The sequence below is a fragment of the Microtus oregoni genome, unplaced genomic scaffold (assembly GCF_018167655.1).
Source record: "Microtus oregoni isolate MIOR12 unplaced genomic scaffold, Mior012 000013F_ref0000133, whole genome shotgun sequence".
NCBI lineage: Eukaryota > Metazoa > Chordata > Mammalia > Rodentia > Cricetidae > Microtus > Microtus oregoni.
In genome coordinates, this window is record NW_024543072.1 from 48,638,758 (window position 1) to 48,927,115 (window position 288,358).

Consider the following 288,358-nt stretch of genomic DNA (forward strand, 5'->3'; position numbering starts at 1 on the left):
CATTTGTCTCCTGAGTTCTGGGATGAAAGGCATGCACCACCACCACCTGACTTAGATTCACTTATTGTAGATATTTATTAATAAATGCAAACATACCCATTGTGACAGGCTTCTTTCACTTATTATAATACTTCTAAGACTCTTCAATATAGTATCATGTATTAATACTTTCGTTTTTGATTGCCCAGAAATTATATTATGAAGAATTCTATTGACATGTTATATTCTATTTATTTAGTACTACTTGATAAGCATTTAGGTTTTTTATGACAAATAACATACCTGTGAATCCCAATGTGCAAGTCTTTGGGAATATGTTTTCTTTCTTTTAGATGCTTAGGAATTTTTTTGGGTCACATAGCAGCTTTGTATAACATTTTGAAGATCTGCAGAACTTCTTCCAAAAGTAGCTGACTCATTTTTCATACACAAAACAGTGTATGAAGTTATCAGCTACTACCCATGTTTGTTGGCATTTGCTATTACCTGTCATTTTGTCTGGAGTAATCCTGACGAGTGTGCAGCACATCTCACTATCTTATTGACCTTACAAATGGCCACTAAAGTATCCTAAAATTAGGTTATTACATAATTGCATATATTCTTTGGAGAGATATCCACTCAAATTAATTATCAATTGTCAATTCTGCTACTTGACTCTTTGTTATTGAATTTATAAGATATCTTTATTGTGGATACAAGTCCTTTATATAGATATTTATATAGACATATCTACAAAGAGACATGTTGCCGTCATTTGCAATATGACCCTCAAATGATAGGGATGATAATTTTACTTTCTCATAGTGTCCCATATATGTGGTCACTGTGTAGACTTTTCCTGAGAAGATGCACAGATGTCTATGCATCCTAGACAGAGCTCCAATGACAGAACAAACTAACATTTCACAAATATCCAACTTGGAAAACCAGTGAGTTTACTTGGTTTACTTACAAAGCATAGGTTTCTCACAGGAACATGGGTGACCCCAAAACAGCCTCGCCACAAAAAGTTCCCACTCCAGCATGTATGAAGACTTCCTTATAGCTGCATAGGTGGAGTCCCCTTCAATTAATTTCCCATATTTTATCACCTCCTAGGATCACTAGACCAAATGCAGCTCCAGAAGAATTAAATATAGTTAGGAAAGAGGTATAGGAATCAATGGCTAGAATTTCAGGTGAAAGTTTAATGACCACCTAATCCCCTCTTTCTATGACAGAATATTCAGGGTCCCCATTTTGGGAGATTCTTGCAAGTGATCGTGGCTGCACTAATGAAGAGAGTTTAAAGGCTGTCCTGATCAGATGTTGCTCTAAGGGAGTGATAAGTAGCTGTTAGACAATATGCATGCTTCCTGAAAGATATTCTAAATACAATCAACAAGTTAAGGCAAATTTTTTGTTTCTGCCTAATCTCCCACTGAGCTTCTATTTTTCTGTATTTCCAAATGATAGTCTTCTGAGATGTCTTTAGTAACCTTAGATGACATTTAGAGTTCATTTCTTGGATAGCAGATAATTCTCTCTTCAAGATAATATCTTTCAAATAAAAATCATTTTTCTCTTTTAAAAATCTGCATAGCTTTTTAAAGGTCATTTACCTTTTGTTTTTGATTGTTACTTTTTTTAGTGTGTATATATCGGCAATTCTTAACCCGTGTGTTGCACAGAGGGGGCCTGCTTGTTTGTCCTGGCTGCCTGGCTAGTTTAGCCCTGAAATAACCACACAGAAATTGTATTAGTTAAATCACTGCTTGGCCTATTAGCTCTAACTTCTTATTGGCTAACTCTCATATCTCAATTTAACCCATTTCTATTAATCTGTATATCGCCACATAGCAGTGGCTTACCAACAAAGATTCAGCATGTCTGATTTTGACTGTGGCTCCATAGTATCTCTCTCTGACTCTGCCTCCTTTCTCCCAGCATGCCATTTAGATTTCCCTGCCTACCTAAGTTCTGCCCTATGAACAGGTCCAAAGCAGTTTCTTTATTAACCAATGAAAGCAATACAAAGACAGAAGGACCTTCTACACCTCCTGTGAGCTGTGAGTCTTTTGGGTTCATGTAAATAGAGACTGCTTTTTCTATTTCCCAGCTGCCCAGACCCGAAGAATCACACAAAACTATATTAATTACAAGACTGTTTGGCCTATTAGCTCAGGATTCTTATTAATTAATTCTTACATCTTAAATTAATTCATTTCTATTAATCTGTGTATCACCACAAGGTTGTGGCCTACAAGTAAATTTCCAGCATCCTTCTCCTTTGGCAGCTATGTGGCATCTCTTTGACTCCACCTACTCTATATATCTCTGCTTGTATTTCTCACCTGGCTTTATTCTTCTAAGCCACTGGCAAAAACAGCTTATTCATCAACCAATAAAATAAACATATATACAAATGGACATCCCACATCAGGTTTTAATATCAGATATCCTGCATATCAAACATTGATGTTATGATTCATAACTGTAGCAAAATTACAGTTATGAAGTAGCAATGAAATAATCTTATGGTTGGGGTCACCATAGCAAGAGGAACTGTATTAAAGGTTTGCAGCATTAGAAAGGTTGAAAACCACTGATCTATAAGTGCATAAGTATAGGTGTTCTTGGAGGCTAGAAGAGGGTATTGGATTCAGTGGTTCTGGAGTTATAGAGATTGTGAGCCACCTGATGCAGGTGTTAGCAACTGCACTCAGCTTCTGTGTAAGAGTAGTATATATTCTTAACCACTGAGCTATCTCCTTTGACACCTAGGCTACTTATTTAGATTTTGAGACAGGGTCTCCCTCTGTATACTGACTTCAAACTCAACTCATTATGTAGCCTGAGCTGAACTCATCGTTATTCTCTTGCCTAAGCTTCATAAGTGTCAGTGTTATAGGTATTCAAATCTACCCCCAGCCTTTTTTCCCTTGACATATGATGATGTTAGAAATTCAATACTTGTGTTTCAGGTTTTCTCACATTCTTTTGCAAACTTTCATTTTTTGTTGATTGTTTTCTTTCCTAGACTTTCAATGTATCCTTGGAAGATTGGGCCTTCAAGATGGCAACCAGGCTCTCAGGTGCATGAAACAGAAACGGACTTTGGCCAAACTAAATAAGAAGAAACTCCTTGAAAAGGTATATACATTCCCAGAATTCAACAACAACAAATAATCAGGCTTAGGAACTCATGGAGAATAAGGGAGATCTGCCCCTAGTGGAAAAGATGCATAGCCAGTCTTACAGGTCAAATAATGTTTGCAGGGAGATACTTTAATGCTGCCATTCACATTCAGCCATTGTCTCTATGGTGTGGTTTATATTAGGCAGAGTTGTCCAGAAAAATGGAACTAGCAGAAATGCATGGATGTATGGATACATATGTGGATAGATGAAAAACATGGATAATGATAGATAATGATGAGATGAGATATCCACATATATCTAGCTGCAAAAGTCGGCATACATACATGCAAACAAATATACAAAATAAATCAGTAAAAACAGAATAATAGTAAAATACATTTCATGTTGGCTAGTGTTAACTGTGAATTTGACACAACTCTAATCTTTGAGGAAAAGAGTTGCCATGAAGAACTGTGTACATTGACCTGGCTTGTGAGCATGTCTGCATGGGATTATCTTGACTGTTTTGATGTAGAAAAATGTAGCCCACTGTTGGTGGAACCCAGGCTGGGCTCTGACCTTACCAAGAAATAAAAAAAAAAAAAACACAACATCCATACACACGCCAAAACAAAACCAAAAGCAAGCAAGCAAGCAAACAAACAAACAAAAACAAAAAAGAGCAAGCAGGCCCCAGCATGGCTGCATTCATTTCTCTCTGCTCTTGACTGTGGGTGTGAGGGGACCAACTGTGTCAAGCCGCTGATGTTGTGATAGACTGTTACCTAGGAAACAGAGTTAAAATAAGATCTTCCTCCCCTAAATTGTTTTTTGCCAGGGTGTTTTATCTTAGCAACAGAAATGAAACTAGGACACTCTCAGAGACACATCTGAAAGTAATGTTCTATCAGCTGTGTAAGTGTCCCTTTTATCTGTTTGTTCAGATTGATACCTAAAATTAACTGGCAACTTTCATTTTAACATGAAAACCTCAAAAGTTGGATGACTGAAGGTCAGGTTACATATAGATCTCCTGGCTAAATGGGGAAGACCAAGACAGGGAGAAAGACTTCTAGGTATAGATTCTCATGAAACTACGTACAGGGGCAGGTATAGTGGGACACTCCTGTAATCCCAACATGCCAGAGTAGGAGGCAAGAGGATCATGATTTCAAGGTCATTTTCAACTATATAGACTGTTTGAGAGCAGTCAGAACTATGAAAAACTGTTTAAAAAGATAAACAAATGCAAAGCAAATTAAAAAACAAACTCTCAGTTGAGGAATGATAACTTCCTCACAAGGTTACTTTTAATAAAGAGGAATGTATTCCATATAAAGAACGTATCTAAATATTCAGTGTTATTTAGCTGCTATTCTACCTCATACCATTGCATCAAATGCCGTTCCATCAGGATCTCTCTATCATCTTTGTGATCCATCTTTCTTATGTCGCTTTCTGAAAAAATATGAAACTCAACAACAGATTAATTTATTAGTTTAAAGACAGTTAGCTAAATGATATCTAATGATATCATTCTTTCCATCCTCATCCATCCATCCTTATATTAATTTTTGGATACATTTGAAATTCAATCATTTCCCATTTATTGTTCAACTGAAGGCCAGTGAAAAGAAACAAACTTTCCACTTCCAGAATTTACTGTAGAATACAGACACTGTTCCATGAGGTGAACAGATAAAAACCAAGAATTTGTGCCTCTAAAGCATATCAAGTCAGAGAAAAGTTTCCTGAGAAGAGATAATTGAAAACTTTAAGATAAACTAAAATTTATTAGGTGAAATGCATGTGAGAGGCATTCTAGGTGGAAGAGACATCAGCATGGCCCTATAGTAGAAGGATCATGGCATATTCCAAGTTTTAAAGAAAGGCAGTGAGCTTGACTAAAGAATATAAGGAAGAAAGTGAGAAGATCTGACTCCAGTCAGAGGTTCAAAAGAGTTAACTAATCTCTATTATATAGCAAGACATTACCTTTGAAGAGTTTGTGTGGGTGGACTTCCTCTGTCCCACCAGTTAGCCCTGTGCTGCCAGTAGGCTCCCAAATAACCACACCAAGAATTATTATTAATTATAAATACCTTGCTAATAACTTAGGTTTGTTACTGTTTCTTACAACTTAGATTAACCCAAATTTCTTATCTATATTCTACCACATGGTGGTACCTTTTTTCAGCATGGTATGTTTATCTCCTTCTTTCTCTGAAACTCCTTGCAACTCCCCATGATTCTGTTCTTCTTCCCAGAATCCTCTCAGTTTGTACCTGCCACCTCATCCTTCTGTCTAGCTATTGGCCAGTCAACTTTTTATTAACACTGAGAGTAACACATCTTCACAGTATACAGAAGGATTATTCCACAGTATTTAATCCCTGTCTAATTAAAAAGGAAGGTTTTAACTTTAACATAGTGAAATTATATATAACAAAAACAGTTACCAAGTAAGAATTACAGCTATAATAATATTCAGTACATTTGTATTGGCAGATTAAGAGAAAAATACTCTATTACTATCTTATCTTTGTGAGTCTAAAGTTTCATATGTAATTTATCTTTTATTATAACTAAGAAAAACTTTAAGCCTAATTAGTCTTTAACCCCACCAAAGACCCCAGAAGAGTATAATGTTACCTAACAACAGGGACATCTGGCTGCTGGGGCAGTCACCCAAAGATTCTCTGTAACATTGGGGAATCCAACCTTGGCCTACAGGCCTAGTATCTCTGACATATATTTTTGAGAAGCAGGGAACTTTGAAAGACTTTCATACCTTGTCTTGGCAAAGTTTGACAGTTGCTTTCTTTTGTGTCCCGATGATTCAGTTTGTACAGTATACTGTCAGAAGTTGAGGCAAAGACAGTTTCTTTCCCCAGTGGCTATCTTTTGCCATGAAGAAAGCAAACTCCATATAGAAGTTCTTTGATGCCCATCATGTAGTGATAGGAGTGGCAGGCACTGGAATCTTTGGGAGGAACCTTGAGAAAATCAGGTTAATGATAAGTCTTGGCTAGAGTAAGGTTATGAATTTGTATCACCTTAGCAAGCAGCCTTGAAATTCTTCTGGATATGCAGAACTCCGTGGAAACTGCAACAGACACATTCTAAGATGTTGGATCACCTGGACCATTTGTTTTTATTGGTGTCTGGTCCCCTTGCCCTGAAAATACATAAACGATTAAAGATAAAACACATGTATCTGCATTAATACTATAGACCGTGTGTTGTACACAAATCAGTCAAAGACTATTTTTTTTTGTTTTACATTCGAGTAGGTAAAAATATACATTGCACATTTTGTAGTTTTTCTTAGATTTACTTCTTTATGTGTGCAGCCAGGATTTTCAGGGAGTTTTTCTTGATCCAACTTGATCTTCTTCAATCCTGAATGAATCAATAGCCTTAGGTTTTCTGTGGGAACAAAGGCATAAGTTCTTCCCTAAAACAACACAGCTTTTGACTTTCATTTTGAAGTCAAGATGTTTTTAAAATATATAAGTTGTTTTAATCTACCAGCTTCCATAATCCAATGTCTCTTCTTAGCTTTCACTTGTTTATTTGTATTCAAAAAATTCAAAGCCAGCATAAGAACATACAGGATACATACCTCATATATTTTTTTTTATTTCTACGAGGGTTTTTTCATTATTTTACTTTTCTCTTTAATGACTTTACATTATTATTTTTAAATTACTTACTTTTTTCTATGTAAGGCTATGTACATTTTTAAACACACTGCTCTCTGTTTAGAGGTTTTTTTTTCTGTCTGCATCTGTCTTTACTGCTCACTTGTAATATTTTCTGTTTTCATGAGCAAAACCTTAAACCCTCCATGTGGTTTAGCTAGTGGCATGTTGGTGGAGCTCATACTAGTGACTCACGACCGCAGGCAGCTACTGGGAGATGCCTCTCTGTACCACTGCCCTCATGAGAGACTGCAGGACTAGGAAACTATGTTTGGCTGTTTTGTGAGTTTGGAACCTTTTCTTAAGCTTTTAAAGACTTTATGAGAACATATGTGGCCCAATGTTGGGCACCATTTGTAGGCAGGGATTTTTATTGGGACCACCACCTCCCTAATAAAAATTCAGAAGCTTAATATTAATTATAAATGCTTGGCAGATAACTTAGGCTTGTTACTAACTATTTCTTATTATTTAAAGTAATTCATGTCTCTTATCTATGATCTACCACATGGTGGTACCTTTTTTCAACATCTTATATTCATCCTGCTCTTCTCTGTGTGTGGCTGGTGACTCCCTGTGACTCTACTCTTCTTCCCAGCATCCTCTCAGTTTGTCTCTCTTGCCTAACCTTTTTCTACCTAGTTATTGGCCAATCAGCTCTTTTATTAAATCAACCAGAGGGTGTCTTGCCAAAGATACATCTTCAAGGTGTACAAAAAGAGTATTATTTAACTGGTTAAAAAAGGAAAGAGGTAACATTATGAAGCTGGTTTTGTCATCACTTCATAGAGATTGATGTGTGAAGGAGTCATTTGAAATGAATACACTGCAGAAACATTAGAAGAGTAGTTTCAATTACTGTCAAGATCCTGGGAATGGATGGTATCAGGAATAAGACTTGACAACCAAATATATATTCCATTCACTAAGAGTAGGGATACAAAGGTAGGAACAATGTTCAATGAAAGTCAGTCAGTCTTATTCCATTTGTGTACCTTTTAGATAAAAATGGAGATTTCAAGTAGCAGGGCTGGTAGCTTAGAATTTTAGAAATGCTAAAAGGTTAATGAAAAGGAAAAGTTTGTGGTCTATAAAATTCCACAATAAGACAAATTCTTGCTTATTTCCAGTAAGGGGTGGCCTTATGAAAGTTACATAGTAGGCTAACCATGATCATGTATAAAATTATATTTTATAATTATTAGTGAAAGTTTAAGAACAAATGAAATATTCCAAAGAGTTACATAGCTCTTTCACAGAAAGTTGATCAAACATGCCCCTATTTTCTAAGTTACTTTATTACCACAGTAAATAGTTCCTTTGTTTTTAACCAAGTACACTAATCCATTCTCTTTTTGCATGAATATTTTATGATGTATTCCAGAGATATTGTTCATAAGTTTAGGAGTGTTCAGGTATATTTCTATGCATTTTGTTTTACTACGTTATTTTTAATTGTACTATGAATTTTTCATTAAGTAGAAAAGGTTGTCACTTACAAATGAAATTTTGTAATCACAAATAGGTCACAGAGCCTTGAGTAAGCAAACCAAATTCTCAATGACATAAACCAAGGAAATGGAATGGTTTGTGTCGCTCAAAACCCGCGATGGTGGCATTACTCTCATGCTCATGGCAAGTTGGGCCCCAACTAGCTTCCTGGTTTCCAGACATCAGTAAATATTTACATGTCTCATTTATCTTTGTTAACTTCTGGAGCACTTGGAAAAATTGTCTCTTTCAAGTGATTATTTGTGGGAATGTGAGTAGGAAATCATAACTCATTTCAGATGACGATATTTAGATCTCTGATGGAACTCTGGATAGTGTCTGACCATAACAAACATAGAGACATAATCACAAAGAAGCCAAACTTTGGTTTAGGCAAGAGACACTAATATAAAGCTCTGTAAACTTTTAATATTAGGTGTTTAAAATGATTCTTTGTTTTATACTGTATAAATTACCTCAATTTATTTAAAAATTTCTTAATCTGTAAGGAGAGCTAGGACATCTCTGTGTCCCCATGAACACCACTCTATTTTCCTCTGCCACTGCCTCTACTTAATCTCAAAACCTTCTCACCAAAGAATTTTTGGAGGACGGTCTTGAGTTTCTTAGGTAGCTAAATGTTGTATTAGGGCCCCATCTTCTTCCTGGAAACTTCAAAGATTACCTGTAGATGATCTGTTCTCATAACACAGATTTCTCCTTGCTTGGTGATCCTTTCTGGATAGTTATCTTTTCTCATTTAGGCATCTAAATGTCCAAGGTCTCTTGACTTTTTGAAGGTGCGCATTGTCCTGCAAAGTCAAGAACAGAACCCTGACCCAAGCCTTATGAGGTTTTCTTATCAAGTGTATGATTTCCACCCCTGTGGATGAGCTGTCATTTCACTTTCTCAAGAGGTTTTCCTTTTCAAATTAAATCTTTGTTAATTTTGATGGTATCTACAGCTTTTCTTCTTCTGTGGAAAAAAGAGTGAAACTCCTTCCCCAGTGTAGCACATCTTCTGATTTTCCATTCTGAGGTCAACATATCCTTGAAATACACTGGCTGACTTAATTCAGAAGTCTTTTCTACTATCCATTGTCTCTTTGCTGTCATTGTTCCTTTCTCATTAGTGTTAAAAAAAATCAAGGTTAATAAAGTATTACGCAATCTATTTCTGGGAGTATTTTCCATCCATTTCTGTTTGTTTAACATATCATTTATTCTTCAATTTGATCTTTCTATAACTACCATACCTGTAGGATTGTTTGGTATACCTGTAATATGCTTTATAATAAGCAAAAAACCATTTCGTTTTCTTAAAGACATATGTTGAACCATTATCCATCTTTATTTGTGTAGGTATACCCATGATGGCCATAACGTCTAATAAATGCATGATTAATGAATCAGCCTTTTCTGAGCTCAAGGTATTTGCCCATTGAAAACCTGAGTAAGTGTCAATGGTACGGTGTACATATTATAATTTTTCAAATTCTGTAAAGTGAAAAACATCCATCTACCAGATCTCATTCCTTTGAATACCCTTTGCATCACTTCCTGCAGGTAGTGGTGTTTGGTTTTAGAAAATGTAAGTAGGACATCTCTTTATAATCTCCTTAGCTTGTTGCCATATAATAGAAAACTCTTTCTTTAGATCTTTGCTATTGACACGCTGTTTTTATGAAATTCTGAGGCTTTTGACACATTTCTAATCAATAATCATCAATTTCAGCATTAATTGTATTAGAGTCCTGGCAGACTGGTATGGGACCAGATGTGTGTGATGTGTATGGGACAAAGTCTATTCCTGATTATATCTTGACCCTGAATGAATAATGCAGTTAATTGTGTATCATCTGGTATAAATTCAGAGTTTCAATATGCAAAACAACTCCTTCTGTTTATTGCAAATCAGTAACTATATTGAGACAGAATATAAGGGCTTTTAGACAGAATTATAAGGGCTTTATTCCACCTTCCTTAAATCTTCTGATTTGTAACCTGCTTTTCCCAATTTATTTGCATTAGTATAGAATGTATGGGCTCCAGTTATTGGTTTGTCATATACAATGAGGGAAAAATCTAAGTAGTTCTCTGTATAAGGTTGATTTTATTGCTTTTGAGATAATTTATATTAATCTCTCCTTACAAATTATAATAAGCTCTTTGCCATGGTTCATTGTCTTCCCAAACTTTTTAAAATTTCATCAGTAGTAAAAGGCACTGTAATCTCTGCTGGGTCTATACCTGCTAATTAATGAAGTCTCAATTTTCCTTTTATAATTAACTCAAAGACCTTTTCCACGTAAGTTTTTAATTTTTTATTTGGTTTATGTGGCAAAAAGATCCATTATAAGACAATATCTTTCCTATGCATTAAAGTTCCTGTAGGGGAGATTCTAGAAGGCAGTATGACTAGAATGCAATTAAGATTTAGATCCACCCAATCCTCATGTATCTCCAGAATTTTCTCTTTAACCACAGTTAATTCTTTATCAACTTTAGCTGTTAATTCCCTGGGACTATTTAAGTCTTTGTCATCATCTAAGGTTTCATTGAAATGAATTATTAGATCAGATGTTATCCCAACAGTGGGTTATAGATTTAAAATACCTTCTAACAATCATTGGAAGTCATTAAGAGTCAGCAATCTGTCTCTCCTAATTTATGCCTTTTGTGTTCTACTTTTCTGTAAACCTATTTTATGAAGTAGGTAATTGACAGAGTCTCCTCTTTGTATTTTTTTAGGATAAATTTTTAATTCCCATTTAAGCAAAACTTTCTTTACATCTTCAAACTTTGTTTCTAAAGTATCTGCATTTGAATCAAATAGCAAAATGTTATCCATGGAATGGTAAATTATAGATCTGGAAATTGTTTATGTATTCTTTCCAATGGCTGACTTACAAAATATTGGCAAAGGGTGAGGCTATTGAGCATTCCCTGTGGGAAGATGGTCCATTGATATGTCCTAGTAGGCTAAGAATTATTATAAGTAGGCACTGCAAAGGCAAATTTTTTTCTGTCTTTTCTCTGTAAAAGTATAGTAAAGCAACAATCCTTTAAATCAATAACTATAGAGGCCATCTTTTAGGTAATAAGGAAGGCAAAGGAATTTCAGATTTTAGAGGGCCCATACTGGATTGCCTTCATATCTTAGATAGGTCACCATTCTCCATTTTCTAGAGCATCATTGTTTACCAATAAGGTTCCCTGGCATCTGTCTTTTTTGGTGGCTACATAACATCTCCTGACTTTGCTTTCTTTCTCCCAGCATTCAGTTTAGTATTCTCACCTAGCTCTGTTCTGCCCTGTTATAGGCCCCAAAAGCTTCTTTATTCACTAACTAATAAAAGCAACACATATACAGAGAACTTCCCATATCAGCTGGAGATGAAACTTGTACTCCAGATCTTCTTACCTCTACATTCCAAGAGCTGGAATTACTGGTATTTTTCACTACACTCCACAATATTTGTATTTCTTGGTGTTAATGCTTCTAGGAATGGTAATTAATAGAAGATCAATTATTCAAATGCACTCTCATGTGACTATAGGAACCAGATAAATTTCCAATACAAAGTCATGACTAGAAAAGGAAATAGGAGGAATATATGTCAGAGAAAAAGATATAACATAAGTGATGAACAATAATAAGAGGTATAGAAGTCTGAACACAATTTTTCATGTAGTAGTGCCTCAAAGAAAGACTTTCTATTTCTTACACAGAATATTTTCAACCAATCTTTTGCTTTTTAGGATTTAGTTATTTTTATTTTGTCTGTATGACTGTATGACTGTTTTGTCTCTGTCTTAGTTAGGGTTTCTATTGTTGTGAAAATATACTATGACCATGGCAGTTCTTATAAAGCAAAATATTTAAGTGAGTTGGCAACATACAGTTATGGTTTTTTGTTGTTGTAAAGAGACACCATGAGCACAGAAACTCTTATAAAGAAAAATATTCAATTCAGATTGTAGCCTACTGTTTCAGAATTTAGTCCATTATCATCATGGCAGAGAGCATGGTGGCTTGCAGGTAGATATGGTGCTGGAGAAGAAGCTCCTATATCTTGATCCACAGGCAACAGGAAGTAGACAGAAACACTGATCCACTTGACCATATATTAGACCTCAAAGCCCACCCCTACAGTGACAACCTTCTTCCATCAAAGCCATACTTATTCCAACAAAGCCAAACCTCTTAAAAATACCATTCCCTATGAACATATGGGAGCCAATATGTTCAAAGTACTACAGCCTCAATATATGTATGTCCAACATGTATATACCTTATACCCACAGAAATTCAGAAGAGTGCATAGGATCCTCTGGAACAGGATGCAACAAATATTGCAAACAGTTGCAAAAAAATATGTCAAACAGGTGATGCAAAATGAATCTATTCCTCTTGATAGACAGCAAGTGCTTGCTTTTAATCACTGAGGGATCTTTCTAGAACTGCAAGTGCCCTTTAAAGATTTTGCCATTGCATTGTTCCAGAATACCAGTCTTACTTTAACTTAATAGAAAAAAGCAAAGAGGGGCATGGTGGTACTCTTGTAATACCATCCCATTGAAGATAGAAGAAGGAAGATCACAAGTTCAAGGTCACCCTTGACTATAAAGTAAATTCAAAGCCAGCATAAGCGCGGTAAGATCCTATCTCAAACAACAACAACAACAACAAATCAAGCAAGAACACAAGCACAGATAATCTCAATGGAAACATTTCTCAAGTATGACCTTATTAACTACTTGGTGTGAGACATAGTTCCCATTTTAAAAAACAGGATTATTTGCTCAAGGTTGTTTATTGCAAAGAAAAATCAGTCAGATAACCAAAGCTCTCCCTGCTGTCTCTTTTCCCCAGTTGATTTGATAATGATGGATAAAATTTTAAACTAATGAGACGTACATTTTGGTATTGCATCAATGACATGAAAAGTATGTGATACAGAAATGAACACATTAGTATGATTTTTGATATACACACACACACACACACACAGACACATCCTCTTGTTTAAGGTGTTATGTTTATGCAGTTCATTTAAAAATGTAGTGTATAATTTAAAATACAGATTAATAGGTAGTCATCTATAATAATCAAACTTTTAGTCATGTTAACTAGGTTTTCTAGATATACAGAGATATATTTCAGTTAGATAATCATTCAACCTATGAATATGACATTTAAAATGTTTGAAGAATTTAGATTTTTCTAGATAGTGAGACATGTCTATCTCTGACAGAGAGGATGATGGGCATAGAAGAAATTCGTTATGAAATTTACCTTTATGTGACAAGGCTAGTCATTTGGGCAAGAAACTGTTCTTGCCTGTAGTGATTGATGGTATGCTGTATGAATTGGACATACAGGACCCACAAAAAAGTACCTGTTAAACTTGCCAAGATAAGATGGGATGTTGCTTCAGGATTCCTAGTTCATAGAAGAAATTGCCAGACAAAGAAGAAAGCAACTGACAAACTTTGCCAGTACAAGGCAGAGCAGATCTTCAAATTTCCTACTTCATTAAAACCCTGCCAGATGCTCTGGGCCTGTAGGCTGGAAATGGATGCCCCAATATTGTAAAAGAACTTTGAGTGACTGTTTAGGCAGTGAGATGTCTGTGTCAATTCTAGAACTTTGGACGTTGCTTATAATGCACTTTCTGTTTACTTGGGTAATATTATATCCTTCTGGGGTCTTTGATGAAGTTGAAGACTAGTTGTAATTATAGTTTTCCTTAGTTATGATAAAAGATAAATTATATATAAAACCTTAAACTCACTAAGATAGGTGATAGAGTATTTTCTTTAATTTTGACTAATACAAATAGACTAAATATTGTAACTATAATTCTTGCTTGATACCTGTTTTGTTTTATGTAATTTATGATGTTAAAGTTAAAACCTTCTTTTAATTAGACAGAAAAGTGGAGATGATGTGGGGTTCATTCCTGTATATGCGTTGCTTTTATTGGTTGATGAATAAAGCTGTTCCAGCCAGTGGATTAATAGAATAAAGCTAGACAGAAGTCCAAACAAAGGTACAGAGAGAGAGAGAGAGAGAGAGAGAGAGAGAGAGAGAAGGCAGAGTTGAGGAGATGCTATGTAGCTACCCAAGAAGCAAGATATGAGGTAACAAGCAATGAACCTCATGGTAAAATATAAGCTAATAGAAAATGGGTTAATTTAGAGAGAGCTAGCTAGCCAATAATAGCCTAAACCATTAGCCAGGCAACTGAAACTGATATTAAACTTTTGAGTGGTTATATGGGAACAGGCAGAGAGAGAGAGAAACTGGTCCAGGGGGATTAGTGGGACAGAGAATACTTATAGCTACAAGCATGTTCATGTCTTAAAATATAGATACAGTAGAATAGGAAGTAGAATAAGAAAAGGCACTTAAATCAGTTATATTACTAGAAAATAATAAAAATGATATCAACTGTTATTAGTAATTAGTGAGTCAAATGAATAGGGGACGACCCAATTCTTTTCTAATTTAAAAGTTGTCCCAATAAACTGAGTAAATAGTTTCTTTCTTCTGATTTATAACATAAGGTTGAATCAAGTTATAATCTGTTTTGGGTTTTTGAGACATGGTCTCTTTGAGTAGCCTAGGCTGTCCTTAAACTCATTTGTGTAGCTAAGCCTGGCCTAAAATTCTTGAAGGGTTATTAAGATGACTCAGTGGGTAAAGGCAGTCACCCTCCAAGGCTAATCATCTGAGTTTCCTCCGCAGATCTTGCACAGTGGAAGAAGAGAACCGACTTCTCCAAGTTGTCCTCTGCCCCTGACATACGTGACACAGCATGGCCAGTATTGTCTAAGGACCTCTAGATACTGCATTTAAAAGTTAGACAAGTAAAACTGTTGCTTTGTTCTCCTGTCACTCAGCTATGGATACCAAAGTGTGTCATGTTTTGTTTGTCACTTCAGGACTGACACGGAGCTAGAAGCATACCCTGTTCCTCCCAGATAACACACTTGAAGGCTGTAACAGTTGTTGTTAAGGTGTTTGCCAAATCCATGAAAGGCTCGATTCTTGACTCATCTGTTCATTTACCCATCCAATCACTTACTCAAAGTGTGTCCTGAAGAGTTGGTGAAGTGCATCATGTAACATCGGCAGTGCAATGTGCAGGAGCTAACCTAGAGACTAGTTCTCTCTTCTACCAATCTTCCACATTCAGCTGCAAATTTATAGATTTTACTTCCTTACTTGCATTAGAACTTCCCCTGTCTTTTCTGCTCCTTGCATCCCATTGCTGGGCCCACCATTGCTTCTCATATAGGCTTTGATGCTTTGGAAAGTAGATAGTGTAATTAGCTCAGAACCAGCATGACTACGGAGTGAGGCTCTATCTTTGAATAAATAACCATACATAACCCTGCAAAAATACCAACAGAGTCAGTGTAATGAGGTAACAGCTGATGTGCTTTTAGTGTACCCTGCTCTCTCAAGGTTTACAGGCAAATGCAATTGAAGGAGCAGAGAGAAAAAAATGAAAGCATTCTCCCAGGAATGCTTTGTGTAACATTTGATTTCTTTTGTTTTGTATCCTTTGTATCATGCTTATTGCTAACAATTAGTTTCCAAAAAAGAGGCCATCTTCGTGATATATAGGTTGCTCATACAAGTTGAGGTTCCTATGCATGGTATCTTGAATGGGAGTGGATTTGTTTGTTTGAATACTTGGTCCCCAGTTAATAGAACTGTTTGGGAAGGATTAAGGAGGTGTGGCCTCATTGAGGTAGGTGTTACCTTGTTGGAAGAGGCACAAGCCCATGCCAGGTTAAGTCTCTCTCTCTCTTTGCCTGAAACTTGGTGATCAAATGTGAGGTCTTAGCTGCTGCTCCAGTGTCATGCCTGCCTGCCTGTCAGTCACCATTCTTCCTGCCATTTTTATTGTGCACTAACCTGAAACTGTTAGCAATCTCCCAATTGAATGGTTCCTTCTAAAATTTGCCTTGGTCATGGTGTCTCCTCACAGTCGAAAAATAACTAATATGCTATGAATGAATGTCACTCCATGTGTGCTTATTTTTTAGGCTTATTGTTCTTTTATGTCATGCTGAGAATAGGAAACAAGAAAATGAAAGGTAAGACATGGTGATGAAGAAGGAATCAGAAACCTTCTAAGACAAACAGCCAGTCTAGCTTCTAGTTGATTGACATTACTTTCTAGAGAAACATACTTGGCTCATGTCTGCTTCTTGACACAGCACCACTTAAACTACGGTATGAAGGAGAGTCTCAGAACTCACTGGTATATCATCAAGTATTCTTAAAATTAAAAACCAAGCCCCCTCCCTATTCTTCAAATTACCATATGAACTTGAGCATTGATGAAAGCACTTTGGAGACCACATTCAGAACAAGGGACTTGCAGTGGAAAATTATCTTGAGTGAGGTGACACTGTTCTGTGTGTGGAAGTCTGAAATCCCCAAACAGAATAAGGAGGTGTAAGCAGCTTCCCTGCGAAAAGAGAAACAGTTCTGGTGTTACTCTTTAACCACCCAGAAACCTTGAAGGAATATGCAGGGTATTCAAAAACCTAATGAACTATGCTGTACATGTAAATGTTCTTGAAACTTCTTTTCCAAGGCAGGGCAGGGCTATTAATATAGGCATCACCTCAAGGGCATACAAGGCTTTTCACACACAACTTCACTTACTATTTTTAAATCCTTGTGTCTACACTGAACACATTTAATTGTGATTTATTTATTTATTTATTTACTCATTTATTTCCTTGTTTTGAGACAGGAACTTAGTAGTAGAGGCTGGACTTGAACTCAATATATAGTTAAGGATAACTTGAACTCCTGTCTCCACACTTCAAGTGCTGGGACGAGAGTGAGATTTAAAGATTTTTAAAAGTTTTTTGATACGGGTTTTCTGCCTGCCTGCAATGTCTGTGTACCATGGGCATACTTGATAGGCACAGAGGTCAAAAGAGGGCATGGAATTCCTTGGAACTGGAGTAACAGATGGTTATGAGCTGCAGGTCAGTGCTAGAAATTAAATCCAGGTCCTTTAGGAGATCAACTAGTGCTTTTATCCACTGATCATGCTCAAAAATGAGATATTTAATTTAATACAAATACTTTGAAATGCCTATGTTCCTCAAACGTGAACATCAGTTGATCACTAAGGGAGCTGCTTTGTCAAATCTATAACACATTGACTTGTCATTGAAATTCCATTCAACACTTAATGCTTTTGCAATCTTGGTTGTGTTATCTATGGTAAATAGATAGTAAGTACATACTTCTTATGTTACCTTTGTTTATGTATATGAATAACTGGGAACAAAATTAGGTTAAACAAAACTTTGTTCAATATAATTTCCATTCTTTTGGAAAAAGTAATTACTATTCAAAACTGATGAATTATCTTCATGTTTCTAGAAAGCGATTGCCAGTATGACTTTAAGAGTCAAAATAATTAACCTATTAAAATAATTGCTTTTATCCTTAAAGCAGGACCAAAGATAAAGTAGACCAGGACTGATTCAGAACTACTTTTCCCTACTAATGCACAGGGCATAGAATGTATAATAAATAGTCTGTAAATAGCAGCCTAGCTGCTTCCACTTGAGCACACAGTGTGTTAATGCTGAACGGTAAGCATCTGAGGAGGGGCAGTGGAGTAGCAATAGAAGCAAAGTCTATGGCCCTAGGCACGGCAGCACCAGATTCTGGCTTTCATTACTGTACAAAAGGAAATGACCCGCGGACAAAAGGGAGAACTTGGGGGGCAGGGCGGGGACGAGTAGAACACAAAAGGAAATGAGAGTTCTCCCCATTATTCTTCCTAAACATTGCCTTTTTTTTTCCACTTTCAATTTCTAGATTAAAAAGCTTTTCTTTTATACATGTCCTACCAAACACTTTAAATTCTTCTTTTCCTTCTGTTCTACATCCCTTACTTCACCTCTCTGCCCCTATGGTCTTCAGACATCTTAGCATCTTGGTACCACAGTCTATGATCGTGCAAGCGTTAGGCAGCTTCCCACATGTTAGGCAAACAAGCAGTATGAGCTCTCTTACTACGTGATTTGAATTACAAAGATGAAAACCTAGTATGTTTGTTAATATCTCAACTTTGTGTCCCACAGTTCCTACATGGCACACTGCTTCATACTATGTGAGTTTTCCCTGATTCTTTTTCTTTTGGGACACATGAGAAATTTGAATCAGTCATCCTTAAAACGCCAGTTATCTTGGGCAATGATACATAAACATGTTTGTAAAAGATGTGAAATTTTAAGTAGCTCTCTGTAGCAATGTATTACTTTTCCACAGTTTGTCTGGAAAGTGACTGTGAAAATACAGCATGAAGCAGAAGAAACTGGGGTGTCTCCGAGGCTGTGGCTGAGTTCCACTGGGACACTCTGCCTGTTGAACTATTCTATTAGAATTGCTTCCTGGATGAGAGGAAGGCTGGTGAGAGGACAGCCCCTACTGACCTAGTGGAAAATGGTTGGCTCATTGGCCTACATACAAGTCAAGTCTCTGTAGCTTTCCCACCAGTCACTGCGGTGGCTCATGAGACATGTTCCTTCACTCCTGGTTGCAATGAAAATTAATAATTATAAGAAAGTTTATATGGATTGAGATCTTGGTCTTTCTTATTCCTCACTGTGAGCATCCTCAAACTCTCTTGCAATTGAAGTACAATTTTAACAGCTCAAGCCATGAATGTGCTTCCCTGGAATTTGAGTGTATTGTCAGCTCCTTTTTCTAAGTTACTTTGGACAGTTTTGTTAAGCAAATTTCAGAGATAAAGAAAATAGAATATAAGGGCGATATAAATGTTTAGTAAGCATTTAGAGAAGATGATACGTGCTTTACGGAAACTATTTGCTTTTTGATTAGGCATCTTAATTAATGGTGGTTGGCGTGCATCAGTGTCAATAAGCAGACTAAACCTTTATTTTTGTGGTGTCTGCCATTGGGTCCTCTCCCCAGACACTCCTGTCTGGGTGTTTCTGAATGATCCTTGGTTTGTAATCTGAGCTAGCTCTGGACTTTCCTCTTATGAACACAGATATGTGAACCTCTTGATCCCTTATATGCTTTCTTCAATTCTTGAAAATCATTTAATGTTTATTATACAGCAGTTGAGAAAGTAGAAAAGCAGGGTTATATAAGGATTTTAATCCAAAAAGTTGCATTTTTTTTTTGCTAGAAAAAGAGAATTCTCTGTCATCTGAAGTTAATACTGAGAACTAAGGAAATTTTTTACTGTATCCATTCACTGTCCCATAAATGTGAAAATTTAATTATAGATTGTCAGCATTTTTTTACATTAAACACTTTTTGATTATTTTATGTGTATGGGCATTTCACCCATATATATCCATATGTTGTCTGTGCACCGTGTGCATGACTGGTGTCCTTAGAAGCCAGAGGAAGGCATTGCATCACCGGAACTAAAGTCAGGAACAGTTGTATCCATTTGGGGACTGCTTACTCTGGCCTGTTGTCCTAAGGCTAAGGTAGCATGGGTTTACTGGGTATGACTTTTTTTCATTACTTATTTTTTGTTATTGCTAAATGGTATCTTAGTCAGGATTTCTATTGCTGTGAAGAACACCATGACCATGGCAATTCTTATAAAGAAAAACATTTAATTGAGGTAGTCTGCTTACAATTCAGAGGTTCAGTACATTATCACCATGGTAGGACATGGCAGTGTGCAGGAAGATGTGGTGCTGGAGAAGAAGTTGAGAATCCTACATCTTTCAGGCAACAAGAAGTGGTCTGGGACACTGGGTGGTGTTTTGAGCATGTATGAAACCTCAGAGCTTGCCTCCACAGTGGCATACTTCCTTCAGCAAGACCAGACTTACTCCACAAGGCTGCATTTCCCAATAAAGCCAATCCCTTTGGGGGCCATTTTCTTTCAAACCACCACAGATGGTAAACAATAAAACTTAGAATGTGAAAACATATTTCAAATTCCATTCATAGCTTAAAGATTTTAGATTCTATCATATTTTTATATCTACAAATTTCATGTAACAATGAGTATGTCGGTAACATGCATCCACATTACAGAATCATAGTGGGCATAGATATAAGAACAATAAAACATCATGTATCTTACATAGTTCTACAAAGAAACAAAACCAATAGGATAGATGATAAGTAGACATACAGACACACAGACAGACAGACAGACACCAAGTGATTTAATATGGGAACTGATTCTGTGATGTTAAATCAGGAAGTTCCATAAGATTGTCATCACCAAACTAGAGAGATGGAAAATCCAGTGGGGCAATCCAGTCCATGAGCAAAGGCTTTGACACTTGGGTATCCTGTAGAGAAACTTCTGTCAGGGTGCAAGGTCCCTCAAACCAAAGAGAACCAGCAACTCCAGTGTCTTATGGCAGGAGAAGGTATGACCCAGCTCTGGAATAGAAAGTTCATTCCATTCACATGTCTTTGGTCATTTTTCTCTACTGGACATCACCTTAGTAAGGAAGCATCTTCTTCACTCAATCTCTTATTCCAGATGATGTCTGCCTCCTGAGACACTTTGCAGACATATCCAGAGATAGTGTTTCCCAGTGAGCATGGCACTCCTTAGCCCAGTCAAATCAACATCAAATTTACCTATGTGACAGTATTCATTATTAATATTGCCATTAGTGTCTTTGTTTCATAGTCTTCTGTCTAAGTGTACTCTTTATACTCCCCAGTACTTTATGATATATATATATATATATATATATATATATATATATATATATATATATATTGGATGGGCATGTTGGGGGGTCATTGTTTATTTTGAATATCCATGAATAAACAGTATATATAAAGATTTGAATAAGACAAGTTGAATATAAGAATAAATTTTCACTAAAAGTAAAACCAGGAGGATTGTGGTAACCCACAAGTAATTTTCACTTTTTATTAAAGAAACAAAATTATGGAACAGCGAAGAGACTAATGCTGTTTTCAATGAGGTGTTGTCTCACAGAGAAGGAAATAGTCATACTGCTGAAATCTTGTGGACCACAAGAATTTAACAATGACTCCAAGACAAACCATTTGTAGCTGTTCCATTGACAATGAGGCTGAAATTATGCAGGGAAAGAGTGAGCCAACGCAGAAGAGAATTAAGCATGAATCAACTAGAGAAATAGAAACTACAATGGAAAATAAGTTCAGCTCAATTCTGGGAAGGTAGCTTGCCTCTTACACAAAATAACTTAATAAAAACTAAAACTGAAGTCATCCTTATATTTAAACTAGTACTGATTCAAACCAGAGATTAAGAACATATGAGGGACTGCCATGAATCCATGAGATTGATAAGCACCACTGCTTGCAGAGTTATAAAAATGCTATTAAAATTCCAATTAAATCTGACTTAAATCAACACATAGTACAGATTGGGTCACATCTACTATTTATTTCCTTTGGGTGAGAGTTTTGCTGTGCATCCTAGGCTGCCCTTGAACTCACAACAATCCTCCTTCCTCAGTCTCCTTAGTGATAGGAATATCAGACATGAGCCACCACAGGGGCTCCAGTTTTATTACATTGTGATCCAATGAGAATGTGCTAGGTTAGGAATAAGACTGAAGTAGGCTGGCGTGAAAAGCAGTATAGCTTTTGCGTAGTGCCTGCACCGTAGCTAGAATACAATTGCATTTGAAATCATTTACCATTTGTCCTCTGAGACATGATCATGATACTATGACAGGCAATAAGAAAGAAGGGATCATCTCTAGCTTAAACACCATACCCAATGGAGTTGGCAAGAAAAAATACATGTGTCCTTCAAAATCAAAATAAACAGCTTAGAAATTGTAGACTGGTACAGGTGATAAATGACAAGAGCGTGATTATTCAGGGCTGTCTTGGAGAGGTAGAGAAGACCCTAGGCACTTTCCTCAAGGTGACGAAACCCTTTCCGATCCTGTAGCCAGTTCTAATCAATGACCCATGCGAAGGCCCAAGGGCAAATGGTATGCTTGGCTGAAGGATGACAATTAGATGTTAGCTGAAGTACAGGTTGAGTTCAGGGTTGGAGTGTGGAAAATAATGGGTGACTTATGTGTGGATGTTGGGTCATAGGCAAGTCTTGAGATTTGAGGATTAGAATTCTGGTAAAAATAGCAATCTACAGTCTGGGAGTCTAGAAAGCAGGAGTCTGTGATTAGAAGTCAGCCAAGAGAATAGAGACACATAGTTGTTCCTTCTGTAATCTCATGCCTCTTTGTTACTCACACATGTCACAGAATATCCTGTGCACTGTGGACCAAAACAAGAAATATTCTCAACACACGGTGCGTGTGCCCTAGTGGAAGGAGTCGCAAAGACACAAGAGACTAATGAATGAGATAATTGCTAGGTAACTGCAATGAAGAAAACAAAAGGGAATGAAGACAGACAGACAGGCAGACAGGCAGGCAGACAGAGAGAGGGGGAAGAGGAAAGAGACAGGTAGAGGGGAAAAGAGAGAGAAAAAGAGAGAGAGATTTTCTTTTTTGCTTGCATTTTAGGATGGGCTGACCTCACTTGCCTCTACCTCCCAAGAGTTAAGAGTATAAAAGTGTACCACCACGCTCAGCTATGAACCTTTCTTTTAAATTTGCAGCAATGGGAAGGAGAACGGGACCTTTATGAGACAACATTTCAGTTCAGATTTGAAGTCACACACTTAGGAATGTGAGATAAAAAGACAGTGTGTGGGCATAACTGTAAGGACTCAGTTGTACACAAACTGAGCAAAATTAGAATTTTGGTAGAGTTTGCCATGGGTTAGGTGATCAGATGTCAGGTTGGAACTGAGACTGTGCTTTCTGGTTTAGGCCTTTATAATAGTATAATTGTATTCATCTATCTGTGACTATCCTATTTTCTCTCTTTGTTGCATATGTTTTTTTCAGCGTTGCCTGGTTTTTCTTTGTCATAAGTATCAAATCCAGGCTTCTTCATGCTGGGAATGCATTATCAGGAAGCTAAGCTATGTGCTTCTCTCCTCAACATTATTTAGGAGCTCTTACCTAGCAAATTCTTAAGACAGAGTGCTCTGTCAACCCCACAATTCCATGGCTTTATCATCATTTCCTTTTGAAATAAGACCTCATATAGCCAAGGGGGGTCATGGACTTATTGCTGAGGCTGGCTTTGAACTCCCAATTTCCTGCCTTTACCTTTCAAGTGTTGAGATTACAGATGCATGATGTTTTTTTCTTAATTGAGATGATTTTTCTTACTAGTTTTGCCACTCTGTAAAGGCTAACTTCCCAGTTAAAGGTTGAATATGACCTTCATTAGGTTTAGACTGAAACTCCCACCCAAGGCTTTGGCGCTGAAGGTGTGGTCTCTCTGGCTAAGGTATTATTAAGAGGTGAGCAGAGTATGATGGTCCTGCTGCCTTAATCAATAGACATACAATTTGACAGCATCATTGGGACAACATTATTATCTTTTATCCCATCCTCCCACTCTGTGTCTCTCTGTCTCTGCCCCCCCCTCCTCTGTCAGTCACTCTTTCTCTCACCGCCCCTCTCTCACCCCCTCCCACTCTCTGTCCCCCTCTGCTTCCTGGCTGCCATAAGTTAAGCAGCTCTGATTCACTACATTCTTCCACCATGAAGTTCTGCCTCACCACAGAGACAATGGGGCCACCTGACCGTGGACTGAAAATGAAGCCTTCTTTCCTTAATTCTTTCTCATGGGCTGATAGATGACTCAGAGGTTAAGAGCACTGCCTGCTCTTTCAGAGGACCAAGGTTTAATTCCCAGCATCCTCATGGCTACTTACAGTCACCTGCAACTCCACTCCCAGAGGATCCGACACTCGACACTCTCTTCTGCCTCCTTGGACATGCCAATGTATACAGTCGCTTGTATAGGCCGAACACCTATAAACAAATAAATGGTAATTAGAGCAATTAAAAGGCTGTTTCTTGAGTTCCTTGTTCGTGCTCTCTCTCCTTCTGTTCCTGATTTGGACCTTGAGTTTTCAGTCTGGTGCTCCAATGTGGGTCTCTGTCTCTGTCTCCTTTTATTGCCTGCTGAAGGTTAATATTCAGGAGGATGCCTATGTGTTTTTCTTTGGGTTCATCTTCTTATTTAGCTTCTCTAGGATCACGAATTATAGGCTCAATGTCCTTTATTTATGGCTAGAAACCAAACATGAGTGAGTACATCTCATGTTCCTCTTTTTGGGTCTGGCTTACTTCACTCAGGATAGTGTTTTCTATTTCCATCCATTTGTATGCAAAATTCAAGAAGTCCTTGTTTTTTACTGCTGAGTAGTACTCTAATATGCCCCACACACTGAGACAATAGGGATGTTCTATCGGGAACTCACCAAGGCCAGCTGGACCGGGTCTGAAAAAGCATGGGATAAAACCGAACTTGCTGAACATAGTGGACAATGAGGACTACTGAGAACTCAAGAACAATGACAATGGGTTTTTGATCCCACTGCACGTACTGGCTCTGTGGGAGCCTAGGCAGTTTGGATGCTCACCTTACTAGACCTGGATGGAGGTGAGTGATCCTTGGACTTCCCACAGGGCAGGGAACCCTGATTGCTCTTTGGGCTAATGAGGGAGGGGGACTTGATCGGCGGAGGGGGAGGGAAATGGGAGGCGGTGGCGGGGAGGAGGCAGAAATCTCTACTAAATAAATAAATTTTAAAAAAAGGTTGTTTCCTTAGGGGTTTGTCATAGCAACGGACAGCTAATAATACCATTTTCTGGCTTTGGAGTCCTGGAGTAGAGTAATGGCCCATGGAAGGGAAAAAAGAGAAAAGGTGGTTTAGGAACTGTTGTGCAGGAAAACCTCTATTCTCAGTAGACATGGTGTAACAAAGAGAAAACTCATTCAAAGACTCCGAGGTTATGAGCCTGTGATCTTAAGTACGTTAAGGAATTTGGGATAGCATTTGTACCCCCTCCCACCCCACTTGGTGCTAATAAATACATATCAAGCACCTTAAAGAGCATAGGTTCATTTTGGCTTACAGTTTGAGGAGATACAGCCCACCATGAAGCCGGGGGTGCCTTTGTGGCAGTGGGTCTGCACTAGTGACAACATGTGACATCTAGTTACATTACATGAGGGAGAAGGAAGCAGAGAAAGGGAGATGCTAGCACTCGCGTGGTTTTCTTTATTGTGCAGTCTGAGGTTCCACCCTGTGGGGTAATGCTGTCCACACTCAAGGTGCGCCTTTCCCTCATAGGAAATACTCTCTTGAACACACCAGATGTCTAGTCCACTAACGCTTTTGGCATTTCTGAACTCAAGCATAGTGATAATTAAATTTACTAGCACAGTACATAATTTGAGAAGAACTAAAATGTTGCTTAATATTTAGTGCAATTTTTAGATGTTTTAAAGTCTACTTCAATGTTACAAAATGAGCTAGTGGGACAGCTCACTGGATAACGGCTCTTGCTTCCAAGCTTGAGAACTTAAGTTCCAGTCCCAAGATCCACACTGTGGAAGTAGACAACCAACTCCCACACATTTTCTCCTGGTCTCCACATGCATGTTTTGGCATGCATTGCCATCACCACCAACCCCACCACCACACACACAAATAAATGTAAAAAAAGTTTTATTTTTGAATTCTGGAATGGGATGGTGTAGATCACTGTGCGATCCATGCTTAGTTCTTCATTTATAAAATGAATGCTTCCTTTTCTGATCTTTTGCTTGTTTCTTTTTGAGACAGTGGCTCTATTTAGTCTGGGCTGTTCTAAAACTCACAGAAATCTCTTGCTTCTGCTTCCTGGATTCTGGGACTAAAGGCATATACTATGATGCTGGCCGTGAGTGTTTTCTTAAGGTAACTTCAAGTGCCACTCTCTTCTTTGAATGTGTAAGATGCTGTAAATCAAAACCATTTTGTGCTGGGCGATGGTGGCGCACGCCTTTAATCCCAGCACTCGGGAGGCAGAGGCAGGCGGATCTCTGTGAGTTCGAGACCAGCCTGATCTACAGAGCTAGTTCCAGGACAGACTCCAAAGCCACAGAGAAACCCTGTCTCGAAAAAAAACAAAACAAAACAAAAAACAAACTAAAAACAAAAACAAAAAAACCATTTTGTTCTGTTTACTATGTATCCCTTTCTTTATCTCTTTATTTGAAGATAATGGACCCTAAGATGATCATTATATGAATGCAAAATATATTTACAAACAAGGATTATTAGACCTCTTCCTCCTCAGGTTTGTTCACGTTTTGGGTCCTAGGGCCTGTATGTGCTCAATATAAGTACTAGACTTATTGATTTCCCTGTTTTGTTACCTTCACCGTAGGATGTGGTTCGGCTGTTTCAGCTGTGTTTCTTCCATCACTATTGTTTGTTAAAATATGCCTTCTGTTATTTAATACAATATGTTTATCATAAATGATGTCAGAGCCCTGTTTCTTCAGCCAGTGCTGGCATGTTGTCATCTTAAAAGGTCTTTCAAAAACCACAATAGGAGAAGCAGCAGCATATCAGATTATGTTAATAGTGATAAGAATTCAAGCCCATTGCCTTATCTTTAAAAAGAATGTTTAAGCAAAATTAGAGAAAGCGATTATCTGCACAATAGGAAGCAGCAGAGGGAATCATATTGGATGTTACACACAGAGGAGAGGGTTCCTGGGGAAAGCACAGTGTAGTGTACGTTACATGCAGACGAGAGGGTCCCTGGATTTTAGGGTGTTGACTTCTCATCGTGTTCCATCTGCAGTTACTTGACATGAGTTGTTGATTCAAATCCAAACTACAGAGTTAGAGAGAGTTGTGCTCATTTTTTTCCTTGTCAACTTCATACAATTTAGAGTAACACGGGAAGAGGGAACCTCAATGGAGGAATTGCCCGGATCAGAATGACCTGTGGCCAAATCTGTTAGAAAGGATCTTGATAACTGATGTGGGAGGGCCCACACTCTGGATGGCAGAATAACTTTTGAGATAGTTCAAGGGATGATTCAGGATGCAAAACTTCTAATCTGAAGCTACTCAAGGAATGTGAAGAGCCTGGTCCTGAGGGGCCTTGTTTTGTCAGAGAGCAAAACACACACACACACACACACACACACACATGCACACACAACACACACACCACCACCACCACCAATCATGGCATGCTGTGTCGATAGTCCCTTGGATTACTTCGCTGACAAAGAGGCAGGACAAAGCTTGCTGAGATTTAGGGAAGTGATTACTTTCCTTGTCGTTTAGCAGTGGTGGGAGAAGAGAGCAAGAAGCATTTTATTAATTTTCTAACCAACTCATCAATGAATGTGCCTTTTTAAAGACATCAATCTCTTCTTTAAAAATGAGGTTGTTATTGAAATCTTGGGTTCATTAAATTTGATTATTAATCTCCCTTTGCTGAAGTCTACTCAGCCCGCACTGCCCAAGGACCAGCCTGCTCAGGCTGCTGGAGAAGGACCTCCTTGTTGCTGGGTCCACATCCAAGCATCTCTGGTGCTTCTGGGAAAAAGCAAAGCAGGCTTTGCAAGAAGGCTTGAGGTTCATCCAGGGTGATAATAACTCTAGAGAACACTTAACCCTTTTACCACTTATCAGTTTCCTGGTGTGGGCCTGGTCTCTCATGGATACATGACAGATTTAAGTTCTGGAAACTTTATGTGACTTGGTTAGCCTCCCTGATGGACTGGGCCCAGGTCCGGGTCTGCCTCCACTCAGAATAAATACCACACGCTACCAATGTAGCAATGAAGTAATGAGGCATTCCAGCATTTCCAAAGTACCTGCTGGGCCTCTGGGCCTGGCTCTGGAGGCTCTTGAGTTTTGATCTTTAGAGGAATATATTCTGATGACAGAATTACCTTTATGAGTTTCTCATTACATTAGGATTCAGTAGGTTGATAAGTGTCATATTACTCTTGTTGAATTTTCATTTTTAGATTTATTTTATGTGTGTGATTGCCTGCTCACATGGATGCATTATGTATGTGCCTATTGAGGCTAGCAGGGGTATTGGATCTTCTGGATATGGAATTACGGGGATGCCAGGAACTGAACCCAGGTCCTTTAGAAGGACTCTTAGCCACAGAGCCATGTTGTCGGCCTCAAGTATCATGCTAATAATAAAGACTCTTGAGAGTGACAAAATAATAGTCAGGAAAACAAACAGTCATCACAGTTGCCCACCTGTCACTTTCTTGAATGATACCGACAGCTGTTTCTTAACCAGAGAGAAGCATGTTGCTTTCTCCCCTGAAACGTTTCTAGTAAGGTATGCTGAGTGGACTTGCTCTGAGTTCAAGTCCCCAAAATATACCTAGAAGATCCCTTGCCTTTTTGTAAGTTACCCAGTTCAACCGTGCCCCTTCGTTGACCTGTATTGGGGTGGTGTGTCTGACAGAATGTAGATCATGTGCCTTGTTTGTAAAGAGCACAAGCACTAAGAATTCCCTCTGACAGCAACTAGGGATGGAACTGCAGGTCTCTCTCACGGTTTTTGTGCCAGGTGATAACTTAACCTTGTAACATTCTGTTTATTAACTTCTTTCACTGGGAGTGGGTATGCCAGGGCATTGTCCCTGTCTCTCACCCTCTGCCGTATGTCTCTGAACCATAGTCTCTCTCTGGACCTGCAGCTTGTGTTCTTTTAGCGAGGCTGGCAGCAAGGGAGCTACAGCAATTCTTCTGTCTCTGTCCTCCAAAGCACCGAGGTTTGGCATGCACAGGGCCACACGTGGCTTGTTATGGGTGTGCTGGGATCTGTAGTCAGATCTTCATGGTTCAATAGCAAGCAGCCTCGTTTACCACGTCAACAACTCTCAAGCCCTGCTTGTATACTCTAAAGGACCAGGAGAGGTCTGAGACAGGATCTTACTCCTGCAAGATGAACCATGGCCTTGCCTCTGAATTCTCTTCGATGCATATTTAAAGAACAAGGTAAAACTCTTTTGATATAGATACTTCAAGGGCATAAAACTCAAGCAGTAACCTTTTCTGTGTCAACTTTTAAAATTTCTTTGACAGCTGTAGCTTGTTTTGTTTTGTGCTATCAAACCAGTGGTAGAAACACCTGACAGTCTGAGAATGGGTATTTAAAGAAAACATGGTTTGTCATGCCAAATATCCCCCCTCGCCAGTTTGTTTTTTCCATAATTTTCAGATGACAAGACTGATTTCAACAAAGATTAAACTCTTTTCCTGTGTGGGCATAAGTTTTCAATGTAAACAGCATCTTGAAGATGAAAATCTGAAGTCTTGAGAAGGGTGTGGCAGAGCATGTTTGTAATTCCAGGACCTGCAAAGTGGAGGTGGGAGGGCTGGAATTGCAGTTAACTTCAATCTAACCTTACACGCCTGCTCCACCCTGATAGGCCTCCTCCCATTCTGCCTTTTATGCACTATGCCTGCAAGACTGGGGTCCTACTGCTCCCCTGTTAATATTGCTGTCTCTATTCCCATCAAATAATCTAACCCCATCTGTTGTCAAGTTTAGCAATGGCAGTCTCTGCAGAAGCTCAGAGGTACCAATGTCACCAATCAAATTCAGAGCAGAACATTCTAGATAACCTAGAGCATCTCATTCTAGGTCTGAATCTAGACATCTGTTATAACTTTTAAAAACCTGACCTCAACGTACATTCCTAACATGGCCTCCAGTTTCTCTCCACATAAGATCTGCTGCGTGCTGGAAGCACCTTTGCACTCCCTTAGTTCTGGCCTCTGCTTTTGTGGTTTCCACTTGCCCCCCAAATTCAACCCTAGTTTTAGGGTCCCCATCGTATTTCTGATCTAATTTGGTTCTCTTTTCTCCTTGTTCACCGCAGTGCTTGGCTGTTCAAGGCCCGAGTGCCGGAATTCTCATGTGTGTCTTTCAGATTTCATGGGCCAGTTTACGTTTCAATGTGCGTACTTTCCGGTTCTTTTCTATGGAACATTCCTCCCATATTTGGTTTCATCTTCCAAACCTCAGCCAAAATGCCACGTCCTTACAGAGGTCTTTCTGGGACACAACACTTCAGAAGTCCGTCTGGTTCTCTGCCCTCCCGTCATCCAGGATGTAGGACCCTGAAAACATGGAGCTTGTCTATTCTGTTTGCTTTCTCACCTCCTGGGATGCTGTTTTGCTTTATTCCTTTGCCACCATGGACTAAGAAGGATTGCCTATTGATTTAAAGATTAATCTCACCTCCAAGAATCCATTCAGAGATGTTTTATCAACCATCTGAGCATCCTTTACCTATATTAGTTGGTTCATAAAGGTTGATCAACACAGTAGCGTATTAAGAGATATTTAAGTTGGTTGTATCCTCAATGTTTTTCTTAATGGGCCCACCTTAAAGGAACAAAACAGTTGTTTATTTTTTTAAATTGTGTGTGTGTGTGTTAGGTATGTACGTATGTTCATGTGTATGTGAATGTATGTGTATATGTTCAGGCATGTTACATGTGTATGCCTGAAAGCCAAAGATCAATATCTTTCTTCGTCAATTTCCATTATATATATATATATATATATATATATACACACACACATATATATTTTATCATAAGTGTTATTTTTTTATTTTTTTAATTAATTTATTTATTTAAGATATCTGTCTCCTCCCCGCCACCGCCTCACATTTCCCTCCCCCTCCCCCGGTCAAGTCCCCCTCCCTCATCAGCCCAAAGAGCAATCAGGGTTCCCTGACCTGTGGGAAGTCCAGGGACCACCCACGTCCATCCAGGTCTAGTAAGGTGAGCATCCAAACTGCCTAGGCTCCCACAAAGCCAGTACGTGCAGTGGGATCAAAAACCCATTGCCATTGTTCTTGAGTTCTTAGTAGTCCTCATTGTCCACTATGTTCAGCAAGTTCGGTTTTATTCCATGCTTTTTCAGACCCAGGCCAGCTGGCCTTGGTGAGTTCCTGATAGAACATCCCCATTGTCTCACTGTGTGGGTGCATCCCTCATGGTCCTGAGTTCCTTGCTCGTGCTCCCTCTCCTTCTGCTCCTGATTTGGACCTTGAGATTTCAGTCAGGTGCTCCAATGTGGGTCTCTGTCTAGGTCTCCTTTCAAGAAAAACATATAGGCATCCTCCTGAACATCTTATATATTTTTAAAATGTTATTTATATTATTTCTGTCTCCTATGTGTACATGGCTATGGAGGTCAGAAGGAGACATCAGATTCCCTGGAGCTGGGATACAAGTAGTTGTTTGCTGCTCAACATAGGTTCTGGAAATCTAACATGGGTCTTATGGAAGAGCATCAGGTGCTCTTGAGCCATTTCTCTAGTCCCTTGACCTTATCATCATCATCATCATCATTTTGGGGACAGGATCTCTTATTGAACTTGGAGCTCACCGTTTCAGCTAGACTATCTGGCCAGCTAGCCCCCAGGAATCTACACATCACTGCTTCTGTGACTGTAAAAAGGAATTGCCATTAATATGGGTGCTCTGGACCAGGAACAGTATTCTCACACTTCCTTGTCAAATCCTTCAGCAACTGTGCATCTTCCCAGCACCTCATTTAGCTAATTCAGAGCAAATACAGTTTTATTTTCATTAAGTAAATATTTTTACTTTATTTTTATGTTTAAATTATATTTATTACTAAAATTATGTTTATTATATTAAATTGCTTCTAATAATAGTAATAATAATAGTCATTCCTGTGGAGGTAAGAGGACAGTTTTCAGGAGTCAGTTAGTTTCCTCTTTCCACTATCGTGTAGGATCCAAGGATCAAACTCAGATCATCGACCTTGCACACCAAGCAAGTTTACCCAGTGAACATCTCGACAACCTCGGTTTTCTTTCTTCCCTCCGCCTCTCTCTCTGTTTTTCTCTTCCTCTGAGACTGGGTCTCACTCGGTAGCCCTGGATAGGCTGGAACTGCCTATCTAGACCAGGCTGGCTTTCAGCTCATGGAGATCTGTCTGCCTCAGCCTGTCTCCAGAGTGCTCAGCATGAAGAATTGCCCCATGACCCACAGCTTTTTTTTTAAAAGCAGTTCTTAGACTATTTTTATTGAATGTTATCTCAATTTTACTTCACCTACAAAGATAAACTAGGCATAACTGTGGAATTTAAAGCCATGTAATTGTAATAAATGAAATGAAATCCCAGTATGTGACTATCTTTGCAATTTGGGTAAAGATAGAATGACTTGTTTTGTTGTCTGTCTAACCGAAGAAAAATGATATATACATGAAGAATGGAGAAAGCTGTTTTGAGGTAGTTGCTGAGGCCTGATCATGTATTTGAAAGAGCAAGTAGGGAAGTATTCCTGAGGTTCCAGGCAGTGACTTTATAAATACAGATATAAGAATGCTATTATTATCCTAGTCCGACACAGCCAACGTGCTAAAGGAAAACCCTACACTGACATCTCTCAGGGTTCCGCTACTTGAGAAACATTGGAAATTTACTCAGCAATAATTCTTTCTACTGAGAATTGCCTCAGCACAGAGGGCATGGGGCTTAGACTACACACTGCCGTCAGTGCATTTAAATGCCGACCGCATAAATATTTTCAGAACTCCACAGAGTGCCTGGAAATCCTTCTCCATGCTGAGTAATGGGGATCGTGGCCATTATGACAGAGTCACTAAAATTGGACAGACATTTGCTGCAAGAAATTTAGAGGAATCTTGGAGAGCAGAAAACAGTTTGTGGAAATGTTGCTGCAAATGGGTAGAAGAAACCAGGGCAAACTCATTTCTAATCCAACTGTTTGCCAAAAGTTCTTGAATATGACTTATATATATCTGTGTTTTCTATGGTAGATTGTCATTTTATTTTAACTGTGTGATTCTTTCTGTTTATACCACATACACTTGTGCTTTGTGATGGAATGAAGGATCCAGATTTGCCTTTTATATTTACTTTACTCTTGATTGAAAAAGGAACATTCAAAAACTTTAATGATATCAATTGCTAGGCATTGTGGCATGTGTCTGTGATCCCAGCGAGGTGGAGGCAGGAGAATTAGGAGTTTAAAGTCTCTTTTGCTAGACAGTTCAGTTTGAGTCCAGCCTAGGCTGCATGAGACCCTGTCTCATAAAACAAAAACAAATAAATTAGGAAATGAGGTGAAAAATGCATTTCGCCTTGGTTTCTGCTTTACTTTCCACCTCCAGATCTTTGCTTTGAAATCAGGTTTTTGACTTCTTTTTATGATGGCTTCACTTCATTATGGACTAGGATTGGGACATGTACGTCAAACAAATCCTGTCCCCACAAGTTGCTTTGGGACCAAAAGAGTTTATCCCAGTGCTAGAAAGCAAACTGAGAGTTTGTAAAAAGAAAAAAAAAATCATTATTTTTAAAAAGCATTGAAGATAATAATTAGGAGATGATTGAAGGAGTTGTTGGGAGGAAGGGGCAAGATAGTGGCCATTGCTGATAAAGCAGAGTTCTGCAAGGCTCCTGTCCAGGATCCTTAGGATAACAGTGTTCTATGGATTCTTGTGATGTTTGCTTCTTTGAGATATGGCTTCAATGTGTTACTTAGACTGGCCCTCAACTCACACCTCCCAAGTGCTGGGGTTACAGGTATGAGCTACCAGCAAGCTTGCTCGGTAAGGGACGCAATACCTGCACTTTCTTCTCATCAAAGTCATCAGATACTTCAAATGATATCGCAACTTGGGATTCTGCCAGGTTTGGTGTTGTTTCTAAGTCTGAATGTGTGTGTTCTATTGTTCCAAGTGTCTTTTCAGAGGTTTTGAGTTTGGAGAGAAAAGCTTGAGCAAGTTTGACTTTTAAAGTGGTCCAAAATTATTCAGCTGTAAAATGTGCGTATTTCATCTGTGGTGTTTGTTTAGAACGTAGCTTTTTAAAAACTTTAAAAATGCTCAAGATAGTTCATTATCTTTTCAACTTAGCTCTTACTCTTTTGGAAAAAAAAAGAGGAAGTAGTGACTGCTTAAGGGCAAAAGCCGCAGTATCAAAACACACACACACACACACACACACACACACACACGCACGCACGCACGCACACACGCACACAGAGTCTAGGACCAGTTAGGTCACACGTTTTTAAAGCATGTTTTATGGCTTTAAAGGCCCGACTTTAAAAACTAAACACGCACATGTATGATGTTAGCCTTCAACAGAAGAGCTCGCCCTGGCTTGAATTCCACCTTAACATCCAGTCAGTGAGACCGGCCCACTTCTTAGCCCCTCCTCCCAGTGGGAAAAGACTTTCTTGAAGTCGGAACTGTGTGGGGATCCTGACTGACTGAAAGCTAGAGGCACCAAGAAGCCTGAGGAGGAGTCTCATTTAACTCTGGGAACTGTAAGCATTTCCTCTCCCTGCCTGCTCCCTCTCGCACTCTCCCCAGGTATCTGTGGGCAGCTGCCGAGAAGGAAGGCTGCCACCCCAGATCAAAGCTCTCTGCTTTCCCTCCTCAGCCTTTGGGAAAGATTTGCAGAGCCAGCGGGCTTCAGTCCCCTTCTCACTCCGGAGGACTTGCTTTTCTGGGTCCCAAGAGCAGGCTGAATTAAAGGGAGAAATTGTTTCCTTCCGCGGGTGCTGGGAAATTTAGTATTTATAGAGAAGTGACTTGGCGCGTCTTTGTGTTCCACGTGATGCCACCCAGTGACTCCTGAGGACTCCTGAACTTGAGTTGTATGTTGCTTGACAATGGAAATCCTTAGGGGCAGTTTGGTGACTCATTTGAATTTTAATTGTTAAAAAAAGAGTTATGTTAGTGACATATGCAGAGAGCTCTTGGTTATCTAACGTGTTGCTGTGCTATGCGATGAACAATACTGAAAAACTAACCGTGAACTAACAAGCATTGCTATTTCCTCTAGTCTTTTGGTAACTCATCTATCCTGACAGGAGAACAGGTCAAAAATGTTCTCAAAAATACATTATCAAGTTGCATGCTTGAATTTTGAGTGTGAAAACTATTTTAGAACTGGGGCTCAAAGGAAGGAAGGAAGGGGGAAAGGCATTTGGTTTTGAAATAACAGTGACTTAACCCATTTAAGCTCTTTACAACTTGTCTCTTCAGTTTTATATTTATATATTCATCACTTCAAAAACTAGCTTAAGAAAAATGCCCCTGCTTTCGGCTGAAGTTTATACTGCTTTCGGTGAAGGGGGTGGAGAGCATTAGCGACATGCCCCTCAGAATGGTTAAATGTTATATCTGGGATTCTAATTTGGGAAAGGGGGGTATATTTTGTTTTGTTTCCTTTTGTTGGGTAATTTGGAATTGCAGTCAAAGAGAGTCACGGGAAATTTAATGAAATAAACCTATTGAGTCTGAAATTATATCCCAGATGTACTGGACCTTGTCAGTGAAGTTGGGTCTTTGTTTTTTATTGAGCTCAGGAAGAGTTAAATTTTAAATTAGGCAATAATTGTGAAATGTCTAGAGAAATATTTAATCGGCCTTTTCTCAACGTTCTACTACCTTCCTCCATGGGAAACATATTTCATGGAAAGAGAAACTCTCATTCTAACAGTATAAGTTATTTTCATAGCATTTCATACTTATTTTTAAATAGGAAAAATAAAGTTCTGACACATATGTCTCAGCCGCTGGTAAAGTTCATGTTTTTAGCACCTTATCTGCCCTTGTGCTGTCGCTCAGAAGGCTGAGTCCTGAAGCTGTGTCATTACATACTAATAGACATGTTCCAGGAATTAAAAAAAGAGGAAGACAGAACTTGCAGGGTTCCTTTTCCTCCCCTTCTGTTTACCACCACACCCCCACCATGCTCGTAAATGATATTTCTTTTATCCATTTTCTTTCTCGTTGGTCACTGACTCCTTCACAAGCATTTTGGGAACTTTGGAACCCTCCCGGGATAATGTATGTACGCTCTTCCAATGCACACGGATCTGAAAGAAAGAAATTCACACCTTTGCCAAAGGAATGGATATTTCCTAGAACTGTAGGCTTTCTGATAATACATCAAAGTTAAGTAGCAAACTAATTTACTTGTAAGTTTTGGGTTGCCTTGCTGTCCATATTCTAATGTCAACAATCTAGTGTCCACACTGGCCATTGTTCACCAATACTTGGGAATTCTAAGCACCTTGGGGCTGTGAGTAGCCACTTGCCTGGAAAGCAAGTGACATAGATTCTAGACTCAACCCCAATAATAATCAGTCATGAAGTATGAGACTTGTTATCTTTTACAACTTCTGATGAATCTTTTTACTTAACTATAATAAACATAACAGAAATTGATGCAAATTGTTTATTGGATCATGAAGTATATCTGTATATAGTCTACTTTTATTTTTAACTTTCTAATTTGTATTTACCAGACAAATTTCATAGTATTGCCTATTACAAACATAATTCACACCCACTGTCAAAATTTTTTAAATAATAGAAAATTGCAAAGAACAAAAGAGAAAAAATTACTTATTCTCCTCCAAGGATTAAGTTTTAAATGACTTTCATCTATTTATCTACTCTTTTAGTATTGTTGATTATCCAGATTACAGAGATGTAGAATAGAGAAAAAGAATCCATGGATTTGCATTCATATGCTTTTACACATCTTCCTATGTAATATGGACTCTCACTTGTACACTCAGAAAGTTTAATTTAGTGTCATTTTCTATGGTACTTTCTCCTGATTTACATGATTCTATTAAGACAGGCTTTATAATTGTGACTTTATATTCATCCATAGTTTTTAGATACTGTGAGTCTCATCTAGAAGTTAGATACCATGTAGAGATTAAAGACTATGACTCTTTACATGATCTATGTCCAGTCTGGAGATATACTGGATTGAGCAGTAATCTGTCACTGAATATTTAGATAAATCACAAGTTTTCATATTCTAAGTACTATTTAATCTAGAGCCATTATATTAATGTTTGTATAACTCATTATGACTCAGTCTTAAGAGTGCATTTCTAGACGTTGACAAAAATTCCACAACTTTCAAGTGATAAGGTCATAAGCGACCTAGTTACTTAATCTTATATTGTTATATTTTAGCTGTAAAATAGGAATAAAAATAATGCAGTATGTTGAGGATCCTCAAAACATTTAAAAAGATGTCACAGAATACTAGTTTCTGTTTGTCATTTTGCTTTTGAAACATATATCCATTCATAACTAGCTTAAGGTATTTGAGTTGGCCTACAATTACATTGGCTCTAAGATTACATTAGATGCTATGAGTAAGAATACGGAATAAACAGAGAATCCAGTGATTCACCCACTACAGGAAGACTGTTACCTTATTTACAATTGGATCTCTTTCTAAAAGAAGTTTGGCAAATGTTCAGAATGGTTATTTAGATGTTTGCATCTTCCAATGCTACTTTAATGCTTTCTCCCAGATTTAACTTTTAGCATGGTGAATTTGAACAGCTATAGTTGAGATCATCAGAGATCTTATGACATCCTCAAAGATTTTGAAGAATCTCAAGGGTCTTGCTGATCCAGATGTAGAGACAGAAATCCTATAGACATATATTTTTAGGGGTTTAGTTTCAGTGTTTCGTGGGACTTCCCTTCATAATGTGTGGGAATGCACAAGAACATGAAAGCAAATCACATTCTCATAGACTCATAATTTGCCAAAATTGAGGAAGTGCAAGAGGATTCTGAAAAGATTCCCCAAACGTTGTAGCGTTTCTCACAGTTCTGGAGAGATCCAGGCTTGCTTAATGTAGACAAGTAGGGCAAAGGCTAAGAGCTGGTTGTGTGACAATCACTCATAACAAAGTTTTGTAAAAAGAATGCCCATGTTTGTCAATAATGCGTGTGGAATGAGCTTAAGTGTTGACCAACTAACTCATCGTCTTCTATCTCTTGACTACTGGCGCAACAAAGAGCTGGGGAACTGGGAGTGATTCTGGGGTTCTTTTCAGAGAAGGCAGCAAATGGAAGATTTCTTCTGATCTTTTGATGCCATTACGTGTGTGTGTGTGTGTGTGTGTGTGTGTGTGTGTTGAGGGTTGGGGCTGCAGCATGCTTTTCGCTGCTCTTGATAGTAGGCCTCAGTTATTGTTTTCCTGTGGGTGACTTTAAATACACACATAGCAATCTTAAATACAGTTCCTTCTCTTCTCAAACAAATGCAAATAACTCAGTGCTGACTGTAAGCAGTTTTGAAAAGCTGCACTACCAGTTTAATTGCTTAATTAAATCAAATATCTTTAGACAACTCAAGAGACACCTGTGGGTGAGCTAAAATGAAAAGATAATGGACAGCCCTCACCTTTTTTCTTCCTGCTTGTTAGTACATGTAGCTGTAGCTGGGAACAGTGTGCGTTCATTTCCTTCATCCTCTATTCTTTTTGCTTGGCCTCCAAGTCTAAAGGCAAATTTTGGACTTTTAGGCAAGAATAGGTTTTGAGTTAGTACACAAGTGTCTCTAACATGTCTAATTCCAGCATTCTTCTCAAATATAGAAAATTCATGACTGCAGGACTCAATGTATTTTTTTTTATTTATTTTGTTTCTACGTATGAACTATTTTCCCAATCATTTAGTTTGAAAAAAAATGAGTTCTATTATTATCTTCTATTTATATAGTGCTATATGGTTTATTAAAAGGCTACATAAGAACTTCATTCATTACTGATGCTGGTAGTACAGGCATGTAATCCTAGCTACTTGGAAATCTGACACAGGAGGTTAACAAGTTTAAGGCATGCCTAGGCTACACATTAAGTTGAAGGCCAACCTAGGCAACTTAATGAGATCTAAAGTGTTTTTAAAGGTTAAAAAAGGGGGGAGAGGTTGGGATGTAGCTCACTGTGGATCATTTGCTTTTCAAGCATTCACTAAACTGAAGATCAGTTCCCAATACAACAACAACAAAATGAATAGAAATTCCATTCTTCTTTGGGAGGGTGGTTAATAACTATGAATTAGCAGAGCAGTTACTACTATCAACATTTATAGATGTGAAAAGAGAAATTTGGGAAAAATCAATTAGCTTCTCTGGCAAGCCTGTGTCCCTAGCATCCATCCCTAGGGACTTTGTATATTTCATTAGACCAGGAAGTTTGTTCATAGTCCCTGTTTTTTGATGGGCTTTATTTGTGGTTGTCAGCCTCCTCCTACTGGGGTCAACTGAAAAATTGTGAAGGAAGGCAAAGAAAAGTACATTGTCCCAAAATCCAGTTCATAGCAGATCCGCTGTTCTGCCCTTGTAACTGGGATGTTGCACTAACATTCAGCCTGACTGAGAAATTTGTAATTATAGAGTTTTTGAACTACTTAGTATTTTAATCAGGTACATATGGCTTTAAAGAAAATAACTCATGATATTTTATCAAAACTGTAATAGACATGTTAAAGAATGATTTTTATGAATCATGATAATACATACTTATTTAACCAAAGGACTTACATCCAGCTAGAAAACAGAGGAGTTTCTTAGACTGTTTGGAGTCTTAAGGTTCTTTCCATCACTAATTATGCCAGATAGTTAGTATAAAACATTTACCTTCATCCTTTGCAGAACAAAATAAAAAGTTTACTTTCCCTAGCAATCTGGAAGCTTACAGTAAAGAAGATAGAAGCTCCTTCTCAAGACTTGTAAACCAGTTACACCATGTCTTGGTATGCATATGCATGTCTTAGTATGCAGACGCATGCCTTGGTATGCATATGCATGTCTTGGTATGCATATGCATGTCTTGGTGTGCATAGGCATGGCCTGGTCACAAGCAATATGCAATAGCTGAGAGTTGCATGCTGGGTCTGCAAACATCAAGGAGCTTCTGAGTTTTAGTCAGTGAATTGGCACACTTCCTATTTGCCCCACACTTCATGCCCACATCTTTGACAAGATAAGCAAGTTGAATGTACTCCATAAGCAGCAAGCTGGTTTTGAACCCCTGCTTGAAATATATTTAATTGTTGGATTCGTGGATCTGTAATTCCAGAAGACACTGCTTGCCTGAGATAGTCTAGGGGAACACAAACCATGTCCTACATTTTTAGATTCTGTTATTTATTTATGAAAGCACAAAATTAATTAGTTTGTGGATTTTCTTAACCTGTATTTTATGTGATATTAGGAGACAGATTTAGAGAAATAATTTAGAGCAATTATGTCAGAATTTATAGAAAATCAGCTTGGAGGAAGGTGCATCAAGGTGTGTACATGCAGAACGATACAGATCATTCAATATAGACTCTTTCATCTGTGATTATGATCTCTTAATAACCTTCAGCTACTGCATCTTCCACAACTTCAAATAGGTTTCATCTCCTTTCCTTCATCTTTTATAAATAAGAAGGAGATGATTTTAAAATTGGCTGAGTTCATGAACACAAAGATTAAAACCTGGCATTTCTGCAGTCCATTGAATAGCATTTTGCTATCAGTGTATAGTGTACATGTCCAAATAATAGCTTCTAAGTATTAGTAGAGTCTTGATTTTCAGAAGTTGCAGCCAACACATTTTAGAAAGATTTGTTATAGCAAAAAATATAATTTAAAATGGTTCCTTAACCAAAGGGTTAGGTGCAGTGTTTATAATCCCTGGTAGGTAGGTTAGAAATTCAATGTTTCTGTACAGAGTGAGTTCAAGGCTAGTTTGGTTAAGTTAGTGAGGTCATGTGTCAAAGTGAGTAGTAAGACAATAGCGCTGGACATAGCTCAGTGGTAGTGTGTTGCTGAGCCTGCGCAAGGTCCTACTATCAAAACCAAAGTAATAAATATCAAAATAAAAGGGCTTCATTTAAAACTATTAAATGGTTATTATAATCTGTCACTTAGTATTTATTTTCTGAGTTAGCAATAAGCAGAGATTTAAATTTAGAAAATGTAAAAGTTTGCAATAAGTTAAGCAGAACTTCTCCACATTGTCTGTAGTGATACCTCTCTCGTGTCAAGGACAAATGATAAAATGGTCCATGTAAGAAGATGTGATGGGCAAGAGGTAGGAGGTGAATAGAGTGAAGATAGCATGGCTCACACTGGCTCCTCAGAGAGAATAGCATTTGTAAAGGAACCTGCAAAGAAGCAACCAGAAAATTAGATGGGAAACCAGATTCTGGGATAATATCATGGAAGCGTGGGAAAAATGATTATTCCAGAGGAAACAAAGGCTGAGTAGGATGAGGGTGCAGAAATGACCCCTATGTTAGAGAAGGTGGAGGTTGGTCCTGATGGTTACCAGGTCAGTCTCAGTGAGCTAATGGAGACGAATGAGAGGAGAAAGTAGAAGTGGGGTGGCCATGCCTGAAGCCATAGGACAGTGCAGATCTAGGTACAACAAACAAAGGATCCCTTCTGGGGGGAGCCAGGACGGGTGGAGACTATAGCAACTTTGCCAATCAGATAATCTGATTGACATTTGATGGTTCGGGAAAGAAAGTCTTTGCCATCAGTGTAAAATCCTTATAAAGGTAAGGATCTCTCCTTCAGAGCCATGTGTGGAGGAGAAGGAAGGCTGCCTCTCTAGTGAGGGACTGCCACATACAGGGGAGTCCTAACCAACAGAGTGTAAGTGGGTGAGATCCTGGAGACTGAGAAGGATGCCAGGCCACTTCCAGGAGTGGGGATGGAAGCTTTCCTAAGACCTTAGAGGCTGCAGTGTTGGTCAAGAGCCTCTTCAGGTTCTGAGGATGAGACTTGAAAACACAACCACTGACTGGCTATGGATTCCACTCTAGCTGTAGATGATAGGTCAAAGATGCTACGTAGAATGTGTGTGTCTTCTGTTGTTGGTTTTGTTTCTGTCTTTTCCAAAAGGGAGAGGGAGGAAAGAAGGAAAGAAGGGAGGAAGAGTAGAAGGGAGGAAGGAAGGAAGGAGGAAAGAAAGAGAGAAAGAAAGAAAGAAGGAAGAAAGAAAGGAAGGAAAAGAAGTTGAAAGCCTTGAAAATAAAATGGTGCATTAAGCAAAACAAAAACCCAGACAGGACCAAACCCTACACAGAAATTGGAATACATAGAAACCCAGGAACTTTTAGGACTCAGGTCTTTTGAGGCAAGTTAGTTAGTAACAGGCAGGGTGTGTCACAGGTTGGCTTGCTTTCCTGTAGGAAGGAATGGAGCCTTTGTTCCTTTCAAACCCCTGTTGGACTCCATGCCTCTTTCTACACTTCACTGGATCTCAATGACTTTTTACCTGTTCCAAGAGGCGACGTTCTGGAATCTGTTTTCTTCATGTCCTAATTGGTGGGATTGCTGCTGAAGTTGGTTGCCTCCTCTGTGTCTCCTGCTGATTCCCAGGGAAGTCCTTAGGTTTCACCTAGCACAACATCAGCCATTTGTTCGCCACTCCAGTTTCTGAGGAAAACTTAAAAATTATTATTATTGCTTATTATTTATTATTTTAAGATGGGCACTTAGGGCTGGAACTGACTATTTAGACCACTGTGAATCCTTAATTTCTTGGTGTTGGGATTACAGGTATGTCCCATCATACCTGGCTCTCAGAGTATTAGTGTATCTGATAAGATAGTCTAAAATTTGATTGAACTGATGCAATTCTGCAATGCAGTGTAAAAAGTTAGCCTAGCAGAAGAATATCATGTGTGAGGCTCCAGGTTCCATCCCTAGTAATACAAAACCAAACCAAACCAAACCAAAATTATGTTATGTCTGAGACACTTAGTAATAAAACCATCATAAAAAAGAGTCCTACTGCCAGGATGTCCTTTTATAACCGAAAATTGTTTTTTTGTTTTTTTTTTAATCTACAAATCACGTCACATGCTTCTTTTTTAATTACTAGCATCTTAGGGAACAGCTGGCTATCATAAGCCCAGTGATAGGTTCTTCCCACCCCAGACAAAAACAAAACTCAACTGCTGGCTGTCATGTAAGACAAGGGGATGCTGTCAGAGGCTGTGAGATTGCTCCTGGCTGCACTGCCCCATCCTAGGAAGGTCTTCCCTTCTTCCCCCTCCCTCCTTCTCCTCTCTCTCCTTCCCTTCCTCCCCCTCTCCCTCCTTCCCCTTTCCTTCCTTCCCTTCTTCCCCTTTTCCTCTTTCCCTTCCCTTCCTTCCCCTGTCTCTCTTTCCCTTCCTTCCCCCCTTTTCCTCTCTCCCCTTCCCTTCCTTCCCCTGTCTCTCCTTCCTTTCCTTCCCCTCTCCCTCCTCTCCTGCTGTCATGACAGGTCATGAAATGGAAAGTCACTGTGTACCTCTCTTCTTGTTCCGCCCTCGTCTCTTAGGTTATGACTTAGTTACAGTCAGCCAACTTCCTCATCTGCAAAATGAAGGGGAGTGCCGAGCATTATTTTTGTTAATTTTATATTTTAAAAAGCAGCAGGAGACGCTCAACTGAACCCCGACAGATTGACTAATGCCTTTAGGGCAACCTTCTAGCTCATGTACAAAGGCTGAGGGAATATACATTTGCTATTTGGAGGCAATGATAGTGATTCTAACTCACTTAATTCAATCTATTGTTGTATAGTAGCAAATATTCAAGGTGTAATACAAGTGCCTATGGTGCCAGCAGAGGACGGGGGCACAGAGAGAATGCATAGAGTATCGTTTTACTCTTCATAGTTCTGGGAGTCATTCTGTCCTCAATCATTGTATCAAATTTAGAACAACGCTAGTGTTCCTCAGAGGCAACACGCTACATGTAATATTATTTAATATTCATAGACTGCCAAAGTACCATATTGTATCAGAATTGTTTCCCTTTGTAATCTGATGGTTTTATTAAATAAATTCAACCTCATGCTGTATCACAGAGTTCATAACCTTCATTAGACTGTTACCAGGATACACAACCAAAAGGCAATTAAGAGTATCTTCTTCAAAAAACAAACTTTGTCTTCATAGACCACTTTATCCTGCAAAAGACTGAGTTTGTGTCTCATTTCAGAAGAGAACTGGCATTCACATTTAGAAGCACATCTTTAAAACCCGTTACATCTGAGAAGAGAATCACGACCTTGAACCTTATTTCACGTTACACGATCCTGAACAGAATAAATATACATAGATTGTGGCCGTCAATGTATACATTAAATACTACTTAAGAGTGGCTTGGTGCCTCTGAAGCACACACCAACACTGTTTTAAATTTGATCCAATATTTTTGAGGACAAAATGACCCCCAGAACCATCAAGGGTAAAATGATAGAAAATGCATTCTGTCTACGCTGCCGTCTTCTGCTGGCGGCACCAATAATGTATTTGTGCTACATCTTGACTATGTGCATGTTATAGAGTGATGGATTGAATTAGTTGAATTAGAATTACTGTCATTCCCTCCAAACATCAAATGTAAATTTGCTACAAGCAAGGTCAGTGTCCTAAGCTTCCAAAATAGTTGCTGTTCGAAGCTGGTTGAAAAGCAGAGTGGGAAAGAGTTCATCTAGAATCAAAATGGCTCCCGCGAGACAGTTCCTCCTGTCAGATGCATTTCCAGGCGGCTTTGCCTGGATTCTTAGTCTTACAGGAAAGATGGAGCATTCCCTGAAGGGCGATTATTAGTAAATCATGGGTAGAAAATAAAGCAAAACTTGGCAGTTAAAGAGGGACTGGAGTCCTCAGCAAAAGGGCCTATTTGTACCTTCCAGTCGGCAGAGAAACCACAGGCGTAGCCTCAGGGCACCCCATATTTCTTGGTACTTCGTTAGATGTGTTTAACTAGTTAACACTGACTAAATCACCTGGTCAGTTTCTATAAGGGACAAGACAGAATATCCTTATTCTATAATATCTAAAAATGAATGTTGTGTGTTTTCCAACCAGCAGTGTAATGCTATTTCATAGCGGTATGAGTGACAGAGGTTTCAAAACATGTAATATTTGTAAATAAACAACTTGTAACTATGGCTCAACCATAGGAAAGTATAAAAGATGAAATAAAGTGTAAATTCATTTTGTTTAATCAGTCACATGGGGAAATCCAGTTGCAATTTTTCCTCAAATTCATACATTGAATCTACACCATACCTCCAAACTAGTAACTTAGTCACTAAACATACTGGCCAAACTAAAAGGCAAATGTATATACATTTAATTTTAATTTTGATTAATTCTAAAAGTCTTTCCTGTACACACTGAGGTCTAAAGAAGGAGAGATGAGTATAGGGCTGTCCCCTAGCTGTCCCCCTGCGTGGCTCCGCTTGGCTGTTCCTTAGGCTGCAGCTTATAAGTGGCTGTCCCCTGCGTGGCTCCGCTTGGCTGTTCCTTAGGCTGCAGCTTATAAGTGGCTGTCCCCTGCGTGGCTCCGCTTGGCTGTTCCTTAGGCTGCAGCTTATAAGTGGCTGTCCCCTGCGTGGCTCCGCTTGGCTGTTCCTTAGGCTGCAGCTTATAAGTGGCTGTCCCCTGCGTGGCTCCGCTTGGCTGTTCCTTAGGCTGCAGCTTATAAGTGCACAGTGATGCTGGCATGCTAAGAGTATTTCCTCCAACTTCAAAATTTTATACTCTAAAATATATCCCGAATGGCCACTTGCTTAGGTGCAGGCTTGGAAAATAACAGCCAATCTACATGTCAAGGGAAGAACACGAGAAAGCTGGCCGGGGACTGAGGAGATTTCTGCTTTGTAATTCACCATGGAACTGGCAGGCCTGTTTGCCCATTCTGAGGTGGGCAGGTTCCTCTGACTGAGTGCTTTCTAGAGGCAAGGTGGCGGTGGCAAACACAAGAGTGGAGCATTAAGTAGTGTGCTGTGTTCATCGATATGGAATGCTTGGGGGAGTACATGGCAGCTTGCTGAATGGCCAGATGGGGTGGTTGCCCGGAAGGAAAAGGTACTGTGCTGCCTTCTCACCAACAGCCTGGATCGGTGTCTGTCTCAAAACAGCTAGGCTGCCGGCATTCATTGTCTGTCTCTCCCTGAAGTGACACCCAGCCATTCACACTCCATCCTTCATCGCTGGATTCGGGACTGCCATGCCTATGCTGCTTTCAAGGGACGATTAATTTAAAACAAGATCAGTCAGGTGGGCCATAAGACAATAACATACTAGGAGAACACCTAGGTCCTGTCCTAACAGAACATTTAAACACACAGAGATCTCTGGGAAATATGGGAAGAGGGAAAAGAGGGGCTTGATGAGGAGACCACCACCATAAGCAAGCAGGGGATGCTGGAGCCCAATATGCAAAGTTTTGGTTTTGGACTTCCAGTTTCTAGAACTGTAAAAAAGTGAATGCTGCTCACAAAGCTGCAGCCTTTCCTTCCTCCCTCCCTTCCATCCTCTCTCTTTCTCTCTTTCCTTCCTTTCTTCCTTCCTCCCTCCCTTCCTTCCTCTCTCTTCCCTTCCTCCCTCCGTCCTCCTTTCCTTCCTTTCTTTTTTTTTTTTTGAAAAGATAACATTTATATCCTGTTACTTTCTTGCTGAGACACCTGTGTTTCTTTCTTTCTTTTTCCCTTTTTCCTTTTCTTCTTTTTTTGGGAGACAAGTTTCTCTGTGTCACTTCGGTGCCTGTCCTGGAACTCACTCTGTAGACCAGGCTGGCCTCGAACTCACAGAGATCTGTCTGCCTCTGCCTCCCAAGTGCACCACCACTGCCGAGTCAATAACTATATTTCTTAACATGTAATTTTCAAATGTTTGGGATGTCTTTTAAAAATTATGCTTATTTCATGAGCATATGTTTGTGTGTAGATATTGCTGATGTACAACAGCTGTGCTCTGTGTGTGTATTTGTTTAGATGAGAGTACAACTTAGGAGCATTGTACTCCTACTTCTTCCTTCCAACCATGTAGGTCCTGGTATTGAACTCAAGTCGTCAGTCTTGGCAGCAGTGCCTTTGCGCTCTGAGTCATCTTGCTCGCCCTTTAGGATTTTATTTGCTGTGTCACAATGATGTAGGAAGAAAGAATTGCAATGAGGCAGGTCTCAGTTCTAGGGTTGGCTTAGTCCTGTTAATGTTTCATACTATTTGAGCGAGGTATTTTTATATAACATTGAGATAGAGTTTAAGGTTTCAGTTAGACCAGTTGTTAGTTTTTCTAAACCTAGTTAGATTTAATGTCAAAAATGTTAATGACAATTACTATCTTGTTAAGAAAAATAAACTAGATAGTATGTGTATATTATTTAACAAGTATCTGGGAAATGATTAACAAGTATGTATTAATCTCTTTTATTTATTTATTTTTGTTTATTTGCTTTTCAAGACAGGGTTTCTCTTTATAGCTCTGGCTCTCTTAAGAACTCACTTTGTAAACCAGGCTGGCCTCTAACTTACAGAGATCCTCGTGCCTCTGCCTCTCTGAGTGAATATTAATCTTATTGTAACTTGTTATGCCATGTTTTGTTGATATCCTGAGAGGCCTACTCTTTTCTGAACAGAAACTGTGGAGGAAAGATTTGGGGAAGATGGGAGGTAAGAGGGAGGATGCGAGGAGAGGAGGGAGGGAAGACGGCAGAAGGGTTGTTTGATATGAGAGAAAAAAAAGAAAAAGAAAAGAAAGCTCAGAAGCACAGAAAAACAGTTCAAAACATTTAAGTAAACAAAGTGAAATCAATTTGATCAATCTATCACAGGTTTAATTGAGTTTAATATGGGAAAAATTAGTGCTAAAACTAGTAACTGCTTAAATATGGATTGGTTTGTTATTCTAGAGTCTATGAATAGGGAGTTCTCTTATGTAATTCCAGCACATGGCTTCATCTACAGTCTGGGTAGTTCCCCCAGGTTGCCATGAAAAGTCCTCATTGGCTTATCCATCCTTTCATCAAGAGAAAATAATCAGTCCTGGTCCAGCTAGAAAACTAGGGAAGGACACACAGCATTCCCCATGTTGTTCAGAGTCAGGGCTACCACTGTGTGAGGAAGTATCTTGCTTGTGTTGAGCTATCACGTAGAGATCGATGCTTGGATCTGAGCTAGAAGATACATTAGGAGGGTTTTCCTCACAGAACATTTATACTGTCAAACAGGCAGTGCCAGGGAGAGCCTCAGCTGAGTTGGAGAGGTTTTAGTGTTGAGCCTTTACCTCATGGAAACATTTCCTTTCCCCCTTCCTGTGTGTATTAGTAGTTCGTGTGTCTCTGAGGTCTTATCTTAAGCCACTGGACTCTGTTCGTTCTCTGAAACTCTGGCGTGGGCTCTGTATGTGGTTGTGGGTTTAGAGTGAACATTTAGAAAGGAGATATGGGAGTTTAGGAAGAAGCTTAGAGACCTAAGAGAGAAATTCGAGAGAAAAAAAAATCAGTTCCAAAGAAAGAGCATGGGTTCCAACACATGGCACCAGGAACCTCCCTATGACTTGCTAAGCAGGCCCTGTACCTATGCACCTGTGTACCAGGCTTTCTCTTTCGTTTGGACCACCAACCAGCTCCAAATCATGACACAGAGATTTCTTGTTAGTGATAAATGCTCGGTCTAGCTTTGACTTGTTTCTGGCTATCTCTTTTAACTTAAATTAACCTGTTTCTGTTCATCCACCTTTTGCCTCCTGGCTTTTTGTTTTTCTTTCTGTGTATCTTATGCTATTTCTCATGTCGGGCATCTTGAACTGGGCATCTCACTCCTTCTTCTTCCTTAACTTAGATTTCTCCTCCTATTTATTCTCTCTGTCTGGTAGCTCTGCCTATCCTCTCCTGCCTATCTACTGGTCATTCAGCTTTTTATTAGACCGACTCAGGTGCCTAAGGACGGCAAGGTGAAACACATGCAGAGCATCTTTACATAACTAAACAGATGCAGCATGCCAAAAGTAACGAACTCACTGGTACACAGTTAACCTAATAGTCTGCAGGATAAACATATGTAATACATTTGATTAGTTAAAACAATCTTCCACAACACACCTGGGCTGAGAAATCCAACTAGTTAATAACCGGTGCTTGAGTCTGGGAGTGCACATTTATGTTTCCTACTAACCTAAGAACCTCCCAGTCTTTCTATGCTAAAATCAAATGGCTTGGGGGACATTTCTTATACAGGTCTCATACATTTAACTACCTTTATTTGCTTGTTTTGAAACAGGTACTAGGTACCTTTGATTGACCTGAAACCCTGTGTAGACCAGGCTGGCTTCCAACTCAGTGAACCACCTGCCTCTGTCTCCAGAGTGCTGAGATTAAAGTCATGTGCTACCGTGCCTGGTGCATTTATCTAATTTGATTCCTTTTGTTCTTCATTTTTCTCTGCCTGTGGGTGATAGAAAGCTTTGCTTGGCTTTAGTTAAAGAAGAAAAGCATCATCCAAGTCATTCAGGAACAGAACTTCACCACCGCCTGAGTGGTTATGTATGTCTGGGAAGGATGCTGAGGGACACAGGGCCAGGGGTTTTTGTTTTCCAAACACCTATTTATCCAGCATAATGGAGAAAACTGTGGTTCCAGCATCAGACAAAGCAGTGGCCAGTTTTTTGTTTTTTTAAAAAATAGTGGATTAGATCTTTAAGCACTTTGTATTTTTTATTAAAACCTCATCGTTGATCATAAGGAAAACATACCATCCTTGTAATAGTTGCTTAACAAACTGACCTGCTCCAAACTTGTCAGAACTCTCCACAGAGCCAAGCCTCTCACAGAGTTGAGGCAGTTTTGGGAGAGCATCAGTGTTACAGACAATAATACATTATCTTATTCATTTCATTTGCTTGTGGTTTACATACATTTGCTCATTTTATCCTCCCAGTGAGTCTGTGAGGTAGAGGGTCACTTCCTCATTTTGTACAACAGAATGAATAGTGGGTTGGAGTGGCAGAATGGGAGAGTGGGAGAGGGAGCAAGCAAGCTCTGAGAAGGAGGCACTGTGTTCTGAAGCATTATGTCACTGCCTAGGAAGTGTAATCCCTTTCCTTCTGGCCACCAGATGCCACAGCTTTAATGGTAACTATCTTCTCCCCCACTTTAAGTCACCCTCTGCAGACAGACAGAAGTGACAAAGCACTTCAGACTAACTTTGTCATTTTTGTTCACTCTTTCTGAGAAGCCTGTGTTGCTCTGACATGACTAAATTGGCTTTGATCAGACATTATGGTATTAATCACTCGTTGAAAGCCACCAGTTGCATGGCACAAGTGTGTGCGTGTTGGGAAAGTGGATCTAAATTCTCCTCCTTTCAGTATTCTGGAAATCTCTAATTATAGGGCACAGAAGAAAAGGGGAAAAGCAAGACAAAAAAAAAAAAACAAAAACAAATAAACAAAAAAAACAGTCAAACCATGAGCTTCATATCTCTCCCTGCACACTTGGCAGATAGTTTTTTCTCAGGAAGACTGGTTATTTAGCCTCACTAGAAGAAATGAGGGAAAACCTTCTGTTTTATGAACACTCACTGTAACTGTTGTGCAACTTAGTTGTAGTAAGATTTCCAGGTCTGAGCGAATTGTGGGGGTAAAGGCATTTTTTTGAGTGGTTAGTATGGAGAGTTGGGCAGAGATGTCTTAATACCACAGAAACCTAAAGTATCTGCTGCCATTACTGTCAGTGGCAGGAGGGGAGAAGCCAGTGAGTGGAAGCTGCTGCCTAACCAGAACTGTAAGTGGGGTCACTGACAGTAATTACACCCTGAGGAAAAGTGACCATATACTAACCAGGTTCCCTGGGGACAGCTTTGATAGTTCCTGGAATGAAAATTGTACGTAAAATGAGGTCTACTGACATTTCTTTTTCAGATAGGGTCTCACTTTGTAGCCCGGACTGACCTTGAACTTACAGATCCACCTTCCTTTGCCTTCAGAGTCTTGAGATTAAGGGCGTGCATCACCATAGCCCCCATAACATGCCCTGGATTTAAAAATAAACTAGACACAATTAAGATAAGAAATCCCTAAACTGTTGCGCAGAGTTCTGTGTGCCTCTTACTAAGTTCCCCCCCTCACCCATCGTATAAAGCCAAAGTAGACTAACAAAGCCAGGACACTGACATTGGTACAGCATTACAAGAATATTATAATACTCAAGTATTACAGGCTTTATTCAGATTTTTACAGTCCTTACAATTATTCAGTCTGAAAGTCATTGACTTTTAACTGGAGGTCATATCTTTGATGGGTATTTTTTTTTTGAAAGATTATCTCACAATGTGGTTATCTGTTTTTTCATTCATCCATATGTTTATTTTTAGGCTTTTATTAGTGTATCTAATGATTTGCTTCACTTCATCTTCAAACATATTTATAATGTGTTTGATTGTATCCATTCCTCACTACCTTTCATTGTTTTTTCCTGCTTCTGTCGGTCCCTCTCTTTTTGATGACTAGTATGTGTACTCCCTTGTACTTTCATGTTTTATTGTTTCTGTCTTTTTATGTGAACCAAAGGATTTCATTAGAGTTACTTATAGGAGCATGGTGGGAAGGGCTATTTACAGAACCATGGGAAATTAACCAGTGCTTACATTACTCAACAAAGTGTCTCTCCTCTACTACCTACTAGGTGGCTGTAGGTTCTCAGAGAGGAGCAGGGCCTCATGAACCCCATCCTACTCTGTGACCAGATGTTCCCGTCCTGATCTCGTGTGTGTCTTGTATAGGTTATCATAGATGCGGAGAGTTCAAGAGGATAATAGCCATTCATGCCCAAAAGACAGCCTTCCACACACTCTACCCCTTCCTCTGTCTCTTATGTTCTTTCCTTCCTCTGTTTTGCAATGTTACCTAGCCTTTGGGAAAGGTGCTACGGATGGCTGAACATTCAATGATGCCTGACCCTTAGCACTTTGACCAGTGGTGAATTTATACATCATCTCTACTCAATGAAAATGGAAGCTACTTAATCAAAGCTGACACCAGCACTATCTATGGGGATAAACATAAATATTGTTAAGACAATTTGATAAACCATCATGTCTACTTATGAAACCAAACCAAACCAAACCATGCTGTCATCCCCATCAAAATCTGTAGCCTCACCAACCACTGGCTTTTGATCATGTTTACAGTACCAGACATGACTTCTCTCCTATGGAGCAGACCTCAAATCCAATTAGAAAGTATTTGATTACCCCTTAAGAGTCATGTCACTATTGTGCCTTGCAGGTTGGTCATACAGCACACAGGGTCCATAACTGAGTGAGACTATTGATAATCCTTTCCCACCAGCCCAAGAACCGGCACAGCATCTTTTAAAGCTATGAAAACTAGCTTGCTAGAAGGAAGAAGCATCCCACTCAGTTCCAACTTGAGTTCTCTTTGTTCTGTTTCCAAGAATGTGGTACCTTAAGCAATAGGAACTTATGATTTAGTTCTGGAGGGAAACCAATAGCAGATACAATAGCTCACAGGGTTCTCTCTAACCAGGCTGATCTTGAAATTTTAAGTCTCCTGACTCAGCCTACCAAGTATTAGGTTTACAGATATGTGACACCTCATCTAGTTTCACATTGATTGTTAGTAGAAATCGGGTTGGCTTTCCATCTGCCATTTTAGTTTCTGTTTTTATGCATCTCATTTCTATATTCACTTATTTTTATTCTTCTGCTCCCTGCACTCTGTAGTCTGATGATCCTGTTTTGAGGAGGGGGTAGGTGTCTGGTGATCCATTTAAATGATTTTGTTAATATTTCAATGATAATTTGAGTGAGTTTGTTACTAGTTCTAGGAATTAAGCTATATGTATTAATTTATTACAGTCTTCTTCATGTAGCTATTAACTTAGTTCTGTAATTTTTCTATGTAGCTGCGATTCTTCTCTTATTTGTGCTATTGTTTCCAATATATTGTATCTTCATGTGTTATAAATCCAGTGCTATAGCATTGTAATATGTTCCTATAAAAACTTATGCCTCTTACAAACTGTAGGGATAAAACTAAAAATTTATAGACTATTTGATATTTTCCTACATTTTTCTGAGACTGGTATTCTTAATTTATTCCTATGGGTTCAGACTCGTTGGTGTCTTTCCCTTGCTCCAAAATAGCTACATTTATCATGTTATATCTGTGTTATAATTTTCAAGGATACATATGAAATCTACATACACACAGCCTCTTTAAATTAGCTCAGTGTAATTTTATTGTTTTGTGGAATAAAGATAAAAAGAAGAAGATATATTTGTCTTTAAATGTTTTACCTTTATTGGCGCTTTCTTTTTCTTTGTGTGAATTTGTGTTATTGCCTATTGTCAATTCTTTTCAACCTGAAGAACTTTCTTTACTATTCCTGTCTCCTCAGCCTTCTTCCCCCTCCCTCACACCCCCCCTTCTTCTCTCCTTCTCCTCTCCTTCTCTCCCTCCTTCTCTTCCTCCCATTCTCCCTTCTTGTTCTGACCCCCAAGGCCTCATGCGTGTTAGACAAATGTCCTCATACTAAGCTGCATTTCCTGTCCTTTAACATTTTACAATTGTTTTTAAGTTAGCATGCAAAATAATGGGTTTCCTCATGACATTTTCATTTATGAGTCATTATACTTGGTCCCATTATTCCCCTTCCCACTATTCCCTCCTGACTGTTTTTCTCTTCTCCATCAGTAAATGCTCCCTTTTCTTTACTTATTGTATGTATTCCGTCACCCTCTTTGTTTCTCACCTCCTGTAAGGTTTCTTCCTTCTCTTTTCCTGGTAAACTAGAAAGTTTCTGGACACTAAACACACTTATAAACACCACCCTCATACATACAGAGTTTAAGGTTCAGGTTCTGCATCTTTTACTAGTTTATTTTAGATATCACATCAAATTATATATTATGCAAATTATATATTATGGTGTCTTTCGATTCTGATATTTCTTATGGGCAAGTTGCTACTGTTTGTAGTGATATTTTATTTGTATTTTAATAAATAAACCTTGCTGAAGATCAGAAGGTAAATTTATATATTCTTTGTTTACTACTATGCTGATGTAATTGTTCATATTTCTGAAAGATAGTTTGGTGACTATGGTATGTTTGGTGTAATAGTTTGATTTTTTTCAGTACTTTGGACATGTGGTTCCCACTGCCATCAGAATGCTATTGGTTCTGATGAGAGGTCAATTGTTGATCTTTGATTTTTCTCATGCATGAGCAGCTATTATTTTCTTGCTCTTAAATTTATTCTTTATAATTTTTGAATTTCAATGGCTTGGCTATGTGTCTTGGCATCAGTCTTCTTTGTGTTAATCCAGTTTAACACAACTCAGCTTTAGTGATATGTTTTAAAATCAAAATCAGGGAAATTTCAGTCAATTTTTTTTTGCTATTTTTTCTTCTCTTTCTCCTTGGGAATTTTTGTTGTGTGATTCACACTTTTTGTGTCCTATTAAAATTTATTTATTTGCTTTTAAGATCATGTTATTTTTATTATATTTATTTGTTTAGTGTATTTATGTGTGTGTTTTCCAAGGAGTTTGTGTGGAGTGTGGAGGATGTCAGAGAACGGCAAGCAGGAGTAGGTTTTTCTACCATGTGGGTTTGAACTCAGGTTTTCAAGCCTGGTGGTGCCTTTACCACGTGAACCAGCCTTCTTAGGGCCAATTTTGAAAATGATTCTAGGTTGCACATCAAATTATATATTATGGTGTCTTTCGATTCTGATATTTCTTATGGGCAAGTTATTGCTACTGTTTGTAGTGATATTTTATTTGTATTTTAATAAATAAGCCTTGCTGAAGATCAGAAAGTAAAATAGCCCCACTGGTCAGCCTTACAGACCAGGCAGCAATGACACACCCATTTAATCCCAGTAGCTACACTAGTTTGCCAGAGAAACCAGGCAGTGTATGCCTTTAATCCCAGCCGTAGAGAGGAATATAAGACAGGAGGAGACAGCTCTCAGACACAATCTCATTCTGAGATTCGTGGAGGCAGAATCACCACTTTGAACTGAGGTAGAGGTAAGAACCAGTGGCTGGTTGTTTTGCTTTTTCTGACTTCATGTTGAACCCTACTTTCTGTCTCTGGATTTTTATTAACAGTGCTGCAACTGTTGATTTGTTTTAGTGACCTCAATTTATTACCCACCTTCTTTCTTTTACTTTCTGTGTTGTTTTCTTAGGCTTCTGTCTGGGTTAGCAAGGCTTAGTTGTCAGCCAGTGTTTGGCAAAGACTAACTTAAGCATCTTAAGAGAGCACATTTCTGCTATGATGTCTGACTTGCATGTGGCTTGGAGAATGCTTTCTAAGTTCAGGGAGTTTATAAGTCCCTGCCTACTTTTTCTTCTCTGTGTGGGACCCTCACATAGCACATCCATGCTCACCCTCTTTCAGGGATGAGCTGGATCTTACCAACCTTTCTCTCTCTGTTTTGTTGGGGATTGTCCATGGAGCCTCAGACATGCCTCTGTTTGTCATTTTTAACTTTCTGGATGGTCTATTGTCTTCTCCCAATAGTGTGGATCCCATGCTAGTATAAGAATTATCTGGTGTTCGCGTCTGTGATCTTTTCCTTCTCTGACAACTTCAGGGGTGTGGAATTTTCCATGTTCTGCCAAGTTCTGACCAGCAAGGTGGCAGACCTGCGCATTCTCAAGGCTGCCCTGCCTTCCTGGTTGGAACTTCATGCTGAGGAACAGGGGAGGGTAAGGGCAGGAGCTTCCGAAAATGTCGCAGACCTCCATTGTCCCTGATTCTTGGTAGACTGGAAAAAATACTGTTCATTTTTCCTGGGTCCTTTCATTAGTTTCAGGGTTTGTAGTGATTGGTTGTGACATTTCTGCTTTGTCAATGTTTCTACAGCAAGAACTTTGCAGATTCCTTTCTCTGCTATTCTAGAAGTTAGTCTAACTCGATGCTCAACCCTCAAGTGGAAACTTTAACCAAGGCTCTAAAATAGTTTTGTTAAGATTAAAAAGAATAAAGAATGGATTATTGGTATTACTCTATATATTGTGAGTGGGTTGTTGTTGTTGTTGTTTTTGGTTGACTTTTTGTTTTGTTTCTGAGACAGAGTCCCACGTAGCACAAACTGACTTCAAACTCTCGTAGCTGAAGATGACCTTGGACTACTGATCTCCTTGCTTTTGTCTCCCTAGTACTAAGATACAAATGTGCTTCACCAGTTTATTTGCTGCTGGGGATTGGAGTATGGATGCGATGTGACTGTTCAATTTCCCACCTTGACTGCCCCTCAGTGATGGACGGAAGCCTGTGATAGTAAACGGAATAAGCCCTGGCCTCCTCTAAGTTTCTTTGTGTAAGGGCATTTTACCCCAGCAAAACAAATGAAATACAGCAGAAGTATTAGATCAGAGGGAGGGAGGAGAAAAGAAGGCAGTGACCACACTTTTCCCTTCCCGCAATTGGTCCTGGCTTCCACTCTAAATGGATCTGGCATCTAAATCGATGAGTTCATTTTTGTTTATTGCAAAAGTTAACAGAAGTCTTCTAAGGCAGCCTGAAGTTTCATAAGGGCAGGAAAAAGTTTAGACTTGGATAGAATTAAAGGAGAAAAGAAAAAAAAACGGAAGTTGTTCGAGGACTAAAGGATTAATGCCATGAGTCATGTTTGCCTAATATCTAGTTATCTCGTAGTTCTTAACCTTGTAGTTTGAGAGAGGATGGGACAAAGAGAGATGGGGAGGATTTATTAATATTAGTTGTATTCATGCATGAAATTACCAAAGAATAATGCAAAAATTTAAGAAAGAATATTAGTTGTGTAATTAATTAGTTAACTACCTAGAACACATTTCCTGCCTTTGACTTGAGTACCAGGGAAGTCTCTATCCAGGTCTGGCTGGAGGATGTGGTTTTGGCTGATATTTGGATGGTGAACACGGTAGTTATGAATGGAGTTACTGGATATGGAAAGAGGAAATAAAATTGCTGACATCAGGCTTTGGGCCTCGGCAACAGATTTCCTCAAAATGAGTCGTCATCTCGCTTCTTGTGGAATTTTACTTGTTCCTCATTTTAATTTTTAAAGTAGAGACTCATTTATAGCATCTTTTGCTATTTAAATATAGCTAGGCATGAACAAGAGGAACACTGAAAAAGTGTTATTGTGAGAACTTCCTTCATGAACGCCTTTGGCATTCTTTCTAGTTCTGTCTGTCACACGTTCATCTATTAAACACATCTTTATCCTGGCTCTGCTGTCTTGTAGGCACCATGCTCTGCACACAGAATGGCTGCACAGACAAGCTAAACATGGTCTGTCTTTAGTTCCTGAAAGGAAGGCAGACATGTTGGAAGAGGAGTGAAAGGCTTGAAGAAGTCTAAAATACAAACAGAATCAAACACGCTCTGAAGGTCGCAGATAGTTTTTCTGTGGCAGTGACCTTGAAGCTGAGCTCTGAAACTTGGGTCTAGTTTAGCTGGTGCACAATTGCTGTCTACAGAGGCCTCTGGGATCTGGCCCTATTTGCGTTCTAACCTCACATTCAACCACTTTTGCTTTGGTTTTTATTTACCGGCCACAGGACTCCTCTCACTTCCTCTTCATGCCTGCTGAGAACATTATATTCTAGGCTCACTCTGTCACCCTTCGTGGCCAGCCCCTTTCCAGAGCCTAGCCTTAGGATACTCTTGCTTTTTCCTCTTGCATTATTGATTTTCTCTTTGCTCTGTAGAATCTGAGTTCCTACAGAGATGACCCGCTCCTCCAATTATCACTTTACTCTTGGGACTTTGGAATATGATTGCTATACAGTAGCTGAATATTCTAGTTGAGTGTTTGTGAAGTAAGTGATGGACAGAAGAAGTAGGTTATAGCTAAAATCTAGTCTTGATATCTTTTAGATCAGTGTTTGCCAAACTGTGTTGAGTCATGAAATCAATTTGGTGGGCTGCTCTTAGAGTTCAATCATATGGGGCGAAGCAAATAGTCTACGTTGTTCTTAGTTAAAGTATCGCGTTAAGCCTGTTTTCATACGCGTTTTGTTTGTCTATGTACCCATGTATGGTAGAAAAAGGTTTTCCTGTTTTAGCTTGCAGTAAACAAGTATAAAAGACTCATTTACTGGTCAAGTTAAGAATGTAGAGATTGTAGAGGTAGCAAAGAATGCAGTGTTGCATGACACCTGATGCTTCTATGTTACTAAAAGCAGTATCACTTCCTAGCATTGGTGTCTTTTGTTGGAAAGGCACTCTGAACTCTATCTCCTTTAAGAAACTATTCAAGGTGCCCTTCCAACAAAAGACACCAATCTGAGGGGGTGATACTGCTTTTAGAAACATAGAAGCATTAGGTGTCACACAGAACTACATTTCTTGCTAACTCTATAATTTCTAGGCTTGTGTAAGGCATGAGGAGCTCTGTCTTGTTCACTGCCTAGCAGAGGCTTGTTCACTGCCTTGTTCCTAGTGCCTGGCAGAGTTATGTACTTAGCAGTGACATACCTGTGGCATGAATGAACAGATGTCCACAGAGAAATGTTTATATTTTTCTAAAGCTGCAGTTTGTGAATGGAGCCGCTATAGAAGTCTGATGGCCACACACATGCTATGCAGACAGTCTACCACTCAACTTCCTCACAGCCCATGCACAGTTTCTAACGGGAACAATTTTGGTGAGAATAGGAGTCATAACCCTCTTTACTTTCATAGATTTCTTAAGGGATCCTGTCCACTATAACAACGAAACCCCAGTAAGACAAAAAAGTACCCAAACAAAACAATGCAAAAAACATATTAAAATCATGGCGTCTGTCTTGTGTTAGCCAACTATTCCCTGGCATGTTGTTGTCCTGGAGTGTAGATAATATACTCAGTGGCATTCTATTGGGGAAAACTAATTTTCTTTTTCTCAGAAGGTATCAGTTGTAAATAGCTTCTTAGCTAGGTGTAGAACTCTATCTGTTTCCCCTTCTCAGTGCTGGGATTTTGTCTTGTTTGTACTTGTGCAGGTGTTGCATATGTTGTCACAGTCTCTGTGAGTTCATAAGTGTGTTAGCCTTGTTGAATCTGGAAGACACGGTTTCCTTAGTCATCCACCAACCTTGGCTCTTACAATTGCTCCCCTTTCCTTCCCCATGGATCTAGTAAGGTGAGCATCCAAACTGCCTAGGCTCCCACAAAGCCAGTACGTATCAGTGAACCTTGAGTATTTGATGTTGTCATCCCATTGAGGGTTGAGTTCCCCAAAGTCTCTCACTCTCTGAGCGTTGTCCAGTTGTGGGTCTTTGTACTAATTGCCATCAATTACAAGAAGAAGCTTCTCTGATGAGGGTTTAGTGATGCACTCATCTATGGGTATAGTGGTGTGTCTTTAGGAGTCATTTTATTGCTATGTTCATTTAGTGGAATAATAGTAGAAAAATTTCCTTTAGGGCCCATGGCTTATTTAGTCTCAGATCCTTTTCCACTTTTGTAGTATCAGGTATGGGTTCCATCTTACAGAATGAGTCTTAAATCCAATTCAAAACAGTGGCTGGTTACTTCTATAACATTTATGTCTGTTGGACCAGTATATCTTTCAGCCACTGTTGTAAGTTGCAGGGTTTATGGTTGAGTGATGATTATTTTTCTCCTCTGTTAATGTGCATAGTACTTTCCAATACCATTAATGCTAATGACTAGGTGTGAAGCCTCTAATTAGGATCCAGTTCAATTTCTCCTTATTTTCTAATGTGGTATACATAAGGAGATATTTCGTCTTTATTGTAAACATACTTTGAATACACAGAAATATCAATACAGAATCATCAGTTATAATGAGAGATCAATTATGTTGATCATATTTTATTTGTTTTAGTCTTATTTATTACTTTAAAATTTAATTATGTGTATATGTTTTTGTCTGCATGGAAGTATGTGCACATTTAAGTAGAGGTGCTAGAAAAGTCCAGAAGACAGTGTTGGATCCCTTTCAGCTGGATTTACAAGTGGTTATGAGCTACCCTATGTGCTGCTAAGAATTATAAGAGCAGAGGACCAGACAGCTTTTAAGTGCTAAACCATCTCACCAGCCCCTGTTGGCTTTTATTTAATTTTATATTTTTAAAAATTTGGCTACGTTGCCCAGGCGGTCCTGAAATTCACTACGTGGTACAGGTTGACCTTGTACTGCCTTAGCATTTTGGGTGTTACTATTACAAGTATCTATTGCTATACCTGGGTGTTACTATTAGCTACTTGCAATAAAATATAATAGCAGTAGCTTAAAAAATCCTGGTAATGGTAAATGTTAAATAGGATTCTATCAATTAATGAATTTGCAACACAAGAAATATGTATCTATAACATAAATACAAGAGCCACAAGGCCGGGCGGTGGTGGCCCACACCTTTAATCCCAGCACTCGGGAGGCAGAGGCAGGCGGATCTCTGTGAGTTCGAGGCCAGCCTGGTCTACAAGAGCTAGTGCCAGGACAGGCTCCAAAGCTACAGAGAAACCCTGTCTCGAAAAAAAAAAGAGCCACAAGTTATCCCATAGCAGATAACTTTGCCTGTCTTTTAATGAGGTCATTCCTTCCTTCCATTTTAAATGCTATGTCAAGAGTACTTAGAGGCAAGACAGAGGCATAGCATAACACAACAGAGAAATAATCCTGATGGCATGTTTGTGATATGTGGACAATCAGGAGAAGTAGTAAAGGTAAAGAGAAACATGAATCAGCATTGACTAGCAGAGTGAGAGAGTTGTGGTTTATAACCCGAGGCTGGCTCTTAGCACCACTGTTTAGTCTGCTTTTTTATTGCTGTGATAAAGACCATGGGCAAAACCAACCAGAGGAGCAGACAGTTTATCTGGCTGCCAAGCCCATGTTATAGCTCATCATCTAGGAAATCCAGGGCAGGAATTCAAAGCAGGGACCCAGAGGAAGGAGCTGAGGCAGATGCCTAATATTATGAGTATTCTGACATTAGCTGTCTTAGTTAGGGTTTCTATTGCTGTGAAGAGACACCATGACCACGGTAACTCTTATAAAGGAAAACATTTAATTGGGGCTGGCTTACAGTTTAGAGGTTCAATCCATTATAATCAAGGTAGGACATGGTGCTAGAGAAGGAGCTGAGGTACTCGGCCACACCTCCTAATAATGCCATTCCCTGTGGAGGCCATTTTCTTTCAAACCACCACATTAACAATTGCGTCTGTCTTCTTTTTAAAGTTTAAATACAGGGTTTCATAGAGCCCAGGATGACTTCAAACTCTATAATAAATAGCAGATGACCTGAAATTCTTGATTAGATTGTATCTTGCTCCCAAGTGTTGGCATTATATGTGTGTGCCACTATGTCTGGCTTTTGGAAACTAAATATCAAAATGAGTTTTGGTGGGGTCAAATGTTCAAACTCTAGCACAAAGTTACTTGATGATAGGCTCATTATCATCAAAAACTTTTTTTGGTAGTAAGAGAAAGTTGAGACAAAATCTCATGAAACCTGAGTTCAGGCCTTATGAGCCCCTCTCCAACCTTGAAATATTGATGAGCTTGGTATTAGCAGGTAGTTACTGCTGCTGTGAGTCTCTAAGTACAAGAGCCATGTCATGTTCAGAAGACAGTGTTTCACATATTCCTTCCCAACCTTTGGCTCTTATATTCTTTCTGCTTCCTCTTCCACAATGTTCCCTGAGCTTTAGGGATGCCCCATTAAGGGCTAAGAATTTAGCAGCCAGTTGTTCTCAGCACTTTGACCAATTAAAAATGCGCCTCCACTACAAAAAGAAGCTTATCAAACAAGGCTTGACATCAGCAATAATATGTAGTTTTATTTAGGAGTCAGTTTTATATGCCTGTATAACGAAACAACAGAGTAGGCACTCTCCTAGGACCTTTGACTTCCTCAGTCATGGAGTTTTGACCAGGTTGACAGTACCAGACCTAAATTCCCTCCTGTTAAGCAGAGAAATGAAATAAAATAAAATGTGTGTATTTGTGTTTGTGCTAGTGAGTGTAGATATTTGTGAAGGTCAGAAGAGGGCATCATATGTCTTGTAGCTGGAGTTACTGGTGTTTGTGAGATGCCTCATGGGAGTCCTGGGAAGTGGACTCAGGTCCTCTGCAAGAGCACTACAGTGCTGTTAAGGGCTCAGCCATCATTCCAGTCCCTCAAAAAACAATTTTAATTTTCTGAAATTCAGAAAATGGCTCATCATATACTTAACAAATAGAAGCAAACCAAATCAGCAGCAACAAAACTTTAGAAAAAAATTGAACAAATAAACATGGAAGTTAAACAATAATATCAAAATATGTTTAGCATCCCCCTACAAGGTGTGTGTGAGTGTGTGTGTGTTTAGTCACATATGCAGAGAGCTCAGTCCACCTGATCCACTCAGGTGTACTTTCATTGCCCAACTTATCTACTCACCATCGCTTACATTTTGGAACAGGATCCAGAATGACACTTAATGATGATGAGTGTTTGTTTTACAGGCTTTAAAGAAGCTAAGTGTCCCAGAGAAGTCCAGGAAAGTGTGAGAATCTCTGCAGCTCAAGCCAAAATGTCATTCATAGATCCTTATCAGCACATTATAGTAAGTATTGTTTTCTTTCTGGGAGGGAAAGCTGATGTGTTCTGTGCGTGTGTGCATTTGTGCGTGTTTGTGCATGTGCTCATGCATGCATGTGTGTGTGTGTCTGTGCATGCCTCTGTGTGCATATTTCTGGTAATACTAGTAAGGCTGAAACTTTAAACTATTTATTTAATTTATATTATACTCATAAGCATAATGCTGTACACTGGGCAATGGTACATTATAAAACAAACTCATGACTTTTGGTTGCTGTAAATCTTCAGGAAAAAAAAGGATTTAAAAAAAAAAAGATGACCAAAATATCTGTAACAACAACAAAATTTATGGAACTAGAAAAATGATAGCATTTTTCATTTATCAAAGAACATAATCACATGTTACTTTGTACACAAAGGACAACTGAATTTCTGAGTTTAGGACTGTAGGTTGGTATGCATCTCTAAGGCAAATAATTCTATAAACTTTCACTTAGCTAGAAATGCTAAACAAATTCCTTGAGGCTTGACTCATTTTTAATGAAGAGTTGACAAATTAAAAGTTTATTCATTGTGATTTTCTGTATTTCTCTGAAAACATATAGTCTCTCTTTTGATTAAAAAACAAACTAAACCAAACCAAACCAAACAAAACAAAGGTGAGAGTTTCTGGCTGAACTCAGCACATGGAATTCAATTAGGTTTCTATGGACTGGAGATTGATTTTTGAGTATCGCCTCATTTTCACTTAGTGAAATACTCCTGTCTTATTCGTTCTTCCTGAGTTAGCCTTTCTTTCCTGCCTGGATTAGAAATTAATATATTATAGTTATTGCAATTCTACCTTTGGATTCAACAAAAACTACTTTTTCCCTTCCTTCACAATAACGCTTCTCAACAGTGGATGTCTTGTACTTAACTCAATGGAACTCTGACTTTTCCCTTCCCAGCCCTGCTGGCCATTCTCTCCTTAAAATTCTCCTGAGATTTTGTTAGTTTTCATTCCTTTTGTTACTTCTTAATTTTCTTTTATAATTCTCTCTTTTTCTCTACCTTTTCCCACTCCTTCCTCTCATTTCCCCTCCTCCTAGAGATGCGTTGCTAAGCTAAGCTTGGCACAGCTAGACACACACACACACACACACACACACACACACACACACACTCCAACAAGGGACCATCATCCAAATAAAAATATCCATTATTAATAAATCCAAAGATTGGTTCATGTCTCTTATAGTCCATGAATTTCTTCAAAGAAAACTGGTATGTCTAATGTCATAGGTACCATTTGTCCCCCCCATTTCTCTAAACATATGGATTCAAAATATATATCAGAGATTGATTCATGTTGTTCTAACTAGAATTCCACATGTGTATATTGTTATATATTATTTCATTAACTGAGTAGATTGCTAACTATATGCTCTACTGATAATACCATATCCATTCTCTATGACAGTAGGGATTTGCTGCAATTCAGACAACTATATGTGGGACTTTATTTATTGTTTATTTGTGTTGGTCTATTTGTTTGTTACAAAATGTCCTAGTTACAAAGTTTGAAATGTGTGTCTATGGTATTATATACATTTCCTTTCCAAGATGATTGTTGATAATTTTTGCTCTTGAATCTTCACATAAATTTTGGAATCAGTTTGTCAAATCACATGAACATGTGCATATGTGCGCGCGCACACACACACACACATACACACACATTTTCTTCACTCCTGTAATGATTTTACATATCAATATCAATGAAGATAAAGTTGATATGACAATAATATTGAGGTTCCCAATCTATTAACAACCCATAAACCCAGCTCAAAAGGAAATTTATTTAAATCATTTTTAATTTAAATAGCAATATGTTGTAGTTTTCTTTAAGAATTCTTATATAGATGCATATAAAAGTTCTTATGTATGCATATATGTGTACATGCACATATAATACTGATGTATATATATCTATACTAATTCTTGTATGTATACACATATATGTGTTTATTGATATTATAGTGTTATATAAAGGCATTTGTAAATTTTGTTTTTTCAATTAGTTTTTGTGGGGGTTCGAATGAGAATGGCCCTCAAGCTCACGTTTGAATGTGGAACTCCTTAGGAAGGATCTGGAGGTGTGGCGTTGTTGGAGGAGGTGTGTTACTTGGAGTGTGGTTGGGGATTCTCTGAAACTATAAGGAAACCCCATGGGGCTTATGTCAGAGTGCCTTGGTCATGGTGTCCCTTCAGAGCAGTAGTTCAGTAACAAAGACAATTTCATCTTCATATGAAAGTGCAGTTGATTATTGCTCATCCATAGGCTTCAAGGAATTTCTATTAATCCTTTGGGCAATCTTTTAGATTTCTAGCTCAATCACTTCTGTGATGTGTGAATTCTGCTAGTTTTCCTTATCATATTTTGATCACTGAGTTTTAAATATTCTATTGTTTAGAAATCATATGCCTTAGCCCCTAAGTTTTGATATATCATATTTTAGTATATTTTTAATTTTCACTGTGATTTATCCTTTGATACATAAGGCATGTAAATATGTCCTTCTTAATTTTCAAATGTTAAGTATTTTTTTAGCCAGTGCTATATATATTTCAAGTGTTCAAAATATACTCCTTAAGTATACAATATATACCCTTTTTTTCTTGAGACAGCTTTTCTTTGTGTAGCACTGGCTATCCTAGAACTCAGTCTGTGGAGCAGAGATTTGCCTGCCTCTGCCTCCTAATACTCCATAAGATTTTAAAACAAGTTTTATATGTAATTATCATCTAGCATATTTTATATTTTGATAAATAAGCCACATATAAAATATGTTTCCTATCCAAATTTTACTTTATGAAATTTAAGCTGTGATTTTTTTGCCACATATAATTTTGAATTATGTTCTTGTTGATTTGGTATTGTAATTAGTAAATTATTTTTGCCTATGATAATTATTTTGTTTTAAATTTTACTTCACTTTTTATTAATATTACTCTTGTTTAACATAGTCTGTATTTTTCCTTATATTTAAAGCATTTTCTTTTTAAAAAACAAATAATCAAGGTTTTGTTAAAAAATTGTTTGTTTTCTGAAACAGTATTTTTGACTACTTTTTGATTACTTTGATTTCTACACTAGTAAGCTGCTTTTAAAACAGCTTTTTAAAAAAGAGATTTATTTTTACTGTTAATTATGTGTATATGTGTACTTCAGTGCAGGTGTCTATAGAGGCATGAGGAATCACAATTCCCTGAACTGGCAATACAGGCAGTTGCGAGCTGCCAGCATAGGTCTAGGAACTGAACTCTGGTCATCTGAAACAACATTGCACACTCTTAACTATTGAGCCATCTTTCCAGCCCACAAAGTGCCTTATATCTTAAATAGAGGTTAGTTTTGATTTCTTACTCCATCACCCTCAGACAGATATGTTTTTTTATATAACTCTCAGATAATTTCGTCACACTGGTATTTCTCAGACTTTCCTGAGGAATCTGACCTCTGTAAAAGACAAGCATGGGTCTGCATCCTTAAGCTTGTTACGAGATACAGTTCGCAACTCTAGTATTTGCACTTTTAATTCCTTCTACCTATAAGCACATGCTGTGCGAGAATGGTTTTCCCGTGTAAAGATTTGTTTCTTGTACTTGTTTAATAAAATACTAATTGGCAGGTAGCCAGGCAGGAAGTACAGACAGGGCAACCAAGCAGGAAGTAGAGGCGGGACAATGAGAACAGAAAAATTCTGGAAAGAGGAAAGATTCAGTCTGCAGTCATCACCCAGACACAGAGGAAGTCAAACACAGAGCAAGCAAGATGTGACTACCTCACCAGAAAAAGTAGCAAGCGGCATGGCTAACACAGACAAGTACTATGGGCTAATATAAGTTATAAGAGTTAATAATAAGCCTGAGCTACTAGGCCAATAAGTTTATAATTAATGTAGACCTCTGTGTGTGTTTCTTTGGGGCTAAATGACTGTGGTACCGGGAAGGACAGAAACCTCTGTTAACAAGCACACATATTGCCATTCATTGAATGCTGCAGTATAACAATCCCTGTCAACAACATTGGGGATACAAAGGCAAACCTAGCTCGTGTGATCTTGTCTCCTCCCTCTTCCTAAATAGTCCCTCGTACTTTCATATGTATATTTTGTTTAATCCTGATTCTACTCATTATACTAAAATGTGATGTTTGTCTTTGTCAGTAGCACAGATCTTTTATTTTATTTTTATTCTTTGTTATTTATTTATTCATCTATCATCTATCCTATCTGTCTGTCTGTCTATCTATCTATGTGAATCAAGGTCTCACAATTGTAGTTATGGCAGGTCTAGAATCTACTACATAAACTAGGATGGCTTTGAACTCATGGAGCTCCTCTTGCCTCTGTCTCTGGAGTGCCGATATTAAGTGCATGCTCATAGCTCTTTTAAATGAAGAGGATCCTATGAATTCATCGTTTTTTCATTTTCTCGGTGCTTTGTGGTCATCATAACAAAACTGTGTAGATGAAACCATGCCTCACTCTGGTTTTCACAAGAAAATATTTTTCTATTAATTAATTTTGGATCAGGGTCTTGCTATGTAACTGAGTCAGGCTCAAAGCCCACCATATGTCTCAAGCTAACCTTGACCTGACATCTTCTTGTCTCTGTGGTGAGATTATAGGAGTGCTCCACAATACTAGTAAGAGCATTTAAAAAATATATTACTAAATTCTTTCAGTATAGAGAACCGTGAATTAAAAAGGGAGGATGGAACAAAGCCAGGTATCCTGTAATGAGCAGTTGGTACCAGACAACCCAAAAGTTGGCTGCCCTAAGGGATGGGGCTTTTCAAACTCTACCTCAGTGTTGGGGAATACTGTGCTGCTGTGTTTGCAGCCACCAAGCTCTCTTGCTTTTAGTGGCACTGGCCGATAAGATAGAGGTAGAGCATGGAGAGATAAATGTGTGATAGAACTACCTTTCCTTAATCCTAGAGTTATTTTAAGGTGTTTTTCAATAGTAAAGATATCCATGCCATTAGAATTTCTTGTCACGTTTTTTGTTGTTTGGTTACCATGGAAACATTAAGGAGAGATCAATAATAATGCATTTCTGAAACTAAGTGGGGTGGCCCACTCCTGTGATTTCAACACTTGGAAGACTGAGATGTGATTTCAACACTTGGGAGACTGAGAGACAGGAGGGTATTGTGGAATATTAAAGATGTGTTACATTCATTGGTGCTGAGAAACATTTGTTTAATGATGCAGAGATATATTGTATTCTTTTATGTTGTATTTGTTTAACTCTATAAAGCTGTATTACATTGCCTGTCTAAACACCTGATTGGTTTAATAAAGAGCTGAAGGGCCAATAGCTAGGCAGGAGAGAGAGGGAAAAAAAAGAGCAAGGAGCAAAAAAAGGAGGAGAGGAGGATGCCAGAAGCCAGCCACCCAGCCACCCAGCTAGCCACAGAGTAAAAAGGGAAGAAAGAATATAGAATACAGAAAGGATAAAAAGCCCACAGGTGAAACATAGTTAAAGAGAAATGGGATAATTTAAGTTAGAAAAGCTGGCTAGAAACAAACCAAGCTAAGACTTGGCATTCATAAGTAAAAATAAGTTTCTGTGTATTTATTTGGAATCTGGGTGACAGGGCCCCAACAAGTGTGTGTGTGTGTGTGTGTGTGTGTGTGTGTGTGTGTGTGTGTATACCAAACCAAAACCTGCTACAGGATGGTGCCATGAGTTCAAGGCTAGCATGGACTACATAAAGAGATCCAGGATAGCCTGGGCTGCAGTATGAGTCACTGCATCAAAAAACAAAACAAATTTTATGACAGTTTCCATCTTATTCCTTAGAAAATAAATCATAGCCTTGTAGCTTTTAATACCACATATTAGCAAGAGAGGGCCACTGCCCACATCCCCAGAAATTAAAGGTGGCCTTTTATTAGAGACAGTCAACCACACGGATGTGCTAGCATGACCTAGTACCAGGAAAGGACCTTTAAAAAGGACACTTCAGGATGTCTGAAATGTGGACAGGTATTTTTCCAGATCATTACAGTAAAATAGAAGAACAAAATACCTACCAGTACCAAGTATGAGATCTAAGATTTAGTATTCCATTGGTCATGTTGGCATTCCTAGTTATGTGCACAGGGGCACTGGGCTCTGCCTTCTGGAATGCAGGGTATAAATAGTATCCTCTGTGGTGTCTGCCTCACCCGGTTCTCATAAATAATACATTACTGTGTGCACTACGTGATTTCTTTTAAAATGAAAAAAAAAACCTAGCAGGATATTTCTGGGACTTCAGAAAGTAGCATGCTGCTACTGAGAAACAGATATGAAAGTGACTAAGTTGTACTTACCAAAACATAGGACTGTATCCAAATATTAGTAGTGACTTATTATGACATTTTGAACACTAATACAATCTAGAAAGATGAGGATGGGGAAGGCTAGTATGTTGGACTTCTTCAGCAAACAGAGCCCCATGGGAGTGATTGACTAACTAGCTACAATACTGTGGATCAGTCCAAATGACTACAAAGTCTGAGAAGCCATAGCACTTGCCCTCTCAAGATGGAGACTCAGTAGATGTGGAGGTATAGTAATTCAGTGTTATTATAAAGGCCTGCCTTAATTTGATTTCCCATTGCTAAGATGAATGACTGTAACAGAAGCAAGTTAAAGGAGAACACGTTTGTTGAGCTCATAATTCCGGGCTAACAGTCCATGATTATGGGAAACAAAGATGGAGGAAAGCGAAGTAGCTGGTCACATCCACAGTCAAGAGCAGAGAGAATGAATACATGCGTGTTTGAGCGTGCTGAATTTTTCTGCTTGTACATATAGTTCAGGATCCCATGCTTAGGGGTAGTAAAAGGGAATAGCGCCACCCATCGTAGGCAGGTCTTCTCATTCAGTGAACAAGATCAAGATAATCCCCACAGACACACCCACAGATGAACCTGATCTAGACAGTCCCAAGTGAATCTAGGGTGTCAGGTTCACAATTAAGCTTAGCCATCACAAGGCCTGAGAATGAGGTGGAGCTGTGTTAATCCCAGCCTAAAAATTCATTTTGAATAAGATGAGACATCTCAGCTCATACAGTAAGACAAGAAAAAGAAGTCAACATCTATCTTCTGTCCAAGTTTGGTGAACAGGTTGGGTGATGGATAGCCTACCACAGTGAGGATGGTGGTCTACTTTAGGGACTCCACCATTTCTAATTAGAAATCATGTTAAATTGCCTGCCACGTGATCCATTCAAGTTGATGACTCTCCTCGTGTGCCCATGTCTGCCCACAAGCCTTCTTTTAGTGACAAAGTGCAGAAATTACAATTAATATTCATATTTCTGCTTTTGTTCTATAGATCATATTTCAGAAATCTATAGGTTACAAAGATTTTAAACTTTATTTTTAATTATGTGAGTGCCCATGTGGGTATGTTGTTCATGTGAGTTCAGGTATCCAGGAGGTCAAGGGTGTCAGATTCCCTGGAACTGCAGTTAAGGGTGGTTGCCAGGCACCTGGTGTCAGTGGTGGGAACCAAACTCTGGTCCTCTGCAAGAGCAGGATGCCTTCTTAATCACTGAGCCGTCTGTCTAGGCTGAGGCTATCAACTTTTATCTTTTACTTCCTAAATTTCTGTTCTGTTCTTTGTAACATTGCATCCAATTTTGTGGGTGCCAGCCCAAGTGGTTGGATTCCTGTGGACTTCCACTTCTTGCGATTTTAAAGGAGGAGTTCTATAGCGTAGCCATTACATGGATAGGTCCATCTTTGATTCTTTGGCTTGGTGTCATACCTCTTCACGCCACTAATCACTTCAGAATTTGTGCTGATCATCCTGAAGAAATCTACCCACAGAATTATTCCTTGAGGACAGAAATTGGTTTGCCTCTTTCAGAAGCTACAGTGTAACGGTTTCCTGGAGACTAAACATTCCATCTCACAGGAAAGCTCCTTAAGCCAGAAGGTAAACAACTCAAAATAGCTTCAGCAAGTCCCTGAAACTGACCAGATTCACTAGGCCCCCTTCCTGCCAAAGTAAGCAATAAAAGCTGCAAATGAGACTGAGAGACCAGCATAGCAGCCTGGAAGAAGACCCAAGTCCAGTGGTGGTGGCACAAGCCTTTTATCCCAGCACTGGGAGGCAGAGGCAGGTGGATCTCTGTGAGTTCATGGCCAGCCTGGTCTACAAGAGCTAGTTCTATCTAGGACAGGCTTCAAAGCTACAGAGAAACCCTGTCTTGAAAAACAGACAGACAAAAACTAAACAAGCAAAAAACCAAACAAGAGGTACCCACTGAAGTACCTGGAAAGGACACTGACCAGATTCAGTTTGTCCCTCTCTGCCAGTAAGCAATCAAAGCTGTGGAAGGCTCTCAGATAAGCCAACCTGTGATGGAGGAAGGTCATTGGCTAATAAAGGAACTGCCCTGGCCCATTTTATTGGTTAGAGGATAGGTGGGAGGAGTAAACAGAACAGAACGCTGGGAGGAAGAGGAAGTGAACTCAGAGTCTCGACAGCTCTCCTCTCTGGAGCAGACGCCTAAGAGAGACGCCATGCCCCGCTCCCGGGATGAAGCTCCGACCCAGGATGGACATAGGCTAGAATCTTCCTGGTAAGCGCACCTTGGGGTGCCATACACAGATGATTAGAAATGGGCTAAATTAATATGTGAGAATTAGCCTAGAAGAGAATGGGCCAAGCAGTGTTTAAATGAATACAGTTTGTGTGTTGTTATTTCGGGGCATAAGCTAGCTGTGCAGGCGGCCGGGGTGCTGGGAATGCAGCCCCGCCGCCCTTATTACTACAAACCTGCAAAGAAGACTCTCAGACTGGAGCAGCTGCCTAGAAGGAGGTTTCAGATCAGAGTCACTTAGAAAGGCCAGTCTCCAAAGGACTGCCTGCAGTGTGCTTCAGGTACCCAGCTTTTGTTAGTTAGTGGGGTGAGCTCTGGTGATGTGGCTATCTTTCATTCTTTTCTGCTCCTGTAAGTAATCCCAGTAAAACTCATTCACCAAGTTGGTCAGTGGTGGTCTCTGTACTTTGGCCTGTCACAGACTCCTTGTCTGGGGTGAGTAGATTCCCCAGGAAAATTTTTGGCCACACAGCAGATGCCTGGAGAAACTGATAGTCTGGGATACACTTTATCCGAGTTCCAGTGTGTTTCTTTTCTGGATAACCTAGATTACATTAAAATGGGCTTCCAGTACACAGGAAGGCTTTCTATGTTATCCCCATGGTATAAGTTGTGGAGTTTCTTTCTGTTTTGTGAAACAGCCTTATGTAGCCGGGGCTGACTTCAGATCTACTGTGTAGCTGTGACAGACACTGAGCTCACAATCTTTCTCCCTCTGTCTCTCAAGTGCTGGGACTTTTTTTAAAACTGAGTTTTTCTCCTTTAATATCACATTCATTGTTCATGTTCATCAGTTTGGCATGGCATTTCCAAGCATCCAGACAGCGTGAATTGCTCGTATCCATTTTATCCTCTTCTACTGTCCTCCTCATAGGCCCTACCCAGTTCCCAGTTATCAGTTGGAATTTTAGTGTCACCATGTAAGGGAGAATGTGTGCTCCCATGAGAGGGAGACATGGATGATCATTCTTTTACGGAGAGGGAAACACTAGTGCAGTGCTGGCACGAGCTACTTGTCTTAGTGTGGCCCTGAGCATCAGGAAGTGAAACAGAAAATAACCAAGAAAGGTGAGGGTAATAGCAGGGCGGGGATATGATTTTTTTCTTTTTCTCTTATTCCCTTCCTTCCTTCCTTCCTTCCTTCCTTCCTTCCTTCCTTTGTTTAAAAGGAAACAGAACAAACCAGCTCTGCGATCATTTGGAGCTGCTAGTTGCTGAACAAAGATCACTATCTCTCCCCTCAGATTCTGTCCACCCTTAACTGTACCAACAGTCTTTATTATCCTTAATGTACTAGCACTCTTTAAGTTAGGCTTTGGTTAAAGTTAAAAAGTGGCATCTGAGTAGAGCAAAGCACAGTTTACATATGGAATCTCCCTTCTCTTCCCTCTGATGAGTTTCAGGATAGTTGATTTTGATCTTTAACAGTAGAAATTTCAATGCAGTCAATCCACTATTGGTTTGATCTAAGTGGGTTGTCTTTTTCAGTGGTAATCATCCTAGTTCCCAGCATCAACATAATTGTAGAGAATCAACTGAGTATACTATCTTTTTTTCCCCCTATTGTTTGGTAAATTTTAATTCACTATGGAAAAGATTAAGGATGAGGACAGATACTCAAAGTAAGGTAATTCTAGACCTGCAGGCAAGGCTTAATCTCAGTGACTGAGTCAGAAGATGGGGCTTAGATTTGACATCTCAATAGAAGCACGACATCTTTCTCTGCCAGCTGCTGCCTAGCACTGTCCTGAGTCACTGCTTTCTCTTGGAGAATGTTGGTTGTGAAGTCAGTGTCATTTCCTTTGGTGGTATCCCCGAGCCATAAGCAGCTGTCCATCATCTGAGTCGGAAACCAGCCCAGACTAAACTACAGAGATGGTTCCGTGGGTAAGAGCACTTGCTGCTCTTCTAGAGGACCTGAGTTCGGTTGCCAGATATCAGGCAGGGGAGCTCATAGCCGCCTGTAACTCCAGTTCTAGGGCCGTCAACTCCCTCTTCTGGCATCTCTGAGCACCCCCACATACATGGCATAGTCTCACAATACGAATAAATATAAATTATTTAAGATACTAAAGCCTAATATAATTTATAATAATGTGTGTACACACACACACACACACGCACACACACACTTTTTTATTGTTGGTTTGTTATTCATGACAGGGTTTCTCTGTGTAACTTTTGAGCCTCTCCTGGCACTAGCTCTCTAGACCAGACTGGCTTCAAATGCACAGAGATCTGTCAGCATCTGCTTTCTGGGAGTAGTGGGATTAAAGGTGTGTGCCGCTATCGCCCGGCACAATACATATTATTTTTATATTGTTGTCACCAGTAGGGATCTTGGGAATAGTGAAAAGCAGCATCTAGTAAAATGATTGTGATTGCACTCAACACGTCCTTGTGATTTTTACATTTTTCTTCTGCTTTTTATTAAGTAACACTTGATGTGAGTCTACTTGGAACAACTTAAACGTTAAATAGGGATAGATAAAAGTATTGCTCATAAGTTTCATATTACAGGGGAATTTCAGACATTAAATATTTATATGCTATTACATGTTCAAGGTCATAAATAATCATAGATATTGGCAGGTAAGCAAGTTTACATGTAAGAATAATTTTACGTGTGTGATCTTGCTTTCCTTCTTTCTCCCTCCGTCCCTCTTTCTCTCCCTCCCTCCCTTCCTGCCTGCCTTCCTTTCTTTCTTTTAGCTTAGGGCTAGTTTTGAACTCCTTATTTTCTGTCTCCATCTCTTGTGTGCTAGAAACACATTTATAATAAATACTTTTGAGGTATCTTAGATAGAACAGTTTAATTTTCTACATTGGACTTTCCAAAGCAATTTTCATGCCTAGGTATATTTGTCTTGGTTCGTTCTTCATTTCAGTGGAGATGTCCAGTTGTTAGAGCTCCATTTGAAGAAAAATTTCTTGCATGGGTTCATTTTGTTTTTTCACAAGTACCACTGTCTTGGTTACTGCCGTACAGGAAACTGTGGTCAGGTTGTTTTGGTTTAGTTTGCCTTTAATATTTTAGTGCCTCTTTAATATTGTATTACTACTCTGCATCTTTTGTCTATACATAAACAATTTTGAATAAATTATTCTTGTAAAATACCTCTACATGTTTTAAGGGATATGTTGAATATATAAATTCAAGGTGTATTTTTGTTCACATTTTTTTCATTTCTTTTCTTTTCTTTCTTCTTTTTTTTTCTTTTGATTTCAGAGAAAAGATCTCACTCTGTAGCCCAAACTGGCCTCTAACTTGCAGCCTCTGTCCTTGAAGCGCTGGAGTTGTGCATACATACCAACATACCTAGCACCTCTGTGATTTAATGACATGATATTTTAAAAATAGTTTTATGTTTTATTTGTTACTTTAGGTTATTTGTGCAGTGTGTTTCTTATGGAATTGCCATACTTACCAGTCATTATTTCTTCTTCTCATTTGTTCTTCTTCTTCCTCTTCCCCTTCCCTACCCCTGACTGATTCTTTTGGCCTCAGATACCATCTCATCTCTTTCCCTTTCAAGTCACATGTATCCCAATACCCTTGCCTTTCCCTCCTTTCCTTAATACCCCCTTTTCCTGTCTTGTGATTTTTTTTTGCCTAAAATTATGACTTAAACACACAGGGAGATAAAAGTAAGTATCTCTCTACACAAAAAATTTTAAGCCTAAATTATGCATAAGAGAAATAAAATTTCCTGTTAAGTTTGGCTTATTTGATGTGACAGAATGGCTTCTAGTTCTGTCTATCATCTGACAAGTGCCATGGCCTGTAACACTTTTTTTTTAGACATAAGACTAAATTTGCTAATTGTTGGGTTCTCCATTGCTGGTTCCCCAGCAGATAGGGCTGAGGCAGAGCCTCTTGCACCAGTCTCTCCCTAGGGCTGGGGGATGGTGGTGAGTGTCAAATGACCCAGATGCCTTGGCCCCAGGGAACACACTGAGCTGGGAGTCTGTTGAAGCAGGATCTTACTTTATTGCATCAGGAACTTATGTAGTGCTGAGGTAGTGGGTGGGAGTCTTGAAATGGGGTGAAGTGGAGTAAGGAATAAGGGCCAATAATATCATGCCACGTTAGCGGTGTCTGGGCAGAGGAGCTGCTCCTCTCCTAACTCAAGTTAGGCTCAGGAGGTTACACTGAGCCTCACCAAACTCAAGTTAGGCTCAGTAAGTTACGCTGGGCCTCACAAGGCCCAACAGCTAATATTTTGTTGAGTAGTTTCACATCTACAGTTATGAGGAAGATTTGTCCATAATTTTCTTTCGTTGTAATATTTTTGTCTGGTTTTGAAATTAAAGTAATGCGGGCAGCCAGCAATGAATTTAAGAAGTATTCCATCTGTTTCAATCCTCTGTTAAAGATTGAGTATAACTGTTGAAATTTTTCCTTAAACAGTTGGTAGAATTCACAGGTGAACCCATGTGAAGTAGCAGCTTTAATCTCTTAGGAAAAGTTACCAGTTCTTGACTCAAAATGTTTAGCAAATGTGGGTTTATTAAAAAAGTTTATTATTTTTGGAACTTTTGATGGTTTGTTCAATGAATTGTTTCAGTTTATTTATTATAATTTTGGATCAGAGAGGTTGTCATAATTTTTTCCTTATCATTTTATTGTCAATAAAAATCATAGTATTTTTGCTTTTTGATTTCTGAAATTAAATAACCTATTTCCTCATTTCTAAAATGCCCTGGTTAAGGATTATTGATTTTATATTATTATATTTTATTTATTTACTTTTTTGAGACAAAGTCTTACTATGTATCCCTAGCTGGCTTGAAACTCACTATAGCAACCAGGGTTGCCTTGAACTCAAAAGATTGCCTGTCACAGATCCTGAATGTTGAAATTAAAGATGCGCAGCACCATACCTGGCCTGGTCTTTCCAGAGAATGAAGTTTTGGTGTCATTGCTTCCCACCTATTCATTTTGTATTGTTAACTTTATTGATTTCTACTCTAATTTTTACTGTTTTCTGCTTATTTTGTATTTTAACTTGTGTGTGTTTCTTCATATGGATGCTAGTTTATTCATTTGGGACTTTTCCTCTTCCTTTGAGTCAAAGAATTGGGAAATATAAATTTCTCTCCAAGCACTGTTTTCATTGTATGCCACAAGTTTTCCTAAGATGTGTTCTCATTTTCCTATAATTGCAGATATTTGTGGCTTTCTCTTCTTATTTCTTTAATTGACCTATTGTGTGCTCACAAAGGTGGTTGTCGCTGTGTATTTGGGGGACGATAAATCTTTCTGTTCTTAATTTTTAGTTTATTTAGTTCTATGTGTTATGAAAACATTATTTTGTTTTGTATTTTAAATAAGTTAAGGTTCGTTAATTGTGCACTACATGGTTTGCTTTTATGAATGTGCCACGTGAGGTTGAGTAGAATGTATGTCCTGATGGTAGATGACATCATCTGTAGATGTTTATTATATGAGGTTAATTGAGCTCGGAGGTAATTGTGTGTTTACCACTTCTGTTCTTGCTGCATCTATTACTTGTAGAGGACTGTTAAAGTGTCCAGCTGCAATAAAAGATCTTTTTCTTTTTTGCTGTTATATAATACATTTTATCTGATGTCTTTATATTATATTATTTGACACATACATATTAAGGATTATTATATCATTTTGAAGAATTTACTCCTTCATCTCAAGTAATACTTCTTTTTATTTCTGATTATTTTATTGCCTTAATCTTTGGTATATCTGAAATTAATATAGCAAAGAGTTTTCTTTTGCATAATATCTGCCTAGTATATCTTTCACCAATTCTTTATATTTGTAGTGCACTTATTCTATAGAGCTAAAGCCACCTAATTTTAACTTTACAATAGAGAAAGAAATGACAATCATTTTTAACAAATGTTGCTGGGAAAACAGAATATGCACATGAGAAAAATGAACGCTAAATCTATTATTTGTTACCATGCACAAAGAAATAATTAAAAGTGGATCAAAGACCCTAATGTAAGACCTGGAGCTTTAACTTAGTTAATGGTGCTAGTTAAGATACTTCACAATGTAGATGCGAACAGTGACATTCTCTAAAGAACTCCAATAACACAAGAAAAATCCTAAGAAGTGGCCTAGTATATAAAATGCTTGCAGTGCAAGCATGCAGTACTGACTTTAGATCCCAGCATACATATTAGTTAAGCACAGCAGTGGCACACATCCTTAACTCTGGTACAGGAGTGGGGCTGAGTGGTGGAGACTCACCACAGTGAGTGAGATTTGAGTGGTGGAGATCCTGGCGGCTCATCAGCCAGCCTTTGCAGCCAAAACCAATAACTCCAGGTTCACAGAAACCTTGTCTTAAAAATTAAGGTGAAGAGGGGTAGGGGAAGACGCCATATACTGGCCTTTGTCTCCCACATGTGTGTGTATGAATAAATGCACTCACATACGGATATGCATGCATGCATGCATATACTGCTTGCACACATGCACACACATACACACACATATATGAAGAAGTAGAAATGGTGAATAAATACTAGAAAATGGGTTCGATGTTCTTAGCTATCATGGCAACAGTCCTGGCATGCATGTGAACAAAGAGGAACCCTGATTCACGGCAGGAGAGAATGTAAGCAGGTGTAGCTGATGTGGAAGTCAGTGTGGAGACGTCAGAATATTGAAATGGGCACTGGCACATGCCCAGCTCTATCATGCCTGCATGTGTGGCTGAAAGACTATACACCCTACTGCAGAGAAGCTGCACATTCACGTTTATTGCTGTTCTCTTCATAATAGCTGAGAAATGGAGGCAACCAAGATCTCTACCAACAAATGAAGAAGTAAATAAAATGTGTTGCTTCTACATAAAAAGATTTATTTGCTCATAAAAGTGAGATAATGACTTTTGCTGGAAAACTGGTAAAACTGAAAATAAGTATGTTATGAGAAATAACCCAGACTGAGAAAGACCAGTGCCATGTCTCTCATAGATGAAATCGAGGTTGAATTTGTGTGTGTGTGTGTGTGTATTGTGTGTATTGTGTGTTTGTGTGTATATGTGTTGAAAGTAGAAGGCAAATAGTTGGAGGGGACAAAGGACTCATGAGGGAGGTGGGAAAGAGAGAATAGTATTTTGTATATGCCATGAGAATAGATGGGAGGATGTTGGTTCAGAAAGGAAGGGAGCCGGGCTGAGGCCCTTGGAGCAGAGGGAGGGCTGTGGGAGAAGAGAATGAATTAACAGAATATAATAACATGTGTGTATAAGAATGCCATGATGAAACACATTACTTTGTGGGGTTATTTAAATTAATTGTTTTGATGCCTCGCACTGCCTAAAATGAGCTGGTGGAGGTTCCCAGGCCTGTAGTCATAGCTACTCTAGACAGAATCTGGAGGACCAGGACTCATGTTCATGATCAGCCTGAGATGACTAGAGACCCAGCTGGGCTACGTGAGACCCTGTTAATCCATATGAATCTCATATATTTTGTACTTTTAAATTATCACTACCTCATAGTACTGACATCTCAGCTTTTCAAAAATTAGTTTAAAAGAAAAGATTTGTTTTATGTATTTGAGTGACTTGCCTGAGTATATGTCTGTACACCACACGCATATATGTTGCCCGCAGAGGTGAAGACACCAGATTCCCACCCTTACCCTGCCCTGGACCTGGAGTTACAGACTGTAAACTACCATGTGGGCGTTAGTAATTGCAACAGGCACTCTTGACTGCAAGGCATCCCATTGGCCCTCAACTTCTTTTTAAACAACACTAGACTTTTTATCTTGCCAGGCAGGTGTATTACAATTAACTGAAGTGGACTCCTGTAAGCTTGAAACAAGCAAAGAAAAAAAAATACTATCTGTGGGCTTTCCCTATTTTGCTGTATTTTTCAGTTGCTCTTAAAACTATGTAAATTCCTACTTCCCTGTTTGCTTTAGTGGGTCAGGTTCTTTGCTATCTGGTTTCCCTTTAGGCGAGGTGTTTAATAACCCTCCTCCCTAATAATTTTATTATGTGCATGTAGACTTTCAGGATATTAGAAACGGAACACTGTTGAACATACTTCAAAAGAAACACATTTGAGTCAATAAAAGTAGGTCATCTATAACTGCTTTGGGTGCAAAGTATTTTGACAACTGCCTCAGGAATGTCATGGAGAAGAAGGCATTCGGTTGCTTCGGAGCAGCTGCAAGGGAGGCAAACAAGTCGGAGTGATGTAAGCTTCTTGCTCTGGGTTCACCTCTCTAAGCCACACTTCCTAGTCAGACTACAAAGCCCAATTGTGCTCCGTGTGCTTGCAGTCCTGATTTACATTCCCCCTCGCCAAGCAACGGAGACATTCTCATTCTCACCCTCAAGCTGTAGTGACAGCATCAGACAAGGGCTAAACTCCTCAATGATTCTGCGGTGGGAGAGAAGAGAGAGTTGAGAGAGGAACCACCCTGGTGTCCCAAGATGTTTCTGGTATGTGTGTACTGATTTCCAAGGGGCAAATTTTTATCTGTCTGAGTGAAGCAATGAGATACCACAGGGAATGCTTATTTTACGTTTCTTATCATTTGATTTCTAGGTGGAGCACCAGTATTCCCATAAATTCACGGTAGTGGTTCTAAGTGCCACCAAAGTAACCAAGGGGACCTTAGGTGACATGCGTGAGTACTTGGTTTCATGTGCGGAGGAGATGGGGATCCTGGCTCAGGGTGGGGGGGATTTCTGGTCAGGGGCTTGATAGCTTTCCCCCTCTTTGACCATGGCTTGTCAGTGAATGATAACAGTTCAAACTATTCTGATGCTGTTGGGCATCTCTCAAAGTAGCCATCTACTTTGGCTTTAGCCAAGAGCAACTGCAGTCAGACAAAATGACAATCTCGTGACATAGCTCTGTGGAATTCAAAGTTCTATTTCATCCTATTTGGGAAGAGTGCTGCATCAGGACTTCAAACAGACTGCCTCTGTGAGGTATTGTGCTTATAGGATTAAAAAGTGCAGTGCGTGGAATTCTTCTGCCTCTGAGTGTGTTTATTATGTATGGGATAGCTATAGAAACTGGTGCAGGACAGCAGACTGAGGATCATGTGGCATTAACTTGTTGGCTGTCTCCTGCTCCGTGCTCAACAGCACTTTGCCTTATTCTGAGAAGTCCAAAGCTCGCGGGTGTGGCATGCAAAGAAACATGTATAAATAAGATAGTAGTGAATTTGTAAGTGTTTGGGTATTGCCATAGTTTGGGAACGGGCGGTTGAGCCATCAGAAGTGTTGGAGAAGAAGCAAAAGTATAAAACAGCGGGATACGTGGGCAGTGTCCTGCTGCTTGCTCGAGAAACACTTTTCCTGTTCTGTTTTTCCTCGGCCCTCACACCACTCTCCACGGAGGACTTGTGACACCACGTGTGTGTGGATTTTTGCCATCAGCAAGTAAGCAATTGGTTCTGAAGTAGAAATCATCAGTGTGTCCTCTAACTCAATTCAGCGGGACACGATCTACCTGAAGCTGAGTTTAGATTACACAGGTTGAGGACTGAGTTTCTATTTCTCCTCACTTACAAGCAAATTACAAGCCCCAGCTTTTTAACCTGAGCTTCTGAACAACTCATTAAAGACTAGTGCTCCCCTTCCTCCCTCTCAGCATTCAATTCATTTGCCCTGATATTGGCCCATAAAGCTCAAACAAATACTTACCTTTGTCACTTTATTATGGAGACATCTGGAAGGCACTTAAATTAAGAGATACAGCCAGGTATGGTGGTGCATGCCTTTAATCCCAGCACTCAGGAAGAAGAGGCAGGAGAATCTCTGTGAGTTCAAAGCCAGCCTGGTCTATATTGTGAGCTCCAGAACAGCCAGGGATATAGAGAGAGATTGTCTCAAAGAGAGAGAGAGAGAGAAAGAGAGAGAGAGACAGAGACAGAGACACAGAGAGATGAAGATGTAGAAAGAGAGAGTCATAGAGATCCAGGCACAAGGGTGAGGGGAAAGGGTGCATAGTTTCCCTGGCTTCTCGAGGTATCGTCCTCTGGGAACATGTCTAGTTCAGTAGCCTGGTGACTTGTCCAGTCCTTTGCTTTGGCATTTTGTAGAGACTCCATAATGTCTCCTGCTGATAGAACAGAACCCAGAAAGTCATGCCTCCTTAAGAGTTCTTCTTGATGTACCCGTACGAGATTTTCCCTCCAGGGTGTGAGACAAGTCTCTTCTGCAATCAGTTGGGTCTTATGACCTATGGTTGTACTAGACTGGCTGGCTAAAGAATTTCTTGATAGCCAAAGGGAAGAGTAAAGTTTCTGTGATCCGCCTTGAGGTTGGGAAATTCTAGTTTCTATGGCTTGTCTTGGAAAAAGGATCATGATCCCGGAGCCATGGAGAGAAGAACAGTCTGTGCTTGATCATAGCATGCCTGCAGGGTGACGCTGCTTAGCGATGAGAGTGGGGAAGAATCTTGGGCAGAAGGAATCTTGGGTGGTGTCCGGCTAGAATAGGCCAACATTGCTAGTGAAGAGGAAACAAAGGTATGGACTGGTGGGCATTCAAGCTCTAGTAAGACAGTTCCTAGGAGGGGGATTCTTGTTTACATAGCAGGGGAAATGGATGACATTGAAGTGGCCAATCACAGAGCCGAATTCTCACTCAAAATGTTCTGACCACAGTAGATTAGATGTTTAAAAATAATTGAATAGTTTGAAGAAGAATGAGGAAATGGTTTTGTTTTTGTTTTTAAATAATAGGAACGACTTGAGCTTGCTTGACATATTGATGGTAAAGCCAAGAGGGAAATGTTAAATACCCAAGCCACTAGTGACTGCAGGAGAACCAGGAGGTTGGTGGATGTTCGAATTAAGGAGGATGAGCCTAGCATCTAATAGCATCAGGAGAGTTGAGCATAACAATGGCAATTTCTTTAAACCTAGTCAGAATCACCGGTTTAGATGGTTGAATGATGCACTTCTGTCTGCTCTGCCTGATGCCTCTTGCCAGTGTTGTCCTTTGATCCTTGTTTTGCGTTTTTTGCAATTCTTTGCCCTTTTGTCCTTCTAAATCACAATTTTTGGTGAACTGAAAAGAGCATATAGCAGGTACATTACAATGCCATCACTTGCTATTTCTGATATCAGCAATCACTCCCTAGAGAGAATGGCAGCTACCTTGCTCTTGGCCGACTAAGGACCCTTAGTCAAAAAAGCCTGAGAGTGGAACAGGTCAGCCGTTAGATGAAAAGGCCTTTCTTTCTTCTCTTAAACTCTGTGCCAAAAGCTTGCCCGCCATGCAAACAATCGACCTGATTTGACTCTTACAGACATAGCTATTCTCTCTTAGTCAAAGCAGCAGCAGTTTTCTGTATCGGTGCTGATCCTATTGTGTAGACTATGGGTGTGGCTATGCTTAGGTTGCAGCTCAGACTCACTGTGTATATATGTATATCAGAGTATAGCTGTGTGGACTCTGATAGTCTAGACTAATAGTACCAACTCTGACAGTGTAGACACCGATAGTCTCACCTGGTGTGGACTGGATTCCTTTGGAACCTGTGATAATTACTTACTGTGTTACTCCAGGATCTAGACTCATGTGAGTAAAGCTGTGTTGATTTCTGTGCCCAGAGTGGACACAGGTTAGGACACTGGACTCCAGATAAGCTTCTTTTAAAGTAAAGGGCCCATAGAAGGAATGGCCACTGGATATACATGAAAGGCCAGAGTTAGGGCTCAGTGATCAACTGTTTATTCAGTGTTCCTAAGACCTGGAAGACCCAGAGAGAAGAAATCTCTTTATTCCATTTGATTAATTTTATATATGTGAGTGTTTTGCCTATGAGTATGTATGTGTCTGTGGAAGTCAGAAGAGGGGTCTGGGTCCCTGAAACTGGAACCACAGATGGTTGTGAGTCACCATGTGGGTGCTGCAAACCCAGTTTGCAAGAACAGCAAGCACTCCTCATTGCTGAGGCACTCTCCAGCCCCACCCTACTCCCATTTTATGCTGCCTGCATTTAACAGGTAAATTTCCATAAAGCTCTGCATGTTGCTGAGGAAGAATGATGGCTAACACTTTTGCTGTATGATTTTTTTTAATGGGTGGGGCATTGATGCCAGCCTCTCCTATCAGTTAATGATTCTGCAGAAGTAGGAATACACAGGGAGAGGAAACAGGGGGACCTTAAAAATAAAACAACTTCATGGCAAATTTGCTTACAAAGGGAAGGGAATAGACAGGGCCGAGGCTACAGTGAGGAAAGGTGTCGGATCCTCTCTCAGGTGAAGAACTTGAGCTATCCAGACCCCCAAGTAAGTCAAATTTCGCTTGCTTGGTTGCAATGATTCCTGGGAGATAGACAAATCTAAGAAATGACGAAGGTATTTGAAAACCATAAAACTATTACAAACATCGATGACCCAGAAAGTCAGGATAACAGAGCCCTATACCCTCTTATTTAAAACAAATTTCCATTAAATTCTCCATATGATTTAGAGAATGCTACTGTATTGCTTTTGTGTGGTGGTCTTTCTCAAGTTGATCACATATCAGCTGTTCCTGTATCCTAATATGCTTTGTTTTAAATAATACTAAGTTCATACTTATCTTTATTTTTTATCTACTGATGAATTATCCATTTATTTATTTATTTATTTCAAGACAGGATTTCTCTGTGTAGGCTTTGCTGCCCTCAGACTCATTCTGTAAACCAGTCTAGCCTCATCCTCACAGAAATTCACTTACCTTTGCATCCTGAATGCTGAGATTAATGGCGTGTGCCACACTGCTGGAGAATCATCCCATTCGTAATATCCACAGTTAGAAATAACCCTCTGCAATGTTTAACTGTCATAATGAAACCAGAGGCATCCCGTCAGCTACCTTTTTAGGGATAATAACCAGGTTGACCTGGAACTCAGCAGGTAACCAGGCTGGCCTTGAATGTGTTGTCCTCTGGTAGCACCTTGGTGCTGAGATTGCAGGTGCATGTCATCACATCCGGTTCCAAACTGGCCTCCTCCTTTGGGACTTTTTGCCTCTGGATGAGCTGAGAACAAAATAGTTGTGAGTCTCTTCTGGGCATGGCTGCTGCTGTCAGAAGAACTGAATGTTGATACTTCTGTGTATCGTCTGTACCTCATGTCCCAGTGCCAGCCACGCTCTGTTTTATTATGGTCAAGGTTGACAGAAGAGCTGTTTGAAGTTCAAATGTGCACCTGGCGAAGATCATTGCCACATTCTGATTTCTAACATGAGCAGTTTGTCTTAAATTGATATGCTCTTCCTTTTGAGGTAACTCTCAGTCACTTTTAGATGTGTCATGTAACAGGCAGCGTTCATGCATATGTTAGGACTTAAGTGTTGGTGGGTGTCCTGCTCAGTTCGGCTTTGTTCCTGTGCTTTGCTAGCAGAAGGTGTGCATGTGAGTGATGGCCTCAGTGACGGCAGGCTTTCAGCCAGTAAGAGTCTTCTCTCTCTCTCTACACAACCCTGAAGATGAACTGTAGAAGTTAGCTCGATTCGCGAACTAACCAGGCTAGCTAAAAGATAAAACAATTCTATCTTTTATTTATTATAAGGGAAAAACTAACAAAACAGGAACGAGAAGTCCAAGCTCAACTGTGCCCCAAGGGAACCACACAGGGAGAGCGTGCCTGGGGCGTGCACCCATTTTTCTCCAGGTCCCAGAAAGCCACACTTTAACTTGGTGCCACCTCTTAAAGATAATTGGTTAGGAAAGCTTCCCCATAACCTCCCCCTTTTGTCTAAACAAGAGCAATCCAAACCCAATACAAAATATATATAATAGGAACAGATATCAAGTATAAAATTACAACCAACATAAACAATATTAAGCAAGGAACACATGACAAATGTGTTAATAAACATTCTATTCCAAAGAGTCTAAGTCTTGCATCAGAAATAATCTTGGGTAAATCATGAGAGGAAGGTAACTATCTAATCTTCAACCCCATCGAAGGCCTGAGAAGGGAGATAATATTACTTGAGTATGCAGGAAGTGCAATCAGGCAGCTTCCAAAGTGAGCAATATATGACAGAGAAAATTAGCTCATTCCAGATTTCTATTAATTTTACTTAATGACATTCACCAATTCATCTTCACTACTTTTCAAAAGTAGGCAATATTTATAGTGATATATAGTAAAGTCTTCCTTGAGGATTTCATGGTTTGACAAGAATGTAATTTGACAAAAAATTAGAACTATCATTTGATTAAGCAATTCTTTTAATGAATAAACATTCAGGGGAAGGGATCTGGTGTATTGAAGATACATCAGCATTTTCATGTCTCCTGAATCACTACATAGACCACTAAGGTAAGAAAACATACAAAATGTCCATGGAATAAACACAAAGAAAGTTTAGTGTGTGATTATAGACAGGGATCATCAGTTAACAATATTTGTGGATTAATGGTGCGCATTAGAGTTTGACTCCCAACATCCCTGTAACTTGCAGGTATCCTCCAAACTACTGTAACCCTAGTCCTTAGAGGGTTGGAAACAGGAGAATATCAGGGTTTTGCTAGTTTGGGGCTTATCAGATAAAATGCAAACCTCAGATTCAAGTACAGACTCCACTTTAAAAGAGTAACTGGAAAGTAATATCTGGGACTCCCAAAATATTCCATTGGTCTTTATACATGTACACAGGCTTGAGAACGTCCCTGCACACATGTCCAAGTACATTCACTTATATACAGATAAATAACTCTTTAAAAAGGACAGCCAGCCACATAAGACAATCTTTTGGTATGTAGACAGTTTAAATCTAATACAATTTCAACAATTAATATTATTATATAAAGAAGGAAGCTTCAAAGAAAGAGCTCAGAATTGAGAATAACATATGGTTATTTATTTAGGGTTAGTCGCACAAATCAGAATCCTCTGATGGGATGGAGAAGAGAAACTGAATCCCTCAGTCGGAAAAGAGGCCGGTTGCATGCTTTACATCGGCATAAGTAGTATAAGAGGCCATGCCCCAGTGGGCGTTTAACTTAAAGGTTTTATGATTTCCTACAGCACCTCCCCTTTTGTTTCAACAAGAGAGTTCTAAGCCTAATACAAAATTATATACAATAAGAACAAATATATTCAATAATTATCCTATCCTAATGAGTTTAAGTTTGTATAATAAATAACTTGGCCTTCAACCCCATCCGAGATCTGAGTAAGGAAATAATATTACTTGATTAAACACGAAGTACAATTAAGCAACTTTCAAAATGTGCAACAAATGACAGATACAACTGGATACCTGGGCAGTTACTCAAAGTTTCATTTGGAACTTTGAATCAACCAATTTTTTTGCTGAGTCCTAGAGTAACTGACAGACCATTTCCAGGTACAGGAAACTTTTCAAAACTGTTTTACTCTATTTTTGGCAAGATTTGAAAGTCCTGCTTATCCATTTTCAGATACCATGTACCTTGGATGGACTAGGCTAGAATCTCCCCGGTAAGCGCACCTTGGGGTGCTACACACAGATGATTTGAAATGGGCTAAATTAAGATGTGAGAATTAGCCTGTAAGTGCTAGAGCTAAAGGGCCAAGCAGTGCTTAAAAGAATACAGTGTCTGTGTAATTATTTTGGGGCATAAGCTAGCCGAGCAGGCGGCCGGGGTGCTGGGAACGCAGCCCCGCCGCCCCTATTACTTCATCATGCTTTTTCCTCAATGATCCTTAGTGGATCATTTTTCTATCTGTTAGCATTCAAACTTCCAGGGTCTCTTGAATTTTGAAGATGAGTATTTTCCTGCAAAGACAAGAAAAGAACATATTTAGAAACTCCAAACCTTATGGGATAAAATCTGCAGAGGAAAGTGCCCAGTGTCTAATAGAGGCTGAGAAGAGACTTCATAGTTGTGCTTGGTGTAATATACCTGGAATCCAGCATTCAGGACACTGAGGCAGAAATATTCCTGTGATGAGGTCAGGGCAGACAGGGCTGCATATTAAGACTGCCTCAAAAACAAACAAAAAGACCTCTCTGTAAATATATATTATATTTATATATTAAAAAACTAATCAATAATTAGATGCTTTGAACAAAGTCCAATACACTCAATGCCTGATCTCTTCTCAGAGAACGAAGCTTGGTTTTACCTAAATCTAAACCCTAAGAGTCCACTATCACATGACTTACATATTCCCTGGCCCTTTTTAAAACTAAGGAGCAAGACTCTGTGCAGCTACCCTGACAGTTGCCCTTCAGTTATTTGTTTGCTTACAAAATTAGTTCACTGATGGGGATGCTTTGTTAATCAATTATCTTTAAGCGGTGGGACCAAGTTAGGGTGTGGCTTTCTGGGACCCAGAGAAAAACGGGCACACAGCTCAGGTGCACTCTCATTGAGAATTCCAAGGTGTGAAGTCTGTTCAGTAAAGATAACATCTCATCCTTGGACATAATTTTTATAGCATGCATATTACCTTCCTGAAGAGACATTCTGTCAGTCCATCTATCGTAACCCTTTGACAGAGTCCAATTAATACATTTAAGAGTACGAATTCTCTCAGACAATGTCTCAGCACCCTCTGTTATTGACTGGGTTTTGTTTGTCAAATTGGTTGTATCCTCCAGAGGGCTGAATTTCCCTTTGGATTGGTAATTATCAGTCTATAAAGACTGTATCATTTCTAAAAGTGCCTCTTTCCTGGCTCTATTATCAAACTATGTTTTTAAGGAGAAAATATGATGGACAACGCTAATCCTCAGAATCAAATAGAGAAATGTAGGAGGGAAATAATATAAACCTTGCATAACATTTGTACACGGTATAAGTGAAAAAGCTATTGAACTCCTGGATGGTTAAATTGTCCATAATCTTGCTCTTTTAAATTATAAATTTATAATCTAAATATACATACAGAATCATAGGTAGACCATTTTCTTTATTATTCAGGAGCTGACAGAGCTTTATGAGGACATTTAAAGAGAACAAAAACACTTGAGAGATTTGAACTCACAGCCAATTATATAAAATTATGGTATATAGTATCTTAAGGAACTCTTTGGCGATTTTCATAGCCTCAAGCTTTTATTTTTTCATACTATCTTTACATATGGGAAAACATTATTTTATTTCCAATGAGGTTATAGCAACATTGAGTTCCTAATTTTTAAGTAGCTATTCAATTTGTAGGTTTGGGATTGCATACATCTCTCTAAAGCATGTGTATGAGATCTCAGCGTGCATGTATTCACCAGAAAACCTTATTAAAAATTTGAATTCTGATTCTGTAATTCTATAAAATAGACGAAGTTTTAACATCTAAGTGATATGGTCATCAAGGATCTATTGAGCTCTCTCAGGAGGCAGTTCTGGGGGTGCTTTTACCTGTCTTCACTCATCCTGAGGTCCACAGCTTCCATATGCTAGAGTGTAGAAAAGGTCCAATTCTCTCAACTTTTACTGGTTTTACTTTAAAAATAAATACCACAAAGACTTTACTATATTTTATTGTCCAATTCATATGAAGACTGCCTAATTATGTGACTCACAAGAGTATCACCAAGAAGACAGGTAGAAACAAACCACAATGGCATTAATCCTGCCTCACAATTCCATTCTTTAGTCCTGAAGTTTCTTTGTTATACCGGAATCACGATTAAACCACATTACTATCAGTGAAATGAATTCGTCCTTGCTATTGTTCCAAAAACCTCAGTGCTTGCTCAGCGTCAAGTGATCACACTTTTGTCAGGTCCTACATGCACATGAATGTTCACAAAAGCATCCGTCCTGCCATATACGAAAGATTCTTAGTGTTGCATGTTCTCTCATCTTCATTTGTGATTATATTGCCAGGTACTTTCTCTTCCTTGAGCCACAATCATAAAAATTGTTTTATTCACCTGTGCAAGTGGCTTTGGTTGACACAGGCCATAGGAATGTGTTGACCATGTCAAGTTTAGAAAAATCTTTGCTATCATCATTTTTACATGTTGTCAGAGAGCATATAAAGAGCAAAATCAAGTTCACTGTCAGAATGCAAATATTCTTAAAGATTTACTTATTTTTATGTATGTGTGTGGGTGGGTGAATGGGAATGTGTGCTTGTGCATTTGTGGAAGTTAGACCTGGGTATCAGGTGTCCTTCTTTATTTACTCCACCTCTTTTTTTACTGTCTGAGGCTCTCTTAGAATCCTAGAGCCTGAATTGTTTTGGCTAATCTAAAAGCCAATAATTCCTAGTAATCTTCCTGTCTCTGTCCCTCTTGATGCCTTGTTTGTTGTGTGGTCCTGCTCTAAACCTCTGTCCTCAGGATTTCTCTGCAAGTTAAAGAGCTAGGCCATTTCTTTAGTGCCCTGGAAGAGTTTTCATGATATGCTTTGTTTGTACTGCTTTATGACCTTGAGAAAAAAGACACACTTCAATTCCTTTTTTGTCTTCAAGGTAGATGCCTGGTTAAGGAGGAATCAGCTACAGTTGTGAATTGTTACTTAAATAACGAGAGCAAACAACTATGACTTTTCAGAAATAACTATCAAAAAATGTTTTAAATCAGTTTTGACTACATGCCCATGTAAAAATATTTGCAAATACTCAGTTATTTTTAATCATATTTATTATATATTTTATAGTCTGTTGAACAATCATTCTTAACACATCACTGTGTATTGGTGTGACTATTTATGCTCATACTCAGGGAAAACAAACACTCACTTAACATTTTTCTAAATCATGTTAACTTGATTCTGAGCCTGTTCTGGTCAATTTGACTCAAACTGGGGTCATCTGGGAATGACTGGACCAATGATTCTGGGTCATATAGCAAAGCTGACTAAGCAAGGCATTGTGATCAAGCCAGTCAGTAGCATTCCTCTATGGCCTCTGCTTCAGTTCCCTCCTCTAGATTCCTTCCTTGACTTCCCTTTGTGATGGACTATAAGTATAAAATGAAATATACCCTTTCTTCCCCAAGTTGCTTTTGGTCTTGGTGTTTTATCATAGTAATAAAAAATAAAGTTTAGATGAAGCCCCAACTCACTAGAGGTGAGGGGAGTAAGAGTGATCTTCTTTTTCCTAAGAAATTACAAGAATCCTAGGTATTTAGAATTGCCTGTGCCTTAAGAGGAAGACCTGCTACAAGCTTCAGTGGTCACCACCATTGGCTTCCAATCTTCAGTTACATGTGTTTATGAATCCTGGCCTTCTGCTTGTGACAAGAAATGGAATGCCCCCTTCAAGGGAAGACTTCTCTATTGACAGTACAGCAGTAGCAGGAACTTGTGAACATCCAGGGGTTATGGTACTGAGTCTAGATCCATGGCAATCCAACATGCATCATCACATAGTTGATGAGAAACATAGGTTTCCCACACTTTAGAATGCAAGGAAATTTAAACCCAGGTGAATTTCAGGAAGGCCTGTCATCTTTTATATAGTGCTCCCCCTCTAAAAACACCTTGTGTGTGTGTGTGTGTTGTTTGTGCACGTGTGTGTGTGTGCATGTTCATGTATGTTGTTTTGTGTGTATGCCATAGCACATGTGTGGAGTTATACATGATCATAAGTGTCAATTCTTACCTTCCACCTTGTTTGACAGTCCCCTGTTCATTGCTTCAGACTCAGGCTATCTGACCTTTTCACTGTGGGAATGTTGACTTTTTGTGTGCTCCGAGGATCCAGACATACACATCATGATTAAACAAACAGTTTTCTCTTAAACCTACTAAGACATCTCCCCATCTACCTTTTCCAATCCTGTCTCTAAAGGAGCAATCTAAATCCCACCTGTAAAATCCTGTAAAATTCCACAGTTCAAGCCTCTTCAAAAGACCATAATTGCTAATTATTCCCTATGAAAGGGAGCTTAGACTTCAGTTTTCCTTTTGGTAAATATTGGCATGGGAGAAGAGGTATCAGGTCTGGGTGGACAGATGCATTTTCTCTTTAGTAATTTGAGCAGCTTTAGATAAATTCCCATAAAGAAATGTGGTCTCATGGCCTGTGTACGTTTTGAGTTACACATTGATCAGAGGTTCTGGAGAAGAGGCAGTTATATTGATGAGCGAGCATGGGTTCCATAGGTGGGCTGTCACTAACCCCGTGTCTCTGGACAAGTTATGTGTCCTCTCTACACCTCGCTGTAGTTGAACTTTCCTTTGGGCTGCCAACTCACAAATAACGACAAGAAGACTTATTAATTATGAAAGCTTGGCCTTAGCTTAGGCTCTTTCTCAACTAGCTCTCATAATTTAAATTAACCTCTTTTTATTAATCTATGTTCTGCCACATGGCTTTTTTATATATTTCCCATTCTGTAATCCAACTTGTTCCAAGTCTCACTGGCATCTCTGCATATCTAGATTCATCTCCTCTTCCTCTCTGTCCCTGGAAATGGGAATCTATCCTTCCCTGTCTAACTATTGACCATCCAGCTCTTTATTAAACCAATCAGAAGGTGCCATAGGCAGAGGCACATCTTCACAGTGTGCAAAAAGGTTATCCCACAATGCCTTACTCTCTTCATTGGTGGAGATGTGACCATGTGACATTTGAGTTAACATATATGTAGTACTCATCCGTGTGCTTGATACACTGCCTGTTACTGTAGCACCATTTCCTGTATCCACAGAAAATACTCTCATATATTATCAGAACAGAAATATCTGGTTTGAATAGTCCCTGTACTGGGTTTCTTCCATCTTTTCTTTTTGGAGATAAATTTGCATTCTGAATTTCTCTGTTCAGGAATCTTTAGATTCATCTTCCTCGACTTCAGAGAAAGAAGTAGAATGGCATTTTCTTCAAGAAGATTCTCCCACAGGCATGTTGCCAACATGACAGGCTTCTTCACACTACCACCTTCTTACTGGGCCTCTGTCTCACTTGCTGTTTTTTAAAAAATAGTGCATAGCCCCAAGTCTGGCCCACAAGTAAGGTATTAAGGACTACTGGGAAAATAAATCAGATTGAAGAGCTGTTCTTCCTGAATAATGCTCCCTTTACTGCCTCGGTGAGGAGGGACTTGGGAAAATGTTCCTTCCCTCCACCCCCGCAGATTATAATGTCTCCGTTATTTCTGTCCACAACTTATTAGAATTTTTCTGAGACACATCATACAGAAGTATTTATTCACAATTTTGTACATTAATTATGGAGTTTCAGATCTTATTCTTTGTAACTGGCATTGATGTTTCTCATTTGTGAGTCTAAAGTGTGTATTTGGTAATGTGTTTCTCTAGGGTCAGCCTTTAGGTTACGGCTAAATATGAGTTTTAATAGAGTTTACTAATGTCTTTGGAATGTTTCTGAGTCCACCCAGAAGTTAAAGGGCTCTAAATCTAATGAAATTCTTTCCCAGTGGTCATTTCATAGAAGACAATTTCAAGATGAGTCAAATGGCTCGTTACATGTTTATCTCACATGTCCACTCTATGTGACCATGAAGGGAATGTGGAGAAGTACCAAGTGCAAAAGTGGAATGTTTGCCTCACCCGTTTAGAGGGCCACATCCTATGCAAGCTGTCCGATGCCTCATGAGTGCCTTTGGATGCTTTCCTCTATGCTTAAAGTTTAAGAGTTTTTTTGTTTGTGTGAATTTAGGTTTTATGAACGCAGTTAATAATGCCATTGTGCGTTTCAACCACATTGTCTGAGTGGAATTTCACCGAGTGTATGGAATTTCACCCTATTTATTCAATAGGGGTATATTTGCAATAGTATAAGTGTATAGGGTTGGAGTTTATTACCAGTTCCAGCAGGATACACTGCACGTGGCTGCTTTGCAAGTTCAGCCGCCACCTAATTATTCACTTGCTAATCATCCTTGTAACATATAGGAGCATCTTCCTCTTTATGTCCCTGCTTTTGTTTTTAATCTATACTTTGAAATGTTAATGATCTATCAAGTGGGAACAGAACATTTTGTTTTCCAGATGGTTCTTAGTTGAGTTGTACTCAGTCTTCTTTGTGTGTGCTAATGCATTCTTTTTGCTGGAAAAGCTTACTCTGTCTCTCTACCTAAAAGTTTGTGATTAAAATATAATGGGATTAAATTACAACGAATTTAAATGTTTCTTAAATTTCCCAAGAAACCTCCTCTCTCCCTCCCTCTCTCTCTCTCTCTCTCTGTCTCCTAGGCCTCCTTAGCCTTATTCCCCAGGAAAAGGTGAGCACCCTCTGCCCTTTCCACAGCCCCATAACAGAGGACAATCAATGTGATAGGGAGTCAAGTCAAAGCAAGAACTCAGTTTATTACTGTGAGCGTCAGCTTATATAAGTTACATCCTGTGATGTAAGGGTACCTCCAGCTGATGAGTGTTGTTCTGTATATGTGTGTATGTGGGCATGTCTCAGGTGTTCTTCGTTGGGAGCTGTCCTCCTAATTTTTGATATGGAACCTGAGTGAGAACTTGGGACTTCCTGAGTAGACTAGGTTGGATGGCCAGTGAGCTTCAGGGATCCACCCATCTCGATCTCCCCAGTGCTCGCATTACAAGCTTGTGCTATCACACTCAGTTTTTTGCTGGGCGGTGGTGGCGCACGCCTTTAATCCCAGCACTCTGGAGGCAGAGGCAGGTGGGTCTCTGTGAGTTCGAGGCCAGCCTGGTCTACAAGAGCTAGTTCCAGGACAGGAACCAAAAGCTACGGAGAAACCCTGTCTCAAAAATAAAAAAAAAAAAAAAAAAAAAAAAAGAAAAGGAAAAGAAAAAAAATACTCAGTTTTTTTGCGTGGGTGCTAGGTCCTCAAGTTTGAGCAGCAAGCAGTTAGCCAACTGAGCTGTCTCTGCAGACCCAAGAGTTAATGCAAAGATACTTTTGTTTCCTTACAAAACGCTGTCACAGAGACCTCAGTAAAATGACCATATTGAAACACCAGAAATTTAGTTCTGCTTGAAAGCTACAGTTGACTTTTTCCCAGGTTTTGTACATCCCCCACTTCTTTGGTGTTGCCTTTCAGTATTTCAAGACATAAGAATTCCAGTTCTGAACCTTTCCTGGGGTGGGGGGGGGGTAGCGTAGTCTGTGACCTAGAAACACATTCCCTGATGGTTTCCTGTTCTGGTAAGAGATTCTAAAGGACAACTGATTTTGGAAATACAGATTGGATACAAATATGCTTGAAAGAAGTGCTGGCACTAATTCATTTTGAAATAAAAAGAAAAACATTGGGTGGGGGGGATACATTAGGAGAGTTGAGGCATATTACTGAGGAGTTAAAAGAGAAGGGAGAATAGTAAGCCTGTATGCCCCTCCCTTCCACAGTGTCTCTTATTCTTAGACAGCCCTTTATTATATTCTTCTAATGTTTTGGATTTCATATTTTACTGTTGTTGGGTTCACCATCCCATCATTCAGTGGAGGATAAGAAGGAAATGATCCCTGTCATGATGAAGTTTACAGTGGATAACAAGATTGGTTTATTTGCTCTGGAGAGAGACTGAGTTAAAGTCTATTGTTTTCTGTGCATGTGTCTGGCATGCATGCATATACGTGTTATTAAGTGTGTATGGTATAATGCATGCTTGTGCACATACACTTGTAAAGAACAGAGGAAGATGCAGAAATTGTTCTCTACTAGTGTTTCTTGTTTCTTTGAGGCAATGTCTTTCTCTAAACTTGCAACTTGTGATTTTAGGCCAGGCTGGCAGCCTGTAAGCTCTAGATACCCTCCTTCCTTAGTCTCTGCTCTACCAAGTACTGGGATGCAGAAGTACAAGACCAGGCTTTGAGGTCTGTCCTGGGATTCAGAGTCCATCCTCATGCTTGTGAAATGAGTATTGGTAACCACTGAGCTATCTCTCCAGCTGAATTAAAGCCTGTTTCTGAATGATTTTGTTTGACTCAGTAAGTGTCTGTGAGTCTGTCTATCTGTAATGGGAGTAGTTATGCCTAATCAGCAACTTGATATGTTACTGTCTTTTTTGTATGCAGATTCTCTTAGTTAGGGTTTCTGTTGCTGTGAAGAGACATCATGACCCCAACAACTCTTATAAAGAAAAGCATTTAGTTGGGGCTGGCTTAAAGTTCAGAGCTTCAGTCCATTATCATCATGGCAGGAAGCATAACAGCATGCAGGCATATATGGTGCTGGAGAAGGAACTGAGAGTTCTTTATCTTGATCTGCAGGCAGCAAAGGAGACTATGTGCCATACTGGGGTACAGCTTGAGCATAGGCCCTCAAAGCCCAAATCCACAGTGACCAAATTACTCTAGCAAGGCCACACATACTCCAATAAGGCTACATCTACTCCAGCAAGGCTATGCCTCCTAATAAGGACACTTTCTATGGGCCAAGTATTCAAACACATATAGGGTCCCTTACTATTCAAATCATCACACGGATATATGTAAGCCTTTGGGAACATGGATTTTATTTAGTTGTCTGTTTCATTGAAAAGGAAAGCAGAGCAGGTAATTCCTTGTCTAGGAAAGAACCAATTAAATAAGGTGTGAAGAGAACATTCCATTTCCAATATTCCCACCTGTACAGTCTTTGAACTCTTATCTTGAACATTAGAACAATAGCAGTGGCTTTGATAACTTGTAACTTCCAACATGGAGAGAAACAGTGATGTTCACAGATTGAGATGCCATCCTGCTGTGTTAGAACAAAGATTGCTGCCCTCTATACACATGGATAGATTGTTTGAAATGTAGGGGTTCTCACAGTTGACTTTACTGTTAAAGTATAAAAGTAGTATTGTAGTATGTGGTACAAGAGGAGTCATTGACCCTGGAAGGACCTGGGGTTGACGAGGGACCTTTCTGTTTTGTTCTTTTTTTCCACCAATGTTAGGCCACTGTGAAGGAAGTGAAGTTTAAAAACTGTTTCAGAAATACAAGTCTGCTGGTGTTATAGAGAGTGCCTTCTACATTAGCCGCTGCAGGATTTTATTATGTCCGAGGCAAAGTGGTGCTTGGTTAACTGAGGTAGTGGTGTGAGGGGAATTATTACTAAAAAGCTAGATGGAAGGTTCATTTCTAAAGTGTGAAAACTGAAACTAAGATTGAATGTAAAAAACTCCGAGCAAAAGAAAGGAGTCTCCTGTCTAACTCCAGTAGCTATAAATGATAGTGCCACAAAGTCAAAGAAGAAGCTCAGGGACAATGACAAGTTTTACAGCCAGTTTCTGTGTTGTGTTGTGTTTAGAAAAAGAAGGATAGAAAGGATGTGGGTTTGTTTTGTGCATTTGCGGAGGATTTCCAAGGCTGTAAGAAGATAGTTAAGGCCTCATAATGGAGACAGACGGAAGATGTGACTGAGGGACATACTGAGGATTTGTATAAGCCAGAGTCCTTAATGGACAGCTTTTAAAGAAAACCAAGAGCTGGCTCAGCATGATGGGAAGGGAAAGAATCTTTTAAAAATGTCTTACCTCGCAGGAAGGTATAGGGTAACGTGTAATCAAAAACCTCACCCCTCTCCTGTCTTTGCAGTTTTGGGGCAAAGAAATGCATTTTGGCTGCTACTGAAACTCTAGTCATTATGTGTAAGATCTGAGATGAATTCTATAGAGAATGAGGAGGTCACATGATATGTTCAAAAATAATTTTAATGATTTATTTTGTTTTTAACTGTGTGTGTGAGCGTGTGAGTACAGATGTGTTGTGGAATATACACTGTGAAGATTTGACACAAGGTTTGACTTAATAAAAAGCTACACAGCCCATAGCTAGGCAGGATTTGGGGGGCAGAAAGGACGCTGGGAAGAAGGGTGGAGATGCAGGAGTTGCCAGCCAGGGATGGAGGAAACAGGAAAGCACCATGGGCTGTACAAAGTAAAGATAATAAAGGCTTGAAGCAAAAAGTAAATTAATAGAAATGAGTTAATTTAAGTATAAGAGCTAGTTAGAAACAAGCCTAAGCTATTGGCCAAGCTTTCATAATTAATGAGTCTCTGTTTCGTGATTTGGGAGTTGGTAGGAGAGAAAGAAAATTCCACTTCCACAGGTGCCTGTGGAGCTGGAAGAATGCTTCAGAGCCCTTTGAGCTGGAGTTGCAAGCTGTTCTCTGTACTGCCCAATGTGGGTGCTTGGAACTGAGAACTGATCTGTTTAAATGAAGATGAAATTAGGCAAAAATACTCTGTGGCGCTAGAAGGTACTGTAGAAGTGAATGCTGAGGAGGGAGAGGGGAGATTCTTAAAGAGGTAGGGTGGCGGGCTATATTTTAATTTCAGTGGTGGTGTCATGAGTGGAAGTCCAGATTATAAAAATAAGCAATCTTGCCAGTTAAAATCTGCTATCATTTTGTTTTTCAGATAAAAATTTGAGATTAAGAAATGAACTAAACTGCTTATTTTTTTTTTTTTAATTTTTCAAAGTCATGGCTAAGTGGTGTTGCTGACCCTACTGTCCTAGAGGCTATGGCAGCCCACACAAGGACCCAACAGTCCCCAAAGCTGCCAGGGATTTCCATGTCTGATTGTCATTGTTACTAATCATAAAACTTTCAAAGAAATGGCTACATGTGGGAGCATTCGTAGGCATGTCTTTAAATGAATTTTTACCAAATATTTGATCTTTCTCGTTTAGTGACAGTTGAAAAATATTTAATATCAGTTCATGACCTGATATTAATATATTATTTTTATTATAATTAATATAAAATATAATTAAAAATATAATTACTGTAACTTGATATAATATTAAAAAATATCAGGTCATGACCTCAAACAAATTGCCAACCAGCATATCTACTTTACTTTATTCCTGGAGATCCTTTTCATGTGGCCGCTTGCAAATTTCTTTAATGGTTGGAAAGAAGCAGTGATGGCTTAACTGGACTGCGCTTAATGCAGTGTAGGACAGAGTAACTCATGTATGGAAGGCCAAGGTGTTTGTTGCCTTCCTTATGGCAGATGTTTATGAGTGTTATTATACTTCTATTGTTTAGTTTATTCTAGTCTTATATCTTAAATCCATGGCTGTGAAATGTGTGGTATGTATAAGAATCTGATTATGTTATCAAAAATGAAGATTGATCAGCCAATCTGAAAATTCTGATAGGAGATGAAGGGACCTACATTTTCCTTTTCTTTTTTATTCCTCTTTTCCCCCTCCTTTCTTCCCCCCTCCCTTCCTTCCTTTTTCCATTTCTTCCTTTGTTCCTGTGTGGTTCTGCGGCAAATCCAAGGCTTTACACATTTAGAGAAGGCCTCAAACATTCCACGTTCCAGTTTACAATTTTACCAGCCATTGCAGATGATTCTGGGAAGGTAATTCAATGTTCTGAAACATGAGAAACACAGTTTTAACCCCACTACCACTTATGGTAAAATTGACTTTGCATTTTCAGGGATGCTTCTTTTTTGAGATCTTTGTTTTTTTTTTAATCCCTCATTCCCCAAATCAGCAAATTACTCAACAACTTTTTGTCAATCAAGGGGATTAAATTGTTCTGGGGTAAAGTAGAAGTGGAAAAAGCAGTAGATGCTTGTAAAACAGAAGTAGGAGTTCAGGAGCTCCCGTCGTGAATCGCCTTGTCTATGACCTGGATAAACTGAGTGACAGATGGAGCTGCATGACTTCAGGCAGGCGCTCCTTAAACCACGAGAGTTTATGAGTAAGTTTCAGAGCCATGGAATTCTGAAACTATTTCCAGTTGCATGTAGCTTCATGCCATTTTTATAATAATAGAAATGGTCTTTATCCTACACCCCCATCAGTTTTGTTTGTCAAGATGTAGATAAAAGGAGGAGATGCAGGAGAGCTTCGGCCCACACATTTCTTTGCTTCATTGCTTGTTTCCCTGGAAACAATTTAGGTAAGCACTGGTTACTGATTAGTGGTTCAACATCAATGAATGGCCCTGCTGGTATTAATTTGCAAAGTCATGAAATAGATGTGTGGCACCAGGGGTTCTCTTTTGGCCTTTTAATTAAAAAAAAATGCATTTCTAGGAAATTCTCTAAAGCATTGAGCTAGGTTTTTGCTGTTAACGTGGACTGACTTTCCTCTTCTCAGATTTTAAGTGTACCACTATCCCAGTCATTACTGTGGGTAAGATGACTTGGACTTGAACGTTAAAACTCATCCCTTAAAAGTTTCTTTGATCCTGGATGCAGTGTCTATTGGTTTACACTGTTAGCAGAGAAGCAGACTGCAAAACCAGAGTGTGGAGCTGCTAGTAGTTTTCCATCTCCTCTGTCCGTCAGCCTTTGACATTTCAACTTTGAAGCCATTTGCTGTAGAAGCAAAGGAGAAACTAGAGAGCATGCCACTCTCAATAAACATTCTTAGCTATTCACTCTGACTTGATTTAAAAATAAAATAAATACTGGCAAGATAGAGTCCCATTATTGAACTGGATTCTAAGTTTCCAAAATGTCTTTTGATATTTTGACCTATCAAGGTGGTGCTAGTATCTTCTAACATCATTTTCCATTTTGTTTTGTCTGGGTTAAAGTGATTTAAGCCAAGGCAAGCACTGAGAGTTTAAACTCACAGAAAATGGTCATGTGGTTAATTAACACTTTCCACTTCCATTTGCCACTTCTGTTTCTTAATCCGGTTTCTTCCAAGTAACTTTACCTTCTGCTTCCTGTTACCTCTGTGTCTGTTTTGTGACCTTTACTTCTTCCTCCAAGACTCAGATGAAGGGCTAGGGAGATGACCCAATGGTTAAGGGCACTTGTTGCTCTTGTAGAGAACCTGGATTCAGTTGCTAACACCTACATGGTAACTTATAACTGTCCTTCACTCTAGTTCTCAGGGATCTGATGCCCTCTTCTGACCTTCATGGACACCAGGACATATGCCGTGGACATACATACGTGCAGGCAAAATGTTCATGAACATAAAACAAAATAAAAACGTCTTTGAGAAAAGATTCAAATATTAAGCTTTATAGCAATTTCCCCACCTACGGTTTGACCTGGTTTTTGCATAACCACCTGGGTGAGTGAGTTGGGAGTCACCAGTGTGGTGTATCTGCTTGTCTCCCATTTACTTTGGTGTTAAAATTAGGCTATTCCTTTTTGACTCACTTTCATATTTCAAATCTACAGTTTAGGGCTTGGCTCTTTGTCAAAGAGAACATGCCTTTTGACAGGCAATTCTTGGCATACAGTGGGAGCTTCAAAGTGTATTGAATGAATGAATAAAGGAATGAATGAATGTTTACCATTCATAAGCCTCCCCTTCTCAAATAGCTTTTATATTCTAGGGTGAGAATTTACTTTATCTCCTTAATAGTCTTCTGGAAAATATATTTGAAAACATCCCTCACCCCACCAAATAGCCCTGTGAAAAAGGATTGACCCAGTGGGGCAATAAATAGCTTTGTTCCTTTTTACATATTTTCTGTGTCATATGACTATTCTCTTTGAAGTCCTGTATCTACTGATTCCACAGAGGAAAGCCTGTTTATCTCTATGATCTTTGGCTGCTGTGGCTCCTCTAAATACATTGATTTGCTCCTGGCTTGGCATACTAATCTCTGGAGAACTGTGTGGAGGAAAAGGAGCAAGTTGTGGGGGCGGAGCCACCCCTGTGCATTTCTCTCATTAGACTTTGTGGCTGTGTTACTGTTTCTTAGCTTCTCTTCCTTGGTCTAGGAAATGTAACAGCTTCCTTAGAAAAGATGAGAAATGCCTCTTCTCCAAAGTGGAATTTAGTCAGAAGCTCTCCTGTATCCATGTCAGCTACACTGCATTAAAGATGACGAACCCTAGAATACACTTCACCTGCCCATTACCATTCTTGCATGAGGGTCTTGGTGCAGACCAACGCATTATTAGATGCGTGGTAGACAATGTCGATGATCCTTAGTTTGTGAGTACAACTCAGGGTCATAGTGAAATTTGTGAAATATTGCTGCAGGGCATGGTCCTTATTCCTTCCTCATACTTGCCTGTTGTGTGTAGTAGGGATCAGTCAGCATTGGTAGCAGGATAGCTCAGCTTGTATTTCCTTTTTCTCTGATAGGGTCTCTCTTGATCCCAGTCTTTTGAATACTTGTGCCAGTTGCCCCGAGTGATGCCCATTGCTTGGTATTAGCTGGAAAGATATTTGTATATCCTTATTTTCTTGTCTCTCTTTGTCCAGCTCTTCTTTCTGTGGAAATCCGTGTTTTACGATCTCTCCCTTATTTCCTAAGGACAAGATGTCATTAAGACCATGGCTGATGTAATTTGTGACCCAAGTTCAAGATCTTCCTCTGACGCTTAGCTGTAGGACAGAGGATAGATTGCATGACACTTCTCAGTTCCTGTTTATTTCATAAGATGCACTAAAATATAGTAGTCACTGTATTGTAATGTGTGGTTTAAATGAAATAAATATGTACTGAAAACAACTACCATGAACTATCATGTAGTTATTGGTATTTGTGGTTACCAATTACAGTGACCATGTAGGAAAGGATATATTAAAGAAAAGCGACAGGGCTTATATTTTACTATGGCAGTTGTTTTTATTGCCAGATTCTGAAAGCAAAAAGGAAGGATATGATCCTTGCCCTCAAGGTATTTATGGTCTCATAGGATAAGACAGATGTATCATTTCATACATACAATAAAAGTATCAACAGTGTTGTCTGATTATCAAAGGAGTCAGTGGACTCACAGAAGAGAAAGCCATCTTTATTTAAACTGTTTGGGTCACTTAGCTAAAGTATAAATGTGGTGGGAATAACATAGAATAACCCCTTTGCACGCAGCTGTTTCTGTAGCTAAAGGAACACATATAAGCTCGACTCAAGTGGATTTTTATGTGACATAGAAAAGGCTTTCATTTTTGAAGACGTCTCACTGCAATTTGAGCAAACACCATCATAATAAATACAGACGGACTGCAAATAGAATTGCTGCCTCTCAGAGCAGCCCCAGGCAGGCAGCCTGTCAGCGGCCCATCTCCTCTGCACTGGCTCTTGTTACTTTTGTAAGCAAAACAAGATGATTCCTATAATGGAGACAAATATCAGGTTCTTGAGTCTGTGATCTTGTCCTCATCATGGTCCCATGTTGAGGGTCATGCTATATAGTTAGGTAAGTGAGGTTCCTGTCATTGTGGGGTAACAGGCAGGATCCATCCCTCGAGATGAATTAGTTTCCAAGTAGATAGCTTTATAAATGATTCCTTCTCACTGGTCTGTAATGGAAAAAAGGGACAGACTATGTAAAAGTTTCTAACCCGTGATGTTCTGTTGTGTCTGGTCACAGTTTGGTTTCTAATAATGCAGACATACTGGGAGTAAACTAGCAACTTATATTAAAAAAAGTGTGACCATGAATTAATTACACGTTTCTCCCCTTCTCTTCCTTTTACTGCCCGTAGTTGACACTCCAGATCCTTACGTGGAACTCTTCATCTCTACAACCCCCGACAGCCGGAAGAGAACAAGACACTTCAATAATGACATAAACCCTGTGTGGAATGAGAGCTTTGAGTTCATTTTGGATCCTAATCAGGAAAATGTTTTGGAGGTAAGTGAATCATCTGGGGGCTGTGCACAGTGCTCATTCCTATGGAGAGAGACGCCTTGCCTCTTCCCCGCTGCCTTCTTTCCCCTTGTGGTTGTCTGTGAGCTGGGTGCCATGCTTACTGGGCCGCATGGTATGTGTGAAGCTATGTGAGTGTCCACGTGGATTTCCCAGATGCTTGTGCACTTCGGAGAGGGTGTTTCTTCTGTTCTAAAGATGAAATTTTAAAAAGCAGGATATAAATACTATCCATTGCTTTTAAGATACATGGCTTTAAAAAAAAACAGTTGCATTGCTTTTCTGTATTAATTTCTTTTTCATATTTCAAATCCTAGAGAGAATAAACTTCTATTGTTGTAAATAGTGGTCCATTAGAAATATGTGAAATTTATTGCTTCAAATAGAAATCCCATATTGAGAAGGAAAAAAAAGAAAGTATTGTGTGTTAAATATTGAGAGCTCTAGGGATGTGTGTAGAGAATGGACTGATGTATGTAGCCTTAAGGGAGTGTGATTACAAACAACAATAGAAACAAAACATGAGGACCTTAAGGGACTGTTAAATATTAAATACTTTAGATTTTTTAAATTAAATGTTTTGAGACAGCTCTTGCTTCCATCTTTGAGTGACATAGAACCTACTGTGTAGACCAGGTTGGCCTCAAAATCCAGTTATCGACCTGCCCTGCTCTTTGAATGCTGGTGTTAAAAATTTTATGTAACCTCACCTAGCCAGGAACATTATTTTTAAGCCTGAATAACAGTTTTATAGTACTTTGTTTGTAAATTTTATTTGGAGAATGTATTTTCTGCATAAAATGCCCTGTGGAAGTGAGACAAGGGCATTAAATTTCCTAGAACTGAAGTTACAGATCATTGTGAGCCACCGTGTGGGTACTGGGAATTGAACTTAGACCCTTCGGGAAGAACATCTTGGGCTCTTAACTGTCGCGCCATCATGCTAGTCCGCCATGATAGAGATTTTAGAGAAGATTTCTAGAAAGTGCTTACACTCTCTTTTGCTTTGTAGATCACATTGATGGATGCCAATTACATCATGGATGAAACCCTGGGCACAGCTACATTTCCTGTATCGTCTATGAAGGTGGGAGAGAAGAAAGAAGTCCCTTTTGTTTTCAACCAAGTGAGTAGCAGCAGAGCCACCCCCACTCCATGTTCTGTACTCATTGACTTATTTTAGAAAGCTGTGCTTAATCTTGGAAACATGTTTCCTTGGAGAATGCTTTACCTTTTATTTTGTTTGCTCGTTTCATTCCTGCCCTAACCTTTTGCTCTCTTGTCACTCTTTGTGGTGCTGGAGCATGGATCCAGGGCTTTTCACAGGCTAAGCAAACACCCTACCAGTGAGCTATATCCAGAGACCCCTATGCTAGTCTCTCATCATTCAATAAGTAAACCTTGATTGAGGTGATAAATACTATGAGGCATTAATTTTTTTGTTGTTCCAAGTAATAAGAGTGAAGTTAAGCCACAGCTTTGCTCTCCACCAGAGGATCCACCAATACAAAGCATTTGGGATCATAAGATGTTGCCAAACGCAGACTATTCCAACATAGTGTGCTATTTTGTTGGAATATGTATTTACTATTACTATAATAAACACACAAGTTAATATTGAATATATTGCTATAAATTAAATATGTCTAAGAAAAGAATTCTGACTCAGATAATTAGGGTCACATCAGAGAAAGGTCAGAAGGAGTGGTGTTGGGTTATTCTTATTATCTTTATACTTTTAGGGTTGTCACAATTTGGTACTCATTTATGAATAATAAAAGCATTGAGGAAATGATTTGTGCAGAACAAACTCAGTGTATCTTAATGTATGATAAATGCATAAGAAATGAATTAGGGAATTTTTGGTGAGCCATGTAACTGACTGGTGAGGCAGTAAAAACATTTTATCATGTCCAAGGATGTCCATTTTCACTCATCCTTAGAATGACTTCAGGTTCCTCTACTTACACAAACCTTTCTCCCTTAACTCTCAGCTCCTCCATGTTGTCTGTCTTATTGCAACCTCAGGCAACCTCTTCCTATTTGATCCCTGAGGGTAACCTGTGGTGTTTTGGGGACTGAGTTATTTATACTGCCCAATTTCTCAAATTCCAGTGGTAATAAAATTTATATAGGCCAAGAGAAGTGAATTACTAATTATATGTGCCTGCAGAGTCTGTGAATGACTTATGTGCACACCATGTGCGTACACTTACTTAGAAGTGAACTTAGATCACAGGTTTCTTGTGTTGTCCACATGATTTGGTCACCCTGAGAATCTGAGAAACTCCATCTGTGCATTTCTCACGGTTCCTTTCCCTGCTCTGGAGGGCATGTCTTCTACCAAGAGATGGATGCCTTACTTCTCTGTGGACACCTTTTAACTTCATTTCAGTTGCTCATTCATTTCATGAACATTTATCAAAAATCTACAGGGTACCAGCCATTGTGTTTGTACAAGACATATCAGGAACAATATACAGGAAGTTATTCTCTCCGTTATCTTCCTCTGAGCCGGAGGTGAGAATGGAGTTGTAATGGGAAGTGGAAGGAGGTGTGTGTGTGTGTGTGTGTGTGTGTGTGTGTGTGTGTGTGCGTGTCACCATGCACTGAGATAAATATCGGTGAGTTATACAGAGAGTTTAATGAGAGTCTGTGCATAAAGGAAGTTTGTTGTGTGATACGAGGCCCCAGGTGGTTTGAACAGTTTGAGTAGTGAACATGGTGGTTAACACCTTGACATCTGAAGGTAGTCCATTTGGCCTTTGAATATCTTATTATCTTTCTCATCGTGGAAATTTAGTAGTTCCTTTGTGACTCATCCATCTGTAAAAATAGAGATAATATCTTATATGGGATTTATTATGATAACTATATACATTAAAACAAAGACTATCATATAAATTTAATGATAACTTGTTGTAATTTATTGCATAAAATATAAACTATGCATCATTTAATTAGTTTATAAGTAATTATATTGTGTATTCTACATTAAGTATGCAGTGATATTTAAAACATATAAATAGTAAACATGCTATATGCATGCATACACCATACATCAGTGTCTAGTACATATTATACACTATGTATAACTGTGTTTTGTTTTTGTTGCTGATATGACTTGAGAAGAGAGTAGTTTTTCAGGAGGCAAAGAAAGAGTTTCGAGCATTCTAGACAGAAGCAATTGCAAAAGCGTAGTCTTGAAGGAAGGAAGCAAGATGGGGCAAGTTAAAGGCTTGCCAGGTACGCAGTGTTAGTAGTAGGCCAAAGGGCACAGAGGTGGTCAGAACATCGTGGCCCTGCCTGGGCTTTCAAAACAGGTCTATAGAGAGCATTGTAAGCATGGGAAAAACAGCTCTTTTATTTGCAATACCTGATCGAAAACCTGATTATGAAAGAAGACATTATAGAGAAAAAGAATATGGTTCATCCCCTTCCGTCATGTCCTAAGGCTAAGTTGTATAACCCCCAAGCTCTGAAGAGGCTTCCTACATTCCTGAATTCAAAGTAGGTTATGTAATTGCTTTGCGTAGTGTGTCTGGGACATAGTTAGCCAAAGAGCTTTTTTTTTTTTTTTTTTTTTTTTTTTTTTTTTTTTTATGACTTCTCTCTCTAGAATCCCTTGTGGTTTGTATTTGAAGTCAATCCTTTGAGTTGATGAGCTGGGGTGGTCCTTAGGAGAAGGGGAATTGCTGGTTGAAGGAAGAGTCTGGGGCTCTTCCTTGAATTATGTGGGAGTACCCTATGGGAGCCTCGCGTCCTCTTCATTTCCTGAGATAGGATCTGCCCTAGGTGGGTGGTTTTCTGTCTGTTCTGCTCACACAGATGTGGAAGACAGAACGAGCCACCAGGGAATGCTCCGAGAGTGCAGGTTTCAATAAACTCTGAAGATGAGTGTGACAGTATGGTATAAGAAGAGCACTTAGCCTTGGTGAAAAAGTACAAAAATTACAAGCCAAGACATTACTAGTCCAAGTTCCCTCAAACTTCTGGCATCTGAAAGTTAATCTGACTCACCACAGAGTGGTGTCTATGGCCAGGAGACAGCTGGAGACTCAACAAGGACCTCCAAATAGACATGGACTGACTCCCAGGGACAGTTCTGGCCATTTGGGGACTTGGAGCCTGGAATCTTGTTTGTCTGGTCACTGTTTTCCTTCTACATGTTTGAATTATCATTTGCTTTCTCTGAACCTCACTTCCACCCTTAAAATGAGGGCTTAGAATGCGTTCTTTCCATGCTGCTCTCTGGCTTACTTTATTTTGATTGCGTTCCCAAAGAAACTTGCACGTTCTCTTGTTTCTCAGATATTAAAAATAAAAAGAGCAAGAGAAAAGCTTTTTCGTTTGCATGTTATGTAATTTCAAAATTTGGACTTTGTCAGTGCAATGACAAGCTTTACTATGAGGAGAATGTGAGTTCTTACGTATGCCCCAAACTTGGTAAGTGTCAGAGAGGCACAGAGGTCCTTTTCAGAAATGCAAGAATCTGTTAGAAAAGTAGATAGCCATGTGTACAGTGATGAGTAGCAGGTGATGTGCTTGCGTGTTCCATGTGACTTGCTTCATGATGAGCACACAGCAAATGACATGGCCGCTGTGTCCTCATATTCTCGTAAGGTTGGTAAAGAGGCAACAATGAGGAAATGAATAATCACTCAGCACTAGCTAGTGATACATATCAGGAAGAAAATTCCACAAAGCAACGTAATAGAACTGGGTGTGGTGGCACATGTCGGAATTGTGAGCGTTAGGGAGGCTGAGGCAGGAAGATAATGATTCTCAGGCCAGTGTGGCCTCCATAGATCCTATCTTAAATAAAGTAAAAGGGCTGGAGAGCTTTCTCACTGGGTAAAGGCACCTGCTGTCATGCCTAACAACCTGGGTTTGACCCAAGAACCACATGATGGAGGGAGATAAGAAACTTCCCCAAGTTGTCCTTTCACCTTCACATGAAAGTGCTTGTGTCATGTATAGGAGACCACATGTATACACACACACACACACACACACACACACACACACTAGATGAACTATAAAACAACAACAATATAGCAACCACACCCCCAACCATCCTGACAACTGTGCAGCTGAAGTTTCTGGTACATACAGCCAGGAAAGAAGGCCTCTCTAAAGCATTCTAATTCCTCCCCCTCTCCAGATTTTATTCTAAAGGTTTTCAAATGTAAATCCCTCAAACATTTCTACAGTGAGCAGACACACAACTGCCATTGTGTCCTGTGGTTTACATTCCTCTGCTGCATATGTTTGCCACACACTTCATCTCTTCACTCATCCATCAGCTGGTCCCTTTGGTACTTTTATAAGCAGATGGCAGACAGCACCATGCTTGACCGCTAAACACTTCAGTATATCACCGAGTACCATTCAGGATCTATATATTACCATTTTGAGTACCATGTGCCTAGTAAAGAAAATATGTCCCTAGGGTTAAAGAAATAAACCACTCGTTTATTAGTTTGCTCATTCTTTGCAAATGCTGCCACGTTCTGTAATGAACATTCTACTGCTGTGTTTGTTTGTCATCTGTTTTCCATCTATTCACAAATAACCACGGAACACCCAGCAATGCGAAGCCACTCTTTGGCTACTGATTTCAAACATGAGCAAACAGGCAAGCATCTTTGTCCTTACAGAGCTCATATTCTGTGTAGTAAACCAGATGAAATGCAAGTTAAAACAGGGAGAGACGCTTCTGTTGGTGAGAACAGCAAATGCTGCATAAGCCAGGGAAGAAGAATGAAGGGGTTGCGTATGTGCAAGGTAAAGAGGGTAGCAAATGACACTCTAGAAAATGTGGCTGGGAAAGGGATTTCAGAGGCTGGGGCAGAAGAGATCTGAGGTAGGAAGACCCTTCCTATGGTTTCAGTGTATCCTCTTAGGAGTCCAGAACTAAGAGTGTATTGCACTGTTGATAGGTGGGAGATAGGAGCTCTTAACATATGGAGGGAGGTATGTCATTGATGCTGGCCATCCTTGGGAGTTGAGGAAATGTTAAATAAACACAACTGGTGCCTCAGCACTTTCTGATTCCTTGTTCCTGACATAATCTCTGGGTGTTTCAATTGTTTCCATACCATCTATCATGGCCTTAATTGGAGCATCCTCACTTGGACTTTCAGCCTCTGAAACTAGCTAATCTGTGCAAACCTATGTTCTTTGTAACATACCTATCTGCCATGGTTATAATAAAAGTAAACGGACTAATGTAGTCTAGAGGCCCAGGCTGTCTGGCAGGCTAAGTAACTGCAAGGAGGAGGATGGCTCTGGTGCTGAGAAATAAAGAAGGGCAAGAGACTAGGTCTCAAAAGGACAGACGGCAATACGTTACAGCCATTGTGGGTAGCCCGGACATCAAAGGCTCAGCTTTTCATTGAAGAAAAATGTGACCAGTGTGACTCACTCTCAGGGTAGAGGACAGTCCTCATCAGAATGACCTCAGGAACTGCCTCAGGGAAGCCATCATCTTGGATGGGCACAACATGTTCAGGAATGCCATTTCTAGCTAAGGATAATGAGGAGAGACTTGATGCATGGAGGAAGAACAGTTTCGGTGGGTCAGAACCCAGCAGCACGTACATGCGAGATGGAAGAACTGACACAGCATCTCCCAGTTTGGGTAGTGAGTCATTACAGGTTTGTACCCAGGTAAGAGGAAACTGAGAGCCAGCAAGGTTAGGCTTTTTCCCAAGAAAGGGTTATCAAGGAAAAAGTTATGGTGTAAAGATATCAAGGGTTGAAACTGTGTCAAAAAAAAGGTGGAGGCCCTAAGAGCAGAGTGCTTTCCTGGAAAGTGATGAGAATAGCAATGCAGGGTGGCAGACACAAGAAAGCCTCTCTGTTATCAGCTCTAATGTGTAAGAGTTGAGTCAAGCAGTTTCTTGGTAGGGGTGAGGGCTGCTGAGCTGGAAAACTGGAATTGCTGTTGAACGTTCTTACCTAGACTATGACTTACGGCTCAACTTCCTCCAGAACACTGGGCTTTGAGGGTAGAGTCAGTTTTAGAGCTGGGTCAACAGTTTTGAGTGATGCTATATACTCCTCACATCCTTATCTGTGAAGCAGGGTTGCATCTAGTACCCACCTCTTATGACTGTGGTCATGGTTAAGCGGGTTAGTACTGAGAAACAGTACATGGTCCAGAAACCACTGGGTACATATTAGATATTTTCATTATAGTTGTGACTGATCTAATTTAACTAAAGGTGAACCACGTGCTTCATGGAACTCATTTAACTGGATATCATACTTATTTGTTTGTCATTATCCAACTAAAGAGCTTATTATTGACACACAGATAAAGTCAAATTTAGCAGATACTTGTTTGAAAATGATTTAGGCTGCTCTAGTCACTCATTCCTGAATTTATCAAATACAGTGTTTAGGTTCGAATAGCTAATTTTGATCTAAAAAAGATCTAAGTCAGTGGTTCTCAACCTTCCTAATGCCGTGACCCTTTAATAAAGTTCCTTACGCTTTGGTGACCACCAACCACAAAATTGTTTTTGTTTCTACTTCATAACTGTAATTTTGCTAATGTTATGAATAATAATGTAAATTATCCTTGTTTTCTGGTGGTCTTAGGTGACCGCTGTAAAAGGGTCATTTGACCCCCAAGAGGTCAGGATCCACAGACAGAACCACTGCTCTAGATCCTTCAGAAGTTAGTTGGATGTATATAGATAGACAAAGTAGCCCACTTCAAACAAACCATGAAAACGCTGCAGTTTTTAAGTCAGTCAGAGAAATCATATTCTCTAGATAAAGCATGTTTGTTTTGGCCAATACTAGAGCCTCAGGTTTGCACTATGCTTTAATTTTCTGTCTTTATTTGGAAGTTAGTATTATTGCTTAGAAATAGCCATGTTTCATGTGGCGTTTGTCTACTTTTGGCCGATTGCTTTCGTTGTTGCTTAGTCATGATTATGACGTGAAAATGAGCTCCTTGGAAGAGATAGCAGGAGAAGCTTTAAAGCAATATAAGAATTTTGAGCTTGAGTTCAGAATGTTGTTAGTGTCAGGGTAATTTTATTGAGGAACTGCCTTGGGTGAAGTCTGAGACTCTGAGACTCTAAGTTAGGTAAGTTCAGGAGACAAAGTAGAGTTTGGAGAAAAATCAAGATACTGCAGAGGACCAGGTTATGATGTTCAGCAGGGATTTCTGGCTTTGCAGTGTGTGCAGAAATGATACATTTAGTGGAAGTCATACTTTTAAAATTGCGAATTCTTCTCTTTTTGAAAAAATAAACACTGGGGATGGAAACCAGGGCTTAGACATGTTAGGCAAGGATTTACCACTGAGTTGTAGCCACAAATTTTTTAGAATTTGCTGTTTTCTTTGACTAACAGTAGGAAAACGCCACCACCATTTCCACCCAACTGTATCATCAGTAGCAAGACAACCACTGCTTTATAAGGGCACTGTTTAAGTAATCTAAAGTGAGCTGGGGGAGGTACATTCAATGTGTTTGGTTTATGGTCCCTTTGTCTTAATAGGTTTAGCAACACACTATCCTACATCAATGACAGGATTTCATGAAAAGTCTGAGAATCACTGGCTGAGATGTACTGGTTAGTTTTATGTCAACTTGACATAAGTGAAAGTCATCTGAGAAAAGGGAACCTCAATTAAGAAAACACCTCCTTAAGATAAGGCTGCAGGCAAGACTGTAGGGCATTTTCTTAATTGGTGATTGATGAGAAAGGGCCCAGCCCATTGTGAGTGATGCAATCCCTGGGATGGTGGTCCTGGATTCTGTAAAAAAGTGGGCTTAGCGAGGTAGGAGGAGTAAGCTAGTAAGCAGCACTCTTCCATTGCCTCTGCATCAGCTCCTGCCTCAAGGATCCTGCTTGGTTTGATTTTCTGCTGATTTTCCCCAGTGATGGACTGTTACCTGGAAGTCCAAGCTGAAATTAACCTTTTTCTTCTCAAATTGCTTTTGGTCATGGTGTTTCATTACAGCAATAGCAGCCCCACCTAAGACAGATGTCAAGAGTATCACGAAGCCTCTATGCTGGATATAGTACAAATGTAGGCTAAACAATTTCTGGCTTTAAGAAGATCCATTTTTATTTTCGGGTACTAGCAATAGACCCGGGCACAATTCCTCTGATTTCTCCATAACAGATAACTTTTGAATTACAGGGTATTTTAGAATATTTCTTTATTTGTGGGGCCCCTGTCTTGGGCAGTAAGTTCTATCAAAAGAGTAAAAGATAGTCAGCTACACACCGTAGTATACTACCTAGCCACAAATATTTGAATACTTTTATTCATGTTAAAAGGCTGAAAACCTGCTTAGACAATAATAGTGAAAATCTTAAAGTTTAATTGACAAAAGCTAGAGAGACCAAGGATCAAAACAGAGAAAAGTGCTTGCTGGCAGTGTTCTAAGAAACCTGGGTTATTATATGAAAGCCACTTATTAACTGACTCTTTATAATTCCACTGATGTCCACATTTGGTAAAAGGATAAATTGAGGAATTATGAGGTCAGAGGGAATAAAGAGGAACAAGCCACAGGAAAAAGTAGTGTAGTTTCTTCATCTTTAAAGATTGCTTAGGGTGTATTCTGGGCAACCGTTGTCCCGAATTCTTGAGTCATAGACGATTCCTGGTAGGAAGTTTTATGTTAGTCAAGTTTTATGTATTAGAAATGGTATTTATGAGTATCCCCTTGCTATGGCTGTAGCCTGCTCTACATTGACAGAGCTATAGTCCCCAGTCTTCGCTCAGAATGTTCTTGCTTGACAGATTTGTATTTGATTCTCCACAGGATGGAATTACAAGCAGGGTATGGCAGCATGATTCTTGGTAAAAGTGACTCTAAACTTTCAAAATTTTCATTTTGTTATCTTGCACAGGTCATGTAAATGGAAACGCACTTAAAATCTCATTGTCATTTCTTTGACATAGGAAACCAGTTGCCGATTCAATGTGCCAGTCTTTTGCCTTTGTTTCTACATAGAAGAGATAAAGGAGAATGAACAGGCCAGAGATCAGATTTTGAAATTAATAATTTATTGAAATGAAACAATACAAATATTAAAATATGGAAGTAGTGTGTTATAAAATACTTGAAAAACTCGTTATTGCAAGGATAGATGTCAACTTAAAATATTTGACTGTATGAATCTTTTCAGTGTAACCCCTTAAAAGTGCCTCTTTGTTACCAGATGCTACATTTGCTGTTGTGGTTTCATTCTTTCAACATGTTCAAGAGAACCAATGTCTTAGATACCTTTAAAATTATGTTAGAGTCTGAAATGGTTTTAACACTAGTTTCTCTACTCCAGTTCCCTTTGCTTTCTCCGACTGAACATGTTGCATGGTAGATGTCAAAATTTTTCTGCACAGTGGAATACAGAGAAGAGGTTTTTAGTTTCCACAAGAATGCATAGTTGGTGCAGCCTGGTTTTTACGTCTGTAATTCAGAGGAGTTGGATTTCTAACTTGTTTTGGCTCCTTGTTACTAATCACGGGGTTGGGGGCTACCTGGGAGATTTGCGCCCCCCTCCTCCGCTTTCTAATGCTCTGACCTACAACATAGAAGCCCCCATGAAGAGTCGATTGTAGTGGTTGGCAGAAAACTTTGGTCGTTGTTTTTTGTCTCACAGGAAGTACATATTTTTGTGGCCGTTTTAGCTGAATGACAAGTTCCAGGTAGGAGATGTAGCAATTGTGACTATCAGGTTTCCCAGCAAGTCTGAGCATACTGCATTGTCAGGGGAGGTGGGGCAGGGAAAACTTTCCTTCTGAGCATCTGTGGTCCACTTGGGTAACACCAGGAAGTGAAGGTCTGATCCATGATGACCACCGTAGCAACACATTCTGAGATGTTCAAGATGACAGAAACATCCTGGGCCTGCTCTTATTCTGCCTTTCCCTTAAGAGTTTTGGCCTCTATTTAGGATCATCTATTTAGGAATATCTTAAAAAATATTGATGACCATGAATAGAAAAGGTATTCTCCTGGGAACACAAATAAAATCATAAACATGGCATATCCAATTTCTGTTTTGTATATTAAATCAATGAAGCATTGACGCACTGGATACCTTCAAGAATTGAATATTTTAATATGTAAGTTGGTCCAGTACGTACCATTTGAAAATTCAGCTTTCTATGAAATATTTACTCTCATGAGGTATACTTTGCAATAGAGCGTTATAAGATAGCTCATTTCCTATCCATTTATCCATGGCGATTTGGCCCCCTGGAGAGATATACATTAAGTTTAATCCCATTTTAGTAGCAACTAAATGTTTTCTTTGAGATGGTCGGACATAGCTGTAATTCCAATTCTAGGTCAACCTAGGTTGTATAGTGAGATCTTTTCTCAAAAAGCAAACAAACAAACAACACCCAGCAACAGCAACTCTAAAACAGAATTTGTGTCTCCTGTGCCTGATTGATCGTACTTAATAACCCTGACAACACTATTCAGTATAAAGTCTTTTCCAAGTCCCCTGTGGGAAAGACTCCAGTTGAAATTTCAAAGTCAGAAATGGACAGGGATGTGATCTAGGCACTTGTTACCACTGATAAATAGTAATTATTTTATAATAATTTTAATTTATAATGAAACACAATTCTTCCAGGAATGTGTAATTCCCTTTGTCCTAGAATTTTTAGAGTATTTTTTATCAGCCATAAAAGTAATAGCTACATCTCCTTTCATGAATTATGATTTATAAAGTCAGGCAGAAAACTATTCTTTGGGTCAGACCATCCCATGATTTTATCCCTATTAGTTATTGGATACTTTTTGACAGGACAAGATTGCCTGATGTACTCCACATCACATGAACATTCAGCAGATATTCACTGATTACCCATCAGTCCATCAGTTCCAAATACTCTGCAGTGAACTAGTAGTAGGAACCTATTTAAGTTCAGTTCATTCTGAAACATATGTTTATACAGATTTTACTATCTATTACTTATAAAGCCCATACTGAGAATCATCTGTAAACTTACTTTAAACCTGTCTTCTCCCATACCTTTTACATATTGTAATTTTTCATGGTTCTAAACTTACGGCCTTCGCATTTGAAGAAGCAAATCATAGTTCTATAGTAATGATTGGGTAGTCGCTCCAATCTATGTTCTTAGGGTAACTAGTATAATAAAAGTAATAGCACAATTTTAAAATTACACAACAACTTTCAGGATATTTTCCCATTGGTTCTTCAGGGACATTGTTCAGTACTGATGTCATCAGTACTAACTAATGTCAGAGGTCTTTCAATAGAGCAGAGATGTACTTTCTGGAAAGGCACCTTTTCGTGCATGTTTTCTCTGTGAATATTAAGTACTTCCTTTTAAGTTAAATGAAACTTCTCTGCTTGACCGGATACAGTTTAGTTGGCTCAAAAGTACCCGTGAGAAAGTAAAATCTAGATTCATCTCATTGCACTGGTAGATGATTCTTGGATCCTGAATCTGGGTACCAGCAGGCATGAGTGTACATATTCCAGTCTCACATGTTGCACACATGCACATGTGAGCTTCCACTCAGGATTTCTTTGGTTTCTTGGCCATGGTAGACATTGAATATGCAATCTTAAGCAAATCCCAAACAGTGCTCACTACAGTAGTGTTACCTTATTTTGAATCTGAGCCACTTTTATGTTTTATGAATAATAATTCATTTAGCCAAGTACTTTATTTCAGTGCGGGAAGTAAATAATAAGGCAGAGGCATTACTTACTTTTTTAAAAGAAATTACCATTCTCCAACAATTTCATTTTTGTATATAATAGATTTTGAAAATTTTACCCCCATCCCATTTCTTCTTTCATCTCCCTTCCACTACTTCTGGAACACCTTCTTTTTCTTCCTATTTTTTTTTCGTTTGTTTTTGTAGTTCACTGAATTTAAAGAGGGTTGCTTGCATGAGCATGGCTAAGAATTTATTCACTCAAGTATGGGTAACTTCTCGGAGGCCATTGAGGAAAATGATTTTCCACCCTCCAGCATCCATTAACTGCTAGTAACTCCTCAGGGAGGGGTGGTTCTAATGAGTTCCTCCCTTATCTGTGATGGAATATGGAGGGGTCCTACCTTGTACATGTATTGGACAGGTAACTGTAGCTTCTATGAGTTCGTAAGTGCAGTGGCCATACAATGGACAAAAGATAGTGTTTCACAGAACTCCTTCCTATGCTATAGCTCTTATTTTCTTTCCAACCCTTTTTCTTTGATGTTTTCTGAGACTTGGAGTGGGTAATATGGACGGTCCATCCTAAGCTGAGCATTCAACACAGTCAATTATTCTCAATACTTTGACCAGTTATAGGTCTCTGCATTAACTGTTGCTCACTACAAATAGAAGCTTTCCTAACCAAGGCCATCCAGGAGCACTAATCCATGGGTAGAAACAAATGTTTAAAAAGCAATTTGACACTGTATCCATTTAGTTTTACCCCAGTGGATATGACCTCCCCAGCTTTTGACCAGGTTGACAGTACCTGCCATGACTTCCCTTCTGTGAATTGGGCCTCAAATGCAAATTAAAAGTAGTTGATTTTATCACCATAACTATCACACCACTAATCAGGCAGAGGCAATTCATACTAAAATAATTTATCATGTAGAGTTATATATAACTGACAAAAATTGATGAGCATGTATATAAAGAAAGATCTGTATTTCTTTTATTCCTTTTTATTTGTTTAATCATTCAAATTTCATTTTGCCTGTTTGTATTATATCAAGCACATATGCTTTAAAACCTCATCTAGTTGATATGTTCTTTTTATAGGTCACTGAAATGATCCTGGAAATGTCGCTTGAAGTTTGGTAAGTTCATTTATTTAATCAGATGAAGAATATTTAGAGTGGTATTGTTAAAGAGAATTCTTTATGTGTGAAATAATGCCTAAAGCTTTGAATACATAATAGTATCCTAATAGTCTCCTTCAGCTAGCTACTCAAAATCCAAAAAGCAGAGTTTTAATATTCTTTTCTTTTACAATAGTTTGGAAGCTGGGGAATAGCTGTCAGAGTTAGTGCTTCTTTTCAAGGGCCCTCTTTCTAGTAACACATCTATTCCCATGGAAACAATTGTGGTTTTTAAAGCCCATTTCCCATTGGTGATAGGCCATAAATGATGTTCAATAATTTCTTCTATAGATGTCATAATACATTATGTTCAATGTGGTTTTTAATGGATATAAGTTTCTGAGGAATTGTGGCTGCCACTATTCAAAAAGGAGTATAAATAAAGGATCCAAATGTCTTGTAGATGCTTCTGCACTTGTGGTTACCTGGAGTTGTGTTGTTTGAAGCACTTCCCTTTTCAAGGGAGTCCTCCATTAAACAAGGGAATTTATTAAAACATTATCTCTGCAAGCAAGCTTCCTGGGAGTTAAGAGCTTTGTGATGGTAGTGGGTGTTAGACGCTAAAGTGGTGGGGATGCAGGAACAAGGGAAGTACTCCTGACCATTTAAGCTTTTAAAGTGCTGTACCAAAGCCACAATCTTCTGTATTGAAACACTTCTGAAAGTCTTTATTGTCCTAATATACAGTACTTTTCTTTTGCCATGATAAAGTGCCATGATTAAGGCAACTTACAGCAGAGCGTTTGTTTTGGGTTTAAGGTTCCCAACGGTTAGAGGTTATGCTGGTAGAGCAGAGGTACCAGATGGCAGGAGGCAGAAGCAGCAGCTAAGAGCTCATATCCCCAACCATAAGCAGAAAGTAGAGAACACAGTGGTTGTGACATGAAAACTCAAAACTGCCAAATAACATACTTTTCCCAACACGGCCACACCTCATAATCTTCCAAACAGACACCAAATGAGGATCAAGTATTCATGTCCAAGACTTAGGAGGAACATCTCACACAAACCATTTCACAATGTACTGGGGACTGTTAACTCATTTATTTTTCCTAAATATCACTTTTAAAAATTTTTATATTTATGAATGTTTTGTTTTAAAGATTTATTTATTTATTTTGTGCACAATGTTCTGCCTGCATTGCCTACCTGCCAGAAGAGGTCACCAGATCTCATTGCAGATGGTTGTAAGCCACCATGTGATGGCTGGGAATTGAACTCAAGATCTCTGGAAGAGCACACAGTGTTCTTAACCTCTGAACTCTCTCTCTAGCCCTTAACTATCACTTATTTTATAAGAAAATATTTTTAATTTGTTCGCTTTTGAATACAGGTTGCTAAATTTGCTTTGCTCCCTCTGTTTCGAGTTCAGTCCTAGATCTTTGCTTGCCATAGGGCACAAAAACCAAAACCGTTTTAAGGTAGCTATCATTTTGTTCTACAGTTTTAAGATTGCTTCCTGGAACTCGTTTGAGGGAAGCAGCCGGCAGTTTTGGGGAACCTCAGAGATTGACTATTGGGTAGCAAGGCTCCTGGGAGCTGTGGCTCATTGATCTCTCTGTTTTCTGTCATAGCTCATGCCCAGACCTACGGTTCAGCATGGCGCTGTGTGATGAGGAGAAAGCTTTCAGACAGCAGAGGAAAGAGAACATAAAGGAAAGCATGAAGAAACTCCTGGGTCCAAAGGACAGTGAGGGGCTGTATTCCACACGTGATGTGAGTTGCGAAATTTGAAATGTCATTACAGCCTAATGATAAATTTTAGTGATTTCTTCCGATACATTGCTCAATATGGGCATGATTTCTTCAGCTTGTGAGGCAGGATAGGTGCTTCAAAAATGAAAAGACTTTGAGAATGATCAACCCAATGCTGATTATTTTGGTAATAATCATCAGCTGTAGTAGTTATCTCTAATTTGACTTTTAAAAACAGTGTTAGTGCCACAGAAAAAAAACCGAGCAGAAGACACAGATAATTCCCAAATTCTTCCCACCTATGTATAACCTCTTAGTCTCAGAAACTGAAACAAAGGGATGTCTGTGTGTGTGTAAGACGGGGGTGGGGGAAGGGGGAGAGAGAAGGAAAGGGAAGAGAGAGAGATTTAATAGAATATAAGAGAAATTGGCTCATGTATGTTATGGAAGCTGAAAAGTGTTTTGATATGCTGTTTACAAGGTAGAAATCCAAGGAAGTTGGGGATATAATTTCATTTGCATCTGGAGGATTTGATGCTGGGGCTATGATGCTGGGGCTATAGGCCTAAGGAGTAGAGTTACTGGAATGGTGGTACTGGTATCATGTCTTAGAGATCCAAGACCTGAGAACCCAATGGCAATAAGACATAGATCCATATCAAGCCATGCCAGTTCACGTAGAGGACAGAAGGCATATTTTATGGAGCCCAGTGATTCAAACACTAGTCTTCTTGGAGACCATCCTCAGAGATGAATGGAGAAGTACTGTTTTACTAATCTTCTGTCTGGGTGTCCCTGAACCGAGCGAGTTAACAAGACACTTATCATCACATCTTGGACTCTTAACACCCAACATCAGAGCAGTGCACTTGTTAGCATAAACCTTGCAATTGATGCAAACTTGTCCAAAGTCTGTAGTTTATGTAAGGGTTTGCAATTAATGTACATTTTATGTGTTTTGAAAAGTATGTCATGGCCCATGTCTGCAGTATTGGGGGATAGTTTTGTTGTCTTGAATACCACTCATTGTTCTCCACATGGTTAATTCTCTCTCACACAAAACCTCTGACATCCACTCATCTTTCTTTTTTCCATATAGTTTTACCTGCTATATCATATAATCTTGTAGAGGGGAAGTCTGATAACATGAAGTCATATTAACATGAATCAGATTGGATTATTTCACATAATAATAATGTAAATTCCATCTTGTTCCACATCTTCACATGATCTAGTAGCTTCTTTCTTTCTTTCTTTCTTTCTTTCTTTCTCTCTCTCTATCTCTTCCTCCCTCCCTCCCTCCCTCCCTCCCTCCCTGTCTTTCTTTCTTTCTTTCTTTCTTTCTTTCTTTCTTTCTTTCTTTCCTTCTTACCAATGAACAGCTTCTCATTGTGTAGATAGAGCACAATTTATATTTTCTAATACAGGATTAACATTTTTCCCCTTTATTTTTATTTTATCTATTTGGGTGTTATGTGCACAGGTGTCTGTTCACTGCACGCATGTAGCTTCCATGAAGATGAGAAGGGGGCTTCAGACTGATCCGTTGGGACTGGAGTTACAGAGGGTTGTGAGCTGTCATGTGAATTCTGGGAATTGAAGACAGGTACTACGGAAGAGCAGCTAGTGCTTTTAACTCGTGGCCCAACTCTTTAGTCCTTAATACATTATTCATTTTTTAAAATAAGGCATACGAGTACTAACCTTTATTAGAAAAACATCCTCAAGAAATGTATATAGAAGTAAGATTTTTTTCTAGCTAACTTGACAACATTCCTTAACTGACTTGAGTTCCAAACTAAAAGAGGATATAAAAAGTGTTTCAGTTCTTCATATTTCAGAGCAAAGAGCTGCAAAATACCATCAAAAAACGACCAAGTAGTCAAAAAATGACTTCTACTTATACAGAATTTAAAATAAAGTAATTAAGAACAGTTATTGATGGTACAGTATTTTAATTTTACTTTAACATTTTTTTTTAAATTTGAGTGAATATTCAGTAATATATTTTATAATCTTTTTGAATGATCTATCCTTTTCATTTGCCTATCTATCTATCTATCTATCTATCATCTATCTATCATCTATCATGTATGTATGTATGTATGTATGTATCCTTCCATCCATCTCCCTCTCTTCATCATCATTGTCTACCTATTACACCCTATGTCTCTGCCTTCCTTTCTGTTCTACCAATCTATTTCTATAAATGAAATTTATGAAGAAAAACTGCTGAAATAATGAATGATGAAGTTTCTTGTTAGTGATAGAACAATTCTTGGCTTATTTTCATGAGCTTTTACTATTAGTTGAATATTTTAAGTTAACATAATTTTATTCATTAAATTCACAAGTAGACACACTTTCACACACACACACAGGGTTTCAGTGTTATTGCGAAATAAAGGCAAAGTACACTTGGACACAAGATACAGCAACTTAGGAAGGGCACCTGATGAACACCCATATGCCACTAGTGATGGCAGGTTTCCAACTATGTTTTCAGGGAGCCATGAGGTGGGACGTCCATTGCTAATGTTGGCATGGCTTTGATTACTGTGAAGCCAACTAACTGTAAGGTACGATGCTGCTTATGGGGGACTTCTGCCAAAAAGAAACAAAAGGAAAGTGAAGCCTCCATTTAAATTTCTATTTAAAATAAAATGAAGGTAGCTGGTTCTTTTTTATTGTGTAAGTTGGTTGTCACCCTGACAGATCTCTTGAAGAATTTATGACATGTTTGGTTACTAGATTTGTTTGGTTACTTGTATTGGGAGAAGCTTCCTTCTTATCATATTTAATCTGTTTTGTTTTTTGTTCTTTATTTACTTTTAATGCACGCAACACACCTTTCACAGCAATTCTGCGACTTCTTTTTGTTTCCATCTTTGTTTTCTGTTGTTAGACTATTAGGGCCTATAATTTTTATTTCAAGTTGTTCTGATTTCTATATCACTGATCAAGACAACTGTGTTAGCTTCTGGAGAAGATAAAATTTGAGATGGGTAGCACTTAAGGCTCTTTAGTGGGTTTAAAGCCTTGTTTGGACAAGAGCTTTTTAATAAGATTAAGCTAATGATGTGGGAAGTGAACAGATGTGAGTGGAGGATGCTGACATTGGTGGGAAGGTGGGAGAGTACTGGCCGTGCCATGCCAATTGAGCTTGCTGGAATGCAAAGCAGAATTTTTACATTCATGGTCATCTCTATCCCTCCCTCAGAAGACCCTTGACTCATTACTCAGCCTCCCTATTTGCTGTTCAGTTATTTGCAGCAATTTTATTTATTTTTTTTTTTTACTACAGCACGCCCATTATTCTATTCACAGCTAGTAACTTGGCTCCTAATCAAAGACAAATTAAAATCAAGAGATAAGAGATCCATACATCTTTCTCTTTTTAATTTTTGGCCATAAAGTTGACACATGCAGCCCATGATTTTCCTCTGTGGTTTCCTCTCCTACTTTAATGAGGAGATTTCCTTTTCTTTCTAAAGCAGATCCACATCAGACACATGTCACAAGGAACCATAGTAGTTAATTATTTAGTCCTTCCCCTCCCCTCCCCATCTAGGTTGTCAGCTTCCGCTTGAGTACAGATATTTTATATAAAAATGCATACCTGCTCTTCATTCACAGCCGACTTTGCATCCTTTCATGCTCCAGGCATCTGCCTTCAGTGTTGGATTGTGTCAGTTCCATGATGAATAGATACCGGCAGTGTCTTACTCCACCTTTCTCAAGCGCAGCTGCTGATGACAGATGTCCTCCTGGCACTTGGAGCCCTTCACTTTACAGCTTCTGCTTCATCATGGGTCTTTGATTTTCTTATCTAATCTTCTTATTTGCATCTTTGATTTTCTCACTAATGAGCCTCAGTATCTCCATCGCAGCACTCCTGATACTGAAAGCAACATCACTGTTCATTGTATGTCCTCTTGCGGCCGTCCTCCTCCTCGCTCTTTTCTGTCTACCCAGAATTCAGAGTGGTCTTCTCAAAACACGAAGTTGACTGCATTAAATCCTTCTTTTGAGCAAAAGTACATTGTTTGTCTTTCAGAATATACCATGATGATACCTAAGAGTACTTATATAAATATTCATTTGATGTCTTCTTTTTCAATTAGAATATAACTTTGATGAGGGCCATACAGTGTCTGTGATGTTTTTACCTGTGCATTTCCAATATTTAACATGGCTCCTAAAATATGATGCCCAGTATATATTTTATGTGAATCAGAGAATAGAGTTAGGTGGTAATTGGCATGGCATTTATAGAGAGGTGGAATAGAGGAGAAGGAAGTAAGGCAGGAGGCAGTTGAGGGAGACAGAAAGGAATATCAGGTTTCAAAAACAGAGGAATACCAATAACTGGCTATTAATGAAGAAAACAAAGTTTAGATGAGAGGGTTAGACTCTTAAAGTATACACATCCACAGGCCATATTAATTTGTATGTCCACAAACCATATTGCTGTATATGTCCATGGTCCATATTATTATGGATGTCCACGGGTCATATTAGTGTGGATGTCCACGGGTCATATTAGTGTGGATGTCCACGGGCCATATTAGTGTGGATGTCCGTGGGCCATATTAGTATGGATGTCAATGGACCATATTAGTGTGGATGTCAGTGGGCCATATTAGTGTGGATGTCCACAGGTCATGTTAGTGTGGATGTCCACGGGCCATATTAATGTGGATGTCCACGGGTCATTTAGTGTGAATTTTCATGGGCCATATTAGTGTGGATGGTTTCTAGAATTCTAGTTTGACTTTTATCAACTCCTTCCCTTCTTGATAGAAATAATCAGCTTAGACACAACCTACACCACAGACTGTATCAATACCATTTATTCCCATAAAATATTTTTCTATTATTATCAAGCTAATCTTTGTGTTTCTTAGTCTACTGTTTTTCTGTTTCTTGTAAGTATCTTCATTTTCTCATCAGGACTTTATAGTTGTTCACTGGGAAAGGGGAAGTTGGTTCTTCTCAAGACCCGTCTTACGAAAATATCAAAGTCAAGAAGTCAAGAATGTTCCTATCCTGCTTTTGCTTCTCTCTCTCTCTCTCTCTCTCTCTCTCTCTCTCTCTCTCTCTCTCTCTCTGTGTGTGTGTGTATTTGTGTGTGTACACATTGGTTTTATTGTAACAAAGCAACTTGTACACTTCAACATTTAAAATGAGCATCTCTTTCCTGCCAGTGAAAACCAAAAATCTAAAAATAAAAAAAATAAATAAAAATTAAGTTACAACAGAGAATGTGAACTCCAAATAAACCCCTACAGGTTCTGCTCATTCTCCCGTTGATTGGCAGGGCTCAAGTCATCATTAAGAGAGAATATTATTTTAAAAGTGTCATCTTAAATTGCAAGGGTTTCCATTAAACATCACAATTAAAAAACATGCCAAAGGAGAAGCCATGTTGTCGCAATGCCCACTAACCCCGGCCAGACATCTCAAACCCACCCTTGCTGACCTTCTATACCCCCTTTTCTTTCTTTTTTTTCTTTTCATTAAACAAGAGAAAGTAGACAGCTTTTGATTTTTAAAAAGAGGCCGCGTTCAGTGCAGGACCTTAATGAGTTCAAATCTTGGGCATGCGCTGTGTTTGCTTGTGCTTCAGCTGAGATGATGCCTCTTACAGAGTCAAGGAAATGAATCTTGGGCACGCGCTGTGTTTGCTTTTGCTTCAGCTGAGATGATGTCTCTTACAGAGTCAAGGAAATGAATACCAAGACTGTGATGTATCTAGCAAAATATGCAGAGTGCATAGTAGTTAGTCAACAAAACCATTCAGTATAAACACTGTTAGGTGCTATTGTTGATTGTATAACATCCTGTGACAATAACTGTTAAATGTAATATCCTAAGTTTCCTGCCTGGAGAGTAACCCAATAGTTAAGGTTTCTAATTGTCTAAGAGCTTATGGTTCTAAATACTCTTAAACAAAAACAACAGATATTGCTTTAGATAATTTGGGACAGAAACCTTTGGGAAACATGCAACTTCTTGTTCAGATAAAGTGAATTTTGGTTTTTACATGTTGGTGCCCTTTGAAATCAACTGCCCTTTGGCATGCCCTGTGTGTCCACTTGAAGTAATTTCTCTAAACTATAGCGTTCTCTTTCATCATTGTTGTTGTGGAATTCAAATCTGACTAGCAAGCTTGTTACTGGCACAGTGTCTCTAATTTGAGTAACTTCTCCCTAAGAGAAGAGCTGCTGAGATCAGGAAGGAATTGTGTAGCACCTACCTTCAGACTTTGTTTGTACCATCAGCTTTTCTAGGCCTGGACCTCACTGGTCCACACTGCAGCTTTGAACTTTCTAGTCTCTACAATTGTGTGAACCAATCTCTTATAATGAATGTCTTTCCGTATAGACACACATTGTGTTGGATCTGTTTCCTTAGTGAGACCCAACACAGAACCATGGGAAAACTGTCTTTTGTGATGATAAGAGGTTGCAATCTACGGGAAGGTCAGAGGCCTTAAGCATCTTAGAGCTTTCTTCTCTAAGGAAGAAAAATAATAGGATTTGTAAACCCATACATCAAGAGAGGTTAAATCAAAACACAGGATTTTTTGGTAAATGCAAGGTCATTTCCTGTAATCCTAAGAGAAAGTACGTGAAGTATTTCTTGACACATTTATGCGCAAGTATTAACAATGTTATGACCAAATATAACCTAAGAGCCATCTCTTATCTGATTCTCTTCAAATAGCAACCAGGACTAAAAGATGCACACATTGTTACACAAAATGTTATTTCGGAATGCCTGTTTAGAAGACTATTTTAGCATCCAAATTTACTCCACATGTATTGCACAGAATTGTCTTGATATTATTTGATGTTATACATGAGTATGAGGTGCAGTTTGCCCATGCATCCGGGAATTTCCCTCAATAAATCTTTCCCGTCTCTATAACAACACCAAAAAACAAAGAGCATGGCTTTAGGTGTGAGTTGTACCTTAGTGTGATTCTTGGGTGTACTAGTTATTAGCTGTTTGTTTATGGAGCCTATATTGTGGGTGCTTAACTTAACCCCTTTCAAATGGAAATAAAAATGCCTCTGACCACATGCCTCTCACCCCTCGCTTCAGATCTGTCACCAAAGTTAAAAATGCTTCCTGTAAATGCGCCCTAAAAATCAAGCTGTTTGCCCAACTGACAGATTGCTTCTGCCAACTGTGAAAGTGACAGAGAAGGAGAATTACTCTTCTTAGACCGTTCGGGAAGTCTAAGGGACCAAATGAAGCAATGCCCCCGAAAGCAAGCTTCAGATTGCAACTGCAAACAAGCACAGAGCTTTGCTGTGCTGGTTGCTGTTATAACTATTATTATAATAATACATTTTCCAGTTGACTTTGATTCTTGATTTTTACAATGAAATACTTCTTTAAAAACATTAAATTTACAAAATAAAATAAATAAACATGCGGAAGAAAATTAAATATCGCCAAGATGTGAGTGATACCTGTTTCTTTGTATAACAATGAATTGTTTCTAGCCTTAGAGTTGAAACTGGAAATTAATTAATTTGTGGGTTTTGCTGTTTGTATACCCTCTGTGTTGCTTCATTCCAGGTGCCTGTGGTGGCCATTTTGGGTTCAGGTGGGGGTTTCCGGGCCATGGTGGGATTCTCTGGTGTGATGAAGGCGCTGTATGAATCTGGGATTTTGGATTGTGCTACCTACATTGCTGGTCTTTCTGGCTCCACATGGTTAGTATACATTTTTAGTTGATTTGAATTTTATTTTTCTAAAGGTTTACAATTTATCTAATTCAAATATCATGAAAGGGAAACTTAGAAAATTATATCTTAACTTCAAATTGCTAAAATCTTTCATTCCAAATTAAGAATGTCTTACTATGATAACTACCTGTCTTTAGTTAAAACTTTGGTCATCCATTTACTCTCCAAAGCCTGTTTTGACAAAAATTGTTGTTAGGGCATGAAATAAAAGGATAGCCTGTTGAAGATGATTTTAGATAAAAATGACAGTAGTGGAATAGCATACTCCACCCATAATTAATTTAATCTTTCTATAATTTGCTGATTTGGACTCCTCCAGAAAACATGTCTAAGTCTATGTGATTCACGAGGTATTCATCTTCCTCTTTAGGGCAAATAGGAAAAAAATACAAAATGTTGTAGGCTACAGAAGAGAGAAAATGACTCTGGGCAGCACAGGTGCAGGAGGCCTCATTTGCTTCCATTTAACAGAATATTGAACTATTCCTTTAAGTCTATTTAAACTCAGCTGAGCTAGGTGGATAACTATAACACCCACATGGGTAACATTATTCTCCTGTGAATTTACCTTTTGTGAATATATGTATATAACAGTTTCAGAGAGACCGTACATACTTTTGGTGTGTCTAACCCGTACCAGCACACTGAAAATCATATAAATGGCTGAGCTATGGTGGCACACACTTTTTTTTCCCAGAACTTGGGAAGCAGGGCAGGTAGGTCTCTGAGTTTGAAGCCAGGCTGGTCTATGGAGTAAGTTTCCAGGATAGCCAGGGATATACAGAGAAACCCTGTCTCGAACTCCTCCCCTTCCGCTCCCGCCAAAGAATTTGAATCCTTTCAGAGAGAAAATCAAGTCGTTGGTCTTTTTTAGATGTCTCAAATAAGAGTATTAGCTCATTACAATATGTTTGTCCCTGATCTGGGAGGCTGATTAGGTTATTGAGCCATGGAAAAGTTTATGTGCCGAATTCTTGTATTTTACATGTTTAGTATTCTTTTTTTTTTTAAACACTGCTTGGCCCATTATATCTAGCCTCTTCTCGGCTAACTCTCACACCTGGACTAGCCCATTTCTAATAATGTGTGTAGCACCGATGTTTAGTATTCTTAAAGTGTCTGTCATTTCATCCCACGAGGTGGATATAAGCTTCACTTTTTAACTAGAGAAATTTGACTCACAGGCCAAGTAACTTGTTCATCACAAGATACATCTGCTTTAAGGTTCATATTCTAACTTTTTTGTGCTAAATCCAGTCCTCTCTGAGAGTGTTATTTGTATGATATGGTGTTAGTCCCATGTTCTAAGCAACTGAGCTAACCAGCTGCTTCTGACATACTATATAAAGTTTCCTATATAGATAACCTAGAGTTGCTTAAAAAATATTTTTCCTAAATATGTTGATCCAGATCCTGCAGTTAAATAACCACTAACCCAGGGCCACGTTTGTCACCATCACTGTGCCCTCAACATGATTGATGTCTTCTGAGGGAAGGGTGTAACCGTCATTCTTCTTTCCCTGGAGGAAGAAGCATGCAACTGCCTGTTTAATGAGTAATGAGGTGAAAACACTTGGACCCTTTTGTCCAAACTCTCACGAATAATTTTATTATTTGCTTCTGCTTGATTTTATTTTCTTCACTCAATATTTATTTGATTCTTGTTGCCATTTACTGACTACAGCTAGAGCTCTATTTTCTTAAATGCATCCAATAAATGATGTTTAATCTTTGAGCACTGGGGTAGAGTTATGTATTTTTGACATGGATTAGGCCTGTAGTCGTTTCCTTTGTCCTAGATTACAAATATCTTCTTACATGCTTTTCTCAGGAACCCGAGAAAAAGTCCTGTGAAATGTAAGAGAGTTTTAAGTTTGGGTACACTTTGGAATAGGCATGATATCTGCTCTGCCTTTTTTTTCTTTAAATATTAGCTTTACTATTTTTATTTCATTTCCATGAATGACCCTCTGTCTTTAAATCTTTCTAATAAATGTTCACTCACAGGCCATTTCCATTGGTTGGTACATATTTTCCTTGATTTCCTCTGGTGAAGTTAGGAGCTCAGGGTTGTGATAATCACACATACTGCCCTTCTTAAAGGGAGTGATTAATCCTCTCTGATTGTCCTCTCCTCTGTGTCACCATTTGCTACTTAAACTGCTTTTCTCCTTGATGCCAGGTCTTCTCCACAACCTCCCTTTTGCCAAATTATATCTGTATAACAAGCGTTAGTAATTCCACAGATTTTTCACTTGGATACCTGAGCTATGGTAGTTTAATGTGTAGAATCCTGAGAACACCAAAATGTGACAGATAAAAGAGGAGGAAGACAACTAATAGAATTAGCAAGAAAGCCTGAGAGAGGAGAGTCAAGGAAAAGATGGGTCTCAGAGGTCAGGAATGGTCAGAGCTTGGAGAAACAACCTAGCCTGAGTTTGGAAAATGTTTGTGGTTTAAATTAGGAATCCTCCAATTAAGTTAATAAAAGTTATTTTAGTCATGAAATTACATGAACCAAAAGCAGAAGTTCATATATGGCAATGTGAAACCTGAAAAATAAAAACTGATCAGAAAGGGTAAAAAATAATGTCAGGGTTTGAGGACATTATGGGGTTTACTTACTTTGCTTTTGAAGTTTAAGAGACCTGGATATTTACATAGATGTCTGAGGTAAAAGGAACAGCACATAGTGGTAGTTGAAAGACAAGAAAGTAAAATGTCATAGGTGATAGATAAGAAAGACATAGAGACAGATTACATAGGGAAAATTGCATTGAGAAGAGGAGGCATTTCCTGAGATATAAGCAAGGTTGAGGGTGATTCATGTTAATAATTCATATTTGAGAAAGATGGGTAAGAAAGTAAAAAGTTCAGAGGAAGGAAATCAGGAAGACTTGGAAAAACAAATTACACCTCAGTATTCTGTAATGTTTCATATTCTATGGAGACATGACCATAATTTGGCATAAATGAGATAGTACAAATATATGTGGAGTAGCCCTGGACCTCCCAGACAGTTCTCTGTGATCACAAAGTCAAATTTCAGGTTGGACAAAGCTTCTCTTGTAACTGTAGCTACCTTCAAGTAATTATTTCTGAAATTATTTTTGGATGATTCCTGTGACTCATTAAATCTAAATTCAGGAGACTTGGCATGAGTAAACTAAGGAAAGTCGTGATGGTAAGTCTGTGTTCTCTTGCATAGGCTTTTAGTAAAGCTCTCTTCCTCAGAGAAACTGTTATCTTGTAGCACTGGAAGGGGCTATATAATATATAATTGTAATCACCCTGTTTGTATGGAATCACCCTCTAGAGAGAAATCAAAGTATCTCCATGTCTACAGAGAGTAGTAATAATGCCTCTTCTCTTAAATTGACGAGCATAAACTTTGAGAATGAAAATGTTCACTAAAATGGAGGATTCCTAGAACAATGTGGAGGGTCTTCTCAAGTTATGCAGAATCTTGATTGAGAAGAACTACTTTGATACATTCTCAAGTATAAAAAGTCTTAACGTATACATGTAAGTGTACTCACTCAGTACATCTGAGGGGCTGGGCACCAATACTTTGAAATCTACACTGTGGGCTATAGGATTTGAAGATAGGGATTGAATTTAGCATTTTTCCACTCTGAAGTAGTATAGCATTAAAAATAATACATTTAAAGCCAGGCGGTGGTGGCACACACCTTTAATCCCAGCACTCGGGAGGCAGAAGCAGGTGAATTTTTTTTACTTCGAGGTGAGCCTGGTCTACAAGAGCTAGTTCCAGGACAGGCACAAAAGCTACAGAGAAACCCTGTCTCAAAATACCAAAAAAAATCATATTTAAACATTTAAACCCATTTGTGTAGAAACAGTGAGGTATCTTATATTATTAATATGTTGAAAATTATATTTAACTACTTAGTGATTCTTACATAAGTAAATATAAGACTATTTCATTCATTGTTTTATAGAAGTTCTATCCAATGCACTCTGTTTTGGAAACTTGATTGGCATAATTGGGATCAAAACAAAGACTTATCTTTGGGATTATCACTTGGTGTTATAAATGTGAGCTTCAGGTGGTTTTATATGCAGAAAACCAGTTACATTTTCTTCTGGATCAAGCCAAGGAGACAGAGAAAGAGCTACACAGAAAATCTAGTTGCCTATTATTCTATGTTTAGGCAGTGCTAGGGCCAAAATTCAAATCCAGGTAGTCACAGTGGTATCATGGAAAGGTTATCTAACTCACCCTTGTGAATTCTACAGAGTATGTGTTCATAAGGGTTGAACAGCAAAGACCATGAACTCAGTGCCAATAAACTATTCTAGGTTTTTGTGTTTTGTGTTTGTAAACTGGAGATTAAATTCCCAAGTCAAGTGTTTCCTGAGAAAAATGCAAAGTAAAGATAGAGTGAGGTTGAATGAGTTTTCTTCACCTGTTGGAGGATAGAAACAGAGAATAGAAGATAACCATTCTCTTTGTGATCAAAAGAGTGGTAGGCTCACATCTATATACACTGTGTTCTTTTGGAAAGTTCTATTTCTGGCATGGACATCGTCTGAGATTTTAAGCTACCTCTAACAACTAAGGAAGAGTTTTCTCTTGCAGCAGTGATAGGTGAAAGTTGGGAGAAATACAAGGGAGGAGGTGAGTCTTTAGATCTTGCTAGTGTCTCAAGCCTTTGGGAAGAGTGCTTCTTACAGTTCATATTGATTCATTCCAAATTCAGCTAAATATAGATGAAGAAGTTGTACTGCAATATAAATAGAATTTGGATAATTATATCTGTCTGTGCACAAAAGGAATGACAGCTTTCGGTGGCAGAATGACCGCATCAAACCCCTTTCACTTGGCCTTAAAAAATCATTCTGTGACTCAATGTGAAGTTTTGCTTTCCTTGCTCACATTCATCCTGTCTCACTCAGAAAAAGATATAATGTTTCTTATAATGAAATAGACTAAATTGGATACATTAAATACAGGAATGATAGGAAGGAGAAGTGTTGATGGAGGTATGAAAATGGATGCTATAATGCATAGCCTTCATGAACTTTAAAACTAAGCTTTCCAAAATTCAAAAACATGCAATCTATGTGAAGTTAAATAAAATATATTTTAATATGTTGTAGAGGCAGTAGTAGAATTATTCTTGGTAATTTGCATTGACTTTTTTGTTTGATTTGGTTTGCTGTTAAGGTTTAAACTCAGGGCCTCATACATGGTATCCTAGTGTTCTACCACAGAGCTAAATCCTCAACTATTCTTGGTAATAAAATGAAGAAATCCCTTGCAAAACTCCCAGAAAGAATGAACTATATTCTGGATATTTTCAGAGCACATGAGAGTCTCTATTTATTTTTAAATATTCTGATGCCCTTAAATATAAATAACTGTAGCAACATACGTATCTACTACAGCTTAGCAGGGTCTAGAGCATTGGGTCTTTCTTGATATTCATGAATCATGATGTGGACTTTTAGATAATTGTCCAAGTTGATGGAGACTGTATCTTTCAATTACTCTATGATGTCCTTTTATAGTTTTTTTGGTGGTTGTACTAACCAGAGTTCTGGTAAGCTTTGAATGACTTAAATGTACCAGATGTTAGGGGACAATTATAGATTTAGTTTTTATGATCAAAACATTTAAGTAGCTTTTCTTTTTGGTTGTTAAGCATATGTTCTGTATGTGATCTTTCATATTCCATTCATTAACTTATTTTTTCAACCTATAATCTTGTCCTTAAGAAACTCTGAATACAAAAGTATATTCTCATTTATTATGTAGTGAGAATAATTTGTTTTGTAAGCCTTGAAATCTTGTAAAAATAGTTTAAAAATTAGAGCCTACACATTCAAAGCTTTGGCAGTAGCTTTAGCAGTTTGAGGCTAGAATAAGCTACTTAGTGAGATCATAGGTCATAAACCAAACCAATCCGGGTATGGTGATGTATGTCTTTAATCACAGCACTTGGGAAGCAGAAGCAGGTGCATATCTGTTAGTATGAAACCAATTTAGTCTACATAGACAGTTCCAAGGCAGCAAAAACTACATGATAGAGAGATCCTGAGAAAAAAATAGACAAACCAACCAAATAAAAACAAATCAATGAAAAAAATAAATAAAGCTTACTAGAAGATAGGGCATGTTTTAAATTCTAATTCTTTTTTATTAATCGATTATATGGGCCTATTATTTACTTTGCCAATTCTTTTTTTAAAAACAAAACAAAACTGGATATTTGTAAGTCATTGTGAATCTTTAAGACAGGATCTAGTAGCATCTAACCAGCATAGTGCCTAACCTAAAACAAAGCAGGTCTCAGTAAGAGTTATACTTCCCTTCCTAAAGAGAAGATAAGCCATGATGGCATGTATATAGATTAACAAATGGCTATTTCATGGAGTTGTTTGGGTATAATTAGAGTATCTCTCATCGTGTTTGTTCTGTCCATGCAGTAAACTGTTGCATATATCAGGTTATCTACCAAGCCTGAGAATGGTAATAATAAAAGTTTATTTTTCTTGAAGCAGGTCAGAATTTATTAATGGAGACAGATAAGCAAAGGATCTCTCTGTAGGAGCTCTACAGCACTAGAAATTTTGGTTCATAGCAAGGAGACCAGGAACATAAGATTTCTTATCTGGATAATAAATTCCAGGCTCATGGTGATTTTGGTATCACTCAAAGTGGCCACAAATCTATTGGCCAACAGATTTCATCAGCCAGGAGGCCTTATTCTTCTCTAGGGTGTTTGACTTCAGTTCGTATCTTTAAGAATTCAGAGTTCTACCTTGGGCAAAGTTTTGAATTTTAACTAGTTGGAAATGCACAATTTTAAAAAGAGACAAAAACAGAAAAAGGTAAGGAAAGAGGGGAGAAAGAAAGGAAAACATTTGTCAAGAACTCCATGCACCCATAGTAGTGGACACAATTTCTTCATGTAGATCGGCATCATGGAAAGTGAGATTATCCATTTCCTGACTGCTTTTACATCCAGAAAATCAGTTTATACATGACTCTGAAGCGTAGTCATCCGTGCCCAGTGAGTATGATAAGGACAATCACTCCTGGCAGGCCAGTGGATAGTAGAACTGCTCATGCTTCCCTGAGAACTGGGAGAACTCTCCTTCCCTCTTGTAGATCTATTCTCCCCTAATTTGCTGCCCATCATAGACCAGGCCATTTCTGATTGACATATTTGCTTCTTATAAATTAATGCCTCCAAACAGACAGAGGGTTAGCCAAATCTAACCACCATTCTTTATCTTGTGCTGGAGAGTGCCAGAGCGCCTCCTTTTTTTGGAGATGTCGATGGAATGCTCTTTATCTTTACTAATGACGTCATGACTTTTTTTCCAGGTACATGTCAACCTTGTACTCGCACCCCGATTTTCCAGAAAAAGGCCCAGAGCAGATTAATGAAGAGCTCATGAAGAACGTTAGCCACAACCCCCTCTTACTTCTCACACCGCAAAAAGTTAAAAGATATGTTGAGTCTTTATGGAAGAAGAAAAGCTCTGGCCAACCTGTCACCTTTACTGACATCTTTGGGATGTTGATAGGAGAAACACTAATTCAAAATGTAAGTCTTGGTCAAATTGTAATCCTTCTAACTGTAGTAGGCAATGTAAGTTATTTATGATGTCTGCCAGTGGAGAAGGCACAAGATGTTTTGTACAGTCTATGCCACTCAGTTTATTTCTTCAGCAGTATATGTGCTAAACACATGCACCAGATGTTAGGATTTTTGCTTTAAACTAGTACTCATCAACTAATTCAAACTATTGTCAACTTGACATCTGTGAAAGAACTTTTATATTTTTCTTTTGAAATGTCAAATTCTCAATGTCAATTCCCTTTACGAATGGTATTCTCTTTAGGTGAAAAGGTGAATGCAAATACTGTTAAAAATAGAAAAAAAAAGAGGAGATTTTACTCTCCTCAGCAGATAAGAGCATGTACTTCTCTTGCAGAGGACCTGAGTTAAATTCCCATCATCACTGTCTGGCAGCTCACAACTGCCTGTAATTCCAGCTTCAGGAGGATTCAACACCACTGGCCTCTATGAGCACCTGCGCTCACATGCGCATGTCCACACATAAACAGATATTCATATTGCATATTTTAAAATAATAAATAAATGGCGAGTTTGGGAGTGCATACCTTATATACCAGCACTAGGGATGCAGAACCAGGTGAATCTCTGTGAGTTCAAGGACAGCCTCGTCTACAGAGTGAGTTCCAGGACAATCACATCTACACAAAGAGATCCTGTCTCAAAATGGCAATAATATTAATAAATAATAGTAGTAATATAATAATGGTAATAATAAAAAAGATGACAGAAGACTAGTCATAACCTCTGTCTGGTAAGAGTCAGAAAAGGAAATGTACCATAGAAAACAAATATACTTGATGTATCACCACCGGGTGACATTTCATCTGAAGATAAAGCAGGAGAGAAAGGACATCCTGTGCCAGGGACTCCAGCCGAGAATTAGTTCCCAGCACTACGACTGCCAAATGTCCCTCCACTACAAATGTTGATACAATCCCCAGAGATTTGTTTGTTTTAGAATAAAGATGACATTTTCCACAGAACTTTATTTTTGGTGTCTGTTTGAGTCCAGAGATTTGCAGAAACAATAGGACGTAATTTTATTATAATAATTCAAATAATTTGCTTGAACATAGTATTTCAAATAGTTTTTATCTATATCCATGTCTATGTATTTAAAGTCATTTTGTTCTATTTTGTGTGTATGGACAGAGAATGAGCACTACCTTGAGTAGTTTGAAGGAAAAGGTCAACGAAGCTCGGTGCCCCTTGCCTCTCTTCACCTGTCTCCATGTCAAACCTGATGTGTCAGAGCTGATGTTTGCTGGTATGTTGTCTCGTTTATCAGACAAATCCCTTAAGAAGGAAATTTCTAATGATTTTCTTTATGTAAAAAATTCATAATTTCAGTTGCTAGTTATGATACATGTTCTGTAACAAGACAGTTTGAAACTGTGAAAAATGATAAGCTAGATGATTTTTCTGATTGGGAAGGGTATTCCCCAAGACTGAATGTGATGCCTGTTCATTTAGCTCAGTGAAAGGGAGAGTAAATTGTGAACGCAGTCAGTTGTTGAATGGTTCGTTTTCTACTGACTGCTGACAATGGGATGCCTGGTGTGTTACAGCCATGTTTATGCTTGTAACTGAAAGGCAGAATGCCTTATTTCTAATAAATGAAGTTCCACGTGTTTCTTCTGTGGCTTCAGTTCTCAGGTGCTGTAAAAGTACATGTGTTTCTGTGGAATCCCAGCCACAGTCATATTCAATGCAGGGATGTCATTGACTGTTTTTAGGGACACACAACTGCATAACTTCATTCACATTGAGCTCTTAAAAATCCAACATGGATTAGTAGATGTAAATTCATCACCCTTTTGTAATATAACTCTCTTTTTGCCTTGACTAAATATTCTCATGCAGTAATCCTTAATAGTTTATTTAAAAGTGATTTGTTCACTAATATATTAATATTTATTAGTAACATGGATTAAAAGGTTTATTGTGCTATGGTTTCCAGAAAGTGTTATTTACATATATTATTTTAATCCACTTTTAGTGGATCCTAGGGAGGTAAGTATTTTTAACTTTGAATCACAGAAGAGCCAGTAAAATCTCAGAAACACGGTGTGATCTGTATAGTCAGCATGAGTAACATTCTACTGCAGAACTGAGAACTGACTTTGGAAAGCCTTTGTTCTTCTAATAACATCATATTGGTTTATCTGATAACTGATCTTATTGGACACAGATTTGTTGGCTCTCAGAGTTACCCCCGTCTCTTGCTACAGCATTTCATTCCTGCCTGTAAGAGCTTGCTCTTTGTTTGGGAAGTTTACAGTAAGCATTAAGGAAATGGAGAAAGAATACAGCTATCTTTGGGTGAACTTTCATTGACTTCTTGTAGCCTGCATCCCTTCATCTCTTAGTAATGTTCTGACAAAAGCTTGTGATAAAATATAGAAAATGTGTCAGTGCCAAGCCGCAATTAAATTTCTTTATATTTTAAGAAATCAGTGTGTTCTGTGAAAGATGGCATAAGAAAAACCACTCTTCAAGAGCTTAAAGATGAATAGGATTTTGTCTATATGGGTAAATTTAATTACTGGGCTGTCAAGAGTGGGAGAGAGGCTTGCATCAGAATGTGCATGTATGCCCGTCAGCAACAAGGACCATAGCTTTGACCAGGGTGTGGTTTATACTGGAGACTTAAGACTTTGTTATACATGAGAAATAAGTGCTGTGATGAAATTGTCCCTTCCTCTAGCTATTCTTTTGAGGAAACTTGAAATTTTGGGGACTGACTGAGACCTTAGCACTAGTATTCTCATCAGACGTCAGTGCTGGGGAAATCATTTTTTACCCCACAAGCACGGGAGATAAGGTCAGAAGGGCATAAGAGTTTAATTTGTAAGCCTTGACTTTTATGTTGAAATTTCTCCAGCAGGTCATTTAATCTCTTTGGTATTTACTTTTCTCGCTATTTTAAATACTATTATTTATTACCTTTACTAGGTGGAGGAGGTTATAATGACAATTCCTGATTTATACATAAACCTAACAGTTATAGAAATATAGATATTTTATTATTGTCACAATTACTAAAACCTTTTTCACATCGGCAACTATTTTCTCAGAGCTTTTAGTTGACAACCATGGACAAGGAAAAAAATTAACTAAAATATGAGTTAGTTTTTCTGGAGGCTAATGGCCCAGGTTCCTCTTCAGTTGTAGATCTTGGATCTGAATGTGTCTGGCCTGAAAATCTGTCTCTATGAGATGCTACACACTATTGACCTTCACTATTAAGCCTCTATGATAAGGAGGGTCAAGTTGTGTCTTTCATTAGCTCTGGGAATTTGGTACCCACCCGGATAAGACATTCTGAGTTGTATATCATGAATGTTCAAGTAGTTTTACTTGAGTGATTAGAAAAGAAAAACATAGAAAGAAGAAAGAAGGAAAACATGTCTTTATTGCGAGAGAATACCTTTTTAACAGAACAGAAAGATTGAAACAATCAGTGAATTATTTTCTAAAGACTGCCAAAGAACCCAATCAGCTAATAGGAGTTTTGTCAACAATTATGCTTCATAAATACCAGAGAATGTTTTTCTTCCAGACTCTTGGAACAGCTTTAAACGGTTTTTTCTTTGGAAGAATTTCAACAAATGAACATTAGTGTTTAAACCATTAAATAATCTGACTCCTCCACTCTGTTACATTGCTGTGAAGATTTAAAGCCACGTTTAAGGCTTTCCAAAGGTGAATAACTTACCTTTACTGAGTATGACTTATGGCTATAGACTAGGCATAAAGATAATAAGTTAATCAATTTTGAGACATAGTTTTGACATGCATATCATGTTTCTGTAGATTCCCAAGTTGTTGGGATTACCGATGCATATCACCATGCCTTGTTTATGGTAACCTTTAAAACAGAAACCATAGTTATGAAACTCACTGCCTTTTCTCCTCAAAAGTATAGTCTCATTGAAGACATAAAACTGAAACCTGGACAAATTAATAATGTACATCTAAAATATAATTTCTGGCTTAAGTATGTAGATATGACATAGGATAACATTGCATAGCTTTACTATAGTCATGAAAATATTTTCCAGAGGTGATTGGAATAGGATTCAAGTTGGACTTGGGGGTAAAAGGCATCTTTGAATAGGAACAGAATGTCATGTTTCGAAAAGAGCCAAAAGTCTGTTCTGGGGATTCACTAACATTCCTGCACCCCTCACTGAGGATCCCAGGACTTATGCATATGCTGTGTAGACTGTGGCCATGAGAAAGACTTCAGTGCTGATTTAGAAGCAATTGTATCTCCAGCTATCTTAGTTTTATGATAATGGGAAATGGTTATTGCTTTGGGGCTGGCGCTGGGCATTTAAATTACTGGGTTAGTATTTTTTCAAAAAAGTCCATTGGTTAGGGGCTAGAGAGATGGCTCAGCAGTTAAAGAACTCTTGGTGCTCTTGCAGAAGACCTGGGTTGAGATCCCACTATCCACATGGCTACTTACAACCATCCTTATTTCCTGTTTCAGAGGATCCTGTGTTTTCTTCTCACCTCTGTGGGCACCTGGTATACATGTGATACAATACATACATGTAGGTAGAACATGCATACACATAAAATAATAAATCTTTTAAAAATGTTTTTTTGAAGTCCTTTGGTAACATAATTTAGGTAGCCAAGAAGGTAAAAATGTTAGGAGCAGGAACTTTAATTTTCAAGTTCAACTTGAATCACTGTGAAGAGATCCTGAGACCAGGGAGATACTCTTCAAGAAAGAGGCAAGTAGATAGATGCTCAATGCCAGTACATCTGGATGACAGATCTTATGCAGTAAACAGAGCTCTAAGCAATCAATGCATCAGTCAGTCAATAGAACATTTATCTGGGCTGATAGTATAGTTTCCCAAAATAGTCAAGTTGGAGAGGAGGGAAGGTGGTGAGGTTGTGTCTTCAGACAAGGGTCGTGGGAGGTGATGATGGAGTATCCCAGTGAAGTGCTGAACAGGAAGTGGAAATGAGCAAGTGAGGATACAGGAGAGAGGCTGAAATTGAAATGTATGAGTCAACTGCTGGAGGGTTGGAACTGAGTAACAGGAGGAGGCCTTCGGCGAGGAGCGGAGGGCAGATCTGAGTGTTTGAAAATGTCTGTCATCACAGTGTGGTCAGCCCACAGCAGCAATTAAGTGGGGATCAATCAAAATGAAAGGGGGAGGAGATTTATGTTAGTTCCCAAGACAGTGCTAGAAATGAAAACATCGGCCCAAGAGTTTCTTGACTAGCCTCTGCTTCACTGCAAGTCATGTCTTCCAATGCCACATCCTTTGGTCTAAAACTGGCCCTTTCAGATGCGCCATTCAGCCTGGATTTAAATGAGGCACGCTATGTCATCACAATTATGATTTTACAGCTTCCTCTCTGGTAGGCAAGTTTTCTTCTCCCTTGAGCAAACAGAACATGTGAAGCATGATCCTTTTTCTAAAACGATGACAACGCACTTCTTGGACATTCAAACGTTTTAGAGTTGAAAGTCAAAACTGTTCGTAATCGATGCAGTTTAGTATCCCCATGGACTCTAATAGTCAAACAGTTTTGTATTTCTCCAATAGGAGGTGTCCACACTCTCAGTTAACTGGGATAACTGATGTAGTAAGAATGCCCCTTGTCCCATATTGAGTTCAGATCAAGGTTTACCACAGAAAAATCACAGAAAAGCTAGTGGATTGTGTCCTTATTTGTCCTGTGGTTGCTGAACAATATATTTGGAATGTATAATTTCAGAAAAGTAAACTGAGCAAAATAGTGAGAGCAGGCATTTTGGAGTTGAGAGGGGAGGAAATGATGTGGGTCTTTATAGAGAATCTTCAGCCAAGATCTCAAACTAAATGTAAAGAGAAGCCATGCAATTGCAGAGAAGAGCAGCAGGTAAAGAATCCCATGGAAATGGCCTTGACTTCTGAGGAACAGCAGGAAGGCTTGGGTGGTTAGGGTGCAATAATATGCAATAATAGAAAATTTGACGCAGGATTGGTTGAAGTGAGCAGATGGGGTGTACCTGCCTTTCAGTCACAGGGTGAGAAGGCAAGAGAAGGCTTTCAATTGGCCTTGGTTTCTGTCATTTCTGTGTTCCCAAGTTTATTTTGACCCCAGTAGGTGGGAGTGGGGTTGTGGGGGGAGTGGGAATGCAGAGGGAAAAGGGGAGGGTTGAGATATTTTAGGAAGTCCCTGTGGAGATCCAGGGAGAGGGTGCAGCACCCTGTGGAGTATGGGATGATGCCTGTGGTGACAAAGACAATGTCTAAAGATAAACCCTCTAGTACTTGGCTTTCCAGATGTGGGCTGTTATGTCAAGGGAGGCAATCCTTAAAGAGAGTTAAAGTAAGAATCCTGCTGTGGGCAGTAATGCTAAGAAAGGAAGTCAATGGAGTGGTGACCAGCACAGCAAAAGTCAGACCCAGACATTTGGAGTTACTAAAATGCAGATCAGTATTAGATTCGGTGATGCCATGGACAGACCACAAGCATCCCAGTGGCTGCTATTAAATGAACTGTGTCGTGGCTTCCCCTATACTTCCTCCATTTCTTAGTTCACTGGGACCTTAATCTTACAAACCACCTACTGATTTTATTCATGCTGTTAAGAGTAGGGACTTAGACCTGAGGACATAGTTGATGTATTCAGGTTATGAGCACAGTTTGTGAGCTACTTCATACGATTTGATCCCAGACTCCCTGGCTCCAGGGTTACGTTGTGCACTGTACCTGACAGTTCCGAACTTGGTGTATTGCTAAGAAATCAGAATAACGTCTTTTGTATTGTGGTTGAAACTTTAGAATACATGATTATAAAAAAAGTTAAGTAAAGGCACAGAAAATACTTCTTCCCCATTTTGTCAAGGGTGTGATTCATCATAAAGAATTGAATTTCTTTGGTTTTCTTAATAGAGTTTATGTCTGAGTTTTTTTCTTTCAGTTTAACAATCTTAAGGTGGACTATGCAAAAGATTTCTGAGTTTTTAAATAAAAAAGTATTCATTTTGTGCCAATTATAAGGGATCTTTTTATATTGTCTTCATCTTTTTTTTCTCACCCACTATACCATATCATGTATTAGGCATTAATCAATATTTTAATTAACTAACATAACGAGAGAAGTTAATCATGGTGCTGTTTAAGTCATTATTAATTATGTGTGTCTCTGTATCATTTTCCTATTAATGAAATGTCTTTTTTTTTCTAAAATACTTTTAGATTGGGTTGAATTTAGTCCATATGAGATTGGCATGGCAAAATATGGTACCTTTATGGCTCCTGACCTATTTGGAAGCAAGTTCTTTATGGGAACTGTTGTGAAAAAATATGAAGAAAACCCTTTGCATTTCCTAATGGGTGAGTGATCAAAAGCTCTCTCTCTCTCTCTCTCTCTCTCTTTCTCACTGTCTCCCTCTCTCTCATTATAAACATGGATGCATTTTAAGTTATTCTATATTTCTCCTTTCTTTTAGGTGTCTGGGGCAGTGCCTTTTCCATATTGTTCAACAGAGTTTTGGGAGTTTCTGGTTCTCAAAATAAAGGTTCTACAATGGAGGAGGAATTAGGTATTGTAAACGTCTTGCATTTATGAAAAGCTACACTGAAAATCAACTTTATTGATAAACAACACATACGTATATGGAGAACATTAACTATTCATAAGGATTTTAATTTATCAGTAGCTCTGTTTGTTGAAACAATCTATGTGTTTCCTAAAAATCCTGTCCATATGATTTATGTCATCGCAGTTGTGAAATTTACAAAGATCACTCACTGTTCTAAGAATAGTTTGTGCCTGGGCATCTCCAGTTCTTTTCCTTGTTATATTTCTAAACACTGTTTTTGTTAATGAGTACTCCTCTTTAAGACAATAAAGGTAGGCTTTTAAAGATTAGGTTTATTAACACACGAATATTGATTTTTTTAGGGATGAATCCATCCCTGTCACATATCGACATATTGCCAACTTCCTAGAATTTTGCTAGTCTATCCTTGATGACACTAGTTCGCAGTATTTCTAAAAAGCAAGCTAAAACTAATGGTTTTCATTAAATCTAATTCATGCTATAAAAATTTAAGAACAAGTTTTGTAAATATTGAAAAAGTAGACAAACTGTATTGTGGACTAGTTGTTTATAGTTTTCATTAGACAACTACAGGGATATGTAGGAATATAGTTTCCTGAATGAATAAATTTGACTTTTATAGAAAGTAGAGCATGCATTCAGGACTTGCCCAAAGTCTTGTGATCTGCATCCAGTAAGTACTATGTTTTGATGGACAGTGGGAAGAAGCCATGGGAAGTAGAGTTAGAATTTTTGGATCCAAGGATGTAGTTCTGTTGGTAGAGTGCTTGTTAGCCCACAAAGTCCTGGATTTGATTCCTAGGAACATAAATCAGGCATGGTGACCCAAATTTGTTACCCTAGTACTCAGGAGATGGTGACAGAAGGACGGGAAGTTCAAGATCATTCCTAGCTACACCACATGGTTGGAGAATTCCTTGGGATACATGAAATCCTGTCTCAGAAATAATTCAAACAAACAAAAAAATGAATGAATGAATTTGGGGCCAGTGTATCAGAGGTCAGGGTTACCAGCCAATTATCTACTATTATTTTTCTTTCCATGTAATATCACAGGTCTGTCTGGGAACACAGAATAAAAACAATGAATTTTTTAAATGCTCAATTCATTTTAATAATATATTTATGTTAAAATCATACCATGTTATTTTTTTCGAATATGTGGCCTTCAGATATCATGAACAATGGCAACTGACACAATGAAGTTTTATATGCATAAGAGAATGGAACTGAACCATGATCTGGAATGCAACCCATGCCATTCTGAGTACTATTGCTCCTGCTAAGGGGACTTGAGTCCAGACGTTGATGGCTCCTTCATCTTCTCTTTAGGACTGCCATTTGTTCTTCTAGATCACTCCAAAGAAAGTATTGGAAAAGCAATTTTATTATTTCACTAGAGCCACCTACTTCTAAATGACATTAAAAACAAACAGAAAGGCCACTTGTTGCTTGTGGTACTTACTGTCATCCAATTATACTTGGGTCGGGAGCAGGCAAAGTGAGTACCAGCTGGAGCCTGAGGTGGTCATCAATGCAGACTCAGAATCTCTCCATGGTTAAACCAGAATCAAAGTGTATAAGATGAGGGGCTGGGCAGTAACTCAGTGGTGGAATGCTTGTCTATTGTGTCCAGAGTCCTGGGTTTGATCCCCAACACTGTAACAGCAACAGCAACAAATAGAGGTTACTCAGACAGGGTGGAAGGTTGTAAGATTGAACTTAATCTGGACCTCATAGAAAGATCTGGATTAGCCTGGGCAAAAGTAAAGGATGAGGTAATCCTGCTTGGTTAACGTGAATCCTAGCATCCCAGATGGATGTCCTGTTTTCAGCCGGTAGTTTTGTGGAAGTCACTCAGTCTTTTCTGAGTCACTCCGTCCTTTCTGGATTACATGAAGAATTTTTTAAAAGAGAAAGGAAAGCAGAGAGGAAGCCCACGCTGGGTGGCCTGCTTCCTGTGTTCTTTCTCTGAATAATCTTGATAACTCAAATTAATTATTTGTTCTTCTCCTAAGGCAGGAAGAGACTAGGGTTGAATTTACACATCAGAAGGTGGGCGAGACAGTGGCTGCTGGCCAAGCCAAAGGAAGAAGCTTACAGCACACAGTGCTGAGAAGTCTCCGCGGAGAAGTCCCCTTGAGGCCAGTGGTCAGCTGCTGGCTGCTCCCTGTCAGGCTGAGGGCACAGGATAGGGTGTGTTTGGACTTCGCTGGTCAGCAGGGGGCATGCTACCTCAGATTATGTAAGGATTTCCAGAAATGAAACCGAAGAGGTGACTGAGGGGCCTCAGGACTTTTAGGGACCTCTTCTGCCTTTGGGTAGGTGAGGTCCCCCTATTAAGGCACACCCAGAAGGGTTTTTTTTTTTCCTTCTCTTACCTTAACAAAGACTTTAAGGTAAACTGGACCTCAGTTAAATAACTTTAAATTAAATCATTTGCTTTCTCAAGGAGGTTTCCATGTATGCAATTTTGCCTCTAAAAAGAGCTGTATAAAGATACAAGAGAAGAGTTGAAAGTCAACCATTCCTGCCCTGAAAATGTCCTCTCAAAGAAGACAGTGTGATTTTCTTAAATGAACACACCAAATACAGTCAAAGTAGAGCAAAAACCACAACAACAGGGGCTGATAAAAGGAAATGCCTAAGGAAAAGAACATACAGGCAGCAACACAGCTACCCAAAGGACGACATCTGGAATGGATCTTGTCTTGCTGTCCCCCTCTACCATGCGGTGGACTTAGTGCTGTCATGGCTATAATATGGACAGAACAATCGCATTAGCTTTTAAGTACTTTCTTTTGTTGAATTTTGTATTTATCACTGATGCCAGTAAAAAGTAAGTGTAAGCTCTCAGGAATTCACTAACCTTTCTCTCTATTGTGTAGCCCTCCAGGCCCCTGGGCTCTAGTGAAGGTCACAGACATAGGGAGAGAAATACGGGGATGCTGCACGCCACACCTCTGCTTTTCTGAGCTTACAGCTTGCCAAACAGTTCTGTGAACGAGATTTCTAAATGTGTAACTAGTGCCTTGAAATTGAATAAAGAAAAATCGTCTTTTCTATTTGCAACCAAAGAGGAAGGAAAAAGTCCTTCTGGGGATAGTTCATATGTCTTGATGTTTCTGTAAAGGATGATCACAAAAGTAATCTCCAGGGTCCACAAATTAGGCATCTTTCTCCTGGGAAAAGATGGCTAATGATGATACTAGATTTTACTGCCGTCTTTTTATTAGTATGAATGGTGCCCCTTGGTTCTCCTGGTCTTAGTTTGCCTTGAAGGGAAACACACAATTCTTGACATACTGAAAAATAAACAGATGTTTTTCAGAGTTGGAAAAAATCAGAGGTTAATTAAAGTGAGTGTGCTTTCTTCATATTCTGGAGACTGTATTGTAGATCACTTGTAGATTTGGATTTTGTCCTTTATTCACTTTCATAAACACTATTTCAAGACATAACCAAGCAGTTGTTATTATTAAAGTGAAGATAAAGTCATAAAAAAAATCCTTTCCTTAAAACTAGGAATGGATAAACTTACACTAACTAAATTTGTTTGCTAGGATATTTTGTTACCCAGCAGTAAGTTTTTTAAGAACAGGTGAATCTGATGAATCTCCATTTATAATATTGATGTAAAGTTCCCTGTTGCCTGCCTCTGCCTCCGACTGCTGGAATTGAAAGTGTGCACCACCCTCCCTCATCCTCGTACTACATTTAGTTATGAATTTGGATCCCTGAGAGGCCTCAATGGTTTTGTCTCCTTCCCACAGAAAATATAACGGCAAAGCATATCGTGAGCAACGACAGCTCGGACAGTGATGATGAGGCCCAAGGCCCTAAAGGTAAGAAAGTGAGAGCTTCCCTGTGAATTGTGAGCAGAGGAGGGGAAAGGCTCATCTAACCCCTCTGTTCATGCTGATGACACGTGACGTCCTGAAGTGTTGGGATGGAGGCATCCAGTGAGAGACAGGACTATTCCATAGATCCCAAAAAGCAGTGGAACCACATCTTTTCCTTTCTTGTAAAGCCTCAAATATGTTTGCACCTATCTGAGGTGGTGGCAGTAGTGAATTCTGTTCTAGCTGGATTAGTGAGATGGACCACTTAGTATGGGAAATGGGATTGGAGAATACTTTTAGTTAGCTTTAAAATGAATGAAAGCATCGTTTAAATATTGTCATTAAGCCTTCTAAAAGGTTTGACTGTCGGCACATTCCTTAGTCTTTTGTGGTGATTAGTAACTCACCTCTAAGGAAGAATGCCATGGTGGAGTGTGTTCAGATTATCAAGACTGCCAATATCACAGATTACTTTGGCAGTGAAACAGTGCAGCTAGATCTCAGTTTGATGTGGGCCGAGTAGTTGGCAGTGCATTTTGAATAAGGATGACGGCGAAGGTGAGGTCCCGAGATACTTGTTGCAGTGTGGTGTTTGTTAGCATAGAAAAATGTAGAGATTGTATATGTTAACAGCAATTTTCTAAGCAAACGGTTCATAAAAATGTACAGAGATAGTTCAAAAATAAACAAGAACCAAACAAATGGAAAGACAGCTAAGCATCTAGAACTGGAAGAGTCTTTTACCATTTGACTGTAACTGTCTAGACTTTAGAAAGCACAAAACCGTTTTGTCCAAAGCCACCAGTGAATTCTCCCAGGCACGGTGTGCACGTAGGGGAGGCTTGTTTTCTGCCTGTTCCAATTATCACTGAAAAGAGAGAATCTTGTTTCATTTCCGGCCTGCTGTTATTTCTTCATAGGATGAGTTTATGCAAGGCAGGGCGCAGTTGTCTCCTCACAGGGTGTAGCTGCACATGGCCAAGGCATGGACAGCTGTGCTTCTGAGAACTAAACAGGCCTTCCTTCCATGCCGCCCAGACTTTCAGGAGAGCCAAGTCCAGCCAGGTTTCAGCCCTCGATGGCTCCTTGCTTGGCAGCCCTGGTTATCAGCTAGAGTCCTGGGAAGACCCCACCCTGCAAGAAATAAGTCTTCATTTAAAAGTTTTACATTTTGTTAGGTGTTCAGACTTGCATTTTGAATTTCTTTTCTTATGAAGGAAACATTGAATTGTGGTGGCTCGCCTACAGCTTAGAGGTATAGTCCACCGGATTTGTTTTTAACAAAGGAAACTGGCAAGCACGAGGGGCACACATACCGTATGTCTAGTACTTTGAGGACTCTTCAGTGAGACTCTGAAGGGGACATAGCTGTCTGTTACTGATTGAGGAAATTGCTATAGATGACCAGAAAAGTCAGTCACCACTCAGCACTAGCTGGTTTTTGAGGCTGAGAAGTTCAGGAGCTGTTTTTTGAATTTGCTGGGTTTTTTTTTTTTTGTTTGTTTGTTTGTTTGTTTCATTTTAACTTCGAGGTTGATATGGTGAGCATTTCTTAGTTCTCACTGTGCTTTTTAAAGAAATGCTTTGAGAGTCATTTTAGGTTCCATGAAAGTTGGAACAGAGAAGTCGTTTTGGTAGAATCTCCTGTCCCATTCTGTCCCAGACAGTGTTCCCCACTATGAATTGTCCCATTTGCCTAGTGCCTCTGTTACAGCTGATGACTTTCTCCTTCCATGTCGTGGGCTCTGTTTACAGGACAGTTCACTCTGGGACTGCTCCCTCTATGGGGTATGGTTTGTGAGAAGGATTTAGCACTGTAATGTCACATGGCTTCGTCCCACTGTCCAAATATTCTCTCCTTTACGTAACCATCCTCTCAGTGGAGGAAAATGACTTTCTCTGCTCTCTCGGTAGTTTTGCCTTTTCTGGACTAGCGCATTGTTGGAAGCATGATGTCTGCATCCTTTTCATATTTCTTTCCTTTTATAATAAGTACTTAAGTTACCTCTGTCTGTTCATGGCTTTATGTTTTGCATATATTTATAAAGAAATTATAGAAACTGAATGAATGCAGATACTCATCTCTCAAAATACACACAGGGGCTAGAGAGTTGGCTCATCACTTAAAAGCAGTGGGCTCATCTGGAAGCTCACAGCCATGTGTAACTACAGTTCCAAGGGATCTGACGCCCTCGTTTGGCCTTCTGAAGCAATACATTTACACTATGCGGGCAAAATACCATAACAATAAATGTTTTAAGAATTAAAAGCAAGCAAACAAGCCCCTTAACACACAGAATTTTATATAACTCTGCATGTTTATTTCCAGGATTTTGGAAGTTGGAACAGAAGAGGTTTGAGCAGGGGTTCTTTCATTTTAATGTGAGTGGGTTATGCTGCTAGGTTATGCTGCAGTTGGCCATTATACAGGTTTCTGTAAGGCTAGAATATAAGGCCAGGCACTTCTCAGAGAACTTCATCTGAGATCCAGATTGCATTAATCCTTGAACAGTTTTATGAGGTTTCCTAATGAAGGAATGAAGGATGGGAAGGGGCTCATAGCACCAAGTGGAGAGAGGATGGGAACACATAATGAGCATTTCCCAGGAGCTATCATGGGCATGGGGGAAAGTCATTTGTGATTGCTTCTTTGGACCACTGAGACTTTGAAAACACTTTGTATCATTTGTTTCAATGACAGGGCTTTAAATGCCCAGACTTTATAAGTGGGAATGAAATAACAGTTATGTGATCAGTGCATGAGCGTGTTTAGTTATCAGGAGGCATGTGGTCGTCTTTCTGTGGTCCCTTCTAACTTTCTGTGATCATGGATATTTATGAAGCAGGATATGGACACTTACGAAAAGTTAGGCAACATAGATGGTAGCATTAACCAATCTCTCTCTCTCTCTCTCTCTCTCTCTCTCTCTCTCTCTGTGTGTGTGTGTGTGTATGTGTGTGTGTGTGTTAGATGGAGGAGAGCTAGGGAGAAAGAGAAAGGATAATATTAAGAGTGCATATGAAATATCTAAGTAGACCAAGAGACATCAGTGAAGAATAGCTTGACACTGTGTGTAGGTAAAAGGTAAAACTGTGAACACTTGGATACAGAAGTGACTTGTCACTTGTTTTATGCAAATAAACATATTGAGTCAAAGGCCCAGAACTTCAGTTTTAATTTTGGTGATTAACCAATGAAGTTGACAACAACAGCAGCAACAACCAAACAGCCTAATTTTGGCATGCATGTGCTTCTTTGACATGCGCTGTGTTCCTTCACCCCAGGCACTGAGAACGAAGATGCTGAAAGAGAGTACCAAAATGACAATCAAGCAAGTTGGGTGCATCGAATGCTGATGGCCTTGGTGAGTGACTCAGCTTTATTCAACACTCGAGAAGGCCGCGCAGGGAAGGTGCACAACTTCATGCTGGGCTTGAACCTCAACACATCCTATCCACTGTCGCCGCTGAGAGACCTCAGCCCCCTGGAATCCTTCGATGACGATGAACTTGATGCGGCTGTAGCAGGTACGCACTGGAGCAGAAGCCTCAGGAGCTAATTCAGGTCGTCTTTACTCTTTCATGGGGAGAAGCATTTTAATTCCCATTAACATTTATTTAGACTCAATTTTAAGAACGTTGACCTTTGAGGGACATTCATTCATTCATTTTGTTTGTTTTTGTTTTATTTTTGAAGAAAAATGCAATGGCTAGGAAATGGCCTAGTCATGTTAGTATAGAAAATATTCTTTGAAATCCCAAAAGCCTTTCTTTTCTTTTAATGGTCAGGGTTCACTTACAGACAACAGGAAACTTCTACCATGCTAATTACAATGAGTGTAAAAAGCAGGTAAGGAGGTGCTTAGAGAACAGTCCAATGATTAGAGGAGCAAGGCCAAAGCTCCCAGGATTGACTCCAAAAACACAAGAATAATTCCCCAAACGCCTCCACAACTGTGCCTGGCTGTGGAAAGAGACGAAACAGCTATGTCTCATTTCCTCCTTCCTTTCCCGTGGGCGGGCCACTTTGGAATAGGCCAGGTGGAGCTTTGAGTTGAGCATGTGGTGAAAGGGCACTAGGCCTGGCTCCCTCTTGTGGTGCAGGGGAGAATGCAGCACAGGAGTTGGCGTGAACCAGTCTGCAATGACTATCCGGACAGGGAAGCTGTCACTCCGGTTTTCAGGAATATTAGGAAACTTTGTGAAGTTGCCCGGTAAGAATCTAGTCACTTTCAGACTTGTCATTAATGAAATGTCCAAAACTAGTAACCTTTATTCATCAGATCCCCAGTGACCTAGAGAGTAAGTGTTACAATTGCTTTGGTGACGAATAATATGTAATATACCTTTTCTTGTGGTGAGCTTACATTTTTTCTCAATCACACCATCCCTTTTACTTAGTTGTCCAAATATCATTTCTTAATCACTTCTGCCTTAAGTCATTGCCAAGATGCTGTTAAACTTTAAAGTGGACATTTGAAACATCACAGCCTCTCAAAGCTTTCTTCCCACTGCCCTTTTGTTCCTCATACATAGCGAATGGTTTTGAAATTACGATAGGCTTCAGATTTTGTTGTTCTTTTCTATTTTTTGTCTGACTTTAAGGGGAGCAAACACAGCATTTTGTATTATGTGTGTCACCTTAAACTCTAGGATATGAGTTACTTATAATTATGCATTGATAATTCCAGTTATTGTTATTATACATTATTATATAATTCCAATTAGTCCATTCATATCAGCTATAATATTTATTACAGTTCCCCTGGACTGAGAAGGCTAACGTTAAAGCTTTCGGTTGGTGCCATTCTTTTTCTTGGTTTGTGGCACATAGCTGTACTTCTGGCCTCCCTGTGGCAGCTGGTTCTTTACAGACTTGTGCCCTATGATGGCTGCCGATTGGACTTAAGCACATTATAGATTTTTTAGATCTATAAGGAAGCTTTGGTGACAAGGAATACTAAAGAAAATAATTGCATTATCTCTGTCCCAAACTGCTCGGCAAATCTGGGCTTGAGCCACAGGTCTCTGAGTCTGGCTTCCAAGTCTTCCCCTTCACATGGCATCCCTTGTGGTTTCATTAGTCATTGTTTTGCTGATGTAAGAATGGAAGTTTTCACTAAGTGTCTTTGAGATTTGTTTTTAGAGATCTTAAATTTCTATTATTTCTCTATGTGTAAGTATGTGTGTCTGTATATGTGTCCGAGGAGGTGAGAGAAGTATCAGCTCCCTGAAGCTGGAGATCCAGCTGTGAATCGTCTGACATGGGTGCTGGGAACGATACTTGGGTCCTTTGCAAGAACAATAAGTGCCCTTAACCACTGAGCATTTTCTCTAGCCTGCATCTTTGAGATGCTCCTGACATGTTCTAACCTAAAGTCATTTTGTATTAATGACTTTTGGAAAAATATTTATTCTTAAGTCTCAGTAAACATTACATTACAATTGATTTTTTTTATTTTTTTTTATTTATTTTTTTTTTTTTTTTGGTTTTTCGAGACAGGGTTTCTCTTTGGCTTTGGAGCCTGTCCTGGAACTAGCTCTGTAGACCAGGCTGGTCTCGAATTCACAGAGATCCGCCTGCCTCTGCCTCCCGAGTGCTGGGATTAAAGGCGTACAATTGATTTTTATGTATTTTATGTTTATTCGATTGAAATATGTAGGGAACATTCTAATAAACTCAATAACAAATTCGTTCACATTTATTGTTTTGATACTACTATTGCTAAACCTTATTGCATATTAAACTGAATTAATTGAGTTTATTAGTGCTTTTCCAGATGAGGGCTGGTTTATCACAAACTCTGATAATTTTTTTCCAGAGATTTCAAATCCCTACTTATGGGCAAATGAGATGGCTCAGTACCTAAAGGCATTTACTGTCTTGTCTGACAACCTAAATTAAATTTCCAAGACCCACATGATAGACAGAAGCAGCTCCCTCAATGTTGTCCTTGGCCTTCATGTGTGGGCCATGGCACATGCATGACCTCCTCTCCAACACACAAAGAAGTAAATAGCTATAATAAACAGTAAAACAACCCCCCCAATCTTATGTAGTATACAACTGGAATGCTACAATTAAGATAATAATTATGATTATATCGCTTCTAATTGTACATGTCCTCCATGCAAAAGAAGAAAAAGTAAAAACTTTTGTCCAGTCTAGATGTTAATGTTGGGAGAAGCTTATATTTTACTCTATGGCAATTCTGCTCATACTCATTAAAATTTGGGTGCCTTAAAATAATTTCTTAGTCAAAAATGAGAAAAGGTAAAGTATTTTGTACCTATGACTTTAGCTTTCAGATAGTTAAAGCAAGATAAATTATGAAATAATAAAACCCCCCTTAGTAGGCCACTGTAAAATGGTTACATGTCTGGAGAAACCCACTCTGGAGGAGCTAGCCGCTGTCACATGACTCCTTTCCTGTTTACATAGTGTTTATACTGTTTACTCTGACACGCTATCCGGAATGAGAAGTTGACTTGAGTTCATTCAGGCCAGAGTTCAGGGCACAGATACCCAAATATTTGTCTGATGTAGGTTGAATCTATGTGATGGATTCATCAGATGCAGTGGAACTCTTTAAGTCCATGGTTCTCAACCTGTGGGTCACAAGCCCTTTGCGAGTCACAAGACCCTTTCACAAGGGCCGCCTGTCAGATATATTTATATTATGATTTATAACAGTAGCAAAACTATGGTGATGAAGTGGCAAAGAAAATAATTTTATGGCCACCACAACATGAAAACTGTATGAAAGGTTGCAGCATTAGGAAGGTTGAGAACCACTGTTTAAGGAGCCGTTGCAGGCTCACAACACCATGTTATTTGTATGCTGGCCAGAGATCCAGATTAACTCACTCACAGGCTTAGGCAGTTTGTGTGCTCTCAATCATGGGAGGATGTTTGCCCGTTGTAGCATGAGACAAAGCTTCTACATGTTAGTGGTTGTCACTTGACAAATTGGTCCTAAAAGTACAGAGATGCCTTCAGAATCTAACGCCTCTCTCTCATAACAGACTAGGATAGCCTACTGAGTTCAAGTGTTAGTCTGAGAGCTCAAATACATATTTCCAAAGGAGATTGACATCTGAAATCCATCCAGGCCTTTTATTAGCTGGATATCTTGAACAATTAGTTGGCATAATCTATATTTTGCTATAAAATAGAAACAAATGGTAGCTATTGGAAAGCCTTATTATGGGGATTAAGTGGCCTTTCCCACAAACTGCTGTTACTCCCAGGCGTGGTAAGTTGAATGGGAACATGGTGTCTACTTGGCAGTTACTGAAGATGCTGAATCCTGACTTTTTTAAATCTACTTGATCATGAAAGTCTTAATTTGCATATGGAACAGCTATTGATATTTCACAAACTTAGATGGATAATAACACAGTAAAGACTCACTTAATGTCATTTTTTCTGGAGCCAGGACAGTGGTGTTCAGCCTCGTGCTGTTTAGGAGCTCATCCTCATCATGAGCATCTCCTTGAGGGCAATTTTGGGCTTAAGAAAGGAGAGGGAAAAAAATAACTAGTCTCCTGACATGAACATCTAGTTAAAATTAAAAGAGAAAACACTGGGTTTGCAAAAACCAAAGAAAATTTTTAATAAATTCTTGTGCGTTATTGTGTTAGAAAAAATGATAGCATTTAAGCAAATGTTATCTTTAAAGCTTTTAGTGTTATGTTTAATTAAGATCAAATGGCTTTGGTGTGTTTTAGTAGAGCTAGCAGGTATTCCTGGATCATTTCTGTGCTTTGTAGTGGCTGCTTTTTTAAACTATTCATTTCAAATGCTATCAGTGCTTTTGGTTATATACTGGACCCTCTTTGGCCTTAGTTTTGACTTCTATATTGTCAGTTCTATGGGATGGGTGTTCTGCAATTATTAAATAGACAATTTGAGAAATGAATGAATTTACAAGTTCTAAACTACTTTGGTTAGGTTCTGTATTGTTAGTCTTGTTTCGGGTCAAGGATGTCTTCACAGAAATGCCTCCGCTGAATATGGTCCCCATAGACGCTCACTCCTCTCTACGCTGTCTTCTGGTGCTTCTGCCATAGCGATCCTCGCTGCACTGGCTCGTCAGTGCACTTGCTTATTTGGCAATAGACTCATAGTATCTACTGTAGTTTACTTGGCTTGTCCAGGACCCAGACTGTGCCTGAATGGGGACACCCAACTCATGCTTATGGAGGGTGTGGTTTGGACTTGTATCTTGACCCCTCATCTTTTAGTATAATGTGAAGTCAGCCCAGAGAAAGGCAGACGGGTCTGCTCAGACTGTGCCTTTTCCCATTTGTTTATTATATAGGTAACTTGTAGTTTACTTATCCTCCATTTCTAAATGCCCTCTTCTTTGCCTCCCTGCTGCAAAAATTAAACAAGGTGATGTCTGAAGAAATGTTTCCAAATCAGTAAAGACACTGTGATGGGATATAAAAGTATAAAAGACATCAAGCTAGTGTCAGTACTAGGGCCTGAGCTAAGTTCTTCCCTTGGCATCTTACTTGATAATTGCGTTTGTTCTGGTATCACAGATAAAGAAACCAAGACTTAAAGCTATTAATTTACCTACACTTGCCAGAATTAAATAGATACCTGATTCTAACAAAGCTTTGGAGGGAGGGGTGGGAGGAGGCTAAACATGGGGAATTCTGTCTCTCGGATTTACAGTAAAGATTTATGTTTCTAACTAATGTCAGATGACTATTTATCAATTCTTGTCTTCCCTTTCCTTTTAAAAGATCCAGATGAATTTGAACGGATATATGAACCCCTGGATGTGAAGAGTAAAAAGATTCATGTTGTGGACAGTGGGCTCACCTTTAACCTGCCATACCCCTTGATTCTACGACCTCAGAGAGGTGTGGATCTCATCATCTCCTTTGACTTTTCTGCAAGGCCAAGCGACACAAGTCCTCCTTTCAAGGTAAGGAGTCTTCCGTAAGCAGAGTAGGAACATGCCCAAGGAAGGGTGCATGCAGCCCATGGTGATCTGGGTCCCCCTATAGCCATGAAGAAGCAAGACAATGCCCCTTTGCTGATCGGATCTGGACACTCACTCAATTAATACTCCCTTTCTCAGTGACTCTAGGCTGTGTCAGATGGACAGTTCCTGCTGGCCTTGACAAGCACTAAGAGTTTCTAGAATGAATAGTGGCTAGGATAATAACTCTTTAGTGTCCGTAAAAACGTCATATGTTTAGAATATGTTAATGTTTTATTTCTTTTGAGGTTGTTAGCAGTATTCAGCCAAGAAAACAAGAGTTGGTGCGATAATATCAAATTATGCGCACCGCAGAAGATTAATATGCAAATGTAAGGGTGCTTCCTGGAGTCAGAGAACAGGGAAATAAATGAATGGGCCGAAAACCGCACAGAGATGGCAGTGAGCACATCGCAAAGATGGGGTAAACAGATGTTAAGCCTGTTAAGAGGGCTCCAGGAAGAATTTTAAGATTGGAAGGTAGGAAATGGAGATTGGTGGAGGATTTCCAGCAGACAAATGAGATCATGAAATCGGAATCTTAGGATGATTAACCTGCGTTGGTGGGTGGAAGGCAAAAGATTAAAACTATGACTTACTGTAACCCCAGCGGAGGATAATAAAATCTTGCACTGTGCAAGTCATGGGTAGAACCCGGTGACCCATGAGGAGCAAGGAGGAGGTAGGTTCCAGTGATGACTCCAAGGAGATGATACTGATGGTAGAAGATAGTGTGTTATTCATTTAACCAATGGGAGTGCAAAATGTCAAAGCCATAATTTCTTATGAGTCAGAGCTTTACTTCTGGATGAGAGGATACTATTAAGGAGTTTTAGGAGACCACTTAGTAACACAAATCAAAAGCACTGTATTTTGCAAGAGTTTTAAAATGTTGCATTGTTTATTATTAAGAAGAATATATTTTTAGATATACATGAGCAATTGGAATGTGTGCCAACCACTTCTGGATAAAAGCTGCTGGTATTTTGATGGGTTTTCACCCCTCTTCTCATCTCTCTTTGAAAAAAGAGATAGAGAAGCGGGGGAAAGATGAGAGACGGAGAAAGTCGTGTATATGTGTGTTGCACATATGGATGCACAACGCATGCACCCTTTATGTAAAAGCCAGAGCAGGATGTGAGGCATCCCTTTCTACCTTGTTCCTTTGAGACAGCCTCCATAGAAGCTCACCGTTTTGCTAGGCTGATGGTCAGCGGGCTCTCAGGTCCTGCCTTTCTCCATTGCCCAATGCTGGGGTTAGAGCATTTTCAGTTATGTCTAGATTTTTACATCGGTGCTGGAGAATAAAACCAGATCCTCATGATTGTAAACCAAGTGCTCTCCATCAGGGGGCCATTTCCCCAGATCCCAATTTCTATTTTCAAAAATGTGTGTGTGTGTGTGTTTATGTGTGGAAGTCAGAGGACAACTTGTGGGAATTGGTTTTCTCCTTCTTTGATGTGGGTCTCTGGGTTCTAACTCATTTGACCTTTATTCACTGTGCCATCTCACGGGTTCCCTTTTCTGTTTTTGATATTAAAATATCGGTGCCATTTTTCATTAAAGAATAGAGCATACATGTGGGTAAGAAATCATAACAGTGGCTGGCCATGTGCCTCAGTTGGTAGAATACGTGCTTGTCTATCATACACAAAGCTCTTAAATTTAATCCCTAGCTCCTCACGAAATTCAGGGTGGTGATACCCATGCAATCACAGCATTTGAGAAGTGGAGGAAAGGGGAAAGAAGTTTAGATCATGCTCAGGTTTCCTGAGTTCTAAGCTAGCATGGTTTACATGAAAGCTATTTCATACAGAAAATGCAAGAGAGGAAAACAAGCAGCCATTCACTTCATTTATTGTTTCTTGATACACACAGCAGTTCCTAAGTAGAGTTAAATCTCAGATTACATTAGGAAGCTCTCCAGTGGTGCATATCCTGGCTTCTGATAACAGTTGTGTTATCTATGTTGTAATTGGGCTTCTAAGTTAACAATATTAGTGTAAGGGATACTGTTTTCTATAGAATAGATAGTTCACACTGTAAAAACAAAACAAACAACAAAACAATAATTCGCCCAAACTGGTATAAAGTGTTTCATGATTCCAAACATTATTCCTGTTAATTTCTCTAAGGAAAACAGCCCCAATGTTTCATTTGATCAAGTGTTACTTTTATAATTCATTTGATGATATAGGTACAGACAATATCTGTTTGAATTACCATGGAGGCTTGGGTGCCAGTGTTTATCAATGGGCAGACTATTCATAAATAAGCAAACTTAGAGTTTAGGTAAAGGGTGTTTTGGGTTTGATTGAGGGGTCAGAAATCTGGGACAGCAGAACCTAGGGTTCACTACTGGTATATTTCCATACGTATTATTAAAAGAATATTTTAAGTCATTTTGTCATGATTTGTACTATGTTATATCACAGTTCATATATTGCACATGGGTCTGACTAACTCTTTTAGTGCTCTTTGAATACTTTCTGATGGAGGCCAGCCAGAGCAATGGGCCTGCTCTGTAAAACAGAAGGAAAAGAAAGGAGGCAGCGAAGGTGGGTGTGGGGGCGAAGTAGACGTAAGAAGGGTTGACATGAGCATCTGAAGGGTTAGGAATAAAGTTTTCGATACATTTCTCTTGCTATAGGTCGTTCTGGGTGGAAACAAGCAAACATCTGTGGTTTTCCACATTGGCTTGATCTATTTGTTGGTGTCTGGTGCTGGACTTGGTTTAGAACTCTGAGGCACACGTGATCCACTTCTTAAGTTGGGTCACATCATGGCCAAGCCGGTTGAAGTGCTGTTTCTGTGGACACTATTCTACCATGCCTAGTGAGGGAGCTACTCACCCAAAGCAGTCCAAGTGACAGGTCTGTAGACAGCAATGCACCATAGCTAATGAGGTAGCCTGCAGAGACACATTAGCCTGGGTGGGCTTTGTGAATGCCAGTCCACCATGCCCGAGGAAGACTGCACAGTGTAAGACTGTAGTACCTGCAGGTTTATTTCTCACTCTGCTTTCTCAGAGTTGCTTTTAAAAGTGACATCATATATATAGCTTACAATGACAGGAAAAGTGTTTTGTCTCCATTCTGGAGCCAACAGTTGAGCAGGCTATAAGTAGGGTATGAGCAGTGCTGTTTGTTATCAGGATTTATGATAGAATTCTATTCCTTTTTGCGGATTCCTTTTTGTGGGTGTGTCACCTTGGTCTCTACCTCAGTGTTTTTGTTTTTGTTTTGTTTGTTGTTTGTTTGTTTGTTTTGATGTCTCTGTGTTGTCCTGGCAGTCTTGGAACTCACTCTGAAGACAAAGCTAGCCTTGAACTTAGAGGTCTGCCTGTCTCTGCTAGAACAAAAGGCATGTGTCACCAGCCTACCTCAGTTTTTCCTTGGTCTCTCTTTGTCTCTTATTAGCAAAATTGCCATAGAACTTACCCCCTGCCCCATTATAGAGGCTGATCACAGCCCAAGCCCCTTAACTACATTGTGAAGAGCCCTCTTCTGAGGCAGTGGGATGATTCAGTAAAAGGTCTTGCTGCACAACTCAACAGCCTAGATTCTAGCCATAGGTCCCAGAGGGGAAGGAGGAAAGTGACTTCAGAAAGTTGTCCTCTGACCTACACTCCCATACCCTCAAACCCCCACCCCCATACCAAACAAAACAAAACAACAAACAAGCCATTAACAATAAGAATCGTGATAATTTTTAAAAGAACTCCTTCCTTTAATACGGTCATATTCATAATAGGTGTATTTATTCTGTTGGGGACACCATTCAACCTACTATACCCATTTTCGATCAGATGTCTTGTGATGAACACCTATATCTCATATTGGCCTCTTGTGGGATATTTTTGCAAGTGTTTACCAAGCTTGCAAGTGAAGTGCTAACTGCTCCAAGTGTTATGCAGCCTCTATGTCCCTACTCATGTTCCCCCAGGCTCTTGAAGACCAATAGCAAGTCTCTATGAGAAGAGACAATAACCATAACCACAAATAGTAAATTCTGAGTGATAGCTCTATCGGTCCCATCTTATATTAATTGCTTTGATAATTTTAATCATTATATTGTTTTAGATATTACATCATTTACATACTATTAGGCCATCTATCTCCCCAATCTTAAAAATAACCTTTAAATGATGAGAAAATTTTAGGGTGGTGAGAATATATGCTAGATTTGCATTGAGACAAAAATCTTATTTTCTATAGTGAAAAATCAACGTATTCTTTATGTATATGTATTTATAGAGAGAAATATATTGTGTGCCTAAATGAATTAATTGGCATGTATGTGCCCTTCTCACTGTGGTCTGAGTATTTTTCTGTTAAATTGTTTTGATTTGTTTTTGTGTGTTTTGTTATGGTTTAGTACCTAGACATTTTTGAAAGTATCACTTCGAATGAGGGTCCCTCATTCTTTACTCTATAGAAAGCTGTGTTTGTAGTTGGCACTTACGTAAACTTACAGTCCATCAGTGCCTGCCACAGTGAAGCATCTTGCAGCATCAAGCAGCAGCTGATAGATGTTACAGCATGGCACACTGCCGGTGTGTTGCTGTCATTTCAGAATCAGGTCTTTTGGCTCACTAAAACATTGTCTTTATTTTAATTCTTTAACTGTGGGGCTCTACACACAGTCCGTGTCATTGTTTCTCGGTCTTTCTGGAGAGAGAGGAGACAGCAGGAAGGAGATGTTTTTCCATCCTTTAATCATGGCCTTTGCAGTCACCGCTGTCTAATCTTTTCCACGTCAGGAGCGGAGCAGAAAAGGGAAAGTTCCCATCACTTCCTGATTCCAGTATAACTCCATCTAGCTAAAAATAGCCAGACCTCTCTACCTCAACGAGTTCCCTTTCCCTCTTTCTCCACACAGCCACACACAGTTTGGTCATCCCTGACTCATGTTTGTAAACATTAGAGAGCTTCTGGTCTTTGCCCTCACGCAACTGTCTTACTGTATGAGCTTGGGTCTGGCCGTGGTATGGACTAATCGTGAATGAATAATCGTGGATAGTGCTAGACATGAACTAGCAGGAGTTCAGCTGCACAGAGTGGGTGAGTGAGAAAGGAGGGATGAGAGAATTGTCCTCAGAGTTCAAATGAGAAATTTTGCATCTGTTAATGTGTTAGCAAAGCATAACTGTATTCAACAGAGTGTATTATGAAACAGTGGCTTTCGTATCTATTAAATCCCCTTCTCTCAGATTTTATTCTTTTGTAAATCTTGGGAGAATTGCTCAACTTAAAGCTCATGGCATTTTATTTAGTTTACTAGACTATTTAGGGTCTCTATTGCTTTTTAGGGAGATTACAATATAATTAGATCATCTCCACTTCCTTTCTTCCCTCCAAACCCTCCCTCTGCCCCTCCTTGCTCTCTTCTGAGGCTGAGAGAAAAGACCACGAAGCCTCAACACTACATGAAGAACTCCAGACAACTAAGGAATGTTGAGAGTGAGAGACATGGTCTTCCCCAGGAAAGAGCACACCCATTCGTTACCAATGCAAAATGGTCATTCATGAGAACATCCATACAAGTAACTTGATGCATACTGAGCAGGTTGTATTTCAGGGATATACCTATACATACACAAACATGAAGGCATGTAGAGTCCATCACTTTTCTGAAACATCAAGAGCAGTGAAATCTGAATGTTCTCTCAACTTAGGGTCCTAGGTTAAAGTACTTTCTTGCTGTCCACCTAAGATTTTTATTCATCATCTCTAATCTTCAGAGCTATCTTGTGAAGAGAGTGGTATTTTGCAGAGGTAGAAATTATATTACTGACTAAATCAGAATGACAGGAGGACTTCAGAAAAGCTAATTTTAGTGGTTTGCCCTGAACTTATCCATTGAGGAGTCTTTCTAATATAGTTCCTGCTTTTCTTCCTTTCTCTTCTTTTTTCTTCACTTTTCTCTTCTCTTGTTCTTATTTAGTGATTGTATATTTGTATAGCTCTCACTGTGTGATAGGTGTTGTCTAAGTACTGTAAAGTGTGAGTTCTTTCCATTCAGATTGCTCTCTGTCTCTTACAGTTAAGAATATTAAGCTCAGAAAGATCCTCGAGTCCACAGAATGGACATTAGGGTTCAGGCACCAGGCCCAATCTGTGGTTTTACACCATAGTGCTCTATAACCACTTATTTATTCTGGCCCTCAAGGCTGCAGAGAAAAAGAAATGAGACCTATCTTTTCCTGACAACCTTCCACAGTGATTCTGCCAGGTTAGATTTAGTGTGTGTGTGTGTGTGTGTGTGTGTGTGTGTGTGTGTGTGTGTGTATAAATGCAGTATGTATGTATATGTTCATGTTGGGTATACTCATGTGAAAATGTGATGTACACGCATATATCTGTACTTGTGTATGGAGGCCAGAAGTGGATATTGGATGCCTTTCCCAATTGCTCTCCACCATATTCTTTGAGATGGGGTTTCTCATTCTTTTCAGAACTCATTGATTTGATGCATTGAGGCCTGAAGTTCTATTTCTTTTTCATAAGTAGAAGCCAAACAAAGTCAATTTGTATACGTAAATTTAGTTTTAAAATGTGCGTAATTTTATTACAGAAAACAAAATGAAACAACCTTAAAAATCAATTTCCTAGTAATACAAAATACTATGAAGTATGCTGTGCTGTCATACATACAAGAAATGAAGAGACCATTACGTACCTCGGACCATTCCACACTAACAGCTTGGGAACCTCATTGCTTGTCGTAGCTCCTCTAAAACCCACAGCTTGCCTTGTTTTCAAAAGTACTTTCTCTACAAAGAGAATCTTACCAGCTGTGCAAGAACCTGTACCAGGTTGATACTGAAGTTAATGGGGAGCTGCTCTTAAATTGCACATTCTTAGCAAAAATAATTTAATTCATATGTTTTTAGCACCAGGATGGTATAAAATCCAGTAACAGGGAAGCTTGGTTAGGGTTTTCATTGCTTTGATGAAACTCCATAACCAAAGGGTGGTGATGGGGCATGTCTTTAATCCCAGGACTTGGGAGGCAGAGGCAGGCGGATCTCAGTGAATCTGAGGCCAGCCTGGTCTACAAAGCAAGTTCCTGGACAATCAGGACTGATACACAGAGAAACCCTGTCTCAAAAAAACAAAAACAAAAACAAAAAACAACATCAACAACAAAAACCGAGAAAAACAAAAACAAACACACAAACAAATAAAGAAATCCCATCACCAAAAGTAACTTGGGGAGGAAAGGATTTATTTCATTTTACAGCTTGTGGTCCAGGGAAGTTGGAACAGTGGAGGCAGAAACTGATGTTGAGGCAATGGAGGAGTGGTGCTCCCTGGCTTACGCAATTTGCTTCCTTATATACATCAGAACCACCTGCCCAAGGATTGGCACCATGTACAGTATGCTAGAATCTCCCCCATCAATTGCTATTTAAGAAAATTCCCTGGCTTTGCAAAGAAACCTTGTCTTGAAACATAAAAAAATAGAAGGAGAAAAGAAATGCCCCCCAGGTTCCCTGCAAACCAGTCTTAGTGGAAGCATTTCTTATTTGTGGTGTCAGCTTCTTAAATAGCTCTAGCTTGTGACAAAAACAGCAACAACAGAAACCAACCAAAGCACAGTGGTTCCTGTTCTTCGGTGTGAGAGTCTTTAACTTCCCAAGCCTTAAAACCCATTCATATAGTTGTAAATATTTTGGAACCATTTGTTTTTCCTCTAGCAAATTATTACTCAGTTCCGTTCATTGTTAAATTCGTCAAATGCCTGCTATTTAGCCAGCCTGTGCTGAGAATTGATGGAACAGTATTGGGTTTGTTTAGGGAAAATTTTTTTTAATATAGATATTGGTGATTTGCACAGCCCTTTAGGGCAGTGTTGGCTTTGTCTGTTTGTTTTTTGTTTTGTCTTAGCAACTGCTGGCCGATAATAATACCTTATGGATGCAGAATGACGGACGGACCAGCTGAATACAGGAAGACTGAACGTTTCTAAATGCGTCCTTCTCTTCCCCCGCAGGAACTTCTACTTGCAGAGAAGTGGGCTAGAATGAACAAGCTCCCCTTTCCTAAGATCGACCCGTATGTGTTTGATAGGGAAGGTCTGAAGGAATGCTACGTCTTCAAACCCAAGAATCCTGAGGTGGAGAATGATTGCCCTACCATTATCCACTTTGTTCTGGCCAACATCAACTTCAGAAAGTACAAGGCTCCAGGTGTGTTGCCATGAGGTTGAAGTCTGACTGGCGACGTGACTGGACCGACACTGTCCCATGCACTGTGATGGCAGGGAGTGCTTCTCTTACTGTGACGAATAGCCGTGACCCGAGAGTCCAAGTGCTTCCTTCTTTTTTTTACCCCCAAATTTCGGGTTCCTCGTGATAGAGAAACTGAAAGACGAATGACAAGCTCAGCAAGAATTGCTAGAGCATTGAACCAGAGGCTTGGGTTTGATAGATATCCTATTAATAAAGGATGTTAAAGAGTTTGACTTTCGCCCTGGTGAAGCAGATCTTGTCTTTAAAATAAAATAATCCAGAGCCTCTGGGAATATGAATTGACCACAAAACTCAATGTAATCTAACAGTGCTGTGTGACTGTCCATTTTGGGCTTCCACATTGTATTTTATAGCAAAGGAGAATGTAGTTCAAGGAATGGTTATTCTGTTTTTCCATATCTGGAGGATTAAGTGGACTTTTATGCATCCTAAGAGATACCCATTAACCAAAGAAGGATGCATAGGGGCATTAAATGCAAAACACTTTTCAGACCAGAAGATGCAATTTTTCATTTTGTGACTGGAAAAAAGACAAAAGAGATGGGTGTGGGGATACAACAAAGAAGGTTTTTTCCTACGTTCCTCATAATGATAAAAAAATATTAGTAAGGGTAGAGCTATGAGACATGCCTCATAAAAGGGAGAAGAAATGGTGGCTGGCATTTTTTCAAACGGAAACCCTGGTTTCAAAGTGAAACCTGGTAGCAAACTGAAAGCAACCTAGTCAATATTCTATTACTGTTAGTTCTCAGGGAGAAACCAAGAGGTTGGTAAGTCCAGGGATTTCTGGGGCTTGAAGAGGATTCAGTGTTTTGGTTTGGATTTCCCCAGAGGAAGAGTCTCAGGACAAAAGTCAAGTGCAAATTGTTTATTTGTAAGGGACTGAGGAAGTGATACTGGGCAAGGAGACAGATGCACATCCTAGTAAGCCAGTTACCCCAGGAGGAACATGACCCATCTGGGAAAGTGCAAGGCAGAACACCCAGACTATAGATTCATCCTTTCCACCCATATACCAACAGGCAAGGGAGCTGGGTACCATTTCAACGTGAGTGTGGCTGTCTCGGAGCTGGGTACTATCACAACTTGAGTGTGGCTGATTGGGGTAGATAGTTGCTTTTGGGAATCATAGCTTTTCTGGTGACTCTCAGTGCTGTCTTCATGGTTGCTTGTATGTTTGGGGGGGTTGTTTGTCTGTTTCTAAAAGCAAGATTCATACTCTTTCTTTGGCATATAGGAGTCCCAAGGGAAACAAAAGAGGAGAAAGAAATAGCTGACTTCGACATTTTTGATGACCCTGAATCGCCATTTTCAACCTTCAACTTTCAGTATCCAAATCAAGCATTCAAAAGGCTACATGATCTGATGTACTTCAATACGCTGAACAACATTGATGTGAGTATCTCCCCAACCATTAGCATGTGAAGTCACTAGCAAGCAGGTGAATTCAATAAGAAGATGACTCAGGCTTGGCCAATCCACAGTGCAGGGCCTTCTTTCTTAGGAATCATTTCATTAACCTATAAAAGAACACGCAGAATTCACTAATAACGACATCACTGTCTGCTGCTAATCAGAACGCACACTTTATAGTATCGTTTGGTGGCATGAGGATTCATTCCCAGCTGTCCTCATCTCTTTTCATGATAAGATAATTTATGAAAAGAAGGAAGTGACGGAAGGGCAGCGTATAGGCAGGGGAGTGAACGTGGAGTGCTGTTACCTCACGGATGACTTAGTGCTCTCAAATGCTTGTCTTCTGTAGCTCATGACAATATTGGCAAAGCTTAGAGCTTACTGCAGTTTTAACCTTTCACGTGTGCTTTGTGAGAGAGACTTTAGAAGCACGTCTTTCCCTCACTGTCAGATGTTCTTATCCATCGCTAGCACACCTGCTGTTAAAAGTCTTTGTCTCTGAGATTGGTTACGGCTAACTGCCCCCGTGTCAGAATACTGTTGTGTGATTGAGATCATCTGCTAGTGGGCCCAAATCTCAGCCACTAGCCAGGCATCATCAGTTGTGAAAACTGAGCTCGTTGGCTTGCTTGAATTATATATAGTAAGGAAAAGACAGCAAATTAGAGCTGTGCATAATCTCTGATTTGCTGGTCCTCTTGGAGGTGATGAATGGCTGCAAAGAACACCTGGATGTGCAGCTTCTTCAGAACTTAACTAGATTTTGTGCTAAGGGACAGATGACACATCAGAGTGCTTGTTTCTTTCGTTTTCCATGAGACAGTTAAAGAGAGGTCAAATGCCGTCATGACATAATGACCACAATACTTTTAAATCAATACATTTTTACGAGCATATGAAAAATTTCCTAAGATACTTCAGTTCCTGTTAATTCTAAAATTCCTTCTTTTTTGACTTTCCAGTATGTGATGCCTAATATGTAGCATAGTTACTAAAAGTTGCAACACATTATTTCCTTCACATATGCTGACTAAATTTTACACAGGGATAAATATTTAAAAACCTCTTGTCGCTTTATGTCTGTCGTGATGGTTAAATTCGATGAGAATGAGTGTTGTGACACAAGGAACACATAGAAATGGTCAGAATAGAGTTGCATTTTATTTTATTTGAGATTTCATTTTATGTGTGTTTGTAGGAGGCGGGGTTGTGAGCGCAGGTGCCCCCAGAGGCCAGAGGTGTCAGAGTTCTTTGCAGCCACAGCCACAGGCAATTGTGAGGCGCCTTCCATGGCTGATAGGAGCTAAACTCAGGCCTTTAGGAAAAGCAGCCTGTGTTCTTAATCTCTTAGCCCTTTCTCCAGCCCCCCAAAGAGAGTTGTCTTTTATAAAGTTTAATCACACTAAAGGAGAAGAGAGCTAAGGAGATTCCAATTTTCTGTTTTGAAACTAATAGACATACATTCCTTGGGGATAGAAATCAACTGAATTTGATAAATCATTCCCTAATGAAAAAAAACTAGTATTGTAAGGGTTATAAATATCCTCTATCCGACATAGGAATGAACACACTCACATATGTATTTTAAGCAGCTGCATTTCTCTTGCTATTTTTAGTCCCTGTTTATATTAGACCTGCTAAAAACATCTTCTGAAGTAATTGTATAGTTCTGTTTACATTTTTTACAAGTGTTCCTCAAGGTAGTTTATTTGACGCAGACATGACAAAGTTAAAGCCTGAACAAAAATAGGCTGAATTCCAAAGCCACCATCCCTCAGTATAGCCCAATAAACATTGGTTCTTCATAAACTACTAAGTATTATTTATAATAATGCATATAATATGTATGAAATTTGGGGCTCTCATACATTGTATATTTATCATATGCTGTCTCCCAGTCTACTCTCAGATCCACTCCAATTTCACACACACACTCAACTTTGTGTCTCATTTTTTCTTTAGGCCATTAAGTCTAATTGGTGCTACCTATATTGTCTTGGGTATGTGACCATCCATTAGAGAGTGTTCAACCTACCAGGGCCCATATTCTTAATTAAAAATTGACTCTTCCATCAGTTACCAATAGCTCCTGAGCTGAAGTTGGAGCACTGTGACCACCTCTACCCCTATACGATGGGATTTTTGTCTGTCTTGAACTTGGATAGATTTTGAGTTTGGTGTCATAGCCACTGTGAATGCTATACCCTGCTTATGTGAACAAACAGTTTTTATAGCTTTTAGTAACATATGTGGCATGGCATTTCGAGGTAAAGATGCAGGTTTTATAGTATCTTTAAATACAATATAGGCCATGTCTTAGTTACATCGTTATTGCTATGATAAGATACCATGACCAAGGCAACTTATCAGAGAGTGTTTATTGAGGCTTGCGGTTTCAGAGCATGTCTCCATGACCATCATGGCTGAGAAGCATGGCTGCAGGCAAAACTCAGAGTATTGGAGGCGTTCCTGAGAGCTGCATCTTGAGACATAACCAAGAAATCTAACTGAGGATGGCATGGGCTTTTGAAATATCAAAGCCCACTCCCTCAAGGCCACACAATCTCATCCTTCGCAAATAGTTCCATTTGTGAAGTGGTTTTCAGGCGACAGTAACTGAATAACACAGGATGCAAAGTCTTTCATCTGCTAAAGTCTAAGACAGTTTCCAGCCTTGTGACCAGAGCCACTGTGGCTTCAGATATATTTCTTCTATTTGTTTTCTGATCTGGTTTTGTTCTGAAAAGGCCACTGTGTATCTAGCAGCTGGGAACTCCTGTTGATCATTTTCCCGGGAGATCCTTTAGAGGATATTTTTTTTTTACCTCTGCTCTGGCTCACTTTTTGACAGCAGTCTGGCCTTTCCATTAGCATTGGTTTTCTGTACTCACTCAGTCCTCCCGAATTCCTTTTCGATGAATGTTGTCTCAAGGCTTTTACAGTTATGGAATTCTGTGGGATTTACATTTTTTTCCTTATTAGAAACGTAAGATATAGTGACTTGGACTGGTGGACATGTGGTACGTGGTTTCCTCAGGCTTTGGTTTCAAGCCAAATTGAGTGTCTAGTCATTGCTCAGCTGTCTCTTAACTGGGTGGCCTTGGATTGGTAGATTATTTTGTTCTTTTCTATTGGCAAACAATAATATATTGAACAGGATTAGGATGAAATTTAGTTACAGTAACAAGGATTTAGGATATAATAGGCACTAGGGAAACTGCAATAGCTAATATGATGAATTATTATTAGTTTTCATAGTCTCTTCTGCTTGTAGTTATAAATTCTAAATTCCATAAAACAGCAACTTGCTTATTTTCTGTACTCTAGGGATAGTGATCATAATGCCTGGCACCTCAAGTGAATACGCAATGTGTTTTTAATCAATTTATTTTTATAAGTCATCGACTGACTGAAGATAATGAGGGTCAGGATAAAAGTTGTCACTCTTGGAGATGGAGCTGTTGACCATGAAAGCTGCACACAGCGCATGCCTGACCGTGCAGCATGTGCAGCCATAAACCACTACTGCGACCATGAGGGAACGTGTGTTTGGAGGACTCTTTTGCAGTACCTGTTGGTTTACTTTGGTTTCCGTTCTCATTCCATTGACAAGGTCGCAGATTCTATGATAACTTTTATATTTTACTACATTCAATTCAGGCCAGTATGCATAACAATCAGCTTAACTTTTGGATAGATAATTTTATAAGGTGTTTTAATTAGTTACTTCTCTGGCTCACATGACAAAGTATGTGACAGAAAGAGGACATGTTTATTTCACGAGTCAAGGGTGTCATCAGCCATGGTGGCGAAGTCATGGCTGCAGGAACATGAAGCAGCTGATCGCATTGCATTGGCAGCCACAAAGCAGTGGGGGTACAGCACATGGGGTATTGCCACCCACGTAAGTTCCTTTTTCCTACCCCAACTAATTGCTCACAGCCGTGCTCTGATTTAGCTCCCAGATGTCTCTAGACCCTGACAAGATGACCATCAGTGTTAACCAATCCCAGTGTAAAACATTGGGTAATAATCAGAATGTGTGTGTCAGAATTACTAGTAGTTAATTCTTACATTAATGGCATTTCATCATTGTGATTACCCTGCTTAGGTACAAGTTGAGGTTTTTGACTATTCAAAAGATAATCTGCAATTATATAATAACTGCAGTAATATGCAATCTGTTGCATATCTTGGCCTGTTTTGTTAGTCCTGCAGTGGAGGAGAGGCAGTGGTTCCTCTGCCCATCATACTCAGTGTTGGCAAGCACCGTAAATAAAAGATAGATCAACCAAAAAAAAAAAAAACAAAAAAACCCTAATGGGCTCATTTAAACATAGCATGGGAATCTTCAGAGAAAAGATTCAGATTTTAAATGGACTACCCATTTTTTTAATCTAGATTTTGTGACAGGTGTATAGAAATATGATTGCTTGAAATGGTTAGTGTCTAATTCTGAGAAAAATCCTAGAGAAGTCTATTTGTTTGGATTTTTCTGGTCTTTGGGTAGCATTCCATCCTTTTGGATATGGGCAGGGTGTTTTGAAGTTGCAGGGATAGGGGGAGTCTTATGACGTGCCCTCAGAAAGGGTAGAGAACTCCTTTATGAGTGTGTCTAAGGAATGAAAGGTGGCAAATCGTAGCAATGCTTCCAGACCTTTCAGACCATAATAAGGAGTTATAACTTCTATACTCTCCTTTGGGAAGAGGGATGCTCATTTCTATGGCTTGCCTGAGGAGGGTAGCAAAAGAAGGCAGGAGACAATAGGACAGGGTGTTTTTTGAGGCTGTCATTTGAAGGTGTGTGAATCCACACAGCCCCAAACTCACCTTCCATCCGTGTTCTACAGGATCTCATTGCCTCTCATGTGTACATTAGTTGAATGTGTCTTTATTATCAGCGGTGCTAGGCACTGTTTCAGGGTCACAGGGATATGTAACAGCAAAAGAATATGGCGTCGAAGCTTGCAATCTCATCACTCAGGAAGCTAAAGGCAAGAAGACCCCGAGTTTGCAGCTTGGGCTCCATAGGGAGACTCTGTTTCAGAAACACAAAACAAAACACCAAACAAAACAAAATAAAACAAAACACCAAACAAAACAAAACAAGCCCCCAAACAAAAAGACAAGAAGATTTTGAGTGCTTAGAATTAATCAAATATTTCCTCCTAAATACTCAATACAAGTTTAGCCTAAGAAGCATGATGGGTGTGTGTGTGTGTGTGTGTGTGTGTGTGTGTGTGTGTGGTTTAATTTATAGGTAAGGGAATTGAGTAATGGATTAATTAGGCAAAGTCCCCTAAGTCACAGTTTTTTGTAACAGAGTTTTCCTGTTAAGCTACCTTTATACCACCAGCCTACTAATAATGGCCTAGAGACCTACTATTAATTATGAAAGCTTGACTTTATCTTGGGACTTTTCCCTTGCTCACTCTTATAACTTAATTGACCCATATTTTTAAACATCTATGTTCTATCAGGTGGCTTGGTTATTCTTCACAGTACAACATATTCAACTTGCTCTCAGTCTGCTGGCAAAATAGTGTGTCTCGACTCCTCCTCCCAGGTTCTCTCTCTCTACCAGGAAGTCCTACCTAATCTCTCCTGCCTAGCTATTGACTGTTCAACTTTTCTTACACTAATCACAGCAGAACATCTTCACACAATGCACAAATATACCACAACAGTTCTGGAGTTGGGACTGGGCTTATAGTAAATCTTCTCTACTCTTTTCCGTATCTCCCAAATGGCCTTATTTTTTAATGTTCCACAAACAGTTTCTTTTCCACCCAAGACAACCAGTGTCCATGTGTCTCCTATGTCTCTCTTCTACCACAAAATTCTATTCTTAGCTTTGTATGGTTGTTCATGGAGAAAGCTACCTGCCCCCTTATGCTTATACAATCATGTGTGTTTAGCCCCAGTTGTATTTTCCCCATGGTTTTTCCTGAAAATTCTTGTTATATGCCCCCCATGACCTCAGTGCTGGAATCAAACACTAAGATTCCCTGTTTTCATGATATTTTAGATTTCATGGGAAAGTGAACATTAGCCAGAAAATTCAGAGTAATTTTCATGAAAGCAGCAGTTGTTTGTTATATTGGTAACTTTTACACCCTTTTCAATCCACCATAATTTTCTTTCTTGGGAGACTGTTCTAATTTGATGCTGAAGCATTCCACATTTGTCTATAAATAGTTCAGTTACCCACCTCCAGAATTGTTTTGATGGGAAGGAGGAAGATCTCATGTTCGAAGTTATTTTTTTTTCTCATTTATCTACCCCATATTGCTTTAGAATAAAGGGGATCTCTTGAACAGTGCAGTAAAAGATAGCATGGATCATACTTGGGGTGAACAGTAAGGATGAAGATAAGCGTACATGGGATTTTGCTGAAATAAACCTGACAGGATGGATTTGGAATCCCGTAAAAGGAGAAAAGCAATTACTTATGTAAACCCTCTAAGATCACTCCTGGTGAAAATAAAAATTAGAAAGATACAGATATGATATAATACATCTTAGATATACCAAGATATAGCATGTGGCATGATATAAGCTTTACAGTCAGCAAGTGACTTCATACTGCATTTTAGTTTGCATGACAACACCCAGTTCCCAGGAAGCATTAGGCTGTGTTCTGAGGGATGAGAGCCTGTTCAGTGGTTTCATAGTGTTAACATGACACCTAGTGGTTCAGCTTGCACATTCTTATCCCAGATGATTTGGGGTTTTCAGTTATAAATATAAATGTTGGTTTTCCACTTATAAGAAAGGCTTAAAATTAGGAATATGAGCAAGGGCCAAATTTTGGTAAACTTACTCATTTGTGATACTAATACTGTTTTTTTTTCTTGCGTTTTCCTATAGTGTAAGGGGTTGAACATAGGATGCCATAGACACTAGGCAAGTACTTTACCAACTGAGCTACCGCCCTGGCTGTTGTTTTTCCTCCTAGGGTGTGTGTGTGTGTGTGTGTGTGTGTGTGTGTGTGTGTGTGTGTCAAATTCACTGCAGAGAATTAGCATCAGGTAGTCATTACTAGTGTAGTAGTCCCTGGGGTCTTTTCTGATGCGGTTTGTTTCCCTGACACTTCTCTGCTCCCAGGGGATACATCTGCAGGAACAGAAACCAACTGGGTAGCATTGCAAGCTGGGAGTCTAGAAAGATAGGCTGTTACAAGGAAATACAGCAGCTCATTTGAGGAGCAGGACTGATTTTCTGGTTTACACCAGGCAATAAGCTCTTTCTTACTCCTGCTTATTTCTTATAAGCTTCATAGCTATTAACATCCAGACCTGAGGTGCCTATTGAACATATCAAAACTGGATATCAGTTTCTCCCAGCATCCCTCAGTCCCACACCTGTTACAGGGTGTGGCTACAGACCCCACCCCCTACCTGGAACTTTTTAGCCCAGGGATTGGGCTGTCCTTCCTCCAGTGGCTCTTTCTTATATAATTCAGACATTTTGGTTACTGCACTTTTTGTACCTTTGCCCTCTTAGCTGATGCACCCCTCTCCTGTCTCCTACATGGCCCAGCTCAATCTAGTCATGTCCACTCTGGACTTCCCCAGATGTCCCTGCCTCTGGCTATGCTCTCCCACATGTCTACATATATAAAATAAACTTTCTATTCCTTCATACCCAGGAACAGTCATGTTCCTTTTCTTTCTTTTTAAAAAATATTTATTTATTTTGTATACAATATTGTGTCTATGTATATGCCTGTTGGCCAGATCCCATTACAGATGGTTGTGAGCCACCATGTGGTTGCTGGGAATTGAACTCAGGACCTTTGGAAGAGCAGGCAATGCTCTTAACCTCTGAGCCATCTCTCCATCCCCTCTTTCTTTCTTCCTTTCTTCTTTTTTATTCAGTAGCATCCTTTCATCAGACAGAGTTCATAAGCAGCTTTGTGAACACATATCTGTTACAGGATCTTTCTATGTGCCAGTCATTGTCCACTGTACTTTATATTGATGGTCTCCAATTCCCAGCATCCCAGGATTAATAATGTTTCTGTTATTCTAAAGACAATTCCATTAAATAAGAACTGGGGAGATGGCTTGGCAGTTAAGAGTGCTTCCTCTTCTTTCAGATGACCCAGATTTGGTTCCCAGCACCCACAAAGCAACTCACATTGTCTAGAAATATTTGCAAGGCGACAACACGCTCTCTGGGTTCTACAGGCAGGGCATACACATGGTACACTTTTCACGCAGGCAAAATACACACATAAAATAAAAATATGTAATGTCTTTAAAGAAGAAATAATCTCAAGAATTTAGGTTAGTTTTCATCTATTTCAGTTAGCCTAGGCATGACAGGACCAAGGAGGCCTTTGACCCAAGTCTTTTTCGACAGACTGAAGTACAGAATTTATTATGTCTCCCTTACTACGAGAAAATGAGCTCTACATACACCTGCTTAACAGTCTCAGTAATATTTGAGTCTGCTACCACAAGCAGAGACTGATGTATTTTTTTTTAATCATACAAAAAACTCAAACTTTTGTGATAATTTCTTTTGTTGTTTGTTTTGGTAACATGATGACATATTATTTAGTTAGCCACTCTGGAAGAAATAGAGGTTCCTGCCAATGGGTGTGATAAGGAGTTGCTGGCTGCTGACCACATGGCGCAAAATTTAGCCCTCCTATTTCTCTGTTCTACGCACTGGAGCATACTTGCTCAGTGAGCTTGTATTGGAATGTGTATGCCTCTGGTGAGATTAGCCACTTGAGTTCTGAGTGGGAGGAGAGGCCATGGGTCCTGAGCCTTTTGGACTTGCCAGGCATTTGTACTCCCAGTGTAGAGCTGAAAACATTTGGTCAGTGCTTCAAACTTATGTAACAGTCCCTGGAGTGGAGGAAAAGGGGACCGGCTATCTAATAGCTCCAGCTGCCTCTACCTCTAGTGCATCAAACATCAATATTGTTGACAGCTCCTGAAGGAGTGGCAGTTTCCTGATGTTTCGAAGGCTCCAAAACAGCAATAGAGTCTTCTTGAACACCCTTCGGTCCCACTTCCAAAGTGTTTCCCCAACTGGGCACTAATGGCTCTAACCAAATCCAAATTTCATTTTCTCCGAAAATTCCTAATAAGGATCATTTTGTACCGGAAACGATATATGTTGTCCCCGATCATCATCAGCTTGGGTAAATATGAGACAACTCTGGATGAAAACTGGCAATTCATTTTCATGAGAAAAATCATAAAGTTTGGTTTACATTAGTTCGAGGACACTTGTTCTCTGGTTGTTGGCCAGAATCAGCGAAATGGAGAATTCCCTAGTGAACGATGGCCTTCTCTCTCCTGTAGAGGGTATCTGCCTTCTGTGTGGTCTCCTATCCCCTCTTTAACATATAAATTCAAATTATTAATTTTGTGTTTCCTTTCATATTCTCACTTCCTAGTGAAGACTAGGTGGAGGGAACATGAATTTACCTTGTTGCAACTGTCTTCCTCTTCACCCGGAGCACTCCTGGGGTTCTTCTTCACAAGAATGTAATAGAGCACTCCTGGGGTTCTTCTTCACAAGAATGTAATAGTGAGATCTTGCATTGTCATTGGTTCCCCAAAGAATCACATTTTTCTCAATAAATTTCAAAATGGGGACGCTAAAAAAAGAGAACCGGCCTTTTGTTTTCATTCAATTAGTGTTTTCCGGATGTACAGCTGTGTATACCATCTTTTCTGTTTCCTTTGGCAGGTGATTAAGGATGCCATTGTTGAGAGCATTGAATACAGAAGGCAGAACCCATCTCGTTGCTCTGTTTCCCTGAGTAATGTCGAGGCAAGAAAATTCTTCAACAAGGAGTTTCTAAGTAAACCCACGGCGTAGTCTCTGTGCTGGAAAGATCAAGCCCTTTGAATTCCCTGACGATTGGAGTCAAGAGCACATTGGAGATGGTCTTGCTGAGCCTTAGGGACTGGCTAGTACTCAGAGTTGCAGCGATTTAGCTGCGCGTTAGGAGGAAAATAATGTTGGTTATGGAATTCTAAGCAACAGTTTCTGTCAGTATGAATTTTCTGACATAAACAGGGATATCTACTGTATTTTAAACATTCCTCACTAGCTAGCTTTTACATGTACTTTTATAAAAAGTACAGGTAAAGTGATTTTCTTTTAAAATATTTAATAATCAGCTCAGTAAGTAAGGCTTCCCATTGTGTGTGAATGTTATTCACAAACTAGATGTGTTTATGCCATGATACAACACTATTTTTTATTTAAGTATTCATATAAACACATATGAAATAAATACTTTGATGTACAAATTACTATGAGAGACCTGAGTTTTTGTTATCTTTTAAAAATCTTTCTATGTGAGTGTTCTGTATATGGTGTGTGTGTGTGTGTGTGTGTGTGTGTGTGTATTTGTTTGTGCATATTTATGTGAGTGATTGCAGATATGCTCAGACCATGATGTATGTATGGAGGTCAGAGGATAACTCAGTGTTAGTCCTTGCTTTCCACATTTTTTGAGACAGGGCTTCTTTGCTGTTTGTAGCTATGTATGCTAGGTAGCTACCCTTGAGTTACCAGGGCCTGACCTATTTCTGCCTGCCGTCTTACCATAGGGTGCTGGGGTTAAAGATGCCCACTGCCAAGGCTGGCCTCACATGGGACCCAAACACACCTCATTGCGCTTACAAGATGAACACTCCCCACACTGAATCATCTCCCTGGCCATGTTCTTTTCTCAAAAAAATATTTTACCATAATTTTCCAGATTCACTGACTTCGAGCAATATAAATATGAAAAGATATTCTTAGATTTTATTTTTAATTTAATTATGTGGGGGGCATCTATACCTAAATAAAGATGTCCACAGAGGCCAGAGGTGTTGAGTTGCATGCAGCCAGAGTTACAGGTGATTGGGAGTCACTTACCATGAATGCTGGGAACCAAATGAGTAGTATGTGCTCTTAACTATTGAAGCCCTATGAAATTTACATTGTAATTATTTTTTTCTTTGAACGGAGAGTGTATATAATTTGTTCAGCAAGTGGCATTCATTTATAATCATTTGTATAAAAATGTGTGATAATGTCTAATGCAGTACTTTACTCTGTTGATGTTCTCCAGGACTCCTTACCAAGCCAGAACTGCTGACCCAGAGCAGTGGGAGGGCTGTGTCTGGCTTTAGTCAGTGTTCTGGGGCAGCCTCTACTGCAAGCCCCTGGTTTCAGGAGTTGCTGGACTGCTCTGCTTCAGAGGGCACCTTCCAAATGTAAAGTCTTCCCCTACTTCCTGTGCTCTCGGTTTTCTCTGAGTTAACTTTGAGCTCTGTTTTTTTGTTCTATAATTCTCTTTCCTTTCATATTCTTTCTTGTGATCAAAGGCAAAATGCAGTAAAGAAAAAATGAAGGGTTGATAGTTTTTTTTTTTAAAGTTTATGCAAAAGACGAATGAATGAGTGTCCAGCATATCCTGTTGGCATGCTGCAGGATCTGGGAGTATAATATTGATTGACACTGGAAAAAGCACCTGCCTTGGGGACTCAAGAAATGTATTAGCTACTTCTCTTATCACTCTGCAGAATACCTGCTGTAAAGAGTTTAAAGAATGAAGGATTCACTTAGACTCTTGATTGCTTGTTGGGTTCTTGGACTCTCATGGTATAAGGATCATGTCAATCAGATGGACTTTCACCTCTTGGTAGACAGGTGATAGAAAAGCTCTCAGGACATGATATTGTCCCCAAGAACACACTTACAGTGACCTGGTTCATCCATCTACTCCCCATGTCCTAACATTTTTAGAACCTCCACAAATAGTCCCACCAGCTGTCAATGAGCCTTGTGTGTGAGCCTTGTGAGGGATGCTTTGTGTCTGCACCAGAATTAGTTTTATTAGCCAACAATAACCAAGTCAAGTATGTGAGAGACTGGCACCTAAAGCATGAGAAAGAGATGAGAAGTGTTGGACTTGTGTGCCTTTGAATGGGCCTCAGAGGGTCACAATGGAAAAGTGGCATGAAAGCGAAGATGTGACTTGTGAGCATCCAGGGAAGAGCATCCCCCAAAGGGGTTGAGCACAGGCCAGTACTGCAGTGCAGCTCACATGCGCTTTAGGAACCAGGAACAGGCTGAAAACTTGACAAAACTGTTTAGTTTTAAACAATATTGTGGCTTCACCTCAGGGCAATACTCTTGTTTGTATTTCATTTATACTTCCAAACATACTTGTGAAGGAACAAAACAAGATAGTTATTAAACATGCCTAAAATTCCTTGAGTTAATGTCTGAGTTGGGGTGCTCTGCCTTGTGGGCTTTATGTCCCAATCTATAGAAGAGAATGAAATGAACATGTGAAAGACCATTGTGCGTCTGTCTGGAGCCACATACATATGATCGTTCATATCATTGTAGTCAACTGCAGGAACTAATGCAGCTCTGCCAATTTGTTCACTTAACATATTTCTTAGAAAGCATATTTTATAACAAATACAACTTGATGACACATTTTTATAAGAGTAATTGTATACTAGGATAACTGAGATGCTAGTCAAAAGTAATAACTTGGATGGTAATAATCAGAATTTTTTTGCTAACTACTAGAATGCCACAGATCAACACTGCCTCACTTCTGGCGTCGTCTTGCCTAAGATGCTCTACCTAAATCTGGTCACACAGAGGTACCAGACAAACCCAAACTGCGGGAAATGCAGAAGATATCTTAGAACTATTAAGCCAGTAAAGTCAAGGAAAAGTTGAAGAACTTTTTTATTTTGAAAATTCAAGAGATGTGGCAACTGAAAATCATGCAATTCTGAACCGAATTTTTCCTGCTAATGATGTCAATGGGGCAATCACTGAAACCTGAGTGGGGTTAGAGGCTTTAATCACAGTTACATATTAAAGCTAACACCCTGATTTTAAGAATGCGTTTGAGACAGCATCTCTCTATGTAGCCCAGACTACCCTCAAATTAACATTGAAGTCAAGGCTGATCATGAAGTTGCAGTCCTTCTGCCTCAGCCTCTACAGTGCAAGGTTCACAGGTATATCCCATCACACTCTTATCAATATCCTGACTTTGATGGGAGTATTGGAGCTTTGTAGTAAATTATCCTTCTTTTAATAGAAGCACATCATCCCGAAGTTTAGGACCTGTGCTTAGCAACATGTTTTGTAAAAGGAAAAAGAAGGAGAAGGAGAGGAGAAAGAGAGAGAGAGAGAGGGAGAGAGGGAGAGGGAGAGGGAGAGAGAGAGACCAAATATTTCTACTTGTAAGTTGAAGTTTCTGTCTGCTTGATATTGGTTGAAAAATATCACAAATGATTCGAAATGTTGGCAATACATGTTAGTGCGTTTTCTCTCAAAATTAAAAGGTATTTTACAATCAGTTTTTCTTTGTTCATATATATAGTTTCTTCTTTAACCACTATATATGATCAATCTAAGTTTTAATTTTTCTGTATTGAAAAAAAAACCCGAGAAGTAAATCATTGAGTAACATTGCCACAACATTTCTCTCCATGATTTTTCAATACTTTTTCTAATAATTCAAGGTAAGTATTTTATGGCATCCTGATTGCTTTATGCCTATTTACAAATCTAATTAATTCCACCCTTGACTATATATGTATAAAAACAAACTATGAAACACCAAACAGTAAACGAACAATAAAATAAATAAATAAATTGTAATGAATGGAAAAATTGCCTTTTTGTTTTTGTTTTTGGTTGGACCCTCCAACAGTGCAGGTCTATGCGCATTTATTCTCATACATGTCAGATGCTGTGTTTGGCATGGATCATTGGTATTCTTCCAGATCCTGTTTACTAAGCGCTAGCACCTATCCTCCAGGTCCTGGGATACTCGCCTCATTTCTATGAGAATTGCTCTGACCTGATGACAGTGGCTTGGGTGGTAATGACAGCCTTCTTGGAATCCTATAACTATGATTAACTGAAGTGGGGTTCAGAGGTCACTGTATCTCAAAATGGGGCCATTCTTGGATGGTTTTCATGGTCCAGGATTCTCTCTGAGTTAAGACTTCAATAAATCTATGTCATTGACTTACCACCCTTTCTATTTTTTTTTTATTTTCTTTCATTCTCAGGGTCAGCAAAGTATATTCTTTTAATACATTACTCAAGCAAGAAACTTCAGTTTGGTTTATTTTTTTTTCTAGACAATTTGACCTAAGATGGACCAAAGCTCATGAGATTCAATGTTTTATGAAACAGCTTACAACCTTTTGAAAGGGAAAGAAAAAAAATTATGCAAGTCATGAAGTAACAAATGACAAACATATTGCTCTTGTGGATTGTGCTTCAAAAGTAGATAATATGGGGAATTTTCATGATGCATCAGCCTTTAGGCTGAATATTTAAAAGAGAAACAGAATTGCAAATGGGATTTAGGAGACAGGTTATTTCTCTTCCAAATTGAACTTATTTCTTCGGTTTGGATTCTACATCTTTTCCATGCATGTTAACATTACTTTAGGGACTTGGGGCACTGATTCACTGGCTTATCAATTTAAGAAACTCTAAAACTGCAGAATGTTTTCCACAGTGAATTGTTCATATGCCGCAAAAAAAGCTCAGTCTAAACACATAAAACAGAACAAAACAAACAGGGAATTCTGCACTGAAACCCACTGACCTGACTGTGAACTGAGAGGAGGTGCATACCTCTGTATCTGAAGGTAGAATTCATCTTTACTGCCTCCAGAACAATGACTTCTCTGACCCCTGTGCTCAGGGACCTGAGAAGAATTTGTTCTAGTTCATAGCTTGAGAGGACATAGCCCATCATAGTGAGAAGTCATGGCAGGATTTGGCTCAGTGGCTTGCAGCCATGTTGATCTTCCAGAAAGCCCTGACAAGTCCAGCACCTTCAGAAAGATCCCACAATCCCCCGCCCCCATGCACTCTTATCTGGGAACTCAGTACTTAAAAACACGAACCTATGGGAGATATTTCACATAAACCATAACTGAGGACTAGAAGCAAGCTTAGAAAAACTTAGTAAGATTTTTCTGTGGAGTAAGTGTCTAAAGGGAGTCTTTCAACACAGACGTGATGGCAGTATGTTAGTAATCTCTGAAGAGTTTGGTTTGAAAACACTGTCCCCACATTGCCTCTCTCCCTCCCAGAATTCCTGACAGGCATGGTCTTTGAATCATGCTGATGAATCTCAACACACTTTCGTTTCCTGCTCAGTTTCCCAGGTCAGTAACACAAATGGATTGAAACTGAGGTAGGTTAAAATCATTTCTAGGCCTTTTGTGACACAGGAGGTAGACATGACATAGTTCCACATAAGGATTTGTTAAAAAGTAATGTGAAACCCATTAATTTATTGTCCTGGTGCTCAATACTTATTTATAAGAAGGTGAACCCAAAGAAAAACATATAGTCATCCTCCTGGATATTGGAAGTAGACAAGATTGCCGGGCAAAAATTGAGAACTTGGGGGTGAGGTGGGATGGGGGTAAAGGGAGATGGGGAGAGAAAAGTGAGAAGGGGAGGATGGGGGGGAGATTGGGGGAATGGGATGGTTGGGATAAAGGAAGGGTGGATATGGGAGCAGGGAAGTATATATCCTAATTACGGGAGCCTTTTTAGGGTTGGCAAGAGACTTTAATCTAGAGGGGCTCCCAGGTGTCCAGGGAGATGTCCCCAGTTAGTTCCTTGGGTAGCTGAAGAGAGGGAACCTGAAATGGCCCTATCCTCTAGCCATACTGATGAATATCTTGCATATTACTATAGAACCCTCATCTGGCGATGGATGGAGATAGAGACAGAGACCACATTGGAGCACCGGACTGAGCTCCCAAGGTCCAAATGAGGAGCAGAAGGAGGGAGAACATGAGCAACGAAGTCAGGACCGCGAGGGGTGCACCCACCCACTGTGAAAGTGGGGCTCATCTATTGGGAGCTCACCAAGGCCAGCTGGACTGGGACTGAACAAGCATGGGATAAAACCGGACTCTCTGAACATGGTGGACAATGAGGGCTGAGGAGAAGCCAATTACAATGGCACTGGGTTTTGATCCCACTGCATGTACTGGCTTTGTGGGATCCTAGTCTGGATGCTCACCTTCCTAGACCTGGATAGAGGGGGGAGGACCTTGGGCTTCCCACAGGGCAGGGAACCCTGACTGGTCTTTGGACTAGAGAGGGAAGGGGAAAGGAGTGGGGGGAGGGGGAGAGGAATGGGGAGAGGGGAGGGAAATGGGAGGTGGGGAGGAGGCAGAAATTTTTTCAATAAAAAAAATGTGACTTCAAGGAATCTATTTCCTAGGGGGGCAGCAAGGCACAGCTTAGGTGATTTCCTGGTGCTTTCCAATTTAGAGCATGAACTTCTTCAGTTCTGTTTGTATTTTAAAGAGGATTCCTGTTAACATGTGGAAACAGATCTACGAGGGTGGCATTTTAGCTTAAGCAACTGGCCAGGGAGGAAGCTTTATAGGTAGCTCCTCCCTTCACCTAGGTGCTAAAATCCATTACACAAATTACATCTGTAATTTGAATCCAGCACCTGCTCTGGTCTAAGGAACATTTCAGTGACCATAACTACCCATAATGTTTAAACTAAGCTAATATCTGTATTTGCACACTGAGTAAGGACATGAGGAAGGTAATCCATAAAATGCCCTAATATTGAAAATAGAGTATAAATTTCTTATGACTGAAGAAGTCCCTCACACCCACTGCCTATCCAACTTTTGGTTAATGTCTTTCACCTCAAACTTTCCTCTGACCACATCTGACCATCAATTGTGCTCTACTCACTCACCTTTCATTTATTTGATTTTTCTCTTCCTTGGTTCTTTGAGAGAGTGGTGCTATTGTGTGTGAAGTTTCAAATGCCCCTCTGCCGAACTGGACACATGACTCAGTGCACTTGTGTCACTATGAGTGGACAGTGACTCTGTGCTCTGTGTTTCCACACAGGAAATGACACACCTATTTTTTTATGATCTTTTACCAGCCTGTGTGCTCACTCAGTATCTACTTTAAGCATTAGCAATTTTGAGATACTACAGGCACAGTGCTGAACTAACATTATAAGCACATCCAAGTACATGGTGCTACAACATATCAGCTCTTGTGAATCATGATAGAATTAATGACAGGACTCTGTTAGGTACAATGCTAGGGGAAAATAAACATCTCCCATGGGTTGATCGTCACAATAAGGCTCTGCCTTTGTGGGTGTCGTTGTGACATTTCACCAGTCCCCAATCCAGCTTCAAAACTGCCCTTGAAGTCTCCTTTCAGACAGGCAGGTTTCCTGGCTAGTGAGATGGCTCAGTTAGCAAAAGTGCTTGCCCAGCATTTCTGACAACTTAAATCTGATCTCTGGAACCCATGGTGCAAAAAGAGAACAACAGGCTTATGAAAAGTGCAAGTTTCAGAAAGATGAGTGTAGCCTTGGGGTAGGGCACCTGCCTAAGTGAAGGCTCTGGATTTACTCCCCAGAAACAAAGCAAAAAGAATTTCATTTTTAAAAACTTATCGGATGGCCCTTCATTTATTTAAAAGTTTCCTCTGTATCTTCATTCACGTTAGAAAAAAAAAGTCAAAACCCCTAGGAGACGCAGTTAGTTTGCTGCTGTAATACCTCTGCTGTTTTACCCTGCTCATGTTTCTGCCTTCTCCCATCACCCTCATATCCTCTTGCCTTTTGCTTTCTAGTTCATCACTCTACGTTATTTTCTCATAACTCTGCCTTTGTTTTCATTGACCATACCGTCAGAAGTGCTTATCTCCTTCCCATTGGCCTCTAGATAAAGGCAAAATAAAATTGTTTTTACTGAACTATATATTTTTCTCTCCCCCTCCCTTACTTTCCTCTCCCATTCTCCCCTCTCTCATGGCCCCCATGCTCCCAATTTACTCAGGAGATTTTGTCTTTCTCTGTGTAGCTTAGATCCATGTACGTCTCTCTTAAGGTCCTCTTTGTTATCTAGTTTCTTTGGGATTGTGAAATATAGGTGTTGTAATAGGAGTGGCGGGGCTGTGTCCCCAGCACCCCATCTGCCTAGCTAGCTTATACCCCGAAATAACAACATACAAACTGTATTCTTTTAAACAGTGCCTGGCCCATTAGTTTCTGATGGAGGAAGGTCATTGGTTAAATAAAAAGAAACTGCTTGGCCCTCATTGGTTAGAAGATAGGTGGGAGGAGTAAACAGAACAGAACGCTGGGAGGAAGAGGAAGTGAGCTCAGACTCCACAGCTCTCCTCTCGGGAGCAGACGCCTCAGAAGAGATGCCATGCTCCACTCTCCCAGGCAGACGCACGCCATGAAGCTCCGACCCAGGATGGATACAGGCTAGAATCTTCCCGGTAAGACCGGTTCTCACAGATTATTAGAGATGGGTTGATCGGGATATCAGAATTAGCCAGTAAGGGCTAGAGCTAAAGGGCCAAGCAGTGTTTAAATGAATACAGTTTGTGTGTTGTTATTTCAGAGCATAAGCTAGCCAGGCTCCCGGGGTGCTGGGGATGCAGCCCTGCCGCCCTAATTACTACAGGTTTCAGCCTCTTAACCCATTTCTAATAATCTATCTACATAGTCTTACCAGGAAAGATTCTAGCCTACGTCCATCCTGGGTTGGAGCTTCATCGCGAGTGCCTCAGAGAGCAGAGCTATCACATCTACCCGGGAGAGGGGAGCATGGCGTCTCTCAGCTCACTTCCCCATCCTTCCAGCATTCTGTTCTGTTTACTCCTCCCACCTGTGTTTTAACCTATCAGGGCCAAGCAGTTTCTTTATTGCTTAACCAATGAAATCAACAGATTTATATATGACACTCCCACATCATATAGGCTTTTTTTTTTGTGCTTTATGTCTAAAAGTCACTTATGAGTGAGTACATATTTTATTTGCCTTTCTGGGTTTATTGTAGTAAGGCCGTTTATTTGTTTCCCAGCTGCCTAGCAACTCAGACCTGAAATAATCACACAGACTATATTAATTAAAACACTGCTTGTCCCATTAGCCCTAGCTTCTTATTGGCTAACACTTATATCTTAACTTAACCCATTTCTAGTAATCTGTGTATCGCCCCATGGCTATGGCTTACCGGGTAAAATTTCAGCACCTGTGTTCAGCAGGGATACATGGCTTCTCTCTGACTCTGCCTCCTTTCTCCCACCATTCAGCTTTGTTTTCCCCACCTAACTAAATTCTGATTTGCTATAGGTCCAAAGCAGTTTCTATATTAATCAATGGTAATCACAGCATACAGGGGGAAGTCCTACATCACCTCCCCTTTTCTGCTTAAATAAAAAGAAAGGTTTTAACTTTAACATAGTAAAATAACATATAACAAACCAGGTATCAAAAAATAATTACAGTTACAATATTTATATCTACTTTATATTTTATCATAACTAAAGACTACTATAACTATCAATTCTTCAAGTCCATCAAAGACTCCAGAAAAATATAATATTACCTAAGTAAACAATAAGTTCATTTTAAGCAACTTCCAAAACTCTAGAATTGACAGAGACAGCTCACTGCCTGGATAGTCACCCAAAGTTCTTCTGTCCTATTGGAGCATCTGTCTTCAGCCTACAGGCCCATAGTATCTGGTAGACTTTTCCATGAATTGGAAATTTCAAAAATAGTTCCACCTATATTGGCAGTATATCAGTAACTTTCTTCTGTGTCCTGCAGAATGTCTAGAAGAAGTTTTCATGAAGCAAGTACCCCAAAGAATTGTCTCACATTCATTTCTCTGTGGGTCCTGCATGAGCAGTTCATCAAGCAGTCCAGGCAAGAGCAGTTTCTTGCCCAAATGGTTAACCAACTCTACAAGGAGCTTCTTCGATGCCCATCTTCCTCTTGAATTGGTACTGCCAGGAGCAGATGTGTCTCATGGTCATGAAAAGTCCTAACCTCTTAAAACATTTAAATGCCATATTCATTAGGTCTTTGAAAGGCTTGAAGAACAGCTATATCTCTATATATCTAGAAAACCTGACTAACATGACTAGAAGTTTCAGTAGGTCTTTGAAAGGTTTGAAGAACAATGATCTAATTGAAATATATCTCTATATATCTAGAAAACCTGACTAACATGACTAGAAGTTTGACTATTATAGCTTATTATCTATTAACCTATATTTCTGTATTACATTACATTTTTAAATGATCTGGACAAACATAATACCTTAATAAAGATCAGAAATACAGTATAACAAAATTGACCTTAAATTTGTATTAATAAACCAAGATTTATACCAATGCAAATCTCTATAGCATATTGCTCTTTAAATGTAAACAGACATTTATAAACAATATTTGGGAACATGGGCATAGTTCTCTGCATACTGCTTCCTGATTTTTGTTGGGCAAAGTAATTTTTGGGGTTGTTCATGGCAACCTTTCAGGGGGTCTGGGTGCATCAAACCACATTGGTCTGGAAGGATTTCACAGGTTCTCATTTTCTGTAAAAACAAAAGAAGAACCTCTTTTCCAAAGCAATGTATCCTTAGATCCATATTTTGAAGACAAAATACCTTTAAAGTATTTATGTTAATTACTTAGCTCCTTTACAGTCAAAAAGTTCAAAGAAAACACAAAAATATACATAATCCAGACTTTTTTTGTATATTCCACCTTTACATGGCTTTTCTTACTTTATTACTTTTTAATATTTATTTTATTATCTTTACTCCTTTAATCTGACTCTCTGTACTCTGCCTCTTTAAAGACTTTATTTTTTTATAAACCATTTGCTTCTTTTTATAACTCTCTATGCTCTTTTTATTTTTCTCCTAAGTCTATGTATATTTTGTATCTCACTTAGTGTTCTTTTATGACTGAATCTGTCCTATTGTGTATCTTTAATCCTTTTCTGCCCTAGACAGCTTCTTAAAATGCTAAGCACTTTTTAAAAATTTAGACTGCAGCATTTCTAGGACACAAACAGCCTTGCCTGCTTGCTCTGCCCAGTCCAACATGGTGGAAGTCCATTTACCACCTCTGCGAGCCATGCATATTGTCCCAGATCCAGGTATACAACAAGTCTATGTCATGTCATTAAGAAGGTTGTAACACTCTGTTCACAAACCCCATTTAAATACTCGACTTTCTGAAAGAGCCAGAGTTTGTGCTGGCAGCATGGCCCAGTAAGTTGCCTTTTCATAAGCTCATGGTTTTCAAAAGTGAGTGTTTTTTTTTTTTTTTTTTTTTTTTTTGCTACCGCTGAATCAGGCTACCAGCAAGCAAAGCCCATATGGAAAAAAACATATACAGCCAAACATTGATTTTGGTGTCTAGAATTCCTTTCCAAGCCTTCTCAGGTTTAAAGTGGATTTTAGTTAACCATGTGGGCAATTTTTTGTAGTAAGGCTGATTGCTTGTTTCCCAGCCTCTTGGCAACTCAGACCTGAAATAATCACACAGAAATTGTATTGATTAAAACACCGTTTGGCTCATTAGCCCTAGCTTCTTATTGGATATCACTTATATTTAATTTAACCCATATCTAGTAATCTGTGTATCACCACATGGCCTTGGTTTACCAGGCAAAGTTCTGGCGCCTGTGTCCAGTGGGTCTACATGGCTTCTCTCTGACTCTGCCTCCTTTCTCCTAGCATTCAACTCAGTTTTTCCTTCCTAAGTTCTGCCTTGTTATAGGTCCAAAGCAGTTTCTTTATTAATCAGTGGTAATCACAGCATAAGAGGGAAATCCCACATCACTGGGTCTGGGTTACCTCATTCAATATAATGTTTTGATCCATCCATTTGCCTACAAATTTCAAGATGTCATTATTTTCTTCCACTGTGTAGTATTTCATGTAGTACCACATTTTCCTTATCCATTCTTCAGTCAAGGGGCCTTTCGGTTGTTTCCAGGTTATGGTTATGACAAATAATGCTGCTATGAAAAGAGTTAAGCATATGTCCTTGTGTTACAATTGAGCATCCTTTGGATATATACCCAAAAGTGATATTGCTGGGTCTTGAGGTAGGTTGTTTCCTAATTTTCTGAGAAATCGTCATACAGATATTCAAAGCAGCTGTACTAGTTTGCACTCTCATCAGCAATCCAGAAGTGTTCCCTTTTTCCCACAACCTCTCCAGCATAAGTTGTCAACAGTATTTTTGGTCTTAGTTATTCTTACAGGTATAAGATGGAATATCAGAGTTGTTTTGGTTTGCACTTCTCTGATGGTTAAGGATGTTGAGCATTTCCTTATGTGTCTTTCAGCCATTTTATATTCATCTATTGAGAGTTCTTTGTTTAGGTCTGTACCCCATTTTTATTGGATTATTTGTTCTTTTGATGGCCAATTTCTTGAGTTCTTTGTATATTTTGGAGATCAGACCTCTGTCTGATGTGGTTTGTAAAGATCTTTTCCCATTCTGTAGGCTGACGTCTTGTTGACCATGTCCTTTCCTTTACAGAAACTTCTCAATTTCAGGATGTCCCGTTTATTAATTATTACTCCCAGTGTCTGTGCTACTGTGGTTATATTTAGGATGTGGTCTCCTGTGTCAATGTGTTCAAGTGTACTTCCCACTACAGGAGGACCAAAGGAACTGAATTAAAGACCTGAATGAATATACACACAACTATGAACACCTGATTTTTGACAAAGAAGCAAAGAATATAAAGTGGAAAAAAGAAAACATATTCAACAAATGGTTCTGGCACAACTGGATATCAACACAAAGAAAAATGAAAATAGATTCATATCTATTGCCATGCACATAACTCAAACCCAAATGAATCAAAGACCTCAACATAAAACCAACCACACTGAACTCCTAGCCCCTTCTTTTCTGCATTTTCTTGCTTCCCATCTGAGAGAGTACTGGTCACACCAGCATTAACATTGCTTTTTGTTGCTGTTGTTGCTAATTAAATGAGAGAAGATTTTGAAAAGCATTTAAAATTAACTGTCTGATGTGTTTGGTAGAGAAACAAACAGGATTCTAGTTTTATTGGTTGCTATGGTATCCTCCAATTTTGTGGAGCAATAAATGATCCAGCTTCAGAGTCTTCTCTGATGTTAAACTTTTTCATTTCCTGCAAGAAATGCTGCTGTTTTGTTTTGATTACACATGTCATTATTTTTAAGGGGCAAGAACCTCATCCCACACAAAAGGGACCCCCTCATTCCAATCTCAGTGGATTTGCTAGAGCTCCTTGTGGCTTGGGCTCAGCTCACCTGCTCAGTTTCCACACCAACTGTGGTGTACAGCTAGTGTCTGCGCCACTCAAGATATTTAAAATTCGAAGTTCTCCCAACATTCAACAGAATCAGTGCCTAATTCATCAAAATGAGTTATTGGCAACACAATGAATGTTTTGTGTGAATTATAGCAACCCCCGTTAATTGCCTGAAATCTGCAAACCTGCAGGAAACATTTGCAATAAATTGATTTTTTTTTCCAGGCGTTGCCTTAGTAATAAATAAATCCTCTTGGTGATTAATAAGTACTCCTTTTGATTTTGTTCCTTTTTAATTAAAAAACATGAAGACGATCAAGAGGAATCCCAAAACCACATCTGGCAAAATACAGCAGTAAGCACACAAAACAGGCCTGAGGCCTCCCCCTGTAGTCACCACTGTTGAGCCCATCTCTGTTGCAAATGGCAGGAACGGAATTCAGATAAGCAGGCAAAGAGAGCGTTTTTGAGTTGATGTGACTAGTAGTGTCCAGTCTTGGGTTTGATCAGAAAAAAATGTGATACATGTTACCAGTATCTTTTCCTCCTTCATCTCTGGGGCTCTTTGCCGTGGACTCTTTCTAGCAAACTTACAAAGAGCTAATCATTTCCATCAGTCTATGTAAATTCTAGGATTTGTGGACTTCGACAAAGATTTTCCTTCTACCATGGCCTTTCAGTGCTGAACTCTGAAGTGTCTACTGTCTCCTAGATACAGCCACTTTTGTTATAAGTAGAATAGACATTGGGGTAAAGTGGAAATGGTTTTCCTGAATACCTACTGTGTGCAAGGTATTGTCCTCAGAACTAGTGATAAAATATATTAAAAAGAAATTTATTCCAGCCAGTGCTAAAATGCACATCTTGGCAGAGAATGGCATGCAAACTATTTGACCAACAAATTTCCAGTAATAATTTTATATTGAAATCAGGTCTTGAAAGATATTAATCAGAATCAGCAATGGTGGTATCTGCAGCTATTTTAATGGTAGTAACCAGGCAAGGATGCTTTTACATAGCTAATAGGTGAGTAACAAAACATTCAGGTCCATGGAACGTGCTATGACTTCCTGTTTATACTATAGAAAAATACAAAGTCAAAAATAAGACTACTGAGCTCAGAACCATACATATGCTAAGAACTTTCTCAATTAGGCAAGATTGGGCACATAAAAATAATTCAACTTTGGGAATGTGGCATTGCCAAATTTGGTAGTTGATACCAAATTTGGTTGGTAGCGTGCTTGCCTCTCACGCAGGAAGCCAGGGTTCAATCCCAGTACTGTATAAACTAAGCAACGTGCCCTGCACCTTCAATTCCAGCACTTACGAGGTAGAGGCAGAGAGATGAGAAATTTAAGGTTATTCTTAGCTATATGAGAGTTTCAAGACAGTGTGATCTATATCCTGCCCTCACTCAAAAACAGCAACAGATCTCATGAAAGAAGTATGATTTTCTATTTCATTCCCTGGCTTGTAAGCATGTCCAAGAATGAGCTCTATATGAACTTCAAGGTCTTTTCAAGCTTGAAAAACTGAATGATTCTGACCTCCTTCCCAAAGTAATTAATTTTTATACTTTTTAACATTCAGTAGTGTCTGCAAAATGATGCAAGTTGGACAAAATTAAATTGTACAATCATAATTTTATTATTCAAATTATTAGAAGGGCATTATTAATAACCTTATTTAAAAAGAAACAAAAGTTTTATTCTTTAATGACTCACATGTTAATATTTGTAAATCTCATTAAGTGACTTTGAAAATGCCTAGTGATACAGAGTAATGATTTATTTTCTAGCCTGTACAATCTGTGTTTAGATTAACATCTTTCTGATCAGTAAACATTCTCTAAGTGTAGTTGGCATAACCTTGGCAGTTAGTGGAACAAATATTTGAAGAGAAAGAACCCTAAGTGTTTCTGACTTGAGCTGGTTAGCACTGGTATTCTTTGATTTAATAAGAAACACCCACCCAAATGTTACCCTAGAAGAATTTGCTTTTTTCTCATTCATGCTTACAAATGCAAAATATTCATAAGAAGAACAGTAAAAGTAGCTAGTATTAGTGGTTCATTAAAGTATATACATAGCGGTTACTATAGCTAACATTGTCGTTACTATAGCAAACGTTAGTGGATCTATATAATATATACATAGTGGTCACTATAGCTAGCATTAGTGCATCTATATATATATAGTGGTTACTAAATGGGAGCCACTTTTCTGAGTGCTTTGGATATTGGTTAATTTTAATCCTCTGTAGCCCTGTGAAACGCTGTTACTGTTAATTTGTCTTGCAGATGGAAACAGGAGTGACCTGAGGAGAGACACTTACCTGCTCAACATTGCATCCCTGAGAATTGCCCATTTCCTTTCCATCAGGGAGTCAATGTCGTTTTTACTACTGCATCGACCCTGCAGAGTCCTTTCATTCTCTTTTACCACCCTTAAAATGTGGGAGGTCTCCATAGAAACTTATTTAATTGCCTAGAACTTAGCATCATCTTGCATCCTGGTTTGTGTCTCTCAGGAGGACAGAGTTTATATTACATTAGAGAAACAAGAGGCTTTGCTTTGTCTGAAGGGAGTTTGGATTTTTGCAAGAGGATGGGATAAGTATCTGGAGGAGGTCTGATTGAAGTCTAATTGTTGAAGCAAATCTACCCATTTAAATGGCTTCCTCGCATTTGGCTTTGTAGGCAAGGGTATTTAAGCTAATTGTATTAAATATTCAAAATTATGAACTGGCAAAGGATAGAATGATTAATTGGACATAATTTCCCAGGATGGGCATAGGCTACAAGATGTATGAAGCAGTCTCTGAAAAGAGATGCAAGAAGAAAACGAAGTAAAATTCAAGTGATTTTTCAAACTCCCTTAGTAATACCAGACATAAAATGTTACAAGCAAATAGGGCAACATGGCTTGCTCCCGAGATGAGTGCTTTGGGGTAAATAAAATGCTGGAGTATCAAGCAAATTGGAAGACCTTCATTTGCCTGTGCCAATTTCTAAGTAGTTGAAGATGATTATAATCTTCTAACCCTCCTGCCTTTTCTCCCTAAATGCTGGGATTACAGGAGTTGGCCACCATACCTAGTCTATGTGGGATTAAGGGTTGAATCTAGGGCTTCCTGAATGGCAGGCAAACACTATCAGTTGAGCTACATCCCCAGCTATGAAATTTTCTCTATAACATCCAGATGCTTCCATGACCTTACAAGGTAGCTTGAAAACCAAAGAATTTTTTTAAAATGCAAAACAATTTAAGTAGTGTCATTAAGTAGGTGTTCAAATGCTAATCAACATCATCTTTCTCCATTAAGCATTGTTTAGTCTTAACTAAGTAATTATGGAAGTAAATAAATAGAACACTTCAACCGGGCGTCCATCCTCCTGGGACTGGCACACCATCTCTCAGAGTGGGAATCAGTTTCCCACGTGAGCGTCAGGAAGAACTTGATAATTTCCCTGGTTGTAGTGTATTTGATCTGCTTTCTCATTCTTGAGACTGCTCTTTCCCCTGGGACAGGAGGCGGTGAAAAGAGGAGTACAGGTAGGCAACTCAGCCTTAGAGTCCAGCAAACATGCGCAGACTTTCAGAGACGTTCAGGTAACCCGCCTGTGGCTGTAGTTTCCAAGACTAGCCCTAGTGTTAAATAACAATTTAGTTACTCAGAAACACTCAATGACATTCTAGTCTACTAATCTCCTTATTTGCACATATGGATATATGGACAGCTCTTCCAAATAGTTTTATTTTCTTATTAAAATGGGTATTTTTCATTGCAATATAGTCTGATTATGACTTCCCCTCCCACAGCTCCTCCCAGATTAGTCTTCCTTCCTTCCTTTCTTTCTTTCTTTCTTTCTTTCTTTCTTTCTTTCTTTCATCCTGTTTTTTAGTTTGTTTTTGGAGACAGGGTTTCTCTATATAACCATCCTGACTGTCCCGGAACTTATTTTGTAGACCAGGCTGGCCTTGAACTCACAGAGACCCATGCCTGCCTCTAAAGGCATGAGCCTCCACTGCCTGGTTTAGTCTTCTTTGATGGTTAAGAACAAGTGGATAATGTTAAAAAGGTTTTTTTTATTTGTTTTCTTGTTTTTTCTATTTAATAACGGGAAACTCAAAAGTTTTGACTTTTTAAAAAGAATTTACATAGAATTGTATCAGTAACTAGTAAATACTATAAATAATAGGTATTTCCCCTTTTCTTTTCTTTTTTTTTTCTCTTTAAGATCAGCTCATACAGTCCATGAAACATGAGCTGGATAATTTTTATGTCACATTGACATGAGTTCGGGTCGTCTGTGAAGAAAGAATTTTAATATTAATACATAAAATGCCTGAGTAGGAGTGACCTGTAGGCAAGTCTGTAGTGCATTTTTCTTGATTGGTTATTGAGGTGAGAGGGCCCAGCTCACTGTGGGTGGTGCCAACCTTGGGCAGGTGTTTCTGTGATCCAGGTGTCATAAGAAGCAGGCTGAGCAAGCCATGGGGAGCAAGCTGGTAAGTAGTCCTCTCATATAGCTTCTGCTTCAGTTCCTGCCTCTAGGTTCTTGCCCTGGCTTTTCTCAGTGGTGGGGTATGACTCAAGAGTTAAAAACTGAAATAAATCTTACTTTCCCAAGTTATCATTGGTTATGCATTTTATCACAGCAATGGAAACAGAACTGTGATTTAGCCCAAACTGGCTTTGAACTTACGATGTAGGCAGGGATGACTTTGTACTCCTGATCTGCTTGCCTGTTACCTATAAAAGCAGTTAGTACAGGCATGTATCCCTCCACCCCATTAGTCCTTAAAGTACATTTTCTCAGAACAATGCAAAAAGAAGCTCATAATACTGAAGCTATTATATGACGTTGGATTAGTTGTCATAAATATTATTTTTCAAGGAACCATGCAAATCGACATTTTTTTTTTTCAGCTCAGTTTGGTCTACGTATTCGTGTATGAGAAAGTACATACTTTGACTTCTTCTGTCTTTGGTTCGTTCACATTCGCTGATTCATGGTAAGAATCTGGCTTTCTAGTCAGTGTTTGTAAGACACGTTAGAGCTCATTGGGTTCATCCTGGGAAATCCTGTTTCTGACGGGCTTTCCCCGGTCACTGCCATCTACATGTCAGACATCAGACTATCCAATTCTGGTCTGAGTCCTACTGACTCCACAAGAAGCAGCAGCTAGAATGAGTCATCCGGAAGCCAGCACAGGAGAGTTTGTCTTCTAAACTAAAAGTGTAAGGCAGAGAAACAAAGATTACAAAGTTTTGCTCTCAATATACAAGCTTAGTTTAAAGCTCCAAACGAGGTTGCCACCCTGCCCTCGAGGGTTCTGCTTGCAAACCTTTTAAACAATTTATAAAAATTAATTGCACTGAAGAGTGTATTGCGCAGTATTCGCGTAACTTACACTCTCTGAGCTACGCATGTTAGGTGAGTGATTTGAGGCGTTTTCCGGAGTCATCCTGCATTTCAGTTCACTCTGATTTCCCCTGGATTAGCAAATCAGTTTTGTGTAATACTCAATGAGTCAGTAGTCTCAGCACGAGGAGAGTCTCGCCAAAGGATGACAAATACCTAAATGTGTACTCTGGGGGTCATTGTGAGGATTAGCACAGATAAAGCCTGAAAACATTGAGATCTGTGTCCAGCAGAACAGGAAGCATTCATTCAGTCAGTTATAAGTAACTGCTACTACTTCTACTTTTAGGGATTTCTCTGGACTCATTTTCTGTGGTGTCACCACCTAACAGTATGGGAACAAAGCCACGTGGAAATAACACAGACACCTAACAAGAAGGATGATCTCTCATTTTAACCCACACAGTTCTCTGGCACCTATAATGGTTTCAATCAATTATATTAAGAATCAGTTTTACAACCTTTTGTATTCATCTATTAGTGAACAGCTGTGATGGTGTTAGGCATTAAGACAGGCATGCAAATTATGTTATGTATAATTTCATTAGTCCTCTTTTTCATCTTTCTCATAGGAGAAAAACTGTAACAAGGTTGTAATTTAGTGACTCAGGCTCACACATCTAGAAAATGGTAGAACTGGGTTACAGAAAACATTTTAAATAAATTGTTGTGGGACATTTGTACACTGTATGAAGATGTGTCACTGTGATTTGGTTTAATAAAGAGCTGAATGGCCAGTAGTTGGCAGTAAAGAATAGGTGAGACTTTCAGGCAGACTGAGGAAGTGAAAGTGATGCACCTAGATGCAGGAACTTTGCCTGCAGACTTGGAAAAAGTCTGATATATTGTACTGAGGAAAGGTAAAAAGTCACGTGGCAGGACATAGATTAATAAAAAGAGGTTCATTTAAGTTCTAAGAGCTAGTTGGGGACAAGCTTAGGCTAAAGGTCAATTTTTCAAAATTAACAATAAGTCTCTGGGTAGTTGTTTGGGGACTGGTTGTCCAAAAGGAAAGTCTGACTGGACTCAACTAGCATAATATTTTGATCGACGTATTATCTGGTAATTTCTCTTTAGTTACTTTAGCACATAATTTCAATGGTTTGAACCATGATGGTGTTCATTAAACCTTGAATGAAGTTCATACTGAACTTCCCAGAAGTCAGGATGTGCAACCCTTCTGATTCAAAAAGTTTATCCATGATGGCTGGAATATTGGGCCTCTGAAGATACACATGCCTGGAACTTTTGCACAATTTACCTATGGCAGAAAGGTGATCTTATGTATCTGATTAAACATTTTTATGAAGGAGCTATTGTGCTGACTTGTGTGACTAGGTTACACATAAACACATGAACCAATTTTTTCTTATTTTTTTTTAACATGCTTTTGTTTTGCCTGCTTGTCTGTGCATCACATGTCTGAAGTTTCCGAGGAGGCCGGAGGAGGGGATTGCATTCCCTAGAGCTGGAGTTACAGATTACCAAGTCTTTCTGTAAGAATAGCCAGTGTTCTTAAAGGCTGAGCCCCCCGCCCCCCGTCACGCAGTGACCTTATAAACTAAAGAGGAAAGCATGAAAGCCAGAGAAAAGAGGAAATAAGCAGAAACCACAAGTGTATTATCAAGACAGAAAGGATTATCAGAATACAGACTTCAGACCAGTAATTCTCAACCTTCTAATGCTGTGACTCCTTAATACAGTTCCTCATGTTGTGGTGACCCCCAACTATAAAATTACTTTGTTGCTACTTCATGATGTAATTTTGCTACTATTATGAATCATGATACAAATATTTGAATTTTCCAATGGCCACAAAAGGGTCATGACCAACAGTTTGAGAACCACTGTTTTAGAGTCAAAGTCATGGCATCTAAAAGAAATCATTCATGACATGATGTTCTCAGTCCTGTAGCAGCCATTTCAGACTTCTCACCCTCACACAACTGAATAATATTTGGGTTTGTTTAGAACAGTAAGCTTGTTACAGAAGCAATATAAAATAAACACATCTTTCTTATAGTATCTTGCTGTGGAATAATGCTCTGTACACTGAAAAATTTGTCACTCATATTGGTTTAATAAACACTGATTGGCCAGTAACCAGTCAGGAAGTATAGGCAGGGCAACCAGACTAGGAGAATTCTAGAAAGAGGAAAGTAAGAGATGCAGTCACCAGCCAGACACGGAGGAAGCAAGATAGAATGCCTCAAAGAAAAAAAAAGTTACTAAGTCATGTGGCTAAACATAGACAAAAATTATGGGTTAATTTACGTTGTAAGAGCTAGTTAATAATAGACCTGAGCTAATTGGCCAAAGAGTTTATAATTAATATAAACCTGTGTGTATTTCATTGGGATTGAATGGCTGTGGTACTGGGCAGGACAGGGTGAGACTGAACATTCCACCTATGGTACCTGGAACCCATTCTTTTCTATAAGTTCTTTCACAAGTCAGAGCATCTGATTCGCTCACATGTGGATCAGATTTTTGAATGACTTGATTGCAGCACACATATGAGGTATTTAACTCATTTTTTTTTGTCATTAAATTTTCAGGAAATTTAGTATGACAGTTTAGTAGAGAGAAGGATGGGAGATGGGGGTGGGTGGGGACATGGCCCTTTAAAGCTGTGGGAGATCTGGAGTTGTTTTTAGTTCCCTAAGGAATTCTGATAAGGCCATAGGAGACATTTATCTTGTGTCATTAAAAAACCACAGACCCATCAACAGGACTACCAGCAACTTGGAGAGCTTTAGTTTTGTAGAGGCATACATTTATCGTGAAGTATTTGTTTACACTGTGTGAAGATGTGTCACTGTGATTGCTTTAGTGCAGAGCTGATGGCCAATAGCTAGGCAGGATGCATAGGTGGCATTTCCTGGAAGAGAGAGGAAGAGGAATCAAGGCACGTGACTGCGCAAGGCGACTCGAAGCAAGTCGGATGTACCGTACTAAGAAGGGGTAACCGAGCCGTGTGGCAGGCAGATCTCTGTGAGTTCAAGACCAGCCTGGTCTACAAGAGCTAGTTCCAGGACAGGCTCCAAAACCACAGAGAAACCCTGTCTCGAAAAACCAAAAAAAAAAAAACAAAAACAAAAACCTATGGGTTAATTAATTATAAGAACTAGTTGGGAAGCTACCTAAGCCAAGGCCAAACTTTACTCATTAATGATAAGTCTCCGGGTCATTTTTGCAGCCTGGCATTCCAAAGATAGTCTGACAAAAAAACTTACTACACACGTTCATCATGAGAAGAACATGTGTGAGAAACAGAGTTTTTGTAACATCTCTATTTTATAAATATAGAGACATAAACATAGCAAAAATGGTTCTATTTAATTAGACATTTTGCTTATACTGTAATTCTCCTTGAATTAATTGACAAGTTGTAAAATAAATGAACTTTTATTATCCCATTTTTTTCAGTTTAAAATGTATACTTTTAAAGTTTTTGCCTATTATTTTTTCAACTTGAAATTCTGTTTACTGGGGTGTCTGTCATTTAGAATATAACTGGTAAGGTAGGTTATAAATGATTAAACATCTGTTCATCAAAGGATAAGCAAGAAGATGCCATTTCACAAACTGTCCACTGGGTGGCAGTAGCTTACAGGAGCAAATGGACTTTCGGTTTTTAAACAGTTAATCTGCCTTTCTGTTTTGAAGAAGGTACCAGAGTTGGGTGGGGTGGGGAGTTTATACTGTATTTAATACCCTTTCAAAAGAGAAAGAATTTTTTAATAGCGTAGCAACTTTGATTTATAACATCCATTCTTTTGCGGGGAGGAATTTACTTTGAAATGTCTTTTATAAGTAAACTGACCACACAGCCTTAGTTAATTCTTGAATCCATGGGAAAACTTGTAGAACTCATTTTGCATCTGTACAGGCAGGCTACAATAACAGCGACAGCCCCTGTGGCGATATCGCCATGGCATTTATCCTAAGTCCCCCCAGTGTTTTTAGGAAAAATATTATATGGCTTGCATTTATTACATTTGATTGCACAACCAGTGCCTTTCCTACATGATCAAAACTTTCGTGTTTGTGACACGACTTTTTAGTGCTACAATTTGAGGCCAGGCGAAAAGTGATAAGGTTCCTTTAAAGGAATCATCCAGGCAGGAAAGAGGCTATTTAGAAATTGCTTAGTGAATGCTCGGGTAGCCTTTCTGTGGCTGGTGCACCTATCAGAACGTCAGCTGATACTGTCAGTGTGAGACCCTAAGGGGAGGGCTCCCCTGATCCCAGGTCTCTCCAGCTGGCTCACCCTCACCTCGCAGCTGCTTACCAGTAAATTGTTCCCCCTTTCCTCTTTACTCACTGTTTTCTCTGGGCTGCGGAGGGTGTTAGCCCACTTGTCTAGGTGCTCCTGAGTATCGCAGTGGTTTGCGGATACCTCATCTTCTCCCTATCAGAACCGATGTTCAAGGCTCTGCTTCATTAGCTTTGCGTTCACAAACATGTTGATGGATGCGAGTTCAAATGCGCTTTAAAGCGACGGGTGCCACGTTTTGCCCTCACCTTGAGGAAGAAATGGCTCTGCTTCAATGTCAGCAATTTCAGATTTAATAGTTCTTGCTTCAACTATTGGGCTGAGTAGGGACTGAGTTTTTGAGGTATAAATGTTCACATGTATTTGGGCTTCGATCTTCTCTTGTGTCTGAAACAGATGAAAAGTTCCGAGTGGTGGCAATTGTTAAAAATGTATTGCTGTCATCTTTCATTACGTGTAGGTGTGTGTGTCTGCCTGCGGGTGTGCGCACGTGAATGAAGGTGCCTGAGGAGGCCAGAGGCGTCAGATCCCCTGCCAGTTGGAGCTGCAATCCAAACTGGGTGCTGGAAACAGAACTCCCATCCTTTGCAAGAGTAGTGAGTGCTCCTAACTGCTCAGCCAGTCACGATCCACAGGGTATTCTATGGCGGTAATTGATTCGTAAAAATTTTATCAGTGATTATGAAATATGAACAAAAAAGGTAGACCTGTGCTAAAGTCTAGCAATGATTTTATTGAAATATCACTCTTTCTTTTCTGGAATAAAACCTGAAAGATATGACCAAAGAAATGCCAGGAAATGGAATGCTAGGAAACCGAGCCGGGCTTGATCAATCGAGCAATGGAGTGTGCACTCAGTGGTCAATGTGTAGGGGCTGCTCAATGTTTCTGTTTCTTTCTGTTAACCTTTGTTTAAAAATTAGTTTTCCATTAGGGCAATATCAACAGATATGTATTGACCTTTTTCACATGCCGACCATGCTGTCTTGTTGTCTGGATCTCTAGAAAAGACCGAACCACACAGAATAAGAAGACATTTAGTACCGTGGTACCTGAAATGTAGCATTGCAGAGTAGCAGTGGTTGGTGGTTGCACTATAGGCCCACAGGGTTTTCCTTTTTTTTTAATTACATGATCCACTGACTTTTATCAAATCACTCATAAACTTTTGGAAAAACAAGACCTACACAAACTGAACATTTGGCTAATAAAAAGAGACATAATAAGTCCATGTGTCAAAATGTATAATCTTACAGCCCTCACAGTCTGAAGAAACTTATCTCCTCATATAATATGTGGGAAATATATTTAAGAGAAATCCTTGTCAAACCCACTTAGCTTTAATGTCCCACTGGAGGCTGGTTATAGTAAAGATAAAAGCAGGAACCGAATATCTGAGTTTATTTTTTTTACTGTTTTTTTTTTCTTGTAATCTAATTCTTCATCCAAGTTTTGTGTCCTGAGTTGTCCTTTTCCATTTTGTGGCCTTGGCGTATCCTGAGGCGTGGAAGATCTGGCAAGAGGAGGAGACAGACTGTAAGCAGTCCATGTCTTCGGGGGCAGCAGGAACGTCCCGCAGAAAAGACCCTCAGAGACAGGATGTTTTCATGTGCAGGATTAATGAAAGAGAGCAGCAAACACTTTGTGGATTCAGAGCTCTGTTCTGGAACAGGAAGCAAATGGCATCAATGACTGCTATCTGTTGTCTTAGTGTGACAACCAGGGGCAGAATCTGAAGGTCAGATGCCAATGCCACTCTCTACCCTTCAGATGCCTTGAAGGATGTGAGTAACTTCCTAGGTTTTAATTATTTTAAATTTATCCCAAATGTCTGTCCAATGTTATTATTTGTTTAAAACCCAAAATCCTTTATTTCACAAAATGCTCTGTAACGTTGTAGTTTATTACTCTATTTTCCCAAGGAGTTTAGACTTGTCATACCTTATCGCTATAAAGCCTATTATACAGACTCCAGAGCCACACGTTTTACCTATCACTTTCTCTGTATGATCTCTGCAAATGGCATTGCTATCAGAGTATAGATCCACACGAGGCAGGAAGAAAGTCTGACTCAACGGGATTCAGGAACTGGTGATGGTTCAAACTTCTAGCATCTGACACTGGGTAATTTAGATTAGGGATATTTAAGTACAGTGTGTTTTTGAAAAATTGTTACCTGATGATAGCATAATCCAAAGTGTACAGCAAAGCTTAAGAAAGGATCACATTGAGACTCTTTTCAAAGTTCATATGACCTCTTCTTTAAAGATGGGTTCTATTGACTGAGAAACAATGCTCAAGAAAAGGGTGTAGGGAGAACATAAACACAAAGTCTGGGGGCGCCAGATGTAGTCTGGCCATACAGAGGGTGCAGAGGTCACTGGGCCATCAACCTGAGAGACCCTACCGAAAGAGGTCCCCAGCTAATCCTCCTAGTTTCACTCCTTGGCTTTGTTTTCTCTGTCTTTGAGCTGTCTTGTTTTAAACTGGAAAATTACAGTAGCCTTTATAATGAAGAACAGCCCTCTTCATTCCCAGTGCACGTTAATGAAACAACCTTCAGGATCATGCCTGCTAATTTCGGTTTTGCAATCCATTTCCTGATGTTTTGTGGGAAAGGAAAGGACTTGGGTATTTAGTGGCAGATCTGTCTTTCAGAGAGACAGTGACAGAAAGCAAAGCCTGCTTGCTGCTCCTTTCAATTTCTTGGGCAGGCATAGCTAAATCCTGTTCTATTTCATGCCAAAGCCACCGAGCTAATAGGAGAAAGAAGAATAGCTCAGACTCTGATGAGCGAGATGGGACCCTTCGATGTGAATCTCTCCTCCTGTCTGTGAAACAGATTCCAGTTCCTCAGTCTCCTAACAAAATATGGATTCCTATTATTTGCTATGTTTAAAAAGATAAATATAGGAATAAAAGATGGATTATTTGTGGGATAATTTTCTTTACATTTAAACCCAGTAGTAAATTAAGACATTGATTACTATGATATGGTCCTGAAATACAGACTTTTGTTCACAGTTGCCTAGACTAATGAAGGTTTCCTGTTACTCCTATGGTGCTTTAAAGTGACAATTACTGCTCAGATTTGCTGCAAATAAAAAGTACTCAATGTATTAGAGTTCCCCTCTGAAATAGCTCTGCACATTTGCATACTTTGCCTCTCTAGCCAGTCAGAAACTACTACAGAGTTTCTGCTTGCATTGTTTTTCTGCACAGAAATACAGAGTGATCAAAACCCCTGAGTCTCAGGTCAAGTCAAATACTTGGGCTTCTTCTATAATTTTTTTTTCCCTACGAATACTGTAGTCTAAGTGAAGGAGAGGAAAAACACACAGAGGAAATAACAGAGGTTGAGCAATCTTGCTTACTATATGAACATATAATACATACTATAATATATCTAGTCTGTCAGTTGCATATTAAATAAATCTTCCCTGAAAGCAATACATATTTTATAAGTCAGATAAAATTATTGGTAACTTGAAAAAATCTAACAAAAAAATCTCCATGACTCAATATGTCATTAAATGAGAACTTTCTATATTAAGTGTTTAGACTCGCCTTGGTATGGGCCACAGGCTGGGATGAAATGGATCCTTTCTTACAGTTTTAACAAGTTAGCACAGCCAGCAGAATACACAGACTCCTGCACTAGAGACAGAGCTGATGCATGCCCCCAGCAGAAGGGTGTTCCTCTGCCCTCCAGTTCCACAGAGGCAGCTGAATGCAGTGCCACGATATGCCACATTGAGAAGCACTGAGCTTAAGAAATACTCCTGAATTTACATGGCAACTATGAAGTTTGTCCAATACAGACTGTATTTCCTTAAGTTTATCGAAAACATATCTCTGCCTTAAGTCAGAGAGATACTATCTTTTTAAAGTTTTTGTTGTTGTTCATTTTTGTTTTTGGAATCCAGTCTAAAACAAAAACCATTGCAAGGTTTGGTAAAAGTGTCACAGACTTAGAGAGAATATATGTTGGGTGTAGGCACATACACATACCATTTTGCTATAAATGGTACACATATATCATAATGTATATGTGTTGTATAGTATATGAATACATTTGTGATTTTTCTATAATTTGGTGCTTTTGAAATTTCCATGAAGCAAGCATATCCTTCTATCCCAGGCGCGAAGGAATCATTTGCACCAAACACAGGATTTATTTTTTTATTATTTGCTGTCAATATCCAGGATGAGTCTAAGCACTTAATACAGAAAGTTCTTGTTTAATGGCATCTGAATTGCCTAATTCCACGGGGATGGCACGGGGCAGATCTAGAGCTTCACCACCGTTGTGCTGAACATCCCGTACTCTTTCTGGCTAGCCTGTACAGTAATTGCAATGGCAAATAGGGGAAAATAAATGTGTCTTTTTTTGATTCCGAGTTCTAGAAGCATGTCACTTTGAGATTTCTATAGCAGAATTACAGGATTGCCATTGTCACTCTTCTTATAATCAGTCACCTTACAGATTAAACCGTGTGCCCTACCATTCAAACAAGTGTGCAAAATGGTGGTCAATGAGGCAATATGATCCTCTTTCTTCCTTCAATCAAACCAATTGCTGGGTATAATTATAATCTTGGAAGACACAGTTAAAAAGTTGTTGAGTTAAATTGAGCTCTGAAAATTGCTCACCTCATGATTCCTTCTGATTACATCTTGGCATAATTCCACCAACTTTCAATATGTAATTTAGGGATAATGTATAATTGGTATTAGAACCATTGCAGCTTCTCTACATTTAAATGGGAGGTCAATTTTATTAGTAATAACTATAATAACTCTGCTAAATAGATTGTACGACTTAGCTGCTCATTAGGAAATTATTTTTCAGCAGGAACACCTTACCTTTGCATATTTAGTTCCAATTTTAAATCGGAGGTTTATTAATAAGACGCAAGATAAGTGTTTACTAGAAGATGAATATATATATATATATATATATATGTACAAATGTATATATATATTTTAGAGGTCTTATAGTTAATTTTAATCAGACAATTATTTCCGCTAGTGTTAAATTCAAGAGGCAATTTTTATGAAGTCTTATTTTCATGAAAAATTCTCTTCACAAGAAAAGTATGCTAAAGGTATGCAATAAGACTTAGTGAAAATACCAAAGAAATAAAAGTCTCCTTCAGGTTTATTATACAACATTGTGTGAATGTGTTTTATAGAGAAGCATCATTTTCAGATTAAAAATTCACTGAAATATCTATGCCAGATATTGGTATCTACTAGCAGAAAATAGTGTTATCCACAGTAAACTGAAATAAACACATTCACCTAAAGGGTAAGGCTCTTAAAGGGGCCTCTAAGTGAAGTGAGTGTGGTGAAGAGCTGGTTAAAGTAAGTTTTCTTACCTGCCAAATACAGACCCTGAGAGGTCCCATCGTGAAGCAACTTGCTAGTCTTTATCTTTCCTATCATAAAGAGTCTCCTTATTTGGTGACTATATTGATATTTTGGGACTGTAAAGGCTCTCTAAGGCTCTTCTTATCCAGAGATCATTATCTTAGGGGGCCTTTGTGTTCTCACATACTGGCAAACCATCTTTCTCCTCTTTCCCTTTCTCTGCCTCCTCCTCTTCTTTCTTCTTCCTCTTCTTTTTCATTTGGAAACATTCAGTAGTCAATACTTCTATCTGTTCTCAGGCTCTCCATTGAGTCTGAAGAGACACAACAGGAACGTTTAATATAGACGGTGGAAGAGGATATAGGCCTGAAGGATTCAAGAAAACTAATGATACTACAGGATGAATGATGGGGACTTAGTGGCATTGTCTCTGAATGCTCATTATTCGTTTCTTGATATCTGCATCTCTAAAATGAGAACAATTTCTCTTTATGTTTGCTGCAAAGTTTATCCAAGCTATCCCACTTGAAATGCTTCACAAATAACAACTATCATAATTGTGTGTTTCAGCTGTTCAAGTTATATGATATGGATTATATTTATTTTTCACTAAAATATTATTGTATTATCTTTTCATGAAATATTTTATATAGTCATCCAGAACTGTGTAAGGCCTACAATTTTTGGAAATTAGTATTGAATCGCTTTGTCTCTATTTAGTTTATCTAACAATATTTTTGTGATATCATGTGGTAGATATTTATTTGGCTTCTATAGATACATCAGCAATCCAAACAGGAAAAATAAACTCCTTTATTATATTTGAAATTATAAACAAGTTCTTTACTTTTAGTGAAAGTAAAGGAAAATTGTAGAACATTAGAAAAGCAATAATAGCATGAGGGCAAGGTGAGTTTGACTTCAGTAAAATTGAATAGGGTCTGGTGTTTTCCAAAAGCAGTTCACTTCTAGCCAGCTCTGTGGCACACACCATGAACCCCTGTATTCAGGAGGTAGAGGCAGGTGGATCTCTGTGAGTTCGAGGCCAGTCTGGTCTACAAAGGTAGTTCCAGAACAGCCAGAGCTGTCACACAGAGAAACCTGTCTGGAAAAAACAAAAGAAGTGAAGAACTAACGTGATAACACGATAAGAACACCTCTGGTTTAGGGTGAAATTTCCTTTATATTTCTACACCACCTTATTAACTTTAGAGATAAAATTTATCTCATGTCTCAATTCCTTCTGAGGAGGAAAATGATATGAAATTAATTATTTTCTAAATTCTTTTTATTACATATGATTCTCTTTTTGTGTGTATATATGTGCACTCACAAATGCACCCATGTAGCATGCTGCAACTTGAAGCAGCCTGTTCTCTCCTTCCACCTGTATCTTTGGGGGAATCAGTCTGTCAGACTTGCCACTTGTTCATTACCAACTGAGTCATCTGGCCAGCCCTTATGTCCTTCTGAAAACCTTCACCTGGGCTCATGTAGTAGTAGTAGCAGAGGTGAGCAGCTCTGTATTGCTGAGGGAGTATAGAAACTCCATATGACTCTTGGATGAAGGTGCTGGTTACCTCCTGGCTGTGAAAAGGAAGGATAACACAATCTATTCTCTTCGGGCAATTGTTTTTTAAAATGGAAATACAGAAATAATTTTTTTCTCTGAAAGCATATAATTTATTTAAACTAAGATTTTGAGAATGAGAAACTCATGAAGAGTGTAAAGTCTTTGGTCTCATGTTGTCAATTATTCTAATTGTAATTTATAATTTTATGCATTTTGAATGTGTTCTAACACTTCTCTGTGCTGTGTGAGTCATTACCCCAGGGTGCTTCATTCTGGATACAAATGTCATTGATAAAGAAAAGAATCACTTATCCAGGTGAGGAGGAAGTTTGGCTTGGTGACTACCTAGCCTGGATAATGTGGTCCATTCTTTAGGATGCATGGTGATTAAATCACTGATCCTGCTAAAAAATGTCACCTGTCCATCCCAGCTTAAGCTGCTGTTGAGGGCCATGTCTGAGTCCATGGCCCTGTCTTGGCTGGGGTCTGTGATAGTGTTTGTAACCCATGATAGCTGGAATGAGGTGTGGGGGTGTCATTGGAACCATGCTGTGCTGGATTAGCCATGCCCGTCACTGACTAGTATGGCTGGATATCTCAACAGGAGAGCTGGCCGCTTTGGAAAGATGGCCCCATCTCTCACCACAGTTGTGTACCTCATCTGGGCAGCACACTAGAGCTGGTTTTAAGGTCAGGGATGCAGGTGAGCTGACACTGCCACCTCTATCTAGTCTGCCATGTGGTGGCTTGGGCTGTTGACTGAGATTTCTATCCTGCGCAATTCCGCAGCCATTCAACCCCAAAGAAACACACATAAGTCTGTATTAATTATAAACTTGTTAGCCTATTTGCTCAGCCTTCTTATTAACTCTTACATACTCCATTAACCCAGATTTCTTTTCTGTGTTAGCCACATGGCTTGGTACCTTTTATCAGTGAGGTGTTCTCATCTTGCTTCCTCTGTGTCTGGGTGATGATTACAGACTGAGTCTTTCCTCTTCCCAGAATTCCCCTGTTTTGGTTACCCTGCCTATACTTGCTGCCTGGCTACTGACCAATGAACATTTTATTAAAACAATACAACTGGCAAATAACAGGGTACAAGACCATTGTCATACAGCATTGGGTGAGGGCAAGATGCCCTCCTCTCTTCTCCCTTTGCTACCTGCAGCAGATGAAAGAGCTGGCCCTGGGATCATGAGAATGAGAGGGCTAGTTTTCCTCCACCTCCTGCTACAGTACACAGAAGAGTAGACCCTGTACCCCACCTAGAGTGCACACTAGAGCTGACCCTTTTGTGGGGGACACAGGTAAGCCAGCCCTGAGAGCATGAGAGTTGATACTCTGTACCCCCTCTCTGTCTCCTACAGCAATCAGAAGAGAGGGCCCTACTCCTTGCCTGGGCAAAACAGTAGAGCTGGTCCTGGTGGTGTAAGTGTCTCTGACAGCCTGAGAGCAGGCAAACTGGCCCCGCTCCTTGATGCGGGCTGAACTGGGTGAGCTAGCCAAGGTATTGCTGGAGAGCTTGCCTGGGTAATGATAATAGAAGAAAGCTGGAGGGTTGACCAACCCCGTTACCACCCAGGCCCAGAACCAAGGCTATGAGTTGGCCCACCCCAACATTCACCTTATCTATGATCTGCTGGAGCATAGAAATGAGATAAACCTATAGATCTAGAAGAGCAGGTATATCAATAACACAGAATAATGGTATATCAAAGAGGAGCTTCAATGAGAGCCTACTCACAGTGACATAGCCGAAGCCAGCCAGAGGCTTCAAGCCAGAATAATGACACATGGTAATGAACACTTATAAGTAAAGATGAATGAACTAAAGGATAAACTGTGTGACTCAATGTACCACACTACAGCTATGATAACAATATTATTTTCTGTATTTTTCTCTGTTTTGTTTTTGTTTCTGTTTCTGTTTTGTTTTGCTTTTGTTTTTCTTTTAAATTTGATTTTGTTTTGGAGGGGAGGTTGGACAGGTAGAGGGTGCATGCAACTGGACAGGGAGATAAGTGGGATGGGAATGCATGTTATAAAATTCACAATGAATCAATGAAAGTTAAAAAAAGAATGCCATCTCTCTCTTTTAAACTGTGTTCCTATTAATCATCAGTGATAATAATGAGGCACCTTCTTTATGGACTGTTGTCTAATATTTGTTTACACTGTAAAGATGTGTCTTTAATAAGGCAACTTTTGATTGGTGTAGTAAAGAGGTGAATGACCAATAACTAGGCAGGAAAAAGTTGGGCAGGACTTCCGGAGACAGAGTGGACTCTGTGAAGAATAAAGGTAGAGTCACCAGCCAGACACCAAGAGGAAACAGGAGGTACTAGATGGAAGAAAGGTGATGCCACATGGCAGAACACAGATTAAAAATATGCATTAATTTAATACATGTATGTATTAATGTAATGTATATTTCAATATATGTATTTATTATAAGAGCTAGTTGAGACAAGCCTAAGCTAAAGGGCAAGCTTTCATAATAAGTCTCTGGGTCATTGGCAGTCTGGTGGTCCAAAGCTAGTCCATGAAGAAAGCTTGCTACAGTGGGCAGAACTTGATTAATATGATTGTACTCAACAAAATACTTAGCATCTTAGTCATCCCACCTCATGCTTATTTGTTGATAAGATTATTTAGGTAATGATTCCAGATTATGAAGAAATTTCAAATACTTACATTACTAAGAAATCCTTAGCCTTCACAGGCACCAGGTAATACAAAAAGGGTCGATTTTAAACATTTTTCCATTTGTCTATTGCTTGATATTTTTATATATATACAAAAACAACCTTACAAAGTTTGAATTTTGAAGTTTCTATCCTCCTAAGAAGAACCCATGCTATGTATTAGAACAACAAATCATACTGTTCTCGCTTGACTTTAACATTGCAATCTTGATTTCATTAATTCCTGGGCAAACAAGACTGGGAGAAAAGCAGAAATCCTCACGAGTAGCCTTAGATCCCAGTGTGAGGGAAAGAAACCTATATCCTGGTGTTAGAGTACAGAAACCCCATTTACAAGCTTAGCAAGAAATAGCCCTAATGATTTCCTGTTGTTCTTTCTCTGTCAGGGAAACATGCTGAGAGTACTTTCTCAGTTGTATCAGAAATTCCAGAATACAAGGCTGGTGGTAGATTCCTCATCTAAAGAGATGGTACCTTCTTAAGTAGATTTTTGTGGGTTTTTTTTGGTTTTGATCTCATGAAAAATTATGTAGCAGAATTCATCAGCACGTAAGAGTGCCAGGGTTCAGGCTATTTGGGTTCATATTCTGTTTATGACATCTCCTAAAAGAATGACTGGGGCCATAATCTTTAACTACTAAATGTATCTCATTGACAACCTTCTTTCTCAAGGCTTTCTGATGATTGTGTAGGACAATGCCTATAGGTGTACATAACACTTGTTTAATAGGTGCTATCTCATTATTGTTTCTATTAAAAAGAAAATTAAATATATCATATCACAATTTAAAACCCCCTTTTCAGTGTTTCATTTAATTGTCATGTCCACTATGGCAAGAAATCAGTTTTTCCCTGAGAGAGAGAGAGAGAGAGAGAGAGAGAGAGAGAGAGAGAGAGAGAGAAAGACAGAGAGAGAGAGAGAGAGAGAGAGAGAGAGAGAGAGAGAGAAAGAGAGAGAGCAAGCCAAAGCTTTTGAGATTCAATCACTTCCTTGAAGGCTTTCTTAACACTATTGTGTTGGAGATTGTTTCATTATATTAATTTTGGGGAATCATCAATATTCGTACTGCAACTCTGGACCACGTCATATCGGATATATAGTGAAGTGCTAGTCTTTCTGCTTTCACTTTAGTTTGTGTGTCATCTCATGATTTATCACCATGCAAATTTGGTATTATCAACATAAATGATACATAGGGATATGGCTATAGGTTCAAAGGCAATCAGGCTAGAATAAGTAAGAAGTTGAATGAATTTGGGGAGCAAGTAATGCTAATGCTGTATCTGGGCAGAATCTTGGGCAGTCTAGCAAAAACCTTACAACATGATTGCTGTATTGTTTCAACTGAAAAATATCAGCTGAAACTAGAACAATTTACATGGAATTAAAAATGTATATATTACAGGAGATCGTATTAGCTGGTAAGTAATTTCCACATTTCCTGAAACAGCCAATTCCCTGTTTGGCTTTTAGCTTTGTAAATTTCAGTAGAAGAAACAGCCTATATTCTCATATTTAAGTTATCCCATCGCTCATTATAAATTGCCAGCCTTCAACAATTATGGAAGATATTAGGCACAGCAAGACAGGAAGAAAATTGAGTCAGTTCTGCTAAAGGAAATATTGCTCTTTCTATAGCTTTTGCTAATGTCACTTTCAGAAATCTAGAATATCTGTTTTTTTGTTCAATTATTAAAGACAATGTGCTCATGAGACTAAGTCCATTAGTTTTGAATTTTGCTTCATGCTGTTCTGTATAGGGAGATGCTGCTCCAATTATCCTGGGCACTATTTGGCTTTTCGATATTTTTTTCCTGCTTGTTACACTCTGACAGAGATTTATAAATGCTCTAATATATTGCTGATCTTTTGTATATTTAAAAATAATTGAAAATGCTAAAGTGATTTCTAGAAAACTGGTGACATAAACATAAAATCCTTGTGTTTCATTAAAATTTCTACATAACCCTGAAGCTATGGGCACAAGCATCTTTAAAAAAATGCTGTTTATTAAAAAAGAATAAAACACTTGATAACATATATCATGCTATTCTAGAAATGCACATGGGAATAGCCATGGAAACCACAATGCATTTAAATTTGGTCCTCTAGAATTTTACTATATATATTCCCAAAGAATGATGGCACCAGATGAATTCTATTATGACTGCTATAAATAAAAAAAATACAAAACCAAGGACTCTGTTTTTTTTAAACTAAAATCAAAATCACCTGGAAAATAATTGATACTTCTTTCTGACCCTATTTTTTTACCATCAGACATTGCTACTAGAATGTCAGATATGACTTTCTAGAGCGATCAACACCATGTTGTTCAGAATCATTTCTACCTATACATAGACTGGAATCTTGAGAGGCTCTGTAAAAGTACTGTTCTTCTCAATAGTCTGACTTACATAACTGGTGCCACTTTGTGAATCACTAATTCAGTTAACATGTATGTAGAGTTAACATGTATGCTCATTCAGATAATTGTGGGAGAGACAGAGTTTCCACATTGTGGCAAGAAAGGCAACTCAGTTGCTGAGTGCTGAGTGCATTGAAGACTTTCCAGGAGAGGCTATTTCAAGAGATGAGGGAAGGCCCAAGGAAACCGTAAGGATGCTGCTAGTGTGGGTGACCCACAGCTAGCAACAGCTGTTGAGTTCTGCCTTTCAGCTTGAGGTGGTAGGAATGAAGGATGGTGTGCTGGGAAGCAGATGTTAGCTACTGGATTCTCAGCACCTTCCCACCTTCCTCTTCTGTATAAATGGTAGGTGAGCATCCTTGTTTTCAGCTTCAAAAACAGAGATTAAAAAGGAGATATAATCAGATGAAATAGAAAAGAAAAGAAATGGTCCTGTAGTCCTTTTAGGCTGAGTTTGGGAGAAGTTCTGATGTCAGATTTATACAAATGGCTTTCCAAAGGAGGAATCTCAGGCTAAGACAGAACTCTTCCAGGTACTTACGTTGCAGCATGTGCAAGCCATTCTAGGTCTTAAGAGCCTGGTGCTGGAGCTGGTGCTGGAGTGTTGCAAGTTCCCTGCTGGCCTAAAGTACAAAGTAAGATAAGAAGAAAGAGGGTAGGGAGGAGAGGATTGTAGGGAAGGAGTGAGAGAGAGAGAGAGAGAGAGAGAGAGAGAGAGAGAAAGTGTAGGTTTCTCTCCTGACCACCAGTTCTTCAAAATCCTGGCAGTTGCTTCCCAAATTAGCACACAGAGGCTTAATATTACTCATAAATGCTCAACCAATATTTCAGACTTATTACTAACTAGCTCTTACATTTTAAGGTAACCCGTGTTCCTTATTTACTCTTTGCCACATGGTGGTACCTTTTCTCAGTGCAGCATGCCCATCTTGTTCTCTCCTGATTCTACCCTTCTTATTCTCATCATCTTATTTTGGTCACCTAGCCTATACTTCCTGCCTGGCTACTGGCCAATCTGCCTTTTATTAAACCAATTTGAGTGACAAATCTTTACAGTGTAAAAGAGGATTATTCCACAACATTTCCCCATTTTTGTCTAATTAAAAATATCATGATATTTTGTTTATGTTCTGACAAATAAAGCTTGACTGTAGATCAGAGGCTAGAGCTAGACACTAGTTAACCAGAAAATGAAAAGGTAGAACAGAGACAAGATCTCTGCCCTTTCATTTTAGGGAGTTAACGAGGTAATAGGTGACTATGATTGCCCATTTACTTCTCTGATCTTGCAGCTTTTACCCTGATATCTGACTCTGGGTTTTTATTATTAAGGTTAAATAGAATCACATTGCAGAAAGGGTGGAGGGAGAAAGGGAAGGAGAGGGAGGGAGGAAGAGAAGGGAAAGGTGGTAGAAGAGAGAAGGCAAAGGGAGAAGAGGACAGAGAGACAGAGAGAAAGACACATCAAGGAAGGGAGGGAGAGAATTAACTAAAACTGGTAGCTGGCAATAAAAACATAGCATATAAGAAAATCAAGCTAAAATGTTTTACAAAGAAAAAACCTATATAAATGACAATATATATATATATATGATTAGGGAAGAGAAGATGAAGTAAGGAAATGTGACCAGATTTAAGAGAGGCATATCCCAGCATAATCATAGGGGCAGGGATGGAAGGAATGTATCTTATGTCAATGAATGCCCAGGCTTGCCTGATTGCTACTAACCATGAGCAGGTGGAGAGTTATGTTTTACAATTCCTCATAGCCACCAAAAATGACCAACCCTGGTGACATGCTGGCTAAAACTTTCAGTCTCCAGCTCTGAGAGAGGACATATTTCTCTTGAAGTCCTCTGGTCCTCCATAGGGCAGCTCTGGAAGACCACCACTCATACTGAATTTAGCTACAGAACTCATTAATCTATTCATCACTGCATAATCATTTCTGATATTTTCTGGTCTCCTTATACATTTCAATGAGATTGAGTTCATGCTAACTCGTTTTTCCATTTATAGTTTACAATGAACATTAAGTTGTTTTTCATTGCCAATTAAATATATTCATGTTAGATTTTTCAGTCCTAGTTTTATTTTTCTCTGGTCATTCTACCAAGCCTATTTTCTGTGGATTAAAAATTAAAAATGTGTATTTTAATAAATAGATTTAATTTGTCCAACACAAATTAGCCCTATACAGTTGTAGGCATGGAATTCCATTTTTATGCTTATTTCTAACAATGATTTTCATTATGTCTTTTCTGAACTGTGGTCATTTCTGTCTTGAGGAAACTGTGAATAGTATAAAACTAAGCTTGAGTTTTATGAGGCAAAGGCAGGTAGTGCAGAAAACTGAGAGAGAAGCTTACTCAGATAAAACATGAAGTCAGCAGCCAAATTTTCAAATGCTCATTTAGATATCTTGGACTTCCATGCAAGAAACTGAAGCACATACCTAGCATCTCAGCACTTGGAAGACTAAAACAGGAGGATCACAAGTTTGAGATAAAACTGGTCTGTACAATAAGTTCAGGCTACAAAAAGAGACCCTGTCTCAAAAAACAGGTGAGTAACCCCTGGACCCAGCAATACCACTCTTGGGAATATACCCAAGAGATGCCCGATCATATGACAAAAGCATTTGTTCAACTATGTTCATAGCGGTATTATTTGTAATAGCCAGAACCTGGAAACAACCTAGATGTCCTTCAATCGAAGAATGGAGGAAGAAAGTGTGGAATATATACACATTAGAGTACTACGCTGTGGTAAAAAACAATGACTTCTCGAATTTTGCATGCAAATGGATGGAAATATTTGATCCTACTGCACGTACTGGCTTTGGGGGAGCCTAGGCAGTTTGGATGCTCACCTTACTAGACCTGGATAGAGGTGGGCCATCCTTGGACTTCCCACAGGTCAGGGAACCCTGATTGGTCTTCGAGCAGATGAGGGAGGGGAACTTGATCGGGGGAAGGGGAGGGAAATGGGAGGTGGTGGCGGGGAGGAGGCAGAAATCCTTAATAAATAAATAAATTAAAAAAAGAAAAGAAAACACTATCCTGAGTGAGGTAACCCAGACCCAAAGAGATGAACATGGGATGTACTCACTCATAATTGGTTTCTAGCCATAAAAATGGGTCACGGAGTCTACAATTGGTGAACCTAAAGAAGCTAAGTAAGAAGGTGAACCCAAGGAAAAACATATAGTTATCCTCTTGCCTATGGGAAGTAGACAAAATTGCCGGGGAGAAAAGTGGGATCTTGGGGGTGGGGTGGGTGGGGGGTAAGGGGAGATGGGGAGAGAAAAGTGAGAAGGGGAGGATGGGGGGAACTTGGGGAAACAGGATGATTGGGATAAAGGATGGCTGGATAGGGGAGCACGGAAGCACAATTCTTAGTTAAGGGAGCCACCTTAGGGCTGGCAAGAGACTTGAACCTTGAGTGGCTCCCAGGAGCCCAAGGCGATGTCCCCAGTTAGTTCCTTGGGAAGATGAGAATAGGGAACCTGAAACGACCCTATCCTATAGCAATACTGGCGAATATCTTGCATATCACCATTGAACCTTCATCTGGTGATGGATGGAGATAGAGACAGAGACCCACACTGGAGCACTGGACTGAGCTCCCAAGGTCCCATTGAGGAGCGGAGGGAGAAGATGAGCAAGGAAGTCAGGTCCACGAGGGGTGCACCCACCCACTGAGACAGTGGGGCTGATCTATTGGGAGCTCACCATGGCCAGCTGGACTATGACTGAAAAAGCATGAGATAAAACTGGACTCTCTGAACATGGCAAACAATGAGGGCTGATGAGAAGCCAAGGACAATGGCACGGGGTTTTGATCCTACTTCATGTTCTGGCTTTGTGGGAGCCTAGCCAGTTTGAATGTTCACCTTTTTAGACATGGACGGAGTGGGGAGGACCTTGGACTTTCCACAGGGCAGGGAACCCTGACTGCTCTTTGGACTGGAGAGGGAGGGGGAGAGGAGTAGGGGGAGGGGAAGAAGGGTGGGAGGAGGGGGAGGGAAATGGGAGGCTGGGAGGAGGGGAAACTTTTTTTCCTTTTCTCAATAAAAACAAAACAAAACAAAGCAAAACAGGTGAAGCCCATCCTTTCTCCTTCTATGAAAGAGACATGTTGGTCTTTATCTACGGCTAAAGAGAATAATTTGTGCTTGGAAATCACAAGACTAACTAACTAACTGAGCTTGGATTTATTTTCAGATTCTCTTTCAACTCCAGGACATCCTAAACTGAAAGTGAAAACAACCATTCCTGTCCTACTAAGGGTTTGTATTGCTTCAATGAAAACTAAGAGCAAAGAAACTAGGAGACAGGGTGTGTTTATTTGTCTTACACGTCCATGTCACTGTTCATCACTGAAGTTAGGACAGAAACTCACCTGGACGCAGGAGCTTATGCATAGGCCATGGAAGAGAGCTGCTTGCTGGTTTGTTCTCCATGGCTTGCTCTGCCTGCTTTCTTACAGAACCTAGGACCACCATTCCAGGAATGACCCCACCCACAAAAGGCTGAGCCCCCCCCCCCCCAACTCTCACTAATTAAGAAAATGATCGACATGCTTTTCTTCAGCCCAATTTTATGGAGACATTTTCTTAAGGTTCCATCCTCTCAGATGACTTTAACTTGTGTCAGGTTGGCATAAAACTATTCAGTACATTCTCAAACCCTCATCCGTGGTCCAGTTAGCTTGTCCCTCTCTCAGGTAATTTGACCCACGGCTATCTCTGCTTGTGCACAGCTCCTGGTTTTTGTTATATCTTTTCTTTAAGTTGGGGCACTTCTTTGGGCAAGTCACAGGAGGACTGAGACTTTTTCTTTCCTCAGTTGTGGCCCAAACTAGAAATAAATGTATTCTCTCTCCATCTCTCTGTCTCTCTCTCTGTCTCTCTCTGTCTCTGTCTCTGTCTGTCTCTCTCTTTCTCCCTCTCTCTCTCTCTCTCTCTCTCTCTCTCTCTCTCACACACACACACACACACACACACACACACACACACACACATTCATTTCTTTCTTTTCAAAATATTTTATTTTTATTTTATGTGTCCATGTGTGGGCACGTGCATTTGAGTGAGGGTCTCCACAGAGGCCAGAAGAGGGCATCAGATCTCCTGGAGCTGGAGTTACAATCTGCTGTGAGCTTCCTGACATAGCAGCTGGGAACAGCTCATGTTTTCTGCAAGCACAACCAGTGTTTCCAGCCGTTGTGATATCTTTCTGTCCTCAATTTAAACTCTTTTTTATTATACAGGTGGTAAGTCGGACTTATAAATATAAGATGCCCTTATACCCATCCAGTAATGATATGACCTATCCATATTTTACCACAGGAAACTGGTTTAGCTTTCTTACCCAGTGCCAAAATAGGGAATGGAAGTCATGACATCATAATGAATCTTTTGCCTGGTGCAATAGATAATAAAATCGTCAGAATTCTTTCTGCTGATTGCTTATCGGTGAGAACAGCAAGCAAACTGGTGGTAATTTGAGGTCACCTTTGACAGACAATTAAATAGAACTATGCAAATGGAAAGAAATGAAAGGATCAGCTTTTGTCTACGGTCCTGCCTTATAGTGGGCATGATCTGTTTAAGCCCCATCCCTTGGCAGCTAGGTGCCATTTGGAACTGAAGCAATTTAGCTGTTAGTTTGCCAGACATTGATTGTGGTCAGATTCAAGGACTTTATGCTTTCAAACTGTAAAAAAAGAATTAAAAAATTGCTTATAGTTGTTAGATCTCAGATAGATTTACTTCATAACAGTTAATCACAAGCTTGAAAATGCCTTTTCATTAGTGTAACACCCTTGAAGAAAAGTGTATTGGCTTTTAATATTGACATGCACACACTCTAGGGTGAACATTTTGAAAATCTTTGAATTTTGAGATCAATTACGGCATACAAGGACGGTTAGAAGAGTGGACAATTTCACCCATCGAATCAATCTTCTGATAATGTTTTAAATCTAAAAATGTTTACAATCGAAGAGAAAGGACTCATTTCTTTTATAGTTCTAGACCAGTGGTTCTCAACCTCCCTTTTGCTGCAACCTGTTAATAAAGTTCCTCATGTCATGGTAACCCTGAACCCTAAAATTATTTTTGTGGCTATTTCAAAGCTGTAATTTTGCTGCTGTTATGAATCATAATGCAAGTATCTGATATGTAGGATGTCTGATATGTGACCCCTGTGAAAGGGTCATAGCCCACAAGTTGAGAACTACTGTTCTAGACTGTAAGCTCAGTTTGTCACTGGAGTCTGAACTAGCCCATCCCAATGTGTCATTCATGTACATCAAACTTCTACTGCAGATTTCTAGACAAAATTTCCTCAGTTTCATAATTGTACAAAGAATTGGAAGCACTAATATCCAAATTCCATTTTTGTTTCCATAGGAAATGATACTCAATAGTCATTCTACTTTATCCAGACAAAGCATTTCTAAACTTGGCATATGTTAATTCACTTGGTGCATACCACATGTGTCCCCTGGTAGGTGATGAAGCTAAAACAAACACATCCGTGGGACAACTGTTGTCTTGCAACCTTAAGTATGTGACCACAGCTAGCAGCAACACTGTTTATAACTTTTCCTCTAGGTACAGTTCCAGTGTCTTCTCTCAGTGTCCTTTTCAAGGCTTAGTCACACAAAATAACCAATAGACATGAAGAAGAGCCATTTTTAATCTTTAAAATGGACTTAACCTTGTATTCTTGCCATTTTAAGTCATTGCCATATAAATGATGGAAAAGGAGAAAGTGGAATGGTTTGAAGTTTACATTGGTAGGACATCGATTGCTGGCATTTGCATTGTACTAAAGAGAAATGAAGGCAGGAGGACATGATGACAGCAGGGAACTTCCACAGTCCTCTTAACAACTCATGACTTTGACAGTTTATATGAGAGTCCCCGCTGTGACCAAGGAAAACAGGATGGTGTCACTTTGACACTGCTGTTACCCTTGAGGTAGGGAGTTCTATGTGATTCTCAGGAAAACAGAATATATAATACTGAAAAGAGGCATCATTTGTTGTGCCAGAGCCCCCACCCCCCGTCCTTAATGAGTTGACTGAGGAAAGAAAGTCTAGAAACACCACAAAACGATTCCTCTGTGAATCCCCTGTTTTCCCAGAAATGGTAAAATACAAAGGCTGAACAATGCTTCAGCATATAATTTTCACTTTTATGTCATATGTGATTTTATAGTTTTCTACATCTATTAAAAACAAACAAAGGAAGTGACACACTGCACACACACACACACGTGGGAGTTTTGATAAGATGTTGCTAAATCAGATCAAAGCACTTGCTTTAGGTCAGTGGAGAATATTAGCATCTGAAACTGAACACTGAGGCAAAGGGGATAATAGTCACTTAAAAGAGTAGTGAAGAGCCTAACCATGAGGAATGCAATAAGGCCATTATGTCAGAAGTATCTCCATGCTATTACAAACTCCTGAATTGTGGGAACAGTCTTTTGGAGAAGTTACAGAAAATTTACTCTTGCTAGGCAATTTATGAATTCAAGAAATGTAACAATAATGGTTCAAATGGCAAGAACTAAGTGATAATATGAGCAGGAGGCTGATTATTTGACAATTTTCATTATGATTGTTTACAATTTCATACAAATATTAATTTATGCTTTCCTGTCTTTTTTGCAGGAGCTCCCTTTCTTCTTTGAGACCATACAGTAGGCAGCCTGCCTTTCCAAGATGCCATCGTGACTGTCATGTCTCACAATCCCTTTCCTGCCAGGCATTGCCAGAGATGCAAGCTTACTAATATTGTCTTGTTTCTTTCTACAAAATCATGTAGCAGATGGAGAAGTGATTATGACTGGCCATGCTGTACATATGGTTATTAAGAGCCTCCAGCATAGCAAGACAAAGCCAAGACTTATGATGGCCCTGCAGATGCTACCAGGTTACTATAACCATAACCTTCTTGCCACATTTTCTGACAAAACTGTAAAACAACCCCATACCATTTACTATAGATGTAAAGGTTTATTTCTATTGTGTGTGTGTGTGTGTGTGTGTGTGTGTGTGTGTGTGTGTGTGTGCCTGTGGAGTCTGAAGAGGGGGTGGTAAGATTCCCTGGGACTGGAATTGCAGGCAGTTGTGAGCCACAGCCCAAGGGTGATGGGAACCCAGATTCAGTCTGTTGGGAGAGCAGCAAACACTTGTAGTAGTTACCATCTCTCTAGTTCCTATCAGACACTTGAACTTCCACTGTAATTTTGAGTTTATTGATAAACTGAACAATATTGAGCATGTGATTCCTTTAATGAGAGAAAAATGTATTAGCCTGGAGAGAAACAGTTTTTAATGTTTGTGAGTTTCCTGCTTAACCCACTCAAGAGAAAGAGCCTTGGGCACAAGGTTGTCTCTTTCCCTTCATTCTTCATGTCTTTAATGCTGAATTTAATATCTTTGAAATATAGTTGAGATTAAAAGTCATTTACTTGCAAGAGAGATATTCTCAGGGGATGTGAAGAAAACTCTTGATGAAATTATTGTTTTTTAAAAATAATTTTTATGAAGGAAAAGTCATATCTTTTACCTTGGTGATTTATAGCAATGCTTACATAAACAAATTATTTGTGCTCTTCACAGAAAAATGGATAAATTAATGATGATTCAATTTAAAATCTTGTCCTGAGGTGAGGTATGTAAGATTATTCAAATTGCACCGTTCATGTTCCATAAAAGGGAAGCTAAGAACAGTTTATAATTCCTGGGACAGATATTTCCATACCTATTTTTCCTCAACAGACAGAAGCTTGAAAATTACACTTTCAGTTTTAGCTGAGATTGCTTATAGCTGGAGGAGATGAAGCTAACTGGAGAAAACTGATCACAGCATACACATTTTAGTTTGGTGAAGAAATACCAAAGCAATGCAGTACTTTCATTTTGGATTTGAAGATTCATTAAACTATGTGGACAAGGACTAAAAGAAAAAATAAGCTTTGTAAGTGATGATCACATATGTGCATGTAACCACAGTCAGAAAACAATGATCACACATATGCATGTAACAGCAGCAGTGAAGGAAGAGGCTATGAGTTTGAAAGAGAGCAAGGGTTGGTGTATGGGAAGGCTATCAGTATACCAGAGAGGAGAAAGGGAAGGATAAAATGATACAATTGTATTATAATCTTAAACATAATTAGAATAACAATTAAAAGGAAATTAAATTAATTTTCAAAAGAAATTAACATTAAAGGTATATATATATATATATATATATATATCAAATAGTCATAATAACTAAATGGTATGAGATTGTAAAGTACAAGTGGCATTGAAGAGTCATTTGAAATTATAAAAGTTTTAAAGTCTGTTGCAACAGCAAGATTTTAGACAGAACCAAAATTGTATTATTCCCAGGGAAATTGACCATAAATATTCTGGAATTCAAGCTTAAAGCTTAGTTTCTATTTTATGTATTTAAAGTCTTATTACCTGAAAATTGCCAGTCAGTTTTGAAAAGCTATTCTGAGGTCCTATTAGTCTACTAGAAAAGGAAATTGAAAGGAATTGGTGAATAATTTGCACTAATGGGGAGATTTTCTGCTGTGGGTTTGTGTTTGCTGTGTAAAGTGTCTCAGGTAGGTTCCATCAGTAAGGAAGAATGTTTACTTAAATGGTTCTTCTAGGAGAGACAATGCTATTATTCTTTTCACAGTGACCCCGCCGTAGTTTCCAGAGGAACCTAAGTCTTCCCAACAAAGAAACTTTTCCATTTCTCAAAATTCATGTAGTAGGACTCAAAATATACAACTTCACTTGTGTTACCATGTAGAAAAGGTATTAGAAAATTCTTCTCTTAAATTTTCTTGTCAGACTTGAATACATCCCTTTGGGGAAGGTTGAAAAACAAACACGTCTAGACCTAGAAAAACCTAGAAATTATGATTCTCATACTGGCTTAATGAATTAGAAGATGGATGTTGAAATGGGGGGGGGGGGCGATGAAGCACAATGATTGAAGGTCTTATGCTGACCTTATTTATGTGAGGAGGAAGAGGGCCTTAGTGTTAATGCAGTCTCTTTCCTCCCTCCCTCCCTCTTTCCCCCCTTTCCTCTCTCTCTCTCTCTCTCTCCCTCTCTGTGCTAATCTTTCATTTAACAAATGTTTATTATTTTATTTTTAGAGATAGATTCTCCTATAACCCAGATTTGCCTTAGACTTGCTGAGGCTTTGAACTCCCCTTGCCCCTACCAAGTGCTGAGATTGTAAGTGATCATCATTGCAGTTAGCTAGTAATCTTCATATACCTTTGCAAGTAGAATTCAGCAGGCCAGGACTTCCATATTCTCCAGTGGTCAAGGATTTCATGCCAGTGGAAGTTTCCTAATTTGAAACAGATCTAGCTGTTTCTGCCACCGTCTTGGTATCACATAACCAAGATTAAGGTTCATTAAATAGAGACAAACTTCAGTAGTTTCTGGTATATGTGTGTGTTATCTATGCCCTGAATAATGACAGTACTTGGTGACTTGTATTTCTTGCACATCTTGTAATCATTGATGGAAAAATACTCAAAAAATGGAAGATAATTTTAGTGACACTAGTTTGAACAGAATTTTGAAAATACTATCAAATTAGCAGCATTTTCATTATTTTTTGTTGTTGTTGTTCTGAGGGTAAAAATATCCACACGTTTGACCTTTCACATAAATATTCCTGAGTACAAACCACAGACAGTTTGGAAGAAATTCATGGATTTTCCAAGCACCAGTCAGCTAAAGTCGATCTAGAACTCCCCCATGTCTGCTGGATACTAGGTAAATGCTAATTGGACCTTTTGCTGAGAAGTACATGTTCTAGAATATTTACAGTATTATCCACACTTCTATTGCTGTAAAGAGACACCATGACCATGACAAGCCTAATAAAAGAAGGCATTTAATTGAGGTTTTACCTACAACCTCAGAGGTTTAGTCCATTATCATGGCAGGGAGCATGGTTGCATACATGATACTGGAACATTAGTTACATCCTGATCTATGAACAGAGAGAGGCAGAGACAGAGACAGAAAAAGACACAGAGAGATATTGAGAGAGAGAGAGAGATTGAGCCTGGAATGGGCTTTTCAAACCCCCAAACTATCTTCCAGTTACATACTTCCCCAAACAGGACCACACCTCCTAATACTTCTAATCCTTTCAAAGACTTCCACTTCCTGGTGATGATTATCCTTTCAGCTATATGATCCTATGGCCCATTCTTATTCAAACCACAACATTTGCACAGCATTTCCCAGCAGTAATCTATGTAAGAAAAAAGTCATCTTAATCTACTCCCAAACAGCCAGGATCTGCTAAAGCACAGAACGAACTATTTTTCTAAGTTGAGAACTATTAACTGTGTCAAGAGGTTTTGTGAAAAGGTAGGTAGAAGAATGTAAAATAGGTTGGGAAAGCTGGAAGAAGCTCTTATTTACCGAATTTAAGATGTCATTGTACATCCTGCAGTGCAACCTCGTAGAGTAACTATGAATAGCCTCTCTGAAATACTCATGAGTGTGTGCTGGGCATCTGAGTTCCTGCCAGGGAAAGGATGTTTCTTAGCCCTGTGAAGTATGTGTATTCCTAGAGACAGACACTCACTTTCCATTGGTGTTTATCAGTTGTCAAGAGACCCCAGGCAGTGGTGTGTATTTTGCCGTGGAGGTCAGCCCCAGTTAGTTGCCTCCTTCTATTTTTAAAAAACTCACGTTGAATTGAAAAGTTCTTTATAGGAGATTCTTTCTTGATTACCTATCGTTTCAGTAACAAGGGCATGCACTCCTGTGTTGGAACACAGCAGAAAACTCCTGTTCTCAACTATGTCAGTTCTGGGTTCAGCTTCTGGGCCACAGAAAGGAGGAAAAAGATTTACTGAAAAAAATCTTTGTGTTGAAATTTCAATCAATTAGCAAATATGTGTCATCTGTTGTCTATGAAAGTGTGTAGTAATTTGCGTCCTCTAATTATGCCTGAAATATAGAATTTAAATTTGACAAATAGAAGGAATCTAGTGAATAAATAGTGTCCAAGAAACAATAATTCATCCAAAAGGGTACAGCTTTACAGAGGCAGGCTAAATATAGCTCCTGAATATTCCAACAGAAGCAAATGCTTTGACAACTAGGTACTGAAAGCGTGGTAAAGTCCTTTTCATTCTTTATCATTGAGTTTTTTTTTTAAAGAAAAAAACCTCTTAGTTGTTTTATTTTTCTTTGTAAAGCCAATATCTGTTAATCACATTAGAAAATGAGATTCTTTTCTCTTTTTTTAAAAATTGGTTTATATTTATTGCACATTGTTATGGGTTCGTCCCTTCCTTCAAGTATTCTCTCTTTGTCTGTTACACAGACACACACACACACATACACACACAGTGCATACAAGTCATATGTTCACACACATGTTATATCAGATTTTACAGTCTGCCTTTTATTGTTATACATGAACTCCAGTTCCACCCATTATTTTGCAAAGTCCATGATTTCAAAATAGAAGGGGGTTCCAGGAGAGGAAGAAGAGGTCTAAAGGAATGACGTGTTCTGGCAAGCAAGAGGGACAATGGAATATCTGAGACAGGAGATCAGACAGGGGAAGCCCTTGGATTGAGGAAGGAGAACATTGGGAGCAGGGGATAGGAGTAGACATGAGGAAAGATGAGTAATGGCAAGAAATAATGATGTATCTATGTAAAAATACCAACATAGAACTTATTACTTTATCCATTAGCTAAAAAAGTTTAGAAAATATACATGTAACTGAATTACTATTTCTAAACGTTTAAAATATAGTCATATTTCTTTGAAAATACGTTATAATAATAAAATATGTTCAGCATATGTAGTGGAGTCAGTGTGTTGCTAGCCTCTGCACCATGGGAATCCATTCAGAGAGATCACCCACTCACTAGTGTTGCACCACAGAGCAGTAAGAGGACTGTAGGGAGTGGGATTGCTCCCTTTTGGCCTCTTGTACTTAGATATTAGGCTGGAAAGCAGGGTTCCCAGGGTGGTTTTCCAGAGTACCTGCCTGCATGTGGCATATTTAGCACTGCAGTGACAGGGTAACCTGAATTCTGTGGTATCTCAAGGTTTCCAAGAACAATATTCCTAAAAGCCCAACAGAGAAGTGAAAGAATATATTAGCTTTAGAAATATCATTTCTTTATTGCTACTACATTTTATTGTTTGAGCTTGTCCCAGTGAGGTCAGCACAAATTAAGGAGATTCAGAATCCACTTCTCTATGAAAGACATGTCTTAAGCCAAGGAGAATAGCTCAATGGAGTAGGAGATTGAACCTATGATATCTATAAGCATACTGTGTTCTTCATAAGGGTGTCTTAGGTTTGTTAGTGCTTGCTGGGGGTGGAGGTGTCATTTTCTTCATTGGTGTAGCCACTGGTAAGTTGTACATGCTCTATGCTTGTCATACCCATGCTTGTGCAAGCAACTCTAATTAAGTCAGTGGGATGCACACACACACACACACACACACACACACACAGACACACACACACACACACACACACACACACACACACAGTGATGGTGGGTGACTGAATAGCAGGGTCTTGGCAGGAGGAGCAGGAGGAGAAAGAGAGAAAACAATAGTAGCTCACTGAAAATGACTGAAATTCATGACATGCATGTGTGAAACTGTCGCAGAATTTAAAAAAAATTAAGCACTGCAGATTTATTCTTTCTCTATTTTTTTCTTGGCAGAAATTTTATTTCTTTAGCACATAGCAAGGAGTTTTGAGTAATCTGACCATTCATATTTTCTTTTTATAAATGAATGTATATTATTACTGTGTGCGTGCATGCGTGGGCATGGGCGTGTAGGTCAGAGCACAACTTAATGGAGTGAATTCTCTAATTCTAATTTTAAATGGGTTCTGAGGATCAAATTCAGGCCACCGAAGGCTTGTATGGCAAATGCCTTTATCTGTTGATCCATCTCATGGGTCCCCACATTTTAAAAATAGAATATTAATTTAGTTTATCCTTCAATATTAATAGAATATTAATTTATTTTATCCTTCAATATTTACAGAATACTTGGATTTTGTGGTTGGATTTAACCTTCCCAGCCATTCTGAGGCTCCTGAATTCACTTGCCTCCTTGATTAGCAGTAGCTGAAGTTGTCAGGTTTAAGCAAAATGGAAGCAAACCAACCAGAGATCACCAGCACCTGTGATGACGGCCTGTTTTTTTTTTTTTTCTGTACTCATTAAAAAGCCATATATATTGCCATGATTCATAAGGCTTCACCACATCTGACAGCTTTGATTTAGGAACAGACCTATTTTATGATTTTAACAATAGGTCTTTAGGTAGCTTGGTGACAAGAATCTGTGATCAAAAGTTTAAGAAGTATACCTCTGTACAACTCAGCTGTGATATATCTGAGACTCACTAGGAGTGCTGAAGTAGCCAGCAGTCATTGAAAGGAGAGTCACATTTTTGGAAACAGATGGCAGAATAAATGCTAAGTTTATGTGGAAACTCATCTGTGATGAATAATGAAGCAATGTTTTATAATGAAAAGAATACAAAGAAGAACTGGTGACTATGTATGGGGCTACTGGTATCTTGAAATGCAGGAAAAGAGAGAAAAAATGAGACAGAGATGTACAGATAGAGGCTAAAGGGAAAGCATTAGAAAGGTGTAACTGCCTCTAATCATTTTGAAATGAGATAAGGTGTAACTTTACTAATAAATGAAAGAGTTTAACTAAAAAAGTTCCAGAAATAGAGAAATGTAGACAAAGGAATAGAGACATAGCTATCAGACGTGCAAATGATCAGATGTCTTTTTCTTATTCATTTAAGACATGCACACGGGTATAGAGGAATGGAAGCCTTATCTATCTACTTTAGGCACTTTCTGTAATGAGCTAATATTGAAAGGTATTCCAGGAAGAGAGATGAACCAACCTAGATAAAAATATATTGAGACAGCCCACAGACAGACATTTCTGAATTTCTCTTTCTTATAATGATATACCTGCCCTGGAGTTTTCTTTCTTTTCTTTTCTTTTTTTTTAGGGATTTTGTATTAAAGCCATTTACAACTGTATATCATTTTAGAAACTTCTGAAAATATTGCCTCTAGGCATTTGATTCACAAGCTATATTAAAGTTATCAGAATGTAAGCTTTGACTCATGGACCAGGAGATTCCTCACTTTTCACTTTTGATAATAGCATGAGTGGATATCACCATTAGCTTGTAATAATTTGAATGGTTTAATACACATTAAAACTGTAGGAATGGATGTTAATGCCCTGTTTCAGTAGGGTGTTAATGACTGCACATGCCATAAGGCACCCACATAGTCTAATTCCTTCACATTTGTTCAGGTACTGCAAGGCAAGTATTTTTAGTGGAAGAGAATATGAGAAATGAATCATTCCATCGATAATTATTTAAGATAATTAATTTAAATAATTAATCTTTCATGAAGTTTTACATTATTTAAGGATAGATTTTAAATAGTATTTTCATATAGAGGTAAAAAGTAAATCCTTTCAAGTCTTCAATATTTTATCTCCTAAAAAATGAAAATTATTATATTTTCTTTAATGTAAAACAAAGTATTGCCAGTCTCACAACATACTGCTGGTTTCTGCTAACTCACTTCATGCTCACTTCATGGTCACAGTGTATGAAAACTGCTTTCTAAGATGTATGCCATGAATACATAGAAGTAAAGAGCATGTCATGGATTGTTAGAAAAAAATGTTTCTTGTGGATAGAAAAAGATTACTTTTATTTTAGAAGAGTCAAACCTTTTTAATGCTGTCAGAACAGAAAAATAAAAGTTCTTTACTTGATACTGTGAGATAATTTAAATAATATACATTTTAAGGAAAAGTATCAAAATGTCAAATAGTTTTATGTAGACTTTTTAGGGTATTATATGTTGCTGAAACATTTTTTAAAGTTCTGTTTTCTCAACTTGTTACAAAATGGTACATTGTGAAGCGATAATGTTAAATTCTAGATAATCAAAAGACACAAACCATCATATTATTAATAGAAAACTTGGATGAACTGTGGACTATTAAAGACCCAAATTTTATGAACCACAGTGAACCAAAATTAAGGTTTGAAACATCAAGACACCCATGGTAAGATGTTTCCAAGACATTCACAGTAGATTTTTGACTTTTTAATAGATATACCCTTGTTCATTCACCCTCTGGATGATGGAACAAGATTTATTGTTTAACAAATAAGATATCAAAATAAGACAGACTGAGGCTTCCAAAGAAATTTCATTAACTAGATTGACTCTCACTTTGCTATCTTAGCTCTGGGGGTTAGTTAAGACAGGACACACGGCTTCATAGAGGGAAGTGACCTGTCTTGGATGCAGATCCACGAGTCCCAGTCAAGCCTTGAGATAATTACAATGCTGGTTCACAATCTTGATGGCTCCCCTCATAAAAACAAGCTTGCTTCATAAAATACACTGAGCTTAAATAAATAATGGTTTTGTAATGTCACTCTTCAGTTCATGATCCAAAGAAACAGATTATAAATGTATGTATTACCCAAATACTCAACTTTCACTGCCAAGTTCGGCATAGATTTCTGGATTGTCTAACTAATTTAAACACACACTGATCTTATAGTTCTAATACTATTATTCCATGTCCTAATGGCATTGTGGTTAGTACTGGATGATTCTGGGTCTCAACTAAATTTTTTAAATTGCTTTTATTGAGCTATATATTTTTTCCCGCTCCCCTCTCTTCCTTCCCCCTCCTATTCTACCTTCTCCAATGGTTTCCATGCTTCCAATTTACTCAGGAGTTCTTGTCTTTTTTTTTATTTCCCATGTAGATTAGATCCATGTATATTTCTTTTAGGGTCCTTTTTGTTGTCTAAGTTCTCTGGGATTGTGAATTATAGGCTTTCTTTCTTTTTTTCCTTTGCTTTATGTCTAAAAGCCACTTATGATTGTGTTGTCTGAGGTTTTCTGTCCTGCCCAGTTCTCGCAGTCCTTAAGTCCCAAAGAAATCATACAGAGGTCTACATACATTAGTTATGAACTAATTGGCCTAGTAGCTGAGACTTCTTATTAACTCTTTTTTTTTTTTTTTGGTTTTTCGAGACAGGGTTTCTCTGTGGCTTTGGAGCCTGTCCTGGAACTAGCTCTTGTAGACCAGGCTGGTCTCGAACTCACAGAGATCCGCCTGCCTCTGCCTCCCGAGTGCTGGAATTAACTCTTATAACTTACATTCGCCCATTATTCTTACCTATGTTAGCCACATGGCTCAGTACCTTATTCAGTGAGTCAATCACATCTTGCTTCTTTTGTGGCTTGCACAGGACTGAAGACAAAACTTTGCTCTTCCCAGAATTCTCCTGTTCTTGTCACCCTGCCTCTACTTCCTGCCTGGCTACTGGCCAATCAGCATTTATTTAAAATATAATTGACAGAATACAGACCATTGTCCCACACCATGATTGAGTATATATTATGTTTATCTTTCTGGATTACCTCACTCAATATGATGTTTCATAGATCCATTCATTTGCCTGCAAATATAATCCCAGGATCACAGACACTGAGGGCAACAATTAATAAATGGGGCCTCCTGAAACTGAGAAACTTCTGTAAAGCAAAGGACACAGTTAACAAGATAAAATGGCAGCCTGCAGAAAGGGGAAAGATCTTCACCAACCCCATATTGGATAAAGGCCTAATCTCCAAAATATGCAAAGAACTCAAGAAATTGGTCATCAAAAGATCAACTACATTGTTTTTACATTTATGTAATTAAAAAATATATTTAGGTGATCATTTTGATCTTTTCTAGGTATAATAATGCAGGAATCCCATCTATCTTCTGGGTAAACTGTGGGTGAGGGAGGCAGTAAAGGGGAGGGGATGGGGGTGAGGACATGAGGGAATGGATGGTTGTTTTGGAGGAGGGATAGAGTGGGAGAGCAATGTAAGAGATATCATGATAGAGAGAGCCATTATGGGGTTAAGGAGAAACTGGTGCTAGGGAAATTCCCAGGAATCCACAAGGATGACTTCAGCTGAGACTCCTAGTAGTAGCAGAGATCATGCCCTAACTGGTCTTCCCCTGTAATCAGATTGGTGAATACCCCAACTATCATCATATAGCCTTTATTCAGTAATGCAACCAGATGCAGAGATCCATAACCAAGCAAATGGCGAAATCCGGAAATCAGTTGAAGACAGGGAGGAGGAAATATATGAACAAGGGACGCTCATATATATCCTTCAACTTAACGAACCAGGCTTTGTTGACTCCCCATGGGAGTTCTTTCCCTTTACAAGGAGTGGCTGGGGGTTGGGCTGGGGGGCAGCTGAGGGGGCATAGGAGGAGGGATGGGAGGGATAATTGTGGCCAGAATGTAAAATGAAATTAAAATATAATAATATATGAATCTTTTCTAATTTGTGATAGCATGAGTATTGGTTTAATCAGGTACAATGATCTGTTTTGATATGGAAAAAATCTGTGTATTTACTAATATTACTAAGTTTTTATTTTGTATTTAGGATCACTTAAAAGATAATAGAGTATTTAAAAATAGATTTAGTAACCTGAATTTTACTGGCTTCAGTTTATTATTGACATTCCTATTATAGAAGATAAGTTGCTTGATAAATGGCCTATTGATTAGAAATAAGGGAAAGATGAGCTGCTATGCTATTCTATTCTAGAGGCACATTTAAATCACTGAGAGCGTTTTAAAAATACCAATCCTGGTGTTTCACCTGATTCCAGCTAAATCAGAATTTCTGGTAATAGAACAAGGGGGTAGAGACAGGTTTTTTTTTTTTTTTTTTTTTTTTTTTTTTTTTTTTGTACTTTATATGCCTTTGCAATTTATGGGCAGTGGTGAGGACTACTGACACTCCTGGGCAATCGTTACCACGTGGAAGCCATTTGGAATGAGCCCATTGCACACAGAAAGTAAGGACACTCAAAACTCTGCTGGAGGAAGAAGAAACACTGGTCCAGGCTGCACAAAGTACATGGGCAGGTAGAACTGGGCCATGCTGCATATGCTTTTAGCTTCTAAATAGTTTCTATTTAGTCCCAAGATGAAGGCTAAAAGTTTCAGGTGAGATTTTCAAACTGATAGTTTATGTAATCTCAAAGTTTTAGTGGCACGTGGCCTGACTTTTGACAGGAAGCCATGATAGTAACTTTACAAATAAATACTCTTTATTAGAAGCAACTCCTTGCATTGCAAAAATTAAGCATATTACAATTAGAAATAAGTTTGAAAAAATATCTTCCACAAAATAGCAAATATAAAAAGAAATTTATTTATAGTCATAAGTTCATGGATAGAATGTAATACTTGTGAGCTAAGGAAAAACCCCACAAAAGTCATTATAAGCCTGGTCTACAAGCGCTAGTTTCAGGATAGGCTCGAAAGCTACAGAGAAAACCCTGTCTCAAAAAAAAAATAAAATAAAATAAAGAAAGAAAAAGAAAAACAAAAAATTCCAAAACAAACAAACAAAAACAGAAGAAAGGTTCAACCCAACAAGTAAACATAACTATTTAATTAATAATTAAAAATGAATATATTAACATGTCTCTCCATTCATTTCAGAAGAGTGAAGTGCTTTAATACCAAAAAAGAACAATTTAAAAATAAGCATTCCATTTCATTATGAGAAAATTTATGCAAGCCTAAAGTACAATTCCAGGGATTCATCTTCAAATTATTTTATTTTATGTGTATGGGTGTTTTGATTACATGTATGTGTACCTTGTATGTTCTCAGTGACTTCAGAGGTCACTACAGTGACTCATGGGCACTTGCACACACACACACACACACACACACACAGAGAGAGAGAGAGAGAGAGAGAGAGAGAGAGAGAGATAATAGAGGGCGATAAAGACAGAGACAAAAATGGAATAACATTTTTCAAAAATAGCATACAAAAGAATACTTGTAAAAATAACTCTCCAATGAAGCTCATTACATTACTGCTAAAATTCAGACAATTTGAATTGTTGAAACCAGAATTGCAAAGGGATAGTAATATCTATATTAAGCTTGCATGAGAGCATAGGACTTCTGTATATATATTATATATTTATAATATTTTATGTCTATCTATATGTCAATCTATGCATCTGTCATCTATCAATCATCTATCTATCTATTATCTATCTATCTATCTATCTATCTATCTATCTATCTACCATTTATCTATCTCTGTCTATTTATCTTCAGTTACTATTAATAACATTTGAATGAATGTTAATTGGAGTTATTATTAAAGGAAAAAAAACCCAGAGACATTCCAATGACTGATGGTGGTTGTGCAACTATGCAAAGGGACAACAATTGGACCATGAATATCATTAGACTTCTGACCCACAATCCATAAGCAATAAACCCGGGAGGACAAGCTACAACCTTGCAACAAATATTTGAAACAATGACGAGTCATCCCAGTGGCTCCTAGATCCCCTAGTTCTTTATAGCCTTTGCTCCCATTTCTGATCCACCAACAGAGTCAGGTATGCTATACTGCTCAGCAATGGGATGTGCCCAGCCTCTCCAGTCATCCTCTTCCTTCTTCTGACAATAACCTTGGATAGGAATGACAGCATACTTGATCTTTCCCATCACAAGCACTTCTACTCTGCCTGACTTTGAGTCTCTGCCAATTGCAGTGATGGAGGCTGAGTTCCTTCATAAAGCAAATTCTAAACAAATAGCCTGTTTTTAGATCGTTTCTGGTCATTTACGTCATATAGCATATAAACTTTTGTGGGCATTTGCGTGAGAAAGATCTGTTTATTCTTACATGCTTTGAAATCAATAACATCTGGGCGCTAGTCCCTGATATCAAGCTTAGCTCTTCTGCCTTAATAGTATTTCATATTTGTTTTGCTTTATAATAAACACATAAAAGTTATGTGTAGAGACACTAAATCCCGTCAAGTTGCAGGTCTGTTTATCAGTTTATGCAGTTTTCCATCACTGTGACAAAGCACTGAGATAGCTCACAAGAAAAAGTTTGTTTGTGTCCAAAGTTTCAAAGGTTTTGGTCCACTGCTACACCACCATTTTGTGCCTGTAGCTGTGGAGTACATCCCAGTAGAGGGCAGATTAGGGGAGTCACAGGCAGGAACCAGATCCCTCACATGCCCTGGAGGTACACTTTCTCAGTAGTAACCTGACTTCCTTCTCCTAGGTTCCATGACCTAATGGTTTCCCTACCTATTGGTAATTCACAGGACAGAATAAAGTTCCAACTCCAGAGGGTATTTAGATCCAAATTACAGTTGTCATTATACTTGATGTCAAAATGAAAATTCTGTATACATGAAAAGGATATATATCCCTATTTATACGTGACATATGTGTGTGTGAATCCTATTCCCATATGAGGAAACTTAGCTGATTAGGTGCTCCATTTCCTCAATATTTCTTTAAAATAGTTTCTTCTTTTGAATGTCTGAAATTTTATTCTAATAGTTATTCTTTAAATATGAAAAATAAGTGGAATTTGGAAACACATTTTTAATTATAAAAATGATTAATGACTGTGAACCATTGGAGGACTCTCTGATTCAATAGTCTCCATTATTCAGCCATAACTCAAATAACTATTATCATTCCAGGGTGAGAAAAAAAAGTCCCCTTAGATTAATAAACATAAATCTTCATGGTCATCAATTTTCTCTGATGTTTCTTTAACAAAGGCCAGAAAGATTAGGGGTTTGAAGAGAGCATCGCTCATTTCTGTCAGCATCTGATTATTTATCCTTCTAAGTTAAACAAAACCCTCGTCATGACAAAGCCTAAACTTTGAATAAATCTGCAGCCTACAATCACACAGTGGAGAGGGAGAGGAGGGATGCGCACAGGACCAACGTCTCTCAGCTGAGCCCACTGCTGTTGTTCCTGGTTGAAACAGAGGATGCATACACATCTGGCCATGGAGATGGGCTTAATTTCATTTGAGGCGGTGCGCTTCTGATCATGTAGCCCTGCTTCATTTCCTTCAGATTCGCTCTGACTTCCTCATCCATAGCAAATGAGAGAACCACCAGGGTCAGAGGCAGCCACATGGGAAAGAAAAATGGTCTGCAGAAACAGTTCTCACTTTCTTCTCTGCCACATTTGTTTGCATATTCATAGTGTGTGGGTGGGTTAAGCAACACACATACACACACGTCCACTCACACATATACATATATAATACTTACTTATTTTTAATAAAAGCAAACTCTTTATGTTTTTTAAACACAGCCCGAGAAATCTTTTCATAGTATATTTTGAATAACATTTTAATATACTACTTTATTCACTATTTGAGAATTTCATACATGCATACAATATATTCTGATTATATTTACCCCTCTTAGTACCTCTCAGATCAATTTCTCACTTTTAAACCCTTCCCAAGTTCAATGTGTGCTACCCATATACTTCTTATGTTCATTACATGTGAGTAAAGAAGAGACCTTATTTCCTTTATTGTTAAAATTATAATGAGCTTTTAATTTCAGGATGTTTTGATAGTATAGTTTTCTTACCATTTTATAAGCTTCATACACATAAAGAAAGAAATATATTTTCATATAAAAAAAGTTTAATTGGAGTTACCTTCCTTAGGGGATAATGTCCTCTCTAGATGCCATAAGTGGCCAAATAAAAAGCCCAGAACCAAGTGTAGACTACCTGCCCTGGAGTTGTAGGTCAGGAGAGACACCAAAGACCCACCCGACAACACAGCCTCTCTGTGTTGCTCTTGGTTTCCCATTAGAACTTGGTGGTCAGACCCTGTTGTGGGAAACATCATACCTATTAGACACAGGACATGGGGAAATCAAGTTGCTACTGACCAGGAAATTTCTTTTGTGTGTGTGTGTATCATATTTCTTGTGTACTGAGGTTAGAGGACAAGTTGTGAGAGTTTGTCCTCTCTGATTTTGTGTGAACTATGGATTGAACTCAGGTAGTGAGACTTGGCATTAAGGGCCTTTACCTGCTAAACCATCTTGCTGCTCCTGCCCCTTTTAAAATAGTTCGTGTGAGCTGCTAAACCCACACCGTCCTATAAATATGAAAGCAAATGTGACAGAGAAGAGAAAGTAAGATCTGTGTCTGAAGGCCATTTTTATGTCCAGTGTGGCTGATTTTAAAATTTAAAAACTTAATTCAGAAGTAGGAAGGGGTAATGGAAATAACTTGATGGATAGAAAAATAAGTGGGAGCATATAAAAACATAATATGAGACCCAAGTTTTCACCGAGTAATCTATTTTTTTTTTTATGTGAGATAGTAACAGAAGTATTTAAGGAAAGACTGGAGAGGTGGCTCAATGGTTAGGAGTGATTATTTGATATTCTAGAGGACCAATTACCAATCGCCTTCTTTGCATTTTTATTGAGTCCTAGAACAGTCATTATCATTCACAGAAGCTAATTATTATTGCTTACGTTTTTGACTTCTGTGTGCCATAGTAATTCCTTTGCACTTACAGCTGGAATATTATAGCCAGAATTAACCAGATGCACAGCTCTAGTGCAAAGTTCCCAAGTGCTACCAGACAGTTTCAGTAAGTTCCTGCAATGTGTGTCACACTGCTTCTGAAGTTCACTTTTACTAACTTGATGTGATTTAATTTACAAATGAGAAACCAGTGTCTGCACATACATGACAGGATTAACCCTCAGTTGACAGCTTGGGAGACATTTCTCTTCTTTCCCCATCCTGGAGCCATCCTGGCACTTTCTTTTCTGTGCTGGGCTGATTCTAAGTGCCAGTTGGAAGGAGGCAACTGGGCGAATTCTTCTCTGTATCCCCTAGAGTTTCAAGTCCTTCTCTACATGGTACTAGAGCTAAAGGAGGGGGATGCCATGCTATGCCAGCCTCCCAGGAATGTAGGACCATGTAATGTAGGAGTAGTGGCAGAGGAACTGAAAGAACAGAAGGGGAGGCGAGGTTTCCTACCATTTATTTTAAATAAATTCTTCCCGTATCATCTTTAATATGTTGCTGTAGAAACAGATCAGGAGACTGGGGAGGTAACAAGGTAACTACCATGGTGGGAGGTGGTGGTGGCGGGGGAAGGTTGTAGTCTCATTTTTTGTTTCCTAGTGAAAAGTCAGAGATCTTGGTTTGTGCCAGCTTTTAAGAGCATCTGTCATCTTGTGAGTTTGCAGTTAAAGCATGCCTTTCTTTCCTTCTGTTATCTATTCTGCGATGATGGTTAATTCTGGACTGACACTTGAATATTTATTATCTATGATGGAAAAACAAACAAACAAAAACAGAAAAACCCAAATTTCATATGGTTGTACACCATCAACAAGAGGGCTCAAGGAGAGGGTCGATGCCCATTGCACTAGGACAGATCCTGGCAGTTTGTATGAGTCTATATGCAACCAAGTAATTTGTTCTTATTTTTACTCTGAGCTCCAAGCAAAGATAGTTTTCTGTTTGAGGAGAACATCAGGAAATCTGACTTCCAGCTTAGTCTTAGCCTTGGAACTATTCAGTGTGGGGTTCCTGGCGAGATGCAGCTCCTTAGCAGGGCATAGGCCGAGGGCTTCTGTAGGCATCCGTAGCAGTAGAGTCAGTGATGGATGTGGGATGTTTTAGACTCCATGGAATTAAACACAAGATAACCACAAATTATACCAAAATCACTTTCTGAAAACTCAGAACACCATTCCTGTTACAATTTTAAAGAAACCCCAGAGTCCTCAGTACTATGTGTGGGGTGATCAGGCAGCGACTTCAAATAGAAGTTGAAGATAAAATGACATTTTTACAGACACAGATATATCTAAACATTTTTGGTGAAATTATCTTTGGTCATTATCTTTTTTTTTTATAAACCAAGGAAGGTGTTTTAAAAGCATTTGTATGTTAGGATGGATGGACGCAAGGCATTCAAAAATGATTTAATATTTTACTACTGTCTAGTCACTAAGATGACAGAATATGCTGTCATTTTCCTCAGGAGATTAGGAAGAAAAATGCCCAGATTATTCTCCGGTAAACTATTTCAAAAGGATCCTATCCAATATTTCTGAAGTGGTAGATGTATTCTCTCACTTCTCCTAGACAGATCCCCAGGTCCCCTTTCAAACATTCTTAGTCAGTTTGGCTTATGGTTTTGTCAGAGTACCTGCAGGATTGCTATTGACCTGTTTCTTTAGCTAACTCACTGCTGAGCCATTCTGCAGGCCAGACCCGTTCTTTCAGTTAATTCCCAGGCGGACACAGTCAACAGGAGCACTGTGCCATGAGGCCAATCTGTCTTTCATTGGCTGAACTTGCTAGTATAGGTATTCTCTGATTTAGAAGCTACTGAAAGCTCTCTGATAAATTAAAAGTCGTATATATTTAATTGACATTTAAGGTGAATTTTTGAATTAGTAGTGAAAGGACATTTTTATTTTTTATTTTTTTTATTATTTTTTTTTAAAAACATAAACAAAAAGAACAAGTTTCCACCTCCTCCCAGCCTCCCATTTCCCTTCCCCTCCTCCCACCCTTCTCCCCCTTCCCCCATTCCTCTCCCCCTCCCTCTCCAGTCCACAGAGCAGTCCGGGTTCCCTGCCCTGTGGTAAGTCCTAGGTCCTCCCCACTCCATCCATATCTAGGAAGGTGAACATCCAAACTGGCTAAGCTCCCACAAAGCCAGCACATTAAGTATGATCAAAACCCCCGCCATTGTCCTTGGCGTCTCATCAGCCCTCATTGTTCGCCATGTTCAGAGAGTCCAGTTTTATCCCATGCTTTTTCAGTCACAGTCCAGCTGGCCTTGGTGAGCTCCCAGTAGATCAGCTCCACTGTCTCAGTGGGTGGGTGCACCCCTCGTGGTCCCGACTTCTTTGCTCATGTTCTCCCTCCTTCTGCTCCTCATTGGGACCTTGGGAGCTCAGTCCAGTGCTCCTGTGTGGGTCTCTGTCTCTATCTCTATCCATCACCAGATGAAGGTTCTATGATGATATGCAAGATATTCGTCAGTATTGCTCTAGGATAGGGTCAGTTCAGGTTCCCAATCCTCAGCTGCCCAAGGAACTAACTGGGAACCTCATCTTGGGCACTTGGGAGCCCCTCTAGGGTCAAGTCTCTTGCCCACCCTAAAGTGGCTCCCTTAACTAAGAATTGTGGTTCCGTGCTCTCCTATCCACCTTTCCTTTATCCCAATTCTCCTGTTTCCCCAAGTTCCCCCTCCTTCCCTTCTACCTTTTCTCTCCCCATCTCCCCTTACCCCCATCCCACCCCACCCTCAAGATCCCAATTATCTCCCCAGCAATTTGGTCTACTTCCCTTAGCCAAGAGGATAACTATATGTTTTTCCTTGGGTTCACCTTCTTACTTAGCTTCTTTAGGTTCACCTATTGTAGACTCCGTGGCCCTTATTTATGGCTAGAAACCAATTATGAGCGAGTACATCCCATGTTCATCTTTTTGGGTCTGGGACACCTCACTCAGGATAGTGTTTTCTATTTCCATCCATTTGCATGCAAAATTCGAGAAGTCATTGTTTTTTACCGCAGCGTAGTACTCTAGTGTGTATATATTCCATACTTTCTTCATCCATTCTTCCATTGAAGGGCATCTAGGTTGTTTCCAGGTTCTGGCTATTACAAATAATACTGCTATGAACATAGTTGAACAAATGCTTTTGTCATATGATAGAGCATCTCTTGGGTATATTCCCAGGAGTGGTATTGCTGGGTCCAGGGGTAAGTTGATCCCGAATTTCCTGAGAAACCGAAACACTGACTTCCACAGTGGTTGCACAAGATTGCATTCCCACCAGCAATGGATGAGGGTACCCGTTCCTCCACAGCCTCTCCAGCAAAGGCTATCCTTGGTGTTTTTGACTTTAGCCATTCTGACAGGTGTAAGATGATATCTCAAAGTTGTTTTGATTTGCGTTTCCCTGATTGCTAAGGAAGTTGAGCACGACTTTAAGTGTCTTTTGGCTATTTGAACTTCTTCTATTGAGAATTCTCTGTTCAGTTCAGTGCCCCATTTTTTAATTGGGTTAATTAGCATTTTAAAGTCTAGTTTCTTGAGTTCTCTATATATTTTGGAGATCAGACCTTTGTCTGTTGTGGGGTTGGTGAAGAACTTCTCCCAGTCAGTAGGTTGCCTTTGTGTCTTAGTGACAATGTCCTTTGCTTTACAGAAGCTTCTCAGTTTAATTAGGTCCCATTTATTCAATGTTGCCCTTTATGTCTGTGCTTCTGGGGTTATACATAGGAAGCGATCTCATGTTCCCATCTGTTGTAGGATTTATCCCACAAACCTATGAACACCTCATTTTCGATAAAGGAGCTAAAAGTATACAATGGAAGAAAGAAAGCATCTTCAACAAATGGTGCTGGCACAACTGGATGTCAACCTGTAGAAGAATGAAAATAGACCCATATCTATCACCGTGCACAAAACTCAAGTCCAAATGGATTAAAGACCTCAATATCAGCCCGAACACACTGAACCTGATAGAAGAGAAAGTGGGAAATATCCTACAACAGATGGGCACTGAAATGACATTTTTAAATAAATTTTTTTTCTCTAAAAAGGAAAAAAAAACTGTTTAAGCTGTGTTGGAAATTTATTGGGGATGGGGAGTTGAAAAGATGGCTCAGTGGATAAAGCACTTGCTGAGTAAAACTGAGAATCAGCATTTGGGTTTCTGGCATGCATATAAAAGCCCAGGGGCTCTGTGAGCCACTTGCTCTTGTGTGCTCTGAAAGTAGACTCAAGAAATTCTGGGGCAAACTGGCTGCCTAGACTAGCAGAGTGGGAGAACTGCAAGATCAGTGGGAGGCTCTATTTCAATAAAAAGGGGGAGAATGACTGAGGAAGACATTCAGCATCAGTCTCTGGCCTCTTCACACACCTGGACACACGTGCGTGTGCAGACATGTATGCTCACAAATGTGTGTACATGAATATATGCACACACACTCATAAATTAGTTAGTAAAGAAACTGGCAATAAAAGTAAATGATGACAAGACGTTTTTAAAGTTGTGTTAAAAATAAAGGATAAAGGAAATTTATCCCCAAAATTATTGGTGCTTAGCTGCATCAAGTGCCAACCGGGCAAACTGCTTTTTATTGATTTCTTACTATTGTGCGTTTATTTATAATGTTTGTGCAGGGATCACAAAACAACTTCTTGAAGTTGATTCCCTTCTCCAACCTTTAGGTGGGGTCTGAGGATCAAACTCAGGCCATCATGTTTATACAGCAAGGCCTTTTGCCCACCTACAATTCTCTGACCTCATTTAAGCAAATTAGAGCAACTTGTTAAGTGAGAATTTTTTTTTTTTTTTGAAACACATAACAGGTAAATATTTTATTAATTAATAAATGAATAAATTTGAATGTTATATAATAGGAGACAACATTACCAATGAGAATTTTTAATAACTTTCTTATAATACTATTGATTGTATTCTGCAAGACTTATGTGCTTTTTGTGATACATCCATTTATTGAATATTGGGACTCAGTTTTTTCTTCATATTATATCCTTAAGAAAATGATTTGATAACAGAGATAAGAATGAGGTAGTTTTAGAAATGATACAGTCTTTGCAGACTAATAATGAACAGCTAACTAAAAATAATAGTCATGACTCACTTAAAAATCAAAACTGGCGTTAGAGTTTTACAATGGCTCTGTCCTTCTCTAATTCCAGGCATGTTGTTAAAATAAAAATTCAGAGTTTCTGTCTCATGTCAGGAGACATGGTATAGGCCAGAGAGAAAAAGAAATTTAGAAAAAAAATTTACTTTTCTTTTTTTTTTTTTTTTTTTTTTTAAATTTATTTATTTATTAAGGATTTCTGCCTCGTCCCCACAACCGCTTCCCATTTCCCTCCCCCTCCCCCGATCAATTCCCCCTCCCTCATCTGCTCGAAGAGCAATCAGGGTTCCCTGACCTGTGGGAAGCCCAAGGACTGCCCACCTCTATCCAGGTCTCGTAAGGTGAGCATCCAAACTGCCTAGGCTCCCACAAAGCCAGTACGTGCAGTAGGATCAAAAACCCACTGCAATTGTTCTTGAATTCTCAGTATTCCTCATTGTCCGCTATGTTCAGCTAGTCCGGATTTATCCCATGTTTTTTCAGACCTAGGCCAGCTGGCCTTGGTGAGATCCCAATAGAACATCCCCATTGTCTTAGTGTGTGGGTGCACCCCTCGTGGTCCTGAGTTCCTTGCTCGTGCTCCGTCTCCTTCTGCTCCTGATTTGGACCTTGAGATTTCTGTCCGGTGCTCCCGTGTGGGTCTCTGTCTCTGTCTCCTTTCATCGCCTGATGAAGGTTAATATTCCTGAGGATGCCTATGTGTTTGTCTTTGGATTCACCTTCTTATTTAGCTTCTCTAGGAACATGAATTATAAGCTCAATGTCCTTTATTTATGGCTAGAAACCAAATATGAGTGAGTACATCCCATGTTCCTCTTTTTGGGTCTGGCTTACCTCACTCAGGATAGTGTTTTCTATTTCCATCCATTTGTATGCAAAATTCAAGAAGTCCTTGTTTTTTACTGCTGAGTAATACTCTAATATGTATATATTCCATACTTTCTTCATCCATTCTTCCGTTGAAGGGCATCTAGGTTGTTTCCAGGTTCTGGCTATTAAAGTGAGAATTTTTATGTCAAAGCAATAGTCTATTCTTTATAACTGGTGTATCGCTTCACATCAAAAGAAGCAAGCTTGTTTCTGGTAACAACCTTTAAAGGTACATATTTTGAGATGAAGATAGGCAAATGGACCACAACACATTAATAAGCTCTCTAAAGCAAATCAAGCAACAGAATGAAGATGTAAGAGAATGGAGAAACTGTTTACAAGACATATCTGCTAAGGCAATGTCTTCCAAAGGACACAATGAGCTCCTCAATTCAACAGCACAAACACCTAGTCACCAAGTCAGAAGCTCGACAGGGGCTTGGAGATTTCTCAAAAGAAGATATAGGATAAGCAGCGCACATGTGAGAAGATCCCCAGAGCCATCCATAATCAGGACAATGGAAGAAGTAGCACATCACACCTGACAACATGACTACACAGTTGGAGAGGATGTGGAGAGATGGGGAGGCTTAGACCCTCAGTTGATGTGCAAAAGGATCCCGTTACCATGGAAAGCTCTTCAGGGTTCCCTTAGCAAATCAAAACCTTTATCCAGCAAGTTCAAGAATTTTATTCAAAAGAATCGAGAATCAGGATATGGAGGGGATATAGCCTCTGGCATGTGTAAAATAACATCATTTTGAAGATCCAAGATGTATAAATAGTCGTAAAGCAACAGAAGCCAAAAGAAAATGTGCCGTAAAACACGCAGAAGGATTTTTATCACACGAGACAATAGAGGTGAAATTGTGATGAGCAGAATGAAGGACTCAGAAGGCACCGTTTGATGCCATGCACATGAGGAATTCCATCTCATCAGCCAGAGAACCCACAGGATGCAATGGTGGCATCAAGGGCTAAGGAAGGGACATAGCTTATTACTACTAAAGTAAGCCAAAAGGTTTCTGTTAGAGAAACTGTTCCTCTTAGAGATCTGCTTGCAGTCCTGAGCCTGCACCCAACAACGCTGAGTTCTACACTTAAAAATTTTAGGATGTAGATCTCACGTTACGTTCTCAGCACGATAAATTAAAACTATTAAAAAGCTGTTGCTGCTCTGTCATGCATTTGAAGATGCAATTTTTGGTTCAAGGATTAGATGATTAGCCATCAGTTTGAATTGCGTGCTTCCTTTAATGAGAAATGACATTTAAACACAGCCCCTGAGAACAATGTTGCCGTTGAACCTGGCAAATCAGTGTTACAGAAGAGGAGCAAAAAAGGTAAGTACTTGACTGTTCTGCCCTGAATGTCCTCTCAGCAGACTTCCCCAGACTCCTCTCCTCATCAGTGCTGCAGACAGGCTTACGTGAACAAAAGGGGGATTCTGCACAACAGTTTTCTTCCTACATAGCTTCCATTCACTGTTGGTAACGGGAGAAAATACAGGGCCTTCCAGACATGCTTACGACACAGTTACTGACTGCTTGAGGATGATGTCTTCACTGATGTGTCTGATAGTGCATCAGGTTAAATGTATGATTAGAGGATTTTTGTGACTGCACAGTAGAATCCCAGATGAACCCTTCATGACTTCATCTGTTCACACACGTGTAGCAGCTATTCCCTGAAGGAGACAGTCACTGGGCAAAGTGATGGCATAGAACAGGGCCGCTTCTTGATGTCTGATGGACAACCAACGTTGACGTTCCTGGCCTTGGAGCTTCCTCATAGACAAAACTCCTCCCCTCTCTACATCTAGACAACTTGTTCACAGTTTTGTCTTTCTTGTTAATTGTCACAAGTGTTCACACCTTTGCGTTTTAACGTTATAGATATAAACAGGGCTATTGTTCTTTGCTGTTGTCATAAATCTTGTCCCTTCTCCTGTGGAACTAGTGAGACTACAAAGAAAGAACATAGAGTTTGTTATTTAAATTATATCGTTTCATAAACTACTGAACAGCAAGAGAAGGATATTCTCTGCAGAACTGATTACTTTTGCAGTTATTTGTCTTCTGAAAGGATTCTTCCTCAGGACTGGACAGATGGCTGAGCACTTAAGAACACTCACTGCTCTTGCAGAGGAGCTGGGTTCTGGTTTCAGCACCCACAACTGGAAGCTCTCAACACTCTGGAACTCCAGTCTCTAGGTTTCTGAGGCCTTGCTCTGATCACTGAGGGTACCTACAGGTACATGGTGCACATGCACATGCGCGGGCACGCATACATACCGATAAGTGAGAAGAAAATTTAAAAGATATCCTCATTTTCATAGAAGCCCATTCGATGTCTCCTTTGTACTTTGCTATTCTCCCACATAATGCTAGACGCTGACTGAGTCTCACTCAGGTTTAGAATTAGTTCACTTTTGTCCCAGGGTCCTGGAATTTTTAAGTACAATGACAGACAGTTCTTCAGATGGCCACTAGATGTCACCATTGACCAGTGCACTATGACTAACTGGCTTCCACCTTGAAGCAGGTATTATAATGATTTGCTCCCTAAAATAGGGACTGGTCAGAAAAAAAAGTCAGTAGACAAAGGTCACAGCACGATTTTGAATAGGCAGAAACAGCTCCCATTACCTTCTGACCCACAAAACCCCTGCTGAGGAAACAGCAGGTAGACAACTGGAAGTGTCTAACCTGGGCTTTGAACTCAGAATGTAAAGGTCCCTGAGAAGGCTTGCTCTGTGTGTGTGTGTGTGTGTGTGTGTGTGTGTGTGTGTACTGTGTGTGTGTGTACTGTGTGTGTGTGTACTGTGTGTGTGTTCTGTGGTTGTCCATGTGTGTGTACAAGAAGCCAGCAGCTGACGTTGTGTAGGGATCCCATACTCAGGTCCCCATAATTGCTTCGTAGGTAGTTTACTACTTAAAGCAGTCAGCATTAGTAATTAAAAAATTTGATTGATCTTCATTTTCCTTACCTGTGAAATGAATTTTAATTTAATACCCCTTTCAATTTTAAAGTGTATTTTCTCTAAGCAGGTCCTTAACCATATCGTAACTTCTTAATAGTCTCCTCCACAACTCATTCTGGAACATGGCCTTCTGCACCCATTTTTCTTTCTACACTCTGAATGGTGTTAGCAATGTAAAATGAACTAGATAGTTTTGTCCTGCTCTCTGTTCTATTTGTGACAACTGGATTGAATTGTTTTTAAATAAAAATTCTAATAATTTAGAGTCTGGATTTTAGACTAGAACTAGAACAGTGATTCTCAACCTGTGGGTCTGAGGGTCGAATAACCCCTTCACAGGGGTAAGCACAGATATTTACAACACAATTCATAGCAGTAGCAAAACTGCAGTGATGAAGTAGCGACAAATGCAGTCTTATGGTTGGGGTCACCACAGCATGAGGAACTGTGTTAAAGGATTGCAGTGTTAGGAATGGTGAGAACCACTGCTCAATAGACCAGTCCCTTCCCACACAAGGACATCTACTCTTCCAGGTTATCAAAATCACACCAAGATTTATGTGTACTCCCTTAAACGTTTTTCTCCCACCTACACAGTGTTCGTCTTCAGGTTTCAGCTCTTAGTTGCTTCCTATTCCCTGTTGGTGGAACAGCCTCAGCAGATAGAGGAAATAGTGTTGACTTTGGGCTCCCACCTCAAGAATCACCCTTTTCTTGAAAAAAATTAATTTCACACTTAACCTGCAACATTTTAATGCCCATTATCTTTATGTAAGTTAAGGTATTTTAAAAGTCTCATTAACAGTTAAGCCGGGCAGTGATAGCACACGTCTTTAATCCCAGCATTGAGGAGGCAGAGGCAGGTGGATCCATGTGAGTTCCAGGCCAGCCTAGTCAACTAGAGCTAATTCCAGGACAGGCTCCAAAACTACAGAAAAACCCTGTCTCGGAAAACAAAAAAGAATTAGATATAAGTTGTTTTCTTAAATTCTAGGGATTCTTTGAGAAACAGTATATTAAGAGAATAAGAATTTCTCTTGGCTTATGGTCTTTGAGATTTCAGTTGACAGTGCTCTGGCCCTCTTGTTTCTTGTCTATGGTAGTACAATATGACATAAGCTATAATTCCCCTTAGGGTGGCCAGAAAACAAAAGAGAGGAAATGGTAAATCCCAAATATTCCAGCTTCCTCCTACAGAGTGCACTTTCTGAAGGTTCCATATACTCACACTAGTACCATAGGCTGGAAACTAAGCCTTTGTTATGTGAGCTCCAGAAGGATAATTCAGATCCGAACTATAACAGCCACCAAGTACATACAAGGTGTGGGACAATGGTCTGTATTCTGTCAGTTATATTTTAAATAAATTCTGATTGGCTAGTAGCCAGGCAGGAAGTATAGGCAGGACAACTAGACAGAAAGTAGAGGTGGGTCAATGAGAACAGGAGAATTCTGGGAAGAGGAAGTCCTAGTCTGCAGTCCTGCCAGCCACAGAAGCAAGATATGACTGCCTTGCCAAATAAGGTACTGAGTCACCCGGCTAACATAGACAAGAATAATGGGTTAATATAAGTTATAAGAGTTAATAAGAAGCCTGAGCTAATGGGCCAATCAGTTTATAACTAATGTAGACCTCTGTGTGATTTCTTTGGGACTTAACGACTGTGGGAACCAGGCAGAAACCTACAGACAACACATACATTCCATTCTTATTGAATGTGAACTGAATGGGGATTCCTGTAGTGTGAGGTGAATATCAGGGCAACACTGGAATAAGATTAAAAACAGAAAATTCTCCAATTTGAGTAGGAAAGGGTGAGGAAGCTGTGAGTGCTTCCTTTCTCCGTTTGTGGAAGTGCATTTCATGAGCTATTTGAAGTTCAGTGTTACTACCAGGCTCATTTCGATTATGTTAAGATATCGAGACCTACAGAGAGCTGATAGCAAGGTACACACGTGCAGAAGCGCAGCAAGTACCCAAGTGCGCATGTGCACAGTGCAGCAAGTACCCAAGTGCGCACGTGCAGAAGTGCAAGTACCCAAGTGCGCACGTGCAGAAGTGCAGCAAGTACCCAAGTGCGCACGTGCAGAAGCGCAGCAAGTATCCAAGTGCGCACGTGCAGAAGCGCAGCAAGTATCCAAGTGCGCACGTGCAGAAGCGCAGCAAGTATCCAAGTGCGCACGTGCAGAAGCGCAGCAAGTATCCAAGTGCGCACGTGCAGAAGCGCAGCAAGTATCCAAGTGCGCACGTGCAAAGTGCAGCAAGTACCCAAGTGCGCACGTGCAGAAGTGCAGCAAGTACCCAAGTGCGCACGTGCAGAAGCGCAGCAAGTATCCAAGTGCGCACGTGCAGAAGCGCAGCAAGTATCCAAGTGCGCACGTGCAGAAGCGCAGCAAGTACCCAAGTGCGCACGTGCAGAAGTGCAAGTATCCAAGTGCGCACGTGCAGAAGTGCAAGTATCCAAGTGCGCACGTGCAGAAGTGCAGCAAGTATCCAAGTGCGCACGTGCAGAAGCGCAGCAAGTATCCAAGTGCGCACGTGCAGAAGCGCAGCAAGTATCCAAGTGCGCACGTGCAGAAGCGCAGCAAGTATCCAAGTGCGCACGTGCAGAAGCGCAGCAAGTATCCAAGTGCGCACGTGCAGAAGTGCAGCAAGTACCCAAGTGCGCACGTGCAGAAGTGCAAGTATCCAAGTGCGCACGTGCAGAAGCGCAGCAAGTATCCAAGTGCGCACGTGCAGAAGCGCAAGTATCCAAGTGCGCACGTGCAGAAGCGCAGCAAGTATCCAAGTGCGCACGTGCATACGTACAGCAAGTCCTTATTGGTTACATCAGTCTTGGAGCTGGCACTCATGAGCAGTTTAGTTCCCTAATAAAAACTTTTGATTCCTCTATGAAATTCATATTTTTGAGCTCCTGTATGAGTTGCAATTCTTTTTATATAATTTCTTGGCAATCCCAGGAGACTGGGGACATTCGTTTGGCCGTTTTCACTTTGGAAAGAAAGAAAGCAAGCCTACAGCTTCTCTATGATGACCCTTTGGAAACCTCGATGCCACCCTTTCAAGGGGTTAAGAGAAAACCCAGACTGGAAATGGAGCAGCAATTACATACAGACTGGGAAAATTGCCAGTTGTTCCTGGTCTCTGACCCTCTCTACAAGGTCCCAGCTGGTATGCATTTGAAATTAATACCTTAATCATGCTTCATATTTGACATTGTTTTGCATTTTCTAAAAAGCACTTACATGCTTCCTTCCTCGTGAACACTATCGCCACACTAGCCCTACATTGCTATGGCAGATCTTATCAACTGTGCTTTAAAGCAGGGAAATCTAGTATAAAAACAAGGCAAGATTTTGTGTAAAGGTCACACAGAACTTGGTGAAAACCTGTGTTTCCTGCCTCCACGGTCGATGATTGCTCAGATGCAAGAAGCTCTGTCTGTTGTAAAATACAACGTTTGTCTCATTGTTGATAATATAACTCTCGAAGGCCTTTCAGTTCCAAATGAGAGACAAAACTGTTTTGCCTTACTATGCCTGCTATGTCAGATATACCCCGACCCCCACCACGTATGCCTTGGAAGAAACTCCAGGGAAGTAATAATAAAATGATGAATTAGTAGTTTTCACAAAATGAGTAGTAGAATTCGTGATGGGATTTTGATCTCAGCTTCCAAGTTTCTCATTTAAATAGAAACTCCAGGATCATTATTCAGAGTGGCATGAAGGTATCACAAATTCTGGTCTGCGTGAGATGCAAATTTTGAGTTTACCCAAGTGGGATGTTTATAAGTGTGTTATGAAAAAAAAATAAAGATTCTATGCTCAAACTAGTCAAAGACCTTTATCAAAGGACCTGTCCCAGCATCTCATATGCCTGACAGTCTTGGTAGGGACCCTTGCTCGTTAAAGAAAGCAGTATCATCCTAATGTATTTTCTCACAGAGTCATCCCCCCGCCCATCCCAATTCCACTGTGTGGAAAGCTATATTAGAGAGAAAAATGTTGTGATCCCTCTAGTATTCTTCTATTCTTCTTAGTCTTCTCAGTTTTCATTACCACAATTTTAAATGTTTCCTCATAACGTTAAATTGTGATAGTTGACAAAACCAAACATCTTCATGTCCATAAATTAAGATTTAATCACATTGAAGTTTAAAACATATTTGCATGTTTCTTGATCAACAAAGAAAAATTAAATAAGGGAATTTAATTAGCACTATATTTTTACAGTCACAAATGGCCCACGCTAAAACAACTTAACACGGCAGGGTCCGAGTACAGCGAGGAAAGAGACTGTGAGACAGATTGAAAGGTGCAAGGTGACAGAAAAATGTAATTCCCTCAGCCATCCTCAGCGGAGAGGCCGCATCCTCAACAATCAGAAAGCCTGATGGGCCTGCTTATCCCACAGCTGCTCTCTCTGGCTGAAATTGAATTTCCCTGGGTACTCACGAGGCCGGCTGGGAGCTTACATTTCCCTCTACGGCTTGCTTAGCACTGATTCCAGAAGCAAATCGTAGCTGTCCACTCCCAGATAAAATGGTTCACCTGTGGCTTTGAAAAGTGAAGTTTTAACCCTTACTTCTTTGGGACACTTAGGCTGCTCCAGAGAAATAAATCAATAATCCCTTCCAGGTTGCATGTTGGGTGGGCGTGGTCTTGATGACTCCATGCACCTTTCTAGGATGTTGGAGTTCCCACAGAAGGTTCTCCACTGAACTTTCCTTTCTGCTTCACACGAAGCTGTGAACAAGACAGGGATCACGACCTCTCTCCACAAGCAATACAGTGACTTGTGCAGGAAATTGCTGATTGCCAGTGTGTAAAAGGGCTGGGATCCACGACTGACCACTCCCAATTAGCCAATTTGTTTTTTTCCTATTCTGTGATATGATGATCCCTTTCCCCTTTTCTTTTCTTTCTGAGTGTATAATTCTATTTCATCTCTCCCTTTCCTTCCTCCAAGCCCTCCCATATACCCCTGTGCATTTCCAAATTTATGCTTTGCTGTTTTATTGTTGAAATATATATATATATATATATATATATATATATATATGATCATATACATATGTATTCCTAAATACATAAATGAAATCTGCTCAGTCAGTACAATGTTATTTGTATGTATGTCTTTGGGGCTGATGATTTTGTATTGGATATCTAATTGGTGGCGCTCTTCCTTGGGGGAGACTGTTCTCCTGATTGAAACATTTCTTGGTTGCCTGTAGTTCTTTGTATTGGGTTGAGCACTCATGGGCTTTCCCCCATCCACTTTAGGGTGCCAATTATTGTCCTTGTTCAGCGCATGTTTGGGCAGTCATGTTGCTGAGACATTCCGGGTGTAGCTTCTGACATTACTAGGAGTCACAGTCTCACAGGAACCTCCCTGCTCTTTTGGCTCTTACAATCTGTCAACACTGTAGTGATCCCAGAGCCTTAGGTGAATGAGTTGTCTTGCAAATGTAACATTGGGAATTGGCTCCACTACTTTATATTTTGAATGGTTGTGGCTTTTGTAATAGTTTCCATTTGTTGCAAAGAGAAGTTTCCTTGATGAGTGAGAAGGATTACACTGATCCTTAGGTTTAAGGCCAAATACTTGTTTTGTTTGTTTATTTGGTAAAGTGATTTTAGGTTGCCTCAGTAGTTGATATAAATATATGTACATATATACATATATGTATGCAACAGCAATTAATTAAATGAGACCATGAATTTAAAAGAGAGAAAGAAGGGATGCTCAGTAGAGTTTGGAGAGAGGAAATGGAAGGGGGAGGATGTAATTATATCATAATATGAAAAAAAATAAAAGAAATCATTCCTAGATTTCTAGTACCAGGCACCAGGCATAGTTTTCCTCCTACTGAGTGGGTCTTTTTTTTTTTTTTCTTCATTTATCTTAGACAGGGTTTCCCTGTAGCTTTGGAGCCTGTCCTGGAACTAGCTCTTGTAGACCAGGCTGGCCTCGGACTCATGGAAATCCACCTGCTTCTACCTCCTGAGTGCTGGGATTAAAGGCATGTGCCACCATTGCCCTACTTGTTGGGTGGGTCTTAAGTTCAATTAGAGAGCTTTGGTTACCACCAAGGAATACTGCCACTATTAGCCCTTTCAGGGTTTTCATGTCATGTCAGTTATTGTTATGACTATTGTAATGGATGCTATTATTGAATTTTAATACATACCCTGGGGCACTTATATTTATTGTCCTTCTGTTAATTAAGAGTAGGACAGGAGAGATAGCTCAATGGCTTAGAACACTTACTGCTCTTATAGAGGATCTGGGTTTGGTTCCTAGCACCCACATCAAATTGCTCACACCTTCTGTAACTCTAGCTATAGGGGACCCAAAACATTTTTCTGTCACCTGCAGCTATCCACACAAATATACACATACCCACAAACCGCCACCACCACACACATTTTTCAAAATTTAGAAATAATAAACCACATTATTTTTATGTGTTAAAACAACTTCTGCGGTCTTCAACACACCTCTTGAAGTTTGATTTTTGACATGTTATTGGATTTCTTTGATTATTTTATTTTCTTCTCCTTCCTTCCCTTCCCTCCCTTCATTTATGTATGTAAGTATATATGTATACACACACACATATATATATATATATATATATATATATATTTATTTATTAATCTGTTCTAAAAGCTTTATTTTAACTTGGTCCAAAGCTTGGGAGTGGTTCCCAGATGCTGCCTAAAGACTGAAGTGGTTTAAGATGACCTCCAGAGAACAGCTGGTGCTGAGCAGAGAAGGGAGCCACTTAAAAGGTCAGGAGACCTTCTTTCTAGTCATGTTTGAGAGTGGGCATCTCAAAGAGTTACTTTTCCAGAAATGGCTAGGGTATGCCCGTCTGCATTGCTTGGGCCAGGGAATCTTGCAGAGGTTGGTCTTGTGATTGCCCATCTTACTGAGGAGCTTCACATCCTCAATAAGGAAGTAGTTTTTCTAGAAAATCCACAGAGATGTGAGTCTGTGAGGACAGACTCCAGACACGAAGATCCAAGAGGTCCTGGTCCAGATTCTTCTTCAAAGTCAAAACAGTGTCTTGGCTCTTACCTCACTCATCTTGTGATGGTTAATCAACATTTTATAAGAGCACATGGCCTCTCCGGATGATTTTGTAACTTGAGGTGAAGTGGATGCCTTCACATTTCTTGGCCAATTCACAGAAGGTGTGGCCTACACCTTCCAGAGCCAAGTCATCCTGTCAAATAATAGCCAAGAGAGAGGTAAGTGTAGGAAGCCTGCAGGGGCAAGTTTACAGTTGGTTGAAGGAGGATCCGCCCTTCTAAAAAATAATTCTGGCAAATATGTGAGGTTACGCTGATAAGCAGTATGGAGCCAAAGAACAAGAAACCATGGCTAATCCCAGGAGATGAAGGTGGAGGAGATGGTCGCTGAGCTGTAACTGGAGAGGCTGGAGAGCTGTTGAAAGCTAAGAAGAGGGAGTCCCCTGGTCTCTTAAGTCCCAACACTGGTGAAGCAAGAACAGATCCAGGGAGTCTCTGGGGTACTGACTTTATTATTTTCTTTAAAGGTTTTGCTCTCATGAGGACTATGGAAACTACAAAATTATTTCCCTGGGTTATTGTTGTGTTGGAACAATGTCCTATGCCCTTTTCCAGCCTCAGCTTGGGCTCTTTGCTCAGCCTTGGCACACTTTCCCAGAGGCTAAATCAAAGCATTCAGGAAATCATGGAAAGAAGACAGCTCTGTGTATCCTTGGAACCAATGATGGGAACCTGGGTGGGTGTCACTGACACTGTTAGGAGTTTGACTATGTGTGCTGACACTTCCCTTTGACACATCTTTTCTTCACCTTCACCTTTTGGATTTGTCGATTTTAGATTTCTTGGCACTGGCAGCAGTTGAATGGCTTTCTAAATCATTGATGTTTTACTGTAAGCAGTCTGCTCGCACTGTTTAGGTAGAAGTGATGGTCTCATTGAATTCCTTTTCTTTGTCCAGAAGACTAGCTCAAAAATCTACTATTACCCTCATAACTTTGAATGAAGAAATGGGGATCCAGGTCTCACAGCTTACAGCTTGTAAACATGGAATTTAATGCTTACCCAACTCCATTATCAATTCTTATCAAATTATACAGAGTCCATACTTGTTCCTTTATATTTGTAAAAGATAAAAAGAGCAAAATGTCACATTTTTTTTTTTGTGAGGGAAGTTTACCTGTGCTTCTAATTCCACCTGTTCTTGAATCATCCTTTGACACCAGGCATTGACTTTTTCACAGGTCTCCACAACTTAAAGAACTGGTCCCACAAGAGAGTCGCTATTACTTTCTACTGAAAGAGCTAGAATCCACTCTGTCTCTTCCTATTAGAATAAACTGTGTTCTTGTGCAGCCTGACATATGGATGGCAGAAGTGATCATTTGAAAGGGAAGAAAATGTCCTCCTGTCTCTTCTTTGTCAGAAAGTTAAAAATGCCCCAAGCATCTGTTTGTATGCATCAACACAATTGGAAAATTTTCGTCCAAAATAATGAGAACAAAATACAACGTTGGCGTTTTTTTATAAGGAAGGCAAATTATTAACATGACAAGATGATATGCTGTGAAGACCCTCGCTCCTTGTGCTATGTTGTCTCTGTGAGAGGTCAAGCAATGGACTTTCTTCTTCTCATTATAAAGGACCCCTGAGTAATATTGTCACAGTCATTGAAACCTCTTTTCATGTGAGTTGAGCCACTACTTTTAATCATACGTTCCAAAAAATAGGCTTTTTGACATCAATTTCTTGTGTGCAAATTCTAAAGTAATTGTTTTAGCTTTCTAAGTTTTGTGGAAGAGCAGAGGTTAGGAAAATGGGACTTTGGAGGAATGCCTGGGTTGTAGACTAGATAAAATATGGGAATTTAGGCAGCTCAGGGATTGTGAAATTTACTTCAATTGGAAAGAGATGGAAAGATTTAAGATTAGTAAATGCTGTGGAAGTTTCCTTTGTTTACAATTTGTCATATGGACAATCTAGAATTACCGGTAGGATAAGTATGTAGGTGTTTTTATTAACTTCTCTTCCAAAAGCTGAAAATCTTAGTGCTTTACTGCTACATTAAAGTCCTTAATCTCCTCTTCCTTCTTTTTGACTTCATAACCATTTCTGTCTTTCTCTTTAAAACAAAGAAATCTCTACAGAGTATCTCAATTTTGCACATATGACCGACCTCAAAGGCCACCCCTCTTTTTCCTTGGGATAGTCTTGTTCAATACAATTGTGATAATCATTCAAACTTTGTTTTATTCAAACTATTCACGCAAAAGGCCAAACCTATTCATCATAACGGGACAGAAAATTTGTCACTGACATTAAAGTTTATGCAGAAGTGACACATCAACACATTTCTAGCTGTGAAATTCTTTTCCAAGAGTTGGACACAGGCAATCTACTAGAATGATATTCTTCAAAGTTTATTATTTTTAGTAGTCTCTCCATCCTCTTTATTCTTTCTACTGTTGTATGCAACTTTCTTAATCTGATATAATCCTATTGGTCTATGTTTATGCTTTTGTTGCCTGTGCATTTGGGTCTTAGCTACAGAATCGTTGCATATATTGATGTTTTAGTGCTTTCCCTATGCTTTCCTTGAGCAGTTTTGCAGTTTGAGGCATCAGGTTTATATCTTTGATCTATTTTGAGTTGATTTTTGTGTATGTTGAAAGATAGGAGCATATTTTTTTCTGAATATAAATATAGATCTTCCTAGGATCACGTATTGAAGAAACTGTCTTTTATGCATGGTGTGGTTTTGATGTGTTTCTCAAGAATCAATTACTGATAGATACATAGATTTATTTCTGAGTTTCTTTATCTGACATTTTTTCCTTATACCGTTAACTATGCAAACACTTTCCCAGTTCCAAAATATTAAAACATTTTAGTTAGGTTAAATCTTTAGAAAAAGTCTACCATGAAGGCTTTGAATATTGACTTGACTAGAAGAAGACTGGCAATCATAGGAAGCTTGACTCAAAGTAGTACTTCCCTCTGTGATGTGACTTTCATATCCTTCTTCCTTTTCCTTTTTATTTTTGTAGCTAATTGATGTTATATATACAGATTAACCTTGGACTTCCAAGCTCTTTGGAGATTGGATGCTCAGGTATGTTGAAATGGGAAAGACATTCAGATAGTTGTTTGCAATAGTGGTTTGGAAATACTCATGTATTACTGAGAGTAAATAATGTCTTGAGACTAGCTAATGTTTTGAACAAAACAAATGTATAGATTAGATCACTCCTTCTTATTTATGAAAATATCCACTCTTTTTCCCTCATACCTCTTTTTCCCACTATTTTTTTTACTTCCCCTTGTCTTCTAAAGAACATATAGTATCTGACAACTTGTGTGCACATTATCTTATTTGCTTGACCAAATATTGACAAGACATCACAGCACATGTATTCTTTTCTTATAAGTCAGATTCAATACATAAATTAGAAATAACAGCATGAGGTAAGCATTCATGCACATTAATTAATGTAATATTATGTAAAATGAGTCATTACCTAATTTGTCTGTTCTACTTTTTATGTAGATTGCATTTTCTGTTAGTGCATGTTGTTTTATTCCTCATACAATAGGATTAGAAAAGAATAGAATTAGCAGTAAGAGTACAGATAAAGCAATTTGTTTGAAAAGAGGACAAAACTGAAATGTTGAAATAAGGCGAAACATCACCCCCACAACCACCCCCTCCAAAGTCAGACTATTGTCAGGTTAAGTCTGTTGCCTAAGTCAGAAAACAGTGAAGACAATATGACATTTAGACTTCACCTCTTTAATAGTGGAAAGCAAACAAGCACCCCCCCCAACAACAGTATTTTACAGTTGCATATAGTGTATTTTTTATAAGAATATGCTTCGTATGGGCCACTAAACAGTGCAGGGATTTCAGGATCAGAAAATGGAGATAAATTAGAAAGGGCTCATAATATGATAGATAAAGGTCTGTGGAGTTTATCCATTAGGAAACATAATTGAGTGAAAAATATAGTTTGATTCACCACTAATGCAAGATAGAGCCTCTAAGAGTTTGATAAATGTGAGTAACTCAGACCACAGAATTGTATGAGTATATGTTAGGAGCATGGTGGGGTGAATGGGTCTTCTATTTAATGGGCAGGAGTGGCTTTACTTGGCAGCACTGCCAGTTGAGTGTATGTCTTTAAGCTTCCATAAAGGTGATCAGAATTGTTTAGGCTATTTTTTTAGCATTAGAAAACAAACAAACCCTTGAGGATCATCAACATTCTTATTATAAAAAGGCCCCTAACAGTGCTTGTGTAAGAGAGTAGTAGGTATAGGTCTGTTGACACTGGGTCTGGGAAAGAAAGGGAACCTATCCAACAATGTTATTGTCTCCAATGTAGAAAGAGATCAACTCTAGGCAAATGTAATTTTCTCCGGTGTAGGAGGTGATATGCTGGAGACATATTGTATAGAGAGTCTAAGTATCTCCTTTGAATATTTCTAGTATTGCTATGTTACAGAAACAAACCCTTTGTGTTCTAGCCAAGCAGTGAATCTACACGAGGACCATGATGAGATGGTTGAGAATTTCAAACCTCCAGTTTCAAAACAAAGGGAAATATTATCACCAGAAGGCAGAAGAGTCAGTGCTGTAAATACCAACCTGGAGGACATTAGAATCCAGGAGCATAGTTGTTGTAGAAGGCTGCTTGTTTGTTCGCAGCTGCTCAGCCTTGAATTAATCACACAGAAACCATATTATTTTCAATATTGTTTGGCCAATAGCTTAAGAGTGTTTTTGGCTAACTCATGTCTTAAATTAACCCATCTCCATTAATATGTGTATCGCCAAAAGGCTGTGGCTTACCAGGTAAAGTTCTGGTGTCTGTCTCCTGCAGTGGGGCTACATGGCTTCTTACTGACTCTGTCTTCTTTCTCCCAGCATTCAGTTTAGTTTTCCCTGCTTAGCTACATTCTGACTTGCTATAGGCCAAAGAAGTTTCTTTATTCATTAACCAATAAAAGCAACACATAGACAATTCCTCCCACACCATTTCCCTTGTGAGATAGATTCTAGAGCCAGCAGGAAATTCAGAGCAAAGTGCAATAGCAGTCACTACAAACTACTCTTCCTTGATGAGGTGTTGCACACTGCCAGCCATAATAGACCTGCAGTAGACATTGTTTTGTGAGGTGGTACTTTGGAGTGGAGTAACAGAGAAACTTTCAGAAAGCTTAATTTGGTAATTAGGGGAATAATGATATTGCTAAACCGTTATTGGAACTATTACCAAAAACTTGGCTTAGAGTCTTTCATGCCAGATCATGCTTGATCCCGGCAGGGTTCTGTCTTCGGGAGACAGTTTTGTCTACTTTCAGGTTTGTAAGTAGAGAAGAACAAAAGGCCCTTTAACCAGCTTCCTACAATGTGGTTCAAGTATGTTGGTGTAGAATAATGTGCTCTTCTGAAATAGTACACACTACATACATTTACAAGATCTATGTATTATATCTGTAAGTACAATTTTGTTTTGTTTTAGGACAGGCTCTCACTCTGTAGCCCTGGTTGGCTTAGAACTCATAAAGAGCAGACTGGCTCAAATTCACAGAGATCCACTTGCTTTTGCTCTTTAAATTCTGGGATTAAAGGTTGTTGCCACGACAACCAGCCTAGAGAGATATTTAAATATTTAGCATCCTAATTTTCTGAAGTCCAGAGGTCATACTATGGTGTTAAGAGCATAATAGTCTGTATAGCATGTTTGTACAGTGTAACACATAAAGTGATAAGAATAGTATTGCTATTACAAGATAGTAGCTGCAAATTATGGTGTGTTTATTTACACATATGAAATCTTTGGTTATTAGAATACAGTGATGGTGACTTATATGCAAGATGAAAATGATATAATTGAAAGATCATTTTAAAAATATAAAACCAATAATTATAGCCTGCTTTATTATTTAATGGACATTGATATTTCCCTGTGTAAAACCATTGTGGACAAAATTTGGAAGTCCTCCTGGTGATAGGAGCACAATGATACGGACGTTGTCCATTCTGTGTTATATTAACACATTTTTCCTGTGTGCTATAGGAAAGTATCTGTTCATACATATTGGAAGCACCTGAGCATGTATGAAGCTGCTAATAATTTGCTTGTTCTGAGTTAACCTTAAACCTAAATGTCATTCAAATGAACTGCTAAGACAGAATGCAAGACTCAGCACTCTTGGTGCTTATAGAACCTGCCCATGTGACACATATGGGAGAATACCCACATGCATACGCATGTGTGCACACATACACACACACACTCACTCAAACACACAGACATGTACGCACATAGAGCTAGAGATAGAGGGAAACTGAGACACAGAGAGAAATAGAACATACATAAAGGGGAGAGATGAAGAGTGAGAGAGAAAGAGAGAATAAGAAAATCTGATGAATCTCTAGGATAAGTTCCACTTGACCAGGGTAGTAAGACAGAACTTTGAATTGGTTTATAGTCTTTGTTCTGTTCCCTATAGAATTCTGATTAAAAAGACGATGGGAAAGGCAGCTTTTGCTAAGTTTTCCCACATTGCTGGCTCTCCGAACAAAACAGTGTAATGATTCCATTTCTGTTTTTATGTATGGGATAGCTACAGGATCACTTGATTTTTGTTGACAACCAAAGCAGAAAAGCTTCCAGAGTTTCTGGTAAGTCACTGAATAACTCGGAGAGTATGATGGCTGCCTGAGTCTAGATTCCAGGACAGGAGCCTCTTAAGTGGCTTCTAAGTGACCTTATGTAGGGATGCTCCCTTCCAGATTTCTCTAGAACTTTCCATTGTCTTTGTAGAAATCGAATTGTATTCTCTGATTTGATTCCTGAGTTAGGAAAAATTAAAGCTTCTTTGTCTTCATATTTACAGGAACCTGCGGTTTGATTTTGTCTTCCTAGGAAGTGACCAGTGTGCCCTCTGGTTTTATGAAAACTTTCTCATTTGTCCTTTTCTGCACTGTATGACTTATATAAGAGCATGGTCTATTACAATGGGTGACATTTCCCCTATTCCTAGAATTAGACTCCTAGGGTATGTTCCTGTAAGTTGATACAGCTGTGCTAACGGTTATATGAAATAGAACAAGATGGTATATTGTTTTATGGAGTGCAGACACTCCTTACATTGGGTTTTGGGCAAAGAAGGCCATTGAATGATTTCCTAAATTATGACATTATCTTAATTAGGATCTCTATTGTTGTGCTAGAGCACCATGACCGAAAGCAACTTGGGAGGAAAAGATTTATTTTATCTTACAAGTATCTGGTACCCTTTATCACTGAGAGAAGTGGGGGCAGGAACTCAAGGTAGGAACCTGGAGGAAGGAGCTGAAGTAGGAACCATGAAAGAACACTGCTTATTGGCTTGCTCTTTACAGTTCACTCAGCCTGCTTTCTGGACCATCTAGGACAACCTGACTAGAAATGGCACTGCTCTAGATAGGTTGAGCTCTTCCACATATCACATTCATAATTTTTCTAAATGCCCTCAAGATTTTTCTACAGACCAATTTTATGGAAGTTCTTTTCTTCATTCTCAATTCCTTCTTCAAAGATATGTCCAAATTTGTGTCAATTTGACAAAAACCAATCAGCGCTATGGACCCGTTGTCAATTTGAAACACAAAATCACTAATTTCCTAATGTCTGATTTCTGGTTTATCCCTGAGAGCTCATACTAATATCAATATCACAATATAAAACATTTTCACTTTAAAAAATCCCAATCTTTAAATATGCAAATACGTTAAAAAGCTGTTTCTTTAAAATATCCATAGTTTCCTTCAAATTCCAAAGCTTCTCTAAAATATCTAAAGTCTCTCTAAATTATATAAAGTCTCTCTAAAATATTCAAAGTCTCTCTAAAACATTAAAGTCTCTTTAAGTGAACAAAGTCTCTCAATTACAGGCTCCCGTAAAATCGAAACAAGAAGTTATTTCTTTCTAACTCCAGGAGGGAAGGAACAGGGCACAGTCTCAAACAGATCAAAGCAAAACCTATGTCTACCAGTTTAAAACTCAGGGTTAGACTTCTGGGTCTTATCTAGGCTTCAAAGGGCTTTCCACAGTACTCAGTGTATTCATGGGCTCAGACTGGTTCTACTCCATAAGTGCTATTGGCTTAGGTGATTGTCCTATGGTACTTGTATCTTTAGTGTTGGGGTATCTATTGTAACTAAGTGTGCAGTCTCACTATTAGCCTCTCCTGGGCTCTATTCAAAAACACTAACTTTGACACATGGTGCCAAGCCTCAATTCTCCATGATGCCTTTTTATCCAACACAGACCTCTCTTGACCTCTCACAATGCCAAGCCACATGCTGCTCTCCATACTCCTTGATGCCTTTAAAATTGGCAGCACCTGAAGGTCTCTTACATGGTTACCAAGTACTGCTGCCAGCATAAGGTACAGTGTCAGTCCCTTTGAACTCAAGGTTCTGTGCTGACCCGAGGAACTGCTTAGGAGTAGTTTTATGATTTATGATTCTCCGTTTTACTAGATTTATGATCCTCATTGCACTAGACTCTTCTCAATCACCACTGACTCTTCAGCCCAGATGACCAGGATCAATTATTCCAGAAAGTCAAAGGTTTTACTTTATTGGTTTTTAGTTCAAAATATTGATCCACTCTGTAGCTGCTTTTAAGGGACTCACAAACTTCCCTCTGAAACATAACAAGCCAAGTCTGTATTATCTTCATTCCTCTCAGAATTCTTATCTCCCATGCTCCCACAGAGAAGCCCACAGGACTCTGAGCACTCAAGGGCTTTTCCAGCCCAAATTTCAAGTGCCATAACAACACCCCCAAATTTGGATGATCAGGTTTTCATGGTAATATCCCATTATTTGGTACCAGTTTCTTGGGGTTTCTAAGTGCTAGAACTTTATCTTTGTCCTTCAGCTCCAAAGCTGGGCAGGTATTCAGGCCTTGATCACTATCCTGATTGGGGATAAAGTAGTATGGTGTAGAAAAATCCAGGGAAAAAGGAGGGAAGATGCCTTAGACAATCCAGCCAAGACTCACCTCAGTGAGGCTATACTTATGGAGAGTCTAGTTAGGTTCTCAAGGAGACTAGATTAGTACATCTGGAGAGATGTGGGAGATGTGTTTTGAACGGTCTTAGGAAAGGAGTTCAGAAAGAAAAATCCTAAATATGGTTCAGATGACAATTCTTTATTCTGTAATGGATCTATCAGAAATATAAAAAATGCTGCAATATAGACCCAGAGGCTGCAGAACATGTCAGAATGGCTCATATTTCATGGAGTGTCCCTTCCACTGCACCCCTATGACTAGGTCTAAAGAATTACTCTCTGCTACTGAATTATGCTACCCCTCCCTCACTCCGCATACATCAGCAAAGAGAAGATGACATTGTACATGTACCTTTAGAATAGATTTTAGAAGCTATTTGGAGGAGAATAAGCTGAGAGTCGGATACGTGAACATTTTGGGGGGGGGAGTTAAAAATAGGAAGGATAACAGCATGAAGCTTATATGCTTAAAGCACTTACCCCAAAATGGAATATATGAAAGGGAATGAGAAGATGGAGCTAGTGCCTCACCGATGTGCCAATTCAGCGTATAAGATGAAGGGATTTTGATGACTGATATAGGGCTTACAGAACACTTACTGCTTCTTGTGCTTTTCTGGAGGATTTCTTTGGAACTTATCTTGAAGCCTAAAAATATTTTGCAAGAAAAGCAAAGGGAACTTTCAAGGTTTTCAACAGTCAGACTTGAGTGATTTTGGCATACACATAATGTTTTAGTCAGAATATTTGATAGCTGACAATGTATTATTATTATTAAGTCAACCTCACAGCTAATGGAGAAATTGGAACAAAGATAGACAGATGGTTTTTTTTTGTTTTTGGTTTTTGTTTTTTTGTTTTTCGAGACAGGGTTTCTCTGTGGCTTTGGAGCCTGTCCTGGCACTAGCTCTTGTAGACCAGGCTGGTCTCGAACTCACAGAGATCCGCCTGCCTCTGCCTCCCGAGTGCTGGGATTAAAGGTGTGTGCCACCACTGCCCGGCTAGACAGATGTTTAATATTAAATTGTCTTTTAAAGCTGATCTTAGCAAGCAGAGGTTTGGGGATAGCATGACCCTTTCTACACGTTCTTGGGTAGAAAAGTGAGATATGAAGAAAGATTCCTATTTGGCTGTGAACAGATTCTCTCTTGATAATAAACCAACTTCTTTAATAAAAGAAAACTCCATCAAGCTAAGGAAAAGGAATTATTCTTCTTAAAGGGTGCCACACCACTATTTTCATTGCTTTATTTATTTTACAAATAAAAGAAAGGACACATTCAAGTTGGAGTTATGAAAGAAAGGATTATTGAATAATTCCATGCTTTTTCTATATCTTTTCAAATTTTTACAGGTATAAAACACGTGGTTGCTTTTCAGAACTGTTTTATTAATGTCTTGTACATCTCTTGCTTGCACTCCAAGCTTGTACGTTTATATGCAGAAGAGTGAATGACAGAAACCGCCAGGGAAGGTACAGAAAGGGACTTAATATGACGTTTCTATTCATGCTCTGTGACACTGAGATGATAATAAACTATTTGCAGTACCTGACCTTGCTCTCTGGCACCTATAATTATCTTAGGATTTTATGTTATATTGAAGTAATTTCAGTGAGTGCTCATATAGTGTGTCTTATACTGCTGGGAAGAGTGTGCATCCCATGTGGGAAGCAGAATGGCTTAGTGGGTCACCTTGGGAAACTGTTGCTTCCTGGCTTTGAAGCCTGGCTCAGATTTCAGTTGACTCTGTTGCTCATGTTTGGTAGTTCAGTTCTTTATCTATGAAACATGTGGGTGTAAAAATAGCACCTACCTTCAAAACTGCACAGCTTGACTTGTTAGGAGGTGTGATGGTGCTAATATGTATTTAGCTGTAAAGAAAGGGCCTGGCTCACAAGTCTTCATATTATTATCATCTTGGAACAGGCACCTTCTCCTAAGAAGATACATCTAACAACTTTGGTGGTTGCAAGCATTTTTGAGCAGAAATTATTTTGCTTGGAAACTTACATTCTTTCAATGAACTGAAAAAAAAAATAAACAAGAATAAGCCTCAGCAGGAATCTCTCGTAGACCAGTCTCTTTGAGAGTGTTAGAGGGCAGATTGGTTGCAAACAGAAAAAAACTATTACAAAGAACTCACGACCATAAAGGAATTAAAAACATTAAAGAACAGTGAGAACTGTAGTAATCTGTTACATATCAGAAAGTGGTGGTATCGTGTGCTAAGAAAGGGACCAAGTGGCTCTCGTGAATAATAAGTAAGCCTTTAAAAGGGCTTAATATCTCTTAGAAGAGAAGCCAATAAGGAGGAATAGGGCATACAATATCCTAAATGATGCTTTCAGAAGAGGGAAAAGAGGAAAATACAGTTGAAGGAAGAAAAGAAAAAAAGAAATAAAAAAATTGGTTATGATTTTCTTCTTAAGAGGAAAGTTGAATAGCATACTTAGCAAAAGTCACAATAATCACTTACTATCTTTGCTATAGAATATAAAATAGCAGAATGTGATCTTTCCAGTCTGAATTACCGAGTAAACAAATACATTTATTAATGAATCATGAAGATATAGTCCTGGAATATATTTTACTCATTGTATCAGTCCTCTGAGGTCTTCTCTCACTTAAGATGTAACCTCAAGCCCTTAGAAAAGACAACAGTGCTGGAGCCAATAGGTTGCCTGTGTATACACTACATGTATGGTGATGCCTAGGGAAACATATCTCTCCTAAGGGCGCCCCAAAGACGCTGACCACAGCTCATCATAATGTTACAGATACTGTTGTTTTAATCTGAAATAGTTTAAGGGTTTACTGAAAATACATTAAAGACCATTTTCCTTGAAGGTTTCTCTTTTTCTTCTCCTCTACCACACTGTGCACCAATCTGTGGGTGTGATTTTCTGGTTATGATTCTGTATATGACAGAATTATTCATTTTTGTTAGGCAGTGGTGTCACACAACTTTAATCCCTGCATTTGGGAGTCAGAGGCAAGCAGATCCCTGAGAGTTCTAGGCCAGCCTGGTCTACAGAGTGAGTTCCAGGACAGCCAGGGCTACACAGAGAAATCCATCTTGAAAATCCAAATACATACTTGTTTTAGTCTAATTGTCATGTTCTTAATCTCTGTTTCCTTATATTATCAAATGTCTATTTTTTCCCAAATATAAATTCCATCTTACACCTATACCTAGATCATTCTAAATGATGCAACCCTTGTCCCTGGCAAGCATATTTTCTCATTCTAAACCATCAAATAAGTTTATGTTTCATAGCTATAAATTCCTACACAATTCTATAAATATGTACATTTGGATCCTAACCTTCTCATTCTCATATACACCAAATTATGTTTGCCTGACATATGTTCCATAGAAATAATCAGTTTTCATAAAAAAAAAACCTGATTTTTTCCTTTTCTAGTAGGTGTAATTATAGTTCAGTTGTTAGCTTTTACCCTAGTGGCTAGGTTTGCATTAATTAATGAATTGCAAAGTATGTAACATAATTGTGGTGACATCTCTTTTTGTGTGCTGTAACAAATAAATCTTGCCTGAAAATCAGAGTGCGGAGCTAGCGACACTAGTTAGTCATAGAGGCCAGGTAGTGGTGCCAAACACTTTTAATCTCAGCACTCAAGAGACAGAGGTAGATGGATCGCTGTGCATTCAAGGCCACTCTAGGGTACGTGAAATTTATCCAGTCTAAAAGAAAAGTAGATCAAGGTGGTGGTGGCTCACATTTTTAATCCCAGTACTTGATAGTCCCACATGGCTAGGCGCAGAGAGGAATTTAAGGTGGGAGGAGACAGAAGCTCATTACATTCAGTCTGTGGTTTTATAGAGACAGCATTCAGTCTGAGGATTTGTGGAAACGGGATCTAGCTCACTTTGGTTTGACAATTCAGATAGAAGGTCTCTCTAGTGGCTGGCTCCTTTACTTCTCTGACGTTTTAGAATTTATCTTGATATCTGACTTTTTTTTTAAATTAAGACCAATTAAAATTGTGCTAAACAAAATAGAACAAAATAAGATAAAAAGTTATCACATCAAAATCAGACAAGACAGACCAACAGGAGCAAAAGAGATCTTATACCCAAGAGAGGGTTTAAGATGAGAAAGCCACTCATTGGTATGTTCAGGAATCCCATAATACCAAATGGAAGCTGTAAAATATATGCAGAGGACCTGGCACATATCTGTGTGGGCTCTTTTCATTCCGCTTCATTTTCTGTGAGTTTATATGAGCTTTTCACTTGTTGATTTTGAAGGCCATGTTTCCTTTATGTCTTAAATCTTGCCTTGCTCTTATATTCTTTCTACCTCTTCTGGGGTGTTCCCTGGACTTCGAGTGGAGATTTGATGGAGACAAATTTAGGGCTAAGTGTTCCAAGCTCTCTAAGCTTGGCTATGAGTTCTTATATTTTTCATCTGCTGCAGGGGGAAACTTCTCTGATGATGACTGAATAAGACACTGATATAGGAATATAGCAGATATCATTAGGAGGCATTTTATCATTACTTGCTTTTTTCCCATTTCTTTCTTTTAGACCAGTATTATTTGGCTTTTTCCTAGGTCCATGGTCTACCTAGCCTCAAGTTCTTGGTTGCCTAAGCAGTGTTGGATATGGGTTCCATCTTTGAGTGGAACTTAAGTCAGATCAGTTATTGGTTGATTACTCCCACAAGTTTTATGTCACCATTACCCTAGCATATTTTTCATGTAGTACACCATTGTAGATTATGGGTTTTTGACTGACTTGGTGTCCGCATTTCTCTTTTGGTGGTGTGCAGAAGTCTTGCTGTAACAAAGACACTGGAAAACAGGGGTGAAAGCTCTATTTAGGTACCAGCTTGACATCTTCATGTTCAGCGAGTTGTGTACATATTACCTTCGACAACAGGGCCATACTGTCAGTTTGTGGGGGTCAATCTATAGTCATGAGACCAGACTAGGTTGTTTTGGAATTTCCTTAGGGACCCTTTGGCTAATAACTCAATTATATAAAATCTAAGTTTGATATTGAAAGTTTCAATATCTTTGGTGACAAGAGATAATTAGTTGTGTCTCTGTTTCTCCTATTATCAGGCAATTTTATTTTGATTATCTTCATATATATGTATATAATGACATATTTAGTAAGTTTTCACCATATTAGGTTTCCAAGGAACCCCTCAAATGCCCCTTAATTTTAGCTGTCTTTCCCCACATTTCATTCTGCTATTCCTTCTCCCTTCCTCTCCCCACTTGATCCTCCTATTGCAGATATCCTCATCAATCCATACATAAATATCCACTCTATTTCTTCTTCCTAATGCAATCTATCTCTGTTCCCTCTAGCCCTTATTCTATACCTACCCTCTGTAGTGGCTTGATTATCATTGATTTAGTAACTAATATCCACATATAAGTGAACACTACCCTAAACATGTCTGATCTCATCTGATCTCAGAAGCCAAGCAGTGTTGGGCCTGATTAGTGATAATATTGGAGATATTTTGATTTTTAAGATTCATAAATTTATACTTTATTTAGGCTTATGATATATACAGGCAATAGCTAAGGACACCCTTCTGATAGGTCATGCATGATTTTAATATCAAGTATTCATGTAAAAATCTTATTTGGTGTGTTTGCTTATTTAATTACAGTATCTGTACTGTTTTAATTACAGTATCTGTACTGTTTTTATCCTGATAGCACAGAGGAAGTAAAAGAGATAAAAGAAGGTAAGTCTTCAATAACGCACTCCTTATAGGAGTGAAGACAGGGCCCATATTCCCTGCTTGCTTTGGTGCTGAAGCAGGGATTATCCAAAGCAGAGAAAGCATCTACAACTTTTCAGGCCCTGGTTTTATCTTCACATTTAGTTGACAAATTCAGATCAGTGCCAGTTCGCTCACAGCCGTCAGGAGAAATCCAATTTATTAAAATTTCTATTGAAGCATTTTATGAGATAGACATCGAATATTATTCAGGTTAATAAGATAATTTTTGAAATCATTTGGGCCTGGATTTTTGAAGATTTTGTGTTCCTTGGACTCATTATGAATTTTTCCTGCTTAAACAGTTAAGTCTAAGCTCAGACTATTTATAAGAATTTGATTCTTAGGATGAATTTTCTTAACAGTGAATTTTATGTGTATAACATGGATGAAGAAACACTCAGATCATCAGTTTCTTAAAGTCACGATTGCAAAGCCCTCTCAGTGTTACTTTAGGGAAACTGCCTTCATTTATATGTTCTTAGACTAGCTTGGGTATTTTCAGATCCTTTTTTTTGTTGTTTCTAGGAATAAAAATTATACTATTATTATTAATAGATTTGGAAATCTTGTTTTGAAGAATTATTAAATGTGATCTGGAGAAACAAAGGGAATGCTGATAAGAATAGACGATCTCAGGAGGGTTCCCTATAATTCCGTGGGCCCACCCGCCAATATGAAAGACAAAAACGATGCAGCGAGAGCTGACTCAGAAGAGCTATTCACAAGACAACAGCTGTCTCTGTGATAGTAAAGGATTCCCTTTCCCCCTTCTAACTTCTGTGATACGTCGTCTTTTCCTCGCAGCATCTCAAGTGTGTCATCTTTTACGACACATGGGTCAGTCATTCTCTTCCTTTGAGTTTGAGTATCTCATCTTTTATCACCATCTGCTCTAGGAGTATGATCCTCACTCTACCCCACCAGGACATCTTTTCTTGTCTATGGGTCTGGTGTGTGACAGTCTTTCCCTTTAATGTGTTTAGGGAAGGGCATCTTTTTTCAGCGTGCATTCCATTTGTGACATCTTTATATCCTTGGGGCATCCACATTTCATTTTTTTTCAGGACTGTGTACTTTTATTTATGGTTGTTGTTTTTAACTTAAGTTTACTGATTGCATTTTTTTTCTATGCTGCTGTATCTCAGTGAACTCCCTTACATTTTTATGTGCCAGTCTTTGTGTTGAGGTGGTGGGTGCAAATTTGCCTTGTCCTTTTGGGGTTGCATACTGATGATTTGGTGGAGGAAGCCAGATGTCTACTTTTCCATTATGTAGAGATTTTATAATCCTATTGAATGCATTGGAATTTTCTGTTCCTGCTTTTCTCCTAGCCTTAACATTATTTGGGAAGACTGTGGCTTACTCTTAGTAATCTTATGTTTGGAGGCACAAATGGAGGAACAAATGTATATGTGGTGTGTGTGTGTGTGTGTGTGTGTGTGTGTGTGTGTGTAAGCAGATTTACTCAATGACAATTAGGGAGGCAGAAGGAAAAGAGATTTTAGCACCATCAGTGTAAAAGACATAGGATTATGTGTTTTCACATATTATTTCATACGTAATTGATACTCATTATAGTATAACTGATAGAAAGCACAGAATAGGAAGCTTCATTTTGGGGCTAATATACCATCTTTATCACTTTCCACTTATCTGATTTTGGCAAAATCTCTTAATTTCACTGTGACCAGATTTCTTTATCTCATTTGTGATATATTTGCTGACTTGAAACAAGGTAAAATAGTTCAAATTTTGACCTTCTTCATATATTTTTATCGCTTGTTCCTGAATGTTTAATTTTTAAAATAGTTCCTAAAAGTGACACAGAAAAATGCTAATTGGGTCCACTTCTTAAGATAAGTAGGTCAAGTGAGGGAAGGTTAAATAATTTCTTCATTACAAAATATCCATTGGGAAAGTGAAGTATTCAGGATCAAAGTCTGGGTTTTTGTTCAGGTATATTCTTGGTCTCTATGTAGCTGTAAAACACTAGAAAAAGTCAAATTTTCAGGAACTTATATAATGTCAGCTAGTTTGAGGACCCAGTATGATTTCAGAAATCCATAATCCTAACTTCTTGATTCATCATTCTAATATCCATCCTTGTTTGTTTGGTTCCCAATGGTGTGATAAACACAAAGGACATAGTGTTTCCTTCAGCACAACAATTGCCAAGTCCAGATACTTACTGGGATCACCAGGAGGACTTTCAAGATTCATTAACTCACAGTTTAACACCTCAGTGATCCTCTCACAACTGGCCAGATAGAAAAATCAAGACACAGGTCTTGGATTAATTGTTTGCTATTTACTGCACTGGTGAAGGATGCTTCAAGGCATGAAGACAATCAAAACATCTGACCCCTGACAGATGAGACTGCTAGATGACATGCATATATGTCTCTGGAGATGATGGGTACCACGTGATAAAGTTCCATGTGGAGCTTACTCTCTGTGACAGAGTAACCTAACAGGGTCTGTGCAAAGCAGGCCTTGTGTATCAAGATGGTGAGAATGTGGTTACATTGTTTGAGTAGTTCTGTTCACTGAACAGGAGTGGAGAAACAGAGCATGCCTGCTCTTTGGAAAAGAGGTAGTTTGTTAGGTATATTTTTGCTCTGGAGCTGAATGGGGATGAGGACTTAACTTCAAACCTCTAAGTCCTCTCAGTTTATACCTCAGTGCGACACAGATCACTGACCTTAATTTAATGTCTTAAATTGTGAAACCTATGTTGAATTTCAGGTTGGCAGGTCACTGAAACAGCAATCCACACTTTTTATCTCTTTGCTAGCTCCTTTATCTCCTAGGGTCATGGTGTAAATTACTTCTAATCATCCAAAGATGTAAAGCAAAAGAAAGCACAGGGTAGGTACTTATGAGTTTTTAAAATCTCGGTCTGCAGTGTCGAACTTGAACTTCACTTCATGATCACTCTTAGGGGAAGGAGATCTGAGAAGTAAAGATAGCTTTGAAGTTATTTCACTATCACTCTGCAATCATGGTTGGGCTTGAGCCAACTGCTTTCTCTCAGTTCAATGTCTTCTTGAGTCCACACGCCTTTACTTATCAATGTGTCTCCTTTTAGGATTATTCAGAGTTTAACCCTTCATGAGCGTTGTCCTTCATTTAGGGATCTGTGGTGACTTAAACAAGGTGTCTTTTAAAAGTCTAGGACAGTTGAATACATGGTGCCTTTCGGTGAGGTTTAGGAGATGTGGGTAAGGATTTAAAGTTTCAAACACTCCTGCCATTTTGAGTTAACTCTCCCTGCTTCCTGCTTCTGAATGGAAATGTTACTTCTCTGCTGTTGTTCCAGTACAATGCCAGCCTGCCTGCACATGTTCCCTGCCATCGTGGTGAGGGACTCTTAGCTCTCTGGAATCATAATCCCCAACTAAAGCCTTCCTTCTTTAAGTTGCATTGGTCAGGTTATTTTACCACAACAACTAAAACATTTTTCCACGTGTTTAAGTAGTACTTCCCAGATTTTTTTTTTTTTTTGTAAAAAATCATTCCACACTACTCTAGGACTCTTGGTTAAAACTTTTCTCTTCCATTATTCTTTTATAATTACTATAACAAACTTTTTTTTAATTGAGAAAAGGAGGAAAAAAAACAAGTTTCCACCCCCTCCCAGCCTCCCATTTCCCTCCCCCTACTCCCACCCTTCTCCCCCTCCTCCCACCCTTCTCCCCCTCCCCCCACTCCTCTCCCCCTCCCTCTCCAGTCCAAAGAGCAGTCAAACTTTTATATTTCTTACAGTGCCTTACGATTTAATAATTTAGTCAGATGTTTTAAAGTCATATTTATTTGTATAGTGACTATGTATGAGCAAATGCATGTCACACAGAGGACAACTTACAGGAGTTAGTTGCCTCCATCCACCACATGGGTTATGGGTCTAAAGTTTAAAGTAGTATTATGTGTTGTACTTGGTCTTTTGGAGGTGGAGGGGTTGGTGGATATATGTATATATATATATATATATATATATATATGTGTGTGTGTGTGTGTGTGTGTGTGTGTGTGTTATACATACATATATAAATATATTTAATGCATATAAACTTGATGATGTGCATAGAAGCAATTTTATTCTGATCTTCCACTCATTCAACAGGGAGTTTTTCTCCTGACAATAAGTAAAAACAGTATGTGATCATAGAGCATTTATGATCCACTCTAATTAAATAATAGCACTGAGCACTGGTGTTTTTATTCACAAACACTCTCAAATTAAGACAACGGTTTTCACAATAAAGTATGCTAAATTTAAATTCAATTTCAAAGATATATGCCCCTTTTTTCCCCAGCAACTGTCTGTTATATAGATAGGCCAATTGACTCCTGACTTGTCTCTTATTTCTCAGTTCTGCTAATGACACTTCATTTGATGAATTCCAACCTTTGTCTCTCTTTATATACCTACTAGGTACTTCCTCTTTTAACTTAAAAATTCACAAAAATTTCCTTTTCTAGTTCTTCATTGGTTATTTATATTCTTCATCTTCCTGTATGTATTCTTGGAATTGTCTTAAAAAGTTTTGTTCTTCTTCCTAGAGAAGGATCATGTTTGCTAAGCCTCAAAAGTCCCTTTGCTCCTCCATAGTTGATGAGTGTATGTCCCCAAGTCCAAGCCCAATGGAGTGAGTATATATATGTCTGTGTGTGTGTGTGTGTGTGTGTGTGAGTGCTCATGTGCATGCACATGCATGCATGTGTGTTGGTCTTTTATGCTTGAATATGAAAAGAAAATTACTAATATACTTCTTGTATATAATAGTGGGTTTCATTATGAAATTCCATACATATACATAATGAACATTTTTCAATCATTTTTTATCGCCATCACCTTCTCTCTTCTTCATCCCAGTTCTGTTTATTTCCTCTTACCAATGTCCCTTTTCTATTTCATTTTCTAAAAATCTCAATGAATTTTCTTAGTGTTTTTTTTCCCCAGGAGCATATGTGAGTGTTTGTTTACAAGAATGTGGGCATCTTTCCAGTGGCTATACCACTGAAGAATATGTCTGTTCCTTCCCCAGCAACAATTGTCTCAATGTTACCTCCCTAAGTATGATGTCTTTTTTTCTATATACTGTTACATTTTGCGTTCTTCAAACAGTTTGACCAGCACTGTGAACTATGTTTTCAGCATGGTCAGAGCTTCATCTCTGCTGTTTGCTCCCATGTGTGCTGGCTTCCTTTCTTCACCTCTGGTGACACTTCCTTCGCCTCTCCAGAAGCACCACCTCTCTTTCAGTAGGTCATTTATGTTATCCTTATCATTCTTTGTGGGGTCCAAGGACAATTTTTTCATTTATGTTTAGTTAGAGAGTTTTTGTTCAGGTAGACTAAGATTTAGAAAATAATTATGTTCCTTTATGATTGCATGGAGTCATGACCCTTTCTTTCATTCCATATTATACCAACTTTTATTCTTCTCCAGCAGATGAACTGCCATCTTAGTTTGAGTAAATAATTTATCCTCTTTTCTTTGTATTATTCATAAATTCCCTACTTAACATATAACTTTATGTACTTACCATGCTAGTTGGTGGCATGGACCCGGGAGAGCAGGACCCAACAATGAGGTAGACTAAAGTCTCATGCACTAGCCAAGTTTATTTAGAGTATTAGGCAATTTATATGCTGAGGGTTAAGAAGAAAAGCATAAGTAAGGTTTAATTACAAGGACAAGCCATGCATGAAAAAACCATGTTTTTCCATAGAGACATATGAAAACTAAGAGCTGAAGTAAACTCGTTTCTATCCACAACACCTGGGAGGAGTATGAAAACATATTCCAAAAACAATTCTGTGCTTTGAAGAAAAAGACTCCACGGGTTTGGTTTTGTTTTCTTGGAGCTTTCTCATAAGTACTCAGAATTCTCAGATGATGCCATACTTGAACTGTGTTCAAGAAGGAATGGTTGGGATTCTTCCTTATAACTCACAGTTTCCATATGGAACTTGTGTGTTTAAGAGTTCGAGCATTTCATTTCTTCTGGGACCCAATAACCTTCTCTTTTGTATTTGGCACACCAGGAACAGTGTTCCTGGTGTGTGTTCCTATTCAAACACTCAGCAGCTAGTAGCTATTCTCTATTATCTTGGCAGTATATCACTGTTTATTCTGTAACACACCAATTTGCAAATTCCTGAATGTAAATATGTGTAGGGATTTTCTCACAAGAATCTTCATGATTTTTACTCATATTTTTAGATCCTTCTGCTTACTAAATCATGAACAAATGTTGACTGACACAATGGGAAGACTACTGCATTTTGCTATTTCTACCTCATGACACAGTAACTAATATAAATTATTTTACTTTTGTCAGAAGCATTCTTTTCTATATTGTTTGAAGGAAAATTACCCCTAAAGTTTGCAGCACTCTTAGGTGGTGTGGCCATGTTGGAGGAAGTGTATCCCTGTGGGAACGAGCTTTGAGGTCTTTTTTTCTCAAGCTTTCCTCAGTGTGACAATCAGTTGATGTCCTGCTGTCTGCAAGATGCAGCATTCTCAGCTCCAGCACCACATCTGCCTGCACACTACCATGCTCCTCCCCTTTATGATGATAATGGACTAATCCTCTGGAACTGTGTGCCAGTCACCCTCAATTAAATATTTTCATTCATAAGAGTCATGCTGTGTCTTCACAACAATAGAAACCTAACTAAGACAAACCAATTAGCACAGCCACCCAAACTGAATCAATGCAATTTTATCTTAAACAAATTGATTCATATTCTACGTAAATAATTGGCTCTATATTTCGGATTTGTCTGTCTATTCTATAAAGGTGGTGGCTCAACCTGCAAATATTATATGAAACACATTTTCTGGTGCTCTTGCTCTTATAATCTTACTGCTCCCTCTTCTAAGAGGTACAGAAATTGTGCTGTAGATATATGCTTTGGGGATGGGCTCCCCATGACCCTAATCTCTGCATCACATCCAGTTGTGATTTCTAGTAATGTCCTCCATTAGTTGTAAAGAGGAGCTTTATTGATTGGGGGGGATACATATCTGTGTGTATAAGGATATGTTTTATAATGTAGGTAGGAATCATGCTGATCTAGTAAAATGGTAGTAGTGAGTTCTCATCTGAGATCATGACTTCACTAGCCCCAGGTAGTTGGATACATTTCTGGCACTAGTGATGATGATTTCCCTCCTGTTGAGTGAAAAGAGGTTAGTTCCCAATAATACACATATTTTTGTATCACTCCATCTACTATCTATCTATCTATCTATCTATCTATCTATCTATCTATCTATCTTCTCTCATCTGTCATCTATCTATCTATCTATCTATCTATCTATCTATCTATCTATCATCTATCTATCTATGTATCATCTATCTGTAACAATAATAGTAAAAAAGAGGCCATCATTTGATAGGGTATGAGAGGGAGCATGAGAGGAGTTGGAGGAAGGAAAGGGAAGGGGATAAGTGAAGTGATTATAACTTAATTTAAAATATACTAAAAATATTTCTCTATGAAACTCATACATGGATACTTTGATTTAAATAAAATAGGAAAGTAGAACACTTACTAACAAGACCCTTACCTACCCTATCCTAGAGGAACAGGATCATACCCACATTATCCATATGTAATGTTTACATTTCCCTTGGGACAGCCACAGATACTACTTGAGTTCTATTTACCAGGTTCTCAGGATGCATTCTGTCACTGTATTTCAAAATTTATTTTGGATTATTTCTTTTCTCTGTTGTAAGGATTTCTTTCTCTCTTCCCTAAACTCTGCTCTCTATTTCTCTTTCCTGTGTTTCCTTCCACATGTTCAGAACACAGCTGTGGCAGGGGTCCTATTCTTCAGTTACCGCCAATGCACAAAACTTACCAGTTTCTCTTCTTATTAAACTATTTTTCCCACTTTGGACAAAGTCTTTAAGGATTCATTTGTGCCAAAGCTTCCCTAATGATTGTTTACACTTCACTTTGTCCCTGGAGACTCAAGAATATTCACTACTTTTCAGTGTTCCTCAGGTACCCTCCTTGTTCACTGTGCTTATCAGCACATCCTTTCTTCCAGCTCCTCTTCCAGGCCTCCTGCTCTAACACAGATGTCTCAGTTGACCCCAGAGGAACCTTTCCTCCATATGCTTCATCTGTTCCCAATGTGATCCAGATGCCTTGAATTCCCTTCCAGGAAACCCAGGATCTATAATAGGATCTTTATAAGCCATCCCCAGTGAGCCATCTTTCTGTCGTTTGCCTGAGTTTGTTGTATTTTTCCCCAATGTGTTACAGGTGCGTATGGCTCTTCTTCTAGGTGCAGATGTGAAAAGCTTCCTCCGTCTGTTCCCGCACTGTGGCTGATTTATGAGCCCCTGGTATACCTTTTCACCTCCCACGGAGCCCACTTATTTCCTTTCTTCACTGCACACAGCTACCAATATCCTCTCTTTAGGAGCGCACACTACTTCAGGGGATCAAGAGATACCTCTACTTCCCCTCGCTCAGATACATTTGACTTTTTTCTTAATGCATACAATTGGGTTTTACTTTTCGACATTGTGAGTCTTTTTATAAGCTTGACATTCCAAAGAGGTCACTGCTGCTTTGCCTTTTTCGAAACACATGTTATTATTTCCTCCTCATTCACATTCATTACTGCATAAGGTAAAGAGTTACTCAGAGTTCACGAGGAGCAAGGCGCAGCTCTGAATCCTGTTTCTCAGAGTGAAAATACAGAGCATGCTGACTATTGAGTAGAGTATAATTTTATGTCTGAGTTTTTGGACAAATGGGATTTCTTTTTTTTAATTTATTTATTTTTAAATTTATTTTATTTATTAAGGATTTCTGCCTCCTCCCCGCCACCGCCTCCCATTTCCCTCCCCCTCCCCCGATCAAGTCCCTCTCCCTCATCAGCTCGAGGAGCAATCAGGGTTCCCTGACCTGTGGAACCCTGGACCCAAGGACCGCCCACCTCCATCCAGGTTTAGTAAGGTGAGCATCCAAACTGCCTAGGCTCCTCCAAAGCCAGCAGTAAAAAACAAGGACTTCTTTAATTTTGCGTACAAATGGATGGAAATAGAAAACACTGTCCTGAGTGAGGTAAGCCAAACCCAAAAAGAGGAACATGGGATGTACTCACTCATATTTGGTTTCTAGCCATAAATAAAGGACATTGAGCTTATAATTCGCGATCCTAGAGAAGCAAATGGGATTTCTTATGTAACAATCCGTGTTTATTGGAACACACAAACAGCACTGTGGATCTACAATTTACCTGATGTGTAGCTTTTTGTTGTCATGAACTAGCTAAACAGACTTTTTCCTTGATGTGCCCTTAGTTAGTAAAAATGCATATTCTCCCCATCCCATGTGCCATGGTGACATAGCCCTCAGTATTCCATGAGTCAGTCGCCTCTCAGCGAAACTCGGCACTACGGTACAGTAATGTGATAAGTCCCCTATGCTAAGCGTGGCTGGTCCTCTCATGGTGGTTGCTTACTTTAAATTTGTGACAATTTCCTCTAAATTAACACAATGCTGCTTTTTTGTCCTTCATGATAGTTGCAATTGATAATTATCTCCAGAATTATGAACACACTGTGATATGGTGGTGTATTCCTGAAATCTCAGTGCTTGGGAAATAGTGCCCAGTGAGTGTGAGGCCAGCATTTGCCACATGAGATCCTGTCCTGATAAGACAAATGAAAATAGGATCATATGCTATAAATCATATTTCTTCACCTCTTTGTTTGCCTGCCAGGTCTTCTACCAGCGTGTCTTCATTTGAGACAACTCTGCCTGGGAACGCAGCATCCTTTCTCCTTTGGTTCAGAAAGTTGTCCTCATTGCCTTCAGTGCTGCAGAGGGAGCTCATTTTCTCCTTAAGTGCGATTTTATAGAACCCGAGCTCCACATCAGCTCTTGCCTCTGTGACTGCCATTGATTTCACTAGACGAACCAACTGGCTAAACTGTTTTCACTCTGGCTAATACTTCATATTTCTCTTTCATACCGTGTGCCCGTTAGTGTTTTCCTACACAGGGATTAAAATATTTCTGTTGTTACTTCTAAAAAATATTGTTTTTCGGCACTAAGTTCTGTTCAGGGACAGAACTTAGGATCTCACACTTACCAGCCAAGCACTCTGACATTAAACGGTGCCCACAGACCTTTTCCTACTTTTTATGTTGAGACAGTTTCCAACTAAGTTGCCCAGGTTGCCTGGACTAGCTCTGTGGCTCAAACATGCCTTGAACCTTCAATACTTCTGCCTCAGCTTCATGAAGAGCTGAGATTATAGGTCTGAGCTATCAAGCCGTTGTTTTTCTTTTAAATATTCATTATCTGCTAAGTATTCAGCACATAATATGTTAGCATGCCTGCCTGGTGCCACTTGTCCTGCATGGGTAGAAGACAGCCAGAGGCCTGTTGGCCATGACACTGAGCAGTTGCACACTATTATGGTAAGAGAATATAAGGTGAGAGAGAGAGAGAGAGAGAGAGAGAGAGAGAGAGAGAGAGAGAGAGAGAAAGAATGGTTCATGTGCTGTGGGGAGAGACTGATTAGAAGAGGCAAAGGTAGAGACGAGCAAGCTGATATGGTATGAATGTGAGTGGCCTGCTTGCCACCTGGGGCCATGGAGATGTCCAGGCATGAGATGATGCTGAGGGCCATGTCTGGGTTCATTTCCCTACTGCAGCCAGGGTCTGTGTTGATGTCTGTGACTCCTGTTGCTACCAAATGCTGTGCGGATGCCTGGAGTCTGGGCCGACACCTAAGACCATGTTTATGAGTGAGGGTCATGCTGCCACCAGGGTCTTACAGACCTGAGCGACCTGCAGTGCTACACAGGACCATGATGACATCCTGTCCGGGATGTTGCTAAAGGGCCATGTCTGGGTCCATGACTCTACTACATCTAGGGTGTGTACTGATATTTGTGGCTTCTGCTATCATCAAAGGCTGTGAAGATGTCCTAGATGTGGGTCTACACACAAGCCCATGTTGATATCCAGGGACCATGCTGCTGCTGTTCTCATGACCATCTGAGCGGCCTGAACTGCCAGCTGGGTCATCTTGATGTTTGGACCCAAGCTGCTTCTGAGAGCCATATCTGGGACCACGGTCCTCCTGCAGCTGAGGTCCATGTTAACGTCTGTTGCCTAGTTATTGCAGGGGCCATATGAATCACATGTGTTGAAGTCTGGGGGCCATGTTGAGCTGGTCCTGCCTTTCATTGGCCCTGAGAGAGCTAACCCCACTCCTGCCCAGCCCAAGAATAGTGGCTCATGACCCCAATGACACAGGACAGCTTGCACTGCCACTCATAAAAGAGCTAACCCCCACTTAAGGAAGCTGACCTTACCCCTCACCACAGGTGTGGTATAGCTGGCTCTACCCCATTGCCTGAGAAGTATGGTTCCAGTGGCCCAGACTGATCAACTCAGCTACCACCCAGGCATCCATCCAAGACTTTGAGCTGACATCCCCTAACATCTACTCAACCTATGACCTGCTGGAGCATGTGAAGGAACTGGCTCTGTGGGATCATGGCTGCAGGAGCTCAATGACTTGGGACAGCAGTAGGATATGCAAAAGGAGTTTTGATGAGGGCCCAGTATTGATGGTGTACAGAAAGCAAAGGCCTTAAACCTGACCAACAAAACATTACACAATGAACATTTGAGCATTTGTACTTGAAGCTGTTTGAACAAGAGAGTCTTTTGGATGACAAACCACTGCACCACTGTCACCAAGACAAATGGAGAGGTGATAGAGAGGAAGAAGAGACAGGAGCAAAGTGCTTTTGTGTTTGCTTTTGTTTTGTATTTTTTTGTTTTCTTTTTTGCTTTTCAGCATGATCTTTATTTGCCCTTTTTTACATTTATATTATTTTTACTCCTTCTTAAATTTTCCTTTGGGGAGAGGCTTCTACAAAGGTGAATGGCAGATATGGAGAAACTGGGAAATAAGTGGATTGGGTGAATGATATGAAATTATCAAAGAATCAATAACAATTATAATTAAAATGTGTTATATACCTGGGAGTTTAATATAGAAATGAAGAGGTTGGCCTTTATAAATCTTAACCAAGGGGACAAAAAATAAAGAAAGAAATAAAGCATAGATTGTAGTATTGATAGTAGTTAAGTCCTTATTGGGGGGAATGCAGAGAGAAGCGGTGATAGGAAATGTGTGGATGTGTATTCCAGTGTGCGTTTGAGTGACACTGCATCTTGGATAGAAGTCCAGAGAGTCCTCACCAAAGCAGTGATATTTGTGGGAGGAGTCAGATATGTTGGCTTCTGGGTAAAAAGAATGCAGGGAACAGAAACTCCAATGGGCCAACCTGGAAGTATAACCAGATGTCTGTGTGAATCTATGAGAAAGTCATGGATTTCAGTTGGCGAAGAGCAAAACATGGCAATATGAAGTTAGCTGTATCACTGGTGTTCCCAAGGCAAAATGCTTGGGAAGGCATTTTACACTTTATAGAATCTTTATTGTGAATGTAATGCAGTGTAGTCATCATTCTTTATGAACTGCTGAATAGTGGATCTCATACTTTCCCCCAAATTCCATGCATCCTTTCCCCATCACTTCCTCTCTTCCATCCACCATTATTTGTCTCCTTTCTCCATCTGATGACATTGAATATATATATATATATATATATAAACAATTATGATATGTATATATATATTATATGTATATTATATACATACTATATTTTATTTCTTAGTTAGGGTCTCTATTGCTGTTATAAAACACCATGTTCAAAAATCAAGCTGGGGAGGAAAGGGTTTATTCAGCTTACACTTTTGTATTTCTGTTCATCACCAAAGGAAGTCAGGGCAGGAACTCAAGCAGGGCAGGAACATGAAGGCAGGAACTGATGCAGAGGCTATGGAGGGGTGCTGCTTATTGGCTTGCTCAACCTGCTTTCTTATACAACCCAGGACTACCAGCCCAGGGATGGCACCACCCACTTTTGGAGGAACCCTTCCCTATTTGATCACTAATTGAGAAAATGCCTTACAGCTGGATCTCATGGAAGCAATTCCTCAACCTAAGCTCCTTCCTCTTTGATGACTCTAGTTTATGTCAAATTGACTCACCAAGCCAACTAGTACATTAATCTTAATGAATATGACACTTATAGCCTCTTTTAATGAAGATTTCCTTCCATCTGCTAAGATAAGTTCTCTCATCTCCATGGTTATTTTAGAGTATCATGTTTAGGTTTCATCCTCATTTTTTTTTTGCTGGGGGGCATGTGAGGAATTGAACCCAGGGGTCTGGATAGGCTAGACAATAATTCTGGCATCCACAATCCTCATTGAATCCCAAATTGTCTAAGAACATGGATACTTGAGTATTTGCTGTAGGATGACTAGAAGGGTGGGTCCTTTTATCTTCAGGTACTTCAGAACCATGCTGTGATTTCCAAGTGTTTCTAATCTTCCTTGGTCCCTTCCTCCATGATTTAATTACACATCATATATTAAATTCTTTCCTTGTGCTGTAGTTCCCATTTATACTTTTTAAAAGGCACCTTCTCCAGGGAAGGACACCATTCTCCTCACTCTTCTCATGAGTCAACTTCTCTCTCAGGTGAGGCAGCTTACTCTCATTTGCCTATTTTAAATTTAATTTTGTTTCCCTTAGATGTTCCTTTCAACTCAGGGACACCTTAATTTGCACCTGTCTTAGTTGGAACACACACACACACACACACACACACACACACACACACACGATTGTTTCCTCTTGGCTGTAGCAGGTGCAAGATGAGTGGATGGGTCCAGACAAGGAGAGCTGTGAAGGACTCTAGAGGACATGCATTCGACAGTACACAATGAAACAATATTCCCTCTTGTCCCCACACAGAAAGGCAGCATGTATGGACTCATCATGCTGTCATGCTTATCATGTGCACGGGCTAGAGATTCCTGTGTTGAACAGTAATACTGATCATGAACTCACAAGAGGTCTGTTACCACAATGACTCTACACCTTCCATCATCTAAATGATTTCACAATTGTATTTCTTGTGAGGGAAATTTCTGGAGAACTCCAGACTTTCTCTGCTTCCTCATGCCCTCCCTAATCAGCTTCTTTCCTGATAGTAGGTGTGACTTGACAGGAACCTAACACTCTCTAATGTAGATGTACCCATATTTATATTTATATTATTTTATTGACTTCTAGATTTAAATGAACCCATGTAATGAATCATATCTCTTTTTTTTTTGAAATCCACCTTGGCACTTAAAGCAACAAGTCTCTGAAAGTGAGTGCTCAGTAGTCTATCCTAGAGTGTCCATGTAACATGATTCCCTTTACCAATCTTTCTAAATCTTCTATTTGCCATCGTTTCACATGGGAACTCTTCATGGGTCATCTCATAAAATTCTGTAGTTATCTTTACTAAACAACATTTATTTGTTTATTGTACTAAGGATTAAACAGAGTTATGCATGCCAGGAAAGAACTTTATCTGAGAGTCCTAGCCTTAGCCTCCTTGTAAGCTCTTAATTTTGAGTCAGGATCTCCTTAACTTGCCCAGGGTGTTCTTGAACTCTACTGTAGTTCAGGAAGTACTTGAATTTGTGATCATACCTTGGTTTCCCAAGTAGTGGGGGTTACAGGCTGCAGTATCAGGCCTGACTTCTTTTCTGTTTAAGGTAGATTTTTACCTTGGATTTAATTTCTTGGTTGTGATAAGTGTTTCCTACTTACCTTTTTTTTTCTACAGACAGTAACAGCTCTATCTGCAAGTACTCAGAGTTATATATGCTAATTCATTGCTGAGCATTTGATATTACAGGTTTCACCTTATGGTTTTGTCATGTTAAAATTTTTTTTTTTTTTTTTTTTTTTTTTTTTTTGGTTTTTCGAGACAGGGTTTCTCTGTGGTTTTAGAGCTTGTCCTGGAACTAGCTCTTGTAGACCAGGCTGGTCTCGAACTCACAGAGATCCGCCTGCCCCTGCCTCCCAAGTGCTGGGATTAAAGGCGTGTGCCACCACCACCCGGCTTAAATGTTTTTTTCTAAGTTGATTCTTGTAACATGTTACTATAACATGTTGTAGTCTTTCAGTTCTTGATGTAAATAGAGATTTGAGTTTTCAGAAAGGTCTCTGGACTATAATGTATCTTCTTTTGTGAATTGCCCATTACACCATTGATTCTGGTACTTTTTTTCTTCATTGTGGGAAGAAGCTATATTATAATTGGTAACCCTTTGTCATGTAGGCTTTAAAAGTATGTATATTTCCACATGATTATTTTTGATAAAAAATGTTCCATTTGATCAATTTGTGAAATTATTTTTACACGTGGATACACAAAATGTATTCTAAACCCAAGCAAACATCAATAGTAACTGATTTTTCTTATGACTTTCGCTTGCATATATGTCTTTTGCTTGCATATATGTCTTATCTATCTGTCTGTCTGTCTGTCCATCCATTCGTCCGTCCATCCATCCATCCATCCATCCATCTATCATCTATCTATCTATCTATCTATCTATCTATCTATCTATCATCTATCTATCTATCTACTGGTTTTTTGAGACAGGGTTTCTCAGTGTAGCCTTGTCTGTCCAGAACTCACTCTGTAGATCAGACGGGCCTCAAACTCATAGAGATCCACTTGCTTCTGCCTCCCGAGTGCAGGGATTAAAGGTGTGAGCCACCGTTACCCAGGGACTTTCATTTATTTTTTAATTTAAATATCTATCATCTTTTGCAGTAAGTTGAATTCGTAATGGGGGAGAGAAAAAATTGTCTTTACCCTAAAAGAGCTCCCAGTGTTTTCTTTTGTTGCTTATTCTTCAAAGATCTGTTTAAGCACTAAGATTCATAATCATTTGTTCTGTTAGTACTTCCATGTGTAAATTATTCATGCTTCACCTTTTTCTTTTGTTTATAGTTTGCCTATTCAACTCAATTTTCTTGAGTTAGTCTATTTCCCCCATTGAAAATGAAGATGTCTTTTTGGTATTTGCATGGGATGCTATATTTCTATATTTCCGCACTCCTGTGCTCGTTACCTTTTTTGCCTCAGTGCAGAGTGGCATCATTTTTTTTTCAAGAAAGTATTTCTCTGTAGCTTTGGAACCTGTCCTGGAACTAGCTCTTATAGACTAGGCTGGCCTTGAACTCACAGCAATCCTCCTGCCTCTGTCTCCTTAGTGCTGGGATTAAAGGTGTACACCACCACTGCCTGGTTGAAACATTATTCTTGACTAGAGTTTTACCCTTGTGTTTAATGAGATCCTTTGCCATCCATATGGCAGCATTTAGTTCTACCTTTCCTTTTGCTCTTTTCTGTCCTACTAAATGGTTTATTTAAACATATTTTATATTGGTTGCATATCATTCTGACTTTTCTTATAATAATTGCTAATGTGATACTGAAGATATTCTTCAGTTTTTATTTTTACACTGGCCTTCTGTTATTCTCTTTGTCTATGCTGTGATGTCACTTTCACTGTCTTGGAGTCCAGTTCACCCTCCCTGACCCTGTCACTGAGGTCCGTGCCCCTGCCTTGTCCATGTTGGTCAACCTGCCTGTTTGCTTGACTTTCTAGGTATTATAATTTCTTTGACATATGAATCGCTGTAACTACATTCTCACCTTGGGCTTCAGAGAGCTGTCATTTGTCAGCAGATGATCCTGTCCCTTTGTATCTCATTTTGTTTCCAGCCATATGAAGTCCTCCAGAGTTATGACAAATCTCTTTCCATTTCTCAGCTACTTCCTCTACCTCACTTTCTAGCCTATGTGTACCCATCACCTTTTTGTTTATTTGTACCAGGCAACTCATATGATTTAAAATAGTTCCCATTTGTTCCTCTTCAGGTGTGTTTGCTTTTGTTCCGTATATTCTCGAGAGAAATGGGTTTTCTCTTCTCTATCCAGGTCTCCCTATTTTGTATTTCACTCTTCAGTAAATGATGTTTTTGCCCTTACTTTCTTGCTTCCCTTCTCTCTTACTTATTTTTTATTTGTACAGTAAACTCTTCTCTCTCACATCTCAATTTTCTTTTTATGCTGTGTCTCTTGCCACTGTGTATCTAAGGATGATTATATAGTTTTGCAGTCCTGCACTTGTTGCTTCAATAAAGTTGAATAATCTTTGCTTTTGATAAACAATTTACTTTTCCCTTGAGAACTACAGTAAATACTCTTCTTTGTGTTCAATTTTTAAAGTGCTGGTCAGTCTGCTTCTGTTTTTGTTCCCCAAAAAGCTTTTATTTTCCTTTGACTATAGTATCTTGGATCTGCTATAATTTGCTTTTCACTATTCTTTATAAGACCTGTATTTTTTCATTATAAGTGACTGAAGCATTTATCTTAAAGATTCTACAGGTATACTAATATTTTACACTTAAAAACTAAACTGCCTTGGTAAATTAAAAAAGTATTCAGTGTGCATTTTCAGAAGAGTTATTTGTTAATCAATATATCTAGGACTAAAAGGTATGCATTGAAAGTGCTAGAAGCAGATCAATTTGGACTAGGTCAGCTAGAAAGGATTTGGGGGAAATTTAGGTATAATTAAGTAAGTAAGCATGAGAGGCCTGCTGGGTTTCAGATTATATAAGAAAATACCAGTTACCCCAATCTGTCTCGTACGGTTCTACTAGTGTGCTTCAGTTTGAGAGACACCAAAGTTAAGTGAGCCGAAGCCTATAAGGATCTGACAATCACTAGATTCTTACACCCAATTTGTGTCAATATAGAGAAAATTGAACTAAAAATCATCCTTAGAACCCTTTCATCAAGGCAAATCTTGATGAAGAATTGCAGCAACAAACTCTGACTGGTCAAAGAGCATTATTCTCCGATCTAATATGAGGATTTTTCTTAATTTGTATATCTTTGTCACCATGTCTTCATTTTTTAATCTCTTGTGTTCAATTTACAGTACATGTTGTAAGCATCTGATCTGGAGATTAAATAGTAGAGTTCATAAATATGTTATGTAATATGATATAAAAACTGTTTATTTTCAAGGAGCTATAGGGTTATTGCTACCCCTGGAATGTTTTCCTCATGCTAGCAATAGCTGTTGCTTCTTATGAACAGCAAGAGAGGCCTGAGCGAGCATGCTGACCCTGTGTTGAAATGAGACATCATTTTCTACACACAGCATTTCTGTTGTCATGCTGTAGGGTTACCTGATTTCTTGAACCATGAGCTGAAAAGACTCTATATATTTTTTTCTAATCACAAGTTTCTGTCATTCCGTTATACCAATAGAAAAGAGACTTAAACTTTACTTAGAACAAATAGCTGGGCTAATTTTGAGAAAGTAAAACATTAGAAATAAAGTGTGAGATGAAAGATAAAATGCATCTCCAAAGTTATATGAATTCAGGTAGCACAAACATCAATGGCAGTAAAGTTGTAAAGAAGGCTGAAAAGTGTATCGCACCTGAGGGGCACGGACAAGTAGAAGAGAGGAGGAGAACAGTCCAAGTGTATTTCTATGCGAGTAAATAAAGACAGCCACCAGCATTAGGTCATGAAATAAATGTTGTGCATATCTACCTACTGTTTGCTTCATCCTAGCAGTATCGAGTGTGCACTGTGTGCCATACTAAATATTTGTAAGCACTGAGACATGGTGGCAAACAAGACAATTGGTATCTTCTTTTCCAGGGAAGAGCAGGTCAGGAGGAAAACTCAATCTAAACCAACAGTTAGCAGATGAAATTAAATATCGGAAGGGCTGTGAGCAAATGGCTGGCATAGTGGGAAATGACAGAATGAGATGGGCAAGTGGGCCAACTAATTTCAGGAGTTACAACTTGCCTGTAAATGATGAGATGTTGTTAGTCACATGGTGATCTGTAGAGCAGTATATTCCAAACAACTTGAGCCATATACAGGCAGAGTGTGGGGCAGAGATAGAAATAGTTTTATTCTAAGAGTGGAAAAATTGTTCATGGGTGTGGTGGAGAGTGGCAGGAAATGAAATGAAGTCACAGAGCAAGTTTCTCATCACGAAAGACATTGCCCATCACAGTGAACTGCTTTCCATAGCTGGATATCAAGTGCTTGTTCAAATGCTGAACACTTCTTATTTTGTTTTCTATTGTTTTTGTTTTTTGTTTTTTCTGTGACAAGATTACTCTCTGACTGTTCTACAACTTACTCTGTAGACCAACCTGACCTCAGACACAGAGAATTGCCTGCCTCTGCCTTCCAAGGGCTGGGATTGCTTGAGAATCATATACTTCATTTTTACTTCTCTCACTATTGTGAGCTGATCTATATGCCACATATCCCGTTGCTTTTTCTTTCTTTGTTTTTGAGGCTTTTTATTTTGAAACACAGTCTAACTCAGTTGTTAAGACATATGTTTTAAACTCTTTTCTTGTTGATGTGATGCAATACCCAGACAGAAGCAACATAGGCAGGAAGGATTTGTTTTGACATGAAATTGATGGCTATAGCCTATCATTCCTGGGCCATCCCAGATGCAGGAGTTAAGATCCATTTGTCACACTGTATCTGTGTTAAAAAGCAGACAATGATGAAGGAATGCTTGTACCCAGCTCACTTTCTCCTTTTTAAACAGTCCAAGATCCCAGCTCAAGGAAAGTTCTAGCCACAGTGGACAGGTCTTCCCACCCACAGTAGCCTAATGAAGATAATACCCTACACGTAGCAGAGGCTAACCTGATTTAGTCCTTATCAAGCATGCCCAGAGCCTTGTTTCCTAGGTGGACAGATTCTGTCAAAGATGAACCACCAAAACATCTAAGTCTTTATGCCAGAGGTACCTATCAGTAAGAAAAGGCGTGCCAGGTCTTTGTCTAAAGCTGCAGGGATTTGGGTCAGGTCTGTAGGGTGAAGAAAAAGCTGTATGTTTGTCATCTTTATCATCTACTTGTGACTCCCTTTCTTATCTTCCTGCCCACCAGGAATCTGTCTAAGTCCTAGTCCTTCATTATCGGCAGAAGTTATTTTTTAAGTGTTAGTCATTGGTGCATATCCATAAAGACAGGTGATTCGGTTTGCAGCTGTCTCTCAGACCTGTGAGAAGAATAAGTGACTGATTAGCAAGGATCCAAGATGCTGAAGCAAAAGAGAACCACAAGGAAATATAACCTAAAAACAGGATGAAAGTGCTTCTGGAAACAGTTATTATTTCCTAAAGTTCATTTATACATGGACAGTTTCTAAGAAGTCAACTAGAAAAGAACTTTAAGAGACCAAAATGTCAAACAGGAAAATTGGCGACTCTCAGCATTGAATAAGGCTTTTAAGATCCACTGGTTGAGAGGTGATAGAGGTGAGAGAAATGATGACCCAGTCCTGTACTGAAGAGCTGTAATGGGCTAGACACCAAGGAAAGGACAAGCACAAAATATCCTGAATGGTCAATTGTGCCTGGCAAATAAAAAAGTCTCCCCCTGAGCAGCAGAATGTAACCCGGGGAGTGTAAAATTGTCAGCACATCACAACCACCATTCAGTGAGAAAATTACAAAATGGGTAAGAAGTGAACTAGATAGCCCCAAATTAGGAAAATAAACATAAATACACACAAACCAACAGATATGGAAGATACCAAGTTTGAACTTTCATATGACTGTACAAGATACATAGGAAAATGTACCTTTAAGACTACTTACTGTGTTCCGTAAAAGTAAGACGTTTAAGTCTGGACCAGGATAGATTTACTGGAAGTGTGGGCTTCCCCTTTGCTATTTAAGCTGACCAATCTTAAGGGGAGAAGATTTCTTTCCAGCCTACCCAGGACCCTTACAAATCCCAGCCACCCAGGAGAAGTTGAACATAGAACTTCCTGAGCCCTCTCTGTTTCTCAGAAGTCCTGTTTTATGTGTGCCTTGCTGTGTGTGTGTTCCTGCCTTTAATAAAAGTAGATTTTCTTTATCATTTCTTTGTACTGTGACAGGGGTTTTCCCTGATGTATTAGAAAACTTCCCTGTTTTTCATTTCTTTATTTGACAGAGAAAATGAACGTGTTCCACAGCCTTAAACACTAGGTTAAAATCTTTGGAGGAGTTCTAGTTCTTTGGACTGAATGTCTCTTTTCTTGGAAATTTTAGCTGTTTATCACTATTCTCTGATGTCTTCAAAGAGCAGTTTCTTGGTCCTGGAGGTATATTTTTCTTTCTGTAGGTTAGCTGTATACTGCATCATACCTAAAAGTAAAATCGTCTGTATGTCTAAATTATGTTTATTGCCATAAACATAATTTAGTCCTTTTGTCTGTTTGACTTTGGACTAGTATGATTTCATACATATATTGATGTGACCAGTGGATCTCATCACATTGATCAAAGACTTTTTGAATGCCTGAATATTTGCCTTAATAACCAGTCGCTATTTTTCCCCTTGGATTTAGATGGCAGACATTGTCTTTTCATAATAGTGTTAAAGCATTGAATGCTCTTTAGATTTATCATACAGCACACACTTAAATATTAAAGTGATTAGCAACTCTTCCATTTTCAAAATCTCATCTTAGTAGAGATAAAGATGTAAAAACAGATTGTCTAATGAAATATTGGAGGCACAGGAATTCTAGCAAGCAACAGTGAGAACATTGCATGGAGTAATAGACCACAGTTGACTCCAGTGTGTCTCAGGAATGGAATGCGGAAAGAAGATGCACGAGTGTTGGATATGGATCGAGGCTTAGCAAATGAATTTGAGAGACTGGACTTTGACATAAGGCCATTGTCAAGTCATTTCAATGTGCTTAAACAATAGCTAAAATCTAAAGAATTCTGCATTTATTCTGCTGTGACAAATCACAGTGAAAGAAAGAATAAAAGGAGGTAGGTAGGCATCTATAACCATTGTTTGTGAGTACATTGGTATCAATTGTGAGAAGCAATTCTATCAGGAACCTCCTTGGGAGTGTAATGGATTTGGTGCCTGTGATGGTTAATCTTGCTTCTCATTGTGGCTAGATTGATAACAACATAGTAGAAAAATCTCTGAGAGTGCCTGTAAGGGAGCTTCCAGAGAAATCCCATCCTGAATGTGGACAGCATCATTCTGAAGCCTGGGAACTCAGACAGAATACAGAAGAAAGCAAGCAAAGTACAGCATTTATCTGTCTGTTTCTCATGATACAGTGTGATCAGTTACCTCACACTCCTGTCACCTCAAAGTCAATGGTATCCTGGAATTGCAAGTCAAATGAAGCCCTTTCTTCCCCAAGTGAGTTTTATCATTATTTCTGTCACAACACACACTGGCTGATAGTGAGGTGAGTGAGGAGTCACCATACTGTGACAACCACAGTAAGAGAAGAGAGGGCTTCAACACCTAGACAGAAGATAGATTCTAACACAGGAACAAGTCTTCAATAGGCAGTTTCATGTTCAGGATGCTGGATTTGGAAACCTGTGGGGATAGTCAAATGAGCAATTAGCTAGGCACATATTTCTATCTTTGGGAGAAAGATACAAGGCATGGAGAGTTTAGATTTGTCATTATATTGACAGCTGAAACCAAGTAGAAAGAGAGCCTTATGGAACAGATATCAGCACTCTGGCATTAGAAGGAAGGATCACAAGAGTCAGAAATGCTACCACGCAGACACAATAGGTGTTGAATAGAGAAGAGTAAGGTGGTGGCAGGATTGTCCCCATGGATGCTGTGTCCCCATGGATTCTGTGTCCCCCTGGATGCTGTGTCCCCATGGATGCTCTCAATTTACTCAGGAGATTTTGTCTTTTTCTACTAACCATGTAGATTAAATGATATGTTCAGTTTTTAAAGTAGAAAGGTTGGAGATTTTGCTTTCCTGTGAGCTTGCAAGGTGGAGGGTTGTGAACTCAAGATTCTGAGAATAGACTTGAGATTCATGAGTTAGATCCAGAGGACAGTGATGTGTGCCTGAGCAGTTCCACAATGAACAGCGGCTGAGAAATTTGGCTTGGAAAATCCATAGTGAGTTCATCTTCCAGCTCAGAACTGAGGATCCCTGGTGTTTCATTATTTTTCATGAGTTAAGAATATTTTGCCTGCAAGTATGTATGAGTGCTGCGTGTGTGTTTGGTTCTGGAGGCAAGAGGAGGGTGCCAAATTCCCTGGGACTGAAGTTAGAGATGAATTGAAGTGCCCTATTTGTGATAGGTACCAAACCTAGGTCCTCTACAAGAGCAACAAGCGCTTTTAGTTGCTGAGCAATGTCTCCCACCCCATCCCACTATTTTAAATAGGCTTTCACCAAAGTTGTCCAATTTCCCTTGTAGGATGTATCACCTTTATTTTAATGTTCAACAATTACTGTATCATCTGTCTTGAAGGAATCTCCCAGCTCAAAGAAAAAAAAATCTGTTTAAAAACTATTTAGTAGATAGCTCAAAATAAAAGGTTATCGGGGATTCTGCTCTTATCATGTCTATAATGTGAATAATCACCAGAGGCTTGTCTTAATTGAAGAAGAGGATTATAAATCAAACTAACATTTATTCAACATGTGTTCTGTGCTGCACAAGAAATCATTTCACTAATTTGCTCTCCCCCAAAAAACTCTATTGTGTAAGTCCTTTATAGTATACAATTTTCACATAGAGTTTGATAGCAGGAGATTAACAAAGCTGTCAGGAACCACACAGCTAATAGTTCTGACACCCTGTTTTGAACTAAGATACTCTGACTTTGTGGCTGTACCATACTCTGAATTATAGTTTAGGGAGAAAGAAGATAAAGTTAGTAGGCTGTCTGTATTGAGGTAATAGTATCCACTGAGTTTCCTGAAAGTCATCTCAGTGGTGCAAGGAGCCAACTCAGAGTGCATTAAGCAGGAAACTTCTGGGGCAAGGTATGTGTGCATGGCCACTGAGAAGGAAGAGCTCATTCAAGTCTGTGATTGCAGAGAAAAGGTAAGACAAGGATCAGGAAGGGGCTTTAAATATCCAGCAAGATTTCTGATTGGTTATGGATGTACAGTACCCAATAAAAAAGGAGTCTGGAGAGACAGTATGAGTTATTTGACATGGGAACAAAAGAGCACTAGATAATATCACATACAAATAGCCAAAGAAACCATAGCCGTGGCCACATGTGGCTCTGCAGGGTGTGAGGGGACCCTTGTGATGCCTTTCCTTTATCTCCCAAGTGGTGGGTGGGATCTCTGCCTAAGAATCAAGTACAGGTATCTAAAGGGAGTGGTCTGGTATCTAAGAACAGTTGTTTTAATTGTGGAGGACAAGAGAAAAAGGAGGCAGGGAGTTTTGTGTGAACTCAGTTAGTAGACTCTCGTTCGATTTGCTAGTATTAGAAGGATATGGGAACTAAGAACGTTGAAGAAAAGCATACTTGATGTGGTGGGACATGAACTCTCAATGCAGAGTACAATGTAATTAATAATATTCTAAAACAGGTTTCTCTGTCTCAACAGAATCTTCTAATGCTACTTCTTTAGATAGACATGCATACTAGTTCATGAGTAAGGCTGAAATTCTAATACTATGTTTCTCTTAACATACACTGACTACTCTATAAGTCAGATGCACCATCCCCAAAGAGATGTTGAATACACAGCTTCTGCTATTGGGAACATTTAATACTGATCACGTGTTGTAGCATGTTTGCAAATGTCTATAGTTCATGACACAAACGACTCAAGACTCAGGAATTTCACAGTTCTTGTGGTCGTCAATAAGTGCAATGACTAGTGTGCACGTTGAGAAGAAGGACAGAGACAGAAAATGTTCTCTTCCTGCTGCCATTTAAAAAAAAGTAATGTACTCACTTTGGCAGCACATACTAAGATCAAAATTATACAAAGGTTTTCATGGCCCCTGTACAAGGGTGACATGCAAATTTGTGAAATGTTCCACAATGAAAAAAACATAATGTACTTTCAGTGAGGGCGATATAATATTTTGTATTTATTTAAAAGTCACAATGACTTATTAATGTGGCTTTTGTACCTGCTGGCCATATTACAACATCTCAGACTTCAGCACTGAGTTAGCTGCTGCCACCTACATTTTTATTCTATGTTTATTGTGCATTGAAACGCTTTTTACCCAGAAGACACAGACAATTCCACCCCACAAAGCATCACATTATCAAAAGAGGATGCTCTAGGACCTAATGTTAAATCTATAAACTATCTTTAGGGAGCAATTTGTGTCTTCTTTGACCCTGCTTTCTTAGCAATTTAAAAGACTCTACATTTCCCCAGATGATTTTTTAAATTATTTTTATTTTTTCAACTTTTATTTTTTATACATTTAATTAAAATACAGTTGCATCCATTTCCCCTTTGGCCCTGCTTCCCTTGAGCCTCTTTTAAGTCCCATCCCTCTCGCCCCTCTCCTGCTTCCTAACTCTCACTTTGATAACTTCTTTTTCTTTGATTATTATTGCTACACATATATGCATGTATGCTGAAGCATTAATTACCATAAC

The 288,358-nt window shown here is 39.1% G+C and overlaps 1 protein-coding gene across 1 annotated transcript; it reads left to right on the forward strand.

The window, feature by feature from the left end:
• The first annotated feature begins 34,481 nt into the window (after positions 1–34,481).
• On the forward strand, positions 34,482–173,785 carry Pla2g4a (phospholipase A2 group IVA). Its single transcript, XM_041662737.1, has 18 exons — positions 34,482–34,597; positions 62,373–62,473; positions 79,664–79,745; positions 102,321–102,469; positions 103,497–103,610; positions 116,275–116,312; positions 117,929–118,070; positions 125,643–125,779; positions 133,170–133,392; positions 134,581–134,695; positions 140,647–140,784; positions 140,901–140,993; positions 144,788–144,859; positions 148,142–148,384; positions 153,614–153,798; positions 161,854–162,049; positions 163,350–163,507; positions 173,243–173,785. Exons 2-18 carry the CDS (start codon positions 62,441–62,443, stop codon positions 173,372–173,374), a joined length of 2,250 nt encoding a protein of 749 aa, XP_041518671.1. The 5' UTR covers positions 34,482–34,597; positions 62,373–62,440; the 3' UTR covers positions 173,375–173,785.
• The last annotated feature ends 114,573 nt before the right edge of the window (positions 173,786–288,358 follow it).

What these genes read in the sequence shown, in the direction of transcription:
- Pla2g4a (XM_041662737.1), top strand. Translation starts at nt 62,441, where the DNA reads ATGTCATTCATAGATCCTTATCAGCACATTATA. An exon ending in ATCAGGAAAATGTTTTGGAG is followed by an intron (nt 102,470 to 103,496) that starts GTAAGTGAATCA and finishes TTTGCTTTGTAG; the next exon opens with ATCACATTGATGGATGCCAA. An exon ending in GGTCTTTCTGGCTCCACATG is followed by an intron (nt 125,780 to 133,169) that starts GTTAGTATACAT and finishes CTTTTTTTCCAG; the next exon opens with GTACATGTCAACCTTGTACT.